At 44.7% G+C, this 288,358-nt stretch overlaps 4 protein-coding genes, 2 long non-coding RNA genes and 1 other non-coding gene across 9 annotated transcripts in view; 3 read left to right on the top strand and 4 right to left on the bottom strand.

Annotated features, from left to right (window-relative positions):
* WWOX (WW domain containing oxidoreductase) overlaps nt 1-9,743 on the bottom strand; it is an 899,405-nt gene extending 889,662 nt beyond the window's left edge. Inside the window, exons 1-4 of the mRNA XM_028534727.2 lie at nt 9,223-9,743; nt 3,113-3,177; nt 2,166-2,223; nt 358-536 (exon numbers count right to left, since the gene is read on the bottom strand). Of these exons, the coding sequence (XP_028390528.1) occupies nt 358-536; nt 2,166-2,223; nt 3,113-3,177; nt 9,223-9,329 (409 nt within the window). The 5' untranslated portion in view covers nt 9,330-9,743. The remainder of the gene's footprint in view (nt 1-357; nt 537-2,165; nt 2,224-3,112; nt 3,178-9,222) is intronic.
* Nucleotides 9,744-42,483: 32,740 nt separating this feature from the next.
* On the top strand, nt 42,484-65,516 carry LOC118497546. Its single transcript, XR_004900071.1, has 3 exons — nt 42,484-42,494; nt 56,259-56,264; nt 65,441-65,516. It is a non-coding gene; the product is annotated as an uncharacterized LOC118497546 (long non-coding RNA).
* CLEC3A (C-type lectin domain family 3 member A) lies at nt 44,791-53,109 on the bottom strand. Its single transcript, XM_028502054.2, has 3 exons — nt 52,924-53,109; nt 47,981-48,064; nt 44,791-46,379 (listed from the first exon to the last, which is right to left on the bottom strand). The coding sequence occupies exons 1-3, from the start codon at nt 53,036-53,038 to the stop codon at nt 45,988-45,990; spliced, it is 591 nt and encodes a 196-aa protein (XP_028357855.1). The 5' UTR covers nt 53,039-53,109; the 3' UTR covers nt 44,791-45,987.
* Nucleotides 65,517-81,413: 15,897 nt separating the features above from the next.
* Nucleotides 81,414-230,577, bottom strand: VAT1L (vesicle amine transport 1 like). Its single transcript, XM_028501805.2, has 9 exons — nt 229,747-230,577; nt 205,351-205,480; nt 201,214-201,429; nt 167,798-167,940; nt 158,536-158,639; nt 156,351-156,406; nt 152,610-152,804; nt 85,638-85,721; nt 81,414-83,955 (listed from the first exon to the last, which is right to left on the bottom strand). The coding sequence occupies exons 1-9, from the start codon at nt 229,974-229,976 to the stop codon at nt 83,857-83,859; spliced, it is 1,257 nt and encodes a 418-aa protein (XP_028357606.1). The 5' UTR covers nt 229,977-230,577; the 3' UTR covers nt 81,414-83,856.
* On the top strand, nt 202,102-202,247 carry LOC114488480. Its single transcript, XR_003683796.1, has one exon. It is a non-coding gene; the product is annotated as a small nucleolar RNA SNORA15 (small nucleolar RNA).
* LOC118497545 lies at nt 220,861-226,970 on the top strand. Its single transcript, XR_004900070.1, has 2 exons — nt 220,861-222,502; nt 223,343-226,970. It is a non-coding gene; the product is annotated as an uncharacterized LOC118497545 (long non-coding RNA).
* Nucleotides 230,578-266,038: 35,461 nt separating the features above from the next.
* NUDT7 (nudix hydrolase 7) lies at nt 266,039-275,707 on the bottom strand. 3 transcript variants are annotated; one of them, XM_028501903.2, is made up of 4 exons: nt 275,568-275,707; nt 272,287-272,440; nt 267,856-268,014; nt 266,039-266,707 (listed from the first exon to the last, which is right to left on the bottom strand). In XM_028501903.2, the coding sequence occupies exons 1-4, from the start codon at nt 275,597-275,599 to the stop codon at nt 266,339-266,341; spliced, it is 714 nt and encodes a 237-aa protein (XP_028357704.1). In that variant the 5' UTR covers nt 275,600-275,707; the 3' UTR covers nt 266,039-266,338. The 3 variants fall into 3 exon arrangements, with proteins under 3 accessions (XP_028357704.1, XP_035868137.1, XP_035868138.1); XM_036012244.1 differs by having other exon boundaries at nt 267,856-268,035; nt 275,568-275,698; XM_036012245.1 differs by lacking the exon at nt 267,856-268,014 and having other exon boundaries at nt 275,568-275,698.
* Nucleotides 275,708-288,358: the final 12,651 nt, after the last annotated feature.

The following is a 288,358-nucleotide window of genomic DNA, read 5'->3' as shown; positions in this document are numbered from 1 at the left end:
AATCATGATACCTTGTTGTTCCCAACATCCCCTTACCAATCAATTTCGGCTTCAATAACCTAAGTAACTGGCGTGTGTCCATGCCCCACACAGACCAGGTCGGAACCTCTCAGATGGAAGACTGCTGTCTCTAACCCTCGAAGACCAAAATAGCCATGATCCTGTGCTGAGTGTTCAGCTTTTAGAGAATTCAAGGTCAGCCCTACACAGCCTTACATGACAACACTGGGATTTTTAGGAGAGCAGGATTTTAACTAAATGATAGCCAAAAGGGCTATACATACATTTTTCAGTTGGAGAATTGCTGTACAAGATTTCGTCAGTAATAATAATTATAACTGTAAGTTAATGGCCTACCTATTCCTGAATTAGCTCCAGTAACCACGACCACTTTGCCAGTGAAATCCCGGCCCTGGAGTATTTCCATGGCTGTAGTGCTACCATCGTATCTCTGTCTGTTGGTTGGCTTTGTAGGGTTATCATCCACAGTAAATGCCAATCTTGGGTCCAGGTAGGTAGTTCTCTTATTTATGTGGCTGCAAAGAAAAGGAGAAAGCAGTGAACCCACAGCAGTGAACAGAGGTATTTATAAATGTAAGATAATGTTATAGTTTAGGCTAGGCAGACCCCATTTTTCACGTGCTAAAAAGGCTTATACTTAAGCCCACAGAGACCTGAAGTCCAATTAGACTATCTTCTGGCCTCAAGAAGGACTACATTTCTGCCTGGAAAGATAGTCATCTCCTCTGTTCCTTCGGGGCTGCCCACGAACTGCGTGGTGACACAGCAAGCAGTGCCGCGTACCCGTAGACCTCCAAGGAGACGGGAGCTCATTTGTTTGTGTTTTTAAATTCACGGTAAGTGTGGCTGTAAGATCTGTCAGTCACTCTGTGCAGTAGGTTTCCACTAAATCCCTTGGCCCTGTGCAAGGGCCTACGAAGACTGGAAGAAATGTAGAAAACTCAAAATGTATGTGTTAACAGTAAATACAAAACCGACAACCACTAAATTTCTAAAGATCTTCTTTTGAAGACTGCACTCATATCTCCTAATAACACTCTCACGTTGATTTAGAGTTGGCCTGAATCTTGTAGAAACAATGTTAAAATATATGGAGACACGTGAATTAATTGTTACCCTTATGTAACAGTACTTACTACATTTTAAATTCTTGGGATTTGAGATGAAGACCTCAAAATATCTTAAAAACTATTAAGAACTTCCAGAAAGAAAGAGATGAGGTTTCATGATTTGTAATGTGTATGTGTGTGTAAAATTATATATAGTTTTAAATCTATACTCATCATCCTATAAATACTAAGTCCCGAGAATAACCCAACTTCCATTTTAATTATAGCCATAGCTGCCAGATAAGCATTTTTGCTCCAAAGTTGCACACAGACGGCAGAGCAGAGCTGTGCGGGAGCCAGCTCGCCCTGGCTGCAAGATCCTGGGGTGCACATTTCTTCCTGGCTCCTCGGTGACTTCACCCTGGAGCCTGAAATAGGCTGTGGTGAAAGCACTTACACCGTGGGAACAAATCCGTGGAAGCTTTCTTTAGGCATCTGCCCACACACCATGCCCGCAGGCTCAGGGAGGCGGATGACCAGCCAGGTTGGCCAGGGACAGCCTGCCTCCATTGGGGTCCTGTGGGGGCTGGACGAGCTAATACTACAGGTATAAGGCAACTAGACTCACGTCTGCATCATGCAATGTGCTAGACAGGTGGTTACTACTGTTACCGGAATTTACTCTAAAAAGAGTTTTATAGACAAGGATGCTAAAAACATTGCTTATAATTACAGCTGCTCAGTAACAGAAATTTAACATCAACATCCACTTCCTCTACAAAACAATACTCTATAGCTATGAAGGCCCTCTTGAAAAATACATAAGGATATGAGAAAATGCTCACAAAGACATTTTGTGGAAAAAATAGGCAACTGAACAGTTTACACAGTATATTGCCATCTTTTTTTTAAAGAAAGTGTGTATATGTAAAACAGACTGATAAATAAATGCAAAAATTCTTAAAAGTAGTTACTCCCATTAAGATTACAGTCATGCACCATGTCATAGTTTTGTACAGTCACTATATATCACTTCTTTAATGAAAAAAGCTAAAAAGCACAGTGGCTGAGCGCAGTTTCCATGTGCACACTTACTCGACAAAATATACTTGTCCGTTCTCATCAGTTTCTTGCTCCCATCCGTAGGGCAAATCTGAAAGACAGAAAGGACCGACAGGTCTGCAGGGGGCAGGGGCGGGGTGAACTGAAGCAGGGTTCTGCAGGTCCGAGAGGGTGCCACGCCCTTCCAGCCCCGCCCCCCACAGCCCATCCCAGCAGACCCATAGCCAGTGCTCTGCCCTGGTGAGGTCTTGTGTCCCAGTGGCAGCTGCAAAGGGCCCATTATCCCAGCTGCACGCCACAGTTCTGTCTCTTGCTCAGAAATAAAACTGTTTCATTCTTCAGCATTCTTAAACTCTCCACTCAGCTTCAGCTCCTGCTTCTGATGAAAACCTTATTGGTGGCTTCAATCAGTGTGAATCCTCCCTTGAATGAATTCACAGAAGGTGTCTTTACCAACACCATGTGTACACTGACTTGCTATGTCTCCTACACAATATTATGGAGCAGTTTCATTTTTTCCCACAGGTACATACTGTCCCTTGAACTAGACCTGCATACACTCCTATTCCGCAGGTGACTCACTTCTTCAAAAGCACCCGTAAGTCGTGGTGATCCTGACGGAATCCTGTCAGACACTGATGTGGTTAATTCCACGACAGGAACCAAGAACGAGTTCCCAGTGCAGCTGCAGGAAAATCTAATGGACTGTGAGTCAAAGGCCTCTATTATCTGTATAATTTTTCTATTTAAGACCTGTAAGAAGTCATCCTCACTACCCCACCTCCAGACCTCATCGCCGCCCTCTGCCAAACCCCACGAGCCCCTCAGGGTGACAGCCCAGCTCCTCAGCGGCGCCCGATATATTAGAAGTCCTCCCCAGGATGACATGGCAACCTGCCACCTCTCTGCTGGTGTACTGATCTTATCTAATTAATGTTTTACAGATAAGGTGTTTTGCTTTATGACCACAAAATACAAACCTCCTGCTATTCGTTTTCTTTTTCCAGTTTTCGGATGTTCCCATTGAGTCTTCTCCTCAGTGTGACTATTTAAAAAAAAAATTCACAAAACAACAATAAGTAAAAGTTATACTTCTAAACATTAATCCATTAAATTTTTTCTCTCCCAAATAATACCCTCTCAAGAGTAGTGAAAAGCCAGACATTCAGAAAGTAGTAGAACATAAATGGTAACTGTTTGCATCAGGTCAAATTCCCTTGATTTGAAGGAGAAGCAATCTGTGAAAATCTCCTAAAAGCCTGCCTTCACGCTCTGGCCAGGGCAGGGGAGCAGGGTGGAGTAGAAAGACCACAACCTCAGTTGTGGGTCAACTTTAGAAACCTATCCCAATCACTCATAATATCTAGAGGACCCTGACTGGTGTGGCTCAGTGGGTTGGGCGCTGTCCCGAGGTTCAATTCCCAGTCAGGGCACATGCCTGGGTTGTCCCCAGGTCCCCAGTTGGGGGCGTGCAAGAGGCAACCAATCGATGTTTCTGTCATACATCAATGTTCCCCTCCTTACCCCCTCTCTAAAAATAAATAAATAAAAATCTTTTTAAAACAATCTAGAGCAGTGTTTTGTTTTACATTTGTTTTAGTTTTACTCCGGGATAGATTGACCAACTTCAGTCTAATTCACAATGCTGATATTTACGTATTACTTAGATATAACTATAATCTTCTTAAATGTTTATTGTTTCCACAGATATACTTTCAAAGTGTGTTTTTAACTACTGATCCCTAACTGCTCCGGAGAGGTCATTAAGAATGCAGGAAGACAGCCCCGTGGGTCGCCTAGCCATGTGCCTTTGGTCGAGTTACTCAGCTCGGGGCCTCGACTTCCTCATCCGCAACATGGAAATAACCCTCGTACTGATCTCAGGGAACATTATGAGGACACTGTATACAAAGGTTTGAACACGGTACCTGGCGTACAAGAAGCCCTCAAAAGTGCTGGCTATTATTTTGAACAAATAAAATGCATAAACTCTTCTGATTTGTGTGTCAAATGTCGCATTTCATCTCAGAAGAGCACACAAAGTTAAAATTAAAATCATAAGCCAATAACAGACTGGAGACATCTGTCGACAGGTGAGAAAGGATCAAGAAAAACATAAAATTACTTAATCTGGAAAACAGCCAGATGTTTGAAGAGTCATTCAAAGGGGAGGGAGGATTTCCTAAAAGTTCACATACCCAACCAAAGTAGAAAATATTGAATCACTGACATCTAGATGATAAAATTTGAATATTTCTTTCCTATCAATTATTTTGAAGAGAATAAATGTGGAGAGCATAAACTTGCTGTAAAATTTTACAAGTTGAAAGCAAGGTCTTTTCCAGGAGCTGCTGGCTCCTGGCCCGTCTGTAACCCCCAGGTGACCAGTGCAGGGGCAGCATGGACATGGACGCAGAAGGCAAGAGACCGAGCCCCTGTGCTCAGTTGGCCCGTCTCCTGGCCACACAGCATAGCCAGGGGGCACTGTGCCTGTGGCAGCCACTGCTGACTGATTAAACTGTTGCACAAGCGAAGGGTATCAGTAGCAAGGACCACCTCCCACTTGCATGTGACCACCATCGAAACCAACTTGCACAAAGGAAGCCCTGACTCCTTAAGAAGGCTAGCCTGCCCCTCGCTGACGTGACTCCTGCTCCCACAGACTGAGGGAACGGCAGTCAGATAAACCAAACACATGGCAACATAAAACCCTCCTGCCCTTGGCTGTACCAGGCCTCACAGGTCTTCAGGAAAACGCAGAGCTGCGGTCATTTTCCTTTGCCTGATGTCGGAAATGGCTGTCATCCCACAGACACACGTCAAATAAGCTCGGAACCCAGCTCCAAAACATCCGCCCTCAAGAATCCGCCAAGTGACCCCCAAAGTGCAATGCGGACACTCTGCAGCAGGTGTGTGCTGAGTGCAGGTCACCCCAGGCCTGCACCGGATGCGCGCTCTGACACCAGCCCCGCACCTGGGGCGCAATGTAGGCACGTGGAATGAACACGTGCTTTCCCAGGAAGCCAAAACACTCACTCAGAACATTGTTTCCCATCTGGAAAAATACCTTTAAAATAAAAATATTAAAAAACACTCTCGCGCCATATCCTTCACTGGGACTGGAAATGCCTAAGCCAGGGTCTCCTTCACGCACACTCCGGTCACGTGGGTCTTCGCAGTGGGGCCATCCGGTGCATTGTGGGATCATCAGCGGCTTCCCTGGTCTCCCCCCACTAGAGGCCAGTATGCCGCCCCCTTAAGTTGGGCAACAGAAGGTGTCTCCGGACACTGCCAAGCGTCCCCTGCAGTGCACAGTGACCCTGCGGGAGGACCCCGGCCCTAACTGAGGCGAAGAGGGTGTAGTTTGGGTGTGTGGACTCCGGAGCCTGATGCCCACATTTTCCGGCTCTCCCACTCACCAGCCACACACCCTTGGAGGCTGTTTAACCTCCCTGTGCCTCAGTTTCCCCATCAGTAAAAATGAGGATAATAGCACCCACTCCTTGGGGTTAAAGAGAACTGAATGAGTTAATATGTGAAGAACTAAAAACCATGCCTTTCACATAAAAGTATTATTTTAAATTAATAGTTATATATAAAAATTAATTAAAAGGTGTTCCTTTTAACGGTGACCTAAAATGACTTTTTAATGAACAGAAAATTACAACACATGTCCCCAAAGTGTCATCTTATTCTCCCTTAAGTAGAAGCTCTCTTTTATTTTTTCCTTTTCTTTCAGTAAGCTTTTTGTCATTTAAAAAGATAATTAAGAGTGGTCTTAATTTAAGCCAAAGGGATCAAAATTAAATTCACAGCACATTATATGCATTTCATTTTTAAGCATGCTTTTCTAAGTTGCTGGGTCTTTTTTTTTTTTTTACTTTTGTCAGTGTAGTTTCTTTTAACTGGGAGACCCAGAGCCGCCTGTGAGGAGAGCTTGCCCTGGGACGAGGGGCCCGTCTCCCCACAGGACCAGGCCAGTCGGCCCTCTGGCTGCCAGAAGGGCTTCAGAAGAAAAGGGAGACTGGGTGGCCCATCGGGGAGGCCCAGGTGACTACAGCAACAGCCCTCAAGATCTCATCCGCTGTCCCCCTCTTCTGGTTCGGGAAGCAGTAGGGGAGAAAGGCCCATCAGCTCTCCCTGGTGACGGGTCTGCCCTCAATGGCAGAGAAGCATCCTCTCCTTAGAAGCCCAGACTGGTGTCCTGGGACATATGACATATGTGCTTTGAGGCCTGTGGGTGCACCATGGGGCAGGTGGGGAGCACAGGAGCCCACAGAGCTCACACGAGAGAAGAGGGTGAGGCTAAAGGGGGCTCCACCAGAGCCCAGGCTCCCCTAGGGCCTCAGCCCCTGTCCTTGGGCACAGCCCTGCTGTGATGGGAGGAAGACAATCTGGAAACAGGAACTACTCGAAGGACTGTCTTCTGACAGCCCATTCATCAAGGTTCCCAAACCCCAAGAGAAAGACAAGTGACACATCCAGAGTTGGGGGTGGAAAGAAGGGCCAGGATGCTTGCAGGTCAGGAGAGATCAAGGGGGCTAATGGGAATCCAGGATTAGGAGTGGTCAGGGGCATCCTTCAGCCCTGAGAGCCAAAGAACAGAGGACTAGAGGTAGGGACCCCTCAGCTAGGAACCAGCCAAGCCCTGTCCCCACAGTCAGTGTAACACAGGGGGCAGACAGGCCAGATGAAGACCTATAACAATGGTGGAGGCTGGGGGGTGCTTTTTCAGAGAACGTGTATGTGTCATTGAGTCCCCTGTCCATGGACTCCCCTGAAAGCTCTCAGAGGAACTGGCTGGCATGTGCAGATGTTACTTCGTGCAAGAAAAGCCCCAAGTCCAGACTCTGGATGACATGTAGGAAGGAAGCAGTGGGGTAGGCTGCCCAGCACAGGAAAAGGCGCAGGGGAAAAGGCAGGGGGAAAGGCAGGGGACAAGGCAGGGTGAGCACATGCTAGGGAACCTGCAGACCCACCACCAGGCCCCAGGCAAACCTGAGGGGAGGCCAGGAAGCCTCTGCAGTAAGTGGCCACCACAAGGACAGGCCCCACACAGAGGAGCGGAGGAAGGGCCCCGGAAGCAGGAAGGGGGCTATGTGCCTCTTTTCATTCCTAGGACACCACCTCCCCGAGGAGGTCCATGGCAAACCTTCACTAGATGAATTGATTCACTCCTTCCGTGCACTGGGGATGCAGAGGTAAACAAGAAAAACCCCTGTCCTCAAGAAATTTACAATCTAGGCAGGGAGACAGAGCAATGAGGGACCAGTAGGAATAAGATTAGATAACCATAGACAACACTAAGTACCAGCACACAGATGACAAGGTGTGCAGGGAGGGGTGCAGGGGTGGGATAAAAAAGGAAGGTCTCATGGGCAGTGCATTTAAGCCCAGCTCTGAGGGACGAGAGGGCCCTTCAGGAAAAGGCAGAGGGACACCAAGTGCCCATCCAGGAGCTGCCTGGAGCCCTGCAACAGTCTAATGACCCCTTGCTGCTAGAATTGTTCCCTCAGCTCTTCAGAGCAGAAATCATCTTTCTAAAGACACAAACCCGACGTCACTCCCAGGCTCCAATCCTTCAGTGGCCCTGGGTCCTTTACAGCAGAGTCCCAACTCCTCCAGGAGACACAGAAGGGCCTCCATAAGCTAGGTCATCCCTACCCCGCCTGGATCTTCAAGTTCCTGCATCACCACAGAGGCCATGAGGAGCCTCTATTTTGATTCCTCTACCTGGGTTGCCCTCTTGCCCCCACCTGCCCACTTCTAGTGCCCTAAAGCACAGCTCAGGTGCCAACTCTACCTGATCACCTCGCCTGAGCTGTGAAGTGACCCAGTAGAGTTGCTGGACAGACTGCTGCTCACTACATGCACTGCACCAGGACTCCCTCACTGGGTCACTCTGCCCTGAGAGATGGGGCACTCATTAAGGGTGACAACTGGATCTCCTTTATCTCAGTATAACCAGGGCCCAGCAAAGAGCCTGGCACATGAGAAAGATCCCAGTGTCCTGAATGAATGAACTCAGCAAGGTCTTATTTTGCTGTTGCTCTTCCTACCGAGCCACCAAAGACAGCAGTGGTTCACAACCTTGGGTAGACTGGGATTACCTGGGAAGAGTTTGCAACAAACCAATGGGAAAGAGGGGCAAACCAGTTAAATAAGAATATCTGGAACCAAGGAAAAGATACTTCTTAGGTTTATTAAATGTTGCAAAATCACTGCTTTACATCCATGTTTCTCAAAGCCAAGTTATAACCTGAATCAACTGGAAAGCTTAACAAATGCAGATTTCCCACATTAGTTACCTGCTATCTGAGGTCTTTGTGAAAGCCTGAAACCTGTGCTTTCGAAAGTCCCTGGGTGATTCTGATATCAGGCCTAAGGTAGTGCAGAGACAGCAGGAAGCACTGTTTATTAAGCCTAGAGTACCTATCAACCTGAGCTAAGTGTTTTATGTACACTGCTGAGCTAAAACGCTCATATAAACCTATTTGACAGATTAGAAAACTGGGGCTCAGAGTCCTTTCAATGGCGCTAGGTCACACAGTAAGTGTAGGAAGTGCTAGTGTTTCTAAAACTTTCCCAGAAAAACTATAATGAATAGCTATAGAATATGTACACACACATATGCATACAAATGTACATAGCTATATTAGGACATCTGATGAAAATACAAACTCCTAGGTCCCCTTCCCAGAACCCCTAAAAAGTGGCTGGGTGTCTGCATTTTTTTTTTTCCTGTTCTTTGGAGGAGGAAGGGATAAGGTTGGTGTGCCATCATTGCACTGTGCAGCGCTGCCTTCTGAGCAGTAGAGGGCGTGCCTGACCGCTGCCAGGTGACCAAGGCTGGACACAGGCCCAGTGAGGAGACCGGTCCCTCCTCGGGACCCAGGAAGCTCTTTAACATCACTGCCACTTCACCCGCCCTCTCCAAGCTGGAACACGGGCCCGCGCCGCGCCGCGCCCCGCCCCGCGCAGGTGGCGTTCGAGAGCAGTGCAGTGTCCCGGGCACGAGAGGCCGTCAGTTCCAGGTGCGTCCCACTCCAGGTGTGTCCCAGGCCCGGCGGTCCCCCTGCGGCCCTCTTACTTGGCATAGTAAACCCAGCCGTCCTTGGTGGTTCTCTGCTCCCAGCCCAGGGGCAGCTCGTCCTCGCTGTCCGTGTCGTCCAGGCCCGCATAGCGCAGCGCTGCCATGCCAGAAGAAGAGGCGCTGGGTCGCTAGCTCAGTTAACCGCCCGCTGCCGGGTCTCGCGCCCGGGCACTCACTCCCGCTTCCACAGAGCAACGCGCGCGTCCCAGCCCGAAACCGCTCGCGCTTGCGTACTACGTCTCCCTGAGCCGCTCAATCAACTCGGTAGCTGTAATCCAGTTTCCGTAGTTTCGCTGCAAGCGTAAAAGGGGCGGGGCCTGAGAAGAACGGCGGTGAAAGAGCTGAGGAGATGGCACTGCCGCTTAGCTGGAAGTAAGATCTGGTGACGTTTTATGACCGTGAAGGTGGCTCTGATCTTCATTATCCCCCTGGGTGCAGAAGAGGAAGGTTGACGTCCAGGTGCAGCCCAGGACCGCCCCCGTTGCTGGGCGACCCGTAACACGTCCACATTATTCTGACCAATCCTGAAGGATCTTTTGCAAATGGGCATCCTGGGAAACGTAGTCCAGGCCCCGCCAGACTAGCCGAGCAGGAAGGCTGTGTGGATTCTGATATTCTGGGCTCTAACCTGCTCTTACATCAGGACATTATAAAGAGTGAACATTTCCTGCTCGGAAAGCTTCTAGAGCCCTCCATCACCCAGGCTGATTCACAAACTTTTTTGAGTATGAAACAAATGTTGGAACATTTGGAGATGGTTAAAAATTCAAATTCACTCACCTGAGTAACCAGTCTTGGCAGAAGTCACTTACAGCCACATCTTGGGTCTGTTGACAACAAGGGCTAACACTTAATTATTTATTTACCTGCATATGCCTGACTAAACTGGTAGAGCATATTTTATGCTTCTTTCTCTCACTAGTACTACCTAAACCAACAAGTTATTAAATGAAGTGAATGAACAATGAATGAATGTGATTCATTAGGTTTGGCCCTCTACAAATCAGCCTAGTTTGAAACAAAATTCCACATTTACAGAGTGGATGCTGTGAAGTCCTCTTGGAGTACCTACAAGTACCCTATAATGTCCTGTGTCAAAAACCAGAAGCCTATCTTCCTCTTTTCTTCCTTGGAACTTGCTCCACAGCTCAGCATTACAGAGAAATCTACTGACTGATTTCCCTGTGCTAGGTCTCAAAAGAAAGCCTCCTTCAAAAGAAGTACATATTTTAAAGGTGGAGAGTAAGAGACAGCGTTGCTTTTTGTTTTCTCCAAGTCCTGAAACTGATATTGTTTGCAATTCTTGCTCTGCGTGCTCTTTAGGGGAGAGACTCACTTTACTTTGAAAAACCAAAAGCTAACTTAGTGAAAGTATGTTTTCATTTTAATAGGTCAGCCATCCCCTCTCAGACCTATGGAAAATCACTCTTTCCAAATCCATGTGCATTTAAATAAGCTACCATTAATTTTCTGCTCTTCTGTTCACCTCAGTTTAACCCCTTGCCCCTGTCACCCAAGCCAATTAATTCCTTTGGTAGATATGAACAGGAAATGAGGACATAAAGTCCCCTAATGCTAAGGGAGTTCGTGAATGAAGTCAAAATAATCAGCCTCAGTTTTCCTAATCAGTATCTCTGCCTCTGCTCAGTTTCTCAGGGACTTTCTGCTTAGATTTCCATCTTGGGTTGCCCTCCCCAGAGCCTCTACTGGCAGTTGTTGCCTGTGACTTGGCACAAAGGTAGTTATAGTACAGCATCTTCCCCAAACTGGGTAGCAGTCCCCTTAGTAGAATTCCCAGCCTTTGGGCCAACCCTCTGCTCTTCCCACAGCTTTAACAATATTCCCTCTATGCTTCTCCTGCCATGGACACCAGGAGAAAAAAACAACAGCCTGGCCTTGGGCTCCTTCGGGCCCTGATAACATTCTAGTTTAGTTCATGTGCACTCTGATCAAAACTTTCGAATGAGTCTCTGTTGCTTGCAGTCAAAAAAGCAGGACTAAAACAGTTGATTCCTCAACCTCAGCAGTAGTGACATTTGGGACCAGGTAACTCTTTGTTCTAGGGCACTTTCCTGTGCATCGTAGGACATTTCACAGTACCTCTGGCATCTACCCACTAGCTGCCAGTGTGTCTCCCTTCCCACAGCTGTAACGACCAAAAATGTCTCCAGACTGACAATTGTTCCCCTAGTTAAGGACCACTGTCTACACAGACAGTAAGAAAAATACTAACTTGTGAATAAAACACTGACATGTACTTAAGGCCCATTTTTGGCCAGAGATTCACAAGGTGGTACCCAGATACTGCTGGTTCTGATTGCCAAGCTCTCTGGCATTGTCTGACAGTACCTGCCTCTCCAAGTCCTAGTGTGGCCACAGATGAGAGACATGAACTGACAGAAGTCTGGCTGGGTGGCCCAGACACCCACAGTGGTCCCAAATGGTTATAACTGACCTCATTTGATTCCTGCCTTCCTATACTTTGTCTGGAGCCTCTATCAGAAAGTTAAAGAAATAAGACATGCGGGTATTTGGGGACTCATGAGAGAGGGTGTGCCAGATTTTAGGATTTGTGCCTCACAAACGGATACTGTTTTAGTCCTGCTTGACTGCAAGCAACAGAGACTCATTCAAACGTTTTAATCAGGGTGCACATGAACTAAATTAGAATGTTATCAGGGCCCAAGGGAGCCCAAGGCCAGGCTGTTGGCTTTTCCCCTCGTGGGCTTCATGGTCTCTTGCTCCCCTTCTCCTTGCTCATGGGCTACATTTTTCTGCTCTATTTTTACTGGCTTCTTCCATTTACTTATACGGAAGCCACTATGTTACTTCTAATTATAGTTTCTGCGTGCCTTGGACTTTAACTTGCACATGGCTTTGACTTTGATCTTGTAAGTATCTATTAGACAGCAAGCCGTGTTTAGCTTGTAAGATTACTATGGGTTTGAGAAACCTTAAGTTTGGGAATGAGCCAAGGTCTTCAACATGCACCTCTAAAGAAGACTAAAGAATGATTTGTTTTTGTGAAGCCAGCTGAATCACATTGGCTAGTGGTGCGGAGGTTAAAGGAAAAAATCCACTGTGGTTATACAAGTGCACACTAGATGGCCCTATCGGTCCATGTTTTTAAAAGACTAACCGCCTCAGAATGCAACAGGGGCTGGGTGGAGGTGGGGAAAGGGGAAAAAAGTGGGGACAACTGTAGTAGCATAAGCAATAAATAAAAAAGAAGGACTAAAGCCTATTTCTTGACAAGGATTTCTACATTTAAAATGTCTTTTCTTTTTGATTGATCATTTCTGCAATAACTGACGACTGATGAACATAAGATTGATCGGGTTTTGCTGAAATCAGTTTGGCCTCACTCCTGGAACCGGCTCAAGTTGCAATGTCACGGTCTTGGAGCCATGTTTCTTTAGTTCATTATCATAACCATGGTCATGGTGGTGACCATGAAGGGGAGGTCATTTCCCTCCCCTTCATACACACAAACACCGCAACAATTCTGCAAAACCTACTTCAACTTAGGTCACTGTTCCTTGGGAAATTAAGCGTTGTGGTTTGGTGCCAAACTTAATATGCTAAGGAAATCAGGGACACTTCCTAACTCTTCCAATAAACTTCTAATGGGAGGTAACAATAAGAATACTGAACAGCATGCTTAGGGAAAACTCTCTCCTGGTTTATGGGACCTACACAGGAAGCTGTGTTGGTATTTCAGTTATTCACGCAAACACACAATAAGTGAAAAAAATTATGCTATGTCTCTAAGAAACACCAAGAAAAACAAAACACCCCTCTACCTAGAAGTCAGTCAATTAAGATCAGACAAACACAGATGTATGGACTGAGGCTTCTAAGAGATGTCTGGACCCAGACATACAGGTATGAAGAGACAGGGGAGAGTTTCAGTGGGAGGGTTTCCTGTAATTTATTGTTGGAACCAAACTCAGGTAATGTGTGTGACAGTGGCCCAGTCATTAACTTTACTTATTTCATGATTATCAACCCAGTTTTTACAGATGGCAAAACTGGGGCACAAGGAATTTAAGTAATTTGCCCATGGTCACTTGGTCACTTGGCAAGGAAAACCCAGTGACAGCTGAGATTAGAATCCAAACAAGGGTACTGCACCAAACTCATCCTCTCCACCAGCTGCCCGGGGTGCTGCCTTTCCAGAGAGGGGGGCCCTCGTGCCGGTGCTCTGATTGGGTGTGCGGGGGTCCTCACTCCTCCATGGGAAAGCGAGAAAAAGGAGGTCAAAGAAGTGAATTTTTCATAAAGCTAAACAGATTCCACCTAAAATGCTCTTTTATTTTCCATGAGATTATGCCTGTTCTACTTTTATTTATTTTCTGATGATCCATTTCTCCCTTTTTTCCAACATGTTCTATCAATCACCCAGAAAATGTGAGAGAACAGTACAATGAATACTCACGCCCCATTACCCCACTCCCTACGCACACCCAGATATAGTCATTGTTAACCCTCTGCTGCATTTGCTTTGAAGAGAGGGAAGCGGATTCCCTGAAGCGTTGGGAAGAGTGATTTTGTCTTACAGAACTCCCCGCCCGGGGCCTGAATAGCAGTGCTCACTTTCTCGTGGGCCACAAGGAAGCACCCTCACCTGGTGAACTCAGCACATCCATTGCGGTGACTTCTGGAAATCAGACACTGAAGTTTGGAAATTTCATTTGCTTAATTCGCATTTAAAGGCCTCAAGCTTCAGTGTAGCTTTAGTGTATAATTGCTAACTTGCCAACATTCACAAAATTCTTTTTTCAGCCTGACTTCATTCCAGGCTGCTTTCTGCCCTACAGGGAGAAGAATCCCCCTCCACGGGCCAGTCCCGTCTCCCCCAGACACTCGAAAATTGCGGTGAGGGGTCCAGTCTTCCGCCACTCATTCAGAGTCTCTTCCTTTGGCAGACAAAGCTTCCATGATGTCACTCTGACCCACAGCTGTCACGATCTGGCAAATGAATTCTTCCCAAGACTCCAGGCCCTGGAGCCCAAGATTCACCCCAGAACCTGGGGGAATATAAAGAAAAGGAAAAAGTAGTGATGACTAAAACACATTCAGCACAGTACCAGGCACAAAGCTAGGGATTATCTTTCTATTACATTTGGCATCCCATATTATTTCATAGTAGTTTCAAGCGTACAGTACAGTGGTTAGACAATTATACAATTTACAAAGTGATCCCTGATATTTCAAATAGCCATCTGTCCCCATACATAATTATTACAATATTATTGACTATATTCCCTATGCTGTACTATATATACATCCCGTAACTATTTTGTAATTGCCAATTTGTACTTCTTAATCCCATCACCTTTCCCAGTCAGCCCCCCGAGCTCCCTCCCAACTGACAACCATCAGTTTGTTCTCCACATTTATGAGTCTATTTCTACGCAGCTAGCTATTATTACTAAAGGTCATGTCATTCAATGCTAGCTATTATTATTGTTATTATATCATTAAATGTTAGCTATTATCACTGTTGTTGGTAGTGATTAGGTCTTGACTATAAGAATTTTTAAATTCTACCATGAAGCACATTCAGATTTTAGATGTTTTTTAAGCATACCCATAATTATGCAAAGCTTTGTGTGAGCACTATCACATACACCGCTGTGAGAAACTCCCTAGAGGCGGGTACTCTCAGCCCCACCCTGTTGAAGAGATAAGCAGATCCCCCAGCCCTGATCAAACGGTGCCTGCAGTCTTGACTGACACCTTGATGGACCTTCATGAGAGATCTTGAACCAGGACCCTTCTGCTAGGCCATCCCTGAGTTCCTGTCCCTCAGAACCTGTGGGAGCATAAATATTGTTGTTTTAAGAAGCAATAAGTAATTACTGTCATTAATAACACCCTCCTTTCGTGTTCTTACAGGTAGAATCATGTACTTGCCTCTGCCATAGCATTTAGTACACAGTATTGAAATGATCTGGTTATGTCTCTCTGCTTCCTCCTTGTCTATAAGAACCATCAGATTAAACTCTGTGCCAATGTGCTATACTCCTAGGGACCTGCCCTGGGTTTATATATAGCATCTCATTTCACACCTCAACCACTGACTAGAGATAGCCCCACCTCCTCCATCACGCTGACAAGCACACGAGACCAAGGGAATAAAATTGCATGGTTATGGTATTCCCACAGTTAATCCTGGAGCTAGCTAGCAACCTTAGTAAGTGCTTAGCATAGTGTTGAGTGTTTCAGACTCCAAAGTTAGGGAAATTCCAAGTACAGCATTTGTTTAATAAATGTCAGTTCATCTGGTCTGGTTAATCATAAAGATACTTATTAAAAAGCTTACTAAATTTAGATAACGTCTATCCCTAACAGACTGATATTTTGGGTGAAAGACTTGTCATAAACACCTAAAAGAGAAGTGTCTTTATGTTGAGGTATTTGTCTGTCTTCACCCACCTTTACTCTTTATTGCCAGATGGAAAATGGATGTGATGCATGGAGCTCAAGCAGCCCTATTGGGCCATGAGACGAGGATCATTCCCAGAGAAGTGAAGAAAACTACAAAGAGGCTACATCCCTGACAACTTCATGGAACTCTCATGACTAGTCTGTGGTCCCTAATTCAATATTTATATGAGAAAAACCAACTTCATGTGTTTAAATCACTATTAAGGTAGGCATTCTGCCATCTGAGCCAAACCTAATCCCAGAGGGTAGAGCACACATATTCTTTTGTTTTTCAGATTCTACAATGTACTTGCTATAATCTTTTCTTCTGCTTTCTTTGTCCTGATGTATTTCTTTGGTAAAACAAAATATAAGGTACTGCTTTTGTCTTCTTAATGAGGTTTTAGAAGAAAGTGGCTATAAATGTGTGTGCCTGATCTAATATCTTTAATTAGAAGTCTGTTCTCATAATATTTTTGAGAAAATTAAACAGCATAATGAATAGAAAGTCCCCAGTAAAATAGCTAACACAAGGCAGGCACTCAGTAAACAATCACATTATTGCATCTCTCTCTTTATTACCAATGCCATTATTTCAAATGCCTTATCTGGTGTTCATATCTAAAGGCCACACTGAAACATACATCAGAAAAAAAGGACCCATGCCATGTATATATTTTGTAGCTGCACTCATCAAAATCAACACACAGTTATTATTTTTTCATAAATCAAGAGAATAATTATAGTAAGAGAGGATTTAGCCAGCCTGACTTAGTGCCTCTAGGCAACAAAGCACATTTTGTTGACCTAGCAGAAATAAAATGAATGATGCCCCAAAAAGTCATCATTCTCCTGACATCTCTCTCTGCATGGGCTAGGTACTTGGAACTACAATCAAATAAAATAAAAGTCAGAGAGATGGGCGAGGTCTATTCCTCCCTGGTGTGTGTGTGTGTGTGTGTGTGTGTGTGTGATGGACAAGGTGAGGGTGCTGTGGTGTCTAGAGGCTGACAGAACCTTCCTTTTGCCTCCGAGTCCCACCACATACTTTGGTAAGAATCTTAACCTTGACCTCCATTTCTTCAGCTGAAAACACAGGCTAATTTATTTCCTTCCCTTTTCAAGCCCCAAATCTCTTTAAAAAATTTTTTTCCTAATCTTTTTTCTTTTTACCCTGCCCTTCATCCCTGATGCTTTCTACACCTCTAATACCACTAAAAATAGCCCCACCATGCAGCTGGAGGCAGTGTAACGGACGCCGCATGCCTGTGTGTGAGCCGGCTCCTCCCCAGCTGGGTAGTCATGTCAGACCTTAGTTTCCCCATCTGGAAAATGGGGGTAATGTTAACACCTGCCTCTTGGGTGTGAGGTAAAGATTACATGAGATAATGCCGGTGAAGTGCTTCGAACAGAGAGTGCTGCAGAGTAAACATAAAATAACTGGGAACAAATAACATTAGTCTGCAGGCACTGTACTAAAAACTTCATATGGATTATTTAATTATCACTGAAAGCCTACGAGATCGATGCTGTTATTTTGTCTATTTTACCAGAGAGATAGGGAAAGGCTAATACTTTACTTATTTCATCACAGTCCTAAGTGATGGAGCCTGAGTTTGAACCCAGGCAATCTGCCCCAGCAGCCACTGTCCTAGCCACAGCTCCAGAGCACAAATCTGATTCAACTGTTGTACTAAAAGTAGTTAACTCAACTGTTGACCTTTCTTCAGTTTTTTACATCATTTAAAATCATTAAGAAATCATTGTGTTTCTTTGCTGTGCCAAGGACAGAAAAACCTTCACTGGGTTAAAGAGATGGAAAATAATGCCCAATGTTATTCAATTCTTACTAAGCACTTCACACAGATTAACTCACTGAATCTCACAACAACCCTGTAAGGAGGGCACTATTAATATTCCCATTGCACAGTTGTGAAACAGAGGCTGCAAGAAGTATTAAGTCGTAGCAAGTAAAAGAATTCTGGTGCCCCAACTTATACTGTGATGTCACAATGCTTCTGAAGATATGGTCCCTGCCCTTAAGGAATTTATAGTCTGCCCAGGTAGATGACAACACCTGGACCCTGCCTGTCCTACTTATGTCCCTGCTCCCCGCACACTCCCACCCCCTCTTCACTTCCATGCTCCAGGGAACATTCTGAACAAACACTCAGAACCCACCCTGTGTAGCTCACCTGTCAAAAGTGAACACTCGAGCTGCTTCTCCTTCCAGGTGACCACCCTGCCTTGGCCCTAGATGGAGGCAGTAGTGGCGCCCGTGGGAGAGCATGATGTCAAACAGCCCTCTACTGCTCCGCGCTCAAGGCTGTTCCTTACGTGGTGCTGTGTGTCCTTCTTGTAGGCACTGAACACCTAGTGGAAGGCAGCTTTCGTGATCCACAAGCAAAGGGCAGCAGACTTGACAATCTGGGTCTCTGCTTCAGGAGATCCATCCCACAGGCTGATAGAAGTATCCTCCTGAGATTTTTTACAGCAATCCAGGAAACTAATCAAATCTCTCACAATTGGTGCCTGTGGAGGGCGGGAATGACTAGTAAGCAGTTATTTAAAATTTTGTTTGTAAAGGTAGAGGGTTAATCATAAAGATAATACTCACATACCATCTATATTCAGCCCTCAACCAGAGACCAGGGAAAAAAATGACAACTCCACTTTGATTTGCCTCTGCCTGAAATTTAGCACTTCCTTCCCCTGCAAATGCAGTGATGACAGCAGCTGTGACAATGTCTGCAGAGAGTCACAGTGGCTTTCATGGGACACGACAGTTGTTACAGAAATCTCAGAACATGGTTTATGCTTATCTTGTCCTTCAAATTAACCAAATCACTCGAACTGTCACTAGAACTTACTTCTTACAATATTAAAAAGCACAAATAATCTGTACCACAGTTTTTAAAAACATTTTGATAATTATATTTCAATTCAGTTTTCTTTGCCTTCACATGCATTTTATTTTATGCATTTTAAAACAGTCCTGGGGAGCTTAATCAGACTGCCAAAGAGCTCCATGTGCAGAAGAGATTAAGATTTTTTTGTATAACTTACATAAATAAAATTGTTTCTGACTATCCGTGCTGTGAAGGAGTAATCCTATAAAATTTGTGCTGCTTTTCCTAATCTTCATTAGTAGGATGAGCTGAGACACAGAGAGGGTAAGCAATTTTTCAAAGGTCACGCAGTAAGTAACAGAACTTGCTGTGAAATTGGCACCCCACCCTTAATCACAATGGTAAACTGCCCCTTAAGATGTGGTCCTGCTCTTCTGGAATGTATAATCTGCTGAGAAAGACAGATTTGTTCTACTTGCCTTACTGCCACCTGCACACAGCTCCATGTCCTTCCCTGCTGCCAGCCCGAGGGAAGTGTCTCTGTTAGCACGTCACATACACACACACACACACAAACGGTAAATGGATTTTCATTAAACTCACAGTATATTGAGAATCCAGCTAAGAGTCTTTGGCAGACCCTAGATGAAGAGGGCACCCAAGTTAACTTCTCTTTACATACAGATTAATTTGGCCCAGAATCATAAAGATTCTACGGATTAGCTGGGAGATATGCCAAACACACCCATTCATTTTTTTTGCTCAATTATAGTTTACATTCAAAATTATTATGCATTAGTTTCAAGTGTACAACATTATGGTTAGACAATCATATCTATGCCCAACTTTGAGGTGATTGGTCTGAGAAATTTTCTCCTATAGACACCTATAGACATTACTTTGGGATGAGAAGGACTCACCATACCCAACAAAGAACACATCTCTTTGTTACAGCAGCACGAGCTAAAGCAAGAAGAGAAAAGGGAATTTGGGGATAACCTGAAAATGCTTTCTACAAGGGATACTGGCCTCAGGGTCTTTGGGGAGAGACAATGTCCTTCTGTGGGCAGGCAAGATGGACCTCCAAGATAAAGATTCCTAATTCTGCTAGTGAATTCGAATTCATGCTAGTACAGGCTCTGGAATACCCATAGAAAGCTTTTCTCCTCTAATAGGTTCTTTTAGGAGCTAATAGGAACATTTGTCTGGCAGCAGTGCGCACCACCCCAAAAATTCAACCCCCATTGGCCAAGTCAATCAAAGCAACCCATTCTCTTCACCAGTAATTGGTCAGTGGGCAAGTGTGTAAGCCAGTTCTGGCCAATGAGATGTTAGGTAAAGTCTTCTGGGAGCTTCTGTGAAGAATTTTCTTCCTGCGGAAAAGAGAGGGTTTAGAGAAGAGAACCTGCATTCTACTTGGAACTCTGCAGTGTAAAGAGGTGGTGCTGAGGATTGAGGGAGCCAGCCTGGGAGCATGATGGAGACACTGCTGGCAAACCAAAACTAGAAGGACGGATGAACAGAACAGAACCTGGGTCTTACTTTGATGATGCTGTTGAGCCACAGTAATCAATGAATGTCCTTCTGGTTGGGGACACTTTGTAACCGCTACACAATTTCTTGCAGCCAAATGCACAAGTGTGCACACTGGCTCCCACGATGGAAAGAAACCAAGAGGGCCCAGGGAGATCTTCTTTCAATGCATGTAGTCTGCCTCTCCAGATTGGCAGCCAAGCACTCCACATGCCAGACTTGGGGTGCAACTGGCCTTGGAAGAGCTTGCCTTCCCTGAACAGCAAGCCCACCAGGATCAAGCACAGCACATGTTGGTAGAATATGGTCAAGTACAATATGTTTCTAACCTCTAAAACCATTGACCCTCCAGATTATCTTTCAGTTGTCTTGAGTAACCAAGGGCTGATTTGTCACGGCCATCCATAAGTCAAGGGCTGTGTCTCCTATTGTAGCCTTCTTTGTGATCATCACTAAATAGTACCAGGACGAGGGACAGGTGGATGAGACTGAAATCCTAAAGATGACCTTTGTCGATCTCTATGACCTGGGTCCTCCTGCTTGTCTCTCTCCAAAATCAGCTGCTGCCCCTTGACCCTTCCTTTGCCCTGTAGCCACAGTGGTTTAGGGCCACCCAAAGGCCTTTATGCATGCTCTTCTCTCTGACCAAATTGCTCCTTCATTCCTCCTGGCCCTAGTTAAGACTGAGCCTAGTCCCTCAAAACTCAGTGCAAATATAAGTTCCTCTAGGAAGCCTTCCCACTCTCCATAACCTTTGTTATGGCTCATCAACACCCTATATGCCTACTTATAGCACTTACCTTGAGTTAAAAACATTAAGTGAGTTATTCATTTAATGGCTGTTTTACTCAACAGAATGTTAGTGACCTTAGGTGGGGATCATGTTTCAGTCATCACTGTATCTCTAGAGCTTAACATAGAGCTCTATGTAACAGGTGCTCAGTCAACACTTGCCGAGTGAAGTACTGCTCTCTGAAGTTCAAGTGGTGCAGACGTTCCATCACTGAGGATGCTCTCAGGTCCAGTTAATGAGTCATGATTAGAAGTTGCTCTCTCATAACCAGAATGCTTGATTTAGAGTGTTTTCAGGGCTGGTGATTTAAGGACCCAGGTTTTGTTTATCTTCTCTTTCTGCTGTTCTACTTTAGGGCACTGGCCTCTCATCTTGCTCTGGCTCCATTCATGGTCCCAAGGTCACTGCCATAGTTCTAAAGTGAGAAGATAATATCCAGAGGCAGAGAAAAGGAATGTCCCTTCCTTGCATTCCTATTCAAGAATGAGGGAAATCTTCCAGGACACCCTCATTGGCCAGCATAGTGCCACACTCCATTTTCAAGTGATCATTTACAAGGGAAATTACATTCTGATCGTCCAGTCAGACCAAACTCCTTTGGCCTTCTCCTGAGGCCAGGGAGGGGCCCAGTTACATCTCACCCAAACTGAATTATGACTGTATTAGCCACGAAGAAGGTAGGGATGCGGGATGTGTGAGCCTGTGTGGTGCTGACCATCCAAGAACGCCTGCCACCCACCCTCACTGTACCTCCACAGGAGGAAACTCATCAGAAGAAATATCAGCATCAGAATACTGTGTGCAGCCAAGGGACAGAAGTAATTCCGAAGAAAACAATCATGACATGGAACTATTTCAATAATGAATTCAGACATACAAAATATTCGGCCTTCATCATCTCTTCCTCATTAACACCACTTCTAATTTATGCCCACCCATCATCAATATCTTTTTGATTGGTCTGACTGATAGTCAACTGTAGTGAATATTTAACATTATAATGAAAGTACAATCAATGTAAATTGATTGCAAAGCAGAATTGCAAATTTTTTCCAAAAATGAGGCTTTCATAAAATCAATACTGCTGGATTCCAGAGAACTGCTTCAGTTGCAGGCACACGAACTCACCAAAGTGCACTAGTTAACAACTGAGTTTGATAAAGGATAATGATGATAAAAAAAAATATTTGGATTAAAGGGCTAGAGAAAAAGCCACTGTTAAAGATTCATAAAGCTCCTGAATATTGTTTTTGCCAATGAGACCATCTTTATGTTCCTAACAGGAAGGTCAGTTGTGAAGGTCAAGGTCTATAATGCGATCACAAAATTTTATAGGAAAAATGAAACCTCCCCTTCCCCCCAAATTAACATTTGATTCATTTTTATTCTAAGATTTAGCAAAGTTGCTATTACGGCTTATGTTTGGATACATAAACTTATTTTTATAATTTATGGCTATAGTTTTCTCTCCATTTATAACACAGTTTTGACTTAAGGTCTCGCTTGAGAGAGCAAATGATCTTGGGATAATAAAGACTTAGTGTATGTTAAAAGGATGATTATGAAGTTCTCTAGAAACACGGGTAATTCTTTATATGATGATAAGTATAAAATGGGGCACTAAAGACTATACAAAATAATTGTAACCATGCAAAAATATTTATATATTTGGTTAAGAACTGAAGGCAAAAATACAAGTATTTACACATGGGGGAATTAGGGTTATAGTAATTCCCTTCCTCCTCCTTTTGTCCCCCAAGTATATTTTATTCTTAATTTTTGTACCAACTAAAAATTAAGCCCAGAAAAATAACCCAATTTTGAGCTATTTAGTCTGGAGTTGCAGTTATGTAGTGTATTGATTAAGGGCACTCCTGACTTACGCTCACAGGTTAGGACAGGCAACCTCTGAGGTGCTCACAGTGCCCTCCATCTCCTGGTCATCACTCCATGAACACCTCCCCTGGCATGTAGACTCCGCTGAATAACTCCTTTAATGAACACAGTATTGCCGAAGAAATGGAATTTGAGCATATCAGCCTCTGCCTTAACTCACTCAAGTTGAGGAAAGACATCCATCTGCCCTGTTGTGAGCTGCTTTACATAGAGTGGCAAAGATCTAATCTCCCCTGCCATACCCACATAAGTGAACTTGAAAGCAGGTTCACACCACACGCAGCACACACACAGGGCCCCAGCTCAGCTTTGAGATGAGTGAAGGCCTGACCAACACCTGGACTGCAGCCCTGTGACAGACACTGAGCCCAAGGACACCAGGATGCTGCACCTGCACTCCTGACCCACAGATGCTGTGACATCACTCACGTTGTCCTAAGCTGCTGATTTGGGGAGGCATTTGTTACACAGACACAGACCACTACTAATAAAGGTTTACATTCAAATCTCGGCAAATGTGTCCTTCAGGAACACAACAGTTTACATGATTTACCAGTACTGTGCCTGGAAACATTTTCTAAAACTCTGGGTTGGAGTTATAACTGCCTTTTAGAAGTCGAATGTTATTTACATAGTTTTATATAATAGCAGTATAGATGAAATTCTTTATTTGAAAATAAAAACCACACAAAGGAAAGTCTAAAGCACTATAGAGTTTTTTAGCTGATTCTAAAATAAATACTTCCCGACCCAGTTCTCCCTGTATTTACTGAGGAGCTGAGAGCATGACAGAAATTTAACAACTTTGGAATCCAAAGCTAGACAGGTCAAAGCCATGTATCAGTGGCAGAAGGTTCCATAGATTTTTCACGTGGACACCTGGATGTTAGACTGTCTGATGCAGGTTTGGGGATTCCCCTGCTGCAGAAGTGACCTCGGTCGCATACACAGAGAGACCCAGAGAGAGGTTGCGGGCTCAGATTTCTGATGTGGGCACCTGGAGGCAGAAACAGATTAAGGGGAGTGTGGAGAAGCAGGGTATTGATGAAGTGCTTTCTGGCTGGTGCTGACCACAGGTCTGGCATGGGTTAGCTCACATGGTCATTGCTCTCTACTTCAACCAAACACCAATGTCCCCATGGTACGATCAGTCCTGGTTAAAAACCACTGCTCTACGGGATTTTCTTCTGCTATTCAACTTCGGATTCAATTACTAATATGCATTTCCACTCAAGGCTGCAGAGATGAAGTCTTACTAATGAAAGCTACTATTTATTAAATATTTAATAGGTCCCATGCACTGGCCAAACCTTTTGGATATATAATCCAACCTAAACTTTGAGGTAGATGTTAAAATTAGTGACATGTTGAAGAAACTGAGATACAGAGGCTGTAAGGTAAACTAAATTGGGTTATCCCTATGGGTCAAGTACCGATCATACATTTTATGTAAAAGCCTAGGGTCAAGGCAGTATTATCCGCATTTTAAGACAAGGAAACCGAGGCTTAGAGAGTTGGGGAAATTGTCTAGGTTGCACACCCTGGAAAGGGTGGAGCCAATCTTGTTCTAGAAACTTGTCTCCACCCTTAGCTCTCCCTTACTCACTTTTGGGGGAAAAAAAACAAAACAGGTGAGGACAAAAGCTAAATATAATTGTTAGTAAGGATTTGGGTTTGTTCTAAATCAGTCACCCATGTTTAACCCTGAATCCTTTTAAACGTGATAAAAGACAGATTGTTAGTTAAAACACAAGTTTGCAGAAAGTCTTTTCTGTTGAAGAGTTCTTACAGATTTCTAGGGAGACTCTCTTTTTTCTGAGACAAAGCAAAATTTATACACTATTATTAATTAAATCCAAAGTTTATTCCTATTTATTCAAATGTCCCCTAATGTCCTTTCTCTCTCCTGTTACCCCCGTCTAAGACACCACATTACCTTTTGTTGTCACATCTTCTTAGGCCCTCTAGACCACTGGTCCCCAACCTTTATGGTGCCTGGATGGTTTTTTCCACAACATGAGGGCGGGGGAGGACAGAAGGCAGAGCTCAGGGAGTTTTGCTCGAGGTGGAGACCCCGTGGTTGGGGACCCCTGCTCTAGACCTTAATCACATGGCTGAGGTCCTGTCTATCAGGTTTCTCCACTGTAGGGTTACACTCCCTTCCCCCTCCGATGCCCTGCTCCATGGAGGGCTGTCAGCCCTCACCTAAGAGGTGGAAATGATGCTCCACCTCGTTGAGGGCAGAACATATATGGACATTACCTGGAATCACTCTAGATATTTTAAAACGTACTTTTGTTTACCTGTGTCTCCTTGAACATAACAAAGGTATATTAAGTGTTTTTGAAAGAAAAAATCAGGAAATATTAGAAAGGCTAGTATTTTTCTTCACGCATTCATTTCTCCTGGGCCAACAGTATAGTAGTCTCCCTTTACCCTTGCTTTTTGCTTTCCTGGGTTTCAGTTACCTGCAGTAGACCCCCAGTCAAAAGATTTTAAATGGAAAACTCCGGAAATAAACAATTCATAAGTTTTGAACAGTGCAATGAAATCCTCGAGTCATTCCGGGCGGCAGATGAAATCTCTAGCTTTTCTGAGGAGTCAGATGACAGTTCAGCCCCGTTATGAGTAGTGGGTGAAGTATCGCGTGGTTTCTGGCTCCGTCCACCCGGAACGCGAATCATCCCATTGTTCTGCGTCTCCACGCTCTGAGCGCTCCGTCTCCACGTTCTGTGCACTCCCCCCTGGTCCTTAGTAGCCATCTTGCTTAAGGAGTGTCGCGGTGCTTGCGTTCAAATAACGCTTGTTTTGCTTAATCCTGGCCCCACAGTGCGAGAGCAGTGACCCTGGCCATTTGGATTTGCCAAAGAGAAGCCATAAAGTGCTTCCTTTACCAGAAAAGGTGAGTGCAGTTTCGTGTGATATTTTGAGAGAGCGAGAGACCATATTCCCATAAACTTGGTCTCAGTATGTTGTTATAATTGTTCTGTTTTGTTATTAGTCATCAGTGTTAATCTCTTCCTGCCTCATTTTTGAATTACACTTTATCAGAGGTATGTAGATATAGGAAAAAACAGTATATGTAGCGTTCGGCACTCTCCACGGCTTTAGGCATCCCCTGCGGGGCTTGGAACGTAGCCTCGGGGGCGAGGCAAAGGGGGGACGACTATACAAAAGTGACATTTTACTCTCAACTATGGACACCTTATGAGGCTATAAGGCTTGAGGGGCAAAAGCCAGGCTTAGCTGTCTTTGTGGGGTAGTATCTAGCAAATTGAGAACGTGGAGCCTGTAAACATTTTTAAATGTGTATGTTTTTGGCCTCTTAATCCAAATTTGCCCAATATTCAGTGGTTTTGAAATTTGCCCATTATTCTGGTTTTGAAATTGGCTGTAGTTATATAAGATATTATCATGGGGAAACTGGGGGAAGGTTACACAATGGGGCAGGGGGGAGTTGCAATCAGGAAAAAAATGTCTAAAAATACTCCTTAGGGGGATAATAATAAAAAAATAGTTGAGAAACACTGTCCCCAGACAATGTTTAGTAGGTAATAAATCAGTCACTCTGTGAGTTTGGGTAGAATACATTGCTAAAACAAATGTGTTCAAGGCATACCAGGGGTCTGGTCCTGCGTGTCCATTTGAGAAATGAGGAATTTGAGATAAAGAAGCAATTTGCCTCGAGCCATTCAGTGAATTGGTGACAGACCCAGCACCGGAGCCGGTAGCTTCTGAGACCAGGACTAGTTCTGCCAATTTACCCTCAGCTTCAAACAGGCATTTATGAAATGACTGTTACGCACCTGGTTTCTTGGTCACGCTCTCGTTTAATCTCCACAACATTTGTTAGAAGTACCTAAGCACGAGTCCAAGTTGGCAGAAAAAAGCCACCACAGCTCAGAGCACGTGTCCAACTTCTGAGGGACAGAAGTGTCTTGTTCTACATGCCGTGTGACTTAACAAAGAACTCATGAAATATTTAAGCAGCTTTTCAACAGAAGGTCCTGCAAATTTTAAGTATGCACTGACTTGCTCTAGGAGACGTTTTCACAGAAGTACTCAGAAAAGAGCGATCTTTATACTCTGACATTATGCAGAACAGAATTTTAAAATGCAGTTATCCCTGATAGAAACTTAGCACACTGATATGATTACCAATAATCCTTGGAAGCTCTACATATGCATTTATAGGATCTGCTTGCTAGAATGAGGACAATCATTAAAAATAACCAATCGTGTTCTTTTTGATTTCTCATAATACAGCTGCTATGCTAATAAAATCAAATAGCAACTAAAGAAGTAAATGACTTTTTTTGCCAAGCACAAATCATGCAGTAGAGCAAACAAATAACAGAATTCAATAAATATATAGAATTTTAACTGAGCAATGCTTTATGATTGACATACAGCATGCTGAATTAAATACAAATAGAGAAAGTCCCAGACACCCCCAAATAACAATCAGAATGGCACATAGGCAGTCACATGGGCTTCTATGTAAATCCGAGGCTGCCAGTCTACAGTCTGCAGGTCACGTCTTCCCGCTGCTGCCTATGTGTGTTAAGAATGTTTCACTGGGACACAGCCACACCCACTATTTACATAGTGCCTCTGGCAGCACTACAATTCTGGAAGGAGATGGGTTGCCTCTGTTGTTTGAGGAAGGGAATATAATCAGGTCCTTTGTGATCTGAGGATTTAAAAAGGAAGAGCTGCCCAATTCCTAAGTGTGAGTCCTCTGAGAAGAGAAGAAGGATGGGATCCAGCTTGAAAGAACTGGACCCTATAACCTGTCCGGCTCCAGGGACTGGCAGGCCCTTGTGGATGGTGATACCCAATGGGGTCTGAAAAGATTAAGCACCAAGAACTACAACCTTGGACATCCACAGAGAAGTTTAGTGCAGGGTGTGTGTGTTGGGGTGTGGGAGGTTCCTGGTTGCCAGTCCCAATCTCTATGGCAACTGCTAAACCACCTCTATCTGGCTAGCTCTGCACACATCCTGGGCCACAGCAACCTCAGGGGCTGGCAAGGTCAGGGGAAAAAACATGTCACTCACATCCCACTTCTCCCTCTGCTTGGGGTGGTATCCATTTAGCAAGTCACTTTGTGTTCCAGGGTTGAAGCTAGAAACAGATTTTTTCCCTGTAAAATAAGTGAAGCTCAGAGAACTCGGCTTTGTGCAGCCAAACACTGCAATCTTGAATGCCACCTCTCCTGCTCCCAAGACCCAGCCTGGGAGGAAAGAAAGCTGCTTAGTCAAAGAGGAGAGTTATGGGCTCTTACACATGGGAAATGGTGCACCTGGGAGGAGGGGAAAGTGGGCAGGCTGCTCTGACAGCTTGTAGGCTTCTCTCTTAAGCTTTTTTCCAACCCCAACCAACCCTCCAGCACCACAGGGTGCCTAAATATTCAGTTCAGTTCTGACACTAACTACCCAGAATTTACACAGACGCCGTGGCTTAAAGGCTCAGTCCCACAAGACGGCCTCCACTTCAGGCACCAGCCACGAACCAGGTGCACGGGCTACTCACCCTTCTTCCTGGCCAACTAGAGATGTGGGGATTCACATAGCCCCCTTTCAGGTTCAGCGTTCACTAGGTCAACTCACAGAACTGCGGGAAACACTTATGCTTGCTGGTGTTAAATTAATTAAGCAAGGAGCCATTGGACTGAGGTGGCTTCATGCTGGGCCAGTCTACAAAAGCAAACCAAAATCTAAGCTTGCAAATGCTTCAGGGTTGCACAATCAAAACACTAAAACAACCAGTCACAACAGCCAGTCAGGCTTTAAGCTAGAGCCAGTCAGTAATGGTCTTACTTTGCTTCTGCCTTTTCTCTACAAAAGCCTCTCCCTGAGCTTCTGTTGGTGAAGAGCTTCTAACCACTTCTGGCTTGGTGCTGCCTGATTTGAATCAATTTTTGCTCAAATAAACTCTTCTTTTTTTAAAAAAAGTTTATTTTTAGAGAGAGGGGAAGGGAGAAAGAAAAAGAGGGAAACATCGAAGTGCAAGAGAAACATCATTGAGAGACATTGGTTGCCTCTCATAGACCCCCAACTGGGAACCTGGTCCACGGCTCAGGCATGTTCCTCACCCAGGAATTGAACCAGTGACCTTTTGCTTTCCAGGATGATGCCCAACTCACTGAGCCGCACTGGCCAGGGCATCAAATAAACTCTCAAAATGTTTAGTATGCCTCAGTTGATCTTTTAACAGTTCTGATGGCAGAGGAAACCAAAGGAGCCCTTGATAACTCCCAGGAGCAATGAGCAACCAGGAGAAGGTACCTGCTGAGCCCCTTGGGCATGCTGCTTATTGCTGCCTTAGGAGGTACACTTCTTTTTGTGGGGTGGGTGTGGACACTGGAGGACTGAGACTGTGTCTGACTTGATCTGACTTAGAACTGGAACCAGATCCAGAGCCAAGACAGGATCTGACTTAGAAACTTTGACCACCGGATAAGGGGTGGGACTAGGTCTGACTTAGAAACCAGACTGGGTCAAGTGTGAGGACAAAGATGAATAGATTGTGTGTTAAGTCTGAACAAGCAGGTTCACCTTACCAAAGATAACCTTGCATTATAGCAGCCTCGGTGGAGAGCTTCTAACCATCTTAGATAAGCCTATCCAATTATGAGGTGCCCTAGAGAAAAGGGGGTCCTAGCCAGGCACTCACTGTAAAGGGTAAAGGGAACATTAATCTCTCCCCTCTACAGTTTCTGGTGACGGGGAGGAGGCCTGCTGGGACACCGTACTTACTCCGGAGCCTTCAAAGGGCATCCTGGGAAAACTGGCAGAAGCTGGCAAAGGGTAAAAATTTTTACCAGAGCCTGTTCTTCCAGATCTCTATCTGTGGTGCCTGGTCAAAAGTAGAAGTTAAAATGTCACATTGTCCTTTCCTTTCCAAACTTAGATTGGAAGGATAAAACATGGGTTATTGATCCTTCGTCTCCTAGGAATAGCTATTGCCTTCTTGATTGTCTTATTTTGCATCCTGAGAAGCGGGTGTGAAGTGTGGGTGGATGCAGTGGCAGGGAGGTGGACAGCCAAAATATGGCTGGGCAGAAATACTGATTCACTCCATTTGCAGCTAGAGTCCTATTTGCCAGTCACCAGTCCTCAGCGGCATTGTCTGAATTCTTCCTTTTGACTGTCCTTGGGAATGGCTCTGGGTTGTGTGAGGGCAATATTTTTGTGCCGTCTTTGAGGAGACCCTCTCGTGTCCATGGGGTTGTTCAGTACTCTCAGGAATATTCAATGTTTCTTACTGAAACCGGACAAGATATTCAAAAGGATTTTTTAAAAGTAGCTCCATGGTCATGTAGAGCCAGAAAACTTCTCCCTTCTTCCCTTGTAGGTTCTTCAGCTGATCTAATCGTTAAATTGACATAGACAAATTAACAGGAGAAAAGCAAATTTTGTACCTAAAGAAGCGCCCCCCCAACCAAATATGAGACTCCCCAGGAGTCAGGTAACTGATCCTTCCATCCCATCCTCACCTGAGGAGAAGGGGGTAGGGGTCTGGGTCTGCAAATGGGAGGAGGGAGTTCACAGGGAGATGCGAGAGCAAATGTTTGGTAAACAAGTGTTCGCCACATGATGGGTGATAAAGTAAATTATGATAAAGCAGATGTTGTAAAATGTTATGTAATAAAGTGTGGCACACAGCGGGGGTACAACATGTGACACAAGTCTTCCTGCTGCCCCTCAATTCTTTTCCAGAGTGAATGACTCATATTTTCTTGTAGATCTTCCTGAATTTTTCCTATGCATATACAACATCTTAGGGTTTTTTTCTTGCAAATCTTTTCTCTCTATTTTTTTAAATTAAATTTATTATGTTGATACCGGTTATAGGCAGATAAGGGAAAGGTAAAAAAACCCCTTCATGAGTCTGCTGGGTGCTGATCACCTTCAGCTCAAAATAACCCATGTGCCAAGCGGCGCGTCCTGGGGCGGTCTGCTCCCCATCAGTCACAAGGTGGCCAGATCGGAAGCTGGCATTCAGAATCTGATAGGAGCTTTTTCAAGGCCTTCTCCTGTAAACTAAATGAAACTGTACAGAGAGGGTAAGAAAAATATTCTGAAGACTTTGTGGAAGGATTTACTAAAACATTTTTTTAAATCACACAGATCTAAATCTAGAACATAGGCATCTTTTGATTTTTGTATTAGTTGCAGGTTCTCTCCCTGATATAAAGTGCAATTAAGGATAGTCTAGTTGCATGACTGTGTCAGCATTTTTATATCATTCAGGTTACGACCCAATTATCTTATGCAACTGTGCTTATCTTATGAACCCATTATTTAAAGAACAGAAGTAGGGCTCTAGAAACCATTCAAAATCTACCTATCCTTTTTTCCAGTCCCTAGACCTTCCCTATCTATCTCAAAACACTTTTGGGTATTGTCAGAGACCCATATTTAGGAAAGAAAAGCCCTTCTTGGAGAGATTTAGATCCTTTCTATCTGGTCTTCTCTAGGAACCTAGAGCCATTTATTGAAATGCAAACTTCAGGAAAGTAATTCTTACCTAAAAAAATCTACTTAGAAATTAGGTAAATAAAAAAATCTTAAAAGTCTTCTTCACAAATATTAGTGAAAGTTTTAGTCATCAGAGCAGATAAACTTAACTTACTCTATCTACCAGAAACACAATTTTGATCCAACTGTGCCTTTGTGAACTAATAAATTTTACACAATTGTACCCATCTCATGGTGAAGATTCTAAACCAAAAGCTATAAGATCTCTGCCTCTGTCTGTATGTTTATGTGTTTCTATGTATGTATGTTATTGATACGATGTTTTTCTTCCTCTGGATGGTATTGCCAAAATTAATTTGTAAAGAGCTCCATTTAATTTGCATTGTGCTAAGAGTTTTATATGTATGGGTGTATTCGGCCTCAGCAATTCTATGATGATCGTATTATTATGAGGCCCATTTTTATGGGTGAGAAAAATGAGGATTGGAGAAGTAAGGTAACTTGTCCCTTATCAAGGAACTTGTTAAGTATCAGAGTTGCAATTTAACATAGGCTTCCCACATCAAAGTCCACTTTCTTTACCTTTCCTTTGGTAGGTGCTGAAGATGCAGAAAGAAATGAAGCACAGTATGTGCCCTCAAGCCTAGGAGATTAGAAAACTCATGTGCAGAAATAATTGTCAAAGTAGAATGAAGTCTTTTGCCCATTTTTAAATTGGATTGTCTTTTTATTGCTGAGTTGTAGAGTTTTTTATGTATTGTAGATACAAATCTGTACCAGATACATAATTTGCACATATTTTATCCCATTTTGTTGGTTATCTTTTTTTATGCTGTCCAGTGAAGCACAGAAGTTTTAATTTTGATGAAATCCAACTCATTTTTTTCTTTTGTTGCTTGAGGCGTTGCTTCATCCAAAGTCACAAAGTTTTACACTTATGTTTTCTTCTAAGAGTTTTATAGTTTTAGCTGTTACAGTGAAGTCCTGTATCCATTTTGAGTTAATGTTGGTATATTGTGTGAGGAAGGGTTCCAAAATGATCCTAATGCATGGACCTATCCAAGTGTCCCAGCATCATTTGTTGAAAAGACTATTTTTCTCCATTGAATGATGTTGGCACCTTTGTCAAAACTCAGTTGCTCATAAATATATGAGTTTATTGCTGGACTCTCACTTCTATTCCATTGACCTATGTCTATCTTTATGGCAGTATCACACTATCTTGATTATTTGACCTTTGTACTAACTTTTGCATTGAGGATATGTGAGTTCTCCAGTCTGATTCTTTTTTCAGATTATTTTGTCTATTCTGGTTCCCTGAGTTTCCATATAAATGTTGGGATCAGCTGGTCAATTTCTATATGTTTTATGTCCCTTTTCTTCTGCCAAGAAGCCAGTTTGGATTTTTACTCTAACTGCATTGATTTTCTTGATCAATTTAGGGTTTCTGGGAGGGCTCATTCTGTGTCAGACCCCATGCTAAGCACTTTCCTTGCAGGATCCCATTGCATCCTCAAAAACCCTATGATGTAAGTACAGTTACCATGCCCGTTTTACAGATAAGGACAGTGAGGCTTGTAGAGTATCATAAGTCAGGTTTCTAGAGAAACGGATTGCAGGTTTATGGAGGAGTAGCCTCAGGATCAACACCTGGAGGGCAGGATAGAAGTGTTATTAGACTGCAGGAGAAATTGAAATGGGATGCAATTATTGGGTTGGCCAAAAAAACCTCATTTGTTTGTTCCCCTAAGATGGCGTTACTAGCGTTTAGTTGTCTTTAGCTTCATTCAAAACAATTTTGTCAGATTGTATTGTGACAGCTGTCATATCAGCATGCATTTTTAAAAAACTTATCAAAATTGGTGAATTTTTGTGTAGCCATTTTAATACTAAAGATGGGAGAAATACACATTTTGAGCATATTATGTTTTATTATTTCAAGAAAGGTAAAAAAGCAACTAAAGTGCAAAAAAGATTTGTGCAGTGTATGGAGAAGGTGCTGTGGCTGATCAAACATGTCAAAAGTGGTTTACGAAGTTTTGTGCTGGAGATTTCTCACTGGACGATGCTCCACAGTCGGGTAGACCATTTGAGATTGATTGTGATCAAATCGAGACATTAATTGAGAACAATCAACATTATACCACACGAGAGATAGCTAACATACTCGAAATATCCAATTCAATAAAGTTATTGGTGAAAATGGCCCCAGTGGCCTAATGGTTAAAGTCACTGGTGAAAATGAAAAATGTATCTTTTATTTCATGGAAAACCTAAATGGGCTTTTCAGCCAACCCCATGCAGTAGAGCTGATCCCAGCTGATCCCAGGGAAAAAGCTGAAACTAGGATGGCCCTTCGACGAGGCCCAGAACTGAGAGCAGGGGCCAAGTCTTTGTCTCTTGTCATCACTGTCACCTGCCCAGGAGAGTGCATAACCTGCAGTGAAGCACCTCCCTGTAGTCAAGGGCAGGTCCTCAGGGGGGCCTCATCAGTGCACGATCAGGAGGCGACACTTCTGGCAGCTGGAAAAATGAGTGCCTGCATACTCGAAGGACTGGTGCTCCACAGCCTCTCTCCTAGGCAGTTGTCACTTGTCCTGGGTCATGCAGATAGCAAATGACAAGGGGTGACACCTGAGCCCCTTCAGGCTCACCCCAGACTCTTCACTCTTAATGCTTGTGCCAAATTCACTCATTTGCAGAAATTCAGTCGGTGTTGGAATTATCCAAAACATCTTTTGCTATGGGCTGAGTGTTTGTGTTCTGTCAAAATCTGTATATTGCAATCCTAGCCCCAATGTGATGGTATTAGGAGGGGGTGCCTTTGGGAGGTGATTGAGTCATAAGGACAGAGCCTTCATGAATGGGCCTAGTGTTCTTAAGAGACCCCAGAGAGTTCTCTAGCCTCTTCCTGTAGTTGAGGATACACTAAGAAGTTGGCAGTCTGAAAGAGTGCTCTTACCAGAACCCAGTCTTATTGGCACTCTGATCTTGGACTTCCAGCCTCCACAACTGTGAGCAATGCATTTCTGCTGTGTATAAGCAGCTCAGATTGCAAAGCATTTTGTGATGGCAGCTTGAATGGACAAAGACATGCCATAAGTACATCCTTAGTTAGAGTCACTCCCAACACCAGACTTGTGACTTCTGAAGTGTTTCAGTATAAGGTCTTGGGGAGGAAAACTAGATTTAACTTCTTACCTCTGATAACTGAGAAGAATGGACTCTGTCTTGGGGGTCGGGGCTCACAGAGTTAGAGTCTTTGCTCCCCTGACCACCAGGAGAGAGGTCTGTGAACAAATAGTCCCTTCCCCAGCAGTTGAGCTGTAAAACACACAGGGTCTTCTGAGCAGTTTAATAAGGACTTTTTCCTACATTGTCAATGGTGCAAGCATACAAATCTTGTACTCTGGGAGGTTTAAGCTACTTTTCAGGGCTCAAATTTCCAAAATCAATGAGTGTTAACTACTTGCACATGATTTTCGAAAAGTCCATAATGGGCTGACAAACATGATACTGGCTACAAAGTTTAGACTTTGCGTTTAAATGGATTGAAATTGAGGATTCTGAATTAGAATTTATGAGGCCCCCAAAACCGTGCATCAAGTGGTTTGTGTATGTGCATACATGCATTTTATGGGAGGGGGACTCATGCTTTCCTGATGGGCTCTGTGTATGACCCTAATAAAATACAGGGCCATTGGTTTAAAAAAAAAAACAAACTCTTTTTCTCTTCGTCACTCATAGGCCCATTTCCTTGTTTTTTTCCCTGATTTTGCTAAAAAGTAGTCTTAGGTTGATACTTAATATCTGTCAGGGGGCTCTGCTATGTCAGGTAGCAGAGCTAACAAAACCAAAAAATTTCCATTCATCATAAGACCACACATCTGTCAATCACACCAGAACTCGGTGGCCCAATTCTGTACTTTTTTGCTCATCTGACATTATGCCGAGAGCTTTTGCCTTATTTTAGAATATCTGTTTGTATTTGAATTCATCCTGCAAATATTTCTATCATGTTTTATACCAGGCTATGTGCAAGCTCTGTGAAGTATAAGAAAAGGTATCTGTAATCTCAATAGCCCTACAGTCCCTTTGGGGATTAAAATTAAAGCAAGGGAAGTGAACATTTATGGAGCATTTTCTTTGTGTCAGGCTCTTAAAAGCATGTTCTATTCAATTTACCTATGAGGTTACTATTGTCCAGTCTCTCAACTGACTTTTTTTTAATAAACCAGACAGTTAAGCTTAGAGAATTTGCAGAACTTGTCCTTGGTCACAGAAAGAATAAGAGGTGAATTTATTTAATACTGTGGATGTGTTCTTGTTTACACAGTGAGGCTTTTCCTCATTCCTCTCTAAAGAAATTCTCTGTGAATGATCAAGGGAGGCCCTAGGAATTCCTTTTAACATTTAGCACAGGAAGGGGCACTGTTCCCCTCTCAGACAGGGAAATACGAGAGGAAAACTAGGGAGAGGAGAGGGGCTGACACCAGAGCTCTCCCCTTTACCCCTCCCACCAGTCCCCTTCATTTACATCGAAAGAAAGGTCAACACTGACTAGCACAGAAGAATTTTCAGAGTTGAAAGGTCTGGGAAGAATACTCTATTAGATATCCTCCTTTTTTTCCAGGAATAAAATGAAGCTGAGAGAAAGGAACTGACTATGAATGCCACTTAGGTAATTTAATAATCAAAGTATCCCTTCCCCAAACCCTTCTCAGCCTGCCCTCATACATTGACAGGTCCAGAGCTTCCTTCTGCCCAGGTGGCCTCTTTAGTCCTAGACTTTCAAGCCCAGGTCTCTGTGAGTATTTTCTGTGCAATAAGCACACACGCTATGTTTGTGGGAGATACAATGACTACCTTCTGCATATGTTTCCACTTACGAGTTTATATGAGAAGCACCCCAAAAGTATATGGTCAGGATAGGGAGTCTTCAGAATGGGCTGCCCCAAACTCAATGCCAGGAAGTAAACCAGTGCTGACTAAGCATTTACTTTGTGCTGTGCACTGTACTTGCTTGACACATCCACATACCTCATTCCATTTAATCTTCAACAACAATTTGTTGAGCCTCGTCAAATATGTTCAATTTTTAAGGGAGGACACTGAATATCTAAGAGATTAAGAAGTTTGCCTTATCTCAGCTGGCCATCTGTCATTGGTGGAGCCCATACCTGAACTTGGGTTGACTAATGGTTACTCTTTTCCTCTGCATCAGGCTACTCTCCAGTGTTTGTCATAGCAGGTGAACACACAGGAGTTTGGATCTGAGAATCTGGCCACAGGGCAGCTAAGGATGATCTCCACAGGCTTGCCTTTTATCTTGGCCCCTTTGGAGAATCTAGCATCTGCCTTGGGTGGGGAGAGAGAGAGAGAGAGAGCAAGCAAGCGCGTGCGTGTCTTTTGAGTGCCTTTTTCATAAAGAAAGACATTTAGGAAAATGTGCTCACCATTCGATGACACAAAAGACAAGAATAGCTAGAATTCATTGTGCACTTAGGGACATCTGCTAATTATGGACATTGTCTTACTGAAGTTCCACAATAGCTGGGTACTATTTTGATTTCTGTCTACAGATGAGAAGTGAGCTTTGCAGATGTTAATGTACCTCAGTTAATTCAGTCAAGTTTTCTAGTTAACTTAGTAAAGGGAGCTTGATTTCTTCCTGGGTCTGTCTGGCCTCAGAGCCCTAATTACTTTGCTGAATTGAAGCTGATGTTGAGAATGATTGTTCTCTTTGTAACCAACAATTCAACAACTGCTAAACCACAGAAACCTTCTATTTCTGGACAGTTCAGCTGAGTAAGTTTTATTGCCTAATGTACACAGCTCTTTAATTTAGAGAGCTGCCAACCTGAGGTAACCTCCCTCTCTAGTTTGCTGGTAGTTACTCATTATTTCCAGGCTGCTGTTAATTTTAATTAGTTATTTGACCTTGGACCACTGTAAAGTTCATCTTATTAAAAATATTTTCTTAACATAGAATATCAGCATAGAATACCAAAGCTCTAGAATATCAGCATAGAATACCAAAGCTCTAGCTCAACTAAGCCAGACATGTTTGAAAAAATATCCACAGAGCTCATAGGATGTCTGCCTGTGCCCTTGGCACTTACAAAAAGAGAATTGCGATGCCAACACAATCTTTGCTATCATTGGCTTATTGCTAACATATCCACCTTAACTTGACCATCAGCTTTGTTTTTTCCACTGGCAAAAAAAGCACCTTAAGCTTTTCACATTTTCTGCATTACTAATAGTATTCAGATTTCTCTTTATTTAGGACACACACACACACACACACACATACTCTTAGCAAAGAGACTTTTAAGAGGCTAACAGTATAAACACTTGGACTCTAAAATACAGAAAAGCAACAGAAAGCTTTCACAGTGTGCGGAAAGAGGGGGCTTAAAAAATAGCTGGAAGAGTGTAAGTTAAACATGAAAGAGGATTCCCTCACTCTGGAGTTGGAAAGACACTATTTGCTAAAAGTGTCGTCCTCTGCCTGTGTTCTTCTCTGGCAATTTTTTAATTCAGGGAAAGAATCCTTTTAATTTTTAAGTTTTCCTTTTATATTTTCTTAAATTTCTTGACTGAGCTCTTGTTCTTTTGTGGTCTCATAAGATTGCTAGGCAAAAGTAACTCAAAATACTTAAAAGAAATGAAAGGAGGGAAGACAGTATGACATTGTTTTGCTTCTGGTCCAAATTTCTGGTCCATCCCTATACAATTAGTACATGTGAGGATTGCTTTTTGCTCCACTCTTATGAGGTTGAGTCTCTGTAGTCATAACCCACTACTCACCTTATAACTTGTGATGAAAGCTGGTCTTGGGTACTGCATCCATGTTACTGGCTAACATAAAAGTTTTTAAGACTTGGTCTCTATTTCACATGATTATTTTTCTTTCTCTTTTTTCCCACCCCCTCTCTTTGAATTGGTGGACATACTCTAGCTATTAAAAATATCTTTGTTTTTCCTACAAAGTAGGCTGCAACATAAATCAATGGATACCTTGACTGCTGAGATAGTAAACTCTCAAGTGAGTCAGTGGGGACAGTTGTGATGTGTTTGGCAAGCACCAAAGTATCAAAGTAAGTTGGTTCACTGACATATATAAGACATTTTTTCTTGATTTAAATATAATATATGCTCATTTTAGAAAATGTATAAAATAAGGAAAACACAAAGAAGAAAATAATATTCACTCATAAAATTTTATCACCCAGCTATTAACAGTTTAATGCATTCCTTTCCATCATGTGTGTTTGTTAATGGCTATATGCCTAAAAACCTAGAATAGTGCCTGCTATACTGTAAAGTTAATGTTTATAGTATGTGGACAGGATGACTTGTGCATTTCATTTGACTGGAGTCTGATTTGGTTTTCATTATTGTGAAACTGGTGTGAGTTCCAGCTATATACAATATCGATGTCTTGTAGGTTAGTCCTACTTAGAATTCCTCCTTCAGGTGATTGACCTTGACTGTCTGTTCTCCAGACTTACCTACATAACAGTGACAGTACATGTTAATGGCACTAATAGATTAATTAGATAACATAGCCACACGCTAATGTTAATTTTAACTGGCAGTATGCCACCAGAAGGGAGTGGCAGCCTGGGCTAGGAGGAAGAACACCGGCCCTGCAGTCTTTCAGGTGTGGACTCGAATCCTGGCTCTATAATGTCCAAACTCTGTGGCCTTAAAATCTCTTTGAGGCTTAGTTTCCTCATTGTTAAAGTGACATACAGTAAAAACCCAAATGTGTAAAATCATACGGTTTTTGTGAGATGAAAGTATGTACAAAGAAAAATTGCTAGGTAAATATGAGTTATCACACAGTGAGACTTAGAAAAATAATTTTTTAAAAATCATGGCTAATCATTCCATGTAAGTTTTCTGTAAGTAAAAAGGTCACTGTGTTACAAGGTCAAAGGGTAGCCTGGGACTTAAAAAATGATATCATGCTAAAAGACAACAAATTTTTAAATTAAGGGTGCTCACTCTTCAAAGGGAAACTGTAGGGGTGATTTAGATTGCTCCTTCTGGCTAAATCCACACCTCAGAAAATTACATACTCTCACTTTAATCTTCTCATTGTTCTTTGAAGTACTCAGGAAATTTCTCTTTTCTCAGAACTACCTGATATTTGATTTTTGAGCAGTTGCTTCTAAAACTATGAGGGTCCTTTTTTCCACAGTTCTTAGAAATTGGTTTGCAGCTGGTGATGATCACTTTCATTTTCTCAGCATCTCTTATGAGCAGCAGACTGTGTATTGTCTTCCTACCTGCACTGTCCCCTACAGCCATCATAAAAACTTTAATAGGGTGGGACTATTAGTCCATCTTCTAGATGTTCTCAAATATGACCTGCCATTTACAAATGAGGAAACCAAATCTGCTTGTGAATTGCTTGCTCCTGTCCAGAAAGAAAAAAAAAAATTGCTGGTAGGATAACTTTAGTTTTGTCATTAGCAGGCAAGGAGGGAAGACAGTCATGCCCATTAGTTAGTTGTTCGTGGATCCTGGTAGTCTGCTGGTGTTGGGGTTTGAGGGGCTGAGACGGGACAGTCTGTTTTCCCAGACCCCTCCTCACCTTGGGAAAGGAGGAGGAAGGCAGACTGCTGTCCCTTCCTTTCTAGGAGGCTGAAGTGGTGCTCTTGGAAGGCACCAACCCAAGTGAAAAAGTGGCCATTGTGACAGCTACCCTTAGTGTTGCTGAAGTCTGTTCCCAGTGGCCACAGGAAGATGATGTTGCAGGAGTCCAGCGAAATCTGCTGTGAGCACCTCAGCAGCAGACATGCACATGTGTCCCACACAGTCAACTTCAGCACCTGGCCTGTGTGGACAGCGACAAGAGCCTCTAGCCAGCCCCACAGGCCAGGGCCCCACACCCAGGAAGGCAGAACTAGCTCACTTGTGGATACCACAGCCATTGCTGCCTGGACCACTGCCAGCAGCATCATGGCCAGCAAAGTGTCCAGCACCTCATTGAGCACCTGGGTGCAGTCTGGCTCATTGGTCCCCATGCCCATAGCCCTGAACCTCCTTCCCCAGGCCTGATTCTGGGGATCCTGCCCTGCAGCCACTCCCTGGGGCAGGGCCACACCCCTCTGACCTCCACACACCTCCCAGCAGGATGTCAGTGGGAGAGGAACCAAATACAGAAGTGGTTGCTGATAAGTATGCCGCATCATGGGGCTAAAGATTCTAGTCATTCATGGAGTCTGTCCTTTGATGTCTTTTCTTGAGACCTGCTAAAACCCCTTTGTTGTACTCTCCTGTTTTAAAAAGACGTTTGTTGGGGTGTATAATTACAATTTTTTGTTAATTTAATGCTGGTCTCCATCCCTCTTTGTTCTCCATTGCGTTTCCAGTTCTCAGCATAGCTTGTGTTTGTGTAACCCAAATGAACATACCCAGTGTAATAACAATGTTGCCGCTGCCCACAGCTCCTGACACGTACCCCTCCCCCGGACACCATCCTAGTCTTTTTCTGAGCTAATCAGACCATTAATATTTGTCAAATCAACTATTACCAAAAATACTTAACCTATTTACTTTTAATCCTGATAATTCCCTGAGATAAATATGAATATCATAACCCCCCTACGTTTCTGTTTTACTTACAAATTGGGAAAATATTTAGCTAGGCAAAATGACTTGTTCCAGGTCACAGAGCTGGTGAGCATGGATGCTGGCATTTAAACCCAGGACTGACTGGCTCCAAAGTGTGTGGCATTACAGGACATGCTGACCATTCAATCTGCACAGTCCTCTTGGAAAGCAGTTTAGCACCATGATGCGAAGTGTCTAAAGTTGCTCCTTTGGTTTCAATAATTCCACTCCTGGAAATCTATCTTAACAGCATTATTTACAGAAGAAAAATGAAAAGCAAAATCTCCATTTATTTAAATAGATAGTAAATGTTTACAATTTAGATGTTTAAGTAAAATTCCAATAATAAATATATTCAAAAATAGAATGTTATTTAGCACAATCACAGGTGCTCAATGAATAACCTAACTGGAATATTGTGGAGCCCATATGGAACATTATGGAAAATATACAAAAGCTAGAAGAATGGCTCTTTGAATAAGTAACATAAAGCAAATATAACATTGCCTGATGATGTAACCTCTACAACTTTGCATGGGTGGTGGCAGAACTAGACACTCACTGCTGAATACATGTGCTCAGCAAATATTCATTGGACAAATGAGTAGAAAAGACCAAGATAAAGGATAACTTCTAAAATGTTTTTTCTACTCTCCAAATTTTTCTGTAATGGATGTTTTGGTTTTATAATGGAACAAAACTATTTTTTAAGATGCCATATCTAGAGTGTTTGCTTGTTCATAAAGTGTATTTTCCAATCTCAACTCACAGTTCTTTGATGGATCATTCCCACTGATAGATGAGGAAGTGGGGGCCCAAAAGTTTATTCTTACCTGAATCACACCCGTAGTAAGTGTGGAGTCTGGATCTTCTGTCTCCAAGTCTCTTCACCTTACTTAACCTTGAACTGGCCTGGCATGTTCCAGGCTCTGAATTGGAAAACAAAAAACTGAATTCTAATCCATGCCCTGTCCCTGGCTTTTTGGGTGATTTTGGGTAAGTCATGTTTCTCAGGGTCTGTCTTTCTTGGACTCTTGCTCTGATAATTTATGAGATCAGTCTTTTCTCCACTCTCTTTTTCAATGGAAAGAAGGTTGTATTTGAAGGGTTAATCATCCTGTCTAACATTGTTCCTCCCAATCACACCATCTTTCATTTTCCTGTTTCATTTTTGTCTTTTGTCATTTTCATTATGTCATTGTTTTCATGTCAACCTTTCGATATTTTTTCATGTCATTTTCAGAAATTATCTTGTTTATTTCTTTGTCTTTATTGTATATTATGGTTATCTAGATGGAAACTCCATAAGGTCTTAACCAAGCCTGTCCTGGCTGCTATGCAAACTTAAACTAGCTCAAATGAAAAAGATAACTTATCTTGTGCAGCTTGAAAGGACGGTGAAGTAGCTCACAGAAATTGAAACCAAGGCCTTAAGAATGACAAAGTCAGTAATATGCGAAAACACACACATATTCTTCCACTTTCTCCCCCTCCCTTCCCTTTCCTCCCTTCCTCATTTCCTCCCTTCCTCCCTGCCCCATCATTTCTCACCATTGGTTATGTTTGAAAACTACATATTGCTTCCATCTGGAAAGGAAGGATTCTTCCAGAAGCAGAGCTTCCAGGAGTGAATGCACTTTGTCCCAATTTGTCATCTCCACCAGAAAAAGTTTTATTGCCCCCAGTGTCAGATGGCCACCACTGGAGAAGTTTCTCATTGGCTTTGCTTAGGTTATATATGCCTCCTGAACCAATCATAGGAGTAGAAGTGTCAGCTGTGCTTGCTCGCATGTATGTGTGTGTGTTTTATTATTACTGTGTGTATGTTCAATTTGGTATTTCTTTGAGGGAATTTATTTAAATCATTGCCCATTTTGTGGGTATAAGTTTAGGTAAAACTAGATAGAAATAATCTGTAAATCCACTTAACTTTCATATGTAATTAGAGCTACTAGTATTTTCTTTTTAGGTGCCAATGGTTAGTCTTGCTCCCCTTGTGCATGCTAGGTTGTAATATCCATGGGTGTAGGTGCCACAGCTCCCTTTCTGTCCCTCCACGTTACCTACCACAGTGCTGTACAGTTAGTACGTATCCTTCACATTTCTTACATCAAGTTAAATTTGTTACTTAACCAGCTAAATTTGTGGGCTTCTTCATTCATTAAACATGTTTTATTTGGTGAGGATCTGAAAGTTTTCACTAATCTGAAAGTAAGAATGTATATATCTTTATTTTTAGTTTAATAAATGCAATTCAACAGTGCTAAGACAGAGAAAGGAACCATTGAGCCTTGTAATAAATACTCCTAAAATTGTCTCTATTATTGATGTTTTCTTTAACTGATTTTTTTCTTTGTACCTCATTTAATGGTATGGATGGAGTATCTGTGGGGGGAAATGCTAAGTATTGTTTTTCACTCAAACTATAGATCCTACCCTTGACTTTTTTGTTGAAATCCATCAGCAACTATCTCTGGGCAAGTAACTGTAGCTTTAGGCCCTTGCTATCAGATCATAATGTGTGGTCCAGTATAGTTGGTTTCCCCTGGAAGCTTTTACAAATGCAGAATCTGGGGTCTCAGCCCAGACCTATGGGGTCTGCAATTTAGTAAGGTTCCCAGGTGATTTGTAAGTACAAAAAGTTTGAGAAGCACTACCTTAGAGATCAGAATCAGCTTCCTGGTAAGGTTTGTTGAGCTTTGAATGTAACTGGGATCTGCAGAAAGCCAGGTGTTTACAGTAGGGATGGCAACTACGTGGTACAAATATTGACATCCTCCAATGATAAACTTGTGAGAGATATTGCTGATTGCTCCTGGCACTCTTTCCACCAAGCTTCAGCATGTTTCTCCACTGTGTAGCCCAGGCAGCTTTCATGGACACAGAAAAGTTGGCCCAAGAATAAAGGCCTTCTCACCAATCTTGCCAAAAGACCAATTGTTGGCTATGTAGTGCCCAACAGGCAAAATAGACCAAAGAGAAGTCTAGGTTAGTGAATCTTGTGGGTGTGGCCTTTGGTTCATTGGCTAAATAATAAAAGTCAAGGTCATGATGAGTTTGACCTTCGGCCAGCCAATTTATCCCTTAATCTACCTCTTCCAGCCCTGCTTTGTCTTCTGTCCATCTGCTCATTGTCTTGCTAGCTCATCTTGATCCCTCTCACTAAATTTTCTCTATTCCTTTGGATTAAGTTTCTTATCTTTAAAGAAGAGGAGAGGATGATATTATTTAACCCCATCTCCTTGAAACCCCAACTCTGACACTGACTTCTGTCGGCTGCGGTTGTCTTTATTCAGCCCTTTCCAAGCAGCCTCAGACTGAATGCCTTCTCTAGATCAGCTGTTTACCCACATTGTTACCCCAGGTGAGGGAACTGGGAGAACAGGTTATTGCCTACCTCCAAGGCTTAGTTGAACAGGTTTGACCTTGTTATAACTCCCTTGTAGTTGCAAAGGGTGTAGGATCTGAGCAGCTTGCTGGGTTCTGGTCACAGCTCCACTACTTCCTGGCATGTGACTTAGGGCAAGTTACTACATCTCTCCTCTTCTTCAGTGAGATGAAGTCATTCTGGAGCCCAGTTCCCAGAGTTGTTCTGGAGATTAATAACTATGTAAAATTTAGCACAATACCTAGAATATCATGAAAATATGCTACCATTAATGCCTACTAATTTCATTATTATCACAGTCTTTAAGGAGATTATGGTTATATTGGAGTAGAGAGTTGACCAGGGTCAACAAAAACACAATTACAGTACAATTTTCTTTTTAAATTTCCCATCCTCCTCACAAACTTCTCTTTATTGTCAGGTAAAATTATTCTCCTAGTGCGTGTAAGTCATGAGTTTCATCAAATCCAGGGTTCCGTCCACCCAAATTGTGCCAAATTTGATATAAGCTAACATAGTTTGAATAATTATAATCAATATCCAAACACATCCATATTGATCAGAATTCAGGATTTATTACTGTACAGTGGAAATAACCAAAACTTGATTCCAAGCACCTGTAGTTAAAGATTGCAGAGAAGCATATTGTTCACCAAATACAGTCAATATTTAAAGAAAAAAATGACATTTGAAGAACAAAATTTACTTAAAAATTATTTACAATTAAAAAGCCCATTTTTCTCAAGCCTAAATTTGTAATTTCCTAGTAAGCATGGAAATTATTTTATACAATATAGTAAAACAATTTAATGGAAATAATATTTTGCAGAATTTTAAAAATTGCATAGATATGTGACTTCAAAATAGTTTTATTTAAATCTAGTTTTCAACCTCCAAAGATAGGCTGCTCCTAATAGACTTAAATATATGATTACTAAAATATAAAGTATGTAAAAAAAGAAACTAACATTATGTCCACCCTCAATTTCATAAAGAATAGTAGGAGGCTAAAGCAAGGAAAGAGAAGACATTTTTCTTTTTCTATTTTCTCATACAATCTACTGCTCCTGTTCTGTCTTAGGGTTACTGGTTCAAACTGGAAATTGTAATGCAATGCTGAAAGGGGAAGATTGACAGATATGCTGCTTTATCATTTTCTTTCAGATCTTATTTGAGAACTTTAGCCTCCCCCCAAAAAAGGTGTGTGCATGGGGAAGGGGTTTTGAAACAAAAAGACTTAGTGGGAATCTGAGACATTCATGTTCTGACATGGCAAACACGATACAATTTCCATCAGGAGATGCAGGAACTCAAAGAAAGAATAATGGGTTAACAAGGTTCTGTGGCCAGAATGGAACAGATTGAGCACCAGACTAAAATGTTTTTGGATTATATAATACCTAGAATGTCTGATTAGAGAATTTTCATTAATAAAATATATGCTAAACTTTTGAGAATAGCTTGCTTTTCTGGCTATTGTATTTTTATAACAGACCTGCTCTGTATCAGTGAGAGGGACTAGGAAAGAAAGGTTTCACAGCCCACTTTGCAGAAGCCACTTTAACAGTGTGTGGATGTAGCTGGATCATCATTTTCTGATCCCCCATGCCCTCTGGAGGGAAAAGTCACCATGAACTATGGTAGCAAAATTGTCTGACTCTTGTATTCCTATGGACAATTGGATTTACTCTTGGGAACCATTAGCCTATAAATCATGACCTCACTAGCCTGGAAGATGCATTTGAGAAGGATCTATTAAGGGATGATAAACTCGCATATGTACCTCTTGCTGCTACGACAGACCTCGTCACTCCATTTGCCCTGAGCTGACTGGGAGAACAGGGCACAGTTTTCCCGCTTGCCACCATTAGGCTGTGCTCGGTCCCAGTTGAGGAAGGAGATGGCAATTCCATTGACATCAACAAACTTGCCTTCCGTGACCAAGTCATTGATGCCCAGCCAAAAGTCATTGACACCTGGCAGGCTCCTTTTACCATAGTCTCGAAGAGCATTGATTTCATCCGAGTTTCTGGGGATAACCAGAGTCCCTCCCTTGGAAATACAGTCTTCGTTGGCTTCATGGAAGTGTTTCAAGCCTTCTGAAGCAAGGAGGCATTTCTTGTGAACTTTTGTGCCCCGGAGACAGACTGTAAAGATGCGGTATTTGACATATTAAGATATGTCAAAGCATAATACATCCAGGACATTACATACTTGTGGAATGAATATGTGATGGTAATGCTGAGTTAACATTTATTTATTAGAGATTTTGCATGCTTTGGACCTTGCACCAAACATTTTACCTATATGAACTCATGTAATAATCACAGCAATCCCATGAAGTGGGATTTTATTACCCTCATCTTTACATATCAGGATATTGAGGCATAGAGAAGTCATTACTTGCACCAGCATGTAAGAATGTAACTTACACAGCACGTGAGGTCACCACTACACACACCTAGGTCTGTTACACCCTTCACACATGGCCTCTAGCCTCATGCTGCCTAATATACACATGTGTGTTAGTTAGTATAGCTCCATCATGTGCTGGATTCCCTTGGGGCTTTTACAGGTGGAATGGTATTCCATGATTATTAAAAAAAAGAGCAAAAGTCTGAGTTTGTATATGGAGCTACAGTGTTTTTCTTATTCAGGTAACTCAGCCCTGGTAATATTGTTCAGGTTATCCAGGCTAAAACCACACATAAAGATAGTTTAAGGCAAAGCATTGGAGAATCAGGCTTTGCCATTTACTAACTTTGTAAACCTTGGACAAATTATTTAATTTCTCTGTGCCTCAGTTTCCTCATTTGTAAAATGAGGCCAATCATAATGGCAGATGTCTCATAAATTGTTTGAGGATTGATTTGTTAATGTTCATAAAGTACTTGACTATAGGTAAAGCATTAACAAAACTCCCCCTCTGCACATACATTTGACCTGCTTTTAACTTTTTAATTCTGTTTCCCTGGAGACCTGATAAAGGGAATACATCACCAGTGTTACTAGGCAACATTGCTTTTGGTGAAAAAAATGACCTTGCATTGGTAACATGGATGGTCTGGGAATTATAAATACTTGATTGGAGGCCACACCTTCAGTCTTCTCTGAAGGCTATAACTCTTATAATCGAGCAGGTCTGTTGTGGGACCCTCAAAGCTCCACTTCTGAAGTTGCTATGAGAGTGTTGGTTCCTGGACTTCTGAGCCTTGCAAGCCAGAGCTATTCCTAGCTCCTGGTCAATAATGTATGACTGCATAGGCTGCTGGAGGCTCCACTCCAGACAGGAAGGAGTGCCAGTTGCTGCTGTCTGTTGGGGAGGCTGTGCTTTTGACCAAGATCCTTCCATGGGCATTTGCTGTGTGTGGACTGAGTCCTGTGACCCTGCGTTTAGTTGAATCTCAGCAGGTCTCTCAAAGAGCACTTAGTGAACATCTAATGAATACTAATTATTTAAGGTAGTTAATACTTTAATTCTGTGTCATTGCCTATAAGAAAATTATGAACAGACTTTAAAATAAATATATTATTGAAATGCCTGTTTTTATTTCTATACCTCCCATATATAGAAGAAGGGAAAATTAAGCTGATTTCCTGAGATGATCATCTCCCCAGCTTTTGGATCCTTACTCCTGGACATGTCTGGCTTGTCAATGTCTCTTTTAAAGAGAGGTCACCTAGAACTTGACATGCACCATTTTCCCTCAGCTCCTTGGAGATGAGGCATTGATGAGATGGGTCTTACCTGTCTGCAGAGCCTGCATTTCCTTCAGTGCATTCACTTCTCTCCAGAGCTTTTCAACTTGAGTCTTTAGGTCTCCATCCTTTTCTGCAGATATTTTAGGATGGGGTGGTATAGGAGAAATAAAAAGCATATGATTAAAATAAGATCAAAATAAAATAAAGCTTTGGAACCAAGAACCTAAGGCAATGGTGGTTTTGTTGAAATTGAGCCTAGTGTACATGAAAAATAAAGCATGAAAATAAGTTGACCAAGAAGATTCATTATGGTTTGCTGGGGGTGATCATACCAGTAGCTCCTTCTGTGAGATTGGGCTCCCATCTCCCTCTCCAGTCCCTTCCGCGGAACTCTCCCTCCATCTGGCTCCAGACTCCCTGACTTTCAGATGCAGCCCACAGCAGGCTGTCTCACCACAGGACCCTTTCCTTTGGGTGCCTTCTGCCTGGAACACTCCTACTCATCTCTTGATTGAGTTTAAACATCTCTTCTTCTGAGAAAATTTTTCTGATTATCCTCTCTACATTAGCACCCCTCTGGCTTGTCTCTTTTTTAGAACTTTATTTTTCTTCAAAGTACTCCCTCCAATCTATAATCATTTTACTTAATTTTATCTGTCTGGTTTACCAGGCTATTCCTGATGTTTAATACAATACTTGACACATAATAGGCACTCATAATATTTGAACGAATCAACAAAATTCCAGAACTGATGGGGACTGCCTCAGAGAGTGACAGCTGTGAACTCTTTAAAGGCAGGTATTGTTTCTTTTTCTTTTTTTTAAGATCACATTTATTTATTTTTAGAGAGAGGGGAAGGGCAGGAGAAAGGGAGAGAAACATCGATATTTGAGAGATACATCCATCCATTGCCTCTCACAAGCTCCCTACTGGGGTCCTGGCCCACAACCCAGGCATGTGCCCTGACTGGAAATTGAACCAGAGACCTTTTGATTTGCAGGTCGGCACTCAATCCCCTGAGCCACACCAGCCAGAGCCAAAGGTAGGAATTGTAATAAATCATAATAAAAATAAAAAGTACTAAAGTGTTATTATACCCTATGCATCAAGAGCTTAATTCTTTCACTATTCCTGTGAGATATACACCATCACTGTCCCCATCTCACAGAAGAAGAAATAGAGGCATAGACAGCTGAATGAACCTGCAAAAGGTCACCCAGCTAGTAAGGTGCAGTCGGGCTTTGACTCACTGACTCCATTTCTGTTCTCCCCCTATCCCTCCCATCTGCTTCAGCACCATGATTGTCTTTACCTGCTCCATCCCTAACCCATGGTCTCAGACAGAGAAGATGCTTAAAGCTTGATACGAGCTGTCCCCCAATACCTCTTTGTGGAAGTTTCACATTAAAGAATCTACACTCTTTGCTGAGTTTTTTAGGACAGTCCCAAATCCAAACATGCTGATTCACCATCCCCTTAAACAAGTGCTTTGCAAGCCAGGTATTTCCATAGTTGGGTTAGAAAAATGCTTTCTGGGGTACACAGAGTGCTCCCAGCTCCCTGCTTCACTTGACCCATTTCACTTGATACTGTCCATCAATTCTTAAAGCATCCAGTATCTCAGCCTAGAAATGCAATAGTGTAAGCATTTCCTCAAAGGGAACATTCAGTCCAGAATAAATATGGGAATATATTAAGACTGTAAAACCATTGGTTGTTGGAGGCCAGGCTTGCAAAGACCTGAAGACTTGCTTCCAATTATAAGTTGTCGACCCTATAAATGTCATTCCCCCATTCTCTCAGCTTCCTGCTCCATTTTATTTATTTATAAAAATATTGACTTATTAGAGAGAGGGAAAGGGAGGGAGAAAGAGAGGGAGAGAAACATCGATTGGTTGCCACCTGGGGACTGAACTCACAATGCCTGTGCCCTGACCAGGAATTGAACTGGCAACCTTTCACTTTGCTGTACTACGTCCAACCAGTTGAGCCACAATGGCCAGGGCTCCATTCCATTCACACAAGTGATATCCACAAAGAAGCTGTAAACATTGCAATTAACAGAAAGATACAAGAATTAATATTAGGCCCCTGGGAAATCACTATGGAAGTCGTTACCCGGGTGTCTCGGCATCTGCTTCTGTCTTGTGTGACACATGTGACCATACTTTGTCCACAGTGATTGTGGGCAGCTGCTGTTTCACTGCAAAAGTTGTGTTTTATTCATTACTATAGCACATAATTTTTGAGACCTGTGCAGTAAGTACCAGAAATATCTTTCCTTTTGAGCTAAATCACTCGATTGTCATTCTGTGTTTTCAAAAAGGCTCGTTTTCTTTATTATCTGTGTGTTCCAACATAGGTGCAGTAAAGAAATGATGCAGAAATAATTCTCAGAAGACATGACCAGTGAACATATGGAAAATACCTTAGCCTCAGTGACATTTAGATAGACACAAACTTTGAAAAAGTTTTTCATTCTTTTCAGTAGGTTGGCAGGGCTGAAGCTGAAGGTGTGATGTTGGGCTGTAGGGTCTGAGGAAATGGATAGTCTCAGGCACTGAAGGCAGCATCACAGGTTGAAGCTGTTATTTTAGGAGACGGATAGAAAGTATGATCAACCTGCAACTTTGCTGCTGGAAACATATGAGAACATCCTAGCATGGGGATCAGTACACATATAGATGGTTGCCGTCAGGGTGGTTCAGTTTATGTTTTTTTGACCTTATGATGGCGTGAAAACTATATTTGAATTTTGAAGTTGGATCCTTTCCTGGGCGAGTGGTATGTGGTACCATTCTCTCTTGTGATGCTGGGCAGAGGCAGAGAGCCACAGCTTCCAGTCAGCCATGTGACCATGGAGCTAAACAGCTGATACTCTGCATGGCGTACTGTGCTGTCAGCGTCATTTTGAATATTGTGTTATGAGCACATGTACGGTCGTTTAGGCTAAGCTATATACTATTTGATAGGTAAGGTGTATTCAGTGCATTTTCAGCCTATGATATTTTCAGTTCATGATGGGTTTATCAGGGCATAACCCCACTGTAAGTCTGGGAGTGTCTTTATATGTGTATAATGCAGTTCACCGAGGCACTGACTCAAGAAGAGACAGACTGGAAACCACACAAAAGTTCACCAAGAGGCAGATTAAGTAAGTCATGACCCAGACACACAGGGGAATACTATGCAGTTGTCAGAGTGACTGAGGTGTGCCTTGTGTTGATATCTATCCAAGGTTTAGTAGATGAAGTTAATTAGCTTGTCTGCTTGTCTACCAGACACTTCGTATAGCCAGTTCTTACTTTGTTAAAAATATGATTTTACTTGTGCATTTAAAAAACTGGGAACACTACCTCCTGACAAATAACAGTGGGCAATTCTGTGGAGAAGATTGAAAGAGAGAAAATGGCTTTTTCTTTTGGTTTCGTAAAGTATTATTTGCAGGTACTTAAAATACTCTGTGTTTGAGAGCGTGGGATGAGAACTGTTCTGCAAATCCAGGCTTACTACTTCATCTACTGTAGAATCTGCTTTTTGGGAACTAACAGCAAAGACTGGCAAAAACTGCATAGAAAGGATAATATTTAAGATGTGTACCCAGTCAGTTTTTAAAAAGTGTGTTTTCACGTGTGTACACATGTGTGTGGGGGGAGGGGAGCTCTCTATGACCTGAACTGCGAATATTTCAGAAGCAGCCACTCAGAACACATACGCACACTCACACATTCACACCCCTCCCACCGACATCCCTATTGGGTGGTCACCACGGTGCCACTCCCTCCTGTTGGTGAAGAAATGCTGGCAACAAAAATATGCCACGTCACCCAGTACGGTCTCTCTCCCCCACCCCCATCTTCACCAACATACCTCCATTATGCATGGGAGATATTTCAGTCTTTCATTAAAAGAGGTAACAGAACAGTATATTTTATAAGGAAAAAAGATCCCACTTAAGAAACTTTGCATCAGACTTAAATTATATAAATTCTCCTAGAAAAGCGCACTTTTTATAATCATAAAAACACAATGTAAGACAAGCACCCTTTCTACCCACCAGACGTCTGTGTTGTGTCAAATCAAAGCTGACCTTGTCGGTGCTTGTGTGTGTGTGTGTGTGTTGTTATTAGTGAAGTGCAGTGGATGAGAAAATAGTGTCATAATATTTACCTTAAAATATCCTATGTGAAAATGACTCAGAGTATGAGATAAAACCTTACCCATGTTTTTTCCTTTTGCGTTGGTTTCAGCATGTGTCAAATAAACTGAGATCATCTTTATTCTTTGCAACATTTACTTTTTACCACTTAACCTAGCTAAGTCACCCACAATTTGAGATTGCTTGTGGATTTAGTTTGCATTAAATTGATCTTCAAACACTGTATGACTTCGCAAGTTAAAATATGTTTAAGTTAAAGACAGGTTTAAGTTCTCTATGACATTGAAAAGCTTTAATATATATAATATAGACTGTCCTTATATTGCAAGGGATATAAAAAGATACATGATAACCAGTGACAAAACAGAAATTATTATTACCAATGGCTCTAACCTCTACTCCACATTGAATAAGATTATAATGATCTCACAGTTACCTTTGAATAGAGTTACACAATCTCTACGAGTGAAACAGTGTACTCAATAATCAATATGTTCTGCTTGACCCCTCATTCATAATACCATATCCAGGTGACTCCCTCTGAAGAACATTCTACAGGCCTAATCCCACCTGACAAAGGATATATAATACAGAATTATTTTTGTATCACAAGAGCTTTTTTTCCTCTGTAAAAAACAATCAAACCTGTTACATGACTCTTAAATATCAAACTCTCCAGAGAATTAGAAGGTCACTCAATCCCATGAAATGCCATGCCCATATGATGGCATGGCACTGTCACCAGGGACAGTCTCCTGGATGGGTTTGGAGATAAACAAAGCCCAGCCCCTGCCCTTCCTGAAAAGCCTAGACTGAGAAGCCCCATTACCTTTCACTCGGCGTTTGCTGTGCTTCCTGGTTTTGAACTTGGATGTGTGGCTGGTGGTCTGGTCCAGGAGTAAGGTGATAACCAGGACGTAAATTACAAGTCCACTCTTTGCCATGGCTCCAGGGCAAGTCCAACGGCCACTTTGCCAGCTCCCCTGAAGCAGCTACAGGACAAGCAGGCTGCACAGCCACATGTTGCTCTGGAATGCCAGGCCCAGCTTTATAAAAGTGAGCTGGGAGGGCTGGCTTCCGTCCTGCTGACGAAACGTTTGAAGGCCTCGGCTGGCCACAGCATAAGGTGGCCCCTTGTTCTCATTCCTCGTGTCAGACTTTGCTATTTTAATATGTGTGCTACCTTTCCTAGTGGACTTGCCCTTTCACAGTGTATCAGAGTTAATTAAGGGACAAAGATTTTTGTCCGTTTTCCTTTAAAAACAAATCTAGGGTCTAGGAAGTGTGGAGTCTCTGTGAACATCCCAACATTTAAGTCTTTTATTTGGAGCTCTGGAGTTCACTTAATGTTTTAGGAATGTGTCCAATTCAGTTTTCAGGACAAAAAAATGACCAAGAAACACACACAGACACACACACACACCCCAAAACAGGAAAGTTACTGTGTGTATGTGATGCTTCAACACCCCTGTGTTTCTATACCCACTTGTGCATCTCCACAGCCCGAGTGGAGCTTGGCGATGGGTTGCTTACAGGAAATAATGGAAAGAGCTGAAGTGGACAGCACACGTTTAGGTATAAGGCATCTCTTTATCAGGGTTTTACTGCACTCTTAGAGTTAAAAAAAATTAAGACAGTGAATTATTTCCACAAGAATCAGTGTAAAATAACAACTATAGGTATATTATGGGGGATCCCCACCACCCAATACTTTTTCTGTGAAACTACCCTAAACACTTAAATAACACTTTCAAGTGAAATAGAGAAATATAATGACTCTGTGTAATTATACTTATGTTAATGAGGGCTTTAAGGACAAAATTGAGAACCAGATAGACTTTTGTTTGTGTCAAAAGCAAGGGATTTCCACACAGGTGCGACCAAGACTGAGTGAGTTAGACCTCAGAAAAAAGACCTCTGGGGCCTGGCTCCATCCATGTTACCTGATGAGCAGGTGCAGATAGAGCACAGGGCTTGCAGATTTTGGAAGGTCTGAAGGACGAAAGTAATTTTATCTTTTTTTTGAGATAATAAGGGAAGAAGCCAGGGGTGATTGGTTCCCTCTGAATCTCAGTGAGGAAAGCCATAGTCTGACCTACCTGCATTTGAGAGTGGGGTGGAAACAAGACGAGCTGGGCTCATGTCCACCTGTTTACCAGCTGTGTGATCTTGGGCAAGTCAGTGAGCCTCTCTGAGTCTTCTCTTCATGATGGGGCCAGGAATGCTTACTCTACAGGGCTGTGGGAAAGATGAACTGAAATAATGGGTAGAGCACTTAGCACAGTGTCCAGTGCTGCTTAATAATAATAATAATAATAATGGTAACAACTGTAATATCCTTACTATTAATTACAGTAGTATGTACATTTCCGGAATGCCCGACCTTTTTAGTCTTCACAGCAAGACTGTGGACTAAGTAATCTCTCAATTTTATTGACTAACAGTCCCCAACCTTTTGGGGACCAGGGACCGTTTCTTGGAAGACAATTTTTCCATGGACTAGGGGTGGGAGGCTGGTTTCAGGATGTTTCAAGCACATTATGTTCAAGCTCACCTCCTTCTGTGTGGCTGTGCTCCTAACGGGCCTGGAATGGTACCGGTCCATGGCCCAGAGGCTGGGTACCCCTGTTGCAGATGGTTGAAGCTGACTGCACCTCAGAAAAGTCAGGAAGACTTGTCCAGTGTCTCTCAGATCCCAAGGATAGGAGTGGAAATTAAAACCCCATTTTTGATTGACCCCAGATCTCTCTTTTGACCTGTGTTGTGAAAAATGTGCTTCGATTCGAATAGGGAAAAGAATCAATGTTTTACAACTGATCCTACAATTGACCAAAAATGCTTTTTGCCAGCTTCTTAAATCCTTTACTCTGAGATTTAAAGTTACAGAATATGGGTAGGAAGCTAATGATTTCTCTTGGATCTTTGATAGGTGCTGTGTTCAACTCAAACTTAGAAGAGCAAGGTGCCTTTTTTTCTTCAAAATAAATCTATATGTTTCTAAGCTCTTTTTCTTTTCCAGGAAAGTCTCTGACACTTTACTGATTTGTTTTCTTTTAGCCAGATCTGAAAGCCCATGCTTTCTTCTTTTAAAATTAATAGACTTTATTTTTAGAGAAGTTTAGGCTTATAGAAAAATTGATAAGAAAGTAGAGAAGACTCCTTTGTACCCCCCTTTGCCCCCCCCCAATTTCTCCTATATTAATATCTTGCACTTGTGTGGTATATTTCTTATAATTGATGAATAAATATTGATATATTATTATTAACCAAAGTCTGTAGTTTACACTAGAGTTCACTCTTTATGTTGTATGGCTCTGTGAATTTTAGAAAACCTGTGTAATCTTCAGATCTTCTCAGACATACTTTATCTATCTGCGTAATCTGGAAAGATCCTATTCTGTTCTCTTCATCAAAGTACCCTGCTGCCTGTGTAGCCCTTACTATAATTTGGTGCTTGTTTAAAAATTTATTTACTCCATTATTTCCTTGCTGGATTTCAGTCTCTCTGGCTAGGCTGTAAGTTTTGGAGGGCAGGGGCTGTTTCAGGTTAGCTCAGTTCTGCATGTATCACAGCACTGGGCACATAGTATTTGCTCAATAAATATTTACTAATGTGTGGCAGGACCATTTTGCTTTTGCTTCCCTTTCTTCCCACATCTTCCCTTAGACTCCAGCAATAAGGCACTGGACCAAGAAAAGAGCAACTCAACTCTTCAATGGAAGAGTAAGAGACCATGACTTACTTGGCATACTAACACTTGGAGTCCTGCTAAAAAACTCCATCACTCTTAGCACTGGGGAAGTTCTGATTGTTTTGTAAGTGCTTGGCCCTGAGGCCAGACAGGGATGGGAACTCTCCTTTAACTTCTCTTCATCCTGCAGCAATTCCAAGTCCAGGTCATCTTCCTTCAGGGAAAAACCTGTGGAAACTAAATGGCTGCAGGATTGGCTAGAAGGGGGGGGCAGGGATCCCAGGGTGAAGTTGGATCTGAGAACATTCTCAAGGCAAGGATTTTTGTCCTAGTCCCAGATGCCAGCTAACATCAGACATGGCCTCCCCGCCAGACATGGCCCTTTGCTGGAGCTCTCCCACTCCCCAAACTTCAACAGGAAAAGGAGGAAAAGAATTGGAGTGATCTGAAAAGTATCGCATCAAGTGCTGAGTACACAGTAAAGATAATGGGGATGGGCGGTCCTTGCCCCACCTTGTCCTTAGGGAAGGCAGACCTCACCTGGTTTTCTTGGAGGCTGAACAATCCCTTCTCTGTGCAGCAAGATGATGTCGCCAGCTCATCTGCTGGGCTGGGCCTGGTTTCTGAAAGGGCTATTTAAGAAGAAGCACACATTTATAGGCAGGGAATAAAAACTATAAAAATATTGCCTTTAGTCAAAAGTGTTTTGGTGAGGATTTAAAAACTGTCACCAGGGCTTTACTTTCTTTAATGAATGGCTGTTTACAATACATCCCCTGACCATCCTGTTTAATTGGTGCAGTTATTTCACTGGTTGCTGTTTTAAGGTTGCTCTAAGCTGTTTTCCAGTGTCGTATTCTAACAAACATGCCTGTCTGGCCCATTGCTGTTTGTCTGTTAGTACTCAAGGCTGAATGTGTTTGGAGGCTGTGTTCAGGGGTTCAAGGGCAGCATTTAGCAGAAATGTTAGGATTGAAATTGAATATAGCAGAGTGCCACCAGCTGAAATACTTGGAGGGAAGATTGATTATGGTGTATGTACAGGTTGTCTGGTTTCTGTTAGGGCTGTTACTTGTCACTGTTGACTGGTAAACATCAGGGCATTTGAAGAGACGGATGGGACAGGTTCTAGGGAAGAAGGTTGAGACTGCTGAAATAGGGCAGCACTGAATATAGGTAAAGAGCAAAGACTATGATAATTTGGGGGTAAAATTCAGGTCTGTTACTTATTAGTTTTGTGACAAGGGTCAGACTTTGTCATCTTTCTGACCCTGGATGTCTGTCTTACAGAATAAATGAGAGATTAGAGCACACCTGTAAAGTATTCAAGTCATATCTTGTCAGAGGAGGTGATCCCTCAAAGGGAACTGGGGCTTCCCACACGACCATCGTACGCATGTCGGAGCATCGTACCCACACAGGGTCCTCAGAACCACCCTGCTCTGACCACAGCCCCACAGATTTGGTCTCATTTGTACCCACACTGAACATACTTCTATCGTAGGACTTCTAAACATGTACTTATTTGATATTTGTCTCCCCACATTTTTTTACCTTGGACTTGGATCTTGTCCTATTCTTTTCTTATTTATTGGCTAAACCGGTCTGAGAGTGGCTAGTATCCATCATATTGGATAGCCCAGTTTTTGTGGCTAACAAAATGACTAATGCTTAGTGGGCATTTAATACATGTATATTACATGAAATGGTTCGACCATGAGGGTCTGAAGTCAAGAGAGTGGCAATTTCAATTCAATTAATCTCATCTTAACTACTATGCCAGGATTTTTCATCTAAACCCAGTAAGAAGGCATTGATATCTCTCTTTGATAGTAGATGAGACCTAGCCTTAGGGAGTGAAGTGACTTAGAATCCTCAGTTTCTAGTGTTCATCAAACTTGGTCCTCCTACATTAGAGTTCAACTGAGGTGTGAGGCCCACGGGGTGGTACAAGGGATTTGGAGCTTCCTGGGATTACCTAGAAGGTCAGTGTGAATATTTCTGATAAAATCAGGGTGGTGGGATGAGGACAATGGAATCCCAAGTTTGAGAGAGACAAATGTCTGTTGTGAACACTTCCCATTATGCAGAATCCACTACCTAACAAGGGTAGCCAATTCTATTGCTAGAAAGTTCTGCCTTACTCCAGAAGACGCCCCTCCTCCTCTTCTATGTCTTCTTCTCTCTTATACATAAGACCAGCTTTTGTTTTCGGCAACCTGTAAGGAAAGATTTCAGCTCCAAATTTAATTCATGAATGCCACCAGACATTGCTATGTGTGACTTGCCCTGTTTGCATATTTCCGTCATCGCTGTAATTTCTGTGGGTTCTTCCTGACGTTAGTTGTAGTGACCTCTGCCTGAGTCCCTCTGGTCTGCTTGGGTCATTGGTAGTTATTTCTCTGAGCTGGTTTCTATTGTGTATTCTCATCTTGAACTACCTCCCCCCCTTCCCCACCCAGGATCAAGTGTTCTTCTGGCCCCATCCCACCCTGCCTCCTTGTAGGGCCTCTCTGGCAGGAGCTGAGCCGCTGCATCCTTGGCTCCCAGCAGTCAGACACCTCACTTGAGTCCTTACTTCCCACAGCAACATGCAGTAGTGGAAACTGCACAAAAGAGATTATGCAGACCTGGGGTTGAATCAGGGCTGTCTCATTTGCCAGCCACCCATATATAATTTGAGAAGTTCATTAACCTCTCTGAGCCTCACATTCCTGTAAATTGGGGATCATAATGACTATTTGCCAGTATTATTGTTAAGATTAAAAAGATGCCCTAAAAACAGGCAATATAGTTAGTGGCTGATACAGAACAGATTATTTCATATGTGGATTTAACTATTACTAAATTAATCATCATTATCACCATCTTAATTATAATAATGTCCTAGCTCTTAATGATTTGACCATGAAATTGTTTCTCTCCAGCTTCCCCACTGGGTCCATCTGGTATAGCCGCGCTCCATCCTCCAAGCACTCACTGCAGCGAACAGTGTGTTTTTAAAGGAAGGCAAACAGCCGTTGGCCTGTTTTTCTTAGGTGTACTGGTGTTTCAAATTTAGTATGAGGTTTGCCTGGCCCTGCTGCCAAGATAGTCCAAGAATACAAATAAGTCAGTATTCACCTCCCTTCCACCGAGAGCAAGGGCAGCCCACAGTGGAAAACCTTCATAATTCCTCTCTGTGGGCCTCCCAAGGTTGGACTTGGTGGAAAGAGTTTCCGACCTTCAGGTGAAAACAGTGAGGTCATTGTTCTTCCTTGGAGTTCAGAGGCTTGCAGACTGTGCCTGTGCTTGGAGCAAGATGATGCACCTTGTCAGAGTGAACCTTTGAGAAGGGCTGCCTTTGTGGGTACTAAGTTTCCAACCTTAAATCCATGACCATTTTACTGATGAGAATTTAGGGACAGAACTAAAGTCTCATCTTGTGTTCCCCTTGAGATGACTCAAGTAAAGAGTCAAGTGATTCCTTTTGGTTTAGAAACACTTTCCAGGAAGTGCTCTTTGTGGCTGAAACCCTGAAGGGGGAAAATGAAATTGTCCTTAATGGGTAAACCAAGGAAACTGTGTCTGTGATACCTGTTTCTCGGAAAGAATAGGAAAGGAAACCACATAGTTAGACAAATTGTATGTACAATGCCCTAGGTACTTACATTTCTTTTGAATCTGAGAGTAATAAAGAAAGAGGAAGAGAATGAACAGATGGCTAGGGTAGAAAGATTGAAATAAGGTTGGTACTAAGGTGTTCAAGGGACACTCAGCTGAATTCGTCTAGTTGATGATTGGAAATGATAGTTGGATGCTTGAATGAGGTAAAAAGAGTTGAACGAGTGAGTCAAGAATTTGTTAGTAGAGAATCAGTGATATATAATAGCAGGAAACCAATGATGGGCATGAAGCCAGATACTTCTATGGAGAACAGAGGAGGATCAGAGGACCCCATGGGGTCCCAGAAATTTTTAAGGGTTGGGTGGAAACAGGAAAGGGATTAAGTGGTCAGGAAAGCTAGAGAACAACTGCATTTCCTTTCACTGATTCAACAAACATTTTTTTAACTTAAGCTGAAGGTTCTTAGGGAGGAGGGAGAGGACAGAACTGGCAAATATGTTAAAGAAGTAAAATAGGAAAAAGATGAAAATAAGCCTTGGTCTTTGGAGTTAGAAAATGAGTTCAAGCAATTTCTATAATTCATTAGACATGGAAGTGAGGAAAATAATAAGTAGGGATTAAAAAGTTAAATTTTAACAGACTTTTTTTTAAGAGTGGTTTCAGGTTCACAGTGAAATGGAGTGGAAGGTAGAGAGATTTCCCAGTACGCACTGCCCCTGCATATTCCTCTCTGCTTGTAGACCGTGGGAGGATGGGTAGGGGGTGTGTGTGTGCAAGGGGGTGGGGGAATTTGTCCTTCTGCATCTTTTGATCCAGTCTCTACTGCTACCTGTTCCCTAGAGCCCTAGGTCCAGACCCATGTTTTTTTTTTTTTTTTTAAAGATTTTATTTACTTAGTTTTAGAGATAGGGGATGGGACGGAGAGAGGGAGAGAAACATCAATGTGTGGTTGCCTCTGGCATGTCCCCTACTGGGAACCTGGCCCACAACCCAGGGATGTACCCTGACTGGGAATCAAACCAGCAACCCTTTGGTTCCCAGGCCCATGTTCAATCCACTGAGCCACACCAGCCAGGGCTGGATCCATGTTCTTGAATGCACCTCACACTTACTGCGGAACTGTGCTGGCCCCAGGGCCACACATATCCATGCCCACAGGCTGGTGGGCAGGAGGTGGCTCCTACCACAGGCTCTATGCTGAAATGGCTGGGTGGGGTGGTGGTTATGGATGAAGATTCTAGAACCAGGCTACCTTGGCTTGAATCCTGGCTTTATGATTTTTCAGCTGTGTGTTGTTGCTGCCACATCTCTTATTTCATAGGGAGAGAGAGAAGGTGTAACAACAGCATCTACCTCTCCTACATGGAGATTAAATTAGTGAGTGTACATAATAGCTTGCAACAATGCCTGTCCAATAGCAAATGCTAACAATGGTTATTAAATAGGTGGGGATGCTGAGTGGTTCTAACCCTGGTAAAGTTTTTGTCTGTCAAGGCGGGGCTCATTGTACAGTTGGTGAGTTGTCCTAGAGCCCCTGCTGGGAGTCTGGCAGCCTGATCCTCCCTAATATGACAGGACAGTAGGGCTGAGTGACAGTTCAGAGGAACTGTGCTCTCCGTATCATGTAGAAGCCTTGGGTAGGTCTGCAGTTGCCCTAGGTTTGCCCCTATTACCCCACCAACAAAGTTATTACACATTGTTTCAAAGGGTACATAATATTCAGTGTACCTTATTTTACAAAAGTTTCTTCAATTTTTTAACTCACATTCAATTTTTCTCTTATAAATAACAATGAGATATGTGTAAGATAAATATGAGACAACATCATTGCATGTTAATCTTTTTATCTGTACTCCAGATTATTTTCTTAGGACACACTGTTTTACAAGTGGATTTACTGAAAGGCTGCGTAATCCGATGCTTAATAGCAGTGCTTGGAGCCTGGATTTCTTGGGAACAAAGGTAGGCTCTGCCACCAGATGTGGATCATGGACCAGTCTCCCCACATCCTGATTTCCCCATCTGTAAACTTAGGAGACAGTAGCGGTCCTTAAAATACGAGGTTTTTGTGGGGCATAAGTAGGTTAGTATTTGTAAAACTTTTAAAACAATGTTTATTCTACAGTAAGCATCAATAAGTAATAACTATTATGACTGGGCCAAGGGGGATGAATATTTAAGAGTCTTAATACATACTGTGAATGATACTTGACAGGGAAGGTCTTAGCTTGTCTCCTTTCCAGGAGGAAAGACTAGTGATTGGACTGGGTCCGTTTGAGGACACAGATTGGGCTGCTGGCCCAGCAGACAGGCTCACTGATTCCCAAAAGGGGGCCACATGAAAATGGCTAGCTCTTTCTCTTTGCCTCTTCCCCTGAACATTCCTGCTCATCTCTCTGCTCCTCTGTCGTATGCAGCTGGATGGATGCTGGTGAAGTCCTGAGATGTGGTTCTCATCTCAGAAGCTTCTGTACTTGGGGCAGTTTTCTGTGGTCCAGCGCAGTATACAGCAGAGCACTCTGTAATGGAGTTTGGGACACAAGCTCTGTACCAGCTGAGCAGGTCCTTGTGTCCACTCCTCACAGTCCCTTATGCATGAAGGAGGAGGGTTGGGCAGGCCAAGGCAGGATTCAGGTATTTCTGCACTCCCTGCCCATATCACCTAGTCATGCTCCCAAATGCTTCCCTCATACGTAACTCTGGAGAAGGAAAAATATGTAAGAAGCAGCTTTCAATTTTGTATCTTTTCTTAGCGGTGTGGAGAGGTCCCTCAGATGGGCTTAAGGGAGAGTTGTGCTGGTGCTCCACAAATACTGCTCTTTTTCTCAGAGGCAGAAGGCCTTTAGGACTTCAGAATATGAACCAGCTTTTCTTTCCTTTCACAGAACCACTAGCATGTCCATTTTGAATGTCTGGTAAATAACACAGGGGTCAGTGTTTTATGAATGACTAGTTTTCATCTCAGGAATATTTTTCAGCTTCTTCTTTCCTGTGATGAGCCAAGGGCCATCCAATTTGCATTGGATATTGGTAGACTTTTTTTTTTTTTTTGCTGAAGGGTTCCTTCCAGTGGAAACCAGACAGGAAATATTCCCAGAGCTTGGCTGCTTGGGTGTGGAGACAGAAAGTCCAGGAGACAGTCAGTCCAGGAGACAGTCTAATGTCTCTGAAAGACCCACATTCACCACGCCTGCTTCCGTCTGTTGTTTATTTCTGCTCAGGGAGACTGGGCCATCCTCCAAGATATATACCAGGTAGCTGGGATTGTTGTTGAAAACCCAGTACATGCCTTGAGTATCCCTTATTGGAAATAAAGGAGCTCATGGTCCTGGCTTGGGTCTATTGACAATAGTTTAGAAGGAGTAAGCAAAATAATTATTCCTAACAACCAAAAATTGAAAGAGGATTACTCAAAGGGGATTAATCTAGTGTTAATTAGTCTTCTATGCCACCATTAAAGTTCTGTTATAAAGGATATCGGTTGACATGGAAAATGCACATAGTATGTTTCTAAAGAGGAAAAAGCAGTTATAAAGTAGAACTTACAAGTTGGGGAGTAACAGGTTTATAGATCAAAATAGCAGTTAATGGTTCCTTTTGGGGGCTGAGATTATTTTTTTTCTTTTTGGGTTCCTCAGTCTTTTGCATAAAACATACAGCAATATTTTAAATGTGTACATTTCACTGAAGCATAACACACATGTAGATACATGCCCAAATTGTACGTATACAGCTTTCTTTCTCTTCATAAAATTCAAGTATGTGCTACCAGTACCTAGATGATGTGAGCAGAACATTCCCAGCACCCCAGATGCTTCTTTGTGCCCTGTCCTCGTCACTGTCCCAGAAAGGGTAAGCCACTGCAGTGACTTTGGAAGATATCGGCTCAGCCTGGCTCCACTGTGTTCCCAGAACCCCCTTCCCTGTATGTTTTGAATTATGGCGAGGCACCAGCTTTCCCTGCAGGACACCCACAACATCAAAAGTTTGGGGCAGTGAGAGGCTGATGAGGGTTTCGGCTCATGCTCACGGATTCCAGCTTGCCTCCCTTCTCCCCCACTCTACTGCCGTCTTCCCTTGCCCACGCCAGCCCCCTGGGCCTCCTGCTCCAGCCTCAGACGTGAGCATTAACAGCCTTACAGAGGCCGTTTCTCTAGTTCCCACAATTGCTTCAGGTCAGTTCCCTGTAATCAACTCTTTAATATGAGTATGTGCATGCTTGCATGTGTATCTCTTAATGATTCTTTTGCTTCTCTGAATGAACCCTGTCTGATAATAGACTTAGGGGGTGGACGATAGTGACTCCCAGTGACAGGTCCTCACTTGTCGGTGTTCACACCCTTGTGTAGTCCCCTCCTGTGGGCAGGACTGACCTGGTGGAAATGGCAGTATGTGCCTTCCAAGATTAGGTCATAACTGACATTGCCACTCTCATTCCTCTCTTGGGTGTCTTGCTCTGGGAGAAGCCAGCTGCCCTATCCTGAAGACATTCCGCTGTCCCTCTGCAGAGGTTCATCCTGATCCAGAACCACCCAGCTAAACCCCTCTCAAATCCTTGACCCCCAAAACTATGTAAAATAATGCATGTATATTGTTATTCTGAGTTGCTAATTTTTTAGGTAATTTGCTACACGACATTAGATCCACAGAATTGTGACCAAATGAAGTGGTTGTTGTTTAAGGTCCTTAAGTGGTTTGTTACCAAGCAACAGCCATACAATTCCTGACAGTCTTAGTACAAATTTGAATCACTTCGGGGCATGTTCTGCTATAAGTAACATCTTAAACAAATGGGGAGGGGTACCTTTCTCTTACATAATAAGAAACCTGGGGGAGATAGTGCAGCATGAGCTCAGCAGCTCAACATTTGGGTATTGGCCCAGCCGTCTTCACAGCTCCCTAGGCCTTCTCTGAGGTGTGAGATGGCTGTGGCAGCGCCGAGCATCACACCTGCACAGCACCACTTGGAAAGCAGTGAGCAGCAGGCTTTGTGGGACAGAAACGTGGTCCTCACGTACCTCCCTTTTTTCAGGGAAGGAAACATGCACTCAGATGTTCCCTAGAAGATTTCTCCTCAATGTTTCCTAGGCCAGAATTGGGTCACAGAAATCCTAGACAAGGGGCCAGGCCCATTTTCCCTGAGATGGCAGGTGCTTTAGCAGATACTTGAATAAAGCACAGATTCTGTCAGCAAGGAAAAGGGTGGGGGGTGGCTTTTGGATAAACAACCAGTAAGGTCTGCCACAAACTCTTTCTGTGCCAAAATCCTGTTTATTTTTCAGATTACCACTGTGTAGGGAAGAACTTCTCTGACTGTATAAGAATTTCCTTTTAAACTCTTGGGGGTGTGAAGCCTTGGGTACTTTCTTTTTGGAGCAGCAACCCCTGTGATTTGGACGGTTTGTTATTCAACAACGCCTGCATCTCTTGCCAGCCATGCATCGCATGGTTCATGCCTAAGGATACAAGGTCTGGCATACATGACTGCACGGGCTTTAGTCTCCTCTCCCACTCTTTTTCTGTTTTGCTAGTTCTGATCAATAGAAATCATTGTGAGAAGTGAAATTTTCAGTTTTCTGCTGACTTTTGTTTGTATATTTGTTTCAGGATGTTCAGTTGACTTGTTGGGCACAACTATTTAATAAAGCAAAGTTTTGGGTGTTTGACAAATGTAGTGTTCTACTATGAGAAGTCCATGATGGGGGAATTGGATTTATCCTTTACTTCATATCACTGACAAGGCTTGAGTCAGTATTAATCAGACTCTCCTGGAAACAGGGCCGGAGTTTAGTGATACAGTTTTGTCTTATATTTGTGACTTAGGATTCATGTTCCTAACCACCTGCTCTGGAATAATAACGTCATTTCCTCCAAGGCTTGTCAAGCTAAGGGGAATAGGTACAAAAGGGTGAGAAGATGACCTGTGTCAGAACTGGTTTTCTGGGCCATGAATGGGGAAGACCACTGATTGTTTTGATGAGAGTATGGCCCCATGCCCTGGCTGGCTGGGTAGCTCAGTCAGTTAAAGCATCGTCCCAGTACATAAAGGCTGTGGGTTCATTCCCCAGTAAGAGCACATACAAGGATCTACCAATGAATGCGTAAGTAAATGGAATAACAAATTGATGGTTCTCTCTCCCCCGCAAAAAAAAATCAACAACAACAAAAAAAGAATTTTGTCCCTGTCTGCATCCCTATGTCAGATTTGTCCATTTGCTAGATAGAGATCGGTTAGGCCCTGCTGTATGCCAGGAAGTGTTCAAGGTGCATGAATACAACAGTTAACTACACGGACAGAATCTCTGCCTGCAAAGAGCTTATGTTCTAATGTTTTCTGATACCTACTATTTTGAGAACATGTAATACTCACAAATACCCGTTAGATACAATTTATTATTCTCCATGATGAACATACTCAGCTTTTTTTCCTGCCTGGCATGTTTTTCCTCCTCCTAGTTACAAAACCTCTGTTGTAGGAAACACATTCTCTGTGGTTTGGGCGGAGATGAACAGCTCCCATTCCAGTGTTCCAGAGGTAGACAAGTATACCAGATGTGAGTGACCAGCAGGTCTTTCCTCCAGGTCCAGCCAGAGTCCTTCCTGGGGCCTAACCACCAGAACCATCAGCAGGGTTGGATTTTCCCCTGCTGAGGTTACCAGACAGATCGTTCCTAGCAGCCAAAGATTCACATGCTATCCACTCTTGCCTCTCAACACACATACACCAGAGAAAGAGAGACAGAGACAGAGAGAGACAGAGAGAGAGAGAGAGAGAGAGAGAGAGAGACATTGCTTTTTGACTTGGTTTCAGTTGTGCTAAAGTCAGCTCTCCTCCAGAACTAACCCACCAACTTACTGTTTCTCTCTCTTATTTCTCTTTCTACTTTCCCATCTCATTTCTCCACTTTTCAACAAAGATTTACTGAGTACTATTTTAGTTTCCTATTGCTGTATAACAAATTACCACAAACTTGGAGGCATTTTTTTCCTTTTTTAAAATAAACAATCTTATCTCAGTTTGTGTGGCTCAGAAGTCTGGGCTTAGCTGGTCTGCTGTTCAGGCTCTAGTCAAGTTATTGTCAGCTGGGCTGTGTTTTCAACTGGGTGCTTGACTGGGGAAGAAGCTGCATCCACACTATTTCAGACCGCCGGCAGAAGTCACTTCCCTGTAGCTGTATGACTGAGACCCCACTTTGTGGTGGTTGTCAGCCAGGGTGCCACATTCTTATCAGCTTAGAGCTTGCAAATTACGTAAGTCCATGGAATTCTCCCTGTCCCCCCCCCCCCTTTTTTTTCCCTTAAGCTATTGAATTCTTGACAGCAGAGAGAATTCTGACTGGTGCAGCTCTATTTTGTAGATGGGATGAGTATGTAGGTTGTAGAAGTCCCATTATAGGTCCTTAACCATGGAATTGGGTAAGACTTCGGGGTGAGATTTTTAGAGTTAATTGTCTTATCTTGGTTCCACCATTTACAAACTGTCTGGCCTTAGGCAACACAGCCTCAGCTTTCTCATCTTTGAAGTGAGCTTATTACCTGTCCATTATAAGCCCATGTTGTATGGTCCACATGTGACAATGTTTAGAGGAATAGTTATAGGCCTAGATAAGTATTGCTGATGGTGTTTGGAGACTAGAACCATCGCAGATCAACAGGACATTTCTATGCCAAGAGGTGATAACTTAGATCTTCCCAAATTAAACATCTTGAGAGTGGGGACTCTGCCCTTTCTTAGTATCTTTGCTTGACAGGGGCCTGACACACAGGATGTGGTGAATCAGCACTGGTCCTTTCAGGACCTTGGGCATTCTTTCATCAAAGTGTTTGTAGTAGACAGAATAATGGCCCATCACAGGTGCCCACATCCTAGTCCCTGGAAACCTGTGACTGTGCTAGGTTACATGACAGAAGGAGACGGAGAGATTGTGCTGGATTATCTGGGTGTGCCCGATATCTTGATGGAGAGGGAGACAGCAGGGTCAGAGTTCGAGGGAAGGCACTGTGATGAGGGAAGCAGAGGTTAGGGATGTGCAGTGGTTGGGGGGAACTACAGGCAGGGGGATGTGGGTGGCCTCTAGCAGCTGGCAAAGTCAGGGAATGAACTCTCCTCTAGAGCCTCCACGAGAATGCAGCCCTGTAGACACCTTGATCTTGGCCCTGAATACTCAAATTTCTGAGCTATAAAACTGTAAGATAACGAATGTATGTTGCTTTAAGCTGCTAAGTCTGTGGTTGTTTATTATAGCAGACGTGTGAACTAATGTGGCCCCAGTCTGGTGTGTGGCATTGTGTTCTGTGTGTGGCTGCAGTGTGTGCAGAACCAGCTCCCATCCGCACTCCAGAACCCATCTTGAGGTATTGGGGAGTTTTGCGAGCTCATTGTCAAAGTCTTGAGAGCACAAAATTGACCATGTTGGAATTATTTACAGAAATCAGCAGCTACAAATTTTTTAGAGTTAGAAAAAAGTGCTGGAGAGCTGGCTTGCCAGCACACCACTGTGGGTGAGTGTTTGTGTGAGGTGGGGAGCGTGGGGGGCATGTGGGACTCAGTGGGGATACATGTGACAGCAATTCCAGAGGGCATTCTAAGGACCTTGAAGGCAGGGGCCATGTTTATTCATCTCTGAAACTGTTCCTTCCCGATGCTTTGCACCTTGTAGGCTCCCAGGTGAAAATATATTGTTCTTTAACAGCCGGCCCAGACTGGGATCAGTCCTCCAGCCTTGGCCTCATGTGTAGTATTGTCCCACTAGCCATCCAGGGGCAGCCCACTCCAGCAGAAAACGATGGGGTTTGGAATCGGCCAGAACCTGGATTCCAGACCTGGCCTTCGGGCTGATCAGTCACAGGACCCTGAAGGATCGGCCTTTGTGATGTCTAATTTCCTCATCTGCGAGGTGTAAGTTATGCTTGCACATTATTGTTTGAAGGTCAAGGCAATAAAGTGTGCAGAGGGAATTCGTAAACTGTAAGATGCCATATAAGGAGAGATCATTATCACATAGAAAACTGGGTGAGAGTCTTGTGATGTAAAACCATGGCTTTCAACTTGATACATGTATGTGTACATGTAAGAAACAAATATCTGTGGAGTTTAAAAAAATACATTTAGTGTGAGGAAGCCCATTTTAAGCTTTCTGAATACAAAAGTCTCGGAGTGGGCCCCTGGACAGGTGTATTTTTTTTTAAAAAGTTCACAGGTGGTTCAGACTTACACCCCTGTTTTGTGATGGAAAGGATGGTTGAAATGGGTCATGCAAGTCCCCTGTGGCCCCTAGGCCTCGTTTCACCATTGCAAATGACTTGACTTACCTAATTGTCAGGATTCCTTCCAGCCCCATAACAGTCTTATTTTCCTTCAAAGCCCCGCAAGGTTCCTGGGCACACCATAGGTGCTTGACAAAGTTTTGCAGGATCAACGAATGAGGCTGAGTGGAGGGCCAGAAGATAAAAAAACGTGTTTTTTACTGACCACTAGGTGGTAAGAGGATCAAACTCAGGTGCCCGGCTGCCCTGTCTGAGGGTGGGGGCACCTGACAGGGAGCCTTCCTCCAGGGGCCTTGACTGTCCTCCTAGGCTGGCTGGGGCATGGCAGGGGGAGGCTGGGGCAAACAAGGAGGCCTTACTCCCAAGGGCACACACTCAGGCACGTGAGTTTATTGTTTCCACTGTCACAGGAATTCACAGACAGGACTTAAAAAAATTCATGTAACTCTAGATCTGTGTATTTTTGGAAACAGTATTTCTGAAATGCTTTAAATATACAAACAGCTTCAAAACAGAAGTGGCAAGTCCTTCCTCCTCTGTTCCTGCTCTCTCCCCACCCCAGTGTACACACGCACCTGAGAAGTCCCGCACTCCTGCCTGCAGAGCCTGCTGTGGAACGGGCCTCCTAGTGGTGGGGTGACCCGGGACTGTCCGGCCGCAGAGCTCGTTCCCGCTGCAAGGGGAGCCCTGTTCCCATGAAGGTCTCTGTAGAACACCACAGAATCACCTGGGGCTGGGGTGTCTAAAAACGCAGATTCCTAGGAGCCACCAGACTTTCTCCATAGGAACCCCTGGAAGTGCTTTAGCCTGCATTTGCATTGGCTTTTAACAAGCCCCTTGTGATTTTCCTGTACAACTGAGGTGTGAGAACCAGGCCCTTAGGCTTTCTCTGGAGCCTTCCTGGGACTCTCACGGGCGTCTCAGAGGTCTAGTGGTGCCAGCCACCTCCAGGTGCACATACTCGGGCTCTCACATAGATCCGCACATATACACACAGGTTGTGGCTTTGCTTCTTTTTTTTTTTTGTCCTGATTACATGCACAGTAATGCCAGGGGCCCTCACATTTGTACACCAACTGTACAGGTTGGCTGTGGACTGAGGACACGAAGTCTCACATATACTGTATATAGCCACCTACATGAATTATTTCATGAATATTTAGTCACACGTTCCTTAGAATGAAAGTAAGCATAAGAATTGCTGGGCTAAAGATTTCCTTTTAAGGACAGAACCTTTCCCCCTAGTAACTGCTGGACCTTCTGGGTGGGGTTTTCATGCTCAATTAGTTCCCTTAGAGGCTTTCGTCAGAGAATTCTGGGGGCATACTCTGCAGAACCCTGATCTGGGACCATAGTCCCATTGTTTATTTCTTTATTACCATTTTCAATTTCTTAGTATATTTTTAAATTGAGATATAATTCATGTCATAGAATTCACCATTTTAAAGTATATAATTCAGTGGGTTTTGGTATACCCAAAAGGCTGTGCAACCATCACTATTAAATTCCAGAACGTTTTCATCACCCCAAAGGAAACCACACACCCATTAGGGAATCACTCCTCACTCCCTCCCCTCACCCCATAGCCTGATCTGCTTTTTGTTTCTGTAGATTTGTTTATTTTGGACATTTTGTATAAATGAAATCACAATGCATGACCTTCTGTCTTTGACTTCTTTAAATTAGCACAGTATGTTCACAGTTTCATTAGTGAGTCCAGTTGGTCTTTTACTTCTGGAAGCATCAGGACCCACTGGAGAGCTTATCAAAACGCAGTTTTCCTGACTCTTTCCCTAGAATTTCTGGTTCAGTTGGTCTGTAGTGGAAACTAAGAATCGACTTGTTTGAAAAGTTGTCTAGGTGATTCTGGTACCGGCAGCCTGGGGACCATACCTTGGGACCTCCCCACCCTGCCGAGACCAGCGCTGTCATTCTGCCTCTCAGGGGGCTGAGGCCCGAGGAGGGAAAGCGATGCCACAGAGTCACACAGGTAACAAAACTAGGCCCAGGCTTGTCTGGGGTTTGAGACTTGAGGCTCCACAAACCAGGGTGAGTTCCTTAGGTTTGCCTAGCCTCAGTTTCTTCATCTGTAAAATGAGAGCATATTGCAGGAGGATTAAATGAAATAATCTATGAAAAGTGCTTATGGGGCCCTGCCTGTGGTAAGTGATAAATAAACACACTGAGAATCCCTAAGCTCCCCACAGCCATGGTAAAACATTTGGTGGACATGGCTGTGCTTTCTTTCCAGCACTCTCTGGTGTCACGAAAATGCAGCCCTTTCAAAGTCCTGGGGTCATTTTCGGGCCTTTTGAGGGGATTCTTTCTCAGTTTTGGGACTGCAGGTGCTTGGCAGCTAGACATGGGCTGCAGAAGTGGCTGACGGAAGATTTGTCTTTTCATCTGAGTTTCTTGGTGTGAAGGAAACAAAACTTCTGTCGATGATTCACTGTTGAAGTTGGCTTTAGCCAGCATTTAAATAGAAACTGCTGGCTGTAGAAAATACTGTCACCACCCAGAAGCAAGAAGGGTTTCAGAACTGTTTTGAGCGAAGTGGTTTTCTTACAGAGGAAACCTGGGTGTTAAATTCCGTGCCCTGGCATGTCTTCCCAGCCAAGTGCTGGAAGGAAGTCCACTCCCCTGGCCTCCCACCTCCCTTGGCTTCCAGCTGTTCAACAGATCAAAGCTTCTAAAAGCCTTGTTTTCTCGAGAGCAGGTTTCCCTGAAGTTTGGTGTTCATACCACTGGGGCACATGTATTAGAGAACACCAGATCACACAGTGAGAGACTATTATTCCCTTTCCAGTTCTGTTAAATCCTGATTATGGTGTCAGTGAGACGATTTTAATTTGATGTTGCTATGTCTTTTAAAACCTTTCTAAAACTTGCTAATCTCTTCTTTAATAAGATAATAAAGAAGAGGAACCTGGCCTTAAGGTCCTCTGAAATTTGCAAAATACTGCTCTTGTATGCTGGGTATGTTGGCTCTATTATTTTACATACTTCAGATATTTGACCATGTGTCCCAATTAAAAACTTAGAATGTTTCTGAAATGCCTATATTTTGGCATGTACACTGTCTCTTACACTGCCTCTTAACCCTGATGCATAACAGTAATCCTTTGCCAGTTTACATGTCCTGACCTTCCTTCGGGAAACAAAGGTGGAATACACACACACACACACACACACACACACACACACAAAGTATCCAGCCATGAAAAATAGAGACACTTATTGAAGGAGATAGAAGAAACGTTGTACACAGGACAATGACGTCTCACTGCCCTTCAAAGTAGGAACCTTAAGACCTCACACAGTTCTCCTAGTTGCCCTCAGCTACCCTGTCGTATTTTCCTGAATCTCATTGATGGTCTAAAATCTTCCCTTTCAAAGGTGATTTTAGTTTTGGGAAAAGCCAGAAGTTTCAGGGTGCTAAATCTGGGCTGTAGGGGCGCTGAGTCAACTGGGTGATTTGATGTTTCACAAAAAAACTGTATGAGACATGATGCACGAGTGGGCATGTTGTCCTGATGAAGCTGCCAATCACCAGTTGCCCGTAGCTGCAGCCTTCTGAATCATCCATATAGTTTCTGCTGAGGAATGTTCAAGCTTAATGCAAAATTTGATGCAGATTCATTGCTCTGCTTGCTCAGTCATTTTGAATGTGATGGCCGCACAGTACACAGGCTCACTCAACAGTGCACTGTTCACACATGCACATTCCAGTCCACTCTCTTTGGCTGCCAGATTACATAGATGTGCAAACCATTCTTGTTATACTAACAGAGTCTGGGACTTTTCCAGACAAAACCTCATCCATATAACCAGGAAGATGAACTATTCTAGCAACACCACCAAGTGATTCAAGGCCCAGTTCAAAGACCCTCTTTATATCAGGTAGGGTTCTTTAGTTGCATGCAATAGAAATCAGGTTTGGCTAACTTAAGCTGTATGTATGGATCACTCACAGAATTGAAGATCAGCCTGAAGCTCTAGGCTTGGGGAAAGAAATGGAAACATGGCAGCTTTGGGGTCTGGGTAGCAGGGAGTCATAGGGACTCTTTTCAGTGTACCACCACCAGAACGGATGGGCCCTGTGCGGTTTCCTGTGTTTGTATGTCCCTTCTTAAGCTTCACCTTAGTAGGAGACCATGTATTTTGTCTTCTCTGTGTTATGAGTCCCATTTGACTAGAGGAGGATAGAGCACTTTTATTTGTAGGATCCCCAAGACGACATACAATGGGTGGGGCCATTCCCCAGAGGAAAGTCAGATGCAGTTGACAAAACGTCTCATAATTACCAGTGCTTGTTCTGTGTCAGGCATTTATTTAAACATTTTACATCTATTTATTCATTTCATATCTACCACAACCTGATGGCATTTTAATGTTATCATTCCTCTTTACAGAGGAGGCGACAAAAGCCCAAAGATGAAGTAACTTGTTCAAGGCCATGCACCTTGGTAGCTATGAGTCAGACTCAGGCCATCGGTCCATCGGTCTTCAGAGTCCCGCTTCTGACCACTGAACTGTAAGTGGGGTAAACTCACTTCTCGCAGGCAAACCCTGGGGTCTCCACCACACTTCTGTCCCACAGAGACTGTCTTACCTTCTGTCCAGTGCCGCCTCTTCCACTTTTGCACCCTAGAGTCCTGCGCACCTCTCCCCTTTACGCTGCTAGCTTTTTCCTGGCACTACATGCCCCTGTCTCACCCAGTGAGCAGGCTGTGTTTGTCTCTGAATCCTTTACAGCCTGTGAAACAGGTCCTTGCACATAGCCAAAGCTTAGGAAGTGTTTGTGGAATTGAATTTAATCTCTGTGATTCTATTTACCTTAGCAGAAATAGATAGATAGATAGATAGATAGACAGGGCAGATCAATTGATCCTGAGTGAGAAGGGGAGTTTTGATACCCTCTTAATTCATCTAGTTAATAATTAAACACTCTGTCAGTTTGATGGTGCACTGAGGTTCTGCCTTGCTGGCTGACTAACCTCAAAGGGTCATGGGGATATCCAGACCCCTGCCCCTAAACAAAGACAATAGTCATACTGGCTCCTCACATCAGCAGTCAACCCCAGCATTAGCCTGGGCTGAGTAAACTGGTGTTCATGCTTGTTTTTGCAGAAGATGAAAAGATCAAATGCACTGTGGTTGTGTGTGAGTCTGATTCCCTGTTTTGCAGCACAGCCCTTTAACTTACCAGGGCTGCCGCGCCCCTCCTGCTGGCCTTGGACACAGTTCTCCAGAGTCAGGAAAACAGTAACAGTCCATTCTCACTTCCTGGGCAGGCTGTGAAACACGGAGCAGGTCTGGCCCCAGAATTCATTTTAATTGACACTAGCTTAGCTTTTGAATAACTTTTATCATGTGTCTTTAGTGACTTGTACATTTAGAGATAGCTTAGTTTGATTTCTGGGCCCAAATTCTGGAAACTCAGTTGCTATGGGTAGTTTCTGGAATTTTATTTAACTTTTCTGGGCTTCATGTAGTCATCAGTAAAAGGGGGATTCTTTAGGATTGTTATGAGTATTTGCAAGATAATACACACAAAATGCTATTTTTCATTTGGGTTCCCCCAAACTAGGCCCCTAGATAAGGACTGGGGTTCAGATAGTTTATTTGGAAGGTGGTGTCAAGAAGCAGCAGTGGGGGAGTGTGGGGAATGAGATAAGGAAGGAGGAAAAGCCAGTCAAGTCATGCTAATGAGTAGGTTACCGCTGTGGGCAAGTTAGGTTGGACCTCACGGGGGGCGGGGGGGGGGGGGCCTTGACATACTCTGTGGAACGTGGTTCAGAAGCATGGCACCAGAGGAAAGGGAATCGGGGCATTCGTCCACTGGCTCCCGTCCTCCATGGCTGAGGCCGCCCCTGGGCGTGTTACTTCCCATTCCCCACCACAGTAATTCTGGGCTACCTTTGTGTGTTTGTGCCCTGTGGTTCTGGAGTAAGCCTGCGGGCACAGAAGAAGAAAGACAGATGCAGGTGCTTGCAGTGGGAAGCTGACAGCATGCCAGGGACTGTGTATAGCTGCAGGTGAACTCTCTTATACCAAGACAGTATGTGGTGGGGCATCAATGGTGACTGCTATGCAGGCTTAAAACAGTATCTGGTACACTATGAGTACTCAGTATACTGCAGCTATAGTGAACGGAGTTTTAATCCCTGTCCATCATCCCTTGCTATGCCGATCTATCCCTCTGTCACTTGATATGGTTCTTTAGAGTTGTCTGTCAAGGTGCCAGCTCCTACCTTGACGAGTTGCAGGGGTGGTCACGTGACCCAGGCTAGCCAATCAGAATATCCATTCCTCTTCTTCAATGATTGGTTTAGGATGGACATGTGACCCAACTGGGTTAATCTGAGCCTTCTTGAGAGACTTTGATTCACACCAGAGCTGGTGGAGAGGAAGTTATTTTCTCTTTTGGAGGTAGATGGGAAAGGGGTAGGGAGTGGGGGGAGGTAGTGGGAATGACCACCTTGCCAGGAAGATATTAATTTGGAACTGTGAGCCCCACCTTTCTCAGCTGCTGGGAAGACACCTTTCTGCCATGTGGAGTCCTGGGTTCTGGACAGCATTCCTCTACTTTCTAGGTGGGTGAACATGGGCAGGCCACCAGGGTCCTCTGAAATTTAGTGCCCTTTTCTGTAAGTGGGGGGATGCCTAATTTTCAGGTATTATTTCAGTTCAGTGAGGGCATGTGTAACATTTTGGCAAGCAACAAGTTCTCAGTAAATGTTAGTTTTGTTTTTGTGGTTTGCTTTGATTAGATTTCATTCTATGGAAATTTCCAAACTCTAAGCTGTCAGAGTTTTGGAAAGCCAGTCCAATCTCTATCAGTGTGTTTGTGAGCCTGCCATGTGGTTTCATTGTCCTCTCGTAACCATGAACCAGCTCCAACTGGTCCTGTCCTGTTTCTAACAAGACCTGTAACCAAAGTTTAAACCTTGGGTACACCACTTACGAGCAACCCTACTGAACCCATAACTGCTGCCCCGATGGAACCAAAGGACCAGGACATAACCAGAATCTGAACACCCTGATAACCCTTTCAGAGGTAAAGGGTCTGATTGATGTTCAGGAAGATCTCATGCTGAAATCCCTTAAATCTTGCCTCAATCCCTGGATCGGGGGACAGATTTGAGACTTGCTGGCTGACATCACCATACCAGATTTTTCTTTCCAAAACCTGGTACCATGGTATTGACTTTTAGGCACACCAGGCAGCAAGCCCTTGCTTGGTGGTGACACTGTTAGTTTTGACTCCCAGCTCTGATATGTGGTGATATTTTTTTCTGGGGTCCTCACATGGACAAGAGTCCCAGCTCCTCAGGAAAAGCCTGTATCACCAAACCCTCTTTGTTTCCCTCTCCTGAAAGGGAGAAGTGTCCCTTTTCTCCTGCTCATGCTGCCTTAACTCATGACCAAATAGACTATGGATGGACCTTGGGGGACTAGCCCCTAAATGATTATTCCAATATGGCCCATCTATCTGTTCTGCCTCCCCCGACTGGACCAAGTAAAATGGTGGAGTTCATTTTGGAGAGATTTCCCATGGTCATTCTCCAGTAATCCCTTGATTAATCCCTTTGCTTTTGTGCAAAATCCAGAACCTGTGAAGGGACATTTAAGAATTTCTATCATCCAGTCTTAATCTTTTGTCTTTTCTCTTGATAGCTAAATGGACCATTCTACTAATCTACTTGGTACTTCCCCACTGACGTGTCTAAAGATCGTTCCTGCTCTGAGAGGAGCTTCCCTGACCTACCACTGATGGGCAATTTTCGTCAGTTACACTGTTCCTTATCAGCCCGCCCAAATAAGCTCTCAGTTCTGAGTCAGAATCTACAAATAAATTGCCAGTTGTGCAAGAGATAAAATTTGTTGTTGTCACATCGTGGAACTCTAAGGTCCTGGATGGCAGAGGCTATGTATTTCTTATTTTTCAACCAATACACTGAAAATACTGTGTAGGAAACATGCAAGGTATTTGATCACTGTTTGTTGAATGAATGCAAAAAAGCAAAACAAAAAAAAAACTTGTTTTGAAAGCATTCACCATCTGGCTTCCAGACTGGAGTTGTGCATCATGGTTTCAATCTGGTTAAATATACACTGTTACATTTGATCTTCAGAACAATTCTAGGAAATAGACAATATGATCATCCTCATTTTAGTAAAGGAGAGCTCAAATTCTGATCAATTTTCCCCAATTTGATCCCTGATTTGCAAGATTCCAAGGCTTATGCTCCTAATCACTGCCTGTGTGTGGGTTCATATGTGTGTGGTGCATTGAGGTTTTGGTTGTTCCTGAGTCACTCCTTTGTTTGGGTGTTTGGGTGCCAGTCTGAAAAACTCAGGGGACAGATTTCCCAGCAGCTTTGTTTGGCTGGTAATAGGAGCTCTGCTCATTCTGCTCATGGCAGAGAATGCAAAAACACTTATGTTGTCTTAGACGGTCCAGGCTGCTCTAACAAAGTATCATCAACTCGGTGACTCATCAACAACAGAAATTTATGTCTTATAGTCTGGAGGATGGAAGTCCCAGATCAGCTGCCAACATGGTCAGATTCTCATGAGCTTGCAGACTGTTGACCTGTCATTGCATTGTCACACAAGGGAGAATGAGAGGAAGCGCGCTCTCTCAGGACTTTTATAGGGGGCACTAATCCCATTCATGAGGGCTCCACCCTCGTGACCTGAGCTTATCCCAATTACCCTGTCTCCCAAAGGCCCACCTCCTATGCCATCACGTGGTGGATGGTAGGATTTTAATGTATGGACTGGGGAGGATGGGGGGTGGGGTGGGGACAAAAACATTACAACATTAAGTCCATAACAACTTATTTTTTCTCCCAAAAGCAAATCTGGATGCAAATACAGAGACCTATGTATATTCTATTTTGTTACAAATAGGAGGAAAGCTCCTGAGTGTTTCCCAGTCATCTCATTCTTCCATCATGGGCAGATGGGGGTAGGGAAAGGAAGCTGATGTGGAGGGAGTGCTTACTGTGTGCCAGGCTCTCCTCTGTGTGCTTTGAGTACATTGCTCTCATGAGCAACACCCAGTGATCTTAGAAGACTGTGTTCCAGCATCACTTTCTCCAAGCACACTCACTGTCTACTCCATCCCCTTGCATCACGGAATTGATCCCTATCTGCCTGTGCTCCTGCTGCCTTTACCTTGGCTCCTTGTTGGAGCCAGTGTTGCATGTCTTGGTGTCCATTTCTGCCTTTCCTCTCATCCTGGCTGTCCAGAATGGAAGCCACTGGTCACTAACGCTACGGAGCACTTCAGTGTCTAGTTCAAATGGAGATGTGCTGCAAGCATAAAATACGTGCCAGATTCTGAAGTCTTGGTATAAACAATAAACTGCAAAATATCTCATTAATAACCTTTATGTCAACTATATATTGACATGATAACATTCTGTGTATATTGGGTTAAATAAAATATTAAAATTACATTTCCTTGTTTCTCTTTACCTTTTTAATGTGACTACAAGAAAATGAAACTTTGTATGTGGCTCACATACAAGGTGGGGCAAAAGTAGGTTTACAGTTGTGAGTATGCAGAATTCATTCTTGTATTATGATCTATTATTGGATTATTTTCTATATGAACAACTAGAAACCCATGTTTGCCCCACCCTATATACCTGTATCGGACAGCAGAGTTTTAGAGTATAAATTTCTTGAGGAAATGTCTGTACCTTATTTTCCTTTTATTTCTAGAACCCAGAACAGGGTACTGCACCCAGTAAATGTTCATTACAAATTTGTGGGACAAACGTGGTTTTATGCAACATAGGACGACCCCAGATTCTCTGGCCCCATGTGTAGGGAAGACCTGAATTTGGCAGGAAGACCCCAGTGAAGTGAGTCTTCGTGGCGAGATGGAGAGGCATTTCGGCCATCTCTTCTAAGTCAAGAGACCACTCACAGAGCAAAAGCAGAAAGTAAAGGGGCGATCTGGGCAAACGGGACAGCTGGAAGGAGGGTATGGTTAGTAAGACGGCAGTATGGTTTGTGGAAAGCCTTAAAAGTGTCCCTGTTTAATTTCAGGATAAAGATTAGGTTCCCTGGAAGCGCTACAGTAGGAGCTGTGCACACTTGTTTCGTGCCTCCTCCCTCGCTGCTCCCATACGCATCAGTGGCTTCTTGTGGCTTTCTGCCTGCGGGCACTGTCTGGCCACAGCAGTGTGCTCCGTCCACCGGAGGGGAATGTCAGGAGTTTCAGGGAATCAACACGCTCGGGGGAGTAGCCCTCAACCGAGGATGCATGGGTATGAGTGGAAAATACGACAGTTTCATCACCTTTCTTGGGAGCCTTGGACATTTCTTCAGCTAAACAAGCTTAGAAGGGACTAAATCACTTATCGATAGTAGGTGGGGCGTTTAGAGAGTAATAAACATATTCCTCCTGTTTACATTCACCCCTCTCCCTTCTCTTTCTATTGGCAACTGATAAGGGCCGTTAAGAGATTATTGAACCATTTTCACCATCTGTGGTTGATGGGCAAAGCTCTTCTCTAATTAAGCAAATCCTAGGGAGAGTCAGTGGAGGGGGGATTTTTCTTTCCAGTGTTCGGCAGCCAGAACTGAAGTAAGCATTTTCCCACCGTTTTTGGTCTCTGCCCATGAACGTGCTAAGGGCGGTCAACAGTCAGGTCTGTAAGGCGCATCCCCCACCCCCCTCCCACCCCCGTACTGAGCCTTTTAAGCAGAGCAAACAGACCACTTCCTCACCTTTCAAATGGGACAACTGTGGGCACGTCTGTGGTGGCAGCCTGCTCATCGGCACACCCTGCATTGCCTTCTTCTCTTTCCTGTTTTATGTGTCTCTTCCAACATCCTCGTTTCTCAGGATCACCTCCCAACACTGCTGATGTCCAAACCCTTGTATCAGTGTCTGATTCTGGAGGACCCAAACTAGGCACAGCACTTGATAACTAACTCCAGACCACCTGTAGCCTTCTCTCATACCTCTCTTTCCATCAAATGCTGTATTTACTCTTAGTAATTGCCTCTACACCACAAGCTTTTCCACTCCCCATTGTACAATATCCCCTTCTTCCTTCCCGTGGCAATCCCAGATTATCAGGTTGGCATTCAAAGGTCTCCAACCCTGACACTAACTTCCCATCACGCCTGTCTGCTCCACCACTCCACTCCTGCACATGTGTATTCCAGCTACACTGCTCTACTCTCCGTCCCTCCCCTGTGCCCTTCAAAAGTTCTCACCTCGGCTTCTACAAAAACGTTTTGCTGTGCCCTAAATGGCTTTTGAAAGGTTTGCTTCCATTACTACCCTACGTGGTCACACTGCTGAAAAGAACTTTGTTTCCCACTGCTAGACCTCTTCCCCGTTCTCATAGTTGTAGGTGAAGATGTGGGTTTTAGTTCAGATTCCAGTTGTTATTGCTGCCTGAGTTCAGATGTGGCTGTGCCCTGACACTGGCCATGTGAAGCCGTGCGATTTGCGTGGGGCACCTGAGCGTTAAATGCGGATGTGTGGAAAAATCCCTTGTGCATGGCCTTGTAGGATTTTCACTGGCAACCAGTGTGACTAACTTTTCCACATTGTAAACTCAGGTGTATCGATGGTGGCATTTTATTGACTATGGGAGTAGCTCTATTTTTTCCCCCTGGCTTCCTGCTGAGAAATCGGGTAAACACAATAAAGCCTCCCTAATCATGAATTCCTCCTTCGTGAAATCTTAGCCCTTGGAGATTTACTTTTGTCTATTTCTTTGATAACCTTGAGGATATTAGATCGTGAAAATAAAAGTGGTTGACATGTGTTTTAAAATCAGTACAGCGCTGAACACTTGCGGAGAGGGCCAGGAGAAAAAAAGTGCTTCTTGTTATGCATATTATTTGCTACTAAGCAAAACAAATTGACATACATATCCTTGAAATTAGAGGAAACAAAATCCCTAAAGAGTTTCTAGTGACCAAGGGATGGCAATTTGAAATGCATCACATTTTAACTTTATTTAAGGCAAGAGAACACGATACGGCAGTTAAGAGCATGAATTCTTCTGGCTTGGTTCAAAAATTCTGGCTCTTGTCACTTACTGGCTGTGTAATCTTAGGCAAGGGCAGAACTCCCTTATGCTTCAGGCTTGTCACCTATAAAGTGGACTTGGTGATAAACCCTGCCTCTCAGGGCTGTTGGGAAAGGCCAGTGAATTCATATTGTACATATGTATATGACTCTTTTAACAGCATGTAGTAGGTAGGTGCCTTATAAATGCCATTATAATTATTATTTTTAAAAAGATTTTTAAATTTATTTTTAAAGAGGGGGAAGAGAATGAGAAAGAAAGGGAGAGAAACATCAATGTGTGGTTGCCTCTGATGCACACCCAACTAGGGACCTGGCCAGTGACCCTGACTAGGAATCGAACTGGCAACCCTTTGGTTTGTAGGCGTGAGCTCAATCCACTGAGCCACACCAGCCAGGGCTATTGTTATTGTTGTTATTATTATTATATGATGTTTTTGGTAATCCTTTTAGTTAATGGTTTTACTTCCTTGCTCAGGGAAACTTGAATGTCTTTTTAAAGGCTTGTTTCATCTCTACCCTATATTTTCTATGTAGCCCCTAGTTCCTCATCTGGAGAGTCTTCTGTCACCAGTTTTTTGTTTTTCCTTTTTCAGTCACCCATTCCTTACATTTCTTCGGGGATCGGGGGTGCTGCTTTCCCAACAACTATTTACGTGAAGTAACTCATGCCAGGCGAGGTTATGCTATGCTGAATACTTTATTTATATTTTTATGTAAACATAATTTGCTTTGTAGGCACAATATAACAAAAGCTCTAAAGCCACAAATACATTAGACAATGTTTCAGTTCACTCCAATCAAGCTTAGGTTACAGAGAAGCCATCACAGTTCCTTTAAGGCAAACTGAGACGTTCTTCACACTTCCTCCAGAGAGACGGTCCCGGTCCCGGGGCAGGAAAGAGGGCGCTCCAGGAGGGAGCGCGTTAAACAGTTAATTTTGATTCTTTTTTTCCCCTGTCCTTCGTGACACAAATTAATCGCATTAGTCAAGGTCTAGTTTTCTCTTCTCATTCTGTATTCCAAGGAGACGAAAGGATTTTCTTTAACCAACTGGCATTATTTGTGATTATTGTGTTACTCTTGCTAGGTGGAAAAACAGATTTGGGGTGGAATGACTTCTTATGTTTCTCCTCACACAGACCTGCTGGCTGGGTTCCAAACATGGAGTGCCCATGTACCTGGCCGAGGGGAACTCAGATGTGACCAGTGGCTCTTTGCTCCTCAGCCCTAGAAAATGCCGTTTCTGTCCAGCGCACCAGGAGTGTCACTTGGGTAGCTGGAAGGAAATGGCAGAAGAGGTCTTCTTAAGACCCATGGTCAGCTTGGGTATGGGAGACACACGACCAATAATACAGTATTTGGCAAAGGAGTCGGGATGGAACCTCGACATCCGCTCTCTAAATGGCCCAGAGCTGGACAGTTGGTGAGCCCTGCAGCAGGCAGGGAAGAGGGGGTGGAGCTACTCTCCTCTCTCTGCACATCAGACGGCAGTGCCCTTTCTCATCTCCGTATTTTCCTCGTACATTCACAATGACACTCCCTTCAGGCAAATATTTGGCATAAATAAGTCATCACGAGCTTAGGGTGGGAAAGAGAACGTGACTGATGAGGCGACATTTGTTACAAAAGGACTTTGGAGATAAAACAGGTAACTGCTGAAACTCGATCATTCCCGTTACTTCTCGGAAGATTTGGGCCTCCCCTAAGGCTCAGCGGTGGAGATATCGGGCAATGTGGGAACCCTCCAGTATCTTCCAGCGCGTAAAGTGAGTTGGGGCACCATTCGTGTGGGCTTCTTGTGTCTCCAGTGTGGTTTATGCATGGTGGAGTCAGCCCTTTGGGACCAAAGGAGTGGGAAGAAGAAAGGAGGAGCCCCTTGTGGAGCCTCTTTCTCTTCCTGCAGGGAAACGGCTCACCTCAGCCGTGCCAAGTGGGGTGGGGCAAAGGGTGAGTTTCTTCACAGTTTAGGAGCTGGAAAATTGAACAATGGCGTGTAATCAAGTTTGGTCCCCAGTTTCCCCAATACAGGGGTTCTGCAAAAAGTCTGCACCATAATTTTATATTTCAGAGGAGAGGGCCACACATTTGGCATGTGATACTAAACATCAACTTTTGTAGCACTAGAAATCTGGTACATGTTGAAACATGCTTTGGCAAGTGCAAGTTTGCTCAGTGATCTTTTCCAAATGTGGTCCACCAGGGAGGCCTCACCTGGGGGGGCCGCAGTCAAGGTGGCGGCTCACTCCTAGGAAGTGAGCACAGCACACTTGGTAATGCTGATGGCAAGTGTGCGGATGCAGACGAGACTCAGTCGTAACTGCTGAAGTAGTCCCACACGCAGTCAGTTTCCTTAAAATTAAAGTTCAGTATGTACGGTGAGGGAGGAGAGGGTTTAGCTCATGAGATGTGGTTTCAGAGGTTTCTGTGACTGGTCCTCCAGCTCCCATTGTTGACCCATCTTTTATCCTGAAAAAACCACATCCGATTCCCTGCATTTATGGACAAGGACCAGTGAAGGGATGGAGTATCCCACCTTCTGACCTTGAAACAACGGAATGAGTGTGAGGAAGTTGCTTCTTACAGGGGGAGAAAGGACTATTTGGAGAGATCCTCAACCGATAGGCTCATGAAACCATCTGGCCTACCCCCTCTCTGCCCAGCCACACTGGCATGTGCTCTCACCAGAAGCATGGGTGGCTGGCAGTGAAAAGTGTCACTGGCCTGAAGAATTCTCGGATCTGGATAGTGCTCTGTGATCACACCTTTCCGTCCAAACTTGTCTTTGCCAATGCCTGGTTTCCTAGGCATTGGGCCTGTGGGCTTGTATAAATTGGCAAGGCTATTCTAGAACTGTCAAGAAGGACCCAAAGATGGATGGTCTTGGAACAGGGGAGAGGGGAGAGGGTGATACACAGAAGGGGAGGGATGTAATACTGCATGGAACAATATTGGCACTTAATTTCAAAAAACAACAGTGATCAAAAGCTTTTTAGCTCAGCCGACTGCAGACAAACACAACACGCACTGGACTACAGGATTTGTTCACTGGGGTGCAGAAGAGCTTCCTCAGTTGGCCCCTCTTCTTCCAAACTGCCCTTCATTCTTCTGGCTGGGGCCTGGGTTACTGGATAAAGGGCATCCGCTCCTTGTTCTCGCTGTCGCCCTCATGGTCCTCCTCCTCTTCTCCTGCCTCACTGGTCTCCGTGCTGTCGTTGGCCATCTGTAATGCAACAGCGGATCTGTGAGATGGCTCTGCAGCCTGACCCCCACCTTCTTCAAGCAACTAATGAAGTCAGTCCTTTAAGGGCCAGGAGCTAAGGTTGCTTGCTCCCCCAGGAAGGCAGTGTGGTATAAGCTATCTTAAGTTATGCACTGCAAGAAGCGTCTCTGAGCTAAGGACTTCAGGGCAAGTATTTGGAATTTGGGAGAGGTGTCCTTCAAGCCTAGTCTTCCATCTTGATGGGCTGTGGTCTCCACCCACCCCAGCGATGCTCCAAATACAGAACCGAGCTGGCCCACTCTCCATCACTCCTTTGCTTCCCCAAGTCCCAGGGGGAAAGCCCTCCTGAGATTCAGGAACAAACCCATGAGAGATGCTGAGGCAGGGTTTCAGTTCTCACCTTGCAAGGTGTGCTTCTCAGCTCCTGCTTTGATAAGAACTGCCACCTACTCCGGGTCAGAAAGGCCTTCCTACCTGCCCTAGTGCCCAGCAGGACTCACGTGTAATGGAGACAGGTGGGATGCCAGTGCCAGCTATTTGGCTTGAAAGCAATAAGCAGTCCGGGGTGTGTCTAGACCTGCCTGCCTTTTACTGCTGGGCCTGAAACAGGCTTGGTCGTTTGTTTAAAGAACACAACACAGGTGCACAGAAGATCCAGGATCCCAGCCACCTTCTCCTCCTTAACCTGGTCCCCCCATCTGCCCCAGAACATTTGTTGCCACAGCATTTAATGAAGTATATCTTTATTGCCATCAGTCACTTATACATTGTAAAATGCTCTCTCATGTGACTGCCCTCCGTTGGGGGAGATGGCCATCATACTTAAACTACATTATGGTTATAAAAGCCCAGTAAACACTTCTGAAGATGCACACTTTGGATTAAACCATGCCAGACATTTTCACCCTTTCTCTTTTGTAAAGGACTGATGCAGCTCCACGTTTAAACATGTGAGAACAAACAAACCTTCCTAAGTATTTTCTTTGTCAAATCATTCCTGGAATGTAGTGTGTATGAGACAATGTTTTGTGCATATAATTCTGAGAATTTATCAATCTCCAATTTACAAACAGAGGGACGGATGTCGGAGGGCAAGTTAATTGCCCAAGTCACATACAGGTGCTCAGAGCTGGACTTTGAGTCACGTGGTCAGATGGCAGCTTCTGTGCTGACCCCCACACCGCACAGCCCCCCTCAAGTGGCCACTGTGAGAGCGTCTGGGATGTGGGTTTGATGTGCTTCACTCCTGGTAAGATCCCTGGATACAGGGGTTTTATTCTGATAAAAGGAAGCAAAATCAATGGAGTCATTGAGAGGCATCTCAGAGGCAGTCGGCACCAATCTGTTCAGTATGTGAACGTGAATTTATTAGATTTTTACCAGGAATTCTTCCCGTTCGTGGCAGCCGATAGCACTGGTCCCAGACATAGGTCGATGGTTTCTGTCCTTTCCTGACAGCCCCCACATTGCTCTTGAAACACTCTCGTGGGAGAATTTTCCTTTTCTCCCCAGCGTTTGTCTCAGTGTGTGACAGACACCCTTCATTTGTGCAGTTATTTGATTATACTTAGTCGCCTTTGCCAGCCCAGGAGCTGCCTGCACTTCCCTCTGCCCTGCCTGTGCCTGCACCTGATCAGACTCTCTCGTGTTGGACGGGACAGATCCCTCTGCTTTTGACTCACCAGTGGAGTCGGGGTCTTCTCCACGTCCAGAATTAACTTGCCGATGTTGCCTCGGTCATGGATCCGCTGCATGGCCTCCTTCACCTGAGTGACAGAAAAACGGAAGCACAAAGTAGGTGAGACTTCTGCCAGTGAAGAGGGCCTGAAACAAACCAAGCCACCGGATGCCCACCAGAGGGCACTGTGGTTCCAGTTTAGTGGCAAAACCTGAGATGGTTTTTGAACCAAGGGTTCAAATAAGTTGTGGTTGTGGCGCTCACACACTCTGATCTGTACAACTTGGTCTCTTGGGTCTGAAACATGAGGATGTGTGCTCCTGAGATCAGTCAATTAAAATTTATTTTAAAAAAGGGGTGGTGGGTGGGGGAGGAGGTACTGTGGAATTCCAAGATTTAAGTGCTGCCGAGTAGCAGGGCACATCAGCCAGAGTAAATTTTGACCAATAAAAATGCTTTTTCAGGGTCATTTGTGCCATGCTTACCTAAATGTTTTATCACTCTGACTTACAGTTTGGCTAAAATGACTCATTCCCTGGGGTTAACTACATTAAAGAAAATTCCCCTGATTCTTGGTATTGGGTGAAAATTTTGTGTCCAACCAAGTAGACGTCTCCAGAGAACTAGTATTCTCCGTAGAAAAAAGGACCTACTATTTCTTTTCAAACGTTGGGGGCCAACAGATGTATCCTGGGACCCTTTATTAAAGCCAAGTTTAGACCTAATCTGATTGTGCTTGGAGCATTTCATTCTTTTGCTGTGTGGAAAATGAACTGTAGGGGGTGCTGTGAGGATTCAATGAGAGAGAAAAGGGCAACCAAGAGAGCCCAGTGCTTCGTATGGATACCTCCCTCACAACTCTCAGTGATTTCTAAATGGAACTGCAACATCTCCTGATTAAAAAAAAAATGTTTCGATAGATTTAGCCTAAATATTTTTCTAAAGTCTCAGATTTTCAAATATTTTGTTCATTCAGCCCACAATACTCATTAAATGTTGCTTTGAGGCAAGATGCCCTGTTTTAAAAAAAAAATGTAAAAACTAAGCTAGGGTATCTGCCTCTGAGGAGCTCAGTCTGGAGCTGATGGAGCAATGTTTGCTTATATAGAAACCAAAGCCATTTTCTCATTTGGATGAAAACTTGACAGAGCCATTAAAATGTGTGTATTCTAATTGCTTTTGCTAGGATTTTATCCTAAAGATATAATTCAAATTATGCGGGGGAGGGGACTTACCACACAAAAGATACTCAGTCACAGCATTGCTTTTAATGGCAAAACATTAAAGCAACTGATATGTCACAGAAAAGGGGAATGGTTAAGTAAACTGTGACTCTTATATTTATCTACTGAATGGAAACACTACATAGCTGTTAAAGGGCTAATTATAAAGAACATACAGAAGGATCCAATCCTTTATAATATGCTAAAGGAGAAGAACAAGATGCATATTTTTATTTGCATCCCCATAAAAACATGGACATCCTAACATAACTAGATATATAATAAAATGTTACATAGGGGAGATGTATGTCTTTTACCTCTGGTATTCAAACATTGTTATTTGGCAACAAGTTATCAAATCTGTATTTAATATAAATTAAATACATCTATAAATGTAGTCTCTGGATAACGTAGCATTGGGTAGAATCAAGATCTTTGATGGACTGACAGTGTCATATGATTGTTAAATTTCTTGACCCTAATACATAATCCAGGAGATTTTGTCTATTTCTGTAGTAAATGTTACTTTGTAGAGTTCTCTCCTATTTGGTCATATGACAGCTACCATTTACTGAAAATCTTTAAATATTGTGGCAGACAGCTTCTAATTGTCCTCACTTCCTGACACTCACCCCCACATGTGATCCCCTCCCTGTGGCTGTGGGCTGCGCTGGTGACTTGCTTCTAACCGATAGACACAGCAGAATAAAAGACTTCTGTCTTGCAGTCCCTCTTTCTCTGACTCCTCTTGCCTTCTTGCTCTGATGACATGAGCTGCCCTATGTGAGCTGCCCTATCTCCACAGGCCCACAGGGCAGGGCCAATGGCCAAAGAGTGAGCTTGGGCCTTGAAATGAAACCTGAGCCCTGGCTGACACCTGGATTGCAGCCTTTGGAGAGGTCCTGAGCCAAAGGACCCAGCGAAGCTATGCCCAGATTCCTCACCCACAGACACTGTGAGATGATAAATGTTGTGAGCTGATAAGTTTTGGGGGTGATTTGTTATGCAACAATTGATAACTAATACATTCCCACCTTGCATGTGTAACTCTTACCTTGCGAAGATATGTCATACCCATTTTATAGAAAAGTACCTCAATGCTCAAAGGGATAAGTAATTTGCTCAAAGATTCTATGGCTATCAGCCACAGAATTGTGGTTCAAACTCAGGTTTGTCAGATTTCAAAAACTATGTTTTTTTCCCCAATTCCACCTAGACTATATAGCTGGATTTGATTCTCAAAGGCAGAGGGGAAAGTGGTAGGTAACATCTCACATAATGGTTTCCCAGAATTCAGTTGTTTATTACCCCACCAAGTCATTAAACACCTGGAAACTCCTTGAAGATAAGGAACAATTTTTAAGCTGCTTTTCCAATAAGATAGAGCCCAGGGAAATGAAAAGGCATTTTCTTAACAGTTAATGCGTATTGTGATGCTAGGAAAAAGCCCCCATGCAGGGCTGGCTCTAATCTGCATAGTTTTAGACATTTCTTCCTGAAATGAACAGAGTCCTTGAAGTCCCTTGCATGGGGGATGGAGAAAGGATGAAGAGTCTTTCCAGCAGACATTGAAGGCAGTCTGATCCCCAGTCATGCTGTCTGAGTTCACATCCCCTTAGCTGCTCTTGGAGATGTGAGAGAGTCCTTTCAATGATAATTTAGAAAGACGGAAACTACCATTTCTTGATCGGTTCTGTATCAGGCACAGTGTAAGGCATTTCAGCATATGCTACTTTAGTTTTTTATCTGTGCACCAAGCCTTTGAGGCGAGTGTTGGCATTACAGTTTCACAGATGGGAAGCCCAGAGGTGGAACAATCTAAGGAGTCTGTTCCAGGCCGGTGTTGGCAAGGTGGTTAGAACCAGATGGGAACTGAACGAGCAGCTTCCCCTTTTCAGAACTCTGGACAAAACCCAGGACAATGCCCTGTGGTCTGTATCCCAACAAGGCCCTCAAATAACCCCGTCTCAGGGTAAAGTCTGCAAAAGGAAAGTTTGCTCCCACGTTGGCCAGTTTATAAACTATGGTGCCTCAGCAGGTGACAGCACCCAGATGGTGGTGACAGCCTCCAGAAAGCCATTCGTCTCTCCTGCACTTACAGAGAGAGCTTTCTAAGGCACACCTCTGTTTAAGAGCTGTTCCCACTGCACCCCAGAGAAAAGTCCAGCAGACCTGCGCTGGCACAGGGGGCCATGAGCACACAGCGTGATGGGCTGGGGTGCAACGTACACACCCAATTTCACAGACTTAATAAAAAAGAACACAGAGATCTCACTAAAAATGGTTGACACTGATTTCATGTTGAAATGACATTTTAAATGGGTTAAGTAAAACATTTTACTAAAGTCAGTTTCACCTACTTTTTACCTTTCTGAATGTGGCTCCCACAAAATTGAAAACTTTGCACGTGGCTCACACTAAAACTCTGCTACATAGCACCAGACTCATTTCCAGGAGCTGACGTCTCTTGGACTTTCTGGCTTCATTGCTCCCCCTGCCCTTCTTCCCGTCTCACTGCTGCCCCTGGAGACACATCTGGACTTCACTGGGCCTCAGCTCCGTACCTCTGTACAGACTGGGTTTTCCCCCGAGAGTCCTGGTCCTGGGGCTAGCCCAGAGTTGTCCTGGGACTCTTGATTTGCATGTGAACTCTTCTAGGAAGCTGCTCTGTGCCCCTCAGCCCTGCCCATCACAGTTTGGGCTACGTCTCCTTTGGGCTCCCTTAGCACCTCGGGCCAGCCAGCAATGTTACCCTCCCCCTCTGGCTTGAAAGGTGCTCATCAGCCTTTCCCCTCTAAGTGGCAGGTCTCTAGACCAGCGGTGTGCTGCGGCTGTAACTAAATTTCTCTAATTATCACAGTAAGAGATGTAAAAAGAAACTGGTGAAATTAATGTTAATAATGTACTCCAAAGTATTATTATTTCACTATACACTCAATATAAAGTGTTGAGGTATTTTACATTTCTTTTCTTTTTGTACTAGGTGTTTGGAATCCAGGGTGTATTCTATACTTATATCATGTCTCAATTCAGACTGGCCACACTTCACATCCCCCATGGCTGCACGGGGCTCATGGCAACCATATGAGAGAGTGAAGCTCTGCGTGGCTGGGGAAATGGCACTAGCCTTTGGGACCCCAATGCAAAGAAGTATCTGGCATAGGATAGACTCTGAATGAATGAATGAATGAATGAATGAGAGAGCAAATGGGTATGTGGAGAGAGTGAGATACCAAGTGGCTAAGCTGTACCCAGAGGTTTCTCTCCCGTCTGTCCCACATCCTAGAGCCCCTGGCCCAGGCAGCAGTCTCCTGGTGGCCTGCTCAGTGCTGCCCAGGGGCCCAGTGGAGTCTGTTCAGAATCAGGGCGTGGTTCCTACACCGTCTGTGACTCCACTGCCATCTGCATGGCTGGCCAGATCTGGTCTTAGTAGCTGGATTTCCCAGAACTAGGGATTCTGGGCATTCTCAGGCCATCTCTGCGGAGCTGGTTTCCCATCAGGACAGTAGGAGGAAATTTGAGTCATGTCCTTCAAACACCTTACAATGCCAGGAGCCTGAGTACAGAGGCCATCTGGGCCTTTTCTGACACTTCTTGTCCTGGGGAGGCCACCTTAGTACTATCCCAGGTGGGTGGTGGTGGGAGATCCCAGGTGAGTCCTAGGTTCTGCTTTGACTCGGTAATATCATTCCATCAAGTCACTTCATCTTTTTGTCCCTCAACTTTTCTATATGTTAAGTGATACTTGCTATTCTATCCATTCATGCATTTAGTCACTCACTCACCAGTGCCAGAGTGCTATGGCAGGAGCTGCGTATAGAGTAATGGGTGAAATAGATATGCTTTCTCTGTCCTAAGAGATTACAGTTTTACTTATTAAATAGGCTAATCACAACAACGAGAATTTCACAGTTTAAAAATGTGTTCCCAGTTCGTTTAGCCCCCACATGGATCACAATCTCTCAGAGTTGATCCTGTACCATAGGTTCATGCTTCAGCAAAGCCTGTGGGCATTTCAGATGGCATTCGAGCATGAGTCACAGGGAAGATGGAATTGGCTCAGGCCACGTTTCAGAGGAGCAGTGGTTGTGATCATTCTCGTTTCTGCCTGCCATGGAGCTAGACAAGATGGAATTTCTGGAAACCTGGTAAAATGATAACAAGCAAACACCTGTGATATCTTCTGCCCTCAAAAGGTTTATGATCTTATAGGAGACACAGATTCATCAAAGAATGACTTAAGTCAATGTAAGATTGCCAGTTGGCAGTTGTAAAGTGGTGTCATGAGAATGTGACAAGGGGATCTGACCCGGTTGGGAAGACTACAGAGGGCTTCTCCGAAGAAGTGAACTCAAGCTGGGATTTAAGGGATGACTGGCATGTGAGAGGAGCATTCCCAGCACAGGGAGAAGAGTGTGGAACGGGAGGCTGAAGAGAGGCCAGCGGGCATGACGACAAAGAACAGGAGTGAATGCTGGGCAGAATGCTGGGAAGGGAGATGGGGGCCTCCGGAACAACATCACAAAGAGCTTCCGAGGATGCAGTTGCTCACACCAGAGCACGCCGCTCTAGAATATCTCCCAGCCCCCTCTGAATGAGTAGTCAGTTCCTTCACAAGTGGGTAACGAGGGTTAACACTGCTCAGTGTTTATTTGGGGTTGAATTTAATGTTTCATTAATATTCAATTTCCTTTTGAATGGTGTGTAAGGCACAAAGTCATTAGGGCAAAAATGATACCACTTAATCAAAACATTGGGCTGTGCTATGAATAGTAATAAGCCTGGCCACCTAAAAGAGGAACAAAATAAAAATGAATTATTTCATGGATCACTGTGCCTATTAGATGATAAATTAAAAGATTTGAAAATAAGAAGTGAGTAATACTACAATTAAGAAACATCTACCAAAGTCATCTGTGGAAAATTACTGATATTAACAATGGCCATCTTTGGGATTATATAAAATCCAAAGTGGGTATTGAAAAGTAACACATTCCTTGCAGGTAAACTTGGAATCTGGAACTTTTGAGTTCTGTCATAGCTGCAGGAGTCTACAAGTGAGTGAGCCCCTGAGATTTTGACCTGGATGCAAGAACGACTGCAGAAGTAAAACATCAGGGATCATGACCACTGCACTGGAAAGGCAGAGAAAAGATTCAAACACTCCAGTTCTTTTTGGAACAGTTGCATGTGGGGTCTTTGCAGTAATGCAGGAAGAACCTCTCATGCACATGGAATTCCCTTAAAAAATGTAAAAATAAGTATTTTCTCAGGGTGTAGGGTTGGATGGGACAAGAGAGGTGACAAGGGTGCAGAGTTTAAGGTGGTGTTCACCTTCAAGGTTCAAGTGCTGGGTCAGAACCACAGCGTGAGCACCTCCTTAAATACTGCACCTTATTACCTTTATTGCCCCAACTAAGTCCTGGCCCTGTAAGGCTGACTATGACTTTTAAAGGAAGGGGAACCTTAAGTAGCCATCATAAGAAGTATCTGCTTGGCCACAGGACAGCCAATGGGGACGCTCCAGGAGGATTTTTTAAGGGATCGTTAGTATGAACACTGGCTCAGAAGAGGTCAAGAGCCTTCTGAGATGAGGAAGAAGGGAAGGCAAAAAGTGGGACAGCAGAATGTGGATGCAGTGACTGATCCTTTTTCCCTGGTACCTGGACGACAGAGACTCTCTTGATCAAATGGGTGCCATGGCCGTGTTCTGCAGAAATTTGCCATCCCCGATCAAGCCAAACTATATATTTTTATGCTACTATATTTTGAACTAGAGCAAAAGATGAAAAAGATCTAGGGAGTTGCCTCCAGTGTTTGTTTTATTTTATTTAACAATGTTCCCTGGTGCTGGATTTGGGTGGACGAATAGGACTGGAGCGGAAACTCAGAGGACGCTTTATTCCAACATGCGAGTGAGGCCGGGGAGGGAAACAATAAGGTGCACGAGGTGCTCTCAAGAGTCTCCCACAGGACGGAATATCTGAGTTGTCACGGGGCACAAAAGAGGGACTCGAGGATGGAAGAAGGGTGAGAACCAGGGAAAACTATTGAGAGGAAGTAACTTTGAGTCTGAGAGTTGAATGTCAAGTAGAAGTTTGTCACTCAAACAGGAGGACAAATAAATAATCTAAGTAAACATTGCTCTACCCAGCAAATGAGCCCCTGATGGCCAGAGAGCTCGAGGGCACTGATGGTGAGTTACACTCTGAAAACCCCCATGAATCGTTTAAGCTCCTCAGGGGTGCTGGACAAAGCAGTAACCTGAGCTCCGGCTGCTCCTGAAATTCCACAGGACAGTGGCAGAACTGGTACAATATAATTTCAGCTGGTTCTTGATATTGAATATAGTCCAACCCAAGTCCTCCAACCAGGGAGAGATACTCTGTATTTCTGCTTGGAGAATGCTAGTTCCTTATTAATGACGTAACTACTTTCTTCCAGATAATTTTGGCTTTATTTATTCATAGGTTAATAACTATGCCATTCCATGTTCCCTGAATGTTTTCACCCAGAATTGCCAAATATGAGAGTTTGTGGAAGAGGCTTAGAACAAGAAGGAGCCCAAAGACCCTTCAAAGTGTTGGAAGTGCTCATATGGGTAGCCATCTTTTAAAAAAGATGACACCCAGACCAGCTGACATTTAGACAAGTCCAGTGTAGAAACCGGAGGGGGACCTTCTTTAGGCTTGGAGAAAAAGGGCTTATTTGCAGATGTTTGGGGCAGGCATTTTCAGCACCTCAGGGGAATTGAGATACATTAACTATGTCATCTAGACATGGTGGTAATTTAGGCAGGTGCTGGGGTGCCTAGGGTACAAAATTAGAGGTGGCCTACAGGGGCAGCTATCCCTGAGACACACTGTCCAGGGCCTGTGGAATGGTCTAAAATGAGGAGTGGAAGAAAAGAGTGATTGTGTAAGACAGGTGTGCCAACAGTGTACTCCCATAGCAAGCTGGTCCTCCACCACTTTGACTGAAGGGGGTTCTTCATAGATGCTCCCACATACAAGGAAGGATGGAAGGCTATAGGCTCTGGACTTAGCACCGTGGTGCTACGAGAGTCACCAGCTGCCCATAGGTTGTATTAGGAAAAAGTGAGAGTCTCAACGAGAATCTAAAAGGTAAATTTAAAGGATGAAGCAGGGACTGTAGGGGACATAGTTTAGTATCATCATAGCAGCTGACATATGACGAATGCTTAGCAGGTGCTGTCACTGAGCAAAACACCTTATATGTATGATCTCATTGCGTTGCATCAACCCTGTGAGGTAAGTGGGAGTTTGTCAGACTGTCAATCAGAAGTACATAAAAATATTCTCCCTTTTCTTCTTGAGTCCCTGTTGCTGGTGGAGGAGAGCTGAGATGAAAATGAGGGGTTAGCCCAAGGTCAAACAGAGAAGCATGGAAAAGCCAGGCTTCAAACCGAGCCCTGTGTAGCTCAGGGCTTGCCGCACTGTTGCCAGGTATTCGAGAGTAGGATGCAGCCAGGGCGGGTGAGGGCTGGGAGGTGGGGAGGAAGGCTGCAGAGCCCTGGGTACTACACTGTAGAGCCACTAATGCGTTATTTCCTCTGTACTTTCATATGAGCCTTGTTTCCTCCTTGGTTATGACAATTTCTCCATTCTCTCTTGAAGATTTCTCAACCTAGGCACTATTGCCATTTTGAGTCAGATAATTCTTGGTTGTAGGGGGGGCTGCCCTGTGCATTACAGGATGTTCGGCAGTATCTCTGGCCTCTGCTCACTAGCTGTCCATAGCACTTCCCAGTGTGACAAACAAAAGTGTTTGCAGACATTGGAAGTGGTCCCTGGAAGGCAAAATCTCCTCCAGTTGAGACCTGTGTTGTGATGGGAGCTAATTCCCCATCTCCCTCTGGGGGCTCTTTCAGGGCAGGCACCTGCCTCACCTCAACACACATGTGGCACCTTGGACAGGGACTCGTCCACAGAAGACTGGGTGCTGCTCTATCCCCAGGACTAGAGTGTGTGGCACACAGCAGGTGCTCAGTAATGTACATGCAGAATATGGTCTCTGACTTCAAAACACTGATTGGTTAGATTGGGTTTTCTCGAAGTGTGGACTGAAGGCTGCCTGCATCAAAATCACCAAGTGTGGCTTTACAGGCAATGTGCTGGCCTTACCCTTCTCTTGTTTATGACTGTGATTCAGGGGCCCTGAAGTATTGAACTTACCTGTGTTTTGTTTTATGAACACTGACTGTGCACCATGAGTCAGGCAGTGGGCTTGGCTGACTCATGGCAGGGACCGGAAAGACAAGCCCCCAGCTTGGCTGACAAATGCCCCCTGAGAGGCTGGGCTGGTGTTTGGATATGACCCACTTTAACACTTGGCTTCCATGTTGCATGTTGGAAAGTGGCAGACAGCCATGGCTACAGCCCCTCCCGTTCTAGGACAACTGAGAAGGAATCAACTTGATTTCTGCTGTGTGCATTGGGAGACCTACAGGATATTGCTTGGCCATTAGTTAAACCCACTCAGTGTCTCTATGTGGCCTCTCAGGGGACTCCACAGCTGAGTTTTATCTGATTTGGTGCAAGGGGACATTATCTGGGTAAGTTAGAATCAGCGGGTTACTTGGGCAACCCACGGACCATGGTGTAATGAGCAGATTGTACTGCGATGTGAGCAGAAAAGTCAGCAGAGCTGCCTGCTGGAGATGCGGTGGGAAACCTGTTTCATTTTGAGGTGGAAACAGTAGGATCTAATGTGACCCAGTGGTCAGTAGAGACGGATTCCCTTGAATTAAAAAAACACAGATTAGTGCTCTGTCAAGTGAAAACAAAAGTCCAGAAGTAAAACTGTATTTAACTCTCAACTACAGCCAAGTAAATAACTGCATATGGACAAGAATCTGGAAATAATACCTTAAAAATTATACCCAGTGCACTGCTAAAGTAATGATTCTTTTCATTTAAAAAATTACAAACACATGGGAATGTTTGCTTAGTCTATTTGCTTCCTAGGGCTAGTGAAATAGGCACATCAAGCTGGGAGGCTTCAAACAACAGAACTTTCTTGCATAGTTCTGCAGGTCAGAAGTCAGAAGTCCAGGTGCCAGCAGACAGATTCCCATGAAGAGCCCTGAGGGAACAGCTTTTCCGCATGTTTCTCACAGCCTCTGGTGGAGCTGGCGACCCTGTGTGCATGTGTGTGCGCGTGTGCCCACGCGTCCGTAATTTCTCATCTCCTCCTGTGTGTTCACTCCACGCTCTGTCACTGCCCAGCTCAAGACCCCATCATCGCCCTCCAAGATGAGTCTTCCAGCTTCCTCTCTGTTCAGTAAGGCTTCAGCTTCCTGCACTCCAGTCCACCCTCCTCCTGCTTCCAGAGCCATGATTGCTGGTACAACCCTATGTCTTTCATTCTACAAATGCCTGAGACCGTGTTGTAAATTTTGTGAGAGTAATGATAATGTGCTTTTGATGACACTGACCACTCAGCACATGAGCTGGGCATGCATTTTCATGGAATAGTCCATTGCTCCTCATGAGAACCCCGTGGTACATATATCATAATCATTCTCACTTTACACAGATGGAAAATGAGGATCAGGGAGGTTAATTTCCCTGCCTGGCGTCACAGACATAGTAGGTAGACAGGTGAGAACTTGAACCTAGATTGTTTGTGAGATATTGACAGATAAAATGATATTATGTCTATGATTTGCCTTAAAATATTCCAGCAAAATAATGGGTGGAAGGGGAGCAACAAAGGAAATTAATTTGGCCAAATGTTAAACACTGGGGAGGCTGGGCTGCTGGGTGCATGGCTGCAGGGCAGGCGCCCGCATTCTATTATTGCTCCTTTTGCACATGTCTGGAATTTCCCGAGAAGTCCGAGAATGTAAATTCAGAGCTTTGTTCTCTGAACAACGGCCATAACAGCGATGTCAGTGCCCAAATGCTCTGATGCTGTTACACCGTGGTCAGGACCCCACGTGTGTTCGGTGGTGATGGCAGAAAAGAGCGCTCTGGGTGCCTTAGAAGCTTGGTGGTAGAAGAGTTCAAGGTATTATTTTCTCTTCCCCAGGTAGAAAAACATATGCTTTTAACCACATAACTCAGCTCTGTGAGAGTAATAACTCCCGGTGCTGAGCCCCTGCCCTGCGCCAGTCAGCATGCAGGGAGAAAGACACACCCAGCCCCTGCCCCAGACAAGCACACAGGCATTGGGCCGGGGGTCGGGGTGGGGGGGGAGCACTACACAGTCAGTTGCCACAGAGCGTGGGAAGAGCTGTATCTAGGTTCAAAAGAAGAGGCATGTGAGCCCAGGTGAGGAAATGACACAGTTTAGAGAAAAGGCATTCACATTGGCTTTTTAAGAGTGGGGAGGCCTTTTCCAGGAAGAGAAAAAGTGTGTATGCTCAAGGCAGAAATGGAGTCTGAAAGGGAATGGGCATCTCATCACAGAACCGGGAGTTAGTGGGGGTGGGGCCTGTGTGCCTGGGAGACAGCCTGTGCTCTACTTGGTGAGCCGGCTCTCTTCCATGGGGACAGGGAGCTAGGAGAGGTTCTCACTGGGACGTAGTCAGACGTGTGTCTTGGGAAGAGGACCCAGATGCTGGGAGACCAATGAGAATTAGGGATGCTGGTGAAGTGGAATTGATAAGATTTGAAGGTGGAATACAGAGAAATGCTGTAAAAACCCACTGTGCCTTTAAGGTCATTTCAGGGTGTGTGGAAGCCATGTAATCCCCCAAAGGGTGGAAAGACTCTAAAATGACCTATGTTTTTTTTTTAAGATTTTTTATTCTTATTCTATTACAGTTGTCCCAATTTCCCCCCTTTGTTCTCCTCTGCCCGTCCCACCCTCCTCTCCCACAGTCAATTCCCACACCGTCTACCATGTCCACGGGTCAGGCATATATGACCCGTGGACATGGATAAAATGACCCACGGTTTGAAAGATTCTCCATCAAGCAGAGATGAGGTGGAGATAATTTGATTTATCTTCATTCACTTTAATTAGCATTGGAAACAGATGACCTGGAACCTTCCTTATGCCAGCGTCTATGTGACTCCAAAGTTTAATTTTTAATTACTGCGGCCCATTTGTAGAGGCACACAGGGGAGGTAGAGGGCTAACCTTACCTTTCCTGCATCCCTCTCACTTGTCTGTTCACTGAGTTTCTTTTCTCTAAGCACTAAGGCTAGTAGCTATTGTCTTGAGGTTGTGTTGCCATGGCAACAAAACAAAAAACAGGCTTTCATTATAGGGGTTGAAAGTAAGTAGACAAGGGAGGTGTTGTCTTCCAGTAACTTTTCATTCCTACTCAGGGGCCCACTGCCTCAGCTGACTGGGCCACATTTAGGAGACGGAGAGACTGGACCACTCTTCTTCCGAACCGGGGCTCACTGGGTGGTCAGACTGGACTGCTTCTCAAGGGTGGCTTTGGAGAACAGTCAGACCCTCAAGAGTCACGAGGAAGGGTGGCTATGGGGAGGTTTCCATAGCAGACAAAGAGTTTGGTAGAAGTTGGGGAGGTGGGTAGCAGTTCACTTACACTAATAAGACACTGAAGTCATATCCAGAACAAGTAGTGTAGGAAATATTTGCAGAGTCTTTTCAAGGTCTTTAACATGCCTTGCAAAGTCTTTAAAATTCTCTGACCTAGTAATTCCACTTCTGGGAATATATCCTAAGGAAATAATATTACAGCTAGAATAATAAGAACACAAGCTTCATACCCAAAAGGTATGACAATAAAAATGAAACATAACCTAGATATCCAGGAACAGGGAACAGTTGTTATATCCATTTGTTGGAATATTAAGCGGCCATGATAGTTTAAAATGCTTATAAGAGTCTGTAAGAGGACCTCTCCACACAGAGAAAAACAGGAAAAAAAGTCTATAAATGTTTTTACCTAGTATGATTTTAATTTCAAAAAAGTGTCACTCAAACAAAAGCAAAACAGACCCCCAAAAATGCACAGAGAAAATATTGGAAGAAAAAAAACAAAAAAATATACATAAGGGTTGTTGTTAGGTGATGAGAATATATACTTTTTTCTTTGAAAAAAAAAAAGATTTTATTTATTTATTTGTAGAGAGAGGGTAAGGGAAGGAGAAAGAGAGGGAGAGAAACGTCAATGTGTGGTTGCCTCTTGCATGCCTCCTACTGGGGACCTGGCCTGCAACCCAGGCATGTGCCCAGCTGGGAATCGAACCAGTGACCCCATGGTTCACAGGTCCATGCTCAATCCACTGAGCTACACCAGCTGGGGCTAGATTTTTTTCTTTAAAGGGAAATATTTTTAAGTGTTTCTATTGAGTATGTGTCATTTTTACTATCGGAAGATTTCCTGTTTAAAAAATAAATTCTGCAGTCAGGAATCAGCCATGATCGTTGTGAATGAGTCAGTGGTCTTACCAAGTACAGATACCACAAGCCACTTACACCATTTTTTTGGGGGGGGCAGGTGCTCTGCTATGTGTCGGAGCAATTCTGGGCATTGCGGGAGTCAGAACCAAATGATACAGCGTCTTTGCCCCATGGAGTTGACTGACAAGGTCTGTGAGCTTCTGGATGGTTGTGTAATTGAGCCGTCTGAGTGGACTTTGGCTCAACCCAGATAATCTGTATAAACACAGCAGACAGGTCTGTGTGCCACACAGAGTCTATAATTAGTCTCATCAGTCTTCATTCCTTGGGATTCCAGGCTGGTTTTAAAGAAATTATCTCACGGATGAAGAAAGCTTGGGAGAGTGTTCAGTTTATCTCTGCATATGTGCAGGTAGAATTATGAGAAACCTGACCCCGTCCCTTCTGCCTGGATGGTTTTCCTTTCCCACAGTTCTTCAGTCTGCAGAGTCTTGGCACAGAGAAGAGGCAGGGATATGTGCCTGTCAGCTGCCCATAGCTATTTAAGAAACTGAAACAGATCCAGAATAATAATGCGAACAAAAGTAGCTATTTGAGTTCTGATCACTGCAGGCAGTATAACAGTAACAGTAATAATGATAATGGTTATGTTTATTATTTTACAACATGCCAGCAGTAACCAGCTAACTGGTTTATAGGTATCAGCCTCCCTCATCTTCAGAAGTTTTCGAATGGCAGGTACATTATTTTCTACTTTACAGATGAGGAAATTAAGAGTCTTAGAACTTAATATACACAAAGTCACATAGATAAAAAGATTAAAAATGGAAGAACTAGGGTTTAAAGATGGGAACCAGGGAACTTAAAATCTGTTGTATCACCATTTTGTTCTTTAGTGCTTCTCATAAGCCTGAGAAGTGTGGCACACCATTGCACTGTTTAAGGATGAGACAGCTGAAGGTAAAAGAAGCTGAGTAAATCTTCTGATATTATATGGCTAGGAGGAAGCATGGGATTCTGGGATTCAGACTCAGCTAGTGTCCATGTGACTCTAGAGCCTGCTTCCTCTCCCCCTGCACATGATGGCCCTGTCACCAGAGCATGACAGAGTGTCACGTAAATATTTCATTTCTGACACAATGCTGAATTCAGTACAGAGCAGTTGCTTAAGAAGATTTGTGGGAAGGAAGAGTGAGTGACATAGATGCTGAGAATCTCTAAGCAAGGCAGTGAGAGTTGGAGGTGCATTCATCCATTCCAAACGCAATTCTCAGCCAACCAAACAAAAATGCCCTGAGTCACTACCGAAGGAGAGTTGTGCCTTAGGTATCAGGGTGTCCATCTGCAACTTATAACTGAAGAGGTAAGCACATTTCATGCTCTGAGGGATTCGTTTTGCTCTTCCAGAAACTAGGTGCTACTCCATGGAGCTGCCTTGCTGGGGGGTGTCTTTGAAGGGCAGGCCCCAGGAGAGAGCGCACACAGGGGAGCTGAAGGGAGCCCTCCCTGCTGCAGCCCCGAGAATGCGGTGCCCAGCTCCGCCCAGAGAGCATGAGATTTATTACAGCCCCCGGGGAAAGGCTGTTCCTGCTCAGGATGGGCATGCTAGGGGTTTCTCTCACATTCCAGCAAAACAGACACATCTTCCAGATTGACCCACCTCAGGACTAGTGGCATTTTGGGCAGAATAATTCTTTGTTGTGGGATACTGCCCCGTGTATTGTGGAATGTTTACCACAATACCACTAGATGCTATCAGTATTGCCCCAGTTATGAGAGCCAAACATGTCCTCGGACATTGTTAACTGTCCCGTAGAGGACAGAGTCACTCTCAGTGGAGAACTAGGGGTGGCCTCAGGAACAAGAGGCTGCAGGGAAGCCAGGGCTGTGGCAAGGCGTCAGATAAGCACGCACAGATGCAGACAGAGCTCTGAAGGTACGCCCTCTTTAAACAATTCTCCTTTGCAGACTTCTGCAGTTGTGGGAGGCAAATGAGGATGGTGATCCTAACAGCTGTCGTTGGCTATGTGAGAGCCCCTGCTCTGTGCTCTTAGAAACCTATTGCTCCTTGAGGTTAAATGACTTGCCTGAGGCCACAAGCCAGTAAGTGGCAGGTCTCTGAATTTGAACCACTGCACAGCACTGTCTACACAGATAAGTGACCCTGGGGACTCCCTGAACTTGATTCTTCTAAGTTGGGAGGGTCACTAATTGGAAAAAGGGGAGAGAGGGCCGTGGATGCAAGACTCCTGTTCCCCAAAGAACAATGGCCCTTCCAAAGATTTCACTACCACCACTGCCATTACCACTTTGACCTGTGGGGGGCGCTGCTGTTCTTCACGGTCTAAATGAGACTTAACTAAAGGCTCAGATGTAACCTACACTAATAATTTATTCATCTTCTGCTTAAGACCATGGCATCCTCTCTTAGCCTCATAATAACCCTGCAGATAGAGAATAAAGAAGAAGAGGGAATTAGCAAAAGGTAAAGTGACTTGCAGAAGGAAAAGCAGATAAGTCACAAAGTTTGGATTAAAATACAAGTTGGACTTTAAAGGCCTGGCTCTTTCTATTTTTAGATGGATGAAGTCGATGTGCAGGTTTCAGATCTGGGCTAACCAACTGAATGACTTAAAACACGCCATGGTCATTCACGGGCATCAGCGTGGAGACAGGGGAGGCGGCTGGTCTAGTTCTCAGAGGACCTGCAACCTCAGGGCAGCTTTGACCTTCTGCCAGTCACTTCACTTTATTGCCTTCAGTTTTTCTTTGTCTTCTTATTAAATTTTTTTAGATTTCATTTATTCATTTTTATAGAGGGGAAGGGAGGGAGAAAGAGAGGGAGAGAAACATCAATGTGTGGTCACCTCTCACTCCCCATTCTGGGGACCTTGGCCCCGTCTGGGAATTGACTGGTGACCCTTTGGTTCATAGGCTGGCATTCAATCCACTGAGCCACACCAGCCAGGGAAGTTGCTTTCAGTTTTTCATCTGACATAAGATTGGGGGGAGACCAGGGGGTGCTGTCTATTTGATTCCTAGGCGCGGGTGTTTAAGAAGCCCTGGCCTATGTATCCCATGAGTTGGATAAGGAGCCGATGCAAACTTATTTGCTGCTTTCTCTGTAGGGTTCTAGTACCCTCACCCCCCTTGCCTCTAGGACTAATGGAGCCACTGTGGCATAGTAATGATTGCAACTGGGAAGGCTTAGATGAAGGGCCAGGGGTGCAGCCCAGTGTGGACACAGTTTGCAGCATCCACTGAACCTCAGGTCTATTGTCACTTCTGACAGCTTGTCTCTGGGACAGAGCACCTGGGCAAATGAGAGATGCCAATCTACCAATATTGCCCCACTCAATCCATCACTCAACAAACACCGACAAGAGAATGCCACCTCCTCCCTGGCCTTAGGGGCTATTAGGTGGGGGGGGGGGGTGGCGCGCAAACAGATCAGCATACTTACATGCTGGAATAGTGGGGGCTACTGCAGGGGGACGAAGCTGGCACTGTTGGCATTCCAAGAACATGGCCCCTCACTCTGTGAGGGGACTGGGAGGTTTAGTTACAAACTGATGGGCTACACTGCTCCTTCTCAGGATGGAAATCTGAGCAGTCCCTCTAGTCCTCCAGTACAATCTATGCCTTCCAGAGTGACCCAGCTTAGTAAACCCTGGGAAAGCTCTGTCAGTGGGAGTCCTGGAGTCACTGCCAGGGAAGGTACAGCCTTCTAAGGACAATTGACCCTCTCCACTGCTCTTCTGCCCTGTGCCTTGTCACAGAAGGTCATGTCTGCGTTTAATGTGTCTGATCTTGTGCAGGGCCCTGGGGCAGAGCTAGCTGAGTGGGGACATAATGGGCTCTGGAGCTCCAATTCTAGCCTCATCACTTTTAAGCTGCGTGACCTTCAATAGGTCGTCCAACCTCGCAGAGCCTCAGTTTTCTAAATCTTTAAGTGGCATGAGAATGCCTACCCTAGAGAATGGCTATGAGAATAAATGAGATAATGGGGTAAAGCTGCAGGTAGAGTCAGGCAGAGGGCTCTCCTCTTCTTTCCCCTACTGGAGCAGGATATTCAATGCCATGGCCAGGGCAAAACTGAGCTTCAGCAGCAGGGAGGTGCCTGGGCTTCCTGAGGCCTAAACAAGGACTTTATGAAAGGCCTGCTGGATAAAATACTTTTGTTTTTTCATTTTCTTGACTGCTTACATGGGGGCTTGGGAAAGAAAGTCTGTATCGAGAGAGAAGGCAAGATGGGCAAGATGCAGAGCTTCAAGTGCCACAAAGAGGGTTTAGGGTTCCCATGGTAGAAGAAAGGGAGCTGCATCACTACCCATGCCAGGGGATGATACGTCTGAAGGAAGCCTGTGGGTGATGCACTCAGTGCAGTTGTGCCTGCTCCAGGGGTGGAGTAGAGTGTCCACGGGTTCAATCCCCAACTCTATTACCAGCTGTATGGGCCTGGGCATGTCCTGTAACCTCTGTGCAAAATGGTGACGGTCATTATCAGCAACTAGAGTGTTGGGGGCTTACATGAGATGACTTGTAAAAGTGCCTTGCATGGTGCCTTCCACAAAACCCATTTATAAGTGATGGTTGAATCCAGTGGTGTGCTGGAGATGGCTCCTACTGCTACAAGAAAGCTGATTGTGTGCATTTCTTCCCAATTCTGGGTTCAGTGATGTGAGGTTGGTTGCTTGAAATCAGCCATGGTAGAGACATTTACACCATGGAAATTGGCAACTGCTACAAATCAGCATATGACAATATACTGCTACTTGATTCTAAGTCTGTTTGATACAGACAAATGGGAACGGGAGGTCCCAAAGGTAGGGAATCAACTGCTAACACAGCCAGGCTGCCTCCAGGCCTTTCTGTCCCAAGAGGGCAGAAAGCATGCCCCACAAGAGGCTGGGTTTCATCTTGTGAAGATTCCCACCTACAAGTGACTTATGCCCCATCCAGGTACCTCCTAAGTACAGGTAGTGTATTTAGTAACATGTCTAAAACAGAATGCTGGGCTACCTCCATAAATAGAGAAAAGTTAGTATTATCTGGCCATGAAAAGCTAAACATAGTAAGTAAAATAAAAAGAAGCAATTTTTACTTACATTCGAGCTTGACACCATTGCCTGCCTACAGACTTGGACCTGAGGCCTGCGCCCTCTTTGTTGAAGAGGCAGAGGAACAAGGTGTTAAAGGATATTTGTGCCCCCGAGACTTCACTCTTGGCATAGTCAGGACTGAGAGAGAAAAGCTTTCCCACCAGATGATTCAATGTGAGGCTATTTCGTGTTTATGCCCGATTCAACGTCACACACAGGAGAGTGGAGCTCACTCTGGGAAACACTATGTTAGATGATGCTAAAACATTGAAGGCAGAAAGGAAACCATTATTATTTTTAAATTGAGCAGGGATGTATCACTGAATGCAAAATTCATATTAATTTTAAAGCTACAGTCAGTGGTATGTTGGACTTGGCTTGTACTAGCTCATGAGAATCAATGGTTAAATTTTCAGGAATTTAGCAAGTCACTTGACAGCACATTGGTAGGTTGAAATTGGCCATGAGGGGAATCTTTACACTATATAAACTGGCAAATATTATAGACCCGAGCTTCCCACACTCCAAGAAATGATTGTTAAAACGTTTGCTGGGATGCCACTAGCTAAAACTCTACATGCCAATTTGAACTTGTTTAAATCTCTTAGCCTTAGACTTCTGGGGAGAATTGTGTGGAAAAACCTGAGAGCCACCAAATAACATGCTAAAGTCTGGCAATCTCATCGTCACTACTGCATCTTAAAGAACAGTAGCAGAAACCACTGTAGAGAAATTTACTGCAATTGATTACTGCATATAAAGTACACCGACAATCCTTATTTCCAACCCATACTCTCAGATTTTAGTGCTGGCTCTGCTAAATATTTAAAATTTATAATGCCCTGGAAACTCATCTATTTCGGAGGGTGTAATGACTATTACAGAAAAAAAAATAAGAAGACATAAGACAATAAATTGAGGGCAGACATTTTTCACCCTTTGTATTCCCTTCATGTTGCTACTGTCTATTTTATTTCAAGCCTTTCCATGTATCTTGTTGGTCCAGAAGCTCAAACTCCTTGATCTTACTAACTTATCCAAGAAGCAGGAGAAGGGACCATACCCAGGTTACCCCTCCTACCCCATGTAGGGGAAAGGGTGGGACTTTGGAATTAAGTTTCTGTGTGGCTGCCTCTGGCATGTAGTGCTACCATTGGTGTGATGGTGAAATGTCATAATATTTTTTTGTGGAATTTCTGGTTTTGGCATGGGGGAGCCCAGTTTGCAGTGCTTGCTGATTTCGTGGTACACCAGCTCCCACCACAGCTGATTTTCACCTGCACTGCTGTGTTACTGATGCTGAGCCAGGGGTGTGCCCCCAGCTCCAGCAGACCGATGAGTGTTGCTCAGATAAATCCCTGGCCTTTTAACCTTCAGGCCACTGGGAAGAACTCAGTCCTACAGAGAGGTGCAGACAGTGCTTCCCCAGGGTTAGCTTGGAGAGGGGGTGGCAAATTCCAGCCAGCCGTGGAAGGGTCTCCCCACTGTCTTCTGTGAGTGGAGCCCACAGGAGCCATAAGGGGCAGTAAAGCTGTCTCAGGGGAGGGAGCAGCTCCAGCAGGAGGCCCGGTCTGAGCAGCTGTGGTGGGCGCAGGTGGCAGAGGTCTAAAGCTTTGTTCCAGGAGTGGGGGAGGGCCCAGGGACACACCTGAGTGGCCTCACCCCTTTTCTCCTCTCCCTGCGCTCAGCTTACCGCTTTACCCTTGTCCATTTTTTTCTTAGTATCTATCACCTTCTAACATAAAGCGAAAAACAGTTCACTTATTATGTTTATTGCTTATTTTTTTCCTCCTCCACTCACCGCCCCCCACACAGTAGAATGTAAGCTCTAGAAATTTTTTTCTTTTTTTATGAGTTTCATTTACAGATATAGCTCAAGTATTTAAAACAGTGCTTGACAAGTAGTTGGAATCCAGTAAATCGCTGTTGAATGAGGATCCAGTAGGCAAGAGAGAGGGATACAAGTCAGCTATTTAGAGCGGAGGTACCCAGCATGCAGTGGGAATTAGGGGTCCCCGGTGGGGCATAATAAAATGGGAGACCCTGGCTCCATTTCCAATAACATCTGATTCACTGGGTGAGAGGTGGGGCCCAGGAATTGGTGCCAGGTGGCCCACCCTTAAAGAACCCGGGTCTCTGTGGTCCGAGGGAGTAGGCAGCAGTGGCTGTGGCTCACAGAGGGAAGGGCTGTGCCCCTCACACTCGTAGACTCACCCTTCCCAGGTGGTGGCAAAAAGCTGAGTGGACCTGCCAGGCGGTGCCCAGTTGGGGAGACATGAGCCAAACTGTCTTCCCTCTGGGCGGGTCAAGACCCACTTTAATTATTGGCAACTTTTCCAGTGCCTGGACCAGCATCAAATAGACTCGCTAATGAAACAAGCAACCTTCCTACCTGTTCAGAGCAATGCTCTTTATTTTTGGAACTGCACATCTTCCCAGTCCCTAAACCTTCAACCTTCTTCTTCACAAGACTGTGGTTCTATCTCAAACCTATGGGCACATTCCCTTAGGTAATTGTCAACTCTCTTTAAATGTCCGCCTTAGCCTCGCCTGAATCCTCACTTAATTGGGGCATCACTGTTGGTTTAAGTTTCAGCTTCTCTCCTCCATTCACGTGACTCTAGAACTCCAATTCACCCCTTCAAACAGGCCTTTCTCCCAGTCTCAGAACCTTATTATGCCTCCTACTTTCACCTCAGCCAGGCATATGTCACCAACTCTTGGAAAAGAGAAAGGAGGGAGTGTCAAGAAGAGAGAGAAGCAGGATGCTCTGAAGAATGAATTAATATTTAGTTGGCTTCTACTATGTTCTAAACAATGCCAGGCACTTTAGATACATTATTGCATCAGAATTCTGTACGGCCCTGTAAACTGGTATTATTACTCTAATTTGATGGATGGAAAAACTGAAGTTCAGAGGGGTTAGCTGTCTTATCCATGGTCACACAAGTAATTTATGCTGCAGATGGACTTCAGATTCAGGTCAGCTTAACTTTACAGCCAGTACTGATTTTCCTAAGCAATTCTGTCTCCAGCAATAGCTGTAGATAATCCAGTAAGTCTGAACCTTATCCCCATATTTCTCACTTCCCTTTCTGATCTCTCTCTCCCCCTGCCACCCTCTCTCTCAGACCTAGAATAAGGGGAGGATTTTCTCATGAACTTCATCGAATGAATGGTAGAGGGAGTAGAGGGTACAAGATTCCCACTGACTGGAAGGTGTTACATCCTGGTGCCCCAGAGGCTGCCCATCTCTGATTTCCCAAAGAGTCATAGTTCTGTGGAATATCAGTTCTTTTACCTGCACTGGCAATTTATTTCATTATCTGTAATAAGCATAATGCAATTCCTTAATTGCACTCCATAAAAATCTCAATTATCACTTTAGAATTATATCAGGTTAGATGAAGAGACATCTCCTACAACTAAAAAGAAAATCCACTCTTGAAATGAATCTTTTATTTTGCATTTTTTGGGTTTGTCATACACACTGTGAATCATTCGGCTGGTTTCAGCTGAAAGTTAGAACCAAGGAGAATAAACTACATCCGTGGGACAGAAATAAGAAAGAGGAGAGATCTGACAAAACATTACATGGGACTATAAAGGACCCTAAGGAATGTTATGTGAGCATCATGAGGCATTTTCTTCTCCAATCAGAAATGCAAACTAGATCAGACTTCCTTTTAGCAATGGGATGAGACATCTGCCCCTGCCTCTAACCTGTCCTTACCCCTCCTCCTTCATCATCTGATGCAGGACCTCTTATGAATTAACACCTCCTGCTTGGCTGGGAAGCTCTGAGCACCCACAGAACTAAGTCCCCTTCCATTGTAAGGCTGACAGCAAGCCCACCCTGTCTCCCTCTGACCTCTCTGCTGTAGTTCCTAGTTTTCCATAGTAGCCATTATTCCATATTTTACAGTTTTCAAAACACTGTTCCACACACCACTGATTGGTTTCCTCTTACTGCTGTGACCAACTACCCCAGACTTAGTGGCTTAGAACAACACAGATTTATTATCTTACACTTCTGAGGCCAGAAGTCCAGTGGTTTCACTGGGCTAAAATGAGGGTGTTGGCAGCACTGTGTGCCTTCTGGATGCTCTGATGCTCCTTAGATCCTGGCCCCTTCCTCCACCTTCAGAGCCAGCAGTGTCTCCAGATCTCTAACTCTATCCCACCTGCTCTTTCTTCCAAGGACTTTAGGAATACACTGGGCTCACATGGATAATCCAGGAAAATCTCCCCATCTCGAGATCCTTAATTTAAACACATCTGTAAAGTTCTTTTTTGTCATGTAAAATAATGTTTTAATAGGTACAAGGGATTAAAACAGACAAACTTGAGGGGTCATTATTCTCTCTAGGACAACTACTCTTCATCTGGTTTTTCTGGCCAAAAATCTGGGAGTTTTTCTTGATTCTCTTCTTCCCCTCAATCTTATATCCAATTCACTAATAAGTCTGGTTGATTCAATATCCCAAATATACCCTGACCACATTTCACCTCCTCTCTTTGATCACTGTAATCCAGTTGACCATCCCCTTTTGTTTGCATGACTTCAGTGGCCTCTTAATTGCTCTGCCTACTTCTACTCTTGCTCCTCCTTGCTCAGAACAGTCTATTCTACACAAAGGAACCTGAAGGACTTTTAAGAACAAGAGGACAAGAGAATCAGACCATGTCAACCCATTGCTCAAAGCGCTCCAGTGGCTTCCTTTCCATCAGGGTTGGAAAATTCCTGGGTTTTATATGGCGTGCCCCTCACTATGTATCATCTTCTGGCCTCTGACCTCACCTACTGTTCCTTCCCTGCCCCAGTCTGTCCAGGCTGCTGTAACAAAGGACCATAGACAGAGTGGCTTATAAACAACAGAAATGTGTTTCCCACAGTTCTGGAGGCTGGGGAGTCCAAGATCATGATGCAGGCAGATTAGGTGTCTGGTGGGAACACACTTCATGGTTCATAAACACATGGTGGAAGGGGCCAGGGAGTTTTTAGGGCCTCTTTTATAAAGGCACTGATTTCACTCATGAGGGCAGGGCCACCATGACCTAATCACCTGCCAAAGACCCCACCTCCTAATACTGTTAGCTTGGGAGTTAGGTTTCAACACAGGCATTTTGGGGAAATACAAACATTCAGACCATAGCACACACTCATTCCCTTACTCTTAGCCACACTTCCCTTATTGCTGTTCCTTCAAATGATTCTACTCCATTCCTTCCTCCTTCTCTGCTTAAGACTGCTTTCTCCTTCCTTCAGGTTCCTGTCCACAGGTGACTTCAGGCTTTCCCAGACTCCCATACTTCATCACCCCCGCCTCTATTCCCTTCGCTTGTCCTATTTTTCTTCCTACAATATGTCGTTAACTGAATTTGTTTGGTTATTTTCTTATTATTTTGTCCCAATACAAACTTCAGCTTTGTGAGGGCAGTGTCTTTTGAATCCCCAACATCCTGAATAGTAAGGAATACATGTAGGTGTTTAATACATTTTTGAAAGAATGGATGTATTTCTATTTAATCAGTCTTCACAACAGCCCTGTGGGGTAAGTACAGTTTTTACAGTCAGGCAGATAGGGGTTTGGTTGTGGCTTTTTCACCTATTAACTGAAGGACCTTGGGCAAGCTACTCAGTCATTCTGAGTTACAATTTCCCCAATTGAAAATAAAAACTAAGCTATATTACAGGTTTAGTATAAGTTCAAATGACATAGTGTTATGAAATTGCAAGATGTGATACTTGAAGTATTCTATCACATTAATTTACTTTTCTTCTATAGGCCACTGAAATTATCAAGAATTTAGGGGCTTATGGCAGAGACACTTGTGCTACCCATATCCAGCTCTACCCTCCTTTCTGGACACTCAGGAAAAACTACATTTCCTGGCCCCCTTAGGTTAAGTGGGACCATGTGACCAATTTTAGCTAATGAGATTTGTGCAGGAGAATATTCCCCAAGTCTTTGGAATTCCACTGCATTGTCCCTTTGTGTAGAGTTCTAACATGCTTGAGTGCTAACATTCTTTTGTGTGCTGTCTCTGAACTCTTGGTTAAGAAAGACCCCCTTTGTTTTTTCCCTTTGAATTTCTGTAAATTCTTGGAGGCAAACAAGAATGCAAATCTGTGGGCAGAGCAGAAAGAAAGAGAAGCCTGGAGGTGCTATAGCCAGCACAAATAATGAGTGGTGATATCTCGGGGTTGCTTCATTGGTGGGGGGTGACGTTCTTGTCCCCAGATACTCTGTTTCTGTGGGTTCTAAATGGCGACGCACTGTCCTGCTCTTCCCCCAGGTTTGAACTACTGCATTGCTAGGATTTGATCATCTGATGGCAGAGACATAGTTTTATGTTTGCAAAGAAGTTAGTTTTTAAAACTGTGTTTTGTGGAACATTCATGCCTCATGAAATTTTATTAAGTGAACTACAAAGAAAATGTTTGCGCAGTCAGGTAATTAGGACAGTGCAATACACTCTATCAACAAAAAGTCCTGTAGGAAAGAAACATGTTGAACTTTAATTTGGGTTTCTTACATGTAGTTTATTTCTAGCTTATACATTTTGTTTCCTGTATTTCTCTTCCCACGTTGCAATAAAAGAATAAGAATCCAAAAATTACTTTGCACTAAATAAGTGCCCAGGTGTGGATGAAAGAATGAAAACCCAAGACAAAAGAGTATACGATGACTCCCCTAGAAGGAAAAACAGGCAGTCTAAAAACATCACAGTCCAAACATATGGGGCGGGCAAACATGGGTTTACAGTTGTGAGTGTGTGACACACAAAGCTTATTCTTGTATCAATATTTATTAATGTATTATTTTCCATCTCAACAACTATAAACCTACTTTGGCCCACCCTGTATTTTTTCCTCTCATTAGAGCAGAGGTTTCTTATCAAAAATAGTAAGTTAAAGTCCACATAGTGCTTAGATATAGAATTTGGATTTTCTTCCTAATATTTTGAACTTAAATATATTATTATTACAAAGTCCATCACCTGCCAGCATTCACTAAGACCAATATATTTCTTTCAGTTATGCGACTTTCACATCCCCTCAGGGGTTTATGAGGTATTGTGACGTATTCAGACTTTACGGTTTCCAACGGGGTTCCAGTACAACAGTCTGCGTTTGAGATGTATAAGTTTTTTCCCCTCTGTGTAATCACTGTCAAAAAAGCATTGGTGAAAGGTACTATTTTGCACAAAATCTGTGAAACTGGGACATGTCTCATATAACTGGTGAATTTTGCACACGAGCAAATACAGAAATTGACCCCAGGACCTTCTCTCCCATTTCCCTGATGTACACTTTTAACACCACAGGTCTTCTCTTCCATAGAACACATGTTGGAAAACCCAGTATAAAAGTTAATTTTACACTCCTGTTTGGCTGCTGTTTGTTTTCCAAAGGTTAAATGGCCAAGCTATTTCCTCTCTTTGGCCCTCAGGTTTCTTACCCATAAAAAAAGGTGAGGGAACTATTGAAATAGTTAAAAAGCCCAGAACCTCTCACTTCCCACAGTTTGTCATTCTGTTAGTGCTCACATCATTTCCTATGAAGCTAAGCTGCTTAACACCCATTCACATCCCCAACAGAATATTCTTATGGGGCAATAATTCTGATCTAGGAGGCAAAGTTATAAGCATTAAGCCATTGACCTCCAGAATAGAATGACCTCTGGAGAAAAATGACCTTGGTTGAATTTCAAATCCACCACTGATTGGCTGTGTGCTCCTGAGCAAGTGACCTTTTTTTTTAGCCTCATCTGTAAAATGGGGACAATACATTGCCTACCCTCTAGAGTTGTGAGGTTTAAGGAGATTAAATTGAAATACTTAGTATAATGCTTGGCACATTGGAAACACTCAAGAAATTATATTGAATGTATGTCTTAGGTTGGGTCAGGGTCAAGTCAGAGAGAATAAAGTGTCAGGAGACCAGCCTGCCTTTCCCCATCCGTTCTTTCCAGAGGGACAGACACGTTGGATTGGAGCAGGGCACTCATCTGCATGCTTGCTCCCTTGGATGACTGCAACATTGGACCATGCCAAGAGGACACGTGTACCTCCTGGGAGCAAGAATGAGGGGTTTTCTTAACAGGCAAGGCTTTCAGTGCTCTGGGATTAATATCCAAGCACCCAAAGGTAATCCACGCCTTGCCCAGGGTTTTATTGGGTGTCAGGGAACTTACCCTGAGATGTAAATGAGACAGGAACCCCAGGACCCACCCAGAACACTGGCTCAGGATCTGGGGTGGCTGAGCATGATTCAGCTGAGCATGGCTCAGCAAGGTGTCATCTGTATGACACCCCCCTGGGAACATGTCTCACCAGCCATACCAGAAAGTCATTCAAAGGACGGGGGCAAACAAAACTCCTGCTGGCCCTTCTCACAGTGGTGAGAGACAGGACCAGTGGATGAAGTAGGGGAGTACTGTGGTACAGAAGACAGCTGAGCAGTGTACCCCAAATGACACTGGTAGTGGTAACAGTGAGGAAAACCTAAGGGCGGCCTCTGAGGCTGTGCATTGCCAGGAAACAGAGACTATGGACTGGAGGTGGAACCTGGTGGTTCATTCCAAGAACGATAAGGAATACAGGCCCAGGAGTGGGTGTTGATAATTCATTCCACGAAGTGTAAGAAATAGGAGCTGGGGTGGTGGTGTTTGTGATTCATTCCGAGAAAGATAATGAAATTTGGGCTTCTGGGGACATGTTGGGGCTCAGTCCAAGAAGAACAAGGGATAAGGGTAGGGGGAAGGGCTGCATTGGTGGTTCGTTACAAAAAGGATATGGAATAAAGGCTATGGGTGTGGGTTGGAGGTTCACTCGGAAATACATGCCTTTCGGGGCGGGCGTGCAGGAAGCAGCGTGTGTTGTGCCGCCCAGGATGGCAGCCTGGAGGGCAGGTTTGGGAATCCTCCCACTGGCTTCAAATCCCAGTTCTCTCACTCACCAGCTGGGGCTTAACTTCTGAGGGTTTCCTCAACTGTAACATGGGGGTGATCACAGCACCTAGGCCACGTCATCTCATGAGTATAAACGCACTTAGTAAGGGTGAGGGTGGCCTGCGCTTCAGCCTGTGAGAGAGCTCCATCCCCACCAAACAGTCCCAGCCTGATTCCCTATCTGCCACCCTCTCCTTTCAAAAAATGTCAGTGGTTTGAGATATGTTGACTATTTGGGAAAATGGGGCTCTTTTCTTCCATTTGGAATTGACTTTTATGTTTTAAATGTTCTCTGGAACACATCCATGATTTGCTAGAGCTGAGAATTGCTACTAAAGCTTTATTTATGAAGTATTAAACACTGAAGGAAATTTACCATTCTTGAAACTCCTTCGGGAATAATATTAATGTATGGTCTTAGGAACACAGCGCTCATATAACTCCTGTTTCTACCCATGTAGAAAAATGTTGCTGATCTCTCCCTCACTAACGATCCCTGCCTGGAAGAGAGAGCCCCATTGTTCAGGTGGCACTGAGCCAAGAGACCAATTATTGAAGGAGAGGGATGGGGATTTCTTTAGACGAAGAAGGATGCCGTATGCCATCCATCTAGAGAATTCAGAGCTCAAATAGAAAACATTTAAAGTACAGCAGTACCACACGGTATGAAAATACCAGAGCAAACTGGTGTAGCAACATGGAAGATATTAATGCTTGTTAAAAAAAATGAATAGCATCTCTGACTCCTCTGTCAATAGAAGACATTTTGCGCAATTGTTTTTATCATTGATTTTGGTGAGCAATACGAAACAAGTCATTTAGGAGAGGCTTGCTTTCCGATCTTATCCCCTTGGTCATAACTATTTCTTTAAATGTCACTGTGGTGGGGAGTGTGAGGTACAGATCCTTTAAGGGGAAAGTGTTGGCTGTGACACCCAAATTAAGGTTTCTGAGATGTCAATTATGGAGCCTTTGGGTAGGACTTGTATCTCACATGTAATGTAGTGTCACAAAAAGCCTCAGCACCAGATGATGAACCTGGAAAGGCTGAGAGACAACCTCCCTCCACCCCTGAGTCCTCCCCCATCCACAAGGAGAGAAAGAATAGCAGTAGCAATAGTGGGATTAGTGAACAGTTACTGAGTTTTTGTAAGTGCCAGGCACTGTGCTGAGTGATTGGATAATTTTTCTTATTGAGGGTTACCCACACACTCATTTGTCAGAAAGGAGCCTGGTGATCAGAGAGAGAATGGTTTCCCTGGTATCTCACAGGTAGGTAGCAAAGGGTCCAGAGCCTGTGTCCCTGTCCTCAAGTCCTCACACAAGAAGGCCGGCTCTGGGGTCTTTGATCGAACTCAGCTACACTGCAACAACCTTGTCAGTCAGTCCTGCTGTGAAAACGTTCCACTTGAGCCAAGAAGACACCAAGGATACTAAATGGCTTTATTACTCTGATATTGTGAATAGGATGCATTTTCTGGTAAAGTGAAAGGATTGAACTAGAGGTCAAAGGACTTTTGATTTCCATGGAAAAAGGGACTCAGAACCATAGGTCAAGAATGCTAATTGTAAGAACTTGAAAAGAATTTTGAAAACTCGATGGCTGTGGTCATCTTATTTTCTGAACTGCAAATCAGAACTGATGTAAATTAGTGGGCGTATCTAGGATGATCATAGGGAGATAGCACAGATTCCTGGCTAAGTTCAGACTGTGGAGGTGGACTAACTGGTGTTGATGTTGGTTCTACCTCTTACTAGCCCTTTGACCTTCATCCAGTTATTTAACTGTATCGAGCCTTAGGTTCTCCATCTGTAAACAGGGACAATAGCAGTATTTAATATGTAAAGCCCTCCTAGCCATGTGATGGGTAGTAAGTTCTAATGAATAGCTAACAATTGTCATGGTGTATTGCATATTCCTAACCAGACAGGTAGAATATGTAAATGTGTGATCGTCCTTGTAAATCTGGAGGAAGTGATTGGTTGATCTGCAACTTCAAGGGCAGCCATGATGGAGTAACCTGCAGAGCCAGAGTCCCTTCCTAGGTCACACGTGGGGGAAGAAGTGTCCCCACAAAGGGAGACTACAAGAGGAATGAGCATGGCTGTGTCTCTGGGCTGAAAGCAAAGTCTCAGGCAGAGCTCTAGGTCAGTAATTTGCACAGTTGCATATGCTAGTGGGCATGGGAGGGCTGTAAAGCCAACTTTATTTTTTTATTCTGAGATATTTTTAAAAATCTGACCATATTTCCACATACTTTATTAACTACCACATCTTTGAGTGCTCCATTTTTTCCATTATTTTTTAATGATGGATCATTAGCAGGAAGGATCAAATGAACATGTAGCATTGATCATCAAAGGACCAAATAAAGCATCTAGTAAATTTCATGGTCAAGGACTTTCAAAGCAAGACGGGAGGGGTGGGGGGGGAGTATTAAAGAAAGATGATGCTTCCAGCTTTTTATGTTGTTTTAAAGATTTCTCAAAAGGCACTGCCTTATGATCTAGTAACAACTCCCAAAGTCCACAATCTACTTTGCTTCAATTTCCTTTTGTCTCCTTCCCGACTTTTATGTTATTTGCAGTTCTGGGGAAAAGCAAAGTGGATTTTAGGAAGCAGGGCTCTGGAAAGTGGTTCTAGGTTAGTCGCCTCTCCTACTTAGTTCATTTTATCAAATGAAATGGAGAATACCTGGGGACATGGGAAGCTGGTATCATCCCTTTTTTCCTGGGCAGAGGAAAGCAGCATTTACTGAATGCCCTCCGTAAGTGCTCTCTGTATATGGGCACCTTTAGTTCCCTCAAAAACCCCTTACATTTCAGGACTTTGTGCCCCATTTTATAAATAAGTGAAACAAGCATCTTGATTAAGTGCAGAGAGTGAGTAGTGTTTGATGAACCTGGGATGGAATTCACACCTGTCAGATTCAAATAACCGTAAGGGGCAGACCGTGCTGTACCCAGGGCCAGGACCAGAGTAAGGCAGCATTTAAGGAGGCCCTCACTCTCAAGGTTGTACATGAATTGGAGAGTGAGGGCATCTGTAAATTTTTGCAGCCGATCGCCTCTTCTGCCTCACCCTTGACCATCTACCCTGCTGTGAGCATTGGTTGGGGGGGTGGAGGAATAGGAAACTGCCAGGAGCTGTATGTAGAGGATCACCCATGATCTCTAATGCCTTGAGACAGGATATATTTACCTTTAGTGTACAAATGATTAGATAGAGACAGATTTTTTTTTTAAATCCTTATCTGAGGACATTTTTTTCATTCCTTTTTGGGGAAAAGGCGGGGAGGAAGGGATAGAGAGAAACACTGTTGTGAGAGAGAAGCATCAGTTGGTTGCCTCTTGTACACACCCAGACCTGGGATCAAACACACAACCTAGGTATGTGCCCTGACCAAGAATTGAACCTGCACCCTTTCAGTTATGGGACAGTGCTCTAAACAACTGAGCCACACCGGCCAGGGAACATAGAGACAGTTTTATGCACATGAATTCCTCTTACAGAGAGGGCCATATGTTTGAAATAAAAGCCTTTGATAAAACCAAAATGAATAGAGAATGAGCTGGCCTTCTCCTTGCCTCAGTGCTTATGTGCTTGCAGAAACTGAGTCTTAAGAGAAAATAAAATTACTGAGCCAGAGGGAGGGAAAAGAATTTAGTGGTCTCAGAAGGCAGGGTTGAGGGGTTGGAAGGAAGGTGGACAATTGACTGAGGGTTCACGTACCTTGGTGTGATCCCTATCCACACCCATATATGCCTGAGTCTCATGTGATTGTGGTGGTGGTGGAGATGACGGGGTGTATTATGGAACTCAGCAAAGGCTCTGAGTTGATGTCGGGGTGCTCCCAGGTAGAACAGAGACATTGCCCATAGTCATGAGGAAGACCACCAGATCATAAGCCCCAAGAAATAGCAACTATAGAAAGGAGAGTTTCACACATTAGCAGACCAAAGGATTGGCTAGGAGTCTGAGTCAATATGGCTCCTTAAGGGGACATCTGTACTACACACAAATGGAAAAAATGAGGTTCACACAGGCTGAGTCAATTGCTCAGTGTCCCATGGCATGTGAGAGTCAGTGGGGATCCAACCTCTGGTATGTCTAGTTTCAGAGCTGCATACCCAAGCATCCTTTTCTGTGCTGGGGGAAGGGAAGGTGGGGAGGCGGAGACATCGGGCTTGTGAAGAAAAGGCTAGCTTGACAAATGAGTCTCGTACATGCCAGTGTCTAGCCACTAAGCTTAAAATAGCTGCCCTGGGACAGTTTTCTCAGGACACTTTTTTTTTTAAGTGAAGGCAGTTTGTTTTCAGAAGCTGAGTCTACTAACTTAGGTAGAAACTTTGAGCAAACTTTGGGCCTTGGGGGGGTGTCCTTGTTTATCCCCCTCATTTTACAAACTGAGAAACCAAGGCCCAGAAGGAAAAGCTCAGTAACCAGGCAGGAGGCTGACTTCTGAAAAATGCCAAGGGGATTCTAGGGAAGCCCAACAGAAAGAGCAGAAAAAGTCTGGCAAGGGAGGAAGTCGGCTTGGTTTTGTTAAAATCAGTCCTGCCAGGGGCAGGGATCTGAAGAACTGATTCAGGGCCCATGAGGTTGGTCCTTTAAAAAAATACTATTTTTTAATTACAGTTGACATTCAACATTATTTTTCCTCTTCTAGTTTCAAAAGGAGGGAAAATACTATATATATATATATATATATATATATATATATGCACACACACACGCACACACATACTATAATATAATTTACTAAATGCTCCTTTTAATTGGTGCTGTTGGCTACACAGAACTACTCTCTGGAATCAGTGTTTGGGGGGCAGGGGGCTCCAGGCTCCATGGCCTGCTTCTGGGGAAGGACATAGTAAGCTGGTGGAGCCCCGCACTGTGGCAAGAGAGTGCAGTCTTTGAGAGGCCACCAGGTCTAGTGTTACGGTTCTCAAGACTTAGTGCATATAGAAATCAACCAGGATTCCGAATTAATAGGTCTGGAGTGGGGCGCCAGAATCTGCATTATGAAGCTCCCAGGAATTCCAGCTCAGGTGGTTCACAGGCCACACTCTGATGGGTACAGGTACAGTGCAAATCGCATGGGTTTAGAAGTTGGACAGACCTATGTTGAAATCCTGGGCTTGCCTCATAGTAGCTACATGGGTGTGGGGAAGGGGCCTCATCCTTTGGTGCTTAATTAAATTTATTATTATTTTTTGATCCCATTGGAACTCCAAAATTTAGTGAAAGAATTTATACAATAAGAGTGCCGATTGTCCTTAAGCCTTTTCAGGCATCAAATGGGAAGTTTTTTAGGGTGTGAAAGTTTAAAGAGAATTTCTAAAAAGTGCCTGACACAGTGCCTGATACACAGTGGGAGCTCCATAAATGTTAGTACCTTTCTCCCTCTGCCCCTTTTTGGGAGGCTGCTTTCTTTCCTGCTCTCCCCTTTGTACTCCTGTCCTTTGCGGCACGTGACTGAACCACCTCTGTCTTCATCACATTCCCAGCTGACAAGCCTGCGGCAGCTGCCTATCTTATCTTTTCATCATAAGGAATTAATCTCCTTTCATTGTGAGAACAAGGCAGGAAAAGAATGTTCCCTTGCAGCCATTAATAAGCAGCACATTTCTAACAATGGCTTAGGCTCTCTTTGTTCAACTGAAACGTGTCTGGCTCAGCTACCCTGATAGAAATGGCCTTGGTAATTACTATAATTCTGTGGCTCTGAGTAGCTCAGCTTGAACACGATGCCTTTTAATTCCAAGACCCACATGTATTTTATACACACAAGCACGCATGCACACACATAATTATTCTCCATTTACTGAATATAGTGTTGCACACACTTGAATTTTCCAGATAGTAATGACTTAATAGCTGCTGATGTGAAAAAAAGATTTACTAAAGTGCACATGATTTTCTGGTTTTTGTATATTCAAGTAGGATTTGAGGTGTCTTAGAAAAATATCAGTGCCCCTAAGTCTCAAAGTGATCAAATGAGGACAGAGGAAAAGCTATTAATAAAGACATAATACTAAGTCGTGGGTAAGATGAAGAGGTGAAATGCATACAGCAGGTCCTCCACAGGTTTATGGAAGAGCCCACTCTGGCTCCCATAGCCACAGCAGAGGGAAACGTCATCCTTATAGGTTTCAAGCAACCAGTTTCTTAAGACAAACACAGTTCTCCCTCCCACTAGGTATCTTTCTCCCATGGGTCTTCATAAAGTAGAATCTGTGAAGTGGATAAAGTTCTTCAAACACCCCTATAGATACACACACAGTTTCTTCTTACTGTAATACGTCTTGATGGAAGACAGGAGAATGTCTACACAGCAAGTAAAAGCAGTCCCGTGAGGGATTAGAGCAAAAGGATCTTGATTTCCCCGTGCTCTTCAGCCCTGACTCGCTCCAACAGGATAGAGTAGGAAGCTGCACTTCCCTCCCACATCCCATGACCTGCACACCACCCCCACTAATGGCCTTTGTCTCTTCTAACATTTGGCCTCAGAATCTTTCCCAACACAGATTCCCAGGTAGCCACTGGCAACCCACTGACAGTGGTATATGAGGTAAAATTTATTTGTCCCTGCTGATCTAGAAGAATGGATATTTGTGTTAGCTTCTGGTGGATTCCCTATATGTATGTGTGTGCATCTGTGTGTATGCAGACTACATATATATATATGTATATATATATATGTATATGTATGTATATATATAGACACACACTATATGTGCATTTATAGAATATAAATATTATATACATATATACATACACAGACATATTAGTTATATACACAATATTTAGATACTCAGTCTGCTGAGGAATGTGTACACTTAGAGATTCAGTCTTGGAAGACACAGTACAAGGCCATCATTATGATCATCAGGTGACATCTTCAACTGTGACTCAGTGGGGTTTCCAAGTGCTAATGAGGTAGGCTGCGTATTTTGCCCCTGCTATAAATGGCAGCTGTGTTTTGGTGAAACCTTTGGATGGCTTTTTGGAGGTTTGCTCAGCTTTTCCTCCCCTTTTGCTGGGCCACTATCATTCTTGCAGTTGTCTTGGACCTGCCCCATCAGTGTCCTCCACCTTTTGAAACTTCATACCCCACCCCAGACCAGATGAGAAGCAGCTAAGATGTGCAGTGGTTAAAAATGTACAATAAGTAAAAGTCCGTAGGAGCTGCACTGGGTCTCACCTGCCTCGGCGTATGCTTTGGGCACCTCTGTGCAGCCCCAGCAGGGATCCCTTGGCCCTTCCTTCTGCACTTATGGCTGTGTCTAGGCATGGTTTGGTTTTTGATTAAATGAGATATATTGAATCTGTCAATATATCTCATCCCAGGTATTTCTTGCTTTCTGAACTCTTGCTCTGCAAATCCTGGAGTGAAGGTGATGTAGCTAGTAATAGATATTTTACAAGTTTTTTTTTCCTTCTCTGTCACAGCCATCTTTTCTCTATTTCACATGTAGACTCGCTTTAGCTCAATGCTACATGACAGCCACCGCTTGGAGAACAGGTGTCTGAGAAGGCAGCACAAACTCACACAGCCCCACATCCTCTCCCCTGTACCCCGGCCCTGTGAAGCAGGGGAGGGAGGTGTTCTTTGGTTCCACATGTCTTCACCTCTAATTAATTTTAAATAGGCTGCCTGACAACGCTGTTGCTGAACACTTCCCATCCCAGCTCGACTATTCTGTTAATTGGAGAATGTTTTGTTTCAAATAATCAGCCCAGAATCCTTTCCAATCAAAATAGCATTCTCGTCTAGGTCAAACAGCCATCAACGAAGGGCCTGATCGGGTTTGCAGATCAGGAGGCACAGGAGCTTTCTGCTTTCCTCTGGACACCCAGGTTGCAGGTGAAGCATCCCCCCCCCCCCACCCATACACACACACACACACACACACACACACTCACTCTGTCTCTGTCTCTCTCTCAAAGCTCTTGGGGGACTTTCAGCCTTTCATTAGTGACTGGTTGGTTTCAGTGCCCTCCCTCTCCCCCACTGGTACAGCCTCTACTGTGAAAAGTGATGCAGATGCCTCAGCATTGTTTACCTAGCCAAGGCTCTTTTGAATAAACAAGAAGCTAGATAGGAAGAAATGATGGATAATACCTGCTTCCAGAACAACTTAATTTTAACCAGTAGCCATGCTAAACGAGTGAGAGAGAGGGAGAGAGATTATTATTCCACTGAACCAACATTTCCTGGGAGCCTGTCCTGGGCCAGGTATTGTGCTATACAATTTAAACCCTGAGATGAATAAAGAAAAATTTTCCCCCCAAGGAGCTCAAAGTTGGATGGAGGAGAAAGCAGAGCCAAGTAAGAATTATGTAGAGTGTGGCAGAGGTGAGGCAGAGGAATCCCAGGGATTCTGGGAGCTCAGCAGTGGGATGGTTGGCTCCTGCTGAGGAGCAGGCAAAGAAGGCACTCTGGAGAAGGTGATGCTTGGTTTGAGTCTGACAGAATTCCTAGAACAACTGGATTTTCTTTCTGTTCTTGTGCCCTTCTTCCCTTCCCCTCCTCATCGTGGGGGGTGTGTGTGTGTTGGAGCGGGGTTGCCTCTAATTAAGAGACTAAAAAAGAAATGGAAACCTGTATTAGAATAGTAACATACTGAAACCATATTCTGGGAGGGGTGTCAGCATCAGCGAGGGAAAGGTGTGTGTGGCTTACAGGTGCCCCTTTTGAGAAAGGCAATATGATTCTTTGACTGCGCAGCAGGATGGAGACTGGGTGAGGCCACTCCTGGATGAAGCTGTACCCTGTGGGGTGTCGGGAGATGGGAATGGCCCAGGAGACTGTGGGGAGGACAAAAGACAAGGAACTTCTGGAAGGTCTATCTATACCAAGTACATTATTTATAGACTGAAAGTTTAAGAAACGCTGTTCGCCACCCCGTGAGAAGCATGCTCATGACCATCCCGGCAGGTCCGATGCATTTCCTTCCCATTTTAAGCCAACGTATTTTCAGGGATGGACCTAAATGTTGAAAACAATTAGAAAAGGAGGTTTCTCCATTCTCTGGACAGCTCAGGTCAACCAAGTGCACCATGTGTAACTTAACTACACTCCCAGCAGGCATTTGGACCCGATATGCTCATGTTGGCCACAAGAAGAGCAGAGGTCAAGGGGACAGGAGGCAGGGAGACAAGTACCCAGTGCAGTAACCTCACTTAAGGAAGGTGATGGGTGGAATCACAGCAGTGGCCATGGGAGTGAAGAGAAAGGGCTAGATTCAAGAGAAATTCAGAGGGGAGAGTGCGCAAAGTATACGTTTAAATATGTCTTTGGAGAAGGAGAGATTTCTACCGTGGCCGCCTGTGTGGGTGGTAGTACCATTAACTGGGATGTAAGAAGAACAGTTCCAAATGCCTGAATCAGTAACTAGCTTATTGGCACATTGCATCACCTTTTCATGGCCTCTAACAACATAAATATCTTGCTGGGCTAAGTGGTGTGAGGTCAGTTAGAGAAACTTCTAGTTTCTTGAGCCAGTTAGCAAATTTCCTAATGCCTTTGCTTGGCATCCCCATAGCTCCCTATTCACATTCTTACTGGACCATGGAATTCTTCATTTCCTCAAAATTCTTTATTTCCTCTCCTAGTTGAGTGTCAAATAATTGATTGTTTCCTGGGATGACAGGAAGGGGCTGCCTAGATCTACAGGGTCTTATGTTTCCAGAATGTCAGGGTCTGGCTTCAGCTGGTTTCCATTCCCAGAGCTCCCCCACATATACAGGTAGGGAAGTGTGGGAATAGGACTCCTTCTAACCCGTGTGTCTCCCACTCAGAAGAAGAACAGATCCTATGCCCTCCTCATTACTCCTCAGTGTACTTCAGTAACAGTCTCTCTTCCATTCCAAAAGATTCACTGGAACCAAAAAGCAAGGCAGCATTAAACAGAAAGAATCTAAATTGCTCTCCACCCTATAGCAATCTTTTTAAGCCTCAGTTTTCCTAGCTGTACCTTGTAAACTGCCTATTAATGGAAGCTAAAGGAAAAGCAAACCAAAGAAAATGCTGTTAGGGTAATGAGTTGGATTGAAGAGTGCCACCTTTTCATTTTATTTTATTTTTTATTTGAAAAGTGTCTTCATAATTGCAATGATTTCAAGTTGAACAGGAATCCTTGGGACTGCACTGGGTTGAATTTAATTATCTCTGCTTAATTTGCATTGGGACCTGAGTCCCTTTAGCAATTTTTATTATCAAATATTAAAGGTGATGTGGCTAAAGGAAATACTTTAATAAAAGGTAATATCATTGAGATGATAAAGCACAAATATGACTTTCCACATAATACAATATGCCCCCACCATTGATGGTTTCGTTTTCTGGGGTTTCAGTTACCTGTGGGCAACCATGGTCTGAAAACATTAAGTGGAAACTTCCAGAAATAAAAAATTCATAAGTTTTAGATTGTATGCTGCTCTGAGTAATGTGATGAAATCTCTCATGGTCCTGCTTCATCCCACCTGGGATTCTAACCACCCCTTTGTTCAGCGTGTGCACTACGCTGTACACACTACTGCCTATTAATCACAAAACAGACAACTTGATGATCTGATCAACTCTTGTGGTATCACACTGTTTGTATTCAAGTAATCCTTATTTTATTTAATAAGGACCCCAAAGTGCAAAAGTTGAGATGCTGGAAATTCAAGTATGCCAAAGGGAAGTGGTAAAGTGTTTCCTTATAAGTGAAAAGTGTAGTAAGACATTTTGAGAGAGAAAATACATTCACAGAACTTTTACTACAGTATATTGTTATAATTGTTTTATTTTATTACTAGTTATTGTTCATCTCTTACTGTGCCTAATTTATACATTTAACTTTATCATAGGTATGTGCATATAGGAAAAAACGTAGCATTCTCGTATATAAGGTTTGGTATTGTCTGTGGTTTCAGACCTCCACTGGGGTCTTGGAACATACTCCCTGTGGATGAGGCGGGGACTACTCTAGTATATCTTAGGGCTCAGTGTGGCTTAACCTTCCCTTTTTCATTCCGTCCAGTTTTTCTCCCCTTCTGAGAAATTCCACCTTCCACCTTAATACTTACTGGGAAGGGGAGCCTTCCTTCGTAGTTCCCACACCGCCCTTCTGAGCTGGCCCTCTCAGAGAACGCAGGCTTCCAAAGGCAAAGCCAAGAATCTGCGTTCTGTTTCCGAGGCTCCATTAGGCCAAGGAGACAAATGACTCAAGACATCTCTTATCTAAATCCTTCAAGTGCTGGTGGATGAATAATCAACTTTGATTCACTGAGGTAATACACAGAGATGGCGTTTTATCAAAGCAGTGTCTGTGAGCACTCCTGCCAGTGGGCACGGCTGTCACTGTGAAAATGACTAATGTCACCATAAGTGCCATCACCACTAATCAGAGGGCATGCTTTAAACAGAATGCCAATAACAAACTGGAGAAATGACAGAGGTCTCTTTGAAGAGGTGCCTACCTTTAAAAAAGAGAAAATTCAATTATGTCATAAGGAAGATCCTTTTAAGAGTAGGTTAAAAAAAAAGAACTCTGCTATAGATTCTTTTTTTTTTTCAAGAGCGAATGGGAAGTGATTATTATATAGCTGTGTGGTGTAGTGGTTGATAGATCCAGCTATAAATTCTTTTTTTTAAAGATTTTATTTATTTTATTTTTAGAGAGGGAAGGGAGGGAGAAAGAGAGAGAGAGAAACATCAATGTGTAGTTGCTGGGGGCCGTGGCCTGCAACCCAGGCATGTGCCCTGACTGGGAATCAAACCTGTGATGCTTTGGTTCGCAGCCTATGCTCAATCCACTAAGCTACGCCAGCCAGGGCGAGCTATAAATTCTTTTGAAAACCTTTCTTTGAAACTTCTACATGTGATAACAATAACAAAATACCAATGTACAAAACACCCTCATGTACATTTTTAATGCTCAGAACAACCTCATGGGGAAGGTAGTAATATTCCCGTTTCACAGATGAGGGGACAGGAACCCTCCAAATTTCGTAGTCGCACAGCTACTATGTGGCACTGGCAGGACTTGAACTCTGATCAGCTGAACCCAAGCCCCTTCACTTTCTTCTGTACCATGTCATAGGGATCCTATCATGGGGAAGGTTTTGGGGGAAGCAGTATTGCCAAGGACACTACTTTTGTGGGGCAAAAGTAGGTTTACTGCTTTGAGTATGCAAAACAGAGTTTGTTCTTATCTTATTATGAATTATTGTATTACTCCCATATGAACAAATCATTGTATTTTTTTTCCATGTAAACCTACTTTTGCCCCATCCTGTACAGTAAGTGAATGGCTTCTGCTGAGTTCACCAAACACAAACTGACTTAACGGTGTAGCAGATGCTTTCACCGCTCTGCCCTCGGGCCCCCCAGCCTTCCCCGTCCCACAGGGTCAGCTAACCATTTCCTTGCCTGAAGGCTTTCTCCTGCCAATGCCCCTGCACGGAGGGCCGCTTTTTAACCAGTGCCTCTTGGGAGTTGATGCTTAAGTAGTCGGGTTCCCCCATCCCTCAGTGGGATTTCTCTGCCATGGGCATTTTATAGTGTCATCCAGAGTTCCCTGTGGGGCTGGCCTCCAGTTACTCACAGGTGCAGCTGACTTGCTAATGCACCTCGCAGTGATTGCCTTGCCTTTCCTGTTCCGCTTTCCTGTGTCTCCCGCTGGGGGGTTCTAGACCCCAAATAAATATCTTGCACTTGAATCCCTGTCTCCAGGTTTGCTTGTGCTGGTGAGACCCTCCATCTGGCCACATCTCAGCTTTTCCATCCCTGCTTGTGGTCAGTACTCCATCCATTCAGCCATTCACACAGACTGGGTCTTGTAACATACATGGGGAAGGAACACCAACGACAGGGTCTGTCCCCAGGTGCTGCTGTGCTGTCTCCCCCGTGCTGTGCACTGTCAGCTCTGTGGGCCCTGCAAGGCTCTGCTCAAGTGCAGCTCCTCCGTGAGGCCTTCCTGACAACTCCACATGGGTCCCTCCCATCTACTTACAACATCTCCCCACATTAAATAATGTACTTGAAAAAACAACCTGTACCTGAAGATATGTTTATTGATTTTAGATTTTTAGAGAGAGAGGAAGGGGGGTTGGAGAGTGAGAGAGGGAGAGAAACATCATTTGGTTGCCTCCCATGTACCCTGACTGGGAATAAAACCCGCAGCCTAGGTATGTGCCCTGACTGGAGATTGAATCTGCAACATTTTGGTGCAAGGCACAGTGCCACAACCAAATGAGCCACCCAGCCAGGGCTAAACAATATACTTTTTTGTCATATATACATTTTTGTCCCCTAATTCTTCCTGCAGCCATGCCAACCCCTCCTCCCCTTCCAAATAGATGTGAAGTTCCTGTGTGTTAGGATCATGCTCACAGCCACTGGCATGCTGGTAAATGCTTAACAGCTGACTGTGGGGAAAAAATGTACGTGTACATGTATGTGCATGTTTATAATAAATTTTAAGTGACATGGAGAATGTGTACTCCACAATTACCAAGTAATAACAAAATACATGATACTCTTTATTTTAAAGTCCATGTAGTGAATTCATTCCCATAGAATGCTTTCATTGATTTTTGCTGAACTCTCCTATCTGTAGCCAACCCATGGTCACGATCAGTCATGATTTGACAAATTGAGTTGCATCCCCAATCCTATTACTCTTCACCCATTAGATCTGGTGTTATTGACTCTGAAGTGTGACCAATATCTGACCTCTGTTTAAACTGTTTCTCACCCTCATATAAATGTTACTCAATACACTGAATCCTCTTTCAGCTTCAGCATTAGATGTGACACATTTAAAATTTTATCTGCATTATTCACATTTTCTCCATTACTTTCTTAGGGTTAGGAAGTCAACAAAGTGATAAATCAAGCCAATTTCTATGGTGTAAATAAATACTCTCCCTATAGCTGATTTTCAAGCTACCCAAGCAATGTCAGCGAACACAGAGCCAGGAGGCAACGCACCACAGCACATCATTGTACAGTACTTTCCCATTCAGATAAATAACTTCGAGGGCACAGGTTGTCAAATGCAGTAAAAAAATTAAGTGATAAACTGTAAGTATTTAGTAACTTTGTTTACAATATATCAATGTATTTTTAAATCATAAGTTTATATACTTTAATCTTTTTTAAGTTTTGTAGTAACCACATTTTTTATTCTTCCCCAAACTTGAAAAAAAATTTATTATTGTTCTATTACAGCTGTCCCAATTTTTCCCCCTTGGCCCTCCTCCGCCCAGCCCACCTCCTGCCCCCAGTCAATCCCCACACTGTTGTCCATGTCCATGAATCATTCATTCATGTTCGTTGATTAGTCCTTTCCCCTTCTTTTCCCCACTATCCTTTAATCTTTAATATTATAATTTCATTGAATGACCAGCTCATCACATTTGTAAGTTCTTAACGGGCTCTTGGGAGCGGTAGGAGCCGGCGGGAGTGCCGCACACCACCGCATCCATCCTGTAACTCGGAGTGTCTTGCCTGGCTCCGGGCCGCAGTAAAAGCTTTCTGAATGCGAGCTATGTGAGTGAGTGGCTCTAGTTATCAAGAAAGCAGATGACCAAAAAGACTGAGAACTTCACGCTATCTGCAGACACTGTCTCAGGAAACGTTGTTGCTGAACTGCTCTGGGCACCAAGCCAGCGGATGGGGGGTTTGGTCGGTGGGCAGAAAGTGGGCAAAATGAGCGAGTGACGGAAGTTTCAGTTACCTCTTTGTTACTTCCTTATTCTAACCAAGGACCTTGGCTGATTAGTGTTTGGAGTCTCCAATTTTCTCCTCAACAGGGACAATTCCAAAGATACTGTATATCTGAGGTCCAGGGTATAATTTTCAATGTCAGTTAATAAGCTGGCATTCTAGTTTGGACAGTGGTGTTCCCAGTTGAGCAGGCTGGCTTAGACACTGGCTGGTTACTGCCAACCAGCTCTGAGACCCTGTCCTGTCTGGTGCCTTAGCTTGTCCGATGATAGTAAATATCCACATGCAATGGTTACAAATAAGTCTTTGGAGTCAGCTTGTTTGGGTTCAGATGTCAATTACTACCAATGTGACCCCAGGAAAATTATTTAATCTTTCAGGGGCGTCTAACCTTTTGGTGTCTCTGGGCCACACTGGAAGAAGAAGAGCTGTCTTGGGCCACACATTAAGTACATTGTGACATGTAATCACAAAAAAAAATCTCATAATGTTTTAAGTAAATTGACACTTTTGTGTTAGGCCACATTCATAGCCATCCTGGGCAGCATGTGGCCTGCGGGCCATGGATTGGACATCCCTGCTAAGCCTTTGCTTCATTATCTATAAAACGGGGACAGTAATCGTACCTTGTAGCCTTGTAAGGATTCAGTGTAAAATTTCATGTAAAGCTCTTAGCACAATGCCTATCATACAGTATGTGCTCCAATAATGTAAGATGATGACAGTAATAATAGTAATACACTAACAGCTTTGGGAAATGGTAGTCTAACTAGCATTAGTGAGGTTTCTTGACTGCAGGGCTTCTCAGTCTCTAAGGTGCAGAAGGCCTAGTGTATTCCTAAGAAGTCACGTTATATGCGGAACTTCCCAGACCACTGGTATGTTTGTGAAACACATTGGGAGAAGCCCATTTTCACCTCTACCTGGAAATCTTTGACATTCTCCTTCAGGAGAAAAGAGCAACTGCTGTTTCCCAACTTTTCGTGTTCCCTTCCCTTGGAGCAGCCACGTCACTCATGCCTACATGGCAGTGGCTGGAGCCCTGGTCAGAGCTCCAGGGAGTTGAGTGGAGTTTTCCTTGTGGGAAGAAATCACGTTTGCAAAGAATATTCCAACTCTAATTACATTGCACCTTATTGTTCATTCTTGTTTTCCAAAAGAGATCGGAAGAGGAATCTCTTAAGGCTTCCCTGTCGAGCAGTTTGGCCGCTGACATATTTGTGATAAATGGTTTCCAATTGTGTTCTGCCAAGAACCTCTGGTGTTCCAGTAGGAGCCACTCTCAGAGGAGCGGGGCAGGGTGAGCTGGCAGGACTGGTTGATGGATAGAGGCCATTTGCAGGCATGGAAAGAATCAGTGCAGGTTCAAATCCCAGCTCATCCACTGAGTACATGTCTAGTCTGGGCAATTTACTGAACCTCTCTGAGCTTCTATCTGCTTACCCGCCACAGCAGTTTCTGTTGTGAGTGGACTGCACAAGAACGTGCAGGTAGAGCTCCCAGCACTTAGCAGTTCAAGAAGTCTTTACAGTCCTTACTGCAGGGACGTGAAGAAAGCAGTGCAGAAGGAGGTGAGGATTGGAACTATATAATTTATTGAGAAAGAACTGGTATCAAAAAGCCTTTAAATTAATGAAAAGTTAAACTAATCTTTAAAAACCTCTTTAAAAATAAGTGATTGCTTTATCTTTCATGTCTTACTGTGTGGCTCTACTCCTCTGTCTCACTTTCCTTCTTGTGGATTAGGGATAAATAATACCATCTACTGCCTGTGGTTACTGTGAGGGTTACATGAGATACGATGCACATAACGTGCAACTGCCCAGCTCATGAGCAAACTTATGGCAGCGCCCCATTGCCGGTGTGTGCTCACTCAGTGTGTGTTGTTGATGGTGGTGATGATTATACAGTGTTGTTTTCATCCGTCCTTGCCCACATCCTTCTGTTTCTCCCTTATTCTCTCTCAATTCTACTCTCCTTTGCTTGTTTTAAGCCACTTAAAGATCACCCCAGTCAGAAGGTAATCACCCTCTCTTCTGCAAGTGCTCCTCACTTTTTGTAAAGTAACAGCTCCTATTACCTGGGCCTTCACTGCACAATTCATCATGCAGAGCCTTGTGATGACTTTTCTTTTGTTGTCTGAGTTGTTACTTCAATCTTTCATTGCTACTTAATGCTTTTATTGTGTTCTCCCTAAACAGGCCCTAGTGACTGCATGCCCCCTCTCTAGTTGTTGATGGTGAGGAACATAGCTACAGACTTTTGCTTTGGCTTTTCATAGAAAGAAACTGCCCAGCTCATGAGCAAACTCATCTCTTGGCACTGCTCAGTACTCTTCCTTGAGCAAGAGAAGAGAACTGATATTTATGGTTTCAGGCACTGTGCTAGTAAATTAAATGCTGGGAATATGAAGCTACACAATGTCTGCCCCTGCCTCTGGGAAGCTTAAGGTTAGATGGGGAATTATGCACAATGAAAAGAAAAATATGTTATATCTCAGTGCTGGATGTACGGGGTGCTGGCAGCACACAGGAGGGATTTAACTGAGGTAGGGTGTCCAAGAAATGGGAGCTGAACAGGGGCCTAAAATACTATGCAGAAATGGTCCTGAGGCTCGAGGCTACTAAGGGAAGTTTTGCCTGGATATTAATTTTTAATACAGTTTGTGGAACATTCTGAGATTGTTTCTCCAAGTTATTTTTTACCAGGTGACCAAGCGGGCGCATAGCCAGGGTTTCTCCACATAGGAGGCCAGTAAAAGTGAGCTCTGTGCCTGATGGAATCTACCTTCCAAGTGATCCTTGCATCAGCCAACCCAGAGAACTTGCAAACCAGAAATGGGTCCTGGGGGGCTAGCTCCCGTAGCAGTTGTGTGCATCTGTTCCCAACCGTGCATTCAGTGATATCATGTTGGTAACCTGCTCTTGGTCATGGTAGAGAGTGTTTATACCATGGAAATTGGCAAGTGTGAAATATCAGGGCTTTTGTTTCCAGGACTGGTTGTTAAAACAGGTACCAGCATGCCCCTGTGTGTACCTCCATTTGGGAGCTTCCTATGCTGCCTCTTGCAAAGTATAACCACTTTATAGGTCTCTGATTTATTCTACTGTGGTAGAATACAGTTTTATTTCCACTGCATTGGACACCACTTGCACATCCTTTTAAATCTTCTGAGTGCCCTTCATACGCCTGCTACAGCTTCAGGGACCACACACAGGCATTGATTGACCAGCTTTGTGCAGATGCAACCTGACAGCACCTTGGGTCCTGCCTGTACCTGTGCTTCACCCTGAGGAGTCCCTGATGTGACAGTGGAGAGCCCACTCACATGCATGTCCAGCCCGATTACTGGGGCTCTGTGCCTGTGGGAACACCTTGGCTAATGGGGTATGACAGTCCCTGACAATGCTTCCCCTTTTGGTTTCCCAGGAAGACAGTTCTGAGATGCATTCCTAAATCTCCCTGATAATTGAGCGCTCTACCTGTACATTCTCATGCTATCTGACTCTAGCAGGGAAGGAGACAAAGGCCCAGTGAGATTCACTTACTTGCCCAAGATCATGCATCTGATTGGTGGAGAAAATGGGATCTGAACCCATATCAATGGAACTCTGAATCTTTCCAGGCCTGCATATTGCCTCTGACTGTCAACCCAGCCCTGCAGATTACCCTCCCCTTCTGCCTCCCTCATGAGGACGGCTTCCCCTTAGGCTGTTGGAAGAATACAGTTGGAAACCCCTTATCATAACAGTAGCTGCCTTTGATAACACATCCTTTTTCGTTTCCCAAATTCTCTCTGTCTCCCTCACTTACCCTCCCTTGGATTACTTCTCACACACATTCTTGCACATGAGCCTGTATCCCAGGCTCTGTTTGCACTGGGAAGGTCCCAGCCTAAGATATCCTCTGAATCTGTTGACATCTGTCTATCATTCACATGACTGTCCTGTTGTGATACCCATAGTGATAAGCAGGAAGCGACCCAGTGATGGAGAGCCAGGTCCAGCGCTGCCTCCAAGTGAAGCCTTGCCTGGTTCCCCCAGACCTCATCTATCTTTGCTTCCAGGGGAACTGCCTTGTACTGGAATTCATGTACTTACACCTCAGGTCATTCCCCTCCAGACCCTGGACACTAAGACAGTGGGCTGCTGTTTTCCTCACCTTATAAAAATCCCCTAGCACAGAGTAGGTATCAGTGTTCATTTTAAAGAGTGAATAAAGAAAGCACTTTCAAGAACTGTTTAGCACATCTTGGGAAGAGCCATTCATTAAACACCCATCATCGGGGGAAGATGGTGATTTCCTGTCTGCCAAGGCCATCCCAAAGTCACAGACGGATGGCGAGAGGAAAAGTACAAATGTAAACCTGTAATAAACATAAGCCAGAACCTCCTAGATCCAGCAAAACACTTGGAACGTCAATGAGAGAAGCAGTAACCACTGCTATTGATGATTTTTAATGACTTTGTTAAAAAGAATGCTTATAACACTGCAGATCTGTGATAAGCTTATAAACTCTTTAGGGGAGGAACAAACATAGGTGATGAAAGTTACAGATGGTGAGTCATATTAGCAAAGTATCAAGGCAAGATCCTGTAACACAACAAACCTAAATTGCATCTAATGATATACACAGAAAATAATGATGCAGGAGAGCCTGCCAGCCTGGAGGAGAGAACAGAGGAAGTCAACGTTTGGATCACAGCACAACAGAGGACACTGAAAAACGGCAGCCAAGTGGAACCCAGAAGCAGGAAAACAATAAAAACATTGATCTGAGCGGGAAAATGATCTTAGCAGGGGTTACAGGTACCACTCAGTGGTTGCTCTCAAGCAACTTCCTCCAGGGAAAATCTGAAGAAAGCTCCTTGTCAAGTTTTTAAACACAAGAAGTAAGGTTAGAATCTTGGCAAAAAGCAAAGGGCAGTGAGAATAACAGCAGGTGCGTCCTCTTAGTTCTTGCTTTTTCCTTTTTTGATTCTGTTTCAGATTCTTTTCTTAAAGACAACGAGCCATGCCAACACATGTAATGTTACCTGCCCTTTTTTTAGTCATTTATTTCCAGATTTAGAGCACCTGAACATTTGATTGTCTTTATCAGTTGCCAAGAGGAGGCCTACAAATTAAAGCCCAGGACCTTGTTGACAGCTAAAGGGATGGTTTATAAGGATCCTTCATAACCACATAACCATTCCAGCAGAGTTGGATTCCCCTATTTGCCATCAGAGTTTTTACGCACCTCCCCCATTACTGAGCCTGCCGCACTGTACTTGAATCACCTGCTTTCATGTCCACTTTGGTGCTTTGCTTTTCTGTCTCTCTAGGGCCTGGCTCTGGGCTTGGTAAATAGTAGGTACTCAATAAACGCAAGTTGGTTTACAAATGAATTGAAAACTATTTCATGTCACTACATGAAAACTGAAAAAAAATTTCCTAAATTAAAAAATGGGTCAAGGAATGAATCTATATGCAGCCCCAAAACATTGAAAGCATAACCCTTTACCTGAAATTCTTACATTAATTAGAGAAGAAAAGAATTATTCTAAGTCTTTCTAGGGAATTTAGGAAGTATTATGGACTGAATGCCCTCACCCCTCAATCCATATGTTGAAGCCCTATCCTCAATGATCCAAAGCAAACACCTCTTCCATTTTGCTGTGACCCCTTAAACAAGCATCATAGTAACACACTCGTCATGTGCTCACAGGTGCACGTGAGTGGATCTGCACTGACAATTATAGTTGTAAGGGACAGAGATGCATAGAAATAAAGCCAGGAGTGGAATACAGGAACACAATAACAGTAGTTTTGTTTAGGGTAGCACAGCTATGGATGTTATTTTTTTAATTTTCTAAATATATATTGTGGCTATGATATTTATATAATTATTTTAATTGCAAGACAAAATTATGTTGGGAAAAAGGCAAAACAAACATGTAAGCAAAGTACACACATACTCACAAGCACAGACAGAAGAAGAAACCTGGCTTGGATCCCTGGTTCTGTAATTCTGCCTGGTACAAATGACCTCAGTCCCTGTTTGTAAATGTCTGTACAGTGGCTGCAACACCACCTGCCCTGCTGTCTCTGTGGGTTCGCTTGGAGGCTGGATTCCCACAAGGCAAGGGAAATGCCATGCAGATAGAAGGCGTGTGGTGGGGGGTGGCTTCCGTGGGCTGTCACCCATGTACTTCCCCCCACACAGCCTTGCATTCAGTGGTGTGCATGGTGAAGGTGATCATTTGGAGCATGTCCAATTGCCACACAATAAAAAGGCAGTAAAATATGAACCCAGCTATTTCATAATTTATCAACATTGGGGCAAGATAGGGAGGGAGATGGTGAAACCCAAGTACCGCCCCTGGATTCAAGGGAACTTGTGCCACAGCTTAGGGGCCTGTGTCTCGGAGGAGGCGTCAGCGCCCCTTGTCCGCGTCATCTTACCTGACACTTGGGCACAACTACACCAACCCCAGGGCTTTGAGGGGAGCATCACAGGGCTGTCAGCTTAATTGCCACACCCCCATCCTCACCCTATTGGTGTTTGTGGAGCAAGCTCACAGAGTGGTAACACTTGTGAATGCACTAGGGAAGCTAGGAGAGTGCCACATGTTTGGGAGGGTAAGTGGAAGGGAAGAAAAGCTAAAGTTATATTAAGCACCCACTCTGAGGCATTTCTGCACAGTATTCATGTTACAGCTCACACATGGTTTGTAACAGACTTTAAAATTGGCAGACTGGCAAGGCTTACTGGCCCCATCTACAGACACTCATCATCTGTCTGTGATCATAGAAGTTAGGAACTGATGAATCAGTCGTCTTGCCCTGAACTGGGATGCCTGCAGTCAGGGAGATGGGGCAGGCAGAGTGAAGGGCCTGGGACAGAGTCACCCCTCCTGGAGAAGGTAGAAGCTTCCATTACAAGCCTGGCTTCAGGAGAGAGCCAGCCTGACTCCACCACTTGGCTGTGTGACCTTGTCTAGGCCCCTTAACTGGCTCTCTGAGCCTCAGTCTCTCCATCTGTTAAATGGGGACATAATAGCTCCTTACAGGATTGTTGTAAGTCTAGTGAACCAGTGCCCAGGACACTGCCTGGCTTGGTGTAAACACCCAAGGTTAGCCACTATTACTGCTTTGTCACTTGTCCACAGCTCCCCGGGCAGCTGCTCACTGAGAGCTTATTAAATGACTAGCCAGAGAGCATGGCACTTCCCTGGCAGCACCTCCTCAAACAAGCTAACAGTTTGGCTCTCAGATGACTTAGTGGTTAGTAAGCAGTGAGATGGTTGGAGGATGGGGGATCCAAACACCAGCATGTGTTTATCATGTGCTGCTCAGAGCTTCTGTTCCACGAAGTAGCTCCCACAAATGTCTTTGGAAATAAAAGCATAAGGCAGGAGCACCACCAAGCCCGTTTGCGTGTTGGCAGTGGTAAGGCAGAGAGGACAGCAGCCCTGGGAGGTTTAACTGTAGTAGGATAGAAAGACAGGGCCCCCCATCCCACCGCTTCCAAATGACCAGAGGCTGACTGCTGGGTGCCAGGGTGTGCCCCGACCGCTTGCCCTGCACAGCCTCGTGACATTGTGACTATAGTCCCAGAGGGCAGGCTCTGCTATGACCCCCCTTAAGGAGAAAGTGAGTAAGTGTTCTGAGGACACACAGCTGCACCTGGGGGGAGGAAGACTTGAACTATTCTATAGCCTGTCCCTTTAGTCTTTATGCTAAATTTTGTCTCTTCAGCCCTTTACAACATATTCCCCCTTTTGATCTTATCTGGCTCACCATTTGTTATGGACTGAATTGTGTTCTCTCCATCCCTCCACCTCCCACCCCAGCAAATTCACATGTTTAAGTCCTAACCCCAGAACCTTAGAATGTGACCTTATTTGGAAATAGGGTTGTTGCAGATGTGATGTGATGAGTTAAGATGAGGTGACGCTGGATTAGAAGGCCCCTAATTACATACAACTGTGTCCTTACAAGAAGGGAGCAAACACAGGAAGACAGAGGTTGAGCTGATGCTTCCACAAGCCAAGGACACCAAGGGTTGCCAGCAAACCCCAGAAGCTGGGGAGAGGCATGGGACAGATCTCCTCTCACTGCCCTCAGCAGGCCCCTCCCTCCCGACACCGTGATTTGGTACTTCTGGCCTCCAGCTGGGAGACAGTCCATTTCTGTTGTTGTTCGAAACCATCCAGTTTGGGGGACATTGTGACGGCAGCCCTAGGAAACTTATGCACAACTTCTCTGGTCCATAGGGAGCCCTGTTCCTACTTCCGAGGTGAGGAAAAAGGAGGCTCAGGGGAATGAAGGGTTAGCAGTCAAACAGCCAAGAAGTAGGAAGGCTAAGAAGCCAATGTGTGGTCCTCCTGATCAAATGCCTATCACATCCGATCGGAGCTGCTGCTTCAACTCATGCCTCATGTTGGTGGAGTGGTTTTGTTTACAAGAGCAAACAACTGCACACTCAGTTGATCGTACAATAACCATAAGATGCTTTGCAATGACAGGGGACATGAGTAGTGCCATTTTTAGGGGAGGATAATGAGACTGAAGGCAGAAAATGGGTGGAAATGGAGGCATCACCCACAGCACAGCTACCTGCCAGGCTCTGTGTTGTGCTCCTGCATCCTGTGATTTACATGTATGTGCTAGGATTCAAGTGACCTTGGTCTGTAGCACAGTTCCCCTCTTATCTGGTCTGCAGGATAGGTCAGCATCTGTGATTAACACATCAGTACAGGCACCTCGGAAAATATTGGAAAACGATTTTCCTGGTGCCACCTTGCAAATGAGACATACAAAGTGATTCCTCCACTGACTTGGCGAACAGAAGCAAAGAGACATTTTCAGCTTTGGAAGTAGCAGAATCTTGCCTGGGTCTTTTAAAAACACATCTAAGAACAGCCTGCAGAAATTCTGTCTCTGGCTCATAAGGAAATCCAGTTTTGTGATGTATTTTCAGCCAAATGATAGGAGTGAAGGCAAGAGCGATCATTTTCTTCATGACAGAAATGCATTCAGAGCTGAGCTTCCAGACTCGTAAGGAGTGCTGAGCTGTGAATAAACCTAATCCTGCCACACGCCGTGGTTTCTGGTGGAGGTGAAATTGTCTGGTTAGGGCCTGGACGGCAAATGCTGAACCAAGCTGATGAAAGTCCTGCCCTGGGGCCCCAGAAACCCTTTGCAGGGCACATCTCTGCTCTCCCTGCTTGCTGGCTTGCCTGGAGTGGGGGTGAGGGATACATTTGCAATGTCCTGGAAGAATAATAGATGGGGAATATTTATCGTGTCAAGCCAGTGATTACTTTACTCTCTTTGCAGCATTAGGTTGAGCATCTTTCATACTTCATACATTTAATTCCTGTAGGTCATTTAACTCCTCCCTTTAGGAACTGATGGAAGGCACTGTTATTTTTCTGTTTGCACAGGCGACGGTCCATAAACATGTCAGTGAAGAGGCAAGCCCACGGGACCTGGAATCAGGAGCCTGTGCCCGGGGTTGGGGTCATGGCAAGACTCGGGGACGTTGGGGACATTTCTGCAGAGGAGCCAGCCCAACCCCTGAGTTCTGGAAGGTGAGCAGGAATTTTTCAGGAGAACGAGGATGAGGGAAGGCGTAATGGGTGGAGAAAACAGGTATGAATAAAGGCAAGGTGGCAATGTTAACTCAGGTTTCTGAAAAAAAACAAAAACAAAAAAAAAACCACAATGTTCCAGTGAGGCTGCAGTGGTGGGTGTAGTTGAGCAAATGGTGGGAACTTGAACCTGACCTGTTTCCTCTCCCCTCCTATCCAGGCCTGCCTTCTCGCCTTATCACTTCGTGTTGGGCTGGATGCACATTTCTCCTCCCTCCATTTCGTTCTCTAGGCTTTTCCCCAAACTATGATGCATGCCTAAGTAACACCCCCTCCAACTCTCAGCCTTCAGGTTGCGCTTCCTGCATGTGTAATTGTCTGGCTGTTCTATTCTGCCACCTGGCTGCTCCTTTAGCTCAGAAGAGGCCATCTCAAAGTGTGTCTTCAAAGTCCAGTTTCTGCCAATACTTGCTGACTGGATGATGTATTAATTTTTTAATTGCTGCTGTAACAAATCACCACAAACTGAGTACCTAACACAACACAAGTTTATTCTCTTACAGTTCTGCAGATCAGAAGCTTCACATGGGTCTCAGGGTTAAAATCAAGGTGTCAGCAGGGCCAGTTCATGCTCGAGGCTCTAGGGGAAGGTCTGTCTCCTTGCCTTTCCAGCTTCTACGGGTACCTGTACCCCTTGGCTTGTGGTCCTGCATCACAGCATCTTTGCTCCCTCTGTGTCCTTGGTCACATCATCTTCTCCGGCTCTCCTGTCTCCTTTGTCTAAGGACCCTTATGATGACATGGGGCCCACCCTGGTAGTCCACGGTAACCTCATTTTATAGTTCTAATTCAATCACATTTGTAAGGTCCCTTTTGCTATGTAAGGTAGCATATTCCAAGATTTCAAGGACTAGGATATGGGCATCTGGAGGGGCCATTAATCAGCCCACAACAGACAAAGAAGCTGAACCACAGCTGTGCCTCAGTTTATTTGATACATTGGGGAGATCAGAGCAGGCTTGAAAGCAGATGCATGGCAGGGCTTGGGAGCAAGATGGTGCTAATATGTTTAACCTGCAGAAGGGACACGTGACCTGGGCATGCTGGGAGAACGTGTGTGGAGATTGGGAATGTGTAGAGGTGGTGGGGTAAGGGGTGACAATGTTGAACTGAAAACTCTAGGATTCTACTTAAGAGGAAGGGGGATATGCAACAAAGAAAAAAGGGACAGCTGGGGACACAAAGCAACTATAGCAGTTACTTCTAGAACTTCAGTTTCCTCACCTGAAAACTGGGAGAGTGGAGCAGACTGAATGAATGGTTTTACAAGGCCATGAAGCTAGGATATTAGTAAGGACTGAGGCCAGGGACCTGGACTTTTCAGGTTGTATTGTCTCCCATCTCCCAAGTCCCCTTTTCCCACTGATAAACAGCACCACTCTCTCTTCCTTTCCCACTTTCTGTATACAACAGCTTTACTGAGACATAATTGCATACCACACAATTCTCTCATATAAAGTGTACAATGCAGTGATTTTTATTATAATCAGAGTGGTGCAACAGTCACCATCATTAATTTTAGATAATTTTTATGCCTCCAAAAAGAGCTGTCTACCCATTAGCAGTCCCTTTAAATTTCTCCCCACCCTCCTTCCTCCACCCCCTCCTAGCCCTAGGCATCACTAGTCTACTTTCTAAAGAGCCCTGCTCTAGACCCTGCACCTGCTGGCTATCTTCCAGGCCTTTGTTTTGCTCAGCTGTCAGTCTTCCCTACCCCCGCATTCCCTGCCTGACCCTCTGCATTCAGACCTCTGCTCTCAACATTCTACTGAAAAGTCAACAATTACCCTCTGGTCAAATTCAAAGGCTCTTCCTCTGTTGCTTGCTGACTTGTCAGCAGCAGGGGACACTGAGACCTGTCAGATGGTCACACAGGTTCCCTCACCACTGTCCTGTTTGAGAGTGCCTCATCTTTTACCTGTTGTGTGAGGGCTGGGGGATGGTAGGGTTCTGGCATAACCCGCTTCCCTCTGCAGTAGGGAAGCTAATACCCATGGCATGGACTTGACAGCCAGACTGTCTTGGCCCAAATGCCAGCTTTGCCATGCTGGCTGACCTGGAGGAACTTACTTCACCTCCCCGTAAGTCCATTTCCTTATTCATGTCACAGCAGTACCCACCATGTGGGATTATCATGGGGATAAATGAGTCAATTAAGGGAAAATGCTTGGAAAAGTAATTGACACTTGCTATACTAAGTGCTTGCTAATATAATTATTTTGCTTATTTTTTTATTCAATGAGTTTATTCATTGTTATTTTTTCTTTTTTTAAAGATTTTATTTATTTATTTATTTTTACAGAGAGAACAGAGGGAGAAAGAGAGAGAGAGAAACATCAATGTGCAGTTGCTAGGGGCCATGGCCTGTGCCCTGACTGGGAATCGAACCTGCAATGCCTGGTTTGCAGCCTGCACTCAATCCACTGAGCTATGCTAGCCAGGGCTCATTGTTATTTTTTTCAACAACTTCTATGCATTAGGATTCCCTGGGGTTAAAATTTCCATTAAACTCCATTATAAACAGGGACTCTGGGCAAGTATAACTTCCCCAAAGCCTCATTTTTGTGACCTGTAAGATGAGGATAATAGTAGCTGGGTCTTAAGGGGCTGGCTGTTGGAGTGTGTGAGTCAATACATGCAAAACAGAGCAGTGACTCTAGAAATGTCAGCAGTGGTAGTGACGATCCAGCCCTCTCCTCCCATGTAAGTGTGACTGCGGGTTTGAACTGCCTGTGGATATCTCCACCTGCATGTTCCACCATCACCTTAAACCAGACTCACACCTCAGCTCATCAGGGGGTTTTTTTGTTTTTTTTTTTTCATGGCAGCTTCTATTACTGCGAACTAAAACGCTATTACTGACACACCATTCCAGCTCTCCCCGGCTGTAAGACCATTGGTCATCTCTAACTCTTGCTTCTCCTTTGTCCTTTATTTCCAATTTCCAGCCTGTCCCATGACTCAGATTCACTCATTCTCTCCCATTCTATTGCACCTGCTTTGGTCAGGGGTCGTGCGTAGGAATCTTTAATGGGCTCCTGGCCAGACTAGCTTCCCACCTTCTTTCTGTTCTCCAAACCAAATGTACATAGTGCAACACACACCGCTGCCTTTCAGTGATTCTTTAAAAATACTGTCCCCAGCCCCAATTGTGTCTCAGAAAGATCCTCTAAGTCTTTAATTATGGTCCGAGCCAGCCAGTTGCCTTCTGCCCTAATTAGGTGGAACTTTCCATGGTTTCTCTTTCAGTCTTTGCCCCTTAGTTTGGATTTGGACATTTGTTTTAGATGCTTGGCTTCATCCTTTCTTAACTTCCCAGTCTGGTGTTGGAGTTGAAGCTTGGAGCTTTGTCAAAACTGACAACCACCACCCTCCCCACTCAGCCATGTCTCTTGGATCATTCTATCCGCCCTGTTGCTAGTTCATCATTAATTTTCCTTTTATCAAGTCACCCTCTTGCTCTGGGACAGATAAGGGTCCCTTTCAAATGCAGCGTCACATTATTTTCCCTTCATTTATTCTTTTAGACAGGCCTGTCTCAGTATGGGTTTTATGATGACATAGAATGAAAGACACACATAATTAAACCACAATTATTAATAGGAAGGCAAAGACGTGGTGGACACATAATGAGGAATTAGGGGCACTTAAGTCAAATAATGGACTGCTTTTGGGCAGCCAAAGCAAAGAGAGATAGACATAAATATGAGGAAGGGCATAATTAACATAATTTACAAAAAAGTAATCATGCCAGGTTGCTGGCGAGGCAAATTTTTCCTGTCTTCAAACAGAAGGATGACATCATCTTATGGACCAGCTTCAACAGAATATCTGTAATGATGGGGACGTTATTCTTTCTCTGCACAGTCCAGCGTGGTAGCCACTAGCCACATGTGGCTACTGACCACTTGAAAAGTGTCTACTCAAGCTAAGGACCTGAATTTTTAATTTAACTTAATCTTAACTTAAATTTAAATAGCCACATGCAGCTGGCTAGCAGCACCATCTTAGAGAGCATGGTCATTGATCTTTACATGAGTAACGTTGTAAAGTACTACAGGTGATGCTTGTAATAGAAAATCTTTAAATCGCCAAGATCCCCATGCCACTCTGTATCAGTTTTCCAGGGCCACCACAAAAAATACCACAGCCCAGGTGGCTTAAACAACAGAAATTTATTTTCGCACAGTTCTAGTGGCTGCAAGTCCCAGGTCAAGGTGCCAGCAGCATTGGCTTCATTCTGGGTTCTCTCTCCTGGGCTCACAGATGGCCGTCTTCTCATCACATCCTCACACGGCCTCTCCTCTGCACCCACACCCCTGGTGTCTCTCCGTGTGTCCTAATCTCCTCTTGTTATAAGTGCACCAGCCAGCCTTCCCAAAGGCCTCCTTTGAACTTAATTGCCTCTATAAGGCCCTGTCTCCAAATGTGATCATATTCTGAGGTGCTAGAGGTTAGGGCTTCAACATATGGATGTGAGGAGGACACACTTAGGCTCATCACAGAGCCCTGTGTGTATTCTTCAGTGGCGGGTGGGAAAAACATTTTGATCTGAGGCCACAGCTGTGTAGGTCAGGTGTGTATCTTTCTAGTGTCATACACGGGGCCAGGATGGGCTTCCAGGAATTGGGAGGGTCGACTGGTGCATGATCCATAGGTCACACTCTCTAACAGCAAGCCCCTCACACGGAAAGCTGACTCCAGCTCCTCTGCCTGGCAACAGAAGCCTCCAAGATGTGACTCCATTGACCCAACCAGTCTTATTTCCTCTCCTCTGACAGCAACATCTACTTGGTTTAGCTGAGACTTCTCAACCCCCGCTATGTCACACTCACTCCTACTTCGTGATCTCTGTCCCTCCTGCTTGCAATACCTTGTTTTTTAACCTCAACATCATCCAAAGAATTTATATCCTTCCAGTCTCATCCAGGCCCCACCTCATTCTTGATACTGTGTCTGAACATTCATTCTTCCTTAACAGCACCCTCTCTCATTTCCACATCCAGTTGCACTTGAAATAAGTACCCCTTGACTGATCCCTAAGTTATTCTGTAATTGTTTCATAGTTGTCTCAAAAACTAAATCATGAACTCAAGTGTCGGGGAACACATGTTCCATCCCTTCTGTAAACTTGACATCTTATTAGCACATAGTAGGCGCTCAATAATAGTACTGCTACTTTGCTAACAGTTGTATTTTTTATACCTTTCCCACCTCCGAACCCCTTGGAGAGATTAACTTTTTCCCAACTGGAGGTACAGCTGCACATTTAATATCCTGAGGCAAATGTGAGGCTGCAGCATATCCACTCTGCTTTGTGTATTAAATTTATGGTAACGTCAAAGACAGATGGCTAAAAAGAAACCCTAATCATCTCTGGTATTATTAAGTCTAGTTTGAGGACTCAGAGAGCCCAAGAAAATTTTCTTTTAATCCCTGTGGGATTTATATTCCATAGATGAAATTACAGAGCCAGCCTGAAAAGCAATTTTGTGAAATCATTTATCAAAGGGGAGGGGAAAATCATTAGAGTCCTCCTTCTGAGGTTCACAAGGAATAAGCACGCTCTGCTCTCTTCAAGCCCAGAAGAGCTGCGTGGGCTTGATAAATCGCTGGGTTTGGCCCAACTGGCATTCTAAACAGACGTCTGTAAATATCGCAGGAAAGAGCCCTCGGGAAGTTGGTGGGTGTTACTCATGAGTGCCTGTGGATGTTTCTGTTGGCAAACAGGCAGCAGCCGTCGGTCTCTCTGTGGATGACTAGCCTGCCAGGGGGACTTAACATTCCTTTGTTCTCCTGGTGATCGTCTTAACCAGTATGGCTTCTTTGAAGGCAGTGGTTCTCAACTAGTGGCACTTTTGACAGTACCTGGAGATATTTTTTACTGTCCAGCTACTGGCACCTGGAGGATTGAGGCCAGAGGTGCTGCTAAACATACTGCAGCGTACCAGCAGACCCTGCCCCCTGCCCCCAACAAAGAATTGTTTGGTGAAAATGTCAATTGTGCCCAAGTTGTCTTATAGAAATATCTTCTTTTAGGGTAGCTTTTTCATTCATTCACTCAAAATGTTTATTGTCAAATATGGAAAATACCCAAGTAGCCATATTTCTGTGTGTTGGTGGATTCACTAATTCACTTGTGTAATACAAGTTTATTGATTATCTACTCCATGCCAGGCGCTGGGGTCTTGATCAGCATAGTCTGAGTCTCTCCTCATCTACAGTTTACATCCTAGTGGAAGGGAGACAAGAGTCTGGACAAGTTGACAAATAATGAACAAAGTAATTTCAACCAGTGATAAATGCGGTGGAGAATATGAAGCAAGGTAAAGGGAGAGATGGTGACCCAGGCAGGGGTGGCCATGTGGGATGCTACGGGGGATTGGGAAGGCCTTTTTATATAGGTTTCATTGAAGCTGAAACATACTGATGAGAATGAAAATCTGGAAATCTGAAAGAGGACTGTTCAAAACAGAGGAAGCAACAGGTTCAACAGCCCAAGACAGGAAGGGCTTGAGAGAAGCACCAGGAACATCCAAGCCACTGAAGCTTTGATGGAGGAGGCAAGGTGGACTGCGTGAGGTTAGTCAGAGGTCAAAAGTTCAGACTGAGCAGGGCCACACAGGCCTGGAAGAGGAATTTAGATTGTGCTCCAGGTGTCATCGGAAGCTGTGGGAGGGTTTAAAACAGGATGGGTATGATCTAGGTTAGGTAGTAATGAGTTCACTTGGGCAGCTGGGTACAGAATGCTCTACAGAGGGGCGAGATGGAAGTGTGGGGCTGGTCAGGAGTTCCTTACAGGAGACATTTCAGCTTAGGCTACAATGTCATGAGTGCAATGGAAAGGAAGTGTGTGAATTTGGGAGGCATTTGGAAGAAATTCCTGGACTTGCATATGGTCCATTACTTTGTCGGTTGCCAGCCTTAACTTTCCCATCTCTTCTCAGTGTGGGTCGGGATCTTTGGTTGACTCAGCCCTTGACCCAATCTGGACTTAGCCCCAGCATGCATGGAGCTCTGTTTTCCCCTGGACACCTTACATGGATCAGTTGTGCGTGGTCAGACCCTCCCTGATGAGAGCTGAGCTTGGTCTGGTGTCCCCTCCCCAGTGCTGAATTGGATTGAGATCTCCTTTGAAAATCATCAGACTTCTGCAGTTGGAGCTGAATATTTTTTGCTTTTTCCCTGGTGAATAATACTCTTAGGACTGCGGTATATGAATAGTACCTCTTAACTCTGACATTTTAGTGGCCTCCTGGGGGGATGAGAGTAAAATCTTGATTTCCATCTGGCCCCTGATGACCTATTCATCAAGGCTTTCCTTAAACCATTCCCTCCATCATTTAACAACAGTACAGGGAAACTGGTCCCTCGAATCCATCACGATCTTTCTTTCCTTGCCCCTTTGCTTTTGGGGGTCTCTCTGTCTTGCATGCTCTCCTTCCAGTTTTTTTGCCTCTTTCATGTTCTATGAAACCCAACCTTTCTTCTCTAAAGTCACCCGATAGCATAGCATGCAGTCTCAGTGGGAGGATCCTGCCCCCAAAGGGGTAAAAATTGCTTCTTGGAGGATGGAAAAAGTCTTATTCTTTTAAAGTATAAAGCAAGATATACATACAGGTCATAATAGATAGATAGATAGATAGATAGATAGATAGATAATAGGTAGATAGACAAATATAGATAGATGTTATATCTATGATATTAAAATTTCAGAGGGGGTGAAATTAAGAAAACAATGTCTAAAAAGTCTCCTTATGGGGTAAAATGAAAAAGAAGCTAAAAAACACTGCTCCATGGAAACCTTTCCCCCGCTCCGCTTACTTGCCCACATATACCCTAATTTAACTTCTTCCAAGAACTTATTACAGTTGGTGAATACCCTGATTGTCACTGTTTATTTCAGTATTTTCTGCCTCTTTTCACCTGTCTGACTTTAAGCTCCATGAAACTCAGGGGTCACAGCCATCTGTTCACCACTATATCCCCAGCATCTGTTTAGTCCTGTGCACGTAATAGTTGTTCAGTACATATTTGGTAGTTTAGTTACCATTGTGACTAAGGACTGACTTCAAGTACTAGAACAAGGAACCACTGGACCAATGGAATCCCTTAGGGAACTCAACCTCTGCTTAAATACTATCAGTTTTGTTGGGTCTCTCTTGGGCACTGAGTCTAAGTGCAAACCCTTTTCTTTGACCCATGGTCAAGTTAATCTCTTATCCCTGGTCTTGACTATTCCCACTTTTCTCTCCTCCTTGACCACTGAGAACCTGGTAGTGGTGTAATCCAGCTGCATTCTCTTGCACTGAAGTACCATAGTAATACCATATGTATGTCCTGACTCATTAAATTAAAAATATTTTCAAGAAAAGTACAATGATAGGTTAACAATCTTGGAAATTACACGGCAGAAGTAGTGAGTGATTATCTCATTTGATTTAGTAAGATATTGAATCACAGCGAGCACCTGCAATAGAAAACAGACAGAAGGAAGCAAACCAAAATGTTAACAATGTTATTCCCTTCTGAAATGTGGACTTGCAGTTCATTTTCTCTGTATGCTTTTGGTTAATTTAGGAGTTTTCTACAATAAGCATTTATGTCTTTTTTCATAAGAAGTGGGGGTTTTGGTGGTTGGATTTTTTAAGACCATTCGTAACACGGCAGGATCAGAAAGTCATCCTGGTCCATGGATCTAGGACTAGTCCTATTTGATTATACAGTGACCCCCACAAAGCTTTTTAGGGTGATTTCTGTGTTTAGGGAAGCCATAGGATTTTGCCAACCATGTCCATTAGGCAAATAGCACCAGTCTTCTTTCCAGGAGGACACCCACTCTGTGTACCACAAAACTTCGTGTTTGTTAGCTTTTCTAAGGTGTCCATGACTCCCGAAAGTATAAAAAAGTATTTGAACTATAAGGCACTCACCCATGCAAAATGCAAAATCAGACAAACAAACAAATGACCACATCCCCATATATTTAAAAATATTCCTTGGTTGCTTCATGGCTACCTCAAGCTAAGGTGATGAAATCCAGACTTACGAAGATTTCTTAGTAAAGTGCCTCTGGAAACCTAGGCCACATCTATTCATGTTCTCCACACAGGTAACTGCTATGACTGGCTTCCCAAATGCCTCAAACTTTCCCTGTCCTGAACGATTTTCTAGAATCTGCATCCTCCTAGCTCATCTTACCTCCCCCCAAACAACCAGTTACACTTCAATATCATCGCAGGTTATGTTAGAGGCTCTTAATTTTTTTCATGATCAAGGAATGGTTTTTAAATACTAGAACATTTGGTAGATGAGTTAATGAAACACTCAGTCCAACAGCAGATCCAACAATTCATCAATAATTACGGTGCCCACTGTGACAGCTAACAGCGTCTCACAGGGACACCAAGCATCTGTGCTTAGCACACAAATTGTTTCAGCTCAAAGCCATTCTCTGCCCTGACCTTGACCTTATTATGTATACCCATAAGATGACAATGGAAATGATGCCGCAGCAATATATATGCTCCCTTGTACACATGATGAATCATATACATAAATTAAAGTTTAGTGGCTTACCTGGAAAGGGTTCATGGTACTAACGGTATGGTGAGACATGTGGTTTAAAAACCACTAGGGGAAAGAGAAGATCAAAGATGGCAGCAGAGCAGATGGATGTTACACTTACCTCCTCTCTGAACCAAACTGGAATTACAACTAAAATACAGAGCAAGCAACCTGAATAGCCAACTGAAGACTAGTTTCAGAGAAGTCTTATAACCAAGGATTTACAGACGAAGATACAGCAAGACTGGTAGGAAGGGCAAAAATTCAAAAAGGGGCTGGCCCCACAGCTATGGGAAGGAAGTGGCTGGGAGTCTGGAGGAATATCTTAGCCGTGAGGGTTTCTCCTGGAAACGTGGGTTTTCAGCCTCAAATTGGGCTCCCCAGCCCAGAGCACCAAAGCCAGGAAGAGGTGCCCACATAACATCTGGCTGTGAAAATCAGCAAGGATTCTGTCTGCTAGGGAGAGACAGAAGTCTGCTAGAGTCACAAGTAACCTCTTAAAGGGCCAGTAGACAAACTCTTTTCAAAGCCACTCAGCCTGGGCTCCAGCAGAAGGAGGCTAGAGTGGATTGGAGTCATGTGAGAAGAGACTAGAGTTTGTGGCTCTGGGGAGAGAGCTGAAGAGACAGCCACCAGAATCCCTGTGCTGAGTCCCTCTCCCATACCCCAGACACCATCTTTCTTGGGTAGAGCACTCCCCTCCTTACAGCATCAGCCTGGGGGAATGCAATAGCCCCATCCTCTGGACTCCGTCACGCTACCCCGTGGAACTTGCCCCCTGCTGCTGAGTCAGCTGCCTGGACTGGACCGTAGATGTCTGGGCAGACTCAAGATGTGTCAGTGATTGGGTCGTGTGGTTTTGGAGTGGGGGCCATTACCCTTACAATCCCCTGAACCTGACTGGTACCTCCCCTTCACCAGAAATCCACTAGCCCCATTCTTCAGGCTCCCACGGCCCCACCCTCCCTACTCCTGGTGGCTCCAGCCTGCTAAGATCTGGGCAGAATACTGGACTGACTGAGTCTGGGGTAGGGACCGCTTCCCTTACCCTCCCTGAAGCCTGACTGGCACCTCCTCCTCATGGGAGATCCACTAGCCTCTTCCTCCCGACTCCTGGCTGCCCAACCCTGCTAAGATCAGGCTTCAGGCTCCCAGTAAAATCGGGACAGACTGAGTTGTGTGGCTATAGGACAGGGGTCATTTTTTGGTTGCACACCTGACCAGTGCAGAGCCCCATTCACATGATCAAATTTTGGTTTGTTCGGGCTTGATAAACTCTGGGGGCCTTACCCTGAAGACTTCCTGAAACTCCACCCCACCACAAAGGTATACAATCACCCACAGGGTGGCAGCTAGACTTGGTATACTCTGGGACATTGCTGAGTGGCCTCAGACTCAGCACTGGCACCTAGTTTGGACCTGTATCAATCTGGTGAACACCACTCACCCCTTCCTGGTGACTTACTGAGAACCTACCTCATGAAACTTTCAGTGACTGAACCTAATAGGCAGTACAAAAGATCAATGAAACCAAGAACTAGTTCTTTGAAAATATAAATAATATCGACAAACCTTAACCAGGCTCATCAAGAAGAAAAAGAGAGAGGACTCAAATAAATAAAATCAGAAAAAAAACTGACACCCAAGGAACACAAAGGACTGTGAGAAAATATTATTAACAACTATATGCCAACAAATTGGACAGTCCATCTGGACAAAATCGATAAGTTCTTAGAAACATAGAATCTTCCAAGGCTGAATTTAAAAAAAAAATCTGAAGAGACCAATAACTACTAATGAAATTGAATCAGTACTCAAAAAACTCTCAACTTACAAAAGCTCTGACCAGATGGCTTCACAGGTGAATTTTCCAAACATTCAAAGAAGAACTAACACCTATCATTCTCAAACTATTCCCAAAAATTTAAGAGGAGGGAAGACTCCCAAGCTCATTTTGCAAGGCCAATGTTATCCTGTTTTCAAAACCAGGAAAACACACTGCAAAGAAAGAAAATTATAGGCCAGTATCCCTGATGAACACAAATGCTAAAATCTTCAACAAAATATTAGCAAACCAGATCCAAAAATACATTAAAAAGATTATACACCATGATCGAGTGGGATTTATTCTGAGGATGTGAGGTTGGAACAATATCCACAAATCAATAAATGTGATACACCACATAAATAAAATGAAGGATAAAAATCACATGATCATATCAGTGGATACAGAAGGCATTAGACAAAATTCAGCACCCATTTATAATAAAAACTCTCAGCAAAGCTGGAATAGAGGAAACGTGCCTCAACATAATAAAGGTCATATACATGACATACCCACAGCCAGCATCATACTCAATGGGCAAAAACTACAAGCATTTTCCTTAAGATCAGGAACAAGACAGGGATGTCTGTTTTCACCACTATTATTCAGCATAGTATTGGAAATCCTAGCCACAGCAATCAGACAAGAAGAAAAAATAAAAGGCATCCAAATTGGAAAGGAAGAAGAAAAACTGTCATTATTTGGAGATGGCATGATACTGTATATAGAGAACCCTAAAGATCCCACCAAAAAAAACTACTAGAACTGATAAATGAATTCAGTAAAGTATCAGGGTACAAAATAAATATCCAGAAATCAGTTTCATGTTTTTAAATTTATTTATTTATTTTTAGAAAGAGGGGAAGGGAAGGAGAAAGAGAGGGAGAGAAACATCAATACGTGGTTGCCTCTTGCATGCCCCCAACTGGAGACCTGGCCTGCAACCCAGGCATGTGCCCTAACTGAGAATCGAACTGGTAACCCTTTTGTTCACAGGCCTGCGTTCAATCCACTCAGCTATATCAGCCAGGGCTCAGTTGCATTTTTATACACCAATAATTAATTACCAGAAAGGGAAACTAAGAAAATAATTCCATTTATAATTGCATTGAAAAATACCTAGAAATAAATTTAACAAAGGATGTAAAAGACTTGTACTTGGAAAATTATGACACTGAAGGGAGAAATTGAAGAAGATACAAATAAGTGAAAGCATATATCATGTTCATGGATTGGAAAAATCAACATCATTAAAATGTCCATACCAGACCTGGCCAGATAGCTCAGTTGCTTAGAGTGTCATCCTGATACACCAAGGTTATAGGTTTGATTTCTGGTCAGGGCGCATGCAAGAAACAATCAATGCATAAAAAAGCAGAGCAACAAAATTAGTGTTTCTCTCTCTCTCTCCCCTTTTCTCTATCTAAAAACAATAAATACAAAAATGTTAATGTCCATACTATGCAAAGAAATCTCTATCAAGATACCAAGGGTATATTTCACAGAACTAGAAAAAATATTCAAAAAAATTATTTATTTATTTTATATATTTTTAAAGATTTTATTTATTTATTTCTAGAGAGAGGGGAAGGAAAGGAGAAAGAGAGGGAGAGAAACATAAATGTGTGGTTGCCTTTTGCATGTCCCAATTAGGAACCTAACCCACAACCCAGGCATGTATGTGCCATGACTAGGAATCAAACCAGTGACCCTTTGGTTCGCAGGCTGGCACTCAGTCCACTGAGCCACACCAGCCAGGGCCTCAAAAACTTATATGGAACCACAAAACACCCAGAATAGCCACCATACTCTTGAGAAAGAAAAATAAGGTTGGAAGAATCACACTACCTGGTATCAAACTATAGTACAAGGCCATAGTAATCAAAACAGCATGGTCCTGGCATAAAAACAGACATATAGATCAATGGAACAGAATATAGAGAGCCCAGATATAAACCCATGATTTTATGATCAACTAATATATGACAATAGAAGTAAAACACACAATGGGGTAAAGACAGTCTATTCAATAAATAGTGTTTGGAAAATTGGACAAATATGTGCAAACTGAAATGAGACCACCTTCTTAACCATACACAAAAATAAACTCAAAATGGATTAAGGACTTAAATGTTAGACTTGAAACCCTAAAAATCCTAGAAGAAAACAGGCATTAAAATCTCAGACATTTCTCATAGCAGTATTTTTTTCTGACATATGTCCTTGGGCAATTAAAACAAAAAATAAATAAACAAATGGAACTATATCAACCAAAAAATTTTTGCAAGGCAAAGGAAACCATCAATAATATGAAAAGACAACCCATCAAATGGGAGAACATATTTGCTGTGATACATCTGATAAGGGGTTCATTTTCAAAATTTATAAAGAACTTATACAACTCCACACCAAAAGACAAGCAATCCAATTAAAAAATGGGCAAAGAACCTGATTAGACAATTCTCCAAGGAGAACATACAGATGGCCTATAGACATGTGAAAAGGTGCTCAAAATCACTAATCACCAGGGAAATGCAAATTAAAACCACAATGAGGTATCACCTCACACCTATCAAAATGGCTGTCATCAATAAATCCACAAATGACAAGTGCTGGCAAGGATGTGGAGAAAAGAACCCTCATGCATTGTTGGTGAAAATGCAGATTTGTGCAGTCACTGTGGGAAGCAGTATGGAGCTACTTCAAACAATTAAAAGTGGAACTTTCTTATGACCTAGTGATTCCATTTCTGGGAATTTATCTGAGGAAACCAACATGCTGATTCAAAAGAATATATGCTCCCCTATGTTCATCGCAGTGTTATTTACAATATCCAAGATTTGGAAGCAGCTCAAGTGCCCATCAGTAAATGAGTGAATAAAAAAGCTATGTCACATTTCCACAATGAAATACTACTTGGCTATAAAAAAGAAGGAAACCTTACCTTTTGCGACAGCAAGGATGGACCTGGAGAATATCATGCTAAGTGAAATAAGCCAGTCATAGAAAGACAAATACCATATGATTTCACTTACATATGGAATCTAATGAACAATATATACTAGCAAACAAAATAGAAACAGACTTGTAGATACAGAGAACAGACTTACAGCTGTCAGTGGGGAGGGGGTTGGGTGGTCCAGTGAGAAAGGTGAAGGAATTAAGAAAAAAACCCCAGAAAACCTTATGGACATAGACAACAGTATGGTGATTACCAGAAGGAAAGGAGGTGGGTGGGGGGAGGTAGAAGAGGGTAAAGGGAAGATAAATTGTGATGGAAGGAGACTTGACTTGGGGTGGTGAACACACAATACAGTCTACAGATGATGTATTACAGAATCGTACATCTGAAACTGATATAATTTTATTAACCAGTGTCACCCCAAGAAATTCAATTCAAAATAATGGAACCACAAGGGAACTTAAAGTATTGCTTACATCCAAAACACCATACTACAAGGCAAGGACTTTTAGGACAGCCATTTAAAACAAACCTGGAGAGAAATAATTTAGTGAAAATTTGTATTTGGCTGCCCAAACCTGCCTGGACTAAGAAGAGATTATTTGCTGGGGAAAAGCACTCTTCTTACCTCTTCCAAGGCCCATAGGGAGTCCACAACGGGCTTGATCTTCTTCTGGTTGTAGAGCCCTATGAGCTTGTCCACCACCCCTCGAATGAGGCCCGCACGGCCCTGTTTGAAGAGCAGATTTAAAAGGGAAAACCCTGCGATGACTTTATTTTCTTCATATAGCTTGATGGGGTTCACTTTCTCGACCTGCCACCACTGTAAAGAGAGGAGGAGCCAGGTTATGAGCACTCAATGCCGTGTTGTCTTCTCAGCATTATGGGGAGGATAGGGGCTGAGGTCAGTGAGCCAGATTCTAGCTGGCCAAGAGGTAGCTCTGGTTGGTGCATGTTTTCAAGCATCTGTTTGGTGAGTGCATGGGAAACTACAGAGTGATGCTTATGAGAAGAGCTCAGGATCCAAGTGGGAGAGAGAGCCCTTGATAAAACATCCACAAGGCCACAGGGAGCTGGAGTGTTAAGGTATATGGTTAAAGTCATCAGCTCTGGAGTTGCACCCTGGCTGTACAACTTGCTGTGTAAAGCACTTGGCTTAGTGGGTGGTGGTAGTGATGGGGTTGGAGAAGAGAGTGGGGTGGCAAAGAAGTTTACAAAGTGTAGCGGGACACGGTGGAGGTGAGGCCCTTGACAGGAGGTGTGGCTTTCTTGTGGGTATAACGACAGGGATAGAGAGGTGACAAGGAATTGCCAGATAAGGAAGATTAAGAAAGTGTAATACAGGAAGAAGGAACAGCATGACAGAGTGATGAAACCATAGTGTGGGGGCTAAGTCAGTGGTTCTCAACTGACTGAGGGACAGTTTGGGCCCTCAGGGGACATTTGGTAATGTGTAAAGGCATTTTAATTGTGATGACTGAAGAGAGGATCTACTGGCCTCTGGTGTGTAGATGCCAGGGGTGCTGCTAAACACCCTACAGTGCACAGGACAGTGCCTCACAACAAAGAACCATTGAGCCCAAATGTCAATAGCGCTGAAGCTGAGAAACCCCGGAGTCAAGTCCTTCACGGGATACACACGACTGGCAAACGCGGCTGCCTCTTTTCCAGTCTCTCACCTCCCAGACAGACAGGACAGTCAGTCAACAGTCCATTAACACACTACACGAACGGTTATCCAACTGCTTTGTTCTGATTTAATTTTAGTTTCCTATGGCTCACGTTTGAATTTAGAAACTCAAGTTCCAGTTTATGGGTTCTGAGAGGTGAGATGGTTCATATCAGTTCAATCCAGAAGGCGGAGGGGACTGTGACAGGCACTTACAAGCATTACAACATCTGTGTTATTGCTCTGCTTATTTACATCCTGACTCTTCCAGCATTGACAAGTTTCAAAAAAGTAAAAGATCTGATTTTTTTTACATTAAGAAAATCATATTGTTAGGAAAATAAGTGTGAGAAAGAGGGATGAGATTGATGTACAAAATTCTTCACCAGAGTACATTCCCTAAGGGCCTGAGGGCCAGCTGCAGGACAGCCATGTATTTGGTCATGGGTTACTTGCCAGAAAAAGCAAAAAGAAATCATCAATAACTTGATTTGCAGTGTATCTGAAATACCTCAGTAAATGTTTATGAAATCAATGCTTGCTGAGTCTACAGTTGCCGCACAGTTGTGGTTGAGTTCTAGAGCAGAATACCTAGTTTGAATCCCAGTGCTGCCACTTACTAGCTGTGCAACCTCAAGCAAGGCACTTAACCTCTCTGTGTGCGGTTTCATTGCTGTACTCATGGGGTCATCCTGAGGCGTAAATGTGTTAGTGCATGCAAAGTGCTTGGTTCATACTAGGTGCTCTATAAACATACACTAGCTTTATTGTCATCTGATGTTGGAAGGGATGGTTTTGATTTAGTGAATAGGTACTCCTGAGTTTGGAGTCAGACTGCTCTCTTAACAGTAACATCACCTATTATTAGCATCATTGCTATGGTCTGAAAGTGAATGGCATGCTTGACAGAGAGTGTACAAGCTCTGTGGGAGTTTTAAGGTGGAGCATAATTAAGATAGCTGAGTGAGAAATTCCTGTATGATTATAAACATGCTTTAATTTCTAAGCTTTTCTTAAATGTAAAGAAGAAAATTCTTTTCTAGAACCTTCCAGAACAAAGGCATTATTCCACTGCTTGGCATGCCCTATCTTCAATTTGCTTCTAACTGACCAACTGATACTGGGCCAGGCCTCTGAAAGGGAACAGCTGTTATTCTTGACCTCCAGCCATAAAGCATCCCAGTAATTGGTCCCCTTGGTTTGGGCAGGAACATTGCAACCTCCATCCTGGCTGTGTTTTTGTGTGCGCCTTCACTGAACCTGGGCACCCTGCAATCATTTCATTAAGACTGTGTGTTGTAATTGTGCATCTGGGGAAGAAAGGGAAAACACTTCTTACAATTGCATGTAATTTGGGACGAATCCGGTTACCCAAAGAAGGCTGTCAGCATCACGTTAATTATAGCCACAGCAACAAAGCAGCTGTGAGTGACACAAAGTCTGTCTTCAGGGGACACGCTCTAGACAGCATCCTTCATTAGACTCAATTCCTGCTCCCTGTTTATTCTGTAGTCGAGATGATTCTTGACCTGAACTTTAAAGTTCAAATGCAAACAGAGGCACTTCAATTCTAATTTCACAAGCCAGGAAGTATTAATCATTCCAGAATCCGATAATGTTTGGGGGTAAAGCTCTGGCAGCCCCGTTGGCACTTAAAGAGCACATGAACACCCTGTCACTGCACTTAGAATGAATCTAAACCCCTTACCATAGCTTTACCTGACCACCGATTCAAAATGCCTGTAGCCTAACCTCCTATTTTCTATTTCAGCACTGTTTTTAGTTTCTTCAGAGCTTTTTATGACCATTTATAATCACATTACTAATATGTTTTACTTATTTCAGCTGTTTTTTCCACCAGGGACTAAGATGCACCTATCTCACTCACTGTGATGCCAGTGCCTGGCTCAGAGTCACAGAGAGCAGGTGCTCAAAGATGCTTGCAAAGTAAGGGAAGCATCAGCGCTGCACTGGCTGCCTTGGGAGTCTGGGAGGAGAGAAGGCATGAGCAAGCTCTTATGAGAAGTAGCAATCCCCTGTTGTTGGGGAAGAGGCAATACAATCAAAGTTCAAGCCCACATTCTTTAATCCCAGCAAATGTAGCTCTAGGGGGCAATGTATGTCCAAGTAGGTTCATAATGGGGTGAATGTCCAGGGATGTGGCTTTTCCATTGCAAAGTGACCACTGTATTCAGAGCATGGTTACCTAAGAAAATGGTTCATAAAACTTGCCCAGGTCTCAAAATCACCCCTTTTGGGGTGATTTTGCTCAAAACTTGCTCAAAAGGATTCCATTCACATCTCCAATTCAGTGTAATGAGGGTTCAGAGAAATCTTGGAAACCTGGTCAGAAAGTTTATTTGCTCTCTGTGGATCAAATAAAATGCACTGATGCTCAGTTTCTCTTCAACCAATGATTAAAAACATCAGCACGTAAGCAATCTTTGTTGAAATCAAAAGGAAGCCTTCTGGAGTTTCACGGACACTCCCCCTTCTCTGCCTCATCAGACAAAAGCAGCCCCAGTCACAGTCCTGCCCACGTATAGTGAGCAAGACGGGCAAGCAGGCTTCACCGAAGGTGGTATGTGGAGGAAGGACAAACAAGGCTTAGGTTATTAGGTCAGTGTCCTGAGATGGAAGAGCTCACAACATGCCAATCGCCGCACCAACATGGTACGTTACACTTACAAGGATACTTACGGATTTCGCAAAGCTAAAGAAGCTCTTGGTCTCTCCAGTCACCATGTTGGATGAACCTACAAATGGAAGATCCCCACATCAAGCGACTGCTAATGACAATCAACATCTCTCTTTACACATGAAAGAATGGCCATTGTTAGGTCCAGAACTGTCAAGAGCCTGAGTTGGCCTGAGGAAGATGAGGATAATGGAAGGGGTGGGTGGTGTCAAGTTGACTTAATTTTAACTAAGTTACACTGGATCAAGAAGAAAGTAACATTTCTCAAGGTGACAATTTCATTACTTCGTAAAATTGGGCATGTGGCAAAAATGTGACTTAAGCCAACATTCTAATAAAATGATGAGTGCTGAAATGTCCTGTCAGTTCCATTCTTTGAGACTGAAACGAACTCCTGTGTGAGCCTCCATTATGGCTTGAATTCGGTTCCTTGGCAAGTGAGGGGCTTGGGGCTTTGACCTGGGTGGGGCATGTACGTGGTTAAGAAGAGACTGGGTTGAGCTGGCATTTAGGTGTGTGGAGAAATGGCACACAGAGGAGCGAGCGGATGAGAGGGAAACAGGTTCGGAAGCCAGGACCTGGTGTGGCCACTGCCTTAGCTCCAAAGAGGTCTGGGCAGAGAGGTAAAAACCACTGGGGAGGAATGATGTGAGAAACGGAGCTTCACTGATTGGAATAAGCACTAATAGAAGGAAGATGGGCAGTAAAGTCGGGGAAGATTCCCTAAGATGCTCTTACAGGGAGAAAAGATGCCCTGTGGGGTTCCCAGAGTGGGTGAATGAGAGCTCTTAACAGTCCAGGTACCATGTTGGGGCCTTTTCAAGGAGTTTTCTTCCTCCTAGTCCCCATAGAACTGGGAGTAAGTCCTTCTCAGGGAACTGTTATTTAATGAAAACACAATATGTATTTTTAAACTTATTTTTTTTGCCTGAGTAAACGAGCAGCCAGTTAATCACTGTTTCTAATATTATGTGGTGACTACCACCAAGAGTCATGGTGCTGGGCTTCGACTACTTAGTAACCACGTAATCAACATGATGAATTAGGCACCTGTGATATGATCAAGTTGTATCCCACCAACATGACTTACAACTGGGGCAAAAATAGAATTGGTACACAAGTAAAAAATGAATAAATTATCCACCTGCACTTGCCTCACGTGTTAGTCATATTCAATACTCCTACATTGTGCATTGATGTTCAGAGCCCCTCTTATCAATAGTAATAATTAAAGATTATGTGTCCACCTCCAAAGACTTTCAAATATGTGGCTGCTATTGAAAAAAACACAAAATGTTGCAGCACTGGAATGCTTATTCCCTCTCTTTCTTTCATAATGATCTGATGATAACAAAAAGATGCTTGAATATTTATGCATCTGAAATACCACTTTTACAAACTTTGCAGCTAATAGCAAGAAAATAAGTATTTTTTCCCTGAGTCATACGGAGCTAAAGCCCAATTTTCTATTGTACATACAGGGCACAGAGGCACCCAAATTCTCACATGTTGAATAACCCAATATCATTCGGCTTTGGAATGTGACATCTGGCTTCAGACATGCCTGACTCTGTGGAGACTAATGTTTGAGTTACTTTGCATGCCCATGAAAGAAGATGAGAAGGGGGGGAACTCCGGGCTCTCATTCTGCATGAGAAAACCTGCTCCCAGATGTCTTTTGTACATCCTCTGAAACCCAAGACACAGAAGTAGGTCTGTGCTCCATCTACCAGGGCTCTGTCTTGATTGGGACATACAGGGACAATTCAGAGGAAGGAGAGTCTGCTCTTTGTAATTTTACCTCCAAAACTGAAGAGCCTCCTTAACACCCCATCCCCCATTCCTCATCCTATGGGGATGAGGACTGTGGGTCTTTATTCCCACATTTCCCACCTGTGCCACTTTCTGAGTCAAGTCCCATCTCAATGACAGCATTGGCTGGGCGGGCTTGATCCCTCTTGGAATAAGAAGTACTCATAGGAGTACCCAGGCAGTAAGCACATGTTACTTTTATCATTGAAAACAACTAATGGCAACAGCAGCATTTTAGAAAACATGAGGAAATGCAAACAGTGCAACCTCATTGCCCTAGTATGGCAACACATTTATTTTTCAGGGCCTCTGTCTGAAGCACAGGTGCAGTGCTCCCCGTCACTGACTGCACCCCCACTCCTGTTGAGCACTCACCGTACAAAATGTAGGTCCCCAGTGGTTTGAGGAGGCTGAGACCTTTCCCAGTGTTGTCCCCACAGAGGCAATCCAAAACAATGTCCACTCCTTCAGCAGAGATTCTGAATGGTGAGAAGACAAAGAACAATACCATGACCTGTCAGGGACCAAATTGTCGATCCCTTTCCCTTCCTGTGTCAGACCATTTATGCCCAGAGTCAGGAAGAGGGAGAGCTCTTGCGAGTAGCAATAAATAGGGCAGAAGTCCGGGAGGTAGATTTGTCCTCATGGGTTCAACCCTAGGAATTTTAGAAAGCTGGAGGCAGCTAAGAAGCTGGCTGGGGCAGATACTGGGAACCAGTATGGGCTAGGAGAATGACCGTGAACACCACAGTCAGACCATCTGAGTTTGTAGCTAGCTGCCTCACTCAGCTTTTCTGCATCTGAGCTTTCTCCTTTGTAAAGTGGAGCTAGCAAGTTTCTTTGTGCTAAATGTGAAACGAGGTGATGGATGAAATGCTTGGCCCTTCGCCAGCCACATAGCAATCACCCCATAAATCAGTCAACCAACAATTCACATTTGTGGAGCTGGAATTATGTGCCAGGCACTGTCCAAGGTGCTGGAGATAGAGTGGTGACTTTTCCATCTTCATGGGGCTTCTGGCCTCAGAGGGATTGGCTTTCTTCCCTCTCCACCTCCCTCTTCAGTGAAGCTATAAAAACCACATTAATTTAATTTGCAAACTTCTATTTGTCCACTCTTCAGGTTCGATCTAAAACATAGTCTTAGGGGAAGGGGACTGAATAGAGAGAATCTTCCTACAACAATAGAAGGTTCCACACTAAAGACAATCACGTTTGTACTCCATTAGGCAGCACTCTATTAGGAAGAAGATTACTTCTTCCATTCATTTATTTAGATAGCCACTGATTCAGTCATTCACTCATGCATTTAAAAAACATCTACTGGGTCTTCCACTCTTAGGCGATATTATGCAGGAGGGAGCTCTGAAGATTGCAGGGAAGATACTTATGCCCACAGAGTTACCAACTGTGACTGGGCCTAGTTCAGAAAGGAGTGCATTTCCTCAGATTTGTGAGTTTGCAGGATTATCTTGTTTTAGCACATAGATCAGTTTTTCTGCCCACACCTTCATCCCCCAGCAAAATTTAGGTACTGCAGTTCACATCAACAGCTGTGTCCATAATGTTGCTAAGTGGGAAGTTTCATGTGCATCTCCCATGTTTAGACACTAGTTGGTCAGCTGAGTCTTGATGTAAATATGCCCTTCAAAACCCTCAAGTCAAGTCTAAAATCCACTGCAAAGGCTAATCCAAAATGATCAGTTTTGCTTCCATCTAATAGCACTCTTATCTGTACAGGTATGTCCCTTCAAGTCCAACCTGTAAGTTCAGAACTAGGGAATTAAACCAGTGGATTGCAAACCTAAGCGTGCAAAGCAATCTCCTAGAGACTGTAACTTGCCCACCCTCCCCCGCTCTTCTAGCTTCAGTTGGTCTGGAGTGGGGCCCAGGAGTTTGGGCTTCTGACAAGTTCCCAGGAGATGCTGATAGTGCTGATTCTTCCACCACTCTTTGAGAACCTCTGGTCTATGCCAGTTACCCAAGAGCCAAGCCAACAGTTTTTAAACTAGTAATTAGTATGTTCATTATATATTTAGCACCAACACTGCACTAGGCACCGGGGGATGTAGTGGTGAGCCCAAACAGATTTGATTTCTCTCCTTTTGGAGCTTACACTAGGCAGACATTAACCAATGATTACACAAATAAAAGTTAAATTGAAACTGAATTGGTCTAGTGTTACAAAGGTACTATGAGACCATTTAAATTGAGGGTTGGCTCAACCAGGACTGCCAGAGAAGAGCTCCCTATGGACATGATGAGTGGAGGGTGAATGGGTTAGCTGGGTAAATAGTGCTGGGAATAGTGTTCCAGGCAGAATAGTGTTCCATGTACAAAACCCCACAGTGGGAGGAGCCTGGTGAGCAGGAAGTCTGGAAAGCAGCGAGGTGTGAGGGCTGCAGTAGAGGAAAGGCAGGGAGCTTGCTGTAAGGTGCAGCTGGACAGACGGGAGGGCATTGAAACACACAGACAGTTGGTGGGCTCTGAGCCAGTGCCTCACACCTGGTGACTAGCTGTCCACCTGACATCATGGCATGAGTGACTATGCTCCTGTCTTCCTCACTTCTGCCAGGGCCATTTTTCTTGCCAAGTTTGCTCATTCCTCTGGAAGTGGGACACCGCTCTGCTTCTACTAGCTGGTCCTCCTGGGCCATCAAGTCCTCCCTGTGAACTCCATTTTACCGTCACCTGTCTGTTTGCCTGCAGAATGGCTGTGCTCAGGAGCAGCATCCCACATGCTAGGCTGTGCACACCTTCCAGGGCACTCCTGGTAGACCTGCCCAGCCCTGAATCCTCACATCTTGCCTGATGCTTCTCACATCTATACTTTACTTGTGGGTCCACATTTTCTCCTACAACCTGCCAATCAAACTTCCTTGGATTAGCTGCCCCACCTGGGCCTATTATACTATCCTCTGGACTCTGGTTCTACAGACATAGAGGTCAGGCCCACAGTCAGGGGTGACCTAAGAGCCCCTGCCCACTCCCCATCCTTACTTCCCACTAATTTTTCAAGGCCCCCTAACTGTCTGGCTATCCCTAAAATGCCTGCCTCAGGGGCTTTGCATGTGCTGTAATCTTGGCCTCAGCACCCTTTCCCCAGCTCTCCTTAGAACTGGCTCCTCCTCATCCTGCAGGCTTCATTCGCATGTGACCTCCCCAGAGAAGCTGTAACTAATCACTGCACGTGAAGTGGCATCTTCCACCCGCCAAATGATCTCTATTTCAGCTCTATACATGCTTTAGGGTCCACAGTAGGGATACTTTTTAATATCTATCACAGGCTGTAATTACTTTTTTGTTTTCCTACTCACTGACTATCTCTTTCATCAATATAAAAGCCCCACGACACAGGGACCATGTCTATGCTGCTGAGTGTTCTGCCCTCAATCTTTTTCAACACGTTGAACAAAGCACTGGTTTCTCAGGAAATACCGATCAATTATATGAATGAATAATTAAATGGAAAAGTAAACAGATAAATGAAAGGAATGAAGAAAACACTTTAGACTGGTATTCTATATCTCTCTGCTTGTGCTTCTTTCAGAGGACACACATTTTCTGAGTTCTGTGCCCATGCATATCACAATTAATCTTCACAGCCAGGCTCTGAGGCAGGCATTTTAACTCCACTGTTGTGATGAAGAGATCAAGGCTCCCAGAGGCAGCGCATCTCCCAAGCTGATGTCAGCAGCACAGCTGGAATTCAAATGTCAGTCTGGTTTAAGGGCAAAGCTGATGGCCTTTTCACCACGCTGAATTTAAGGCTTAATAAATGTTCAACCGAGTATAATTATGGAAGCACTGCTTTAGCAGAGCATCTCTGGGGATACAGTCAATTTAATTTAGTTTTTGAAGAATTCAGGCTTAAAACTTTGTCTTTTAAAATAAATATACATATATCCAGAGGTAAGTCATGCTTTTCCACACAAGTAGGATAAGAGGTTTTTATTTTCAAGCTGCTTTTTTCATCCTGGATTATGACAGACATCCAAGGTCGGGGTCCAACACACTCGCCCTGAATCTCCAGCCGCTGGACAACCATTCCCTGAGTGCTTACTTCATGCCAGGCTGTGCATGCTAAACTAGGAATACACAGATGAAGGGTCAAGTTTATCCCTGCTATCCAGGAGCTCATGGGTGACTAGGAGTTAGGTTACAAATGGACAGACCAGACACAGAGTAATCACAGCTCCAACAGAGGGATGCAGAGGCTGTGGGGGACAGTTCTCTGGTGAGGAATGATGGATGAGCAGGAAGTGGTCAGGTGATCATGGGAAGGCCTTTCAGGGACCAGTGCAACAGCCTGACTTTGGGCAGTCAGCACAGGGTAGACCCAAGGAGGCTTTGGGAGACCAACCAGCCATGGTAATGAGTGGCCCTGGCCACTGTCTCCTTCCAGAAGGCCCCAAGACTGGCTGCCACAACCAACAACTAATATGGGAGTAGTGAGCAGCGGTGGGGATAGGGTAATAGCAGCATAGGACTGGGCTCAGGAATATGGGTTTCATCTCAGTGTTAAGCGTTTAGTTCTGCCCCTTAATTGCGTGTGACCTTAGGTGAGTTACTTAGTATCTCAGTGCCTCCATTTCCCCAGCCGGAGCAGGAGCTGGTGGTGATGACACCTACCCCTGGCTTCTTTGTGAAGCTGGAAGGAGTTGATGCATATGGAGGGAGCACAGGGCATGGTCACTCTGGGTCCATGGTAGCTTTGAGTATCATTTTTGGGAGTGGTCTAACTTAAAGAGAGTTCTTTTTCCATGGTCTTTGGTAAACGACCATGGAAAAAAGTCTGTGCAAAACCTCAACAACCCAACCATCCACCCAAGTGTCCTTCAGGCTGGGTAGAGTCATCAGCTAAGAAACCATTAGAACCACTGAGTCTCCTAGGAGGCTCAATGCCCTTGACCCTCCTAGGAGAGCATGCCCCACATTCAAGAGCACCCACTACGTGCCAGGCACAGTGCTGAGCACTTCCTACATCTCATCTCTGACACATGATACAGGCCGATAACTCAGGGGCCATCATCTCTGTTTGATGGATGAGGAAACAGAGACTCAGTGGGTTCAGGTGACTTACCCCAGGGCCACTGCAGGCAATGGGAGGACAGGGGTTTGATCCATTGCATCCAGATACCAGGGGAGGGCCCATAGGCAGGGTAGGGTTTTACAGTGTGAGCTGTGGCCAGTCCTGGAGTGACCACCACTGGCACTTCTAGGCCATACGGTCTCCCAGCAGAGACTGAGCAAAGCGGGGGCTGTTCCCAGGCTTCTGCTGGAAGGAGCCGCTGCAGGTCTCCTGTGTGCTCAGGCCACCCCCTCCTCCCCACGCCTCTTCCGGCATTTCTGTAGTTGAATTGGGTAAAACAGGGTTTGCGTGTGCACAGAGTCAAATATGCCTCAAATTCATCACCCCCTGCTGTCATTGCATCCTTCTGAAGGTCACTGGTGTGGTGGGGGTGAGATGAACTCTGAGGAAGAGAAGCTGGGTGGAGGCAGATGTCGGTCCCTGGGCCCCGAGGGAGAAGATGCTTTGGCCACTTCTGTCAAACCTTTAGGCAGACATGGCTCCTTTTGAGGTTGGCACTGTTTCTTCAGGTGAGAATTTCAAACTGAAAAGAGCTCCACCCCTCATTCAGTCATTACAAGCCCAATCCATCAACCGAACTAGACCCAGGGGGTCTGTTTAAAATGCTGCCAGCCACACAGTTGCCTGGGGGTGGGTCCACCCTCAGTCATTGAAAAGTACCCTAGCAGCTCCTTTTAATGGAATAATTTGATGGAATAATTGTGAGAAGCACAGCTTCTTTGAGGCACAGGGCCAACCTCATTTCTTAGGCCCCCCATTTCTGGGGGTGTTCGCCTTGCCTACACACACATAATCACAATGACAAACGTGGTGAGGCTGAGGGCCGAGCCACAGGCCACGGGTGCTGTGTCTGCTTTCTCCTGCAGCCACAAATCTCTCCAGATTTGAAAGATAAGTAACCCTGGCTCAGGGGTTCCCTGGGCCAGATTCAACAGCAAGGTATTTTGGAATTGCCGACTCAAGATTTTTGTGTCTGTCCTTCCTTGGCCCCCAGCTCCTCACCCCTTTATTGGGAGTGCCACCTCTGCTTTCCAACCACGTGGATCACTGAAGAATTTCTCTTGAGTGGTGGCAGGTCCCATAGAGCCATTGCAGGGGGAGAAACCCTTCTACTTTGTCAAGAAATTAATTCTGCTTTATTGCAGCTTTCATTTCCAGTTGGGCCCGTGGCTCCCCACTCAGTTGATTCTCTGAATTCCCTTCCCCTGAGAGCACACTGGTGCCAGAGCTTTAGCCATTGCCTCCACGCTCATGACGGAGGCATAGGGCTATTGCAGAGTGGCCCGCACAGTGCCTAGCACACAGTAGACCTCTCACAGGCAATTAACACAGTGCCCAGTGCCCAGAGGGCTGAGCACAGCACCCAGTGCACAGTGGGCTCCACGCACGGTGCCAGGCACAGTGCCTGGTGCACATTATGCTTCTTTGCAAGTGTTTACTATGAACGACTCCCATGTGTGCTTAGCAGTACCCCCTTTAGGAGTCCTTTCTTGATCACGTTCTCTTCTGTCCAGGTGATTAGACTCTCATTAATTTCCACTAAGTCTCAGTTTCATTATGTGCAAATGAGAGGTTTTCACCTTGCAGGACTGTCTGACGTGCACATACAGTGGCCTAACTTCAATGCTCAGCAGGGTGAGAGGAGACCGACAAAGCCTGTGTTCCCATCCACCTTGCCCTGGGCTCACTCGCCTTGCCCGCAACTCCCTCCCCACCTCCCTCTACCTACTGAAATTGTTCCCATCCTTCACACACCCCCTTGGGGGCTGTCTGTCCTGGCGCTCTGTCTGGTTTTTCTTTCCTCTCTATCTTTATGGCCCTTGCAGTCAGATGCAAGCAATTCAAGGCTTCTAACTCTTGTGCTTGGTTTCAAGCGGAGTCATCTCTCTCCCAAACCAAGGAGAAAGTGATGTGAAGGGTAGGTCTGTATTATAAATATTTTCCCCTACTCCCTCTACAATGCCTGGCTGAAGGCTGAGAATGTGTTCAAAAGAAGCTTATCAGTTGACTGGTTTATAAAAGAGTTATCATCTCAAAGAATTTTATGTTATTATTTTTCTAGTTTATCAGACACATAATTATGTTGCAAACAATATCCATGATCAAAAAATAAAATGAAATCATTCTGCATTCCCCTCCCATTGCATGTTAGCAGTTGAATTTTTCCCCTTTCCTTTCATTTTATGTCCTTATGCGTTGAGAATTTATACAAAGCTGTGATCACAGTGTAGATGAAATTTGGCACTCTGCTTTTTTCACTCAATATGCTGCCAAGGGTATTTTTTTCATTCTGTGGCAGTCTTCATAATTATCTTTTCTTTAGGGGCCGCATAATACTCAAGTGTGTGGGTGTAGCGTAATCTGGTGAACTATTTTCCTTCTGTTGATAATGGAGGCAGCTTCTGCGTTTTCACTAGTATGGGCGATGCCATAATTCAACCAGCTGACATATGCTGCACACCTACAATGAATCAGAGGCGGTGCTTTCTCTGCAGGAGGCACCTGTGGGCCTGTTGCTTTCTTTTTCTTTTGGATTATTTTGTGAGGATAGGGTTAGTGGGATAGAGGGCATAAACCTGTTTGCAGCTTCCCAGTCATTTTTAGTCTAATTCCAGTGTCTCTACTAAAAACATAAGGAATTGTTGGAAGTCACACTTGAAAGAAGGTGGCGGTGAGGTGGGTCTCAGAGGCAGCTCTCTGCCTTTTGCTCTTCTGACGTCGGTAGAATTAACTGACTTAGGGGCTGGCAGCAGGTCAAAGACAGAGAGAGGCAAGGGGATGAGCAGCTACACAGAAAATGCAGATGACAGGAACTCCCTGATTGTAGACTGTCCATCCTATCTGCAGAAGAGTCTGTTCTCTCACTACTTTCCACATCCTGCCACCTCCAGCAACACGGGTCTCCTTTCAGATTCTCAGATTTACCAAGCCCTTCCTGATGCTGGGCCCTAGCACATGCCACTGTCCCTCGTCAGAAACACTCTTCCTTTGGCCAAATTCTCATCTTTCAATTCCAACCCAGATCTCACTCTCTGATGGACGATGTATCTGATTTCCCATCTGCATGTGTTTACTAGCACCTTGTATTTCTCCACCAGGGCACGTATGGAAGTTGGAAATCCATGAATTTAAAATACTTTGTCCCCTCTTTCCCAGTTACACTCAAACCCCATGCAGATGGTGACTCTCAAGGTGGTCTGGCTGTATCTCCTGCCCCCACAGACATTCGCTATCTATTAAAGGGGCGGGTACAGGAGTAAAGGAAGGGATGGATGCACACAAAAACACCATTAAGAGGGTGAAAGAGAAGGTTCCTGAAGGGACAGTGGTAGTTTGCTGTCCAGACCACAGCTTGATAGATGTTAGTTAAAAGAAGGAAGAGCCAGCTAAGGGTTATGAAAATAGGCAAAGACAAATCCTGGAAGTCTTTGAAATATGCCTGCCATCTCTAGACGTCTGAGAACCAGGTGGCAAACTTCTGATATCCAGCTGTAAAGCTCTGTTTTCATGCCATGCTGGAAAAATTGGGACAATTTGAAATGATATGCAAACCTCTTGGTTCAAAATCTAAAAACAAAGCTGGAAATTTAGACTATCAGAAGACTCTCCTTTCCAAGAAGTTTTCACTTAATCTGGTCTAACTCTATCCCCTCACACAACCAGCTCTCCCATCCCTCTAGTGCTTCCATTTTCCACGTTAAGGGGTGACTGCAGAAAGTCATGATGCTATTATTATGATGCTCGCTAGACAACTTAATTCCTTTTAACCTTCCAATTTAGTGCTGATTAATGAAAATACAGAAATGCTGGCTCTGGGACATCCCTGAATTCCCTCAGGAGCTGTGAGTGGAACAGAACCTGAGAACCAGCCATGAACTCGGAGCAGCAGGAGTGGGGAGACTCACAAATCATCTGAGAACATGGTGGCAGCTGGGTTGCCCCTGATTCTCTGTGTTGGCATGCACATGGCTGTGATCAGCAGCTCCAGGATCACAGGTGGCAATGGATCAGGTTAGAAGCCAGCATACCCCTGAGTGACTGCAACAGCCAGTAGACTGATCTCCCTGCCTCCAGCCTCCCCTCTCCCTTCCCTTCTCTGCATACCACCACTGACTGTTCAAACCCAAATCTTATCGTGTCACCACTTCGGTCCTTTGCTGGCTCTCACTCCTCCCCACACTGGAGTCCACACTTCCTTAGGCTATTGTGTGAATGAATGAAAAATAACCTCCTCTGTGCTAAGGCAGTGTTATAGCAGCCAGCATAACAGCTTTGCAAGCTACAAATCAGCTTTGCAAGTTACTTAACTGCTCTATTCCTGGGTTTTATCCTCAGCAAAGGGGAATAATGGATTTTTTTGAGAGGATAAAATGAGCGAATACAGGTGAAGTATTGAGCACAGAGCTAGTCATACTAAGCCCCCAATATATATTCACTATTGTTACTGGTATTAATGGTATTAGTCACCATCCAAATGAATGCAACTCTTCTTTCAGAGAGAGAAGAGCAAGGGCCAGCCCGGTGCTCTTTTAAGCAAACACTTACCTTTTCACTTCTTGTACATAGTCTGAATTTCGGTCAAAGAGGTGGGTCACAGAGTCTTTGATGGCTTCATGCTTGAAAGTAGAAGCTGTTCCAAAGACAGTCACATTGGGGATGGTGGAACACAGCTGAGCCACAGCCTGGCCCTAGAAGTGAAATACAACAGACGAGTCACACAGAGAGCTACTATCCAGCAACCAGCCTTGCTGGGTGTAGAGCAGATTTCTCAACCTTGCCACTGCTGGCCATTTTTAGGTTGAATTAGTCTTGACTGTAGGGAGCTGAACTGTGCATTCTGAGATGTTTAGCAGCCTCCCTGGCTCCAACTACTAGGAGCCAGAAGCACTCCCTGTTGTGACAACCAAAACTGTATGTAGACGTTTTAAATGTCCCCTGGGGGACACAATCTCCCTTGACTGAGAAGCATCAATGTACAGGAATGCTGGTGTGAGCCAGCAAAACCCCAGCACCAAGACTTAACAACTTTCATTTAACCATACTGAGCCTCAGATTCCTGTCTAGAAGCTAGCAATAATGGGACCTACTCCACAGGGATCTTCGGGGATGTCTTACTGTAGTTTGGATCGCCCAGAAGCAGACCCTGAGGCAAAGATGCCAGTGTTAGCACTTTATCAGGAGAACGACTGCAGGAAGTACCAGGGTGTCAAGAAAAATAGAAGGCAGCCCATAAAGGGTATGTTATCAAGTCTGTATCCACCGTGGGCAACTAGAAGGCAAGACCTCTGAAAAACTCCGTGAGCAAGTGTAGAATACACATCAGATATATTATCCCAACCAACTGGTGAGGAAGCTAGAATATTTATCTACCAAATTTCCATCCGATAGTGGCTGAGGGTTGTTCTGAAGCAGTAACTCTTGTACAGGTCTGGCTTGTCCTCTTGGACAGCCAGACAGAAGCCCTAAGCAAGCCACCTTTGGCATGTGAGTTGAGTGCAGAGACAACACGACACGGGTGACAGCATCCACTAGGAGGGTGTTCACTGAGGCAATGTGTGGCACAGCTCGAGCTCCTGGCACAGAACAGGACACTTAGTAAGTACTCAATAAATCTTAATCCTCTGTACCCTTTAGTGGCTTATTTATATTATACCCAGGGCTGCGATATCCAGGCATATAAAGAAAGACCAGTGGATGAGTTTTAAATATTAAATGATCCAGAAGAAATCACAAATGCATTTAGAAATGGGTGACTTTTCCATGTCCTTTTTCATTATGGTCAGAAATTTACGTCATTGGACAGAATACTGTGAGCATGTGCATTCAGAAACCTTCCACCCAAACCCCCTAAATCTCTGGTAAAGATGCATTCTGAAACCAAGTACTGTCTCTCTCCAGTGCCATCTGCCGTATAAATAATAATTTATGCCTCCTAACAAGGAGAGAACTTACTCTACCAAAGTCATCTGTGATTTTTAATTCTGCCTATTGCTTTGTTTACATGTCTTCTTCATATTGGTGGACTAAATTAGGTTGGCAGGTCAATTTGTAAAAATTTAATTCTTCCAACATTTACATTCAAAGGCAACACTGAGAGAATCAGAAATGCCAGACTTGGAAGATCATCCAATTACCCTTTTCCATCATTGTTTTATGGATGAGGAAAGGGGACTCAGGAAGGTTAGGGTGACCCAGGTCTTCAGAGGCAGATGTGAGATTTAAAGCAAGGTTTCCTGATTTCCAGTCATTGCCATTTTCTATTATGCCATGTTGTCAACTTATTTTGACATTTAAGCTAAGCAGACTTTTAAGTTGCAACCTGAAATAGACACAGTACTGACACGCTCACTCGGAGGTCAACATTTCAGAACATGGGTGTGGACCTAAGGCTCCAGACAGACTATATAGTTCTCTGTTCTAAGAATACATTTGATATTTGGTTAAGTTTTTTATCCCCTGACTCTAGAGAAGAAAGAGGGGACTGTCCTCACTAGTGAGTGTAAATATCAGCAATTAACAGAGCAGTCCTCTCAGATTTAGCAGGGCTTGAGCTAACCTTGCCAGTGCTGGGATAGGAGATTAGAATGAGTTCTACTATCTGTGCACTCCCTCCTGTCCTCTGTCCTTAAGCAAACACAACATTCACCTACTCACCTGTTTTTCAAATTCCCATTATGTACCAGTCACACTGTGCTGGAGATGCTGGAGTGTCGGAAATGAGTGGCACACCTTAATGTCCATCTCTAGTCCCAAGCCCCTCACTGAGTCCCAGACTTGCATGTTGAACCACCATTTCAGCACCTAATTCTACCTGGCTGTTCAAAATTAGCACATCAAACTCAACTGGCCTAAAATGGAACCAGAGCCATCTCCAAATGAGCTACTCCTTGTATTAGTTTGTTAAGACTGTTGTGACCAAGTTCCACAAACTGGGTGGATTACACAACAGACATTATTGTTTCCCAGTTCTGGAGGCTAGAAGTCTGAAATCAAGGTTGTTGGCAGGGCTGGTTACTTCTAAGGGCTGTGAGGAAAAGGTCCAATCCCAGCCTCTCTCCTTGGCTTGTAGCTGGTCATCTTCTCATGTCCTCGCATGGTGTTTGCTCTGTGAGTGTCTGTGCCTCAAGTTCTCCTTCTTGTAAGGGCACCCATCATATCGGATTAGAGCTCACCCTGATGACCTCATTTTCATCATATGAATTTTGGGGAGACGTGATTCAACCTGTAACACTCTTCTTACAGCATTTCCTGCCTCAGTGGGTGGAATTGCACCATACACCCATCGCTATAGCTAGGAATCTGGGGTTATACTGGATTCCTCTTCTGCCCTCACCCTCACATCCAGTTGGTTGGCAAGTGTGTTATTTCCACTCAACCTGTCTTATGACTGTCACTTTTTAGTGCAGGTGGTCATCCTTCCTCCCTCAGATGATGACAGCGCTCTTCTAATTCACCTGGCTATTGCCATGTGCATCTCACACTGTGGACAGAGTGATTTTTCCCAAACACAACACCGAGCACTTCACTACTTGTTTTAAAGCCTCCCAAAGTGGGCTTTCAGAATGGAATGAATGCCCTCTGCTTTATCACACAAAGCCAGCCCTCACAGATCTGACCCACTCTACCCCACTGATGTGATTTCCCTCCACTTTGCAATAGCCACTCCCTAACAACACACAGAACTCGAGCCATCACTGGTTGACACTCGCCATGAGCCTGGTCCTGTGTAGCCCTCATCCCCTGCACTGTCAGGATAAGTCTTTAACCTAATCCTACTGAAGAAGAAGCTGAGGTTCACAGAGGTTTAGTACCTGGTCCAAGGCCACTAGGGTTAGATGTGGCGACCGTGACCTCTGTACTCACCAGCAGAGCAACCTTGAGTAACATAGTTCCTCTAGCCCCTCATCTTAACATGTGGATTGTAATAATACATATACTTTAAGACTGTTCTAGGATTATATGACATAATACATCCAAGAGTTTAGAGCAGTGAATAGCAATAAACATTTGCTATCACTACTAGTATCACTATACTTACTGATTTTCTTATACCAGTAGTAGAAGCATATCCACTATCACCATCAGCACCTCGATCTGTCATGCTAATTTAGCCTCAGTGCTAGTTTTCTCACATGCTGTCCCCAACCAGTGGTGCCCATTCATCTACCTTCAGATCATAGCCACTCCCCCCAATGCATCTTGTCTACAAAGCCTTCCCAGCGTCCCAGGCAGTCTCTGGCTCCTCTTAGTGCCACCGTAGACCTGTGGACTTTCCTCCAGGATAAGGGCCCTCACAGCCTTCTGTGGCTGCTAACGGACCCATCTGTGAGCTCCATGAGGTCTCGTTTGGCTCTGCACCCTGGGGCTCAGGGCAGAGTCTGGCACATAGCAGGAGTTTGCTACAACTTGACAAAGTGATGCAGGAGAAACTAGAGGAGTTTCATGTAAAGGGAAAGCCCCCTAATTGCTTTGCAGATTTCTATGTCCTTTGCACAGTGGGAATAAAGCATGGATTTAATTAGCATATTTAGTATCTGACCCAAGCAGAACTTTACCATTTCCATTTTAATGAGAAAGATACATAGATATCGGATATGAAGTATGCAATACACTGATATACAAATACTCTACATTATAATTAGAATAACATGTAATTAGTACTATATGTATAAATGTATATATAATTAATATCTAGAACATAATATCCCATTTATAACATATAATTACAGTAGTATAATAACACAGTACACTCCTCCCCCATTTGCATTTCACTTTCGTCAGTTTCAGTTACCTGAGGTCAACCACAGTTCGAAGATGTTAAATTGAAAACTCCAGAAATAACACTTTATAAATTTTAAGGTGTGTACCATGCTGAGCAGCCTGATGAGCTCTCCTGCCATCCCACTCCGTCCTGCCCGGGACGAGAGCCACTCCCGTCCAGTGCATCCTTGCTGTGCACACTACCACCATGTTAGCCACTCCATTGCTGGCCTAGTCATCAGCTCGACTGTCGTTGGTAGCACAGTGTTTGTGTTCAAGCCGCTTCTGTGTTACTGTTGTAATTGTTCTATTTTATTATTACTTGCTGTTGCAAAGCTCTTAACTGTGTGTACTTTACAAATTAAACTTTATCATAGGTATGTATGTGTAAGGGAAAATGCAGTGCATGTAGGGTTCAGTACTATCTACAGTTTCAGGCATCCACTGGGGGTCTTGGAATGTATCCCTTGTGAATAAGGGGAGGACCACTGTAATATAATAATTAATACAATTACTATATATGCATGCATAGTATATAATTAGTATAACATATCAGTATCACATATTATATCAAAATTTATATTATGTAAATAACAATGGGTAGAAAACAAATCCAGTGTCCATCTGTTTCCAGCACCCCCACACCTTTTAGCTCTGAATGGATTCAATCAGGCAATGAGAGGCCTCTGCAAGATCCTCCATGGTTTTCTAAAGTAAATAATGCTCAGCAGTCCATGTTTAAGCAGCAGAGTGCTTTCCCTCACATTTATAGGAAATCTGTACTCTCCCTTCTGCAACTCCCATGGTGAACGTGGGACCAGCACCTAATTTATCCTTGTTTCTACCACATACCTAGCAAATAGCACAGACTCAATAAACATTTGTAGAAGACGAAATGACTTTTCAATAAAAAGGATTTTGCAATTTACCTGCAGACCCAGAACAGAAAATGAACAAGACAATCCATTCTCCTCACAACAGCAATAAATGGAGATATGCACATACTTGATTTTAATTGATTTTCGTCTCTCTCTGTAGGATGTAGGAATTCCACGGGAAGCTGCTCTCCCCTGTGGCTCACAACACTGCAGTCACAGCCGCCGGGGGTCACTTTGTCTCACCATGTGCCAGGTACTGTGCTTCATTAAACCCTCAACACACTTTTCAAGTATCTTTGTTTCCCTTTTATGCTGAACATGGGGATTCTGAGAGGGAAAAGAACTTGTCCCAGGCTATCTGGCTTGTAAATGATGAAGCTCTGAGGCAACTCAGCTGCAAGGCCACTCAGCTGTGTCTTCTTATCCATCAGCTAAGCAGTCAAGTTGCTGACAGGGAACTGAAGTCTTAGAGAAAAACCATGGGTCCTTGGCATCAGCGGGAGGCTCCACTGAGCCACTCTTGCGATAGTTTTTGTCTCAGGTTCACATGGGTGAACATATTCAGCCACATCAACCCTAATTCCAGGGCTACAGAGGCCCCCTCAGCAGAGTGCAGACTGGGGGGAATCAGGAACAGTAGTCATGAGAGCTGTTTTGCATCCCTAAATCTGACCTGTGTTAACATACTGGCAGCTCAAAGCATGATCTTATTCCAGAAAAGCTAGGCACAGTACACAAATGGTTAGAGGGGCAAATATGTCTATGTAAAGGCTTAATACACTGCCTGTCACTCACTAAGTACTTGATAAAGGCCAATAGTTAGCTATAGCTGCCCTGAACTTAGGACTGAGCCCGGCTGAAATTCTGGTCACTCTCTAAATGGGAATTTGGGATCCATGATCCTATCACTGCACTGACATTCAGGATCCAGCATCTGAGGGTCAACTAAACAAGAGGCAAAGGATGGATGGCTTAATAAGCCCTCTGTAATGCAGATACCGTCTATCTCCTCAGCTGTTTCTCGTAAGATACCAGAATTCTGGCTTGACCATATGGAAAATTGCTCAGTCATTCTGAAGGGCCAATTACTCTCTCACCACAGGACCTTCGCACATGCAATTTCCGCTATTTGGAATCCTCTTCTCTGTATTTTCTCCGTCTGATTGCTAGTTATCCTTTGAATCTCAGCTTCCTTGTTACTTCATTGAGTCATTCATTCTATCATAATAGGGCTATTTAATTAAGTGCCTCTAATAGAGTAGACACTAGAAGAGGTGCTGGAAATCCAAAGGTGAACAAAGTCATATATGGCCTGTTATCTTGTAGCTTGCATTCTAATAGAGGCAACAGATATTAAGAAAATAAATATGCTATTACAAGTACAATTATACATCTATACTAATAGGTTGAGAAAACCAATTCCAACCACTGAACCCCTAAGATAAGACCGCATTGGCACACTACTCAATTCTTGCAAATGTACAGAAAATGAGTGGCATGCACTAAACTCACGTAGGCACATGGGGGAGAGACCAGACAGAGTAAGAACTTGGACTTGATGATCTCTGTGGTCTCTCCAGTTCTGTGACTTGTAGGTCACACAGATGGTTCTTTATCTGGGCTACAGAAAGTCTATTTGAAGAAGCCCCTAAAGAGAATGGAAGTTTACTCATTTCCCCAAGTTTGGTGGAAAATGAAATCCTCTTCTGCTAGTTTGATCATTTCCGAGATGACTTTTAAAATACAATTATGCCTCTCTTCCAAAAGCCGTTTTCACTTTTCAACAGCTCGTGCAAACCACAGGCCATTCATGTGGTCAAAGGATGGAAAAGAATGAGCTTGCGAATGTACTGAGAGGACGCCTGAAGGAAATGGTGAGGTGGGTTTTCTGTTTTCCAAAGAATTGTCAGTTTGCCCTTTCATCTTCACCAATGCCAAGAGGCTCTGGGACTGGAGAAGACAACTGAATGTTATCGTGAAATCTAGCACACTGAATACCTGAGCTGCGCTTATGCCATACCTGTGACAATACAAACTCCCACATTGGGATTTAGACACAGAGTTAGAAACCTTTTTTTCAGATCAGTGCTGTCATTTTCCTGTCAACAATTTAGTTGACTTGAGTGTTATAAGAGAATATTCAAATCCCACTGTGTGGGCTGCTCCGCGTGACTGCCATCAAAGGCAGCAAAGAATGTTCTGTGTTCTCGCCCAGCACATGCTGAGAATGAGTCAGCCCTTCTTTGTCTTCATCTTGTTTGTCAGAACTACGCCTGACAATCCCTGTAACATATGTGTACCTGTGCTGAGAACTTCAACAGCTAGAAGCTTCAGGGGCAGCCATGACCCGTGTGGTTCAGTTGGTTGGGTGACCTCCCACAAAGTGAAAGGTCACTGGTTCAATTCCCAGTCAAGGCACGTGCCTGGGTTGCAGTTTTGGTCTCTGGGTGGGGCAAGGGATGTTTCTCTCCCTCTATTTCACCTCCCCTGCCCCTCTCTCTAAAAGTAAGTAAATTAAAAAATCTTAAAAAACAGGAAAGAAGCTTCAGGGTCAGGTGGCTGAGGGAGGAGAGAGAAAAGGAGGGAAAAAGTGAAGAGTGAGACAGGTATTTTTCAACTTAAGATTTAAGTATGGAAACATTTTTTTTTAAGTCCGAAAAACCCGTAGACACATTCTTGGGGAAGGCATAGTAAACAATATCTTTTTATTTCTTTCACTTATTATGTGGATCAGTGCTTCCCCACATGCAGTGCCAGAAGCAGCAGCATCCACATTGTCTAGAAGCTTGTTAGAAATGCAGATTCTCAGGCCTTGCCGTAGACCTACAGATTCAAACACTCTTGGGGTGCGGCCTTGCAATCAGGGTTTTAACCACCCTTCCAGGGGATCTTGTGCAGCTCCATTCTTCACCCAAGGCAACTGTCTTTCACTGCCCCACTCCACTCCACGTGATTTAGATGCTAAGCTCCCATGATGCACAGGATGTCTCAATATCAGATATCTTATTTAAAACCAAGGTAGGCCTGAGTATTAGTGTATATTTTATAAGTCCTTGGGTAATTCTCATGTGTAACCAGTGCTCAGACCCAGCAGTCTAAAGTTCTCCTGCTCCTAGTTTGGTTGGTTTTGTCATTGTAACAACCTTCTCTCCCCCCCTGAGGTTGACGTCACAGCGTGGGTTTAGTAGGTGGGATCCTGTAGATCAGGGCATGACTAACACAGTGTTCTCTAAGTCAGAGAAGTGAGAAGAGGAAATAACCCCCATCCCTATCCACAAGGTCTGAAGCTCCAGATGCTTGGAGAGATGCTCCCTGCTCCCAGGGCCTCAGCTGTGCTGCTGAACCTCTAGGTTTTCCCAGCCACTCATAGCTCCGCCTATTGGTTGACTGCAAGGGTGAATATTTAAGCTTTTCCCCCTATCATACTGCACTGAAATCATTGCATAGTCACTCAGCTGAGAAGCAGTAGGGTCAAGGGGTGAAGACTGTAGATTTATTTACTCAGCTGCTTCTGCACAGAGCTTCCTGTGTGCCAGGTAGGGCTCCACATGCCCTGGAAACACCATTTCAGTTGATCTGCACTGTGACCTCTGTGAGATGGGTACTGTTTTATCCTCATTCCCCAGATGAAAGAACGGAGGCACAGAGCAGTTGTGTAACTGCCCAAAGTCACACAGCAAGTAAACAGCCGAGACAAGATTTGAATGAACATTGTCTGGCTTCAGCGTTCATAGTCTTAACTCCTGCCCTGTGCTGCAGGACAGTAGTGGGTCTGGAGACTGACAGGAGAGAAGAAAGGAGAACATCCCACACTAGGGAGCTACTCTTTGTCAAGTGCTGTGCTGGGCACCTTACTCGCATCGCATTTTACCCTCCCAACATCACGTTCCCATCATGAAGACAGGCTCAGGAATAGAGGCTCAGAAAGATCAAGTGACTTGACTCAAGGTTATACATCTAGTAATTGGAGACTGTGGCTCAGAAAGGCTAAGTATTAGCAACTGGAAGTGATAGGATTAAACCCAAGTCCTGTCCCAAAGCCCAACTTCTTTGTTCTTTGTTATCAAGCGCCAAAACAGGTCAGTAGGAACAAGACACAGCAGATGCTGCAGAGCAAGGGAAAGCTCCTGGATCCCCTCCAGATTCAGTCCCGGAACTGCCACTTAACTCAGTCAAGCGTCAGATTTCTCTTCGTTAAACTAGGGATGGTAATATCTACTCCATGAGGCCAAGTATGTGTCCAAGGAGGTAATATATGTCATGTGACTTACCAGAGATGACCCAAAGCAGGTGCTCCCTAAGCTGGTTTCTTCCTCAATGCCCTCAAGGCCACCTCTTCTGGGAAGCCTTCCTGAAGACTCCTAGAAGAGTTAATGTCTCCTGCTTTGCCCCCAAACTCACACCCATCACTGTTCAACCATCTTCCACTCTAAGCTGTGATGCTTCTTCTCTCCCTTTCCCGTTCCTCTCATTCTTTGGGCATAGAAATGTATTTGTCAAAGAGCCACTGGAGCCCTACTACAGTTAGGTCAATGCACAGGTTCCCCCGAAGGAAATTTGCAGATGCTCCCTGGGCAGGGCGGAGGTGGACCTCCCACCCATGCACACCGGCCAGCGGAGGCATGCTCTCAAGAATCTGGTCACCTGTGGGAACATAGGCAAGTGCATGAAGAGATCTGGCAAGAATGACCCCCACTGCCCAACATGAACCTAGCTCCCTACTTGGTGCTTAAAACCCTTGTCTTAGCACAGTTGGCTTTCCTACGGACCAGTCACCACTGGGCACAGCAGGCAGCTTCAGGACTGAGGTGGGCAGGGAGGTGGCTTTTGCTTTCTCTGAGGAGATGGTCCCATGAGCATTGGGGGCTACTGCAGTGATACACCAGTGACAGGCCAGCTTTCTGCTCTGGACAAAAGGGAGGTCACTTCATGGTATGCTGGAAAGTCAAACAATATGGGGTGTTTTTGTTCGAGCAGTTGGAGAGGCAGCCCCAAGACAGGGAGTTAGAGAAACAGAGGTGGAGCCTTAGGGGCAGACTGCAGGAGGTCCCCTCTTTCAGAACCAGACCCAGAGCAGGGTGGCTCTGGAGGGAGCCCTGCCACACAGGAGCAGAGAACTGAGTCCTGATCCTCCTCCTACCATCCAAACCCTTCCCCCCTGGAGCTACCCACATGGACAAGAAGGGCTGGGCACGGCATCCTGAGGGCCTACCTGAGGCAGCTCCACATGCGGGGAGAGGGGAATATGGGCTTTAAAACAATGAGATGTGATCGATACAGAAAAAGAGCTGCATGTATTTAATGTATGCACCTCAATGAGTGTGAAGATAAGTATATACCTATGAAACAGTCACTGTGAACTTAACTATCACCTCTGAGATTTCCCCCTTTCCTCTCTTTTGTGATAACATTTAACATGAGACCCACCCTCTTCGAAATTTGTAAGCAGGCAATACAGTATGGTTCACTACAGGCTCTGCGCCAGTCTTCAGGACTTATTCATCCTGCATGGCTGGAACTATGCCCCTGCCAGCCTCTGGTGACTGCCATTCTCCTCTCTGCTTCTGTGAGTTTGACTATTTTGGATTCTGATTTAAGTGGGATTGTGTAGGACTTGTTCATCTGTGTCTGCCTTATTTCACTTAGCATGATGTCCTTCAGGTTCAGCCATGTTTAGCAAAGGGCAGGATCTCCTCCCTTGTAAAGGGTGAAGGCTATTCCATTGCCTGTCTATACCATGCTTTGTTCATCCATTCATCATCTGCTCATGGACATTTGGGTTGCAGCCGTGTCTTTGCTATTACGAATAATGCTGCTGCGAACACAGGAGTGCAGATGCCGCCTCAGGATCCTGATTTCCCTTCTTTTGGATGAAAAGTGGAATTGCTGGGTCATATGGTAGTTCCAGTTTTAATTGTTTGAGGAATATCCATACTGTTTTCCATAATGGTTGTACCGATTACTGATTTACAGTTCCACCAACAGAATACAAAGGTTTGTTCCAGTTTCTCCACATCCTCTCCAACAGTTATCTTTCTTTTCCTTTTAAATAATAGCCATCCTAACAGGCATGAGGTGATATCTCATTGTGGTTTTGCTTTGCATTTCCCTGATGATTAGTGATGTTGAGAACATTTTGAGTCAGGGAAACCTGAACTTGAAACCTTGATATATTGATGGGCCGTGTGACTTTGGAAAGATATTTCATCTCTCTGAGCCTCAATGGGCTAACTGCAAAGTGTTGGTTAGTACAGACTGAAGTACATAGTGCTGTGCTGGGCACAGAGCAGGTACTCAGTAAATCTTGGGGCCCTGTTGCTCTTCTTACATTAAAAAAAGGCACAGGCTGTGTTATGATCTTCAGCCTGCTCGTTCCAGGTTAAGCAGGCTTTTCTCAGGCCCTCGGGGATTTGTGATAGTCCACTGCAGCACAGGTAGCTGGTTTGGAAGGGTACAATTTATGGCTAGGATTTCCCACTGCCCTACCTTGGGGCAGGCAAAGGGAAGAGGAGAGACAAGTGGAGTGTCAGTATCTATATTGTTCATTTTTTAAATTTTTTGTATATTAATGTTTTAACATCTTGAAAGACCTTTCTGACTGGGGAAAGACTGTCCTTTCCTGGCCCAGCCAATTTTTAGAAATAACAAAGGGCCCGGCTGGGAGCATGCTGCTGATATGCAGACTAACCAATCCAGAGCCAGACTTTCTTACAAGACTGCACACCCCAGGAGGCGTGTTCCTCTACCTTCACCATCCCAGGGCCAACACCAGGCAGTAGAGACCGGCCCTATGGCCCAAATCCCACTGAAACTGTTCAGACCAGCACTCTAATCTGTCCACCTGCCCTGCCTTGCCCTGCCCTTTCTGCAGATACCTCAATAAAAGCCATGGCCTAAGTGCTTCCTCTGCTCTTGTCCCCACTTCCTGACCACCCTAGTGTTTCCTGAGTGGCCCTGCATGGCATGTTGTGCCTCTGCCTCTAGGACCTATGAATACAATAAATATGGTTTTCTCGTTCCTCTCCTCTGTCTCCTTTTGGCTACACCCAACTGACTATCTCATAAAAGAACACAAAACAGCATCCCTCACTTGCCCCAGGAGTTGAGGGTTTTGTGCAGTCTGTAATTTGCCCAACTGCACATGGTATCTCCTCTAACAAGCCCTCACGGGGATAGTACCAAGTTCGTGCCTGTCATCAGTCCCACTCTCCAACTAACAGAGCCTGTGGGTAGTCACAGGCAGCCCATTGCCCAAGAGCTGGACTCCAGCAGCCATGTGGCTGGAATCCCGGCCAGGGAGCTAGTCCAGCCCACCAGATGGTGAAGTCCCTTCACCAGAGCTGCAAGTCATGGTGGCCACAGCCAGTTCCAGGCTGGCTGCCTTCCACGCAGTGCATCTGCATAAATTTCCTGGATGACCACACTCACACAGTGGGGTGCTAGATTCACATTTCCAGCCAAATTACAATTTGTACCCACCGTCTGGAGCTGTGGTTTTGATAAATGCATCTATTTCAACCCAAAACTTGTTCAGTAGGGTGATCAAGCAATTTATTGTGTAAACCAGATACTTGTTGAGAGTGAAGAAGGATGTTATTAGTTATTTTGCCAGTTCAACAAGTTTAAACTGGAAGTGTCCTAGACAAAGTGGGCCACCCTACTAACTAGGGTGTGGCCACCCTAATATTAAGTCAGGGAAAGGAACTAATAGTGTGGCCAGGAGAGGAGAGCAAAAATGTAGGCATTGTTAGACTTGAATTTTGATCCTGGGATCTACCACAACTCATCACTTGAAGGATTATGGCCCAATTATTGTGAACTGACAGCCTTATCTCTAAAGTTGGGATAATATTACCTATGCCATAGGGTTGTCAAGAGTATTAAATAGACACACATAGCCCTGGCTGGTGTAGCTCAGTGGATTGAGCGCGGGCCTGTGAATCAAAAGGGTCACTGGTTTGATTCCCAGTCAGGGCACATGCCTGGGTTGCAGGCAAGGTCCCCAGTAGGGGGCATGCGAGAGGCAACCATATGTTGGTGTTTCTCTCCTACTCTTTCTCCTTCCCTTCTCCTCTCTCTAAAAATAAATAAAATCTTTTTTAAAAAATAATAAATAAATAAGTAAACAGATGTAGAGAAAGGTCTGCACAGGACGTGGCACTAAGTGGGGGCTGAGGACGTATAAGCTTGCTTGCCCGCTCCCAAATCTGCCCGTCTACTGCATCGCCTGAGCCCTGCACACGGGGATTCCGAAAGCAGCGTGCAACAGTGTCCGGCAGGGTGTAACTGCCCTTACTTTAGATGCCATTTTTCACAACTCGGTGATCTGACTTTCCTGCCTTTTTCTGAGCAACCCTGTTCATGGAAGGTGCCTCATTAGTCAGGCCTCGAGACAGCAGCCTGACCTGGGTTTCAGCACCCTTCTGACGTGATCAGCAGCTTCACTGAGAGCACCCACCCCGGGTTTGAAACACTAAAGCTGTCAAATCACGCTCCCCCCTGCCAGCCCTCAGAGATCAGACATCGGGACTCTCTGCAGTTTCACATCCCAGGGCTGAGGTTCTGAACTAAGCTGTGCAGAACCCCTCCCAGTTGGAGGATGGCATCAAAAGCTCCTGGATGAGAGTACCTTTAATAGTCCTGTAGGAAATGGAAGTGCAGTGCCGGGGTCTCCGGATGGGAATTCCGGCGGGGATGTTCAGCACACCCCGCTGACCCTTCTACCTCTCCATTCGCAGACCCGCTCTCTTTAAAAAGCAGCTCATTCCCCTAAGAATATTAGCAAACATTCAGGTAACTGTAAATGTAACGTGTGTAAAATTATTTCACTTCAATATTATTTATCAAGCTGCCCCCCTCACTGAGACAGTGACATCACCAGGTCCAGTGCTCTGCCTTTAATATCTCTTTATCTGGAGCCCCCCAGCCCATGCACAGCACCGGCACACAGGTGTTCATAAAGCGTGGCAATGAATGGATGAAAATCTCTTCACGTTTTTCCTTCTTTGACACATCTCAGTAAGCCAGTACTCTGTTCCTTTCATGGAATCCTTTTCACTGTCTTGTAAATTTTCCATGTTTATGTATTGTTCCATTTAGTGAAAAATTATATGCCACACAAAGAAATCCTTGTGCACTGTGCACATTCACTTCGTGCCACACGTGGTGCTAGGTTCCAGGAATGCTAAATGGCCCAGACACGAATGGCCTGGAGTACGCCCGACCACACTTACTAGCCATCTGCAATGGAGCAGGTCACGTGAGCCTTCAGAACATTAGTCTTCACACTCCTGTGTGGTGATGGTGCCCCGCAAGGTCAGGGTTAGGACTGAAGGGGTGAGACCCCATAAAGGGCTGGACACCAGCCAGGTGACGACACGTGGTGAGACAGGAAGGGAGAACCCTAAGGAGCACCGACAGCACAGGCTGGCAGATGCTGAGACCTTCACAGGGTCTCGGGCCATCCACTCCCTCTCCTACCTGATGGAGGAAGCCTGACGCAGCTCCCTCCTGCGTGTTTCCAGGAGAAAAACTAATGAGGCGAAGATGGTAAACTAACTGCCTCCCCAGCTAGCCCATTTTATTTGGGGGCAATTTTAATTGTTTCAGAGGTTCTATTTATATTGTGCTATGGTAGCCTCTCTGCAGATTTTGCCTCTAGGAGGCCTGGCACAGAGAATAGACTTGTGTGTCTTACACCCTTATCACGACTCCCACATCCTGAATCTCCTGTTCTCCAGCCTGACCGTGTTCAAGCCATTCAAGTCTTCTCCTTGACAAATTAGATACATCCAGTGGACAGTGGCCTGTAGGGTAAAAATCCTCTTAAAGGTGGCACAGTGGGACCATCTCTCTCCACTTGAGCATTAGCAGTGTTAGATATCTTACTTCTCGGCCTCCTTTCATCCAACAGAATTTTGGCTAGCACACTTACATGAACCAAAGGGTCAAAATCACACTAAAAGAGCAGGGAGGGCTGTGTTGCTACTCACAGCTATAGCACAGCCATGTCTTTGCAGTGGGCAAAGGCAACAACAGTCATCCTACTGTTCCCGTGGTTTCGCCACTTGACTTTAGAACAGCTAAGTGGCCTGACCAGGCTCGCTGTACATCACGCGTGAGACAGATTTCCTGCATGGCCCAGTAAATAGGCAATCTTCCTGAGGTGACAGCTTCAATCTAAGCTGCTGCTGCTTCTGCTCACAGCAAGTTGTCTCGCACACTACACTGCACTTTAGAGCTCTCACGTGCCCACACTCTGGTGGACAGGCAGGTATGTGTCCTTAACTGTAGCAAAGGTCAGGTGTACACGTGGGCCCATTACTGCCCAGGTTCTGAAGTGCATTGCTGGAACAGTATTCAGGCAGCACAATTCGAGGACCACGGGTTTATATGTCAGAAGCATGGGGCACAGAGGGAGAGGCGGAGGGCTTGGCTTTTGTCTCCCTTCCTCTCCCTGCACACCTGCTGCTTTTGGCCACTAAAAATTTATAGGTCACAATCAACAAAAGAGCTAAGGGTAAATCACTCCCAGTTCCAGAGTTTCCGGTATGCTTCCTCATTCCCAAAAATCTCTTGGCAAGACTGAAGCCATTACTTCCCAAAGCACAGCACAGAGCCTGAACGTTTTAGTAAGCTCTCCTGATATATGAGAGAATGAAATGCCACATTTTGCAGCGGAAGGATCTATTCTGATCTCTGTGAAGCTCTTTTAAAAATGTATTATGAAAGCAACACATGTTCATGCCAATTGAAAAGAATGAAATTTAGAAAATATAGAAATCTATAAAAATGTCAACTATGAAGCCATATTTCAGAAATAAATACTCTACATAATTTGACTTACTTTGTTCCAGTAGTTTCTCAACATGGAGAAACATATCAGTATTAGGTTGTGCACAGAACTGGAATCACACTGAATATGCCATGTACACCCTGATTATTTTTTTCCTAAGCTTATATTGTGAGCACTTTTGTGGGTCATGAAAATTCTTTAACATCATCATTTTGAATGGCTGGGGGATATTCTGTTATGTGGATATACTATAATGCATTTTAACCAATCCCTGTTTTGCAGGAAATTAGAATGCTATATTATTATATGCCATATTTCAGTGAACATCTCTACACATAGGTCTTTGCAAGGTTCAGAAGACAGAGTCTAAATCTGGTTTCCCTGCTCCCGTATATTTTGAGTCCAGCTCATTGTGGGACAAAGCGTGGATGCTTAATGTCTGAGTACAGCCTGGCTGCCCATTTTACTAACTCTCGGATTATTTCTTTAAAAGATATTGTCAGTAGTTAGTGTTACACCTGTATTTTATATGGCAACCCTACCAGAATGAAATTGCAAGGTCAAACAGCTTAGTCCAGTTCCAGAGAGAAGATCTGGGAGGCAAAGCAGGAATGCCAGACCCCGTGGTTCACAGAGCGATGAAGCAGAGTCCTCAGAGGGCTGTTCCTGCTTTGAAGAATAATTTCGGTATTGGGAAATCAAGCACGGTCACTGGCTTAATGGCTTACAAGCTATTTTAGTAATGAAACTGGCTACATGTCATTCACATTGTGATGATAACATACTCATGTATTAATTCCACATGCTTAATAAATGTGTCTGCCTCTGTGTAATTAAGAACCTCATTACACAGATGCTGGCTGCCTGGAACAGGTAAAGTTCGTCAATTTAATTTGATCAAACTATTGCCAGGAACCCACTCCATCCTGGACCCTTGTCCAGGGTTGTGCTATGTGCTGCAAGAACAGCATGTCTAAGACCTACCCCTACCTCAAAAAGATCCATCTAGACAGAAAGACCTGTGGTGCCTGCCTGGCATATGGAGGTAGCTAATACATACCTACTGGATGAGTGGGTGGATGGGTGAATGGGGGTAGATAGATGGAGTCATGTCATGGCAAAATCACTAAAACATTGTTGAGAGTATATAGATGAAGAGAGTAGGGAAGGCTTCCAAGAGGAGGTGATACTGAAACAATAAATAGGAATTTTCCAGGCAGAGAAATGAGAGCTAGTAAGGGCTGTCAGGTTGAAAAGTGTGTGGCTGCAAAAGGAAGAGGGACAGGTGTGGCTGCAAATAGAAACATTGGTGGGAAGGAGATGATGAGGAAGGATGCTTGAGCTCATCTTTGGCTAATCATGAATGACTTGCTCTGAGGGTTTGGGTTTCCTCAAAAGCAGACCCTAAGATGAGGATTTGTGTGCACATCGTTTATTTGAGAACTGGCCCCAGAAAATGAGATGAAGAAATAGGTTAGTGAGGCAGAGAAGGCAGAAAGCCTGTGAAAAGCCTTACCCAGTGAACAGCGGGAGCTCATCTCTAGCGGGGCCCTTCTGAGAGAACACACCTTGTAATTCTCCCACCCAGGGGACAGAAGCTAGGTGTCCGCCACTCAACTCCCATCACTCACTCACTGAGGGATACTCTTGGGGGCGTGTAATTAACTCCCAGAAACTTCCAGCCTATCCTAAACAAGGGCCAAGTTGGAAATAACAACCTCAGGCAGAGAGCTGCAGGTATCAGCTGGCTAAACTGGGACTGTCTGCACCAACCTCAGGGATGGGGCATGGTGGGCATCCAGGTGTCTGCCACAAAGCCTAGTAGGTAGCAGGTTAGATCTCAGCAAGCCAACTCTGTGGTTAGACAAGAATAATAATCCTCTTTCAATGACTTGGTAGCACCAGCACTCCCTTCCTGGGGTGTTTGCTGTTTCCTAAAATCTGCAATATGCTTCTTTCTTGCTTTTCATATAATTGCCTCCTCTCTGCTTAAATGTCACCTATTCAGTGAGGTCATCTTTGATGATTCAATATGCAGTCCGTCTTTCTCCCTGTTTATTCTCTGTGATAGCATCTCGATCATGGATACACACACACACATATCCTTGATCCTTTATAATATATATACACACATATTTATAAAATATGCACATATACATGTGCATTATTTATACATAAAAATACATATCTATGTGTGTGTATATATATATATACACACACACACATATAGATAGATATGTAGATATAGATAAATACTTGTTTGATATTCATTTGGTTATGTGCCTGTGTTCTTTATTTGCCATTGCATAGTAGACACCCAGCATGCTGCCTGACACATAGTAATTGCTCAATAAAGACCCATTGGGTGACAAATAGAGTCAATCGCTTGCCTCATGCACTTTCTGGCAGAGGAAAACTGGTCTCTTCCATTTTCCCCATCCTCATTGCCCCAGCCTTCAAGGTCCTGTCATCTCTCCATGCTGCAGAGTTGCGTGGCTGGGGGAGGTCTCTGAGCATCTGGGAGTAAGGCTGGCCTCTGCTTGGCCTTGGGAAGGGGAGTCTAGGTCTTGGCATTGAACACACAGCCATTTTCTCATCACGGGGATGAGCTCTAGAGAATAGGGCTCCTTTTAGTCGCTTTTCTTGAGGCTTAAAATATTTGCCCTCCTTAGTGAATTCCTGGCTGATACATCGCCTAATCACCTCAAATCCAGGTTTTCAGACTCACTTGTGTAATTAATTTCCTGGAAGGCTTAAAACTTTTTGTAGGAGAACACAGGGGCCTCTGGGAAGTTAGATTTCAAGATAAAACCCGTACCTGCTAGATGTGGCAAGCCTACTGGGACTGACCCTCTGGTGGGGCTCTGAAGAAAGCGGAGCAGCTTGCCCACCCTCAGAACTGGGTGGCTTTGTTCAGACCCACGCCTGGCCCTGCTCCACAAGCTTCCCTCCTGCCCAGCCCCCCTCTGCCCACCTGGCTCCTCGGAGGCCAACATGACCCTGCATGCCATGGAAAAAGACAGCTTGCAGCCAGGTCACTCTGATGCTCCAAAAATAGGCAAGTGGGCAGAAGCAATGAGCAGATGGGTAGACCTGTACCTGCTGTCTCCTTCCTCATTTGCTGACCCACCTCAGTGGTTCACAGCACAGGTTTTGAGGAAGACCCATCCAAGTGTGACTTCTACCTCCCTCTTCTTTGCCAACCATGTGGTTGTGAATAAGTGACTTCACTGCAGCAAGCCTCAGTTTCCTCAATCTCAAAATGGCCGATACCTTGTAGGGTTGTTGCAAGCATATAAATAACATAATGAGTGCAAGGCACTGGCAGAATGCTGGTAAGAAATTAGCAATAAAAATGCATTCCCATGCTTGGTTTTACATATGTAGTAAACTTAAAAATTTGAAAAATTAAAATTTGACAATTTTAAAGAAAAATTGGCACTACGTATTATCTTGGCTCTGATTCATCCATCAAGACATCTAATCAGAGTTATAAATATTCATAACTGGGAGCTAGAGGATGGAGAGGAGGAAGAGTCTTGTGCAGCCAGCCAGCATTACAGGTGGATCGGGGCTGTCGTGGTTTAGCCCTGTCTGCCTGTGTCACTCGTCACGACCTATCCAATATTTGCAGCTGCATGCTTTCCTCAGGCTTCGTGCCATGTGTTCTGGCAACTTTTTATCCTTAAAAATTCTGCTGACATATCATCCCTCCCCCATGAAGAATTCATTATTCTTTTCCAGAGTATTCTATTGCTTCAATTAGTGCAGACTCCACACTCCACTTCACAGTTGGTGGCGTATCTGTCTCCTTCCCAGAATGTGGAGCCCTCCTGGTGCGACGACCGTCTCCCCCGGCCTTGTTTCCTCAGGGCGCTGTGCAGGGGGAGTGCGGAGTGGCCACCCATCTATATGGCTCAGTTTCAACTGACCCTTAGGTTCGTTTGGCTCCAGAAAGAGTTTTCAACATTTTTCCTTAGAAAAGAGTGACCAGCCCAATGTTGAAAGCCCTTGGTCACTTCCCTGATGGGTACAGCCTTAGGTGTCACTGTGACCCTCAGAAAAGGTGCAGCACAGACTTGTCCTTGCATTCGTTGAAACTCCTGTTTTGAACCACATCCCAATCCCATGCTGAGGTCAGGACAGTGGGCTCCTGAGGAACCAGCCTCCAGGCTCTTCCATCCCAGGACGAGCTCCCCGCCTTCCTCCCACCTTGCCGGAACAATGAAGCCCGGCTCGAAAAGGCGGGGAGTCCAGCAGACAGGCTGGCAGCTCGATGGAACTTTCATCTCTCGTATACAGGGCATTCCTGCACACCTGCCTCAGTCTGAATGTGGCCTAGACATGTGTGGGTGAGAACAGGAGGCAGTTGTCTCTCCACTGCCCCAAGACTGGTTAGTGGGGCTGAGGATCGGTCATGTGCAGTGCAGGACAGGAAGGGAGTATAAATGGGCATGCCTGCCTGTAGTCATAGCTATATAAGAGCATTTAGAAACATTCATGAAAAACATATTATGGTCTCCTAGGAGGGCCTCTGATTTAACGGTTACCGTTTAAATCTGTGTAGCTTCTTCAGGTTTGAGACTGGAATTATTGTGACCCCAATTTGATCTGAAGATGGACAGGGAAAAAACAGTGCAAAAACAAGCATGCTTGCATAATTTGAATTTTTGCCTCCTGAAATCCATGCTGGATACTCTAACAACATCATTTCCAATAGTAGAATTGAAAGTAGCTAAGTAGGTATTATATGCAGACCATGTGCCGACTGCTCGATACATGTTAAATTAGCTTCCTCATTTTACAAATGAGAATGAGGGTCAGGGTTCAAGCCCACACATGCCACCTCCCGCGCCTAGCCACCACACTCCACCACTGTGTGAGCCAGCAAGCTGACGTGCACAACTGAATGGCTGCTCCAAGCTGAGGGACACGGACTTGCATGCTAAACAGACTTTATGGACACAAAATAAAAAATAAAACCAAGGAGCATAAATAGCACCCTGAGTATCCAAATACTCCTTGTGTGTTGTCTTGTCGTTTTATACTGAGGTGTGTTACTGGTGCTCTCTAGCTGCTGACTTCATGCTCCGGCAAGAAGTCGGCCCTTCCACACACTGGGCGAGCAGCCAGAGAAGCCAGGCATCAGAAAAGCTCAAACGTGGATGAGTTCACAGGTCTGGTATTGAGAGATTTTGAAATAACCCTTCATTGTAGTGTGACACAGAACAAGTGCCTTTTTATGAAGATGACAGCCGTTCATCCTCCCCCTCACACAATCAGCTGGGTTGCACATTTGCTTTTATTTGCAAACATAAAAATGCGTGCAAGTTAATTATTCCATTGCCTATTATCTCCAAGGCTGGGTATTATTTGGACATAATCATGGGCACTGCATGCCGACTCAGAGCTGGCGCTGTGCTAAGGAGTCTCTCCATTATCTTGTTAACTGCACAACCTTAGGAGGGTGGTGCTTTGTTAACAATTTTACACACAAGGAAATTAAGACATAGAGGGATTAAGCAACTTGGAAGATCAGGGGATCACTTTGTAAAGTATGTGACTGTCTAACCACTATGCAGTATACCTGAAACTAATACAGAATAATATTGAACATAAACTGTAATGGAAAAATAAATTTTTTAAAAAAGCAACTTGGTTAATCACCAAGTAAGTGGTTGAATCTGGAATGCAAATACAGGTTAGTCTGACTTCCAGGATCCTAAACGTCTGCTCCAGAACAAGCATAAACTACACATACAGATAGGATTAAAATGAAGACAAACAAACTCCTTACACCTACATCCACTGTGCATTACAGAGTACCACCGCACAGCGACAGTGATACCTAATTCCCAGCGAACTTCGGAACGTCGGGCTCTGTTCTAAGTTCTCTGTGTCTTCGGCTCTCAAACTTGAACATGCATGGAGATCTCCCGGTGGGATTGTTAAAGCACAGATTGTTAGCCCACCCCAGAGTTTCTGATTCCATAGTAGGTCTAGGGTGGGGACAAAGAACATGCATCTCTAACAAGTTCCCAGATGACCCTGCTGGCCTAGAACCACACTTCAGAAACCACTGCTCTATATGAATTAACTCAGTGAACACTGGCGTCAACATTTTAAGCCTCGTCGTAAAGGTGAGGAAACTGAGGTTCTGAGAGATTAAGTGACTTGCCTAAATAAAGAGAAATATACCTTTAATCTTTTATTTGAACTTCTTTAAGCTCAGCCCAGAATAATTTTACTTCTCTCTCCAGCAAATCTTACCATAGGGGGTTAAAACCTAGAGCCTGGTTGACCCAGCTCAGGGCCATGTTGGAAAGTTATTTAGGCTGACATACATCCAGGTTTATTAATACTGAGAGGAACCCAAAAGGTTGAGTTAGAAATAAGCACTAGCTCCCTTGCCTACCCATTTATTCAATCCCTAGCACTTATGAGCTGCTTCTGGGCACTCAGCAGAGTTCCAGACAACAATGAGGATTCTCAGAAAGAGGATAAGCTCATCCTGAACCAAGTGAGCACAGGGCTGAGAAGTAAGGTCTAAATAAGGGCCATCATTGGGAAATTCAACCAATGGACCAGCTAGGCAAGCAGTTTTGCATGGGCTGCAGATATGATGCCCATCAATCAAAATGGTCATCACAACAAGTGTCACTGGCCAGGATCCCTGGAAAAGGACTCTGACTGGAGATGTGCATGCAGGGTGCTTACTAGGGAGTACTCTGGGACAGCATCTGCCAAGGAGTGGGGGAAGGAAGACTGGGCAGAGAGAGAAGCTGAGTTGTAATTGTTGCAAGAGATGCTTTTAGCCAGTCCCATAAGGAGCTCCAAAGCTGGGCTGGCCCTTCAGCATTGTTTCCATTCAGGAAGGGAACTGGGCACTTTAGTCCTGCATCCAACAATGATTAGATGTGGGCTACCCCTTAAGCAAGGCAGCTCTTTTCCCCTGGGGGCAATTACTGGAGAGGGATACAGGTGTGAGGCATCAGGAGCCAAGAATCTGGCAGCTAGGAGAAATGAATACCTTAGTCCTGAAGGGGGTTCTGGATGGCACATCCCAGCCTCCACTACAGTTCCATTAGGTAACATTTATTGAGTACTTATTATGTTCAAGCATTGTTTAAAGGTTTTTACACATAACGATTTATTTGAGACTCGCAATACTATGAGCTAAGTATAACAACTGGGTTAAACATGAGGAAACTAAAGCACACTAAGTAATAAGTCATAGAAATCAGGATTCAAATCCAGGAGTCTCCTCCAAAGACTGAATGCTTAACAACTGTTGTTGACTGTTCCTCTGACTCCCTAAGAATTTAAACAAGGGGATTGTGGTGGGGGCAGAGGGTTAGAGAAGTGGGTGCTGGTGGGACAAGTAATACGTAAGGATGTTTTTGTGCAAGAGTAGACTGACAGCATCACAGGGGATTCTGCTGAGCATGTCATGGGGAAGCTGTTGGGCAGGCACAGTCAGAGTGACTGGGGGCCAGCCTGGGGCCGACAGCCTGGTGGGTGCCCATGAGAATGGACAAGGCTGCTTCTTGCTGGGTATCTCTCCACCGAACTAATTGTTCATGCTAATCAGGACAATAATATTTTGAAAAGCAACTGTGGCCTGTTGTGTGTGTTGCTGAGGTCCCTGGGGTCACAGACCCTCAGCAAAGACTAGTCCTTGTGTTTCAAGTCTTTGGGGCATGTCCGAGGCCTGAAACTATGGAGCTGAATTTTCCTTTAAGTCTAATCATGTCTTACGTGTTTGAGGAAAGTACTGTCTGGAGTGGAGATTGGCTTTATCTGCCCCTTGCTCTCAAGTTTCAACAACCAGCTGCCAGTTGGCTGTCCAATTTGCTGCTCTTTTGATTCTGGCTATAAGTGCCAGAGAATCACTGAGTAATATTTTCTAATAAGATAATGATAATAAGAACTTGGTAATGGTAGTAATAATAGCAACTGGCATATGAGTTTGCATTGTGTCAGATAGTATGCAAAGCCCATTACATAATCCTCTTTTAAAACACTGTAAAAACTAAGAGCTGGGTATTACACTGAGTCTTAGAGATGAAGAAACAACATCCAAGGAAGTTAACATACTTGTTCAAGCTCTTTCACCTGGAAACCAGAGAACATGAGATGTAAACCGGCTCTGGGGTTCCGGAATCTATCTGCATAACTCAGATGCTGCCCTTTTTGTCTTCCTTCCTTCCTTCCTTCCTTCCTTCCTTCCTTCCTTCCTTCCTTCCTTCCTTCCTCCTTCCTTCCTCCCTCCCTCCCTCCCTCCTTCCTTTCTTTCTCTGTTCTCTTTCTTCCTTCATTTCCTCTGCAAATATCTTTCAAGCAACACCCATGTGCTCAGCCCTGGGCTCAGTGCTCAGGATTCCAGGAGAATGAGATCACACCATCCCTGCCTTCCTGGACATGGCAGCTTGGGGTTTAATTTCAGCTGGCGAGTTAACATCAAGGGCAACACCAGTGCTGAACCTGATGGACCCTGCGAGAAGTCAGCCGTGTCAATGGGGGCTCCTTTCCTCCTCCCGAGGATCCCTCAGCTCCGGGCAGCCCCTGCTTGCCCTCAGTGCTCGGGGAAGAAAGCCCACTGACTAATCCTGTGGGGTAGGATCTACTGCAGCTCACTCTGAGTAGAAACAGGGCTCCGCTCAGCACTGCCTGCTGTCAGCACAGCCCTGTCCTTAAAAACACGGGCTCTGTATTCAAAGAGTTCACACACCAGCTTGTCCTCTTCACAGTTACATGAGCTGGAGCAAGTTACTTAACCTCTCTGTGTGTCTGTTTCCTCCAGTAAAATGAGGACGTAACAGTACTACCTCATAGAGAGGATATGGAGATTACTGGGCCAATCTGTTTTACCTCCTATCCCCTTGTGAACTGATACATTAATTCAATTAACAAGGAATGAATGAATCCTGTCTCAGAGGCCCAATTTAACTTTTATAATGTTTATGATAAAGATTGTTCCCGTGACCCACTCATGATTTACTCTTAAAGGAGTTAAAAGCACCTAGAATAAAAATCAAGTGAGGCTTTCGCAGGCATAGACATAGCTTGGAAGAAGTGTTTTTAGATGTAGTTCATTCTAACCTTAGACATATTACTGACCTGCAAGAAGTCCAGGCATTGTCCACCAGCATCAGAGGTTATGGCCAGGAGGGAAGTGGGCCCTTGCTTCATGACTGGTCTCTGGAGCATTTTTGTCACTTAGGGAGGAGAGAACCTGATTCTTGGGGTCATCAGAGAACCAGGTCTTACCTATTCCAGTGAGTCCCCAGGCCACAGCCCTTCCCGTGGATGTGAGATACAGTTCGTCCTCATCCCTTTGATTATTCATGAAGGATAAGATAGATCCACTTTGTTCTGTTTACATTTCCAGAGGTTCCATTTCCTAAAGTTGCAGGCCCCTGGTGATAGCGAGGTCTTGCTACAGTGAAGTCCCCTTTATCCAGGTGCACAAGGTGGGGCAAGCAGAAAAAATGAGGGTGGTGCAGATGTTTCTGAGGCCACTGCTGTCTGTGCTTTAGTGCTAAGGACACTGGGTCAGAAATTCCTGGCACTGGACATTTGGGTTCAGATATGACCCCATACTCATTAACATTGCAGCCTTAAAAACAACACTGAACCTCTTAATTAACCTGGAAATTTATAATAGCTAAATTTCACTGGTTGTTTATCCTATGCCAAGCCTGTTCCAAGTTCCTAAGTACCACCTAAGGCTGGCACTAATATCACCCCACTTTACAGATGAGGAAAATGAATCTTAAAATGGTTGGGAGGGTGGGACTGGGATTAAACTCAGGGAGCCTCCCTCTACTACCCAACAGGGGAGGGTTGTGGTAAGGACTAAATGACTGATGTTCTCAAAGTGTCTAGTTCACAGCTGATGTCTGACACAACTTGGTGTCCGCCTTTGTTTCCTTTCTGCTCTGAGGTCCCACGCATGCACCTGCTAGTCCGGGTGCTAAAGGATACAGACTGAGCATGGATGGATGTGTGATGACGGAGCGGACGCCCGCTGTGGCAGCCATGGGGCCATGAAGAGGGACCCTCATTCAACTAATAACGTACATCAGATACAGACAAAAAACCTGGGACGAGTATTCAGAATGTGGGATGGCATGGGCAAGGGCACAAAAGACTGCTTAACAGATTGAAATGTACAAGATCACTAGGAAAGCTCCCCCCCTCTTCCCAGGGATTAATGCAGCAACAGGGCCTTCTTTAGTTCAGAAGATAACTCCTCTAGAGCATAGAAAAAATGGCTTGCAACAGTTTTTTGATTGACACCTGTTTGCTACATTTATTATGTGGTAGGAAATGGGCACAAAAAAAGCAAGACCCAGTTGCCCTGATGGAAGGGCTTATTGATTGAGGGAGAGAAGATGAGTAAACCCACAATGAATAACAGTAATGGCAACAGCTAACAGTTACTTTATGCCTGGTCCTATGTTAAGTGCTTCCTAAGCATAAGCTCATTGAACATGCATAGAAACCCTCTGAGAAGTAAATGTATTGTTGTTTTTCCCATTACATGAATGAGGAAATGGAGAAGCTGAGTGGCTTGCCCAAGGGTGTGAGCTTTGGTTGTAGACTGTCTGACTCCAGGGCCCTTGCACTTGCCCTTACTCTCAGGAGAGCAGAGGGAGATGGAAGGGGCAGCCTGGAGAGGTGGAAAAGCCACATGCCCTGTGCACAGAATAAAGGGAATGCTAGCTGCTATAATAAGTAGCCTGTGGAATACCAGTAGTTAAAATAACAGGGGTTTCTTCTTCTTTCTCACATGAAGTCTACTTAGCAATGAGGCAGGGATAGGACAGGGGATGGAAGTGTAGTTATCAAGGTTGCTGGGAGGGTGCAGGCTCTGCCACCTTTAACATGTGCTGCCCAGGTCAACCTTGGCATCTGCCAGGAAACTGGGAAGAGAGAGAGCATGGGGGAATCTCATAAGACAGGGCAGGCCTGGAAGTGATACATTTCACATGGCCGCTGCCCTCACCCATGGGCGTGAGCTCAGATGCATGGCCCTAGGTAGATGGGAGGGCAGTGGTGGGGTTGGTGGCTTAAAAAAGCAGCCCCTGGCTGAGCAGCCCCCTACCAGCAGCAACTCTGTCTGCAGAAGGAGAGCAGAGAGCTTGGGGGCAGCCATCTCAGCCACTCCCCTATGGAAGCTGAGAGAGAAAGGGAAGGAACAGGAGAGAGAAAAAGACCAGATGAAGAGGGCCACTTGTGTCAAGAAATTAAGGACTTTATCTTGACAATAGTGGGAGTCTGTGTCAATTATAAGCAGAGAATGACAAGAGCTGGTTGGTGCATTGGGGAAACCACTCTGGCTGTGAGTGAAGAGCTGGTTTAAAAAGGAAACTGTGGGCAGGAAGCCCATTAAGTGTGTGCAGCAGTAATCTAGGTGAGAGACACTGGGGCCAAAGGTAAAACAACAGTCCATGGGACAGGGAGAGAAAGGGAGGTATAGGAAATGGCCTATTATCTGGAATTCTTTACATGGAAGCCCACCGGGCCCCCAACTTCACTGTTCATGAATGCCCACCCCTCACCTCCACTCGTGTCCAGTTTACCTGCTTGTCAGCCTCAGATTGAAGTACAGATGCCACTTCCTCAAGGAAGCCTTCCCTGATTTCATCCCCCACCTCTATCCTGGGTCAGGTTCTTATTGAAAGCATTCATATCAACTTGTATCTCCCTTTCATAGCACTTGGCAGTTATGCATGCGATTCTTTGATTTAATTGTCCCTCTTTGACTTATTAAGCTTCTCATTGGAAGAAAATCTGTCATATGCTCTTGAACACCTAGGGTCTAATTCAGTGTTTTGAACTGAGACCCTCACTACATCTGTGTTGGATGAGTGAAAAGCATAAAGAAATAAATCATAGGATTTGAAAACTTGTACTATGTTAAGAAGAGCTAATGACAATTCTTCAGTTTTTGGCTTTGGTAGCTGGGTAGGTATTGGTGCCTTTCATGATCAAGGATGGTTTTATCTCAACAAAATATTCACCTGTAGTGATTTTTGCAAATGGCCATGTCATTTGTGCTGAAATTGAATAACGAGCCAATGTTCAAATCATCCAACACACTGAATATTCCTACTTACCCCAGGCTCTCCCAGTCTAATGTTAAAACACTGTATGGTTAATCCATCATTCAGGGAGGACCATCCATCTGTGGGCCCATACATGAACAGGCCCATACATGAACAGGACCAGACATGAGGTCAGGGAGCCCCCTGGGGCCTCCTTTATAGACTCTGCCTCTCCCTCTGTGGTTTCTCCTTTGAAGCGATTTGAATGACACTGGGAAACACCCCATCCATAATGAATGGAAATTAATAATTCAGTGATGGCTATTTAACTCAGTCTGAAAATGAAGTTCTGCTTTCCTTTCCAAGCTCTGTGGCCCACATCAGGCTGCTACTTTCTCTGCTAGGATGGGATGATGAAAAAGGTAAAGGGGCTCAAAAAACTCAAAAGCATCAAATGTCACACATAGGTGCAAATAACCACATAGTAACAATAATGTTATTCTCCACAAATCAAGCACACCCCCAAACAAGATGCCCAAAGCCACACTAGCTCATAAAATGGGATTGGCAGCCAAACTCTCATCTTGAAATTCCTAACAGGAGCCCCACTTGGTTGCTTATGTTGTTGCTTTTCCTTTAAGAGGTTGTAAGCCCATTTTTCAACGAGGTTCAGAAGATTCGATAAGGGGCATTACCCTCTCAGGCTGTCTGGTTGTGCTGTGGTCAGAGGAAAACAGTGCCGTGCAAAGACGTGCAGACACTCGGGCAGTTCCATTGAGAAAGCAACCTGCTCTGGATCAGATTATTTTCCTATGCTATATTAAAGCTTCCCTCGAAATTATAGTTTAAGGCTGGTATTTGTCATATTCTGTTTGCAAATTCCCTATCCCAGACTTTGATATAAATGAGACAGAAGTCTTGGTGCCATTAAAACTGCACACATATGTTTAACTCAATTTAGAAAACTTCATTCTAACTAGGTTTAGTCTTCCTGTCACCTCTTCAACATCCAGTTAGAAAACATGCGCCAGGCCAAGGTCATCTGGTTCTCTAAAATGTCTGTAGTTACTCGGACATTCCTCGTATCAATATTTTTTCTGACATATCCCCTCAATCAAGGGAAATAAAAGAAAAAATAAATAAATGGAACTACATAAAACTAAAAAGTTTTTATACAGCAGAGGAACTATCAAAATGGGATTGGCAGCCCATTTGTACAGCAAAACAAAAAGACAACCCAGTGAATGGAAAAACATGTTCGCCAATGATATATCTGATAAGGGGTTAATATAAAAAATTTAAAAAGAACTCAAGTGACTCAACACCAAGAAAATAAACAATCCAATTAAAAATGGGCAAAGGACCTGAATAAACACTTTTCCAAAGAGGACATGCAGATGGCCAATAGACATATGAAAAGGTGCTCAATGTCACTAGTCATCAGAGAAATGCAAACTAAAACCACAATGAGATACCATCTCACACCTGTCAGAATGGCTGTCATCAATAAATCAACAAGCAAGAAGTGCTGACAAGGATGTGGAGAAGAGGCACTGTTGCATTATTGCTGGGAACTCAGACTGGTGCAGCCACTGTGGAAAACAGTGTAGCGATACCTCAAAAAACTAAAAATGGAACTGCCTTATGACCAGCAGTTCCACTTCTGCAGCTACATCCAAAGAAACCTGAAACACTAAGAATATATTCACCCTTGTGTTCACTGCAGCGTTATTTACAAGAGCCAAGGTTTAGAAGCAGCCCAAGTGCCCATCAGTACATGAGTGGATAAAAAAGTTGGGGTACATTTACACAATAGAATACTAGTTGGCCATAAAAAAGAAGGAAGTCTTACCTTTCATAGCAGCATGGATGGACCTGGAGGGTATTATGTTAAGTGAAATAAGCCAGTCAGAGGAAGACAAATACCGATGATTTCACTTATATGTGGAATCCAATAAAGAATAAACAAAACAGAAATAGACCCATAAATACAGAGGACAGACTGACAGCTGTCAGAGGGGAGGGGCATGGGGGGCTGGGTGACATAGGTGAAGGGATTTAGCCAAAAAAAAACAACTCATAGACAACAGTGTGGTGGTTCCCAGGGGGAAAGGGAGGTGGGGGCGGGTAGAAGGGGATAAACGGGGGACAAGTGGTGACAGAAGGAGGTTGACTTTAGATAGTGAACACACAATACAATGTACAGATAATGTGTTGTAGAATTGTACCTCTGAAACCTATGTAATTGTATTAACGAATGTAACCCCAATAAATCCAATTACAAGAGATAATCCTCATTACACTAGAAAATAAAATAAAATGTCTATAGTTAGCACCAGGTAGAAGGAGAACTGTATTTGTTAAACACATGAATAAATGAAGGAATGAATGACTTGGATTCTGCCAACATTATAGGTTGTGAAATAGAGAAGTCTTGGGAACCAGCCAGATTAGGGTATGGATCCTAGTTCTGCTACTTGCTACATGTTTTTCTTCAGGCCTCTGTGGGCTCTCCACAGTGAAAGGGAAGGCAGCCCAGGGAAATGTCTGTATTTGTTTCCTATTGCTGCTGTAACAAGTTACCACAAGCTGAGTGTCTCAAAAATTAACCTCCCCCCCACACACAGATTTATTATATTACAGTTCTAGAGATCGGAGGTACAAAATGGGTCTCACTAAGGCTAAAAATCAAGTGTTAGCAGGGCTGTGTTCCTTCTGTAGCTCCTGGGGAAGAATCCATTTCCTTATCTCTTTTGGCATCTAAAGTTCCCCCCATTCCTTGGCTCCTGGTGCTGCTTCTGCCTTCAAAGCCTGCAGTGTCGTCTTTAAATCTCTTTCTGACCCTCCCCCCACTTCCGTCTCTAAGGACCTTCGTGATTTCGCTGGGCTCATCTGGATAATCCAAAATAATCTGTCCATCTCAAGGTCCTCGCCTTGGTCTGCAAATTCCTTTGCTGTGTAAATATCATGCTCACAGGTGCCGGGGATTAGGACATGATGTCGGTAAGGGGAAGGGGCTTATTATCCTGCCTGCTGCACTGACCACACAGCCAGCAGCTGCACTTAACAATTTGTCCAACAGGGATAAGAAGCATCTTCGTTCCTTGCCAGGGTAACACAGATAATACATTTCAAGTGCTCCCAGGGAGTACCCGCCACCACCACAGCAGTGACTGGTTGTCTTCTTGGAAGGAGTCTAATTCTGCCTGACTCACTAATTCTTCAGACTCACTGGCCTTTCCACTGTGGGGTGGTAGAATGGCCTGGGTTCTCCTTAGGTGTTCTTAGATTTTGTAAGACAGGGTCAACTCCACCATAGCTTGCTTAAGTGTTCATACACACAGATGTGCACTTGGCCAGAAGTCTTTCCTCTGATGGTAACTTTGAACTCAGTGCTTCATACCACCTATCGCATCCTGGGTGGGAGAGACACTATTCAAGGAGACCCCCTCACCTGAGAGATGGGCCATACAACCACACCTTTAAACTGGCCACAGATTAAACCAGACTACTTCCTTTTGGCACCAGGATATTTGCTTTCACTGTATTCCCTTTACTTTGGTGCTATTAGACAATCCTAGAGGTAGACCTAAAGAAAAAGCATCAAGGAAGTAATGGCATTTACTGTAACAGTTTTGTGAGGATGTTCACTACACTTCAGCATACGTTTCTTATGAGAAATCACTGAGAAGTATTCCCCAGGTCTCAAAACCTGGTACTGGTTAAAATTCTCTGTAATTTCCATTGAGTGAACACAAACTCACACAGCTGGCCATGTTTCTCTGTTCGTGCACAGTATTAGGAAACTAAGTACCCAGGCTCTTGTCCGTCTTGAACAAAGCTCTAGGACACCATGGCCTGCACCGTGTGTGCCCGCTTATGTTCCTACCCGCACTGTCCCCTTTCCCCAGCTCCTTCATCTGTTTCACATTTTAGTTCTTACTGCTGTAGTGTATGTAAGCCCAGGAAAAGGCACTGTAAAAACTTTTACCTCCAGAGATTTTTTTCTTTTTGGGAGATACATTCTCCTGACACATTCCTCTTTGTTCCAGAAACAAACTCAAATGGAAAATAAAAAACATGAAGAGTCATCAGTGCCAGTGTTCAAACATCCAGTTCTCAGCAGAATTGGCTTCAGCGCCATTGTAAAGACTGGCGCTCATGTTCATAGCACGAAAACAAGTCTCTAATGCTTTGTATGCTGAGCACACGAAGATCATAAACGTCAGAATTCTAAATGGCTTGCTGGCTGTTACCACATTAACTGGCACTAAAATCTATTTCCTTTCCAAGGGATGTTTAGCTTTTATTATATCTTTACTCATGGTCAAAAGACATTAGCAAATTTGCTAAAGTGATTGAAGATATTCCTCTTAAGGCATTCCTAAAGTTTTATCTCTTTGCCTTCCTGGGTTTTTTTTGTATGTGACCTTGTCTTCTCAGAAAGGAAAAAACAGAAACATGCTATATACTATGCAGGGTTTTGATAATTGTAAAAAGCCAGTATTTTAAGAAAATCAATGTTAGCATGACCTCCAGAGAAGATATCTTCAAGGTAGACCCAGGCACAGGAGTCAGTCTCTGAGTCATCCAGACACAGGATCACCAATACTGAGAACCTCTCAAACCCTATTAGATGGTACATCAGGACCTTCTCTTATTAATCTTTAACCCATGGAGTCCGGAACATAGTAAGTGTTCAATAAATAATTGTTGGGTTGATGAGTAGGTCCTCTCACTCCCAGAAAGATTAGCGTTCTACTCCACCCACAGTAGGCAACGACGGGAACGTAGTGCATACCATGTGGCAGGTGTGCAGTATGTACTGAGTGACTGTCACCGAGACCCATCCAAACCCTGGAAGAATTTTCTGCCATCCCTGAATTCCAGAGCAGCAGTTTTTAGTTCCAGTGCTTCCCCCCTTGTTAAAGACGCACCTGACAGGTGACATTCACACGTGCAGCTACCCTCATGGGGTGGCTTTCCCATTACATGCATGTGACTTTCCCATTATGCTAGTACAATCATAGTCCCCTTCTCTCCCACTCAAGAAAATACATCAGAACACAAACAAATAAGAATGTTGTTAATATGGGAACAATCTCAAATTCTTGGCAATTTATTGAAAAAGTAAATAATCATCCACATTTTGGGCATTTCAAATAGTAGTAGGACAGGACCGTGAGGCATCTCACAATGATTGACAGAAGCAGCTCATTGTAATACCAAGATTGAGAGTGCGTCTTACAGAAACCATCTCCGAGACCCACTGAGTCCTCACATGCCATGAAGCTCACTCTATTTGCAGTGCAGTCATTTATACAACTTTCCCCATCCATGTGAGCTTCACCAGAATTATAGAGAGCATCCCTACTAATGGAAATAGCTCACAGAGGAATTTCATTGCCACTTGAGTGTAATTTCACTTTCACCATCATGACCTTGAGGAACAGGACACACAAACAGCCAACTTACCACGCCACCACCAGCCGAGTGCACGAGCACAGACATCCCTTCTCGAAGGTTGGCCACTTCAAAGAGCATCATGTAGGCTGTGACGAAGTTCATGGGAAATGCAGCAGCCTCAGAGAAGCTCATGTCATCAGGGATCTTGTAGACAAACTCCACTGGCGTACAGACCACCTCTGCCCAGGCATTGTAATTGACAAATGCCATGACACGGTCCCCGATCTGGGCATAGGGAGGCACAGGGTTAGTGGAGCTTTCTGAACCTTTTTGAGGGATTTCTCAAATACTCAATAATCTGGTGAAAAATATAGATTCCTTCCCAGAAAAAAAAACCCTCAAATATGCACACCCTCACCTGCCTCTCAATTTCAAGGCATTTTTGGATGTTCTGAAGCCCATCTATAAAAAAATCCCAGGGGCCGTGGACACCAGATTCTGTACTCCTCGTCTTGCACATGAATATATGACATGGAGCACATCACACACCATGGAGTGCCACTGTCAGGAGGTCATTGTCCTGACTCATGCTCTCATCTAATCTCTCTGTTTTGGAGCTGAGAAAGACTGAGCCATTAGGAAGGTTAGTGGGGCGAGGCCGGGAGTCAAATCGACTGTTGTTTGTTCTCTGCCACCCCATATGGATGCCCTGACATACTAGTTCACTGTGGTATTTGCAACGAAGATATCACTGTGGATGTGAATGTGGTGCATTAAAATAGCCATGCAGATCTAAGTGCAGGAGACAAAAGGAATAACAAGGCTTAGTGCCAAATAGGAATATGCCAGCAGGGGCGAGAACAACTACCATTTACCGGGCATATATTATATGGCCAGCATTATGCTAAGAACGTTGCATGTTTTAATTCATGGCTTCTGTACAAATTCCCTATAAAAGCATGGCAGAATACTGTGTTTTATTTATCAGTAGTTTATATAGCCAGGCACCATGCAAAAAAATAAGAGCAGTCTTCCCTTTAAAGTGGTTATGATGGTATGCTACCTTTTTTCATAGCATGTCATTATTGAAGGGAAATACAAATAAGTGAACTAATACCGATAGCTTGTAGGAGCTACAAAGTGCCAGTTAAATTGAGTCATGCTGCTATTCATGTTAGTGGCTTGTACTATGACTTTCAAATGCAACATTCAAACTGCATGGTTATAATAAATTCTCCATAAATTAATCGCTTTCATATATGAATGTTTTAGTATATATGTGTGTATATATATATGTGTGTGTGTGTGTGTGTGTGTGTGTGTGTGTTCATATTGATTCTGTTTTAATTCCTTTGTAGGTTAGCATTTCTCTTCTACCCTACTCAACAAACAACAAAATCCTCCTATGAGGTGGGTTCTGTAAGAATCCCATATTACAGATGAATGATTGTAGATTACACAAAAACATTTAAATTGATGCAAAGAGAGATTAAAGCACAGGCCCAAAGTCCTGGAGCTAGAGAGTAGGTGGACCAGGACTTGAATCTAGGCAATCTGACTCCAGATAAAATAATTAATTCATTATACCTGAGATAAGTGCTACAAAGAAGACAAAGTTATATAAGGGTGCACAACAGGTGAACCTTCCAAGTCTGGGAATGTTTAACTCTAAGCCTCGGTTTTATCAACTCTAAAATGGGTATAACATTAGGAAAAGGTCCTTATGAAGTGCATGCAATGCACTTGGCAGTATGCATGTAAAATGAGAAAAGAGCAATCAATATAAGCTCTTAGAAAGAACAGATTGGTTCCTGATCTCATGGAATTCACGGTTTAGTGTTCAAAAGCTAAATATAGACCCATTATGCTTTATGAAGCAGAGAACAGCTGTCTAATGAAGCAGCTGATGAAATGGAGGAGCTGTCCCATTGACAATGAAGGTGTTAGCCCCTGGGAGTGTTGAATGCCAAATGATAAGTGTCGGCAGTGCCATCTTAAATGCAATGGCTTGGACCAGAGGATCACTGTGGACTAACACTGGCAGTCTCTTCTGCACAGAATCATGGAAACCCAAAGGTACAGACTCAGTACCCCAGAGTAGCGGGTGGTCTCCAGTGTCAGCACGGGGTGTGGCAGAGACTGTCTCAGCCGCCCAGATGGTGAGGGTCCCAGCTGTCACCGCAGGGCTGCCTGCCCCCCTCTCCCATCTCATAGTCAAAGTGGCAGAAGTGGCCACACCATCAGATCAGCCAGGTCTCAGAGCCCAGGGGTAGGCAACTTCTAAAACATCCAGTTCACTCATTTTTTGATTTTGTTAGGGAAAAAAAATATCCTGGGCAACTGAGACCAAATTGTTCCTTTACTGCTGGGCCTCCAGCAACAACTTTTCAAGCCTCTAGCAATCCATCAACCAGGAGACCTATCCAGTGTGCTGCCGCATGGAATTCTGTCTCTAACATAAGTGAAAATGTTAAGTCAAAATTATGGAGGGAATTTTAGTAATGGTTTTCTCCCAAATCATACTCTGACTGGAAACCTGCGTCTTTCATTTGTGCAGCTGAAAGTCCCTGCAGAGAAATTGGGGGTAGACACTAGGTTGACAATCTGGAGGCCAGAGCTAACTAGCAGAAGAAAGGTCATATATGAGGAGAAAATATATAATCAAGCAGAGCATGTCCTCCCTCTAAACTAAAGACAGTGACATCCCCATCTGCTGTTATGTCCTAAGATAAAGGGTCATGTATCCAGTGTTCAGAATTAACAGAGTTAGTAGTACGATCGTTTCCCTTGGGACCATATGAGGGAGTGAAGAGCAGACAGTGTCTCTTCCATGCAGCACTTCCAGGGAGAGGTGGTGCTGCCTCGGGTTCTATTGCTACCTGGGGGCAGAACATGTAAAAAGTCATACAAAAGAAAAGAAAGGCACATTTGCTTCTCGCTCAACATTTTCCTGCCCCATTATCTGAAAACAGTGACAAAAAGACTGATGGGTAAGAAGAGATTTCCAGACATTCATCATAATGAATTTGGAGCATATTGATATTTTCAGAGTATCCTGGGGCTCAGATGCACGGAGACTGAAGAGCAGACTGAAATTCAGATCCCAAGGGTGTTTTAGCATCGCATTGCATAGGATTTTTCTTCCTGCAGTTAGTATGGCAGCATCTGCAGGTTGGGAGCGAGGGCAAAGCTCGCAGGATGGTAAGAAGGCCCTGGTGACTCGAATCCAGGTTCAGGCACTACTTCCTCCTTTTTGGACCTCACAGACAATTACTGAACCATTCTGAACCTCAACTCTAAGGAGACAGTAACAAACGTAATTTCGCAGGGTTTTGGTGAGGCTGAAAAAAGAAAACTTGCCCTTGTTTCTGGCTATAGCGGGTTCTCAATGTTAGATCCACTCATGTCTCCCTGGGGAAGCACTTAGTAGTAAGCAAGAGCTCTTGTACCTAATTTCTATTGGTTTTCTGACTCCGAACTACTGCAATTTTGTGTGATTGGTTTGCCCACAGTTTTTCAGCTTTTATAGACTGCTTTCTATTTATTTGCATTATAATGGTAGAAAAGGTCTATATCCTTCCACTGTTTAAATTTTTTTTTATTATGGCGAATTTCGAACATGTGCAAAAGTAGTCAGAGTGATATAATAACCCTCTTTGTCCATTATCCTACTCCCAAATCCATCAGTTCATGGCCAGTTCTGTCGTACTGTCAGAGACCGCTACCCTGTGGCTTTCAAACTTCACCCCAAAATGCCACTTGTTAAAGGATCACTTAAATATATCAGTTAAGTAGGTATTTAAAGGAATCAACATAAAAATACAGAGGCTATTTCTCCCCAACTTTACATTTTGTAATTGTTTTTTGAGCCACAGGTGATGGGAAAGTGGGAAGCATGGGAGGGAAGAGAAGGTATGCACACTTCATTAATCCAAGGCCAAGTACTCCTATTTAACAGCTGTATAACACGAACAAAGGGGATGGCAAGGTTTCCCCTGGCCACCAGACTGTTGCCAGGAGCACTGAGATGGTACATGAGAAATACATGCAGCATTTGGAGAGTCCAACATTGTTAATAAAATAAAACAATAAGATAGCAATAACAATACACATTATAAATTATGTCAAGCACTTTTGCATCATCTTTTATTATCTCAATGGATTTCAGATTGATATTACTATTTCAGTCAAAAGTCAGAACATTACCTCATATCCTTTCACGCTGTCCCCCAGAGCTTCAATAATCCCCGAACACTCAAAACCTGGCACCAGGGGGGTCTTGGGAGGGTTGTCGATGTTCCCTTGTCGCACCATCAGGTCAATGAAGTTTAAACCACTGTGATCGGCAAACGGGAAAAGAGAGAAATTCAAAATGAGAACCCAAAGCCAGCACTGGTCTGGCTTTTTTCTCTTTCTTTCCCTACCCCTCTCTCCTCCTGTCCCACCTCCCCATTCCTTTCTCCTTTCTTCCTTTCTATTTTTTTCTGTCTGGAAAAGTTTGCCTCATAGTAACATTGCTTAGCTCACTGTCACCAATAAAGCAAAACTCCATTATCTCTTACAGACAGGTAACGCTTTCCTGGCAGTTAAAATAGCTGTTGCAGAGTTTATGCTCTAATTCAGAAGACAGACCCTTTGCCCTCTCTCAGAGCCTGCTTACTCCTGCTTTAAAACACACATTGACTAGCCTGGCCATTAGCCATTCTAGCACTTATCGTCTCAGGCAGAAAATGCACTAGGAAGAAGTTGTGAGAAGACACATGGAAAGCAGCCAGACGCAATGACCATGAGCCAACCTACGAGAAAGAGAGAAAAAGAAAAAAGGCCTAATTTAAAAGGTCTCTAAACAACTGTCCCACCTCAGCCATCACACAAGCTTACAGCACTGTGCCATGAACAGCATCCTTAATGGTGACGATGAGGCAGCAAGAGATGACATTATGTCCAGCTGGAGGGGCGTCACACGAAGAAGAGAGATCACAGACATGGACCACGGATATGGGAGTACAGGGGGGAGGCTTTTTTCAAAATTGTTAGATATCTCTAGATTAGAGAAGTTGGTATATTCTATTAACATGCTTCTTTTAGAATAAGAACATTGTCATTAACATGGCAAACGCATCACCTGGAAACCCATATACTTGATTCTAATGATGCTACCAATGCTCCAAAACATATATATATATATACGTACATTTAAGAACTACAATTGGGAATTGCCTCTAACACCCATTTACTTATCAAATGAGAAAGCACATCCCACTAAATATGTATTTTTCTTCCACCAGATGTGGTTCTAATAGACTTCCTGTTCTTATAAACCACCATCTAAGAAAGACTCACTTATAGAAACCAAGCTCCTTGGCCTGGCCCAAAGCCCATTAACATCTGACCACAGTGTCTTTTCCAAGCAAGACAACTTGAATTATTTCTTAAATATGCCTCCCCGTTTCTTTCTTGGCCTCTTTGGAGCCAGGGAGGCATCTAACTCCACCTGCTCTCAACTCATCGGTTTCATCCATACAGCATGGGTGTCAGTGAGGAGGACAGCCTCCTTGAACGGTGTGTACAAGAGTCACCACCTTCTCGAGGCTTTCCTGCCCACCAGTCAGGCGGGTTTCACATACTGTCCCACTGCAGCAGCCCTGACTATGCCCTCCTTGGAGGCGGCTGTGGGCCTGTTTCTTTACCTCCAGAGTGCCTGGCACAGTAACATGGTAGGGAGTCGAGTAGCGTCTGATGAAGGAAGGAATATTCCTGAATATTCAAAAATCTGTGCTGCCAATTTGCATATAACTCCTTTTCAAATGCAGCCAAGGGAAACTCAGAAAAATAGACACATTTCTGAAATGTGTGTGTAGGCTGCCAAAGGCCCAACTTTGAAAGTTAATAGTCATTAGGGTCATGTATTAATCAAGTGTTCTCCAATCATGGCCAGTTTCTAACAAGCTTGGGCAGTCCTGGGCACAAGTCCCAGAAGTGACGGTTCTGTCAGTGTCACTGACAGTGTCACTTCTACCTGTGTAATGTTGGGGCAGTCACCTGGCCTCTTCAAGCCTCAGCTTCCTAATCTGTGAGATGGGGATTATGATAGTACCTATCTCACAAGGTTTCGGGGACATTAATGAGAGGTAAGCACTTCAATGTGGTGCCACATACATAGTAAGTGCTCAATAAACGTGAGCCTTTAAATCTGCAACCTCTATTAAAAAGGCAGAAGTATGTAATACATTTTAGGAAGACTCCATTACACAAGAGTTACAAACAGCTTCAGAGCTGAAGTGGGAAAACTTCAGCTGTCCCTTCATAAGCTTCACTTCTGTGAAGTAGCCCGTTTGCCAACACAACCAAATAAATAAAGGAATATCGATAAAAGGAATTTCTATGTCCCAAATCAAACTCTCCATCTCAGCTCACTGTGTTTTCTGTGTGTAAACCTGTGATCTCCCAAGACCCTGATGGAGAAATGCCAGGAGACATTACTTGACAGTTCTGTAAACATGCCGGTCCCTGGGGAGGCACATCCGAGACGGTCATCACGCTGTTCTACCGGGCTGCATGAAATGGGCACAGCGGTGGTACACTGGGGAGGGCCAGCTGCCCAATTCCGGCGAGAAGGACTAAGACGGACTTGATCAAGTCCTGTAGCATCCCATTTCCTCAGTGAGGTATGCAGTGACTGCATCAGGGTCACAGAGAATGCCATCCATCTTCAGGGAAAAAGTGTGAGGTGGCTGTGTCCTGGGGGCAGGGATCAAGTAAGTGTTGTTCATCTCAGCACAAAGGAGAGGTGAACTGCCGTTAACGGAGATCCCATCCCGTAGGGGTCATGCCCGACCTGCTTCTCGGTGCCTGCCCACACAGCTCCTCCTCATACGGGTATAGCCGGTGCTTACTGAGAGTGCAGTGCAGTATGTGGCAGGAACTGTGCTAAGTGCTTTACTTGTGTTATTTAAAACTCAACAATACTGCTTTAAGGTACAGACTATTATACCTGTTTTTCAGATGCAGAGCTTTAAACTCAGTAAGATTGAGTAACTTGCTTAAGGTCCCATCTTTAGAGACTGTCATAGTCAGGATTAGAGTTCAAGCAAATTCTAGAACCCGAGCCATTCCACACAACATGGACTTCCTTATGGGAACTTACCCACCATCCTTGCTGTAGAGGCGCGCCCAAGGCGCCATGTGTAGAACGTCTTATCTCTGACAGCTGACCACACCGGTGGTGGGCCCAATGTTGGAGGGGCGGCCATTCGTAATCTAACCCATGCCCTAGCATGAAATAAAGGAGCTGGTCCAAGAACTGGGTGTGTGCTCACAAACTATGAACTGGGAAACATGTAGCAAGTGAACAACTTAGCATCAGAGAGGATGTCGTAAGATAGAGCTGACCTTAAGAGATTAGTTGGCCTATGTTTTGGGAAAGGAAGCGTAAGTGAAAAAGCCCACAGGTGGGGGAATTACAAGAAAATGGATGAGGAGCAGTAGAGTCAACCAGCAGCCTGCACCAGGGTCAGGCTTCACAGACCGCACTGCTGTCACCCGGACTGGGAAGGGCCGGTCTCTGCACGCCCAGCCCGGCGTGCCTCCTGCTCTCCGATTGCCAGGTTTTCTGTTACCTCACAGGTCTTTATAATAGAAACTCTTCGTTTTTGGTTATGTGTGTGGTCTCTGCCTCATAAAACCGAATGATACAAACTAAAATAAATACTGTAATCAATAACCCTAAATCTTACCCACTAGACTGACATTACTGACCTCATTGTGTCTTCAGACAAAACCAGTAACAGTGTTTAGAGATAAATTATTTGCCCGAAGCCACACAGACAGTGAATTGCGAAGCCATGGTCTTAAACTTGGGTCCATCTAAAACTTTTCCACCACAACAGGAAAAAATAGAGGCAGATCAAGCTATACATCTTCCTAATTATAGTTTCTGGCACTGCCAAAGCAATTCAGTTTTCACCTGGAAATGTGGGTGGGAGGAGTGACTGTGCCTGACGACTCAGACCCCCAGAGTGGGTAACAGATAGTAAAATGTCTCAGCTCATTTTCACACAGCACTCGAACATTTGAGGTCATTGCAAAAAAATAGTGCTGGAAAATGCTCGACATAATGCTCTGTTAGGTAATCCTGTTTTCTCAAACATTGGTATAACTGTACTAAGACTTCTATTTTTTTCTTCCCATATTGAATTATTAGTCAAGGGCTGGGCTTAAAGGGTTATTTATTACTGAGACATAGACTCCTGAGGAATGGAGGCAGAGGTTTGAGTCAGGGACCCTGAGCCACTCAAATCACAGGATGAAGGATGTGACAGAAGACACAGGGGAATTTGGGGTTTGCGTAGCGTAGTGCAGTTTACTGCATGCTTTCAGACATATCTCATTAAATCTTGTAACCACCCCAGAAAGATGGGAAGTTCAACTGTTGTTCTTCGCATTAAATAGATGTGAACTTTCAGACTCAGATAAGAGAGCTGAGTCGTCAGAGTCAACACAATTAGTACCTGGCAGAACTGAGGCTAGAATTAAGGCCTTTAAACTCCTTATTCAATGTATATCCCATGACATCGTAACACCTCAAATGCCAGTAAGCCAAATGTTAATGAAAACAGTATTGTCAAGACCCAGGGGCATCTTAGAAGAAGAGGAAATGGTGAAAGGAGACTGAAGTGGGGTGCCTGGGCCCCAGTTTCCGCGCGGCCGTCGTGAGCTGTGGGGCCTTGGCTGAGTCTCTGAAGGCCCCCAGCTCTCCTACTCTGCTCACTTGATGATCTTCATCCTGTGGGCTCTGCTTCAGATACTATCCAAGCCAAAGATTAGCTAGAGAGGGAGAGATGCTTGGTGGCCTTCGTAAAAGACACCAACTTGGGATACCTATGTTCTATCTAGAAGCTACAGGAAGGCAAGCTAGTTTGGCCTCTGTATTTTCTGTTACCTGTTAAGTGATGGGCACTGTGAAGTCTCAGGCTGTGTCTCTGTCTTCCCTTCGTGTTCTTCTGGAGCCTGCTGGTGCGTCAGTGGAGTTAGTCCGCCACTGACGGACTGCTGGAGTCGTCGTCTCCCTTGATGGGGATGCTACATGTTAGGTGTAAGGTGTGAACCATTTTCATCTCTATTTTCTGCAAGAGGAAGGTGAGGCCTAGAGAAGGTCAGGTACCCCATGCAAGTAGGTACAGAACTGGGATCCAAGCCCTTTTCATACGACTTCAGAGTCTGAATTCCTGATTGCTAAGCTGTCATTCTGTTATCCATAGTAGGCTGCTGTGTATTCTCCCCAAGTTGTGATTTGGAATCTGTCCACTTCTTTTGGATCAGCTAGTGATATTAAAGGAAACACAAATGATTTCTTAAAAGATACCACGAAGCAGATGACAGAAGAATCAGCCCAGCTAGAATTTATTCATTTTTCAGTTCGAGATAAAACTGATCCAAGTAGATATGGACGAGGCCCCTTGTCTTTTATTATCCAACTGAACGGAGGGCAGGCATTGTTCATGTGAAAGGATTTTAGATACTTTCATCTGGTTCCTTCCTCAGGCTGCAGGTGTCTTCAGCAGTGACCGTGGCAATCCAAACACTGGCAGACCATTGTACAAACAACTGCGTGAGGAAGATCCCCCTCTACAAATAGCCTACTTCTGTAGAGATGTGAACAGGAGAGCCCCACCACGTAATTTAACCTCACACTCAGTAGAGATCCCAATTCTTGCCCCATCATTGGTTCAATTGAGAAACTGATGGCCAAAAAATAACCTTTAGAAATTCATTGTTTTACTAAAGGGATATTGTTGAGCATATCATCTCTTATGTTACATTTTTGCTTCTTCCTATAGACAGAGGCATTTTCTTCAAATCTCAGCACAGGATTATTTGTACGAGTATTACAGACCCAGTACAGTGTATAATGTGAGCATACATATACATGGAGTTGGCTATTAAAAAGCTCTGAGACGAATTTGTAGCACCGCTCTCCAGGAACTTCGGGGCTTTAGTCATTCATTTTCTGTTATCCCAACACTCAACTTCCTCTCGGCCTTCTAAATGCCTTGGAGTTTCCATCTTTAAAAGCCTTAAACTCTCTTACAGTGGTTCTCAAATGTTAGTGTGCACCACACTCCCAGGAGGACTTCTTACAACACACGTTTCCGGGCTCATCCCCAAGTTCCCGACTCACTGGGTCTGCGTGAGGTCCGAGATTTGGCATTTCTAACGAGGTTCCAGGCGATACTGCTGCCCGAGGTCTGGGGGCCACGCTTAGAGAGTCACCGGGGTGACATTTCTTTTTACATTAAGCTATTTAAAAAGTCCGTTTTGGAATGAGGCCAGGTAAAAAAACTAATAGGCAATTATTAAATAGATAAGAAAATGAAAAGATCTCTCATGTCCTCTAGGGCAGCTGAGTTTTTTGATGATATTTCCCCTTGTTAAATGTGCTCTTATTAGATTAAGTTCATTGTTCCAATTGCCTGGTTCTTTCTTGAATCCTCATCCTTGGCTCTTCCTCCTGGATTTGTATCCTTTGAAATGTGGTTATCAGGCCACTGACGTCTATGTCACAACTGCTGATGACAGTATTGGATGGGCTGTCACGTTCCTGGTTACTATGGGGGTTCGTGAAGATCATTAAGATGTCGTGGAGGGGATTTAAAACAGGACTGGCTAACAGGTTGTAAATTTCTTCAAATCATGAGCTCTTATGATTCTTTGAGGCATCTCTAAGACACTCTGAATGTGTGTGTAACGAGCACGCTATGAGACCATGAGGCCTCACTCTTTGGGGGTGATGGCGGTCCGTTCCCCTCCCCCACAGCAGTGATTGCTGACCCCGTGGGGTGCAGCCTGACAGAGCCCCTACTACAGTCGACTTTCTGGGTGCGTGTCTGGATCACTATGGTGTGTGTTTTATTCTTATTTTTTCCTACACATGCACATCCTGGCCCCAACTCTGAGCATCTCTCTAGCCCAAGCACACACTCACATGTGCCATTAGGACCGAGAAGAGCTGCTCTGATACCCCAGCGTCAGCTGCACATATGAAGAAGAATGTCCAAGGAGACACGAACCATTTCTCCTGTAGGGCTTCAGGACTGTGTGGCAGGGGGTCCTGGAAGCTAGCAGATATCTAGAGACCCCCTTCTAATTTCTCCAAGGTGGGATGTGGGGGGAAAAGGAATTATTCATGGCTGGTAATTGTGATAGATAACACTTATGGAGTGCTATGTATGAAGCATCATGTTAATTGCTTTCTGAGCATGATATCATTTAATTTTTACAACAACCAGAACAATGCTAAGAGATAAATGACACTATCCACATTTATAGAGAACAGAATCGAGGCACATGGAGATTCACAAAGCCAAGGTGTAAAAGCTTTGCTCTTGACTACTGTACTTTCCTCTCCTTTTGAGAGACCATCACTCAGTTTTCCCAGTTACAAAGAAGGGACTTCTCAACTCATCTGTCACGTTGAACACTTGCTATACACTGACCATGATTAGGCACTGGATATCCGAAGTTAACAGGGGCTCCAAATTGTTGTGGGGAAATTGAATCGTAGAAGCTGATTACCAGGCTGTGCTGAGTGGCCGTATAGAAGTGTAGGCAGAGAGCTCACACAGCCACCGGAAGATGCACCAACACAAGGAAACCCATGTATTCAAAACACTGATCCCCCCCAAAGGTTTTCCCAAAGAATCGCACTGGTGGGCCTCTGTAAGGACCGAGGCTGAATTTAATTCTTAGCTTCAGCTTTTGGGCTCCTCCTTAAGCAGGCTGCTTGACCAACTTGATTGTTAATTTTCTCATCTCCAAAATGTAACAGCAGTACACTCACCCCATGGGGCATTGGGGTAGATTGCATGGAACTGTGCGTGTAAAACAGAGTGCCTCACACATAGGAAGTGCTCTGCAAGTGTGAGCTGTTATCATTGTCACCACCACCACCACCCCCACCTCCATCATCACCATCATCATCACACAAAGAAGGTGTCAGGTTCCCTGGGAGGCAGATTCTAAGAAGGAGATTTGCATACAGAAAGTCTAATAAGCTGGCCCTAGGGAGCCCCACCTGTGTGGATGTGAGGGGATCTGGGCTGAGTAGAGCAGAAGTTGAACACGGACATAGTAATATAATGAACTCAGTTTATCCACAGAAAATTTCAATTTCAGAACCAGGATGGCCCCTCAAGTTGTCATGAATTAAGGCAAGGGGACTGGACCTTTGTCCCGTTGCATCAGCTAGTCCTCTGATGAGAGCTGCCTGGGGAGTGGGTGGAGAACCTTGGGTAAAAAGTGCGGTTCCTCCAAGTCCTCAGGAAGGGCGCAGCCACCTGCCCCCAGAGCCACTGCTCCCAGGAGCTGGGAGTGAATGCCTGGGTCCTAGTTCTCAGGCACGTGCCCAGTGTCCACCACAAGAAGGATGGTATGATCTCCTGTTCAGGGTTGTGTTCCCTTGTGGTCCCAGAGCGGCTGTAACTGATGGTGAGGATTTATGGAGCTCCTCGGCACAGCAGTCCCTGAGGAGAAAAGGTCTAGGGGATCTTATCACTCATGCTGGGAAGGGGGAAATGAGAATGAGATCTTTTAAATCAGGACCTGAAACAATGACAGGAAGGGAAATAGAAGAATTGAAGACATCAAATAAGGAATGGATATAGATTTTAAAAAGAGAGAGAGAAGGGTAAAGGCAGATGAGCTGTCAAAATGCATGCCAGAACAGATCTTGAGTGTGGTCACCACAAAGCAGAAATGGCAACTGTGACGGGGTGGAGGTGGCGGCTAACACTATGGTGGTAATCAACTTGCAGTTTATGAATGTATGAGATCAACACACTGTACCCTTTAAACTTACAGGATGTTATTTATATGTCATATGTCACTGTATCCCAATGCTGGAGGGAAAGGCCTTTTACAGGGTTTTATAGACAATTTTCAGTTATTAAAATACATGCAAGACCAGTAAATTGCTTGGGAAAATCCATGCACAGTGCTAGCTCAGGGCTTTCTATGTGTCTGTGGGAAGTCAGAGATCACAGAATGCTGGAGGAGTCCTGGCCATCGGGATGACACTGCCCGGTTCCAAGGGGGAAATTTGGAATTCCCTCTGCTTGGTGAACACCCATGCCCCAGCACCCGGGGCAACTGGTAATAGGAGCAAGAGGGCCCAGTGGACGCTTTGCTCCCAGCGGAAGCAGCACCTTCTGTATTCTCCCCTCGTCTAGCTGCTGCTGTGCCCCTCAGAGCACTGAACGCTGAGCCCAAGTGCGGGCAGAGAAGCAGGTGTCGGAGCTGTTCTGCTTCCCCAGAACTGAAGTTCTCCCTTTCATTTGTTCATCCCAGCCGAAACTTGAAAATGCCTAAGACAATACACATTGATCTCAAAAGACCTTGTTCCTAATTATATTTTCCCCTCTTTTTGGGCTTGTTTAAGCACACATTTTGTTATCCCAAGACTGTGAGACTAGACTGGTACAAATCTGCTACAAAGGGGAGAGTACTCATTGTCTGAAGTAAGGACATCTTTTATGCAAACCTCAAATGGCATTGTCATTTGAGGACAGCCAGAATTGTCCTGGATGGACCTCGGGAAAGAGGGGTCACCTGCACTCTGTCAGAGGGTGGGAAGAGTGTATTACAGACACTCGGCTCTCTTCTCCCCATGGCTGGCCCGTGGGTCCTGACACCGGTCCCCCTGGTGTCTGGCTGCACGTGACCCGGCGTCACACCCTCTCTACACACTATTTTTAGGTGAACAGACCACCGCTGCTCTACGAGACATGTGATGTTCTTTGACACATTCGAAGTTTTTTGTAACCTACATTTTCAGTTATTAAAAAAATACAAGCAGGGTTGGTAAATTGCTTGGGAAAACCCATGAAGAATGCTAGCTCAGAATACTTAATGAAGTGAACAGTGCTTGTTGCTGCCCACCCGGATCCCTTTATCCACGAAGTCTGGGCTGACGCTGGGGGCGCTACAGCTTGGGTTCTAGTTGTACATCCTCCCTCTGAGAGACAATATATGCAGGTCATATGTCTAAATTAGTACCCCAAACACACTTCGGTAGTATCTCAAACACAGAACAAAATGGCCAAGGAAACAGACTGGGAATCTAAATATCAAGAGCCAGTTTTCAACAGAAACTGGTACAGATCAGTCCGAAACAAGTTCTCCTTCATGCCAAGACTAGCCCTTATTGGTGGACTTAGAGTCATGTACTTATTCTCAGCCTCTCCTGGGGGACACAGCAGGTATTTATTCCTAAGAAAGTTCCAGAAAAGGTTAAAATCTCTGTGCTCCACGTTAGAGGCTGACTGAGTCACAGACGTCATCGGCACCTGGCAGTGGTTGGTCAGGCAGAACACTCACTCCGGTTCCACCTGAGTGCCACAGGCCCTCCGTGGTCTGGGGCTTGGCTCGGCACCGGTGTCACAACGGTAGTGTCCTATGGCAATGACAGCTCTGCTCCCGGGAGTTCAGAGATAAACAAATAAACGACTACAGGGTATGGCAGCCTCCCCACAGGAGGCGGTACAAGGGACGCAGGCAGCACAGAGAGGGCAGTTACCAGCTCACTTTGCAGGAACCATGAAGCTTCCTCAGGAAGCTGTCACTCAGGAATGGGTATGTCCTCTGGTTGTCCAGCCTCACCAGCCCCATCCCCCTCCGTGGGAGGAGAGGCCGTGTCAGACAGTGCAGAGTGGTTTCTGCTTGGCTTCTCCCTGCAGACCCCGAGGGGCAGGGTCCCCATAGGGAAACTGTCCATTTTTGCTGTAACACGGCAGTTGTCTCCTACATCATTGCTGCTGATGTGTTTTTTTTTAAAAAGCATTTAGTAAACCAGCTGTTTCAACAGGGAAAGTGGGGTGAAGACTGGGCAGCACTGTCCAGCAGAATGTTCTTCAGTGATGGAAACGTGTGTGCTTCCAGCACGGCGCCCGCCAGCCGTATTGGTCACACAGCACCTGGCCTGGGGCTAGTGTGAGGGAGGCACTGAACTTGTCATTTTAGTTAACTATAGTTACATTTAATTAGCCTTTTTTGCAATCATTTTATTTCACTTTCAATGGCTTTTTAAGGGAATTATTTTACCATAGCATATTAATTATAGTCATACAATTAAACTATTTTGCTGCCAATATTTTCAAAAGCACTTCCCATTAATAATTGTGATGAAAAAGATTTACTAATTCTATAGTTATGATTTTACGACAGCCACTGACTAGCTCTAATCTTTTAGCACATTAATGAGGAGCCATGATTCATTTTATGAAGTTAGTCTAGTAGAAACTTCACAAATGCTATGCTGCCTAAGGAGGGGGCCGTGCCAGAGTCACTGCCCTCCTGTCCTCCCCCTGCGCCCTGGGCAACTCCAAAGGCAGAGAGTGTTTTAAAAACTCATTTCTGAGTGCTCACTGCTTAGCACGTTCTAGTCTTGCAGACAGTGGTTTCCCCACTGAAGGTGTAAGTAGAAAAATAACGTCGGAGTGCTTCAAGCTGTCCCCTCCTCTCCTCTTGTTAGAGGGAATTATCTCTCTGCCAAGCTCGGCGGGCAGCCTCGTGTGTGCACTGGCCGTGATAAGGGGGAGAAGTGAGATCAAAGACCTGCTTGATGGATGTGCTTGGGAAGAGCAAAGATTCACCCCGAACAACAACAAAATAGTTGTGCAAAGTGGGCAGAGATAGATGCGAAAGACAAGAGGAGACAGGGCCGGGGTCAAGAGTCTGGGAGAGTCTGAAGAGCACTCGAGGTAACAGGAGGTGCTGGGGAGATGTCACTGGAAAGAGTATTTTTGAGAAGTTCTCTGTAGCACGAATGGATCTAGCTTTTGTGTTTCCCAAAGGGCCCCAGAGAATGTGAGAGTGCTTTTCAGTTATGTTGGAACTTGGGCTTCTCTTCAAGAGCGAACAGGCCCAGCTCCATCAAGGACACAAAAGAGGGAAAACAAAGAATAGTAAAAGAAAAGAAAAAAAAAAGTTAAAAGAGCAAAAGGAAGAAGCCAGCTGAGGATAGAGATGGTTGAGTCTCCCAGGGGACAGGGGGTGACACTGCCTTTGCTCCTTTTGTCCCAGGAAGTAGCACTCCTGGAGGCGTGGACCATGTCCTCTGTCGTCAGCGAGGTTCTCAGAGATCTGAAGGCAAGTAAACCTGAAAGCACTATTTCAGGAAAGGTGGGCACATTGCTAGCTGCATTACACATCCCTGCTTCCGGCTCTGGCTGCCAAATGTTGAGTCAGAGTTTATTACAAGGTCCTCGATCCGAAAAAGTTTAGCAATTTAAGTCAGAAGGATAAAGGGAAACCAATCACAAAGTCACTCAGATGAATCATAGGAATGGTAGGTTTAATAGCATCTCATTAGCTGATTGAACTAGATGTAGCATAGATAAATGAAAAGCAATTCTTTCTAATCTTAGACAAGGGATTTTTTTAAGTGGTCTGTAACTTGATGGATAAACTATTTAAAGCAGCAAGTGTGTCCGTGTTTGGAGGAAGTGGAGGGGGCCGTGCAGAGTGGTGTCTGAGAGCATTGTCAGAGTTCCCTGCAGAGCTCAGTCTAGCTCGGCGGGGGGCTGCTCCGCCACATGTGAGGGCGGCCGAAAAGAACTGGAATTTACTTATGAAGAATTGTATATTTATTCTTACGTGGTTAAACTTCAGTCACCTTCAGAGTACTCTCCATTTGATGCAATGCATCTATGGAGACATTTTTTCCACTGCTCAAACAGTTTTTGAACTCGTGGATTTTGATGCCTTTAGGTACTTCTGCCACTCTTTGTCTCACCTCTTCCACATCGATACAATGTTTCCCTTTGAGGACTTTTTTCATCCAGGGAAACAAACAAGAAAGCTGCCCAGGGTGAGATCAAGTGGATAGGGAGGGTGGGACACAGGGGTCCTGCCATTTTTAGTCAAAAACTGCTGAACACTCAGGCAGCATAGGCAGGCGTGTTTGTAAATCACCCATCATGAAACGAGCAAACACAGTGACAAAGTCTTCAAAAAAAATTCACTGAGGCTGAATGCAGCCTCTCACAACAACACCAGCTGGTACACAGATACAGATGTGTTCCAAGAACATTCACCCTTGGGGGAAGCCTGTACTACACAGAGCCCACCCTCCAGAAGATAATTCTATTTTCTGGGGTCCCCCCTTATATATCCTTTTGCTCGGAGAGCAGATAGGCCTTCACGGGGAAAAGACAAACAAAAACTGGTCCTGAGGGAAATGTGAGTTGGGGAATAGAAGCCCAAATGAAGAGGCTTACAGCCGTGCCGGAGGAAGGCTCGACTGTGAGCTCGGCGTTCGCCTTCACTGTTCTGGCCACTCTTCAGCTTTGGGAGCTTGGGTCTAGTGGGGACGGAGCAGTGAAAGGCGGGTGTACAGGGAGTGCAGATGTGGACTCTGGAGAGACACAGACCCTGGCTCACATCACAGCTCTTTTGCCCTTGTTAGTTGTGTGAAATTCGGTAAAGTTCCCTCATCTCTTTGCTTCTGTTTCCTCAGCTATAAAATGTTTGGCATAGAAATTCCCCTAAAACACTTAACCTAGTACCTGTGGCACACAGGAAGTATTGAGTAAAGGTCATTATGATAATAATGATAAGTAATTAATGCCAAGAGTGTCATTATTAACTCCAAATAGCAGGTTATTAAATGTAGGTGTCATACATTGCCTTGTAACTTGTGTTGGGTGGAAAGCAGGCCACAGCCCAAGCAGAGGGCCAGACTCCACCGGGAGTGGGGAGGAAATAGCAAAGGCGTTCATGGCTTCAGCATATGGTAGGAGGAGCCGAACAGGGCAACAGGAGAGGGATGGAATAATAGGGAAACCAGGAGAACTGTTTCTGAGTGCCCAGGAAACAGCCCCTAGGAAACCCTTGCAACTGTTGGGAGGTGTTGAAGGGAGGGGCTTGGGGTCCTGAGACCCACAAAGAAAGGCAGGGACAGAGTCCTGGACATACTGTTTATTTTAAAGTTGTTTCTTCCCTGATACTTTGAAATAACTATTTGTTTGCAAGTTTTACTGAGAGATAATAATTGACATCATATTAGTTGAACGCATACAACACCATGACTCAATATATACAGGTACTGCAAAATGATCACCACAGTCAGATTTCAGTGAAACCTTGTTTTAACATCCAGGCCGCTGGGCCCTGGGGTCCCCAGGTGTCCAGTCATACGGGAATGCTGGAGCAAGTTCTCCTGGAATAACAGTCCTCAGAAAAGCAGCTCAGTGCGTTCTCTCCCAGAGCCCTGCCTCCAGCACTCAATGGGGCTGATGTTGAGAAGGAGGAAAATACAGAGCATCTTGAGAAGTCAGAAAGCCACACTTCCCAGCCGAGGGAAAGTCGTTATTAGAGATGAACTTGGGGTTTCAAGAGAACAGGCTGTGTTAAGGAGAAGTAAATCTCTCTGAAAACACAGCTCCCTTGGTATTAAGTTTCCCCTAAAAGACCTGCACGCAGAAAGATTTAGGCCTCTTATCAGAGAAAGCTAAGATGACAGAGAGGAGCAGGAAGCCACACTGGCTTGGAATGGCCATTGTTTGTATTAAGAAAGCCGTATTTGCCCTGGCTGGTGTGGCTCAGTGGGTTGGGCATCGTCCTGCAAACTGAAAGGTCACAGGTTGGATTCCTGGTCAGGGCACATGCCTGGGTTGCAGGCCAGATCTCCAGTTGGGGGCTGGAGAGAGGCAACTGATTGATGTTTCTCTTGCATATCTACATTTCTCTTCCTCTCTTTCTCCCCCATCCTCCCTCTCTAAAAATAAATAAATAAAGTCTTTTTAAAAAAGAAAGAAATCTGTATTTACAAGTGAAATGGCAACATGCAGAAAAGGACACCTAGCGTTATGGGAAATGTTAATAATATATTCACTCATCCTCAAAAAATGTGCCTGGTGCCTACCTTAACCAAGCACCAGGCATGGCATTCATTGGCTAAACGTTAATGGAGAGAGTTGCTGACATTTCCAAGAATGGAGGAAGGTAAAGGGGGTGTAAGTGGGGCCGAATGGAGATTTGACTGGGGATGGTGGACCCACAATACAATGTATGTAGAATTGTGAACCTGAAACCTTTATAATTCTGTTAGGCAGTGTGACCCACATAAATTCCATGTGATGGGTCAGGGGGAAGAAACCTGCCACAGCTTTCATATAAAAGGATGGGAGAGTGAGCATTTTTCTATAGTGTGAGGGACTGTCTACACCCCCCCCCCCCCCCCCCCAGTGTGCTGTAACTACCCTCTGCAACTAGAAAAAAAGATGATGGGCTTCTAAGTTGAAAATATTATATACATTATTTAATATGACTCAATAACTTTGTGCTGAAATATGTACGGTCCCAGGATAGACAATGGAGCTGCCTTCTCCAGTCCCCTCTCTGATGCTTCACTTTTTCTTATAAAGAAGAGAGTCTCTTACCCCCACAGTGGCTACCATTTTGATCAGTCCACTGTGATTCTTCCTGTTGTCTTCTAGTAACTGTCCTCCATTCCTTTTGGAACATCTACCCCCACCCCAACATACACAGACACACACACACACACACACTTCGTGTGTTCCTGGTGGGACTATCGATCACAATGCCCCATTCTTCCAGGTCAGCGTAGGAGGGCATGTGACACACAAGTGGCCAATCTCTCCCTCCCTCCCTCTCTCCCTCTCCCCCCCATCTCTATCTCTCTCTCTATCTCTTGGGCCAGAGAAAGAGGGAGATATCCAGGAGGCTGGTATATGATTCACAAAGGGCCAATCAGCTTCCTTCCTTGTTACATGAAAATTGGGAGAAAAAGGTTCTCTATGCACTGGGTCTTGCTAAACCTGCACCAGGCAGCTGGAGCCAAAGGCCACCATCTTTTCTAGTCCCAAGAAGGAAGTTCATTGCAGTAGGGGCACCTGAAGCTAACTCACAAGGAGAGAGGTGATAAAAGATGGAAGGGAAAGTAAGCAAGGAGCCAAGAAGTCCAGGAACAAATCCATCACAGTGGTCAGCATGGCCAAAATAAAGAAAAAAGAAGTGAGGGCAGAAGGAATTGGTCTTCCTTCTGAAGATCTCTAAGTTTGGTCCGTTCCTGGCATACAGTAGGAGCACGGTGCATTTGTGCTTCATTTCTCTCTGGTTTTTCTCAGGAATTCACTCGACTCTTCTTGTGTACGTCACAGCATAGTGGCCCATGTGATCTGGACCACATTTGACGTTAGGGTCTTATACCCCTTGGGGGAGATACAAAGGGACTCCATACAGAAAACTTTATGAACTACAGAGGAACTTCCTAGTGTCCTATTTCTTTGCACCTCCTCTCCACCATTCACAAATAGTAAACATATACTATGTGACAAAGGATTTCATTCATTCAACAAATATTAAACGTGCCAACATCATTTCTAAGTACTTCAGATGCACTGTATTTTATTATCACACAAAACATCTTCCCCTAGGTGTTGTTACACCCATATCACAGATGACGAGAAAAGTGAAGTTTCAAAAGATGAGATGAAATCCTTTTCCTAGGATTATACAAGTTGCTAAAATGATCAGATCCAAGATTTGAATCCAGGTCTATTCCACTCCCAACATTAACTATTTTATAACAAAAAAGCACACTGCCTTCCATCCAGTTTGGGTGTATAGTCAGTTCCCGTCCAAGAGATTTATTGTAATCATGCCTCTCAGAGAAGTATTCTGCAGGAGGCTCTGGGGACTACATCCTCTGAGAGAAGCCAGGAGTGAGAGGACCCAGTGCTTTATTGCCAGGGACATTGTGGCTCCAGAACATTGCTGGAGATGAGGCTTGGCTAAGGGGTCAGAGGTCACCCACAGAAGGAGATTGGGATCAGAAGCTCACTGCATGCTCTCATGAAGAAAATATCACATACAAACATGAATCAGCCCCTCTCATCGGAGCATCTATTTTGTCTCCTGGGCCTTCAGACATTAAATTTACTCATTATAATGCCATGGCTCCAACCGATTTTCTGGGTGAGATCACACACAGAGGAATCAAACTAATTTGAGATTACATGCCCGCTGCCCTTTCCTATGAAGAGTTTCTTCTTGTTTCTAATTAAACTTTTTCTTCTATGACAAATACCAAGATGCCAAAAAAGATCCCTATTAAGAATGAGAAGTGCCAGGAGCTTGGGATTATGGGGTGCTATTTCCCCATGCCTGGGTGTGCTCTGTTGTCAGTGTTGAGTGTCAGCGATGTGCCAAAAGGTCATGGATTTTGGTTCCTTTAAGTGAGAGTAAACCAAACTCCAGAGGCTGGGCTATCTGTGCACACCTGGTTACCAGAGAAATCTCTGCCACCACTCATGGGTCGCTGGTGTAAAGGCAGCAGTAGGTTGTTGGGAACCTCCCTGCCTGGTTTCAGAAGCTGTAATCTCCCCCAAGGCTAAGGCTGAGGGAGCAACCTTTAGACCATAAGACACTAAGGAGACAAAGCTTATCTCCCTGGCAGGAGCACCGCTTCTGCTCTTTGTACTTCATCCATAACTGGCCCCCAATGCTTGGTTGGTTAGCCAGTGACGGGTAAGATTCCCCAAAGGGGGGAATGACCTAAGACAGGCACAATCACATGGGAGGCCCCCAAGGAAGGACTTGGGGGGCTACCGCAACAGGGGGTGATGGACCCTCACCCCTCGGCTTTGACAAAGCCTGAGTCCTCATTCAGCCTGCAAGAAGTCTCCTAATCTCTTGGCTGCCTTACTTCCCCTGCCTGACTTAAGCCTGAAACAATGACAGGATGGTGCCGCCCTGTGCTGGAAAGGGCGGGTTCCCCGGTCACTCAGGCCTAAAAAAGAATATGTAGAATCCTGTGAAACCTGCTTTGTTTAGAATGCTCTCAATTAAATGATAAGGGTCCAAGCAAGAAGTGAGTTTGTTTCTCAAAGTATTACAGCTCTTTAGCGCTATGTGACCCTGACTCAAAATAGGCCCTCAGAGTTCTTTGTTATCTATTGTTTGATCCTTACAGTCTGAACGTGATGATTAATGAGCTTTACCTGTATTCTTGTGCAAATGAACCCAATAAAAGCCCATTGAGGAAAAGGCTCTTGGTCCTTCTCCTCTGAGAGATCGGCCACCTTTCCTCACCAAGCTAATCGTGTCTTGGTAGACTTATTCTCATCCGTGGTGGCTGGGGAGGGGGGTGGGCTCTGCAGATGGAGCCCCCCCACAGTAGGTCACTTCAAATCCATTCCCAACCCTGGGAATACGATTCAAAAGCCAGCACCCTGTGTAGTTTGGTGAGAGGACAAGGAACAAATGGATGGCATCAAGCCCTCATTGTCTTTTATAGCCTGAGTGACTTAGGAAAGAAAATAATCCTTACTGAGCACCCACTGTATGCAATGAACAGTCAGGACTTTCCTGTGCTCTCAGCTAGTCTTCATAACAACACCGACAAGTGGGTATTATTACCAAGGTGATGCAGGGCAAGTAGAAAGTGCTGTTTGCTTATGATTACACAGGCACGAGGCAGAGCCAGGGTCTGCTCTGGGACCTGTTGAAACTTCTCACTACCTGCACTTCACCTCTGAGTCCCAGTGTCCTCTCTTTGGAAGTAAGGGTAGTAACCTCATGGACTCGTGGGGCTGAGATAAAACGTGGGTGAGAATATTAGGCTTTGTTCCTGCAGAGACGCTGCAAGTGGAAGGCAGGGTGAGCCTCATCGTCAGTCGTCATTCCCACCGCCCACCACGAGCCACCTGCCTGCGGTCTCTGACGAGTGCCTGCATAGTTAAGATCAGGCTGCTGTTCTTGAGAGTCTACTTTGCATCAGATCTTCTATACTTCCCTTTTCTATGGACTGGAAGAATCACTGATTCTGGGCGTCCTTTTTTCTTAGAATTGCGGGAGACAAGAAGTCCATTCCATTATTGGTTGAAGGACAAGCACAGTCATCATCCCCAGCCCTCACCAGTGAGGACAGAGTCAATGGGAATATGCAAACTTCAGTGAGTAAGAAGGAACCCTGGGGTAGCATCTCCATCTTCCCATCACCAAATGGGGCTCAGTGCGACTCAGTACAGTCATCCCTTCCTGTCAAATCCTGACATCTTCATCCAACACAGAGTGGTTCAGAACACTTTCTCCCAATCTCTGTGCCAGAGTGGCTCCTGGCTTGAGTATTGAACACACTCCAAGCAATTTCTCAGTTTTACAAACACCCGTGCCACTCAACCTCATGTACTTCATTTGCTTGTTTGATAAACACAGGGAAGATCATATTGGTCACATTTCCTTAGATTGACCTTATCAGTGCCAATCTAATGCTGCATTACTTGGGGACTTCCTGCATTCAGGTTGTCAGTGTAGCGATAGCTCACCTGAAGCAAAGGAGGCAGAGAAAGGAACTCGGATGCCTTGAGTGGATCCAAGGAGTGGTGACTGTATTTAATTAGCACCAGTATTCTGGGTCAACAGCCATAGCAATCGGATCCTAGGTGGATCCCCAAAACATCCCACACCTCAGAAATGGAGGGAGGGAACATGGATGTGGTACAGAAACACATTTTTTTTGTTTTTTTTTGAGGGGGCAAGATGAACTGCACAGTTTTGAGTCTCAGTAGTTGCACTTCAAATCAGCACATGCACTGACGGCTCTCTCTATCCCCGATTACAGCCTTGTGTCTCTCTGCCTGTGTATTCTCTTGGTCTCTCACTGTCTCTGTTCTCTCTCTCTCCCTCCCCACCCCCATGCCTTTGTCACTGTGTCTCTCTGATTTTCCAACTCCCAAACGTAAACAGTCCAGGAGCAAGGCAGAACTTGGATTTTACACCGCTTTTCCACTTAGCGGTTTGCAATCCTGACACGTCTCTGACGGGCAGTTTCCCCATCTTTAACATGGAGGCAGTAATACCAATCTTGCTGAGTTGCTATTAGAATAAAGTGAAACAAAGAATATATATTAGGCTACTCAGTTCCTGGCTCATAACAAGGGGTCAATAAATGTTAGGTCCCTCCCATATCTCCCATGTACTTTCCCTTCATGACATATAGAATCCCATCAGTCTGTTGGCTTTCCTCTGGTGTGGCTTGCCCTCGGCCCATTTTCAGATCAGCCCATGGAGCCATGACTGGCTGGAACCATTTTTCATCCAATTGGTCTCATTCCAGCAGTTTCATGAGGCCTCTTGTTATAAATCAGTCTGAGAAAATAAACATCCCCAGTCCATTAGTGCCTTTCCACCCCACACCAATCGGAGCCACAAACCAGCCAAGGCTTGTTAATGGCCACTTGAATACATTCCCATAGCCCAGCCTGGAGACCCGCAGCTTCATGTTCTACCAGCTCCTGCCCAGCAAAAGCCCTAAGGTGACCAGACTGCTGACAGCAAAGGCACTGACCTGATCCTTATCAGTTAGGGGGGACCACACACCTGGTTTACCTAGGACAATTCCAGTTTCCTCCTGTAGTTCCAGACTAATTACTTTAGTGCGCCTTTCAGAAGAGCTCCAGTTTGAATGCTAAACCATAGAGAGTGTCTATGGAAACCAAAAATAATCGTTTAAGTAATAACAGCTATCATTTATTTACCACTTGCTGTGTGCCAGGCATCGTCAGGAAGGTCCTTATGCACTGTATCTCATTTGAACTCCGTTACAACACTACACAGAAAGGGGCTGTGATTACCTCCATTTCACAGGACGCTGAAGTTTGGAGGAGTAAGCAACATGTGCAAAGTTAACTAGTATAGAAGGCACACCGTTTGTGCCTCACCCCGTCCCTCTCACTAGGCAGTGCACCCACCCATCAGCCGCCGGGAGTGCGGGCTGCTCGCTCAGACCGGTCCCCTCTCCTGCTTCCCCACTTCCAAGGGGAACTGTCCTCAGTCAAACAGAAGCCAAGTCTGCTTGTAGGTTCCATGCCCCCACTCAGGAAGTAGCCCACACCCCAAAACTAACTGAAGAAAGTGGGAAGGATGGGAGGTGTAGAGGTACAAAAGATTTCTCCCATTGCTTCTAGGTCAGATGAACTCTGTGGTACAATTCATGCTCCAGAATTCCTGATGGGATCCAGTGAAACCACATCCTTACTTAGCCTCTCTCCCTGCCCTATCCCGCTTCTCTTGCTCCCATTCTCCTGAAAGCATCCTCAATCAACCGCTTAGAAAAAACATCCCTGTCTCAGGCTCTGCTGCCAGGGACCAGACCTAAGACATCCAGTTAGCAAGTGGCAGAGCTGTGACTCATGTCTAGGAAGGTCTCACTCTTAATCACTAAGAAGCCGTGGCATGATATTGCCTGATCATACACATGATTAAAATGATGGCCTCCAAGTTATCAAGCTGCCAAGAACCATGTCACAGTTTATGACAACAAAGATGACAACAGTCGCAACAATAGCTACTATTTACTTAATGCTAACCGTAGACCAGTCTCTTCCTTGCATCCAGTCCTCTCAACACCATGAAGTTCATCTTCATATCCCCATTTTACAGCCAAGGCACAGAAAGCTTAGAGGAGGTAAGAGACAGGTCCGCTGACACTACACAGGTAGAAAGGGGTGGTGCCTGAGCTTCCAGCTCCACCTTTCTGCAAAGGCCACGCACCTCCTCGGTGTGGCTGCCCAAACCACTTGCCGTGTAAACTGGTCAAAGAATGGTTGGTGAAATGGGTTCCCCATCAAAACTGATGTTCTTGTAACAATTTAGACAGAAAACTTTCCTGTCCCTGAGTTGGTTCTTTTTGCGCTGTATTTGACCATCCTGTCTCCATTTTAGGGGAAAAGCTGTATTACTCTGGAAACAGCCACGAGTGTTCCCTTAAGCCAGACATAAAAAGATCAAAGGAGCTGTCTTCACTGGAAAAGGGAAAGCAAGCGTACATGCCAAAAGTCTGGAGAGGTAACTCACATTTCTTGTGGCTTTACCATGGGGAGAGACAACATAGAATAAAAGGAAAACAACAGAGTTTTAAGGAGAGAGAGACCAGGGTTCAAGTCCTAAGTCTTCTATCTGTGTGATGATGTTGGCAACTTACTCAACATCTCCAAACCCAATTTGCTCTACCACAATACCGATTTCATTAGACCATAAATGAGAGGGTGTAAATGAGGTATAGTACGTATTTCCCCTGCCTCTTCTCTTCCATTTCCATAAAATTTATAGAGAAACCAATTTGGACCTTCATTCCAGGTCTGAATACTAGTTCAGGTGGACTGTGCTTTATTCCCAAGCAAAAAAGCACATCCTATTTGATGATAAAAGGTTTCCATTAAAAGTAGAAAGCAGATAAAGGGTGGACCTTCATCCAGGAGGCCATCCACTGATTCATAAAAACACAGAATGAGTCATCCTGGCTCCCAAGGCTGAACTTACAATCAATGGGCATCTCTGGCCAGCCTATCCCAGCCCCGTAGAGGAGGAGGGGCCCGGCAGGCAATCTTCACACATCTATTCTGATCCCCCCTCGCAAAACCAATTAACTCTGCTTCCAGCATAGTGAAATGAAAATCAATCTGGGACTTTTGCAACACTGTGTTCCAAATGCCCCTCCAGGCCTGGCCGACTTTCTGAACAACTGGGTGGGGGGTCCGCAGTGATTCCCATGTGTGTGTTTGTGTGTGTGTGTGTGTGTGCGTGACACACACACAGCCCCAGTGAAGAACAGGATCGTGTGTCTAGCTTTGAAAAATCAATCTCCTCGCCTTCATCTTGACATTTATTATTGCAAATGCTTCAGCTCCTATCAGCATTTATGCCCTTAGCATAAGGCTAGAGAACCCAGACCCATTGGCACTGCAGGTGATTACCCCTTTCTTTAAAAAGTAGCTTCAACGTTTTCACTTCCTGCATACATACTCAGTCAGAGTCCTAGAGCCCTCAATTTGGATGGAGAATAAAAAATTTTATATATATGTATACACACGTACATAAAATATTTTTGGTTGGTGGTTAAGGAAGGTGAATTATCAGTTCCTGGTTTTAATTGTACTAGACAGGCATTCTTCCATCAGCAAGTGAAGAAAAGCAATGACACAAGAACCACCCTCCAAGCACCTTTCCTCAATCCATTCATTCAGCAATAACTTACTTAGGGCGTACTGTGCTGTGCACTGGGGATTCATCTGCAAAAAGGGCAGACGAGAACTCTGCCTTCAAGGATCAATCAGCTTGGTTCAACAAGAGTTAACAAAATAGAAATATATAGGAGCCCCAGTTTGCAAAAGCCTCTTCCCTTGCCCTGAATTCTCCAGGGAGAGGCCCGGCCCGAGAGTCCTGTTTAGAATCAAGCATGACCAGCTGTATATGTGCAGACCAAGAGGAGACTATCCCTGCTTCTCTCACTAGCTGCCTTCCAGTCTGACAAATGGAAAACCTGCCCCTGCTCTCAGAGTAGCAAGGCAGGTGAATCCCCTTTGCATGTTTCTCCCTTCTAGATACGGTCCCAGATTCTGGGTTTGGGGCTCTAACCTGGGAAACGTTGAGCTGGCTGCTGTGTTACAGAGCACTATCTGTTGGGGGATTTAAAACGTATAGATGGGAAGGGTAGGCCCATCTGACTGTGCTACAGGCAAGTTTCCCTGAGGAGCTTTCCATGCTGCTTCCTGGAGAACTGAGTGTTGGGTCCAGTGAACACTCCAGGTGAACCCTCCTGCCTGACCTTCAGGAAATGATCCTGCAGTGAGAGCAGTCAGAGAGGCTTAAACACCTGGGGGTTGGGTGGGGGGAGGCGGATCCCAGCTGGGTTTGGGTCTGAGGAAGTGCCCCAGGAGAAGGGAGAGCAGAAAGGCACTCATATTGATGAGCTCCATCTGAGACAGGAGTTCAGAGAAGATTGACCAGGTTTGGTTCCCCCCCCCCCCACAAAGAAACAGAAGATGTAATGGGAAAGAGGAAGGGTTAGGCTTCAGCCTTGACCCCACCCCCCACCAAGCTCAGATGCTTGGTACCTGACTCCCTGCTTCCCATTCCAGGCTGCAAAGAGGGAAATGTGCAGGAGCAGGGAGGAAGGACACTGTATCCCCAGCCCTGCATCCTGTCCCCAGCCCCATCAGGGCGTCTATAGAGGTGACAACGATGATCAAATCCTGGCCATGGCACTTAGTGGTGGCAGGGTGATCTTGGGCAAATCACTCACTCTCTCTCTCTCTCTGAGCCCAGGTCCCCGTAACGGGGATGCTGATGGTAGCTAAGGCACTGGGTCCCAGGAACTATTAAGTAAGATTGCTCACAAAAAAAACTCTAAAAACCATGGCTGGTACACAGTAAGCAGACGGTTATTATTTTTTTAACCACGTTACCATTGAACCCCCTATCCTGGCAGCTGCTCCCCCAGCGCAATCTTCCAGACCCTGAGTGCTGAGCGCCACCATCCACCCGTCGCGTCCCCTTCTGAGAGCCCACAGTCTCCTCTGGTCTCCCCCAGACCCGGCATGGGGAGGGTAACGGCCAACTCAGCATGCTCCCCAGCATCAGTGGCGACTGGCCGTGGGGACGTGAGACCCAGGTCCGGGCTCCTAGGTGGACCCCGCAGAGGCAGTACCCCGGTCGCGGTCCCCACCGAGGCTCTGCCACCTCCACCCCGCGAGTGCCTAGCGCGCAAAGAGAGAGAAAGCAAGAAAGGCGCGGATACTGGACCAGGCTTTGACGCGAATTTTGAGCTCGCCGTCCTGTGGCTCGGGCATGGCCTTCCTGGTGACCCGCAGCTTGTTGAGCCCCCCGAAGCCTGCCAGCACCACCGCGCGCATCTCCTGGGCGTCCCCGAGTCGGTGCGAGCCGCCGCCGCCGCCCTCCGCGGGCTCCTTGCCCGCTTCCTTCTCGATCATTTGCTCAGTCTCTTCCGCCTTCTCCACGCCTTCCTTGGCCATGGCGCGCGAGGGCGCGGGACGCACGGGCTGCAGCGGCTGCGGCGCGGCGGGCTCGGAGCTCCTCTCCCGCGGGTTCCTCCTGTTGAATGTGGGATGCTCAGCTGTGCAATGGCTGCAGCCTCGGCGAGCGGCGCCGCGGTCCACAGCCTCCGCCGTAATCCTCCCAAGAGCGGCGCCAGAGCCCGCTCCCCCCCTCTCTTCCCTTCCAAAAGAAGCCTCAACTCTGGTTTCCGAACCAGTCTCCAATCAGGATCTTGAACGCAGGCCCAGAGCCAGATTTGCCCAAGATTCTTGAATAAAACACAAAGAAAGGCCGCTGTGTCCTTCGTTGTGGGCGCAGTGTTTGGTTATATACGACGCAGGCTCGGGGCCTTGAAATGGACAGAGATGAATGTCTGGGCCTGGAGGATGTCTCACCGCAACGTAGTTGCCTCCTCACCGACCAATCTGCGGGAGCGGATAGGATAGACGGGAAATTGGGCTGTTTCCCAAATCGCGGTTCCTGGCTGGAAGGACAGAGAGGTTCGGGAAGCGGGAGGCAAGAGATACCGCTCACGGATCTGAAAGTCCAAACCCAGAGTCGTTTAGCTGGGGGCATCACTAGGAAAGTCGTGTTTAAGACGACTAATTCTCAGCATCCGCATCACTTCAAGCCATTATAAACTGGGTTCTCTGCACTTCCCAACAGTCTCAGTCTCTCTCTCTCTCTCTCTGTCTCTCTGTCTCTTCCCCCCGACCTTTCTCTTCCCTCCACCCCCTCTCCCTCCACACATATAACTGGCTTTATGCTTTATTTGTTTTTGTTATAGAGCAATTTGAAGAAGAGCTTGTAGACAAACTTCTATTTTCAAGATAAAAAGTTGGGGGTTGCCATGCTCCAGTTTAAAAAGACCTCGCTGAGAAATGGTAGGTGTATGATCTAGTCGCTGTGCAGACGCTGCCAGCCTTTTATATGATTTCCTGATAATGTCTGTTTCCTTTTCCCAACTGTGATCTTCATGCATTTTCTGCTTTTTCTCCAGCATGGTTTCCCCAGGACTTTGCACATGGTTGGTTTATAGTAGAAAATGCTCAGAAAATGCTTGTTGAATGAATGAATGCATGAGTCAGTGAGCGCAGATGTTATGGTGGGAGCCCAGAGGAGGGAACTGTTGACTTGCCGGGGAACTGGAGAAGTCTTCCTGGAGGAGGGGGCGTTTTGAGCCAGACCATGCAAATGAGGCTGGTTCTTCAGACAGGGAAAAACACATGTACATTCAAACACCTTTTTGAATATAAATAATATCTCTAAAAGGTGACTAGTGAAAGGGCTTTGAGACAACACTGGCTTTTTCTGTGTGGGCTGAGCATCAGCTGTGTTTAGCAATCACCGGAAATGAGGCTGAAAGGTTGTTTGGAACCAGCTTTCGAGGGTTTTTACATACCATGTTATAAAATTTATCACATAATTGGGAAGGCAATGAAACCACTGAAGTCTTTAAAATAGAAAAGAAAAAAAACAACAGCAAGGGAATGGTATTACAGAACTGCATTTTAGGATGGTAACTTTGGCAGTAAGTGGGTGATGAATTAGACGGTAGAGGCACTAGAAGCATGGAGATCAGTCAGAGACTACAGGGCAGAAAAAACAAATGAGAAGGGCCTCAACCGAGGGATGGCTATAGGGTAGAAGAGAAGGGGGTGGAGGAAAGCTGACCAGACAAGGCTTGGTTAGCAAACGGAATGGTTTACAGTAAGCTGGGCACTTTTCAAGCCTTTTACCTCATGGCACACAGAAACTAATTACTAAAATTCTGTGGCACCAAATTTAAAACTTGTTTTTTTGCTGATCTGACAAAAATAGGTATAATTTTGACTCATTCACACAGAGTGGTTATTGTTGTGTTGGCTCTTGGCATTTTTTAATTTGATGCTCTAAGGGAAAAGGAGCCAGTGCCCCTGACCAAGTAGTCAGGTATTGCACATTTGAAAAGTGTTTGCAGCACACCGGTGTGCCACAGCCCACGGGCTGAAAACCACTGCTGTAAGCCTACTGTCCAGATGACTGAGCCTGCTTACAGTGTGAGTATAGTGTTTATGTTGGACTTCATCCTGAAACAAGGTTTTGAGTGCCAGTGGTGTGATTTGGAGGTGCTCCCAGGAAGCTCCCATCAGGAAGTAAGAAAGTGAGACCAGGAAGTGATAAAAGCCAATGTAGGTGCACTAATGGGCAGGTTTCTGCAGGGGCAAATGGGGCTCAGTCCCACAGGAGACCCTCGAGAGTCAGCATGGAACAAAGCTCAGACTTGTCCTGATTACGGAATAAGGAAATGGACATTTATTGCTAAATTTTCTGCATGATGGCTAAGGTCTGTTCCTGGAAGTGTTAACTCCCTGGCACTTTCTTTCTGCCCCATGTACCTGGGCTGAGAGAATCCACGGGCAGACAACTTCAGATCCTCTCTATAGGAAGCCATTAGCCACACAGGTAATGGTGAACTCCAAGGGGGTGTGGGTTCAGCAGTGATAACATCTGATATGTGGTATTATTTGGGTGGTGGCTACTATTCTAGACACTTCAGATATGTTTGGTCATTTGATTCTTAGAATAACCTTATTAAGTAAGCATTGTTATTCCCACTTTTCAGAAGAGGAAAGTGAGTCTTAACATGGTGAACCATCATGCTCAAAGGAACACAATGAACATGGTGAGATGGATACAAAACCAACTCCAAATCAGTGCTCTGAACATGTCACCATGCATGTTTATTTGGATAGGCCAAATCAATTCTGCCCTGATACAAAGAGGGACCCCCCAAAATTCAGAATTATCTTCTGGAGGGGAGGCCCCTCATAGTACAGGCTTCCCCTGCTAGGTGAGTGTTCTAGGAACCCATCTGTAACAGTGTACCAGCTGGGATTGTTGTGAGAGGCTGTGTTCGACTTCAGTGAATTTCTTTTTGAAGATTCTTTCAATGAGTTTGCTCATGTGCAAGCATACCTATCCACACCATGCTGAGTGTTCCACTGTTTTCAACCAAAACCAGCAGGACCCCTGAGCCCCACCCTCCCTTATTTACCTGATCTTGCCCCAGACAACTTTTTTTTTGTTTCCCTGGATGAAAAAACTCCTCAAAGGGAAACATTTTGCTGATGTGGAAGAGGTGAAATAAAAAACCACAGAAGCACTAAAAGTATCAAAATTTATGAGTTCAAAAACTGTTCTGAGCAGTGGGAAAAAAAGCCTCAATAGGTGTATTACATCAAATGGAGAGCACTAAAAAGGTGACTGGAGTTTAAAATGTAAGAATAAATACACACTTTTTTATAAGGGAACTCCAGGTTTTTGGGGTCTTCCCTCTTATCCCATGGCATTTTTGATGTTCTCTGCTCTTTTATAGGCTTCCTCATGTCTCTGTCCCCCCAAATCCCCCGCCTTTTAGCATCAATAACATAAATCTACTTTGCACTCAGCACACAGCATATTTAAGAGAAGCCGTTTACCCTACAGTTTGTTAAAGGGAATATAATTGCTCTCTCCAAGGGAATCTTCTGGCTGTTTACAAGCCCCAAATTGTAATTGGTATGCCGCTGATTTCACGACAACTGAGAGGAAACGCAGCGCAGTCTGTGCTGCGTGGGGAGGAATACTTCCTCCGAGCCTGCGCTCCGCGGTTTGGATGGCTAAGTGTCCCCAAATCTGATCCTCCCCAGCGGAATGTCATGAGAGACATACTGCAAGGCATCTCTTCAAATAAACACAATAAATCTATTTTTAATTTTAAAAAATTGATTCCTTGGGCATTCACTTAGAGCGTCTTCCGTTGTGAAATATGTTACATGTAGGTCAGTCAAACAGCGGCCACTCCTGGTGAAACACAGCATTACAGCTCAGCTCAATGAACTTGTACATGGCCTGGGAACAGGTGTATGTGTCTGGGAGAGGAATGTGGAGGGTCAAATTCAGGAATGCTTCAAGGTGTTGGCCACTGAGGGAGTGTCACCCAATAAAGGTTAGGTATTTGAGTAAGAATATATGGGGAACGCTTTCAGTGTGAATTTAGAAATGTGTTTAAATAACGTGGAATGGCTGAGTAATATTCCGGTGAAATATATTACTTGGGGCAGACCCCCAATGTCTTTAACTATACCCTTTAGTATTGTATCTATTGTCATTTACTCAACACAATGAGAATCATGTATGATACATATATCATTTAATCTTCAAAATAATCCTGTGCCATACATACCATCCTCCCTATTTTATACAGGAGGACATTTACTAGCAACCAAGTAACTTTCTCAAGGTCACCTGCTTAGTCAGTGGCAGAGTTGGGATTTGAAGAGGGGGCCGTTTGACTCAGAAATGTGGATTCTTAAGCACCATGCTGTAATGTCTATGCTGCTGTACCTTTTGGAAATGACAGAGTAGGTCAAGAAGAAGGAGACACATGTAGAGGTCAATAGTGAAGAGAGGCAGCAGATTCTGGCAGTGAAATATCTTAGTAAAGTCCAGGGGCTCCTATTACAGGATGTGCACATAATTACTGACAGTTTGTGTCGATGCAGTTTAGGAGACAATGGAGCATGAATGCCACGAGCACAGCACTGTCTTCAGAGAAGTGCTGGGCAGGCGTGCAGCCCATGCTGAATGTGGTGGGATAAACTGCCTACTCGTGTCTCGTAGGACCAGTTGTAGGTGGCAAACTCTAGATGTGTCAGAGGGGAAATGGTGAACCAGTGTTTCCCCAGCACCTTTGGAGTACTGACCTTGGGCTACTGATGAGTCCTGGAGGTAGGATGGTGGAAAAGACAAACATATTCTCAGTCCCACTGGAGCTAGTATTCTAACTGAAGAGACACATATATTGGTTTAGGTTGGTTTAGGTTGGATTCCCCAGAAGCAAACCTTTCTTAATTCAATGATCTGAGTGCAAATGGTTTATTTGCATGGTGATTGCAGGAAGCAGGAGTCTGTGGAAGAGAGACAGGAAAGGGAAGGAAGTCAATACAAGGTGCATCACCTCACAGGTTATCACAGTCATTAACTCAGGTTAAGTCCTGCTGGATAACTCTAGGTGACTCCAGTATAGAACACACCTCAAAGGTATCCCAGCCAAGACGCAGAGGTGTGGGGTATCCACCAACTCCTGCCAGTCCTTGGTTGAGGGATGTTTGTGGGGGGCACTTCGTCTGCCTCTTCTGGTCTGCCCTGTGTGTGGGCCATTCAAAAGTTGTCACCTAGCCCAAGCTTCCCGAACGAGTTGCAGGTATTTCACTTGAAAGCCATCAGGCAATGGTGAGTTCTGAGAAGGAACAGGCAGAGAATCGACAGTCTTTGCTATAAATGAAACAAACAAAAAAATCACAGAAGTAATTAATCGTCTGATAGTATGATGTGTGCTATGAAGAAGAAATATTGGGTGTGGTCAGGGAGTCAGGAGAGGTTTCACTGTGTGAGTGATGGCAAAGTATTCCATTCGGCAGCAAATTAAAAAACCCCAAATAAAAAGTGGTTTAAAGAAGATAGACTACATCAGGATGGTAGAAAGGCTCCACAAATTCATCAAGAATCAATATTCCTCCCATCTCTAAATCTTCTAGATGGAAGATCGACCCTCATTCTCATGGGTCAAGACACAGCTGTCACATCCATGTTCCAGGTAGCAGCGGGGAGAAGCGTGGGGGGTGGGGGAGAGACGCCCACATCCTTCTTTAAAGGAGACTCCAGGAGTCCACACCACGATACATCTACTTAACTCTCCTGGCCATGTACTGTTGCAAAGGAGGCTGGGAAATGCAGTGACAATGTCCCATGGAAAAGTCAGGGTTCCATCATTAATGTGGAAGAGGAGAGATAATATTGGAAAATATAGTAGTGCTACATAGCAGACACCACTGAAGGGCTTTTTAACAAATGAATGCTTGACTGTGTAGAGAGTGGAAGCTAGTCCTTGTGCCTCGTGAAAGCACAATGCTGTCCACGGCTCTCAACCCCTGGGACTCAGTGCCACCTCTAAACAGGTTTTTTCAAGAGAGTTTTCACCTATTGATTTTCTCTCTATAGGAATTCAACTGTAACTTCGTAATGGAAGTGAACTGGAAGCCCCAGTTCTCTTCCCATAACCAAAATATGCTAGTCCCAAGACACCGAGAACCGTCTCCGTTCTTTATGAACCTGACCACATATGAATAGAATTAGAAGGATCACACCTGCTGTTATTCTTTTATCCACAAGTGGCTGTTATGCATAAAGTTTAGCATCATTTGGTAAACATGGTCGCCGAGCGAGAAGGAGAATATACCACATAGGACTGAGTATGGGACTTAAATCAAGTAGTTTATGTTTTTGGAGTCTTGTTTATGCTAGAAGATAATTTGAGTGATTTCTTTTACCCCTTCCTTGAATATCATCTAGGGCTTCCCCCAGTGTGAGGCTCTCTGAGTTTTTGTATGAATCATCTCTACAGTGGCGCTGTCTGCCACTTTCAAATGCTGCCGTGGGCTGTGTTCTCCCCAAAGCACTTTGCCGTAGACCATTATGAATAATGGTAATGGGATGGGGTGTAAAGTTCAGAAGTAAACAAAGCATTCACTCACCAGGTGGAGTCCAGGAGAAACCACAGAGTGGGTGAATTCCCTCCCCCACCCCCCCACCACCATTTTTTTTCCTTACACGCTGACACATCACACTGTAAATCAGGATCAAATAATCTTCCAGTAACTCAGCCTCTTGTTTTCCTGATGTCTCTGGTTTGGGCAGCTCTTAGCTGCTACCTTTCATTTCCTTTATTATTTTAATGCCCTGTATCGAGTTGGTTGAAACTTTCTCAGAGTAATGACTGTAAAATGATAAGATCTTGTTGTAAACTAAAAATACTGAATATGAGAAAGGCACATTACCCACCTGTTCTGAGATTAGAGAAAAGCTCTTCCGGAGCAGGCATCCTACCCCTCTCTTCACAAAGTTCAGTGGGATGCTCTGCACAGAGTAAGAGGGCAAGCGATAATGTCCACCCATCATTCATCACCCACCCATCCACCCGTTTATCCATCCAGTTCCTGTATTCTCGCTATAGGAGAATCTTTGCTTGCGCTACAGCTGCAAGCAAAGAGGGAGGAACACAGGCCTCGTTTCCAGAACATGTCCAGATCCCAGCTTTCCGTGAACTAACTGTGAGGCTTTTAGGCTCCAAGAGGTTCAGACAGTTGCCCAAATTAAACGAGAATCAAAAGGCCTGATTTTCAGGGGTCCTGTGAAAAACTGTGTGAGGTGTCATGACGTACTCCTCCCAGGATTTCCCGCACACAGCAGCTGGCGAGTGAAGGACAGTTCCCTTCTGTGGGGGAGACGGACGCGTAAACAACAGGGCTCAGTGCCCCAAGGGGACAGGACAGTGCAGAGTCCACAGGTGCATCAGCCCGGGGTGGGGGTGGGGACAGGCTGTGTTCCAGCCCTGACCTGACCCTTCCTGCGCGTGTAACTATGGGTATGGCCCTTAATCTCTCTGTGGCTTTATTTTCTAATCTACGAGCTGTGGATAGCAATTGCACCCACTTCTCACACTTGCGGGGGAAATTCAGATGAGTAATCCAAATAAATGTCTGTGCTTGGAAAAATGACTCTTTACATGCTTGTACTGTGTAACTGCCGTGGTCACAGCACCAAACATCTCAATGACTGTGCACTCAATAAAACAGTCATTTATTGGGATAATTACTGATGCTAAAGGAAAGGGAGTGTGGTGGTCAAAAGTTGGCCTGTGACACCCTAGGTCCAATGCAGTTAAGCAGTGTTTTTCTGTTTGTTTGTTTGTTTGTTTGTTTGTTTGTTTTTAATGCAGGGCATTTTATAAAGGGTAGGACGCCTGCTCCTGAATGTGCTCATGAGATTCTGAATCTCTAACAGGGGATACAAAATACACCTTCACCCAAACTTGCTCGACTTCCAGCCCTTTTCCCTTGAAGTCCCCAAGGCTAGCCTTCTGCTGCTGTAGACGCATCAGTGGATGACTCTTTCAGAGTGTCTTCTGGGGGCGGGGCGCTGTAGAGGGGCAAAAGGAGAATGACATCACCCTCCCTCAATGAGCTCAGACTCATACCTAAGAGAAAATAAATGTACACACAGTTTCGAGAAGCCTGAAACTCAGCAGGAGCCCAGGAAGATTGTAAAATGGGTCCCATGTGGGTCACGGGAGAGAGTGGTGGGGACCGCGACCAGCAGCAGTGCAGACGGCCATTCAGTTCCTCGTGGCCAGTGTGTGCTCAGGGCTGCCACGTCTTCCAGACGTTCAGGAGAAAACAGGAGTCTGGATTTTCATGTGAAATTTCCCAATTTTTAAATACCCTGACAAGATTATAGAGGATAAACAAATCTTATCTATGACCCAAATTTAGCCCATGTGACACCAATTTACAATTTTTGCTCTAAGCCAGTAGTTCTCAGCCGGGGGTGATTTCAACCCCCCTGAGGAGGAGGGTTGAAATAGAGACATTTTTGTTTGTTGCAGCCGAGGTTACAGACATCTAAGGGGCAGAGGGAGGGGACGGTGCTAAACATTTTACAATGAGCAAAGGATTACCTGGTCCCCAAAGTCAACACCATCAAAGTCGAGAAGCCGGGCTCTAAGCCAGGGCTCCTCGGATCCTGCGAGGGAGGAGGCCTCTGGTCTTGACCTGCTGCCTGTGTGACTTTGGAAGCGTCCTTGTTCTAGATGGTAAAAGAGGATACTTGGACTAATTGATGCTCGGGGGACTTTTCAGCCCAGGGGATGAGGTCACATTAATCATCAGTGTGGACAGTGGCCTGGCACAAGGGCTCTCTCTGCAGAAACAACATCGATCAGAAATGATAACCTTTGAAACGCCAGCACACCCAGGGGAATGGGTCCAGCCTGGGACACCGTTCGTCCTTCGGATGCAGTCAGAAGCCCGTCTCATGCAGGTCTCACTCCAGGCAGCTGAATACATTTGAAGCTGGTTTTAGAGGCTACTAAATCATTCCGGGCAGTTCTGTTTTAGAGAGCGTACACATTTTGTTGAAGGAAAAATCAAAGGACATGCTTTAATTTAATATACCACAGCCTTTCCAAACAGGCACAGTCTCTCGGATATTGATTTTGAGTTTTGGCATTGCATGAGCCTGTTTATCCAGTTGGTTATCTTGAGCAAAGGGTTTGTGGAGTTTTTTTTAATCTCAAGGATTTAATTCCATCATGCCCACAGTGGAACAGAGGCAGGCTGTGGGCTGAGGTGTATGGAGAGGTGTATGTATTGATTCTTTGAGCAGAGCGAGCAGGGGTGGGGGTGACCGGGACAGAGACTGCAAGAGGGTGACAAAGACAGGAGTCCCCAGTGCATACGCCCAGCACATCACTGCTGACGTCAGCTCTAACCCCGCCTCAGGCAGTGTGAGTCACCCACCTACTCAGGCCACCTTCAGGGGACATCATTGCTCCTTTCTGGGACCGCTGCAGGGTTTCTCTGACTGGGATAAATCCCTAGGGAGAAAGGCCTTCTGCAGTCCTGGAGAGGCAGAGGCAGACGCAGGGGTATGGCTTAGGGGCTCCTGGGCACAGACCCTATTCTGCCTTCCCAAGCCTCCCCCACAAGCAGGTTGTGACCTTGGTGCTCCCAAGTTCCACTCAGGAACCTGCAGAGCTGGGTGCCTGCAACACTTGCTCTCACAGCAGCCTGTGGGTTGGTAGGGTAAACTCCTCGGGAACAGTGACGCAAGCCTGAGGACACAAGAACAGTAGCAAAGCCAACCCCATGCTGCATGACAGTGTCATCAGCAGGTGTGCCCTGTTAGAGTCCCACGGCCCCAAGGAACCACACCGAAACCTGCTATGTCTGCCCCCAGCCTGGGTAGTGGTTGCTCTCCCAATAGCTTCCTGTACCCTTATCTTAGAGCGTTGAGAAATAAATCTAATTAAATGGCAGCAGTATGAGCGAATGCAGGCGATCCCTGCCAGTCCCTAACACACTAGAAGTGCAGGTGACGGTACAATGCTGTCCGATGTGCAGGTGCCGTAGTTAGGGCTCCCCTAAAGCAGCCCCTGAAATGAGGCTGTGAGTCCACACAGTTTATCTGGGAGAGCAGTCCAGGAAGCCCTGGAAATGGAGTGGAAAAGTTAGATGGGGAATGCAAGAAAATGGCTAAAGGGAGGGAGCATCCTTAAGCAAGTGGTCACCTGGGGCCCACCCCCCTGGGAAATCCCCGAAGACCGTGTAGAATACTCTTCCCAGTTATCCCATGTGGGCATCGATAAAGCCAGGCCTTTGTACACCAATCATTTTCCTTCTATCATTTGTGGAAGATTGCTTTCAGGAGCATTAACTTTTCAGAGCTTGCAGCTTGCCCTGCTTGCTGGGTGAAAGCCCGTGGACAGGGAGTAGCAGGTGTTCTCAGGCAGCAGCTTTAGGAGAGCACAGGTGAGCGTCAAGGGTATGTGGGCTGGGCAATGCTGGCAGCTGCTGTTGAGCACTGATTTGAACTGTTGCTCTCATCGCACTACTTGTATAAATGGAAGCCAGCTGTAATATCCTCAAATGTGCAGCTCTTACAGACAACTTCCAAAAAGCAAAACATACTCATACATTATGTTTTTAAGCAGTAAAACAAACCAATAAAATGCAAAGTTACGATAACTCGATGTGATGGGTGGCATTGCTTGGACAAACAAAATCAATCTTTGCACTGCAAATATGGTACAGACCACCAGAGTTCCAGCAATAGACTAACCAGAGTCACTTTTATATCCCGACCCCCCCAATGTTTCTATATTCCAGCTGCTGCAAAAGTTACTTCTGTAGCTATGGGGTCATTTGGTCTTCACGTGACATAAATGCATCATTTTGTATTGTCTTTTAATCAGTCAAGATTCTTCATGATACTGGCTGATTCAACATATGAAGGAAAGGAATTTATTGGACAGTACTGGGTAGCTCCCAGGACTGCTGGGAAGGTTCGAGGGTCGGGCTCTGCGGTCCTACTGGAGGGATGGAGGGCAGGGTGCAGCTAGGACCCCATGCCACGAAACCTGGGAGGTGAGGACACTGCTGCAACCATTCCTGGTAAACATGGGACACTTTTACTTGTGCCTCCACCACCTAGAGCCGAACCGGGCCGCTTTGCTGTTTCACTGCCCTCCTGTTCCTAACATCCTGACCTGCGGCCTCTGCTCCAGCCACCCATCATCAGAATCAATTCGCTGCTCCCTTGCGGCAAAGCCCAGGTCGGGTGTGAACCTGATGACCGGGCTTGGACCATGCGCCTGCATCCTAACTGGCAAAACAAACATCTGTGTCATCAGGTTCCAGAGTGGGACTCAGGTTCGAGGGGAGGCATCCCCCAGACATAGGAAGGAGATTGAGATGCTGGGAAGCCAAAAACAATGTGATTAAGAACCACTACGGTCCTTCCTTTTTCTTTTCTCATTAGGGTATCACAGTTAAAGGAGTAAAGGAGAAGTTTGGTGGGTTGGTCACAGCCTACTGAAAATGTCCCCAAAAGTTATTGAGGTGTTCAACTAAAAAATATGTTTTAAACTTCCAAAAATAGGGAAATGGAAGGTGCTCGGTACATAAGGTCGGTGCAGTCTTGTCTCTGCAGGCCTGCGACTCTAGCTCATCCTAGAAGGCCAGGGGCGCTCCTCGCTTGTTCCCTGGAGAGTAAGAACAGGCCTGGAGTCCACGCTTAAAGGAAGAGAGGGAGGGGCAGGGAAGGCGAGGACACACTTCATAGTAGGTCTTCAGCTCCTGAAGACGAATAGGTAGAACACTGAGTTAGCAGGAATGAGGAGAGAAGTGGGATTTTTAGAGCAGAGCAGGAAAGAGTTCCACTTGGCGTGAGGAAAGGGGACGAGCAAAGGTATTTTGAAGCCCAGCGACCTCCAGCTACGGTTTGAAAGAAGACCACTAAAGACCAAGGGGTTTGTAAGAATACCGAATGTTCTGCAGGACGTATTCAGGAAGCGCCAGGGGAACGCGCAAGGGGAACTTGGCTTTCCACCGCTCTTGCCCTAGAAATAAAACTCAAAGGAAATCTATTAATCAAGGCCTTTTGAGCAGAAGCTCTTACTGACTTCACTGAACACACTGGAGTTTAATGAAGGTTTTATTATTTTTAATAAAAAATTCTAGGCTTCTAGGTAAATTGACTTTACCAACTTTTCTCTAATTATGTAAGAAATCAAATTATCCCCAGAAGAAGAGTTTTGGAAACAGGTGGGCTGCATAATCTTTTTAAGACTGTTCCATCTGTAACGTTGGATATCTGGGTATTAACTTGGGATTTCGTGGGGAGGCACGTGCTCGGAAGTAAAAGTCATTTTCAGATAGACACAGCTCAGGTGAGGAGACCACCCCTACTCATGGAACAGGCCCAAGAGACAGGGCAGCAATGTATTCTAGAATGTTCCACATGGCGAGCAAAGAGTGTCTGAAAATAATAGGCTCAAATAAATATAAATTTAAATACCGACTCCTTTATTGTGCAAGTCAATTTGAAAAGCATGTTTGAGAGAGAGAGAGAGTGTGTGTGTGTGTGTGTGTGTGTGTGTGTGTACCTTTGAATGCCGTGGTCCAGTGTGGTTAAGGTCTGGGCAAAGGCTCTGCATGAAGTGTTTTTGGAGGAGACATCTGAGAGGGGTATTTCTGTGTGCAAAATAAAAGCCTTGATAAAATACCAACTTTTGACTCAGCGGTTCCCTTTTTAGAAAGATATATTAAAGAAATAAAGACACACAAATATTCCAGGTCTAAGCATTTTCACTGCAGCATTAATTATGATATTCTAAATCTAAAGTTCTAACACCAGGAGACAGAACAAGAGATTTGTTTTTCATAACCGTACAACTGAAAACCACGGGACCTTTGCAAATGTTGTCAATGCAAGGGTATTTTAAGCACGTTGAAAAAGCACCCAGTAAGTGATACCTACACGTGTGCGTATGTACTTAATGTTCAGCTCTGAAAATACCAGGGAAGGTCTTAATGGTGGTTTACTTCTGGTGGATGACTTTATGAATATCTGGAATTATTCTCTGTGCTTGTCTGTACTTTCTAATTGTTATACCATTTATATATTGCTTTTATGCTTAAACATTTTAAATGACCTTGTTTTAAGAAGAAATATTATCCATCATACATCTTCCTTTTTGGCTCTATTGACAGGAGAAGGAAGAAGTAGTTTTTAATAAGTGAATAGCTACATGGTGTATGATGTTTTGATATACATCATTTCATTAATTGACATAATATCATGTGAGGTAGAAAGTATACTTTTATCTTTATTTTATTTTTATATACAAGGAAGTGAGGTGCGCACCACTGGAAAGTGGAAAAGCTGGGTTCAACCCACATCGCTGGTCCCAAAACCCAGACACAGTCACCACAGCAGCTGTCGCCCAGGCCGCGAAGGATCTCCTGGAGGGCTCTCCCACGCCTGCCTTTCATTCCCCAGAGCCCAGTGCTCAGATCGGCTTTGAGAGGTCACTACTCCTTTTCAGGAAAGAAAGGAAGGGAGGGAGGGAGGGGAAAAAGAGGCAAGAGTTTGGGCTATTTATACCTGGGGTGGGATCACTCCCCTAGACCCTCATTTGGGAACAGACCATGTACCAAGTCCAGAGCAGGAGACAGTGTTTGGTAACAGGACACGAGGAGGAGCGAGAGGCAGACTCCTGGACAGCACGGAGGAAAGGTAACATGTGGCACTGTGGAGCCCACAGCCTGGTGAATGCTTCATGGGCGGAACCCAAGATGAGCCTGCATCTTCATTCCCAGTGAGCCTACCCAGAAGTAACTCAGTGAATGAATGAGAAGTGGGACTCCCTTCACCCCAGGGTGGAAAGAAATACCACGGACGTTGAAGGGAAGGAGTAGAGAGAATTTATTAAAGATGAAAGTACAGTAATTTTTTATTTTCCAATTGCAAAACAGGTGGTGCTAAGGTATGACCTCAGATGCTTAGAGAGAAAGTCCCATCTCAGTTTCTGGGAGAGCTGGTGCCAGTTGAGGAAATAGGATAGAGCATTTTAATCCTGTTTCGCAAAAGTCAACACTATGCGACTCCCCTCTCTGCTTCCCTCCACCCTGTTTGTCCACCTACCTACCCCAAGTTCATTGTTTTCTGGCATATCTTTTGTATTTGTCTTTGAAAAGATTAGTGCATGTATGTGTACATTTTCTTTTTCATTTTCTAACACAAAAGGTAGCATTTTATATATGCATTTTTTGCACTTTCCTCTTTTTACTTAACAGTGTCTCCTAGAAATCATTCTACAATCAGTTCAGAGAGATTTTTCTTATTTTTTTTTTAGTTGCTGAGTAATCCATTGTGTGAATGTACTAATGTTTATTCTTACCCAGCTTTTAAATCTTGACAGCTAATTTACTTTTTAAAATAGAATAAAACACATCTCTAGCCTGTGCCTTTTGCACGGGTTGAAATGTCCCCAAGGGAAGGAGAGAGTTCCGGGGCTGGGAGATCGTGGAGGCAGAAGCAGGCAGCACACAGATAGGGGCTGAGGACATTTCCCAAGACTGAGAGGAGGCTGGGGTGGTGCAAGTGATGGGGACCCTCAACCCACTTCCCTCACCATGCACTGGGAAGGCGACAGGCATCAGAGGGAGTGGCTATGGGGAGGAGGCTCATAAGGAGGCTGAGCTCCAGGTACCAGGACCCTCAACCTCAGCCAAGCCCGGCACTCACTTCGAGTGGTGGACACAATAAAGAAACCCTCCTTCAGGAGCATATCGGTGAGGACCAGGAGCCGCCTGAATGAATGCTCTGCCCTTTGGAATCCCCTACGGCTTGCACAGATTGGAGGGAGTCCGATTATTGTGTTTCTGTCATGCTAGTGGAGTGAGGGATCACATAGATTTTTCCTCTCTGTATTTACTTTCTTGTTTGTTGCTGAAACGCAGAAGGCTGTTAGTAGGTCAGATTTTATTCAGAGAAACAAATGTGACATTTCTTACACCCTGTCTATGGAGCTCAGTTCATTTCTCCTTCATATCCACTATCTTATTTTGTTCTTCCAGAACTCCTGCTAGGAAGATATTATTCCCAGTTTATAAATTTCAGGTTTATAAGATCCAGAAAGACTAAATTTCTTGCCCAACACCAAACAGTAAATAAGTGGCAAAGCTGGGATTTATACCCTCTGTCTGACTCACAAATCCCCAGACCGTCCTCTCCAAAGAGTAATACCTGACCCCACAATAAATTCATGAGTCACAGTCTTTCAGAGAGGTAAAGAAACACACTTTGGTGTGTTTTGTCACTCCGTTCAAAGCTCAGGAAGCGCAGAGCAGTCCAAAACACTGTGTGCTTCAGAGTCTGTACAAGTAAATCTGTAAGCATCCAGGAGTGCTTTTGAATAACAGCCGAAGCAGTAATGGATATTTATTTGGCATGTTTTACAAATGATATAATTCAATTTCACCTCTTGGTTGGGAGAGGGGTGACTTCACTCTAAAAAGGAGGGGAAGCCGAGCTGTAAAAACCCCAAGAAGAGAGCTGGGTTGATTAATACCGCTGACTACGAAAGTGGACTTGGCTTTTTCGTTAGAAAACCTTTAACGATGACCTTAAATAAAAAGCGAGGCAGTGTTTGGAAGGGCACCCCGGGCAGCTGTGAGAGCCGAACAGGAGGAAGTCTGGAGTCCAGGCGGCCCCTTCCTCCGTCTCTGGGGCGGTGTAGTGTTTTCTCTTTGCTTCTCTCTGAAAACATGATTTTTTCCCTCTCCCCCTTTTTTGCTTCTCTGTGCATATGGTGGGAAATGATTGTTTAGACCCTCAGCTCCTCTCCTGCATAAGAAAGAAAGTCAGTCAACCAGAAGAAGCCTCTTACAGTGAAGGAGTGTGAGTTTAGCAGGAGATGGAGAGTCTGAAATAAAGAGATGCCCTCTTTCTAGGACTGACCTTCCAGAGGGGGCAGAGAGGGCTCTGCACGGTGGGGGAGCGCCGGAGACAGTGGGGCAGGTGACGGCCTGGAGTCTCCAGAAAGGTCAATCTGCGAGTTTGCTGATAACGCGCCTTTAAGAGGCAGATGCAGGATGTGAACCCAGGTCTCCCTGGTTAAAATGGCTGCTCTGGAACTGGGAAACAGGAATGATTTTCCTTTCCCTGACTCCCTCCTGGACTGGCTGGGAAGTTCAAACAGGATGCTCATAATGTTTTGGGAATTCCAGAGCGCTGTCTAGATGTGGAAAGTACTGGTACTACCACACCCGCCGAGCCCAGACAATACCTACCGGCCCCGGATTAGGATGAGGCAAGTGAGACTGAGATGTGCAAACACAGCGGTGGACCCTGTCTTTGTGAAAATATTGATGTTCCAGTCACCATGAATTTTCTCATTCATTTTCATTTCTACAAATCAAACATAAAATCACTTTTGTTGTCATCCATTTAAACTTTGCGTCTCGAGGTGAGTGCCTCCCTCTCCTGACTTAGTCCTGCCCCTGCAGTGGCTTACCTCACAGCAGGTTTTCCCAAACTGTGGGACACACACACGAAAAGTTAATCCTCAGGCACGTTGCTATGACATTAAATAATACTAATCACTTCATGAGGATGTTATTTTTCTTTTTTCCCCTTCTTCCCCACAGCTGTGTTATGCTTACATATTAACAAGCATGCATACCATCTTCCGCCCAGAGAGGTCAAGTGACTTACCTTTGGGTGCACAGCAGAGGTGAGAAGAACAGGGACTCGAGTGCAGGAGCCTGGCTCTGTGCCCGGTGTTTCCCACGGGACTGTGGGCGCCGTCGTGTAGTGTGAGAGGAGACGCTGCACTAGTCCGGCCCTGCGTGTTGCCCTGCAGTCTGTCTGGTGAGGGGGCAGCCCTCACGACTCTGGTGTTTTGGAAGGCTGGAGGGGAGGCCTTTGAGGCTGGCCAAGTTGATGTTTCAGAGGGTGGTGATAAAGACAAAACTTTCCCTTGGATTTAGTAAGCTCAGAGGAAGAAAAGAGGTGTCATGTACTAGTGCATGCATGAATGAATGAGTGAATGAACCCAGGGAGACCTGAGGCGAGGCTTACCCTGTCTAACCTCGGCTGCAGTGCTCTGCGCTCATGCCTCCAGGACACTCCTTACCAGCAGCAAGTTGGCTTCCGGTGGCACCTTCTCCTCCTCCCCTGGAACCTGCTTTAGGAGATTTGGTCACCCCTCTGGAATCTTGGTTAACCTGCTCCTGAAATGGTGTTCCATTTTTCACAAATACTAACCAAGAGTCTTCTATATGCAAAACAAATCATTTGACACAGATGGAACCCCTAAGAAAAAGCCACAAAGAATGAGGGTTCCTTTTTCACCAGCCAAGAACCGGGATAACAAATACTAAGCCACTCATACCAGCATGAGCAGCCCTAGGGAACTCACACACAGCCCATCCTGCAATCCTCATGACAGTCCTGAGCTGGGGAAACTGAGCCTCAGGCACCAGTGGTGTTACCTCATGTGTCCTATTAACGTGCCTGTCCTCACAACTATACCACAAAGACGATGCCACCATTTCCTCAGCTTACAGACATGGAAGCGGAGACGTGGAGAGATAATGACATGCCCAAATGTACTGCATTTCACGTGCTGCCACACGCTACAGCCAACACCGAAGCCCAACACTGTGGCCCCATAGATTTTATCATTAGGGCCTTTCTGGCACCATAATTAAGGGGCTGACATCCCAGCTGGCCCTGGGAGGGACAAGTCCCTGCTTGAAGGATATATGTTAGCCAAGACACCACTGTGTTACCTTTGTTGGAAAGTAACACATTTTGTTTCTTTTTTCCGGGGGGGGGGGGGGGGGGCGGGGCAGCTGCAAAGAGCCCTGTGGTGTAAGGCCCTTTTTTCTGAAGCAGGGAACACCAGGACTTTCATATCTGCCTCTCTGAGGAAAGGACAAGGCTGAGGGCTTTGCATTTTTCCAGACTCTTTGCAAGGTGGGCCTTTCGGGAATGGTAAACAAGAGCTGACATTTGTGCAGTTCACAAAGGGCTGCAGGGCTTGTGACTCTGAATACAACTAATAGGAGGGACGAGCGTTGTTAGCTGGCGTTGTCTGCGGGTCCTGCCGGGGAAATGCAAACTTCCAGGGTTCAACTCATCACGTTCCATCCCAGTCACTGTGTGGGGTCTTTGCTGCTGTTTGCCTGTCATTTAAATCAGGTAAGCACGCAACGCTTCCACTTAGCACAATAGCTACCATGGCATCAGAGCTTAAAACGTGTCAGCTGTTATGATTTTTTTAAAGATTTTATTTATTTTCAGAGAGGGAAGGGAGGGAGAAAGAGAGAGAGAGAGAGAGAGAGGGAGAGAGAGAGAGAGAGAAACATCAATGTGCGGTTGCTGGGGGTCATGGCCTACAACCCAGGCATGTACCCTGACTGGGAATCGAACCTGCGTCACTTTGGTTCATAGCCTGTGCTCAATCCACTGAGCTACGCCCGCCAGGGCAGCTGTTATGATTTTTTATGTCACTGCTGTGATTGCTATCCTCACTTCTCTGCTGAAGCATCTGTCCCAATAGCAGAGACCCTGGTGTGGGATGAGAGATGACACAGTGGGAAGAGTGCAGCGTTTGCAGCAGACCGGGCTTCGTGTGGCCTTGAGCGGGGGGCTTGATGCGTCTCACCCTTGATTGTTTTGCTAGGATGATAGGGATGACCACGCTCGCCTCTTACCCATGAACTGCAGATCACTAAGTCAATTTAGTGCATGATGACCAACATTTAAATAACAAAATAGAGCAGAATGGATGAACAGAAAGTGTCATAGTGCCTTACACACAGGGTGGTTTGGTGGAATGTTTGTTACAAGCATTTATGAGCATAATGCATTGCAATAGAAAATTAATCTCTCAGTGTGAGTGATATTTAACATTATTAAAAGCACTGTTGATAAAACAACTATGGGACATTTATATAACGGAATACTACTCAGCCGTAAAAAAAAAATTTTTACCCTTTGCAACAGTATGGATGGACCTGGAGAACATTATGCCAAGTGAAATAAGCCAGGCAGAGAAAGACAAATACCATATGATTTCATTCATATGTGGAATCTAATGAACAAACTGAAGTAGTAAGGGAAATGGAGACAGACTAAGAGATGGGGACCCAGGCTAAGATGACAGCTGGGTGGGTGGGGGGAGGCTAGAGGGTAGAGGGATTGAGCAGAAAGAAAAAAGGACTCCTGGACATGGACAACAGTGTGGTGATTGCTGGGGGGAGGAGGCATAAGGGGACTAAATGGTAATGGAAAAAATACAATAAAGATTAAAAAAATAAAAACACTGTTATAAAGATTACAAGAAATTGAGGTAAAGCAAGTGCTAGGCATATGGTAAGTGATCAAATGGCCATTGTTATCATCACCATTATCTTCCTCTCCAGATGAAGCCAAGAAAATCCTTGGCTATCTGTCTGTGTTGAACCAGGTGGTCCACTGATCAGACAACCAAAGGACAGCTCAGGTGGCTTGGCCAGGGCTCCTTAATCCTGCTGACCTCAGAACCGCCCGGAGATGTCCATTCAAAAGGCAGATGACTGAGACCAGCCAAACCGTCTGAATCTGACCACCCAGCAGAGAGCAGACGGAGCTTGTCTTGAAGGAATCAAGGTGCCTTCCAGGCATGCTGTGCCAAGAGTTCTCTCGCCATTTAACACTTGGCGCCCCCTCTCTAGTTAAAAAGGACTGAAACAGCGACTGGCGTGCTGACTGCTGCTGAGCAGCTAGCTGTGTCCCCAGCTCAGATCAGAATGGCAGCTGCTTAGAATAGAACATCTTGTTGTTCTGGGTCTTTTCTCCTACGGCAGTTCAAGCATGATGGGGCATGGGAGAGACATCGGGCAGATACTAATCACACACCTACCATGAACTGAAAAGTTAATTCAGTTGTGCCCACCTTTTGCAAAATAACCTCCACACTGTCTCCAGACTGACCTTTCTTCTGCCATGCTCAGATCTTGTCCATCTCCTGATTCTAACCTTTCAATGGTGGCTGTTATCTACAGGATGGACATGGATTTCCTCAACGAGACATTCAGACCTTTCCTGATGTGACCCTTACTGACTCTCTTTACTTCCCCCTCTCATCTCCTGTCTTCATATTCACCCTCAATTTTCCCCTGTTCATTCTCTTGAACAGGCTTTGTTTTTGTGTCTCTGTGCTATTCCAGTGCCTCCCCCTCTGCCTGGAATGCCGCTCCCATCTCCATCACCTACTGAATTTCCATTCAGTTTTCAGGACTCAGTTCACCTCTTTTGTGAGCCATTCAAGATTAATTACTTTTTTCCATTGAAAACATATGAACCTAAGGGATATGTTCATAAACAATTATGACAAATTACAGTCCATTTATTCAGTTGCCTGTCTCCATAAAGGCATCTCTGGGTGGGCGTATACTAATTATGACATACACTAAATAAATAAAAATGTCAGCCAACCTTTATTAAAGAGCTACTAAGTGCCAGACTAGAGATCTAAGTATGATAGGCTGCACAATGGCCCCCCAACATACACACACCCTAACCCCTGAAACCTGTCAATATTACCATATATGCAAAGGAAACTGCATATGTGACTAAGTTAAGAATCTGCAAATTAGAAGCCAGAGAGAATTCTGGATTGTCTCCTGGGTCTTAAATGTAATCACAAGTGTCCTTATAAGAGACAGCAGAGGGAGGGACCCAAGCAGTGTGGAGACTAAAGCAAAAGGCGACGCTGCTCGTTTTGAAGGCGGAGAAGACAGCCACAGCCAAGGATTGCTGTTCTAAAAGCTGCAAAAAGCAATAGAACAGCCTTTCCCTGAGCGTCTTTGGAGGCAGCGGGGCCCTGCCAACACTTTGGTCTCAACCCAGGAAACTGTCTTTGGACTTCTGGCCTCCAGAATGTCAACAGAGTAAACTTGTGTGGTTTTGAGTCACTAAATATGTGATAATTAAATCTAATACACCAGATAGCATGTGTTAGGGAGCAAGCATTACTGATGGTAATTACCGGAGATGAGTGAACCAGCAGTGCTTCTTGAACTTCAATGCGCACTCGAGTTACTGGCAGTGTGTGCACAGTGCAGGCTCCGGTCCCCAAGGTCTGGGGAGGGTCTGAGACTCTGTTTCTTACAAGCTCCCGAGTGAGGACCATGTTGCTGGCCCAGGGACCTGGCTTTGAATAGCAATGGACGAGAGAGCAGTGGGGTGGACATAAGTGGACTGATCAAAGTGAAGAGTTTAGAGAGGCAGCTGTGGGTACATCGTTTTAGAGACACAAGCCTGAAGGGCGGCACTGTGTGCAGTGATGGCCCTGGGATGGGCAGAGGATGCCAGTGGTCACTCAGGGCCTGGCCTGGTCAGGAGTCTGGAGGCTGCTCACTGTTACTGTCTCCATCACCTCCAGGTACCCCAGGGAGTAGCATCTGCATGCCTCTTTAGCAGCTGAGGACATGGAGTCTTGCAGGATTGAAGGGCCTCAGCCATGTCAGCATGGGGTCAGGCGTGATGGGGCCAGAATTATGTGACTCCAAAATAAATGGGTTTTTTTCCACTACTTTCCTCCATTATCTTTTCTTGATCATCAGTAATACACGTGTGCCACTGGGCTTTGCGGAAAGAGCAGTGATTTTCTGATTTCCTGTGATATCAGGAGTCCACCTCAGTGGACATATTCAAATCCCCCCATGAAATAGGCTTATGTCACCGGGATTGAATTGGACTTGCTAAGACCCAGGCTGAGAAGGGATGAGAGCTTCTGCCAGGGTGTCCTTTTAGGTAAAGTGACAGTCCAAATGCTCAGTGGGCAGAGAGGGTCCTCTGTAGAGTGTGGGGCTGAGAGGTGGAGAAGCAAAAGGCACCCTCTTCCACCTGGTGGGTAGAGAAGAAAACAGACTGGGAAAGGCTCACCGGGAGTTTGATCAGCAAAGCCAAGGACATTCAGCAAGTCCCAGGGGCAGGAATGGGGGTAAAACAGGAGGAAAAAGTGCAGATTCAGAACTAGAATGGCACAGCAGTGGCATCAGGAGCTGAACAGCAGGTGGCCACTGAGGGAGGCCGTGCCCTGTACCCCTCACCAGGTCAGCGGCTCTGGTGGGTCTCCTCATCATGGGCGTTGTTATACTGGCGCTGCAGGTGGTGCAGAAGATCAGAACCAATCTCCGTAAAGCTCCCGTGACTCTCATGCTGTCATGAAAAAGACAGATGCCTTCAAACAGCCTCACTATCTGTTGTTGGTCTTTACGCGTTCCTGCCTTTATGGTCCTAGAAGGAACAGGATGACCTAAGATACATGGTTGCCACAGAGTTCAGACAAGCTCTGAGTAGCAAGGCCTGTATTAGCCAGGTTTGTGTGTGCATGTGTTGTGTTGTGTTATTCTGTGACATAGAACACACAGGAAAATCCTTGAATTAAAAAAAAAAATTTCAGGAACGTCAGAGGTTAGGAGGAGAGAGTAACTTTACGCAGACAATTTTTAATTTTGTGGTGACTTCTTTGACTGCTGGCTGACATTTTATATAATGTCATGATACAGAAGGTCCTTTCCTCTAACTCCTCCTGCACCCACCCCCTCAATTCACCTTTTAGAGGCTCCTACCCCAGTTCCCATGGCTGCTTTTCTTGCCTGGGCAACAGACTTTATAGATTTTAGAGGGTACTAGTGGTGAGGAGGGACAATTGTATTGTAGGCATTTGGGAGGCAGCATTATCAATTCATTAAGAAGAATGAACTTTTACCGGTTATCATAGGTTTTACCATTAGAAGTGGATTGAGCCCCAGCTTTACTTGGAGAAGTTACTTGATCCTCTGTGGGTCTCCATTTCTTTATCTGCAAAGTGGGAATGGAAATAGCATCGACTTACCAATGGGGAAATGCTGAAACAGCACTTAGGTCAGGATTCAATGAACTTTCTCTAGTAAGGGTCAGGAGTAAATATTTTACAGGTCACAGGTCTCCATGGCAATACTCACCTCAACCAAAGTGGGGCCAAAGCAGCCACAGGCAGCGTGTGAATGAGCACCCTCTTTGGAGAAATCTGTCTGGGCAGTGCTAGTGGGAGGGGATGGATCCTGCCTTTGGGCTTTAAACCTGACTGCAGAATTCCATAATCCAAGTGTTCTGGCGTTGCTTTTTAAACATGTTGGCCCCTCAATGATTTAGTGCTTATTGATCAAACTTTGGAGTATAACTGAGGATAATTTGAGAAATAAATAGTAGACAGCATGGTTCATTTCTCATTAATATAGCCAAGATTTGACTGCGGAGCTGGAGAAGGGAACTTTTATAGTACAGAAAAATTAACTGCAAGATGTGAGTAGATCAAGATAATCTAATTTGTTTATTTTTAGCTATCCCTGGGGTCTGAGTTCTTACAGCCAAGAGAACTCATTTAATGAATTTGGCCCTAGAAACACAACTTTATTTCCCCCCAACCAGCAGAGCATAAGCATTAATTTAAGTGCTGCATGCCCTACAAACACTGACGGCCCTAATGAAAACGTTCATCAGAGCTGATCTCCTGATGGGTTATTAGCTGGAAGGCAAAGCTAATGAATTTTATCAGATTGCCAGGAGTAGAGAAGAGAGGATAGAATTCTCTGACAGTCTATTTCCACTTTGTCATCTGCTTAGTGTTTTTTTCTTAGTGTTACTCCTAAGGGTCTTCTGAACTTAATATTGCCTAGTGTTGTATTTCCCCTGTTTACATAATGTTCTTTAAAATGCTGGTGCCGGAGCAGGAAAAACAGCACTAGGCTCTCTGACGGGAACCTCAATGGGAACATCAACAGGAGTGACTGGGGAAAGTCGAAGATGGTAATATTTAATGCACTTGGAGTTAATGTCCCTTTGGTTGTTAGAGACAGAAAGGCAATTCAGACTAGCTTAGGCAAAAAATAATTTTATGGGCACATGTAGCCAGGAATTTCTCTTATGACCTATGGCCAAGGGATATAGGAAGACATGCTGGGCCGATCAGAAACGTAGCTGCTGCAGAGCCCTACAGTGATGTGCCTGATTTCTTTCCTCTTTGTCTGTCTTGGGGAATTTGACGGAGGTGGAATGGGTCTATAGGTTCTGCTGTGCTGATCCTCACTTTAGTGGCCTAGTGTTCTTAGGCAAGCATTGCACGTCACCAAATCACCTTACCCACACAGTACAACTGCTCTAGTTTCTCACATAGCATTGTAAGGGCAACTAAACAAGATGCAGTGTGAGAACACACTGGAAATGCACAGAATTGTTCATTCCATCTGGTTTTTTGTGGGGGAGGCCTTTTTGGACCCACCTATTTCCAGTAGGAGTTGTTGAAAGAGGAGGCCATGGGGAAAGAGTTGCCTGATCAATGTGAAAAGAGGGACAGTTTTCAAAATCTACTCATCCCATGAAAGGACCTGCCCTTGGTTTCATTTGAGGAACAGCTCTTTCCCCTCTGTGTCAGGATTGAGATGGAAACAGTTCACTGTTGACCGCCCGGGGACTGGCACTCAGCTGAAGCTCAGTTAATCGGGTTGACTCCCTTGGGAGTTCCTTCAAGTTCAGGAACAAGCAGCACCCAAGTCCACCTGCCTCCTTCCTGGGGAGCACCCTTGGGTGTTTCCACTAACTATTGGGCTGGTCAAAAAGCTCATTGGTTTTTTCTGTATGATGGCTCTAGTAGTGCTTAGTTGTCTTTAACTTCCTTCAAAACAATTTTGTTAGATTGTTGTGTGACAGCTGGTCATATCAGTGTGCATTTAAAAAAACTTACCAAAATTGGTGGATTTTTCTGTAGCCCTTTTAATAGTGAAGATGGAAGACAATAAGCAATGTTTTTGGTCTGTTATGCTTTATTATTTCAAGAAAGGTTGAAATGCAACTGAAACTCAAAAACAATTATGTAGTGTATGGAGAAGGTGCTGTGGCTGATTGAACATGTGAAAAAAGGTTTGCAGAGTTTCATGCTGGAGATTTCTTACTGAACAATGCTCCACAGTCAGGTAGACCAGTTGAAGTTGATAGTGATCATATCGAGACATTAATTGAGAACAATCAATGTTATACCACATGGGAGATAGTCAACAGATTCAATATATGCAAACCAATAAAGTTATTAGTGAAAATGAAAAAATATCTTTTATTTTATGGAAAAACCTAAACAGACTTTTTGGCCAAGCCAGTAGTTTAATTGCTAGACTGTGAGCTCCCTGAGGGCAGGGACTGTACCTTGCTGGCATTCCCAGGGCCTGGCATTATCTTGAGTGCAACACTTCCCAATGTTTCTGATCTCAGCAGTTCAACCCAGAAACCTGAGTTGTCCTTGACACTCACCCTCACCCTCCATAGCAGACACAGTCAGTGCCAACCCATGTCTGTTAGGTCCTAGCATTGCATTGTGCTCCATTCCACTTTCAATAGCCAATTATTCCATCTCTGTTCCTGAAGAATTTTTCTAAGTCCATACTTGACAGGTTGGAAGTGCCCCCAAATCAGTCCTTAACCAATGACTAGTGGAATTTGGTATATCAATAACATAGCTTCTTTGCCCTAGGCTGGGATAATTCTAAGGCATAACTTTCCACTGGCTCCCAGAATGAACTAAGCTTCAATTGTCTGCTATGGTAGTTGGCTTAATACCTCACTCCCTAGAAGCTGCCTTCCAATACATCACCTGCATCTTTGTTCCAGAGTTTGTCTCCACGTAAAACCAAACTAAGGTACTCCTATATCCAAACTGTCACTAAACTTTATTAAATGTATGTTCTGAATATCTGTCATCTAGTTCTTCCTATCTGGATTGACATGAACTTAGTTTAAGCCATCTCAGATGTCTGCAGAATATCTCTCTGGTAACCATTGCCCTGCATCATTTTCCTCTACAGCAATAGTTACTTTTCCAATGTTTAAATAAGATCACGTTTTCCTTAAGACACCCTGATGACTTCCCCCTGTTTTCGTGTGAAGGAGTAATGGAGACTGTCAGCTCCTTGTTCTGGCTCCTGTCTCCCGCTCTGGCTGTGTGCTGAGCCTCGTGCCCCCTCCCTGTGCACCCCACCCCCACAGCCCCAGCCTTGGTTCAGTTTGTGGGTGTCACAGGACTTTTGCACAAGCTGATCCCTCAATCTGGAATAATTCCCCACTTGCCTTTGCCTGTTGTTAACTTTTATTCTTCATTCAGATTTTAGCTTCTCAGGGAAGCCTCCTCTGACATCTTAATTAGGTCAGTTCCCTTGGTTATATGTAAGTGCTCCTGTTACCGTGCACCCCTCCTTCGTACCTGCTATCACTGTCACAATATTACATCCTTTTGTCTGATTCTTGGGTTGACCTCTCCTACTCTAGACTCTGAACTCTACAGTGGAGGAATCACATCTCCACTGTGGTCCATCAGTGTGCCCTAGGCACTTACTGCAGTGCTTGGCCAAAAAAATACATGGCCAGTACGTAGGTATTAAGTGAAAGGAGAAAACTAAATAAGTGAAAAGGCAGCTATTTTTAATCAAATAGCCAATTCAGTGGATGGAGGAAAAATTCAGGCTCTTCCCAGCAGTCTACATGACAAATGTCAACCTCAGGTGGCCGACCTTGTTGCTAGTCATCTCCCATTCACTGTGTGAAGAGTATAAAGTGCCCTGCCCAGAGCGAACATGCATGAGCGGCTCCTGTCTTTAACCACTTTTTGCCCTGTGACCTAGTTATTTCTATACCCAGCTGTCTTGATGAACTCCTAGAGGACAGCAGTTAGACCCTGTTCACCCTTCTGTCCCCAGTGCCTGTCATGTGTTGGGGGCCCATGCCCCATTCACATCTAGAATAGCTGGACTTGAATCCCCATTTTAACTTCAGGGCAAAGCTCAGTTTTCTCCCAGAATTTATTCAAACCCTTAAGGGCTTACATTTCTTCTAATCACTTCTGGTTTACTCTCTAAGCTTCAGTGAATCTTAGTTCTGCATTCTGTATTTTGAGATCTCCCCCACCCCTTAACCCAAGTGTCAACCCAAATCCAGGACAGAGCCTGCTTCTTATTTTTCCAAGACTGCCTTTTATATGAATGGTTGGACGTAGGGGTGTCAGAGAGGCAAACTTGCATTGTAACATGAGGGAGCAAAACAAAATTTGAATGTTGGTTTTCTTGTTCTTAAAAATTTCTGTGCATTTCTGCCGAATCAGGCTCCAGGCTGATGCCGTATTCCTCAATGACGCTTGCCCCTGTCTTTCTCTTCACTGTTTGCTTGCACTACTGAAGTGACGCCCACTTATTTGCAAAAGGGTTGCCTCTGTTTAACTCCTCGGCTCTCGTGCCCACTGGGATTTACCTTCCACACACAATAAGTCTAGCAGTGAAGTTTGTTAAATAAGAATTTATCTATATGTGATACACTGATTCCAATCATACTTTTTCTCATTCCACTGTGTCTTTTTTTTTTTTTTTAATGAAATGACAGGGTCAAGTGAGGACAGCCTTATTGCAAAACCCATGTGCAATAGACTGAAAAAAACCACATGTATGCAAAGCATATTTGATGTGTAAATGCATTGATCTTCTAAGGAGGTGGATGAGCCAGAGAAATTGTGATGGGAGTGAGTGATAACATCAGAAGTTGGACTTGGAGGAAGAGGCTGCATTTGAGTGGGCAGGGGAAGACAGGAATGAACAGGAAGGACCAGGCTGGAGTGCAAAGCATGGAGGTGGAACAGGGTGGGAGGCGAAGAATTTATACTAAAGGAGTAGTCAGGACAAGTTTTAGAAGAGGGGAGGTGTCAGGAACAACCTTGAACCAAATAAAGATACTACTGGATCACCGGCCAGGGTAAGTGGGCATCAGCCCTGCCCTTGCCCATTAATATATACGTGACCTTGGAGACATGAATTGATCTTCCTGAACCTCAGGCTCCTTATGTGTACAGTAGATTTGAACTAGTTGGTCTCTAATCTGGGCTTTCTCCAGCCATATTTGAACATACGCAGGTATTTAAGCAGTTTTGCGTAGTGTTTTACAAAGGAAAAATCTGACCGAGGAAAAGAAAAGAATTGCCTATTTGTCTACTGTTTGAAGCTAGCAGCATGCAGAGTTCATTATGCGAAAATACCATTTGGGGAGATTAATTAAAAACTCTGACATTCAGAGTGGGGATTTGGGGCAGGAATGTACAAGGGCAGAACTCCGGGAAGAATTAGACAGGCATTTAAACATTGAACCTGATTAGGTATACTGTTAGGCATTAAGAAGGGGATATTTGGAGCCAATATTCCAAACCCAAGCACTGGTGGCTTTGTGTGTTTTCTCTGAATTATTGCATATTTAATAGGATTTAGCTACAGAGCCTCTGCTTAACAATCTGTTTCCTTGGCAATGCAATCCTCAGAGGGGCAAAGGCCATATGGAAAACATGGGTCATTTTGTAACTTAGTGAGATGAAAGGAATACAGTTTAATTCAATCTCTGTGTCCTCTACACACACAGTAAGGAAAACAGTGACCAACACATCGTAGGTGGTCAGTAAAATGGAAGGTACTATCATTATTATTATATTGGAAAAAAATCTGCAATATCTTTGGTATTATAATAGATGCCCAAGTATGCTTTTTTCCAAAAATGATTAGCAGACAAAATAACTATTCTTCTCAGTAGTTCCATTGACTATCCTTGATTCTGTTTTCCCCCCCTACATCCTTCACTTGCATTCTGTAAACAAGTTATTCATTTAGCATTCAGTGCATACCCCAAATTCACCCATTCCTCCCCATTTCTTCTGTAACACCTGGTCTCAGCCACCATCCCCTCCCACCCACACCTACAATAGCATCCCAGCTGGTCTCCCCCTCATTCCTGCTCTTGCCCCCTGCACTCCATTCTTCACTCGACATCTAGAAAGATTTTTTGAAAACATGAGTAACACCATGTCACTTCTTGGCTTAAAACCTTCTAGGGCCTTTCAATTGTGCCTATAATTAAATTCAACCTTCTTTGCTGGCTGACAGAATGAGCACATTCTGGATGCTATCTCTGACCCCTCTCACTCTCTTCCCAAAACATTCCCAAACCATCCCCATGACAGAGCTTTTGCACGAGCCGTCCCCTCTCCCCGGAGTGGCCTTCACCTTGGTCGTTGCTTGGCTGGCACCAGTTTTACTGTGAACTCCCAGTGTACTTGTTCCTTCCTGGGCAAATCTAGCTTGGGTCACTGTGTACTACAGACGCGCATTTGCATTTTCTGCCCACCACTGCTATATCTGATACTGTTGTATTTGTATTTACGTGTTGGGTTTTTTCCACCTCCTACTAGAACATAAGCTCTGGGTATGTTGAGACCTTTCATTATATTTTATTTTCCGCCAGGAACTTAATAAGTAGATCTTAAACAGATGAATGAGTTTATTTTGTTGAAAAATAAATGAAGTCATTTGCCACAAAAAGTAGGTCAACACAATAATGAAATCACATCAATGATTAGATTAAAAATATTGCCAAGTACTTCAATATTTATTTTTATTATTTCTTAATACTGACAAATTGTTTCACTAAGACATAATTTTGTAACCATTTATGCATTTTAATTATGTTTTATAAGTGTTAATGTTTTTCTTTTTTAAATTTTATTCATTTTTTAGAGAGAGGGGAAGGGAGGAAGGAGGAGAGGGAGAGAAACATCAATGTGAGAGAGAGAGACCTCAATCAGTTGCTTTTTGTATAACCCAGCCAGGCACCTGGCCTGCAACCCAGGCTGTGCCCTGACCAGGAATCAAACCGGCAACTTTTCAGTTCATGGGACGGTGCCAAACCCACTGAGCCACACCAGGCAGGGCTGTTTTTCTTTTTTAAAAAATGTCCAATTTACTCCAGCTAATTATCCCAGCTCTAAATATGCATACATGAGGAAAAAAAGTGAGGATAACCTAGACACCCAGCAACTTGTGAAATATTTAAGTAAATTATAGCAAATTATAGAAAAGCATATACTTTTGTCAAATAAGTTTTTCCACACCTCTCTGTTTAGAAGAACGTTCACAAAAGAATTTAACATTCTCTTTTTGGGAAGAAGGTTGGGATTATGCCTAGTCTTTAAAACAAAAGTTTAAATGGCTATAAAATATAAGAAATATTTGAATAGAATGAGTTCCCCCCCCAAAAAAAAAACCCTACTCCCTAAATTTAAAAGACAGAAAATGAAAATCAAAAGTCTGAAACCAAGACTTTCAGCTGCAGAGTTCAGCTGGGGTGATGAGATCCAGGTAATCCGTGCTGCATCTTTGGCAGATGTCGGTTGGCTCAGCCTGCAACACCCTGATAGGGTATTGACGGATTTGAGAGAACTTCCCTCTCGCTTTCTCTCCTTCTACACCCTGATCTGTCACAGTCAAATACCTGCATTAGGAATTGCTCATGTGTAAAACACTCCGAGAAGTTTGAGGTTTTTTAATGTAAGGAAGATCTGTGAGGCTGTGACCACTCCCTCTCTTGGGCATCTGTTTTCATCCACTTGTTCACACGGGGGGGCTGAGCCCTGTCCTGGGAAAGTAAATTGAAACCTTCCAGCAATGGGGCTCAGCAAGGTGCCAGCATGTCAGAGCTTGGTGGGGGGTGGGCCTGCGCAAACAAGTTGCCAGGGGAACCACAGGGTCCCTTGGAGAGAACCTGAAAGGAAGAGTCTAGAATGGCAGACCGAGGCTGGACAAAAGAACCAGGGAATTCTTTTGGGTTTTGGAAAAGGGAAATCATGGCCCAAGATGCACAGTGCTGCCCAGGCCCCCTGCCACTTCAGCAGTGTGGCGTGTGCAGCCCCTGAGGAGGAGGCACGAAAGCATGCACCTCCAGAGAGCCCGAAGGACAGCGTGACCTCTGCAGGGCCCCAGGGAGCTCACCACTCCCTTGCCTGAAACAGCGTGGATGGACCTCTGTCCCACGGCCATCCCCCAAGACTGCTTCCCCAAGATGGGAAAAACTACTGTGTACTCGTGCAAAATTGAAGGCCACTTGGCAATTCCAAGGATCCTGAACTGGAGATGCAGGTTTCAACCATGGTCAGGTATTGGTAATTATTTGAAAAAAAAATTGTAACTAAAAAAAAGTCTGAAACTTCACACACAGAAGAGGCTTGCTTCTCACTCCACAGACTTTTAATTTGGTCCCAAACCATGGTGTTATCGGGGCTGCAGGTCCTCTGGAGTCTGAAGAGAAGGAGCCTTTCCTGCCGCTTCCAGCATCAGGGGGCCCCAGGTGCTCCTTGGCCCGCACAGCATCACTCCAGTCTCCGCCTCCCTTTTCAGAGGGCCTTCTTCCCTGTTGCCCTGTGTCTGAGTGTCCCACGTCTTCCCCTTTCGTTCATGAGGACACCAGTCATTGGACTTAGGGTCTGCAGTAAATCTAGGATGATCTCGTGTCAAGAGCCCTAATTACGTCTACAAAGACCCTATTTTCAAATGAAGTCACATTCACCGGTACTTGTGGGTTCAGAGTTGGAAATACCTTTTGGGGGCTACTATTCAGTTCACTGCAGGGGCTAAGATAGATTGATGTGTTGCAACAGGTTAGGAGTTCTAGCAAAACTATCTTCATTTTATTATTTGAGCTGACTATATAGATGCATAGTCAGAAAAAAAAAACATAAGGAACTTCTCAGACTGCTTTACAGGCTCCGTGGGATGTAGCAGATTTAGAAAAATTCCAGGCTGGTGGAAGGAGATGAAATGAGCCCAAAGCAGAATCTGTTCACATTAATAAAGAAACACAAGTGAATGTAAAGACAGGAGAACAAAATAGCCAGAAGGAAAACTTCAAGATTCACATGGGAAAGAAGGGAAAAAAGAAAGAAAAAAAAGGAAACAAATATTATTAACAATCATGATGAAGTAAAGAATGAAGTCTTGAGGATATAAAATAAAAAAAGAAGTATGTTATAGTCAAGAGAATAGACCAAGGCTATACCTATAAATTAAAAGTTTACGGGCTTGAGTTTGGGACCTTAAAAGGATCTTTAAGTTGCTTCAGGAAATATTTCTTCTTCCAGTTGTGTCTGATGGACTCTCTGATGTGACAACTACTGCCTAGATCAAACACACTTCCACCAATTATTGGCCAACTGACCTTGAACCTCTGACTTCTTGGGCATGCACATGGCCAAAATAGTTCCCAAGATATTATCTTCTGACACAGTTCATATCCTTTGGAAAATCTAGTAGGCTTATCTCACTTATTTAGGTAGGCCACACAAGTCATAGATTACTGGTCATTAAATCAGGTGCTAACTTAATGGGTTGACTACTGATCCCGCATCCATTCACTGCAGGTCAGGGGAAGTCAGACTGAGAGGGGTCTCATGGTATGTGGGTCTGTTCCTTCCAGGGTCACAGCTGAAATAGGCACACAGTTGTACATATGTTAATCAGATTTGCAAAGGGGTGCCATGAAGCAGTGTTCACGCTACAGAGTAGGTAGGGGCAGTTGAAGAAGTGAGCACAGAGGAATTGACTCTTAAAGTCTGTGCGGGGCTCAGCAATGGGAAAGCACGGCAGGCAGCTGAGGGGTGAGAGCAGGGCAACCAAGAATTCTGAATGGAGGGTTACATACAGACCCTGCCAGGGGCCCCACGTAAGCCACATCTAAGACAACTGGAGCTGGGATGATCACTCCAGTGACTGTATCAAAATCTTGTGCTCTTCTCAGATACAACACCAATCAGAAACAAGAAAAAGACTTGAATTTAATCATCTTGTTTAAGGCATAGAGGAATGTCTTCTCATCTCAGTTCTTTAACTGGAAAGCTGGCACCATGAAAGGAGTTAACAAGTATGCCAGCACTTTAATTTATTAATTGGTATGTCCCACTTTAATTAAAATCATCCTAACTGATCACTCATTTCACTGTGTGCAACCCCAGCTGAATAAGCTGCTCTCTCTTTAATTTATTAAGTTTATATTGCTTTTCCTTCCACCGGTGGTGATTCAAGGGAAGCATAAACTTAACCTTCTGTTCTTGCCTCTGTGCCTATGAAACGAGCCTGACCTTGGAGTAAGTGGGTATGGCAGAAAGAGCACGGGCTTTCACATTCGTTCGGGTGGTTTGGACATTGGCTCTGCCATTTGTGAACCGTGTGACCACGGGCAAATCTGATCCTCAAATTTTCCCACCTACAAATGGCGATGATAATAGTACTTTCTGCAGAGATTTGTTGTGAGGATTAAATAAAATAATGAAAGCAAAGAAGCAGGTATGCAATAGTCCCAGTCATCCCGACAACCATCCTACTTACAGGGGTGGCACCTCCTTATCCATCAAGGCTCAGCGTAGCCACCACCTCCTCTGGGATGTGTTCCCTGAGTCCTGAATCTGAGGTGTCCCTCCTCTCTTTCACTGTTTCTTTATCGTGTTATATGACTGTATCTGACTCTTCCATTTACTTACGTGCCCAACCGGGGTGCCCAACAAATGGGCAATTGCAGTTATTTAAGATTGAATAAGTGTTCTTCTTTTAACATACAGACAGTATATTTTCAAATGACTACCAAGTTAGTAGGACATAAACACCTATTAAATTGTTTGGATATAACATAAAAAATTAGGCTTTTCTTTTGGCCTCGATGTGCTGTGAAAAACATTACTGAGATGCCAAGGGTGCTCACCTTGAACCAAGAGAGTTCAGGAACCTCTGTATGCAGAAATGATGGTGTTCTGAGTGGGGGAAATGCCAGTGCTCATTATTATTGTTACAGTGAACTTCGCAGTTATAACAATGCTGTAAATACTGGCTAACAGGTAACTGAGCTCTTACTATTTCCCAGGCACTGTCATGAGCATTCAGGTGTGATTAAATGGGTCACATGTATTAGCTCCTGTACTCCCCCAACACCCCTAAAACAAAAGTTTATTTCCCTGCAGAGTAGGAAACCGAGGCCTGTAGAGGATGCGTAACTTGCTTAAAGTTGCTGAATGGGTGGACACTGGAGCTGGGATTCAAATCTAGACATTCTGACTCTAGAATGAGGGCTGTTAACCAGCTACTGACCAAGGCTTCGGGGATGCAAAGGAGAAAGGGCTGAGCTTTCTGGATGGCAGAATCTGCGGAACTTACAGATTTTAGGGACTGGAGAGCATTGGTGTTCAGGGACATCCATCAGACTGACTTCCCAAACGCTGACCCACAGCCTGCTGGCTCAGGTGACTCAGGGAGATGTGTGCACTTGTGGTCCTGACCCTGACCCTTCCTTATTGGACACTGGCCAAATGAAGCCTTATTCAAGGAACTGGGGACTGAGTCACTGAGCTTCTGTCGCTGGTCTATGTCTGCATCCATCGGCCCACACAGGTGGTTACTGTCACAATGTGACAGAGCGCAAAAGTGAAGGAGGTTCCCAACCTTGTGCTGCTGAGGGCACTCCCCATCGCCACGCTTCCTGGGTCTGATTTGTTCAGTGATTTTTACAGATTCCCTGAGATCAGCACTCTGCCAGTAACTTTTTCTTTTATTTGAGCCAGATTTGCTACACTTCCTTGCCTTTTAACCAAAGGATGTTTAACTAGAATGTTGGGCAGAGATACGGTAAAATACACGGCTGAAAAGGGTGGGTGAGGGGGCAGTGCCTCTACTGCTAAATATTTAGCTTCTTAAACTGAGCGGTTATGAGTGCCATCCCGATCTCAGGCTTCAGCCTGGCCAGCTCCTCGGAACCCAGGCAGCTTTGTGGAGTTCACGTACAGCATTCCGAAAGGCGACTCTGCACTGCCTGGGAGGTCAACAGTCTGCCCGGCAATTGCCCTGCTGTCCAACTGTAAACACACATTTGCAAATGCCTCTGTAACTGTTCAGAAATAATTTAGGTCTGTTCATGCGGGCCTCGTTACCGAATGCTAATGGGGAACCTTACCCAACATCTGCTTTCATGGCTGGAGCCAGATTTGTGCCGTTTCAACAGTGGCGGGCATAAAACAGCAGAACGGATATTTTCCTCTGCCAGCTCTCAGAAAGCAGAAACTCGGCAGTAGCGGCCAGTTGTATGGCCGGTTGGGGGGTTTAGTGTGGGCATCACGTTTTTGGCTATCACGTCTTACTAAAACATGGTTTGGCTTTCTAAAAATTTAGTGCATCAGCAAGATGGGCAGTCGCCATAACACAATTAAGGTTATGTTGTTTTATTCACCTGCTTCCCGGTCCTCATGCAGGCTGGTTCACACCATAATTCAACTAAGAAATTCCCGTTAAATGTAAAGCATGATATATGGAGATGGCCATGTCAGAAGTGGCAGATCTCAATGAAATTCAGAACGTTTGTCTTTTTGACTTCTGATGTGGGGCTTATGCTTGAAATTGGTATTTTCCTGCTCTCATCATCTGGAGGTAGATACCTTTTCCCCGATTGGTAGGCATACAGGCCACCTGTACCCCTTCATTTCAGCTGCTCTGGATGGCGACTGCCGAACCCCACCAACATCCAAGGACGTCCTGTGCCTGCCATAGAACCCGTATGTTAAATGTCACAGCTCACCCCAAACTCTGACTGCTGGCAAACACCTCAAGTTTGGGTGATTATCCGTCTGGCCATTTTCAAGTGTTATGGTATATTACTTAGGGCTATAGCTCTGCTCAGGCAAAGCGACTCTGAACTACAGTGGCAGAAAGATAACAGAATTTTATTGTTCTCCTGCGTAGTCGTCCCAACTCTCGTGTGAACAGCCCGGGGTGGTGGGCTGCTGTGCTCCAGAGTCATTGAGAGATCCAAGCTCTTACCATCTTTTGGTCCTGCCATTCCCCCAGGAGTTCTCTTCATCTGTGTGGTCAAGGCGAGGGTACAGATAAATCCATGTTGCAGCTCATGGAATGGGGAAAAACGTCCAGGGAAGCTGGCTTGTCACTTACATTGGTGATGACCTGCAAAGTGAACTGTCATTCATATCCCATTGGTCTAAACTTAAATTCCAGGGCCACATTTAACTACAAGGGATCCTGGGAAATGCTGTTTCTATCCGGGAGCTTTGGACTTAACCTCAACTCTCCTGCCATGGGAGAAAGGGACAATGGATTTTGATGGCTGGCCAGTAGTTTCTGTCACATGTAACATCAGACAGAAAGATATTATTACCTCTTACAAATAAGATAAATGCCATATGGTCATATATTCAACAAACATTTATTAAGTGCCTACTATGTGCCAGATATATTTTCTTACATGTGTAAGAAAAATGGTGCTACTATATTGTGAGTGAAATTATGCAATACTACAAATACATTTTCCACTTTTGAAAGACTTTTGCTCTTTCAGAAAACAGAGGGAAACTGAAAACAAGGCAAGGTTTTTTATCTTCACATTGCAGGAAAAATACTCACACCTGTCGAATTCCACCAGCTGGCGTTACGGTTGTTCTGTGGACAAGCACACCCAAAAGCTGCTTGGATGTTGGTCTCATAAATCATAATTTGTTTGCTGCATGGTTATGAAAGTGCAGGAAGGATTTTTCAGAGGATGATATTAGATCGTTGAGATTAAATTCCATCTCAAAGGTCGGGTGTTTTTCCAAAATAATTAAGGCAACGAAGAGAGCATATTTTGCAGTTAATCCCTTGATATAGTAAGTCACACCATCTTCGGGGTTTGTGTACTCAAAGCAATGAAGAAACATGCGATGACCACACCGTGTCAGGTACTTCTGGTGGTAGGCGCGTGGACGCAGGAAATACTCCAGGGGCACCAGGAACACATTCTTAACCTCATCGGGGTTAGGCTGGGCCTGGAAGTCGTGGTCTATAAACCCGACAACTGGTGTTATCAGTGTGTCTGTCTAAAAGCAGAAAACAAAATATACAAATTAACAAGTAAAGAGATATTGTTTCAAATGCTAAAGTCATGCCAATTCCCCGTGACCCGTGAACTAAGAAAACAGGCTGGAGCTGCCAGCACGTGAGGTGGGTCGGAAGGACTTGCTGCGGGTGTAAACTTCATGTCCCCCACGAGAAGCGGGTAGCCTCTGTCCTCCCTCAGGCGGCATCTGCGAGATAACTCTGAAAGTACTTTGTGAACATCAGTAGGTACAATCTTTTGGAACGGCAATTTGGCATTATAAAACTATGGTCCCTCTGACTTAGCAATTGAGTTTGTGTAAGTACATCTGTATGATACATTCCTACCAGAGAGAAAAGATACAAGTACATCAGGTCCTATGATCACGGTGTTTCAATATGCCATTGATGCAATGCTGTGGGAACTTAACTTTGTTTGTATCAACTAGCCTATGGTAAAACTGGTTTTGTTGGATTCTGGCTCGCTTAAAGTTGCAGAACCTATCAACAATGTTCAGTGAGGACTTAGCTGCACAAGACTGAAACATTATTTGTGGTAGCCAAAAACTCTAAAGTTACCACTTCTCAGATGATGGACATTTAGGGTAGGCCATTTATGAGTATAGCCACATAATGGGATTCTATGCAGCCCTTAAAAAATGCAGAAGATAACTTTCCTATCAGTATAGACACAGATGTGCCATCTTATCGATAAAGTGACATCACATTAATTGTGACATACTGCCATTTATGGGAAATTATAATCATCTATGAACTATTTTACCCGTATGTTTATATGTGGGAGGATTTCTATTTACAATCACAACCTCTTGCAAATAAATGTAGGGCACTACTAAGTGAAAGATTCTACTGGAAGTTTTGAGGGGGACACCTGAGGTCAGCGTAAAAACAACTACAGGGTTCCACAGCACCCAGTTTGAAAACCACCCATGGAGTTCCCCTTTTATTTCCGGATGGTGCAAGAATGGCCTGGACATTCTTGCCAAGGGCTTTCCCAAGGCTGTTCGGCTTGTAGGAGGCAAAGCCACACAAGAACCAGTCTCTCAGGGGCATGTCTGGCCATCCTGAAGACAGGGGATGCTCTGGGAGCTCAGGAGTCTTAGCAGCCCACTGCCGTCCCACCCCTTACATCAAACACGAGCGGCACCAGGCAGCAGACGACCTCCACCTGCTGAGGGCGCAGCCCCACTTCTTCCTCGGCTTCCCGGAGGGCCGTGGCCACGTCATCCACATCTGTAGGGTCGCGCTTTCCTCCAGGGAAGCACACCTCTCCAGGTGACCGTCTGAGCTGGACAGGGAAAGAACAGAGCTGCGCTGTGTGACCTGTTTCGGAATCATCCATTCATTCAACAAGTACTTCCTGAACTTCTATTTTGGGCTAGAGACCATTCTTACAATATTGGGAATAAGTGGAGCAAAGGAAAAATGTTTTTACTTGAATCCTTTTTTAAAAAAGTGAACTTAAGAGAACTTCTCTCACTGTTAACTATTCCCTATTGGCCCCCCAAAGACACACCCTGCCCCCACAGATTTACATTGACGGGGCGCAGCTGAAAGAAAGGGCACCAAAAAGGGCACTGTTACCAATGGATAACTTCACTGAGTGCTGACCCTGTTCTGGATGTTGCTTCACAAGGGCTTTTTTCAGAGTCATCAGAACAGTTTTACAAGTTGCTTTTTTAAAAGATTTTATTTATTTACTTCTTAGAGAAAGGGGAAGGGAGGAAGGAAGAGAGGGAGAGAAAAATCAATGTGCAAGAGACACATCCATTGTTTGCCTCTTGCGCACCCCCAATTGGGGAACCTGGCCAGCAACCCAGCATGTGCCCTGACTGGGAATCGAACCTGTGACTTTTTGGTTTACAGGCCAGTACTCAATCCACTGAGCCACACCAGCCAGAGCTGAAGTTTGTTTGTTTTTTAATTGAGGTGAAATCTGTAACATAAAATTAAAGTGAACATATCAGTGACATTTAATACATTCACAACATCACACAATACTACCACTATCTGGTTCCAGAACATCTTCATCTCCCCAGACGGAGACTCTACCTGCTGGACAGCTGTCCCTATTTGCCTCATCTCCCTGCCCTCACTGTCTGTCTGTGGATTCACCTATCTGGGATATCCCCTGTAAAGGGAATCATATGACACAGGACCTTCAGTGTCTGCTTCTCTCACCTAGCTGCACGTTTTTGAAGTTCCTCTGCATTGCAGCACATGTCAGTACTTCTTTCTGTCTTGTGGCTAAGTCGTTTTCCACTCTATGTCCGCACCACAGTTATCTATCTTTCCATTAATGGTCATACAGGCTACTGTAGTACTATACTTTCCACTTGTATATAAGGGAACTAAGCCTCAAAAGAGGCTCAATAGCCTGAGTAGACTCACATAAGGTGAGAGTAATGGAGCTGGAATGTAAACCAGCATTTTCACTCCAGAACACACCACACATTTATTCCAACCTCCCACAGAAAATGTGGCCCCCTGTGCTATCAGCGCTGACCTGTGTCAATGCCACTGTACCTCTGCACACACGGGTGAAGGAACAGGAGGATCTTCCCTGCATCGCCCCTGCCACGTATATCCTTGATTCATCCTAAATACCCTCACTCCCTTTTTTTATCTCTGTTCTTAAAATGATTTCTCTCCTATCTTGGGCACGGGCAAGGAACAAACCTCCATGCTTCTCTCCTCTGCAGGACCAAACTTCTTAGCAAACGTAACCTCTGTTTCTCTCACACTCTCTCCCACCCGTGCCCACCATCCTTTCTCTCCTGAACTGTTGCACGACCTCAGGGTCAGCCTCCTGGCCCGGCCTCTTCTCCACCCTGTGCAGTGAGCATAATGGCGGCACCCACCGCCCAGGATCGTGGAGTCAGTCACAGGAGCTGACGGCTGAAGCACATGGCACAGCGCCTGGCCCATGTGAAATATTTATTCATGAGAACGCGTAAGGAGAATTCTTGATGTTTAGAAGCTAAATCAAGAGGTCATGTAGGCATTTTTTAGCACCAGGCCCAATATATCCTTGTAAAAATAAACTAGATGCTGTTATAAATATTGTCACGTTCTACCGTTTAAAGTCCCACTTAGGCAAACTTTTTAAAAAATGAAAGAAATCATTTTAAAGTTCCTCTCTGATAATAAATCAGTAACAAAAAAAGCAAGTTAAAGAAGATCAGCAACAATGCAGGAACTGCTGCAATACGCAGAAACCTCACACATCTTCACATCAATTTTAGTTATAAGCGAGGTGAAAACCAGGTTGATGGACATGTTGCTACTGCCCTGATCACTCACCACCCAAATGCATAAGAAACAGACCTCAGGCTGCATCAGCACTGAAAATCAACTCCATGGTGTCAGCACACAGCTGCAAGGCATCGGTGCCAGAGGCACTTGCAGGGCACATCAGGCTTGACAGACATACACACCTGATTTAATGACTATTTTAAATGCTTGTAAGAAAATGTTATACAGCCCTGGTGGTGTGGCTCAGTGGACCGAGTGCTGGCCTGTGAACCAAAGGGTCGCTGGTTCAGTTCCCAGTCAGGGCACATGCCTGGGTTGTGGGCCAGGTCCCCAACAGGGGATGTGCGAGAGCCAACCACACATTGATGTTTTCTCCCACCCTTCCCTCTCTCTAAAAAATAAATAAATAAAAATCTTTTAAAAATAGAAAATGTCATGCAGTTTTAAAGAAAATATTCATAAAAACGATTATTCATAAACTGGCAACACCAAAAAGGGCCCTTATCTAAGTACAGAAGTTTCTAATCATTTTATTTTTTCATAACTAGCATACCATTTTTATTAAATAAAACCTTATGGAATGCTTCTCACAGCCAAATAAGGTTGCAACCGAATTTCCTAAGACTTTCATCTATTTTTTTTTCTTGACTTTCTGCTTGCTTATTTCAAGCCCTAGAGAGCTGGGAGCAGAGAGCGGAGAGAGGGGAGGGAAGGGAGAGTTGGTGGGGTGCAGGGAGAGTGGAGAAGGAAGAGGAGGGGCAGGGAAAGGAGAACACTGAGGCTCAGGGATGAAGAACTTTGCTCCGGGTTCCAGAGCCCGCAGGGGAGCCCCCACTTAGACAGGAGTAGCTGTTGACATGCACCCCCTTCCCCATCTAGAGAGGACAACATCTGTGGACCCAGCCTGTGGGACTCCAGGGAGAGGCCAAGCTCAGGTAATGCCTGCAGGAATTTCTTGACCCCCCACCCCCAAAGCCAGATATGCTTCGAGTCCAATTTAATTGAATTTAAATACTTTTTTAAAAATGTGACTTTTGCATATCAGAGTTTATAGTCTAAGGTAATTCTCACTTAATAATCAATAGGCAAAGATACTTGAACAGAGTCCAGAGGCCCATTTTGGTCTAGATATTCTCCATTACTATTTTTAAAATTTAAAAAATATGTTGCAGTGCTTCTGTGCTTTTTGGCAGAGCTGGGAACAGACCCCTGCTCCCCAGTTCCGAGTTAAGTGTGTCCCTTGGAGACTGGACTGTCATCATCTGACCCAGACAGGAGAGAATGCACACAAGTCTAATCCCAAATCCTCAAAACTCCCGCTGAGTTCTCAGCTTGCTTTCTTCCCCTACAGCCATACGTTTTGTTGTCCTGCTTAGAAAGACACTGTATTAGGGCCCATTTTCTCTTTTGTACTTGGATAACTTTGAAATTCCTGCTTACCAACTTTTCCTCGGAAGTCCCCCTAACAGCAAGGGACAGTGACCACAGCCGGTGTGAATCCAGGGAAACTGAGTGCCCAGCCCAACGTTTCTTTAAAGTTGAGCGGTGCATCTGAAAACCTCAGGCCACGTCTGCTGACGGCCCTCGTGATGACGACAGCTGAGACTTCCTGAGTCCCTGCCCAGGGTCAGGGCTGTTGCAGGTGCTTTGCCTTCGTTACCCTGTGAAACCCTCGAAGCAGCCCTATTGAACAGGTGTTCACTTTTTGTCCTCATTTTGCAAATGGAGCACTCACAGCACAGAGAGGGCAACTAAATGAGACAGAGTCACACAGTTGGCAAGGAGAGAGCCTGCATTCCAACATGGGCAGCCGGCTCCCAGGCCCAGACTGCTCATTTCTGTGCTGCAGAACTTTCACATTATACCTGCGGTGGGACTGGTGTAAAACAGTGGCGAAATTGCCCCCCATTCCTGCCAGGGAAGTAGTCAGTCTCTGGCGATATTTGTGGCTGTCACAAATTGGTGTGTGTGTGTTTGTGTTACTGGCACCTAGTGGGGAGGGGCCAGGGATGATGTGAAACATAAACCCCATAATGTACAGGGCAGTGCCGACAACAAGGTATTATTCAGTGCAAATGCCAATGGCATCAAGGTTAAGAAACCCTGGTCTAAATGTATTTCAAATTATTTATTTTTCTTTCCAAAGCTTCAAAAAATTCCATGTTATCCTGTGGGCCCCTCAAACATCACAATTTTGAAAGTCCATTTGGGAATCTCTTGCCTCAAAATGTATGCAAGTGATAAAATTTCATGGAGTTTTCAAATGTCCTGAGACATTAATGGCAGAACCTTTCGGTCACCTTACCTTTTCTGAGCGGAGGGTGAACAACAGGTGAAGTTCTCCTTCTTTAACCAACAATGGTAAGAGGATGGAACATTTATTATACGACAAGTGAGAATACTTGGTCCCAGGATCATGCTTTTTTAAGCGGGCCTTAGCGTCCTCTATCGAGTTGTCTCTAAGAGGGAAACAAAGCAAACATTATAGTCCCAGGGTGACGGTAAAAATCTCCTTGTCCAGCCTGTTTCTGCTTCATTGTGTACCTTGACGTTTACCGTTTCTGAGTCTCAGTGTACTTTTCAGTAATATGGCAGAAACAATACCCAAATCACATAACTTTTGGCAAGATAAGAAAACTACAGTAGTCCACCTTAGCTTCCGTTTTACTTCCTATGGCTTCAATTATCTGTAGTACATCTCAGTCCAAAAATATTAAGTGAAAAATTCCAGAAATAAACAATTCATAAGTTTAAAATTCTGCACTGCTCTGAGCAGCGTGGTGAAATCTTGCACTGTCCAACGCCATCCCAGCTGGGCTGCGAGTCATCCCTTCATCCAGGTCATCCAGGCTGTGTTACTGCTACCTGCCCACCAGTCACTAAGTAGTCTTCTTGGTGACCTGATGGACAGTACTGCAGTGCTTGTGTTCGGGAGCCCTTATTTTATGCGACGATGGCCCCAAAGCACAGGCGCAGTGATGCGGGCAGCTCAGATATGCCAAAGAGGGGCCTAAAGTGCTTCCTTTTAGCTGCAGGAGTGTTCGACCTTTTGGTGTCTCTGCACCACGCTGGAAGAACAACAGTTGTCTTGGGCCACACATTAAATATATTGTGACACATAATCACAAAAAAAATCTCATAACATTTTAAGTAAAGTTACAATGTTGTGTTGGGCTGCACTCACAGCTGTGCTGGGCTGCATGCAGCCTGTGGGCTGCAGGTTGGACACCCCTGCAGGGTAAAGGTAAAGACAGTACGGTAAGATATTTTGAGCGAGACCACATTCACATGACTTTTATTATAGTATGTTGTTATAACTGTTCTATTTTATTATTAGTGATTGTTGCTGGTCATTTACTGTGCCTAATTTATAATTAAACGTTTTCATGGGTACTTATGTATAGGAAATACCATCAGAGTACATATATACATGTATGTATGTATACATACACACACACACACAGATGGTTTCGTACTGTCTGTGGTTTCAGGCATCTTTTGAGGGTCTTGAAATATATCCCCCATGGGGGAGGAGGGGACTACTATACTAAAAACACAGTTCAGTATGTAAGTTCATTTGGAAACTAAATTAAATTTAAATTATGATAAAATATGTTTTAACAATGCAACAGGTAATTGCTGAAGTCCATAATTATGTTCAGGTAAGACAGGTTTGCTGAATAAGTCACTGTAAATTTATGCCATAGTAAAATTAAGGACTTTCCCTTAATCTGGCCCTTATGTCATATTATTAAGTATTCCTTCTGTTATCAAATATTCAACGGCCTTAAAACAGTGGTTCCCAGACTTTGGCAGCAACAGAATCACCAGGAGAGGTGACTACATACAACATCGATTGCTGGGCCCTGCTCTAAAACTGTGACTCAGCAACTTTGGGATGGGGCCTAAGAGTGAGCAGGTACCAAACTCCCAAGCCATGGGGATACTGCAGACCAGGGGAACACACTTTGAAGACCATTACCTGATACTATGCAAGTGTTTGGATTTGTGACCACAAATGGTGCCCTGAATTTATGACTGTGCATTTGTTTTGGTCCCTTTGAAAGGAGTATTTTGTTGCTGATTTGTGTAGTGGGTTAAATAGTGTCCACCCAAAAGTGTGACTTGACTTGGAAATAGGATTTCGGTAGATGCAATTCATTTATGACTTAAGATGAAATAATCCTGGATTTAGGGTGGACCCTGATTCCAAGGAGTGGTGTCGTTACAAAAAGAGGACAGCAAGCAGACAGACACACACAGGGAAGAAGGCCACGTGAAGACGGAGGCAGGGGCTGGCTGTGATGCCGTCACAAGCCAGGGAACCCCAGAGCCACCAGAAGCTGCAACAGGCGAGGAAGGATCCCCCTCTAGAGCTTGCAGAGGGAGAAAGACCCTGCTAACACCTGGAGTTTGGACTTCTAGCTTTCAGAACCGTGAGAGAATTTGTTTTTTAAGCTACTCAGATTGTGGCACTTTGTTATTGACAACCCAATAAACTAACAGTTTAATTTTTCTATGAGAAAGGTAGTGGTTTTGCATAGTGGGCAAAAACCAGATGTTTAAGTCGGCTGGAACTGGTTTCAAAATGTTTACAGATGACCTCTCCAAGTCACCCGTTCCTCATCTGTGACATGTCTGGGAATATTTGTGAGGATTTAATAACATAATTCATACACTGTGGATGGTACTCCGCTAGTGGCCTATGAATGGTGACTACTGTCATAAATGTCCCCATAATTAAATGAGCAGTTGCTTGCGGGAGGTATGTCTCCTTTTTGCCTCTTTCTACGTGGCAGGGTGCTCACTAATAGTTGTTGCATAATGGCTGTGAACCGCAAAAATGACCAAAAGGTTTGAAAATAACCACTGAGCGCTGGCACCTGAGGACACTCCAGGGTGCATCCCAAGCACACAGGCCCACATCCGGAAGAGGCAACTTGCCGGCCCAGTGAGAATGGACTTGACCCAGTGTGGCTTCGAAGAGGCCCCCATAACAACCAGAGGGTCCAGCAGATGCAAAGTCTGCAAAAACGTGTTTGACTACATTAGGGGCCGATCCTTGGAATAATCACCATAAAAACAACAACAGTAGCAGCCAAACTGTTGTGAGCACGGGCTTATACCACACTCTTGCCTTGCTTTTCTCTTTATCCTCACAACAGCCTGGTGAGGTGAGCGCATTATCCGGTCCAGGCCAGAGAGGTCACGTAACTGTGAGACCCAAGGTCCCCACTGGAAGTAGCCACCGGGGAACCTGAACTCTGGGTCACCTCCTACGGACTCACAGGGTTCCTAAGGTCGAAGTCTGGAGACCTCTGGGGCAGAAGAGGCGAGCTGGCTGCGCAGAGGGAAACGCTTTGCCATTGGGGGAGAGGAAGTGAACCCCTGATGGGTGTTAACTCAAGATATCTAGGGCCGGGGAAGGTGCCGAGGTCCTTGGACCCGAGGAGGCGAGAGTGCTGAGCGCGGGCTCAGCAAAGACAGCCTCAGGCAAAAGGCCTAGGCGACCCGCGTCCCACGATCTGTTAGGCCCTGTCCCGATCCAGTCTGGGCTGAGTGCGCCCGGGGCCAGGGGGTCTTTACCTGACTGACTCCGGAGGCCAGGATCGCGACATAGTTCGGGAAAGTTTGTTTCCAGCAGCAGATTTCTCGGAGGCGTTCTGCTGGACGGGCGTGCGCAGAGCGGCAGTGGGCCGGCGGAGGGGAGAAAGGCGGGGCCTACGGCCGGTGGAGGAAGGGAGCGGGGCAGCTGTGGAAGTGGGCGGGGCCTAGTGCTGTCCGCTGAGAGTTGGGCCACGTAGACCCTAAGGGTGGGGCTGGAGGGAAATAAGACCCAGCCTTCCCAGTGCGGTTGTGAGAAGCGGTTTCGGCCCAGCTCCTTGCTCTATCTCGAGAACAACAGGCGTATGAGGAATTCTGAAGTTGACAGTTGTAATAAAAGACAAAAAAAAAAAAAGTGAAAATGCAATGCCAGTGAGTTGTGAGGATTCACTGTTGCTAGGAGGTTAAGCTGGTTCAGCTTTTCTGAATAGCCGTCGGCATGCATTTACTGAGCACTTAGTATGTACAGATGCCACAGCATGTGGAGCTTACTATCAAATGGCAGAGAGAGAGAGAGAGAGAGAACAGAATAAAAAATGTTACATAAAGCAGAGCCCTTTAGTCCTTGGGGAGCATCTGACGGAGAATCGTGACCAACTCAGATCAGAGAAGGCTTCCCAGACAGAATGGAAATGGCAGACCTCCAGAGCAGCTGTGCCCCAGGGTAGTTCAGGCCCAGCAGCACCAGCACCACCTGCATGCTGTTAAAATACAAACTCTTGGGTCCCATCCCAGAGCCGCTGGATCAGAAACTGGGGTAAGGCCCGGTGATCTGTGCGTAGGAGATTCTGATGCTCAGAGAGCCACTGCTCTCAGGTGTGTGTGGAAAATAAACAAGGGAAGGACAGGGGCAGGGGAGAGAGTTCAGGAAGAACGGCATGTTTGTGCCGAGACTCGATGCTGTGCGAAGACCCCAGAGCAGCGGCTCCAGAAGAGCCGGTGAGAGGGCGTCTAGTGGGAGCCCACACGTCAGAAGTCAGATTTCAGAGACCTAAGGCCAGGCTGACTTCTGTATCCCTGCAGGAGGTGCGCTGGCTGGGACCCACAATAATGCTTTAATTTTAATTTCTTTTGAAATCAGGAGAAAATGAATACAATAATAGCCAATATAAAATAATAAATCTAGCCTGGATTACATTCATCTTTATGTCAATACAGTCATAAAATTGAATTCATTGTATTATTATTTTTTGGAGGAAGGGGTTTATAAAACCAAAATTGCCTAGGGCCTATGAAGTTCCGTGTGTCCCTGGGTTGTGGGACAGTTGAGCCACAGTTCCCAAGACCATCGGAGCCTCGATGTTCACCTGGCGAGGCTGCCAAAGTTGAGAGAGCCCAGACCAAAAGCTTGATGACACTGTCACCATACCTACATGTACTTAATCCTCTGAGCAGCACCATGAAGTAGGGTTATTTCCATAGAGGTATTAACATCATCACTTTCCGGATCAGGGAATAAAAAATGATTTGCTTAAGTTCACACAGCTTGGGTTCAAGGTTAGATCACTCTGACCTCTGAGTTCATTTATTTCAACATCGCCTCACAGAAGCAACTGACCTATGAATTATATGGCTCTGATTATGAATAAGAAGGAGATAAATTAACCTTTCATCCAATATCCATTGCATAGTTATTATGTGCTAGGCATGTCTAAGATGTGACCTCTTGACCTTTAAGGCCTCTTAGTTTACTGGGAGTGGTAATAAACATGACTCAGCTCCAGTAATGTATAGTGTGTTCTCACCTCTGCATGGGAAGGGAGGGGAGAGTCGTTCAGAAGATTGGATTGGGGACTGAAAATTATTGTCTAGAGATTTTATTTTCTCTTCTTTTACACATCCTTTGATTGAACCCTTGATTTGAAGATGAGCAGACTGAGGCTCAGAGTAGTCTAGTGCCTTGCCCAAGGTCACACAGCAGGTGAATTGTGCAGCCAGGTGTCGATCCCATCCACTGAGTTGCAGCTGGCACTCTGGTAGGTTTTGAGGGATAGGTGGGATTTTAAGAGGCCAAAGTGGAGGAGATGGCATTCTTAGTAGAGGGAGCAGCAGAAGCTGAGCATGAGTGAAGAGTGTTGTTCAGAGGAGCAGAGAGAGCAGCGGGGCTGGAACAAAGGGGGCATTTGGCAGAGCAGAGCCCTGGAAACAGGTGAAAAGGCATTGGAAGCCACACCAAGATGGAGGTTGACCTTCTTCCTAAAGATAGAGGAATAATAGGTCTGGGTTTTCAGAAAGATCTCTGTGGAATCACGGTGGGTGGATTGGAAGTAGGGAGAGATTAGAGACAACTGGGGCTCTTCCAAAAATCTGGCTGAAGGAACCAGAAAAAGATGCTTTGAGCCCTGTGAAAAACCCCCAAACTCCCTACATCAGGAAGTCAGAGTTTGGCAGGGGATGGTCTTACTGCAAAAAGCAGGATTGAGATGTCTTGTTGTGTACCAGGGCTATGTGCACAGCATCTTCTTTCAGGATCAGAAAGGCTGCTGTAAAAATACTTAGTTTTTATGGGTTTTGTAAGGCTGGCAGCCAGAGCACAGGGAACATCACAGGCGAAATGCATCATAATAAGATTATATATACATGGTAGATACATACATGTATATATATGTACGTATATCTCAAAACCTGCAAACAACACAGGCTTCAAGGTTAATGAGCAACGTCTTTAGGGAAGATGACTTGTCTCTGTAGCTTTTTTACACAGATTTGTTGGTAGCGACATAATTCTAGAAAATGCATGGAAGAGAAGCAAAGCCATAAAAAAAAGTTCAGGGCAGCATGCAAAGCCAGCACCTCAATGGGCAGTTCTCTCAAAGAGGCAGCTCCCAGGGGCCAGGGTGGACCTTGTCTTCAGTTCACCCACCTGGGACCTTTATTTGAGCAGCACCTTACAGCCAAGCCTGGGTGCCGCAGAGATAAAGAAACTCCGGCTAGTCTTTGAGAGCAAAGGATGTCTGGGGGAAAGACCTACAACGAACAATTAGCTTTACCGCCAGATAAATGCTCTCATCCAGGAAAGGGGCTAAGTGCTCTGGGGAGTGAGGAGCCACAAGCAAGCAATGAATTCTGCCTGGGAGTAGGCAGTGAGGTCTGGATAGGCTGTGGAGAGGTGGTAAGATAATAGGGAATACTTAGCACTTAGCATTATTTTCCTAAGAAATGTGAATTTCCTCCATTCCTTCCTCAATTTGCAGGAGGGTCTCTAAGCAATTAGAGGGCAGTCTCAAGGGAGGGCTTTCATATTAAGTATCACATCCATCAGAGTATGATGGTTATAATTGCTGGGTTGGACATTCAACCTCCATCTACAGGATCTGAAACAAATAACGCCCCTTTTTTATTGCAAAACCTTTTATTGCAAAATCATAAGCATGCAATTCTGTAAGATAACAATATCATACTCAAGCATACCATATGACATTTTAGGTGAAATGTTCCAATTAAAACTATAAATTATGACACCCATATCATTACCCTACCCACCACACTCAAACAGGCGTTACTTCTGCTGGACCTTGTATTACCAACCCCCTCCCCCGCCCCTCTCAAGCCAAATCAAAGAGAGCAAAGCAGGATCAGCCTTCACAGCCTTCCCACTTTTTAAGGAGAGGAAGTTGAGGGAGTTCTTTGAGGACTAGGTTTAAATAGGAATTTCTCTTTGAATGAGCCAGTGTCCTCAGCATCAAAATCATCTTGGGGGATACAGGGAGAATGCAGCTCCCCAAATCCCACCCCCCGGGTACTTACCTCAGGGTAAAATTCACCCAGGAACATGATTTTCTGAGCAGGCATCTAGGTGATTCTGTTGTAAAGGTTAAAGACACTGGTTTAAGTGCTCCAGAGAGAGACACTGAATGTTGAGGACATAAGCCACCTCCTTGCCCCAGAGGAAAGGGTGGATGGTGGCCACTGCACCAGGAGGTACCCTTCCTGCTAGCATTGGGAAAATCTTTCTTTCTGGTCTTGGGAATTGGCAACTTGGGCAGGCCCATCTCAGGAGAGATGCCAGGGAAGGTGAGTGGGTTGTTTTGTAGAAAATAGGCCGGAGTGGACAGATCCCTCCATAATGTGATCTCTGCTGTTTTTGTTTTTGTTGTTGTTGTTGTTGTTTTTAAAGACCATTTAAAAAGGGAAAGAACTTGTGAGTTTGGGTCCACACATTCTCTCATTGATGCCCGTTGTTGGCTAGGCACGGAGCTGGGTGTCGGAGGTCTAGAGACACATGACAGTTGGTTTCAGCTCTTGAGAGATTTGGAGTCACATGCAGTGGTGAGTGACTTCAGTCTGCACAAGCACCTCCTAGGGGCTGGTTACACATGCAGGTTCTTGGGCTGCAGCCTCAGGGATGTTGATGCGGTGGGGCCCAAGCATCTGCATTTGCAACGAGACCCTTGGGTGATTCTGGTATGTCTGCATTTTGAAGGGGGACAAATGGAACTCAAATCTGAAAAAATGAAATGAAAGACTGGAAATCCTCCAGGCCCAGGAAGTCTGCATAGACACATTAGCCAAGAAGTCAGGGACCTGAGACAGACCTTCATTTCTGGAAGCAAGTGTGGACGGGGAACAAAAGGTTAGACACAGATGACGGGAAAAGGCTTCTAGAGCCGCCCTGGAATACAAAAATGGAAATTGCTGGGAATTTACATCTGGGCTCTGCCAAAGTGATTTTTCAAAGTAATTCATGGTGTTTTTCATCCGTATTTAATTTTTATTGTGTAACAATAAAATAGATATATGCTTGCGTATTAAGATGTCTTAAATCTCTTGCGTTTCCATGAGCCAGGCCCGCCAAAAATGGATAAAAACCAGTGGGCGGGCATCGTTCACACATTTCATACCATTGTTTGTCCTCATTTCCGTGCACCTTTAGAAATGAGCTAAAGATGAGTTACATTTAATTCCTTTACTGCCGTGGAATCTCTGTGTAATGGAACAATCAACTAGGTTTAATTACCAATAACAACTGTGCTGGGAAATCTGTAATCTAAATGAGGGCTCGGCCTAGGATGTAGCTAATGACGTAACTGTGCTGTACAATGAGGCACAGTCTGGTCTCAATTAGCTTGTGAATTAGTTGTGAAATTGGCTTAAGATATTCCAGTGTGTGGGGAACCTCCGTGTGTGTGGAAGAAGCACAGACTGCTCCGCAGGCAGTTACCCTCTGTGTGCTCACCCTGGCCTTGGGTCTGCCCACCAGGAACCCATAACTCAACCCTGGGCAACCCTTTACTTTCACAGATCGATGAGGAGATGTGGAAACTCACATCATTCCCTAAATCCAGACTCCACCACTGACTGGCTTGGTACCTTATCCAACCCGTTGTTTCTACCACAAGGAAAACTATGCCGTCTGTGCTCTGCTCTCGGGGATTGCACTCGGGCATGCAGCCTTCTGGTATATCTGGGGTAATATGTACTACCAGGTGGGCAGAGAGACAGACAGACAGAACCGAGACAGATGGACAGGCCCTTTGAGAAGGATGCAGTCCATTCGCTGCTAGCCTCTGGTGTTTCCTATGGCCGGCTGGCTGAAAACAGCCACACAGTCTTCTTGTTAAGGAGGAAGGGTGGGCATCGGTCATTACTTGAGGTCTTTAGTGGAAGCCAGAAAAGAACGTGGGCTGTCATGGAGCGATTTCAGATCTGATGGTGGAGGACTGTACTTCTCATAAGCCTGTCCAACAGAAATTCTCTGCAGTGACGGAAATTCTCTGTATCTATGCTTTCTAGTACAGTGGCCACAGACCAAATGCAGCTATTGAGCACTCAAATGTGGCTAGTGTAAGTGAGGAACTAACTTTAAAATTTTACTTACTTTTAGGTAATTTAAATAGCCACATGTGGCTAGTGGCTACCGTATTAACACAGGCAGTGTTAGAATTTCTGAGTTTCCTTCCATCCTGCAACCTTCTTAGAAATATCAGCTCAAGACCTCCACCAAAGGTACAATGTCTTTTGGGTTAAACACATGCTTTGGGGAAAATTCTTAGAGGCTTCTGCCCAGGGTATTTTTGGGGAATGGAGGCCAGAAGCAAGTGTCATTAATTCCTTTCTTTAATAAAAAAAGTTAGCTCACCTTACCCGCAGTGGGCACCCACTCTTGTCCCACCCCCCGTCACCACAGGGAGGGTTTGAAGCAGGCCTTTCGATTGCCCAAGACAATAAGCTGTTAGCAACAAAGGTGCTTATCTCTTTATGCCAATTACATGACGTGAGCTGTGTTACATGTTGGACACAGTGACTGATGCCATACCTGTCTTTAAAGAGTTACTATTGTGGAAGGGGAAATATGGTATTTCCCAAAATGTGTTCCAAGCAACCTTAGACCTGTGACGTGCCCTGGGGGAGGGCACTAATGTCAAATACGTTTGGGGAAGGCTGCATTCGATACTACCCCTCACAGATATGTAATCTGTGAACATGGTAAAGTTTCCACACTTTGTTTAGCCCCACTTTCCTCCGGTGTACAGAGTTCTTTTTGCCCCCATAATCCCTGCTGACACTGATCTGAGCTGGTGTTTGGTTCAAGGCACTTGGCATGGTGCTCCATGAGAGCGACGCCTGGGCACGTTACTTCCTCCTGGGGGTAGAGGGAAATCCCACAGAGAGGCCCAATGATGCTGCCCCAAACAGTGTCTGAAATACTGCCGTTCCTCAGTCTCTTCATCTGCTCTATTCTTCTCCATAGCTCTCATCACTAGGTGATCTAATACATGCCTCTCCTTAATTCTCTGCCTGCCTCCACTAAAATCTAAGCTCTAGGAGAGAGGGAGCAAAGCATCTTTTTTTTTCCCACTGCTGTGGCCTTAGAACCCAGGTAATCAATTTTTTTTGACTGGCTATAGATATTGAAAAACATTTCAATTGGGTTTTAAAGGAAGAATTTTGATGGGTCAGAGGGGAGGTGAAGTTCATCCTAGGAGACACACGGAATACTAAAAGCGCGTGGAAAGTTAATTAAGGAAAGGGTGGGCCCAGTAGTAGGAGATAGCACTGCTAGGACACACTGGCCTCCCATGAAGAGGCACAAGGGGGGGATTGGTTGTCTTTCTGGGGGAGATGCTGGGGGCAGGGCGAGATGTTGGAGGCACCTCCAAGGCTCCGGAGGGTGCTGGCTTCCCCAGTGAGGAAGAGGCAGTGTGGATTACGGCCACAGTCTGTTATGTGGGATTCTGGCTAGGTTAGCAGCCCACAGCACACCCACTGATATATATATACACATGCATGAGATATGCATGGTATCTGCTTTTATGAAATTTTACAAGGTTGTGCATTCAAAACGAACTTGCTTCAGTTTATCTACATGGGAGCAAAATACAGAGCATAAAACATGCACAACCAGAGGCTTGCAGAGGCTGCCATCCTCATAAACATGTCTCCCCGGGACATTCATTGAGGAGGTGAGTCATCTTTCTGGGAAAGGGCACGGGCTGCCAGACTGTATTTCCTTTCTGCTTTGTCTTTCAGAATACAGATGTGCTTTAGAGGCAGGGATAAAAGGCAGAACATGTTTCTTTTAATGGTGTTTGTCTTTCTTCATAGTTAAATGTACATTTTGTTCCCCAAGCAGACTCTAGGCAGCTACCTCGCCTAATTGTATAGCCTCGTGGAAAATGAGATGTTTATAGTTTCTACAAGGCGAGTCCTCCTGCAACCTTGTATAAAGATTAAAATGTATGTCCTGTTTAATATTGGTAAAACTGGATTCCCTGCCGCATCCTCCACTCAGCGGCCCCAGGGGGTCCAGTTTTCTTCCCTAATCTGCTTCCACAGTCATGTGAGGTTTCACCACCACTTATGCTGAGAGCTATGTGTGAGGCATTGTAGGTAAGTGCGTTTATTGCTTTGCATGGTTGGGCTTGATTAATCCCTGTAACCACCCTCCCAAGTAGAGATGCCTTTCTTTGCTTTTGCAGATGAGCGTGCTGAGGCAGACAGCAGAGAAGCAACTGAGTATCATAGAGCAGATACGGATGGAGCTGGGATTCAAATAAAAACCGTTTCACTCTATTGTCAACATTCATTCTGTGACTGTGATTTTGATCCTTATTGAACATGATTTTTGTCCTCAGATGTCCTTTCTTTGGAATACATACTCTACCTATTAAAACAATGGTTTAGATGGTTTGCCTGGCATTAAAACTAAAAATGACTGAAGAACATGAATCATTTATGTCGGAAATGGGAAGAAATTGTACCAGAAGTGGAAGGCCAGGTGGCAACATGTTCGCTGTACTTGAGGTTATCTTTGAAGTTCCAGGGAGAAGAAAACAAGAAGCCTTCTTTCTTTTTATTCCATGTCTACATCCTGCTAAATGTTTCCAACTTGCATTTTCTTTGTCGTCTGTCCATGGACGATGGGCTCTTCTAGCTGCTGGGGAAAACAAGGGCCCCCATCCTCTCAGTGGGACAGAAGAGAACACGAGAGTAGGGCAGCATCTAAGATTTCAAGCTGTGCCAGGACCTGACCTTAGGGAGTCCCAACCGGATGCAGTCCTGGACTCATTCCAGTATCCTCAGGGAGGCCCTACAGAGATTAAGGTTCATCTCTGCTAGCATCTGATTTAAACCACTCTGTAGTCCACAGGAAGGCAATGTGTGACTGGAGAGAGCTTTGAAGAAGTGGGAGGGGACTGCACATGGGTGCTCAGGAGTACTGTACATGGGTTGGGTCTGCGTGCTCTGGAGCCAGAACTGGGTTCAAATACTGCCTCAGATTGGATAAAGGTTTATGCTGGCTAAATAAATAATGGGGAAACCTCATAGGCTATTTTGGCACCAGTTGAAATGATATATGAAAAAAGGATAGTCAGTGCTGGAACATAAAAAATTATTCATAATTGGCAGTGTCACACATGCTTATTTATAGACATCTTGTTGATTATTGACCATTTTTATTACTTATGATGCTTATTAGGGATTCAAATGCAACATATTTCAGCTTCATGTGGAGACATTACTATTGTTCACCAATTTCTATTTCTCTTTTTTCCCTGGATATATAGGTGACCACTCTTCCAGCTTCCCTTGCAGCTAGGCAGAATCACGAGACTTATTCTGGCCAATGAAATGTGAGTGGAAGTGATGTATATCACTTCCAGTTGAGAGAGTGAAAAAGCCCTAGCTACATCTTAAGTTTCTGCCTTGCACCAGGAGTCTGGAGCCTCAGGCTGAGGTAGCTGTGTCCAGAGAGTGTAGAGCTCTCTTAGCCTGGAGTCCTGAGTGACTGGCTGGACCAAACTACTCCTCCTGACCCCTACTGCTCACACAGACATGCACATACACACACCCCATGCTGAACATGTGCTATGAGCATGAAAGGAAAACAAAACACTGAAAACTTCTATTTATTTACTACTTAGCCTATTCTATCTTAAGTAATACAGATTCCCAGTATCCAGAGGCAAATTTGATACAGTGGAAACAAACATCTCAATTTCTATTGAAATTAAACTCAAAGCTCATAAAATGATGATAATAAGCTTGTTTGTAATTATAACCTGAGAAATTATAACCTTCCTAACAAATACTGAGATCGTTTTAATTAGAGTGAGATGTTTTTCTATAATATTACACATTAAGCAGTTTTCATTTCTGTTGTAGTTACATTTAGATCTTGGAAATGTTTCCTCTAGTCTAGTGTATATTTTACCAAAAATCTACTGAGTCATACAAAACCTACATATGCTATATGTCTTCAGCGTGCATCCTCATCACCTGGAGACCTTGCTAAGCACAGATTGCTGGGCTCTTCCCTGGAGTTCCTGATTCAGTTTGGCTGGGGTGGGGCTCAGAATTTGCATTTCCAACAGTGATGCTGCTGCTGCAGCTGCTGTTCCAGGAACCACACTTTGAGAACCCCCGCATCTGCCTCGCCTGGGAGTTTGTCAAGTGTGCAGAGTCTCAGGCCCCACCTCACACCTACTGAGCCAGAACCTGAATTTTACCAAGATTTCCTGGTGAGTTGTGTTTGCAGTGAGGCCTGAGAAGTGCTGCATCAGAGGAAAGAGAAGCATTTTTCAGCATAAGGTGAGCTTTTGAGAACTCAGCTGCTGCCAGTAATGGCTCAGGTTCCCTAGTGTCTGCTGAGTTCAGTCTGTTTCTGTTTTGTGATCACATTGAATGAGTTTTTATGCTCTTCTGATCCTGAGGTGGAACTGAGCTTTCCAGGTCTCAGTGCCCATTATAAGTTACCTACTTGCGCAATGCTGCAGTGAAGGTTATGGTACTTTCACAGTACGTTGTGTATTGTGGGATGTATCACTGTTGAGTTTCAGTCCTGGCTTCACTACTTCATTGCTCTGACTTTGGAGGAGATAATCTCCCTAAGCCTCCTTTTAAAAGGAGCCTTATAATAGGATTTACCTCTTAGGATTGTTGTGTGTTGCTAATGTACATCAAATTCTTAGAACCATTGTAGGCTTATAATTGTTATTATATTCTCCTCTGCAGCTTTTCAAGTTCCAGCTCCTAACATGAGTTCCTATATAGGTGTCTAAACACAAATTGCCACTGTGAGCTGTGGCAATTGCTAAACTTGTGAATTAATGTCTCACTCATCCCTGTATCTTGCTAGCACTTAGCACAAGGTCTGTCATATGCTAGATGCTCACTAAGCGTTCGCTGAATGAATGAACACGCAAGCGTGTGCCTTGTCTGCGCTCTCGCTCCACTCTGCAGGCAAGGGTGTGGGTTTCTCTGGAATACAGAATGCGGGACTTAGAAAGATCTAGTATAATCATGCAGGGAATGGTCTCACCAATCTCCCTGCTCTTGTAGCGAACTCTCTATCAGGAAGGGCAAAGTCAGGGTGCTGCCCAAAGCTCAGTGGTACATCAGGGTTAGAAGATGCACCCAGTGCAAGATAGCCAGGGAGAAAGGGCCAGGCACCAAGGGTTATGAGGAGCTGAGACCGAAATGCAGCCCTGGACTGGCTGCCTCCCCATCTCTCCAGGGGTGAATGGATTATGCTAGGCAGGTCCTGATACTCACCCCCACCCCACCCACCAAGCCGCCAAGCTGTCTTCTCTCATCATTTCCCCTCTCCACTACCCCGAGCTTCACCTTCTACCATCCTGGTCCAGCACTGATGAAAGGAAAGAAAACCCCAGAGAGGGCCCCACTGTGGACAGCCGTGGCACCAGGGCACCATAGGTGGTAAGATTGTCACTTGCCTCTAGACTCTTCACTCCACAGAGGGTAGGAGTTGCCCTCTTGGCTCACTTGAGTGTCGTGACAAAGACTCCCTGACCAAAGTTGGTCAATCCCCAGAGCCCCTCTTTTGGTAGGTCTCAGCATTGGCCCTTGTCCTGTTTTGTTTTGAAAGAATTTGTTTATTTATTTTTAAAGAGAAGGGAAGGGAGGGAGAAAGAAAGGGAGAGAAGCATCGATGTGTAAGAGAAATATTGATCGGGTGCCTCTTGCATGCCCCCTGGGCTGCAACCCAGGCATGTGCCTTGACTGAGAATCGAACTGGTGACCTTTTGGTTTGCAGGACACTGCCCAATCCACTGAGCCACACCAGCCAGGGCCCTTTTCCTGTTTTTGGCTTGCCTAGCCCAGTTTTACAAAAAATCCTGCTAAGTCAGTTTAGCAAGGATTTAACCCACCCTTGATATGTGATTAAGTTCCTCACCCCTGACCTTTGAGGTAAGTCCTTGACCTACCTTCAGCAAGAATCTCCCTAGATGTCTTCTTCTAGTAACTTTTTATCCACAGACCCCCCACACTCTGCTAGATGCCATGAATCCCAGCTGTGTTCGGAGCTGAGTGCGAGGTCACTCCCCTGTGGGGTAGTTTTGACACCTATTGCAATAGTCCAGAATCAGTTCTTGCTTGCCATTTTAACAATCGTCAGGTTGATTCTTGCTTTAGCAATCCCCAGACCCAAGCACAGTGCATGGCCCTTGATAATGTGACTTGTAAGAGTGGAGAATGTCTGGACTCGGGGAGCTCTGCCCCTTTCTAGCTATGCCACCCTGGGTAGGCTACTCAGCCTCTCTGAACTGCAGTTGCATCATCTGGAAAATGGCAGTAGTTGCTATACCTGTCAAAGGGTTGTTTTGAGGATTAAATGAAACACTGCATGGAATGCAGTTAGCACTGTGTCTGGCACCCTGCTGGCTGGGAAGGGCTGAGGGGAGAAGGGCCAAATATTACATGCCTTTTCCCACTATATCAAAGAATTGGGACTATAAGCCACACCCTTTCAAGCTAAACATTATGAGCATTATAGGCAGTCCCCTGAAGATTCTCTCCTTAAACTGTCTCTTAACTGCCATATTTTGAAAACTGTTTATAGGGCAGCTGCTGCAATGAAGCTTTGTATTTTGTGATTACTTGTCTCTCTAACAGCTGTCAGTGCCTCCGAGAACTCTGTTTACCTAATTTGGTTAGAGTGGTGCACAGACAAATGGGCTTTCATATGATAAATGGTCCATGAAAGCAAAAGGCGTAGGCCCACACCACTGCGTTCCATGCTACCCAGGGATAAAGAAAAAGGTTGCCAGCTGTGAAAACCCAGGAGATTAGACTCAGATTTCCGAAAGTCAGCCTGCTGGGAGATAATCATATCGGGTGACCTGCAGGAGTGCTCATAACTTGCAATTACATACCAACCTTTCTCTTAGGACACACAAGCAGTTTCTAAATATTTCTCTAAACTCTGAGAGGCAGAGATGCTGGAGTATTATTATTTTGCAATTAGAAAGTCATCTTAAAAGCACCACTTTAATCATGTTTCCCATGCTGCCCGTTAGGGAAGCCTCTCA

Source organism: Phyllostomus discolor, chromosome 12 (genome assembly GCF_004126475.2).
Source record: "Phyllostomus discolor isolate MPI-MPIP mPhyDis1 chromosome 12, mPhyDis1.pri.v3, whole genome shotgun sequence".
In the NCBI taxonomy this organism is placed as follows: Eukaryota; Metazoa; Chordata; class Mammalia; order Chiroptera; family Phyllostomidae; genus Phyllostomus; species Phyllostomus discolor.
Note: the sequence above shows the minus strand (reverse complement) of the source record. Positions and strands in the feature narration are given on the sequence as shown.

Excerpts from the sequence above, each read along its gene's own strand:
- CLEC3A (XM_028502054.2), bottom strand. The coding sequence starts at position 53,038 with ATGGCAAAGAGTGGACTTGTAATTTACGTCCTGGTTATCACCTTACTC. Across the intron at positions 48,065-52,923 it reads CAGCAAACGCCGAGTGAAAG|AAAAGGATGGAGACCTAAAG; the intron begins GTAATGGGGCTT and ends AAATATCTGCAG. Across the intron at positions 46,380-47,980 it reads AATGCAGGCTCTGCAGACAG|TCTGTCTCCGGGGCACAAAA; the intron begins GTAAGACCCATC and ends GCATCTTTACAG.
- VAT1L (XM_028501805.2), bottom strand. The coding sequence starts at position 229,976 with ATGGCCAAGGAAGGCGTGGAGAAGGCGGAAGAGACTGAGCAAATGATC. Across the intron at positions 167,941-201,213 it reads ACTCGGCTGGTGGTGGCGTG|GGCCAGGCTGTGGCTCAGCT; the intron begins GTAAGTTGGCTG and ends TTTCACTTCTAG. Across the intron at positions 85,722-152,609 it reads CCCTATGGGCCTTGGAAGAG|GTGAAGGAGGCCATGCAGCG; the intron begins GTAAGAAGAGTG and ends TCTGTCACTCAG.
- NUDT7 (XM_036012244.1), bottom strand. The coding sequence starts at position 275,599 with ATGTCGCGATCCTGGCCTCCGGAGTCAGTCAG. Across the intron at positions 272,441-275,567 it reads TGGCCTCCGGAGTCAGTCAG|AGACAACTCGATAGAGGACG; the intron begins GTAAAGACCCCC and ends TTTCCCTCTTAG. Across the intron at positions 266,708-267,855 it reads TGGTGCCGCTCGTGTTTGAT|ACAGACACACTGATAACACC; the intron begins GTAAGGGGTGGG and ends TTCTGCTTTTAG.